The sequence below is a fragment of the Pollicipes pollicipes genome, unplaced genomic scaffold, assembly GCF_011947565.3.
Source record: "Pollicipes pollicipes isolate AB1234 unplaced genomic scaffold, Ppol_2.1 Scaffold_7261;HRSCAF=8764_pilon_pilon_pilon, whole genome shotgun sequence".
NCBI lineage: Eukaryota > Metazoa > Arthropoda > Thecostraca > Pollicipedomorpha > Pollicipedidae > Pollicipes > Pollicipes pollicipes.
The window spans coordinates 46,468,600-46,743,902 of NW_023597054.1; the positions used below are offsets into that span (position 1 = coordinate 46,468,600).

Consider the following 275,303-nt stretch of genomic DNA (forward strand, 5'->3'; position numbering starts at 1 on the left):
AGAGAGAGAGATTTGTGTGTGTGTGGTGTGTGGTTGTGTGGTGTGTGGTGTGTGTGTGATGTGTGTGTGTGTGAGTGTGTGTGTGAGTGTGTGTTAGTGTGTGGGTGTGTGTGTGTGTGTGTGTGTGTGTGAGTGAAAAATAGGGGAACACGGAGATAGCGCACGATTAAATATAATTTTGAGATGCACATTTGTTAAGTGTCCCAATGGCTGTCTCGTCTAGAGTGACAGGCTGGAGAGATCTGAATGTGTTCCTGTGAGGTATTGCCGCAGTTGGCTCGTAAGCCGGGTGTGGTTTTGAACTTCGGGAGCTGCACGTCTACCGTGCCACAACATGCGCGTGTATCCCTCATTATTAAAAAAGCCGCATCCGACTTACACGCTACTATTTTTGCTATCTGACTTACGCGTTCTTAGACTGTATTACGTCAGGCGTATTTAGACAACTGTGTTGGATCAAAATGCCTCTAGAAAGTATGGTTTTACACCCCCCCCCCCCCTCAACCCCGTTTTCCCATATTTTTAAAGGTTTCTTCATCATGCATGAAGTTTCCATCGAGAGAAATCGCACGACGTTAAGTTTTTCACAATCGGCCGTTTCGCTCCATAGATGTTACGGTGGGGCGAAAATTCGCGAATCTCCGCTCAGGAATACAGTTAGCCGACAACAAAGCAGTCGGGAAAATCGTCAACCACCTATTAAAAATTGGAAACAGCCAGAGCCAGCGCCGAGACAAAGCATCCCTCCGGCGCAAGCGTCAAGTTCGTCGACGGGCTCATGACCAAAGTTTTCCCCGACTCGACTGAGCGGCGCCAAGACCGAACCTGGCCCAGCGAGCAGCCGATTCTGCAGCCAAAGACATTGTCATTGATGGTACCAAGCCCAAACTTCTGCAGAAGAGTGTGGGGAGGCAATGAATTGCAAGTCGATAGAAACTATTTATCCCTTCTCCATCTACGCATCACCCTTCTGTATCACACTTGAGATGCCCGTTATTATGCCGGAGTTTTGTACTTTCGCAAGCAGTTGTCAAAAGGTTCACCGAGAACAGCATCTGGGAATCGGACCCCGACCCGCAAGGTCCGGAAAGTGGCGGCCAAGAACCGCGAGAGCTTTGTATTCCGTGTTCATCGCCGCGAAGCAGAGGAGCCGGCCCGCTGCTAGGAATTTTATGACGACACAGCGCCTCGGGCGCGTTTCGACCTCGTCATGAATTCCGTTGCAGATGCCTCCCGAACCAGACGTCGCACAGATATTCTGATAACAAATTTATGACCTATGCCATCAGGTCAATGAAATCAAGGAATACGGACAAAAAGTCAGTTGCCCTTCTTTTCCCGCATAAGGAAGAAAACGGGGGCCGTTTGTCGATAAAGAGTGTCATACTGGACGCGGCAGTTAATAAAAGACCGAATAGGAATTTCAATTGCTCACTCCATTAGCCCGACATCGACGGGGGGTTCAAATCCCCCTTGTTCAATGTTCGTGATAATTCAAAAACGCTTCAAGATATCGCTGCGAAATTTTCGGTACCTGTTAATTAATGCAATCTACGCCCTGCGCCGAAATCAAAACTATGAGACCATGATAGATCAAGCAGGAGTGACGTCAGAGTGGTGTCATGCTTGCCGATTTTTTTTACATTTTTACACATTTTTTGTACAGAAGTGCATAGCCGTAGACAAATTGACATAGAAGCCGAAAGAAAGAACATATTTTACACTTGTTAATGATAAATTTGGGTCAGTTAGTCCCATATAGTATGATATGCTCTTATTCTGCTGCAATGTTGCACCTTGCAACATCGGCATGTCAAGCAAAATAGATATTTATAAAAAGTACACTGAACATTGTATGGTCTCAGGCTCAAAATTACGAGTACATGAAACAAAGTATTCTAGATACGACTATGGAAGATACTTGTTCCAGCTTTCAAGCAGTTATATGCAACAATGACTGATCTACGGCTTGAAATGCATCATAGCGCGTATGGTTCGCGCCCAGGCGGGCCCGGGCCAGGAGCGGCAGCGGCGGGGCTCAGGTCCGCCGCAGCAGCGTGGTGACGGCGCGGCGGACGCTGTTTATCAGTTTTACACGCAAACCGACCGCCACGTGGCTGGCGGCGGGGTTGAAGGGTATCAGGCTGCACTGTCGGCATGATTGAACTGTCGAAAACGACGCAAAAATCGATCGAACCGCTTATGCCTATACGGCCTTGACCTTAGGCGGTTTATGAACGGGTAACAGCTCTTGCTCACATGGCTGAAAGCGATAGTTGCGGCTAATCTCTTCCACTTTGCGTTCATATAGTTTAAATTTGACAAAACTAAACAGACCAAAATAGACACAGACGAAGATTTCAGCCGTCTTGGCACGGCATGTAACCCTCGCTTTAGGCCGAGTCCGACGCGTTTAGCTTTGGGTGCCTTTCTTTATAGCATGTTTTATCAAGGTGCAGTGATTCCACACCTTGAGATATGCTTCTAAATGAAATGCTTAATAGGAGCGGTCAGATATTCCGAAGCGACATTTGTTACAAGTTGATCCTGACTTTTGACCTCAGCGCGTACTTAAGGTTGAGTATTTTCCAAAACCGCGCGTCTCGGCACCATCGATTGCAGTTTGAATTTTTGAATTCACCCCGGCTGTTTTTGAGATAGGTAGGGGGGCTTAAATCTGCCCCCACCGGCCAATGGTGTGCCGCTAAGGAGCCACGTCATTGCTGGGTTAGCAAGCTTTTGCACAGTCCATTGTTTATATCTGTATATCTTCACTCGTGATAATGTTGAGGTAACACTTAAGCTGAGGATTTCTGGAAACCTTGAATGTCAAGCAGCCGCATTCGCATGTTCAGGATCTGGTGGTACTGGGATGCTCCGAATGTTAAAAGTGAGGATTTCTGGAAGTCTTGAATGTTAAGCCGTCACATATGCCCGCTATGTTGCATTCTGCACAGCATGGGAATACCGTATCAAATGCTGACGTCAGCGGTCCTCTGGATGCCACTGGAAGTCGTACCTGGGTGAACCGCTATGAGGGTTCAATAGTAAACAACTTAAATGCTCAATGGATCTTTACGGCTGTAGAGCCGCGCAGGGGATGAGCAATGATCGCACGGCCAGGGCTCTCCCTCCATCACTCTAGCTCATCCCCATCACTCAAAGGATCTGTCGGCATTATCGCTGCTGAAAGATACCACCCGAAAACATAACTACATTAAAGAATCGATCTATACATTCCACGCGTTCGGATCACGTGGCGCGAACTTAATATACGCTTTCGTCGTTGTGACTACATTGGTGTTGGGGTGACTACGGTGTGATCACTGCTTTAGGGATCAGGGATCAAAGGGCAGCCTTTTACGGGGACTTTTTGGACCGAAATAGGTATGCTGTTCTAAAAAGGCAGGAGGCGTTTTATTGCACTTTTTCTGCGTAAGTCGCAAAAGCTGCAACATATTACTTTTAGTTGTGTTCAAAAAAGGCATGACTGATCTAAGTACTTATTGTGCAGTGTTCGGATACCAGCGATAATAAACAGATGCTCGTCTAATTATGCCTATTTTATTACACAAATTGTTCAGAAATCCGGAAATCTTCAGATCGAGTCTTGGTGGCCCTGAATGTTTCGTCTTTCTCCTTTCAGTATGAAGGTATTTTCTGCACAGGTGGGGTCGAAATTGAAGCAACTTGTATGCTTTCTGACATTCATGTTATTTTGTACTGTTAAAACTGTCGCCTTCGCTATTTGCAACAGTGGCATTTTGGTTGCAAGCCAATTGCTGGATAACGTTTGCCGTGCTTCCCACCAGTAACGTTGCCAGAGGGGGGGGGGGGGGGGAGGCTTTAGAGCTATGGACCCGCTCCCTCTGGTGCCGAAGGCTCATTACTGTTTGGCCGCTTAAAACACGCGTAGGATCTCCAAAAGCTTTTTCCAAGGCACAAAACGTAATACCGAGGCTACAATTTTCCCCGAATCTACGAACTGGACCCATCAACGACCAAAAGAGGCCCCTTGGCACAAAAGGCCCTCTTTTACCTAATATGCCCACTCCTTGGCAAATTCCTGGCTACGTCATTCCTTCTCATCAACCCCCTCAGTCGGGTACAACCCCTTCAGTCTTATATTCCGAGCTTTTCGAGCACTTCGCTTCGGTTAGGGGAGTGATCAGCTTTTCGCAGAACACCAACACGACTAAGACTTAACGCTTAAAACATATCCAACGTTTATCTGAAATCCAAGGTGGAACAAATATAACTTACATACGGCGCCCTGATAAGAAGAGATTATAGCAGACAGTAGCGGTTATAGATAACAGATAAAGCGGTGGTGGACAATGGATAACAGATGAACTTGAGGAGTCGGATCCATAAAAATGGATCGTGCGGCCCTGGACTGCATATAGAGCGGTGTACCGAATGGGAAATGACATCGCGCCATGTCAAACTGTCATCCATTTATCATTGTTGGGGGAGGGGGGGGGATCAGATATTCAGGGGAGATCTGAGAAAGCCAACAAATGTAGGGATTCCCTCGCCTTGGATTTGAACTGATATCTTCTGTGACGCTGTGAAGAGATAAATGTGCACCACCATACATGGTCGTTGTATTTGCGCTGGGGGCCTCTCGTGGTACGTGATCAGTAAGGCCAGTGGAGACATCGTGGGAATTGTGGGCGGACAGAAAGGCATGCTGATAGTTGGACTGAGGCCTATGGGTGCTCTTAGTGAAATTGTTCTTGCCTTGATCTTGGAATTCATCATGTGACCTGGTCAGTATTACTTCGCGACCGTCACAACCACATGCACCTGGGATGATAGCGTGTTTCACGAGAGTTTTGATCTTGTTCGTCACGGGAACGTGCCGAAGCGGACAGTGACTGATTCTATAAGCTGGCGTAAGCTCGAACGACGTTCCGCAGTATGATCAAAACAAAACATCAAGGTTGAACTGAAATATTTGTTGTTTTTTATTACTGCGATGCGATGTCATCGGGTGTTGGCCGATGATGGTACTTGGCTTTGTTTCTTGATACTGTATTTAGATACTGCATTCTTGTAGAAATTTTTTATTTGTTATTGGGCCATGTTGAGTAGTTCACTTTTCATGAATCTTATTGCGCATGCGTCGATTATCGACTGGATCGACTAGAACGTGTACAATTGCTAGTTGCTTACATCAGAAACCACGTATAAGCTCACAGAATGGAACCGGAGCCCGTAACTTGATGGCAGTGAAACCAGAACCGGGAGCTGGCTGTCGAAGCTAGTCGGTTGTGCCTGGAATAACTCCACTTTCGCTAAGAGACACTTGTGATTGAATGATTTATCTCATTTATCCGGTTCCATGCACTAATACCGGTTTCATTTGGTTTGCCCGGCATTTTTCGTTTTGTTTTGGAATCATTATGTTACCTGTCGTTGCCAGTGGTCTACCTATGGTGGAGGACCTTAACCGTCTGGGTTGTTGCCGGATTGTTTCATATGGATGCTTGGGTGTGACTTAGTGTTTAGGGGCATGAGACTCTCGTTTAGGTTCTTCGTCACTTTTTACAGGTTCACTGATTTTTTGTTGAGCATTGTTTCGTTTATGTGCTCAATTGAACGAAATTTTATTCTTCTACGGATTACATTTATACTACCATTACGTCTGCAAGGTTATGATCTCAGACTTCAGAGTCCTTATGCCGAGTCATGCTGGGCATGAGCCCAGCTTGTAACACTGGGCGCTGTTTTATAACTAATGTTTGCACTATAACGTCGTTTAGACAGCACCATCTGGTATATTGAAAGTCTAGAACTCAGCATAAGAAAGCTTAACTCATGACACGGAAAAATTAGGAGCCGAAAGCCTTTTTTCCTTATGTCAATGTCACTGATATTGACATGCGTCGACAGGTGGTACGATACAAAGCGTTGCGACCGTGTGTACTGCATGTGGGTCGGACCATTCAGCCCTTTGATCTACAAATCCATCTGTGTCAGCTTCTGAATTAGCACCAGAACTTTCGTAATCCTTTAATTTATTGACGAGACCGTTTCAGCTATCTGACCCCACGACCACTCAATATTTCGCAGCATAATGACTGCTAGTGCGAGAGCTCGAGTTCCGGACGAAAAAAAACTATTTATGGGACTGCATCAGCCTGTTGTCCCGTAGTCTAAGGCGTCTCACATTTTAACGCTGTTTACAGGACAATTTCTGGCGTCTGACCTGATGCTCAGCCTGCTGACCAAATTGTTTCGGCTGTTTTACCAGCTGACTGAATCATTTCGGCTGTTTGACTCGCTGACGGCCCTGTTTCAGCTGTTTGACCAGCCGAACGCGGCGATCCGGGCCGGTCTGACCTCATTCAGTGCCTGTCTGGTGGGTACGGTCACTGTGGAGCTGGCTCCACTGCTATACCAACAACCAGTCGGCATCGCCCTCTTCCTCTGGCTCGCCTTGATGTCTGCACTAAGGTCAATGAACATTGTGAACACATGACCCATCAGAAAACTGTCCAAACACAAGGAACAGGTGGTGCTCCAAATTATTTTAACGATGGCAAAACCCGCCCCATGATCCTACCTTTGGCTGATACGTCCCCGTCACAAAAATGCATGATGCGTGCTTCCAGGGGACAATCAAAATATAGGCTACCAAAAATATGTGAAGCTTTTGATCATGAATTATTACCGATATATGAGTTATGGAAGTTTGCGTATCTAAAGGACTTATTCAGAGGGAGCTGACCAAGGCGGCAACTAATGCGCCCGCGCCGTGCGGTTTCATCGCGTGTCAAGTAATCAGTCTTGACATCAACGATAGTGTCTCAAGTCGGATCGTGCGTCATTACTTTCCGAACGTTCTTCTAAATGGCACATATATTTACGTGCTGCAATAATGCGACAAGGGAAGCCTAACCAGCCAAATTATTGCGATAACGAACACTTTTAATGTGTTATAATATAACTGCTAGGCCCAGAGCCATCGCGAATCAGGTCAAGTAAAAATATATGGAGTCATTGCTTTCAAAACACCCTCGCATACGCCTGATCACGATGGCACCGCTGCATGACATTCCTGTTTGTAAATGTGCAAGCTTGTAAAATATTTATATAGTATTTTCTTTCGGGTGCGTCTTAGGTGTTCCGTGTTTACACTATTTCCGGGCGCATTTCACATCATTCATGGCATTTCGCGGCCGGTCCCACCTCTGGCTGCTCGGACGCCTGACGGAAACCGGGTGTGATGTGCTGGCTGCAAGGGACGTATGGGCCATCGGGGATTAAATTAATCCGTAAGCCAGTTTTACGCGCAAAAACGTGAGGTAAATCGCCTGCAACCTACACCGGTGTAGGTTGGTAACCACTCGCCGCCTGCCCCGCTATCTTCAAACGCTTGTACGCTCTGGGAGGTGGCTGTTGTAAATTATCAAATAACTTGTTTTTATCTGTTTCAAAAAGCAGCTGTTAACCTTTGGCGACATTGTTAAATCGAACCGGTGATAAAATTGTTATAGCGCTTACCGATTTCGCGCAGCATAGTCATGCGTTGGAGGTGATGGCGCACACCTCAGTGGTAAAGGAAGCTATTCGGAAACATAATTTGAGCAATTTTCATGCAGTTAACCTACGATTTGCTGGCTAAGATTCTGCATTGACTCCAAAACACACACCGCCAAAACATTGGGAGAGCTATATGCCGTAATAGCGGGCTTCGCTGAAAACTGGCTGCATTTCCTGCGCCGTCTTATCGCACCCATGTCAGATTAAACAAAATGATTGAGCAACGCAGTTGATCGTCACTGTCGCTCACCTGTTTTGCCGCAACGAATGAATGAACTAAAGCTGAATAACTGCATTCGGCACGTGCGCGTTTTTTTTTTACTTTAACGACTAGCCGTCGGCGACTGTATGATCAGCCGTTAGGATTTTGGTGACGCGAAACGTGATATTGCAATCTTTTACGAAAAGTTGGTCTTTGGACTGGATTGTGCACAAAGTGACAAATGGATGGGTGGTAATTACAAACGATGAATCCGCACAGGCAGTGGCGCAATTTTTGGTACGCCGCTGACTACAGCTTCGGCGACAGCGGGTTGTATTTGGCACCGTTTTTCGATGTGCCGCCAAACGTATCTAATACAAAGGCAGTGTAATAAGGTATGATCATCCAAGGATTATTACGGCAGTTTTCCTTCACTATTACAATGACGTCACAAACTCGCAGGATGTGACCGCCCGCATTACCTTCGCGTCTGCCACACTGAACACCCACGAACATGTGTATCTGGTGATTACCACAGGGCACTTTAACAAGTCCTCTAATGAGATGTGGAAGGGACATTTTTGCCACGCTGGATGCACAACAGCTAGCGTAGGAGTAGGAACTGGGAGCCCGTGTACCATGGCATCCCACTTTTTGGGAATGCCAAGCAGTGTGTCTAGGGCGATACATTGAAGCTGGCCGGCCCGCAGCTGCTAAAATCCAACCTGGCGAACCTGCCCAAGATCGAGCCGCTGCCTGAGAAGAAGCTGAGTGACACCAAGTTCATTATCTGGACGGTCGCGCTGAACCTCAGCTCCGTACATTGTGACGCGCCGAGTGGCACGTGCATGCGACTGAAATAGTTTGACACGACGGAGGTGGTGTGTTGTCGCATGCTTGGTAGGAAATAGGGCATCGTGGATATTGTGGTATTTCATATTGCGTCAACTATGCCACCAAGCCTCCGAAGGTCGTGGCATTTTGCGTTAATCAATCTTAAACCCGTCGCGCCATCCTGTCAATTCATTGAACGCAAGTATAACTCATAATTCACCGTACTTTACCAAACGATTCTTGCGCACAACATGCACTTTATTGTGCACACCCGGCAAGGACACAAAAGCAAGCAGGACGGACCAGGACGGGGAACACAACTATGGGGTTTTTAGCTTAAAGTTGAGTATTGCTACATGACAAGCCCGCCTAAAACAGCCCAAACGTTTCTCTGTGAAGGATCCATGTATGCCTCAAACAGACGTGTACGCATGCAGACCCAAACAAGAAAGGCACAACGATATTCACTTTGCGCTGTCCACGTCCCATCACACCTGTTAAGCTGCGCTCTTGGCAACAGCCCGCGCAGCCCTAGCCTGATTGAGCCATCTGAGGCGCAGCTGGATACGCGTCGTCACCAGCTTCCGCGCGGTGCGCTTGTGCAGCGCGGAGGATTTTCCCAGCGCCAGCGTAGTCGATCCGGCACCTGGTTACCGAGGTGTGGTTTCCAACTGCTGCTCGCTGGCTTTACCGTGGGCCAAATTTTCGGGTCACCGTACAAAACCAATGGGCCTAAAACGACCCTTCCGGTACGTGCCACGCCCGAACCTCGGACCGCAGTGCCTCGCGAGCTACCTGTGGAAAACCGCTTGTTGGGCCCGCGCGTCGTGTCCAAATTTCACCATTTAGCAACCCGTCGTTTGGCCCGGGCACGACCCAACGCAAAATGGTACAGACACGTAGACAAAAAGATGCACCCTTAGCAACTTATATTATATTTAAAAGGCCCGCCGGATTGCGGGCATCTTCTGTAATATATATATATATATATATATATATATATATATATATGATGTATATATAATGTATATATATATAATGTATATATAATGTATATATATATATAAATATATATATATATTCATATTTGTATATATCCATATAATTTTCGGCATTTATTGAAGTACTCTGAATAAAGGCTAACTGTGTGTCGAATGGTTTGTATTGCCTTTTCACGCCTGCTGTTCAATTGAATGATACTACTGTTTACTGAGCTTTTACGTCATGGACAGAACTAATGATGTTAACTTCTCAGGCGTCGGACATGTCGCAGCGACTTCTCAGTTGCCGCAAGCCTGATATTTGGTGGTCGATGATTGGGTTATATATTTTCCATATGGCTATATTTATTCCCTCTCCACACTTGTATGTGGTAGACACCTCGGGTTGGATTCCTGATATAGATGATTATTTGGCCTAGCAGATGCCAGCTGGCGGGAGGTGGAGGGATCCCCACCATGGCAAAATTTTCTGACCAAGTAGGTCGCGTGGTAGTATCAAACAGATGTCTCTTTAAGCTGTTCAGGATGAATTGTAGGATATAAGGCTAATGTATTTTTGGAAAACGCTCAGACATTTCTTCGCCTAACACAAGCAGCAACACTCGATATTAGAATTTCTTCAAAATTTTGCTCGTGAGACTGACGAACTTCGCCTAAAGTCACAGCTTACTTGATAACACAGGGCACGAAATCGTGACATCTAGACAAACGCAGTGCGCGCGCAATGTAGCACTTTAGGCGCATTATGCTGCACTGCTTTGCCCCTGCCCAACGAACGCACCTAGTCAACATCTGCCTCTGAACCAGACCCGTTCAGAAATTCTTCTGTCAAAATCATGGCTTTCTGACGTCATTGCTAGCCGCGGTGATTACTGGCACATGCTCCAACGAACCGGCTCCCGCTTGGCGACTTACTCTAAATAAAACATGCATTTGAGATGATTGAGTACCACGTAGCTTAAATAAAACATGTATTTTAAATGATGGGTAACCACGTGGGTAACGTATGAGGAGTCAGTAAAGTAAATCATAACCTGTAAGTCGAAAGCACAAAGAGCAATATTGACGAATCAGCCAAACAGTAAAGATGTAGCGGCTACGCAACAACATTTATGCTCTGTTTAGTCATGTCCTTCTTGGAACACCCAATGTTCTTCCACACGGTTTCATAAAATGCCTAGAATTTTCAAGTGATGCCTAAAACTTTTACCAGACTTCATAACAGCGGTAATTTTGCGCAGTTACGTGGAACCCCGGCATTGCATAAAAGGCTAGTTTTACCTGACGTGCTGGACTACGTCAAACACCTATGACAGATCTATTTTAAACTTCATGAACCTACGCTGGGGGGCTTAGCAGTCAAGCAGGAGAACAAAGGCTATATAAAAATACATAACGGAGCTTCTAGTACTAGACCAGCCCGGAGTTTGCACTTAAATGTCTCCTTCCGCTGTACAAGGATGGATAAGCTGCAGTCATTTACCACATAAAGCATTTTTGTCCAGTGCAGTTTGAGGAAGATGGCTGGTGAACCAGGTAAATTGGCATGCATGTTTAAGGCAGCACAAAGGTAAACTGAATGCAAATAAATTAGACATTGGGGGAGCAGTTAACGTTGCTGGTCCTCACCTTAAAAGTGAAAATCATGGCCCCCTGTCCCCCTGTTCCTCAATCCGTGCGCCCCCTGACAGTAAGCTTGCTTAGTTGGCGGGTGATGGGGATGGCAGCATGCGAGCAACAAGCATCATTCTGCCCACGAGACATTGTAGCATGTCAACCTGACATTATTTCCTAATGCTCCATTTTTTAGATGATGGTGCTAGTGCTCCGCCAGGGGTCGTTCGTGAAACTGGCTACCTTCACATATCGCTCTACGCTTTATTTGTAGCTTATTTAGAAAATCCCCCACTCTGTAGCTGGGAGCGCCGCAACCTTCAATGTTGTACATATTACTAATATTTGTATAAACGCAAGGTTCCGTGCCGCGGTGGACAGCGGTGGGCATTGGGCACTCCTGGTCACCGCTAATGGGCGATGGGCTGATAGAAAGAGTCCCTGAATTACTCCGCTGAGACACAATGGCTGAAATTTTTCAAAAAGTTCAAAAAAGCAAAAGTACGTTCGTGCTCGTATTCTGTCGCGGCATTTTCACCTGAGGTGATGGTGGGCTTAGGCACATGAGTAAGCAGTAGGTCATGACCTACAGTAGGTCAGTAGGTCATCTTCGCTTCCATTCTTTTGATCATCGTCTTGACGTTAATAGCCAGGATGGTAGTTATTGCAGCCACGTAGAGGCTTTGGCTCGAAACGAGATGTGTGATTGCTGCCAGCATGTTTCCCTGCGCACAACCAGCACCTTCGACATTTCACAAAGAAACTGGTTGTCGTAGTGTTCCAGTGGGTGGCGGTCTGGGGAACATCCTCGGCCAGTTCCAGCTGCCCGCCTTTACCCTGCCCTTCAACGTGGTGACGTCAGTGCTGTTCCTGTTCCTCCACGACACACCGCCCTCCCTGGAGGTGACGAAGACGGCCGCGAACGTCACCGCCAGCGCCGTACAGTGGGATCAGGTGACTGCTCGCGCTCGGTCAAATCCGAGCTGGCTTGTGACGCAGCTGAACATGTTGAAAGATGTCTCAAAGAATGTGGTGCGCTTAATATCAGGTGAAATGTTTTTATTACAGACATTTTGAGCAGGTCCGGCCTCATTCATCCCCTTAACAGATCGCTGTGGACAGCTAGACGAAACTGCTCGACAGACTTGGGTGGACCTCTAACAAACTCTTCAGACCGGGCTGGAAAACTGACTGTGACTACTCTTCAGGCCGGGTGGGAACATTGGGTAAGCGGGTAAAAGGTCTCACGACAAAGCATTGCAAACAAAAATTAGTATGTCAAAACATCGTCCGAGACAACTGAAACGTCAAAAGGTGCTATAGGAATACAAGATTGGGCTTTTGCACGTCATACGATCAGCGATCTTTTCTTGCCTCTTTTTCTGCCGACCTTTTTTCATCCGGCCATATGTCACACCATCGCTTACCTCGTAACCGGAACATGGCCGTGACCGCTCCACAGACCGGAGTGGGGCAATAACCGTGACTGCTCTACAGACCGGAGTGGGGCAATAACCGTGACTGCTCTACAGACTGGAGTGGGCTAATAACCGTGGCTGCTCTACAGACTGGGCGGGCTAATAACCGTGACTGCTCCACAGACCGGAGTGGGCTTATGATCGTGGCTGCTCTACAGACCGGAGTGGGCTTATAACCGTGACTACTCTACAGACCATGAAGGCCCATAATCGTGACTACTCCACAGACCGGAGTGACTTATGCAGACCACTGGACCACTACAGATCTGGTGGATCACTGGTCTTGACTTATTTTCTTACCAGCGTGATTGCTCTACAGACCAGAATGGGCCACTGACCGTAGCTGCTCTACCGACTGGGGTGGGTTACTGACTGATTGTTCTTCATACCAGAGTGGGCGACTGACTGCGACTGCGCTATGGAACAGGGGGAGCCTTCAAAGCTAAAACGATCTTTTTGAGTTACGCACTTGAACACTTATGTAAATATAGGTCTGAGCTATAAACGGCGATGTTCATACCCATGACTCGGTAAATTTGTTGTGGTGATGATGATTTGGGCTTTGGGGCGCGCCGACTAGCCGACTACAATGGTCATATGGCGCCCATAAAGTTTGGCGTGTTAAAGGTAAAATAGTAATGGAAATAGCTTCACCGAAAAAGGAATCTTGCGTGTTCAATTCACATCCTTTTCCGTGCCTGGATGCCATCGCACATTCTATGCTCCCGTCACCATGCCGGTTTGATGCCGTCTTAGGCAATTAATGGTGGATTGTACGCTTACCACGTTTACTTTGCATTTCACCCTACTTCTATGCTTCTCATGTGGTTGCAGGAAGATAATGAGCAACGTTTTTGTGGAAGAGTGCACACACGTTTTAGAGAAAAAGCTTGACCAATTCGTGTTGTGCCATTCGGTGTGGTTACAATAAACCCCGGTGGTGGCGCTGCAAACGCCTTACCCGCTGGCGTCCGGTGACGTGTGCCGCAGGTGTTACTGGGCTCGGTGTACAGCATGGGCCAGGTGTACGCCTCCTACTCGCTGCCGGGCAGCGTGCTGATGTACATGGCCTGTCTGCTCTGCTCGCCTATCTTGGCAGCGGCCTCGTACGTCGGAGCTCTCACCGGCACACTGCTCGGTACGAACGGCAGGCGCGCACGGAGCGAGCATGTCACCCCCGCCCGTATTTCCCCAGTCTAGCTTCGTTCCGTACGCTCGTGGCTCGCCGCTGGTCCGGGGTAAGCCACATGTGCCAGCCTTGAGTAGGCTGAAGCGTTTCCTGCCGGGGGGCCCGTCCGTGCACCGGGCACACATCCCATGTAGGGGGGGGGGAGGGGGGGGGGGGCTGCGCGGGATCAGTTTCGGCGCAGGATGCGCAGGTGCGTGTAGTTTTGCCAGCTGAAACGGTCGTCACTGGCCGAGGGGTTCCAGTCCAGACCAAACTAACCGAGCAAAGCTCGGCTCCTGACTGCCGTCCTTGCCGCGCGATTTACCATTCCGCGGTCTGTAAAGCCTGTAATCGGATCTGAGCAGCACGACTGCAAGATATTTTTACCCGCGTAAGCGTTTTCATCAGCTCGTCTCTTGAAAAATGGTGCTGGTGCGGGCGGCTGCGCAGGCGGATGCCGACGCCTTACCTATTTTGTAAGTGCCGGTGCATACTGATGATCATATTATCACGCAAGACAAGGCTGGAAGGATCCTGGCGGCCGTGTTGGCAATGTTCTGCAGTCACTGGGGATTCCGGGGGCAGTCTGATAGCCGAGACTAAGTGTCTTTATTTGCAGCGCGGTGTCTGACCGTGCGAAACATTTCTAAGCATCGTACCTCACCCCGAGTCCTGTGCTGCTGTGCATGCCAATCTAAAAAAAGAATATGTTACAACTTCTGGTTCACCAATTTCTCTTCCCTGTTTGAGTCCATTTTTGGCCACGTATGTGGCATTAACGCCAGTGTGGTGACGCATAATCCCTCTCAACGTGTACTGTCCCAGTCGAATGGTTGAGAGTATCTTCATACGCAGATGTCAGCAAATCGAGGTAGGACGTTGCACTTCCGCCGTTGCGCTTCACGCCGGTAGCTTTAGGAGTGGCCAATATTGGCAAGGTGAAGCAGCACAATGGTCCAGACAGTTCAATACGAACCTGTCGGCACTTACCAGTGTCATGCGCAGTATGACCCCTTGGCGGTCGTCGTACCACGCCGCCCCACGATCGGCTGTATGGCACGTGCGCGCGTTTGTTTTCAGGACTGGCGTTGGGCACTGCTCCATACGATAACGTATATAATGGAGTCTGGGGCTATAACGGCATCCTAGCGGCGGAGGGCATCATGTTCTTCTTTGTGCCGTCACTGCACTCTGCTTGCCTGGCTCTGATCAATGCTGTTTTCGCCACCATGCTGCAGGCAGCGCTAAGCATAAGTATGAAACAGGTGAGACACCGCCTGAGCCCATTGCCGCCATTCGCGTAAGCACTATCAACATCATCAGGTGAGACCCACTGGAATGAGATAAGATTCTGTTTAGTCAGGAATTCCAGGAATTTGGGAGCTTTACCCGTTTCAGTGGCGTTCAGTTAAATGCTATGCTTCATGGACCCCCAGGAATTTAAGGAAGAAAAGTGAAGAGTGAACCTTAGAATATCAAAGTTTTCATACACCTTCTTGCACATTATTTCCTCGGCCGGCGAGTTGTCATTAGAGTGATTATTCATCCACCCTGCAATGCGACAACAGGAAATTTCCGTTTGTGTCGTGCCAAATCTTACATAGCTCTGTATGAGAAGCAGGTGAATGAAACTGTATTTGCAAACTGCAGCTTATGCTAAGACCGGCTTGTTGAGTACCATTTCACGTGTCAAAAATCACGCGCTCATGCTAAATTGTAGGCTCTCGTTTTGTTGGCATCTATCTCATATAGGCCTGTCCGGGGTAATATCGAATGCGCTGGAACTTCTTCAGGTTTAGATCGGTTCAACGATATCGGTTTCGTAAAAATCGTTGTAGGGAACAGGACATTTTCAAGCCTGGTGAAAATGACCGCGTGCCTGGTTATGATGTTTACATGTGCACAGCACTGTCGTGTGCAAACCTTGAGTATTGCCGAGGCTGTGCTTCAGTGAGGTGATTTGGGACTTCAGTGAGACTTCAGTGAGAACTGTGATCAGCGCAGTTCTTCCGCGTGCTGTTTCAGACGAGTTTGCCGGTCTTTACATTTCCGTTCGTAATATCCACGCTGCTGCTGATGGCTGTCACCACCACGGGCTCAGGTGAGGCAGCGCTGTGAAGGCACGTGCGTCCTTACACTGAGAATGCTCAAAGGGATGGGCATGCCAAAATGTTTTCCCCGTCCTTCCGAACGACACAAAAATCGCAGTGCCACAAAGAAGGATGCACCCAACGATTGCATAAGCTGCACTCGTTAAGGAGCTTGTTATTTTTGTGACATCACGATTTTTGTTGGAACAATGAAGAATCGCTGCATTGTGCATTCTGTGGCAAGCTGATGAAACCACGACGCTGTGAACTTGAGCTCTGACGTAATCTTAGAACCACCGGCAGTGAGAATCTCGATACCATGATACACTGTGAACTCGCGACCGCTTGCCGTAGCCGAGGGCAAAACGCTGAAGCGGTGTCAACGATGCTTCATGAAGTGAATGCGACTTACCAACAGAATACTTGAATTATGCGCCAGCGAAGGGTGATGAATACCGTGAATCTCCGACACACGCGTAAATGTTACACATTTGCTGTGGAGTTGTCGACGAGTTCGCCAGGTCTGGCGTCAGGTTACGATCACCATGGTCTGGTGTCGGTATTATAGCCGTGATTGATGGGATACTCAGCAATCGCGACCAAAGCTTTTCCTTGTTGGCGATACAAAATCTTGATATGTCCCACACGGAAACATTCGCCAATTTCACTATTAGTGCTGAGCTGGCAACGAAAGGTTAGATGCAATGGTTGGGAATTCGTCGCGCTGGCTACCTCGTGGCTAATGGTTGCCCTCGTAATACAGAGGAGTTTCGTCATGCGTGCCAGCAGATCTGTTCTGAATAGGAGCACTCCGCGGCAAACAACAAAAAAGAAAAGAAAAACATGGAGACTGGCTTTCAGTGGGTTGAGGCGTGTATTTAGAGAATTTAAACAGCGCGGCAAAACGCTACCCATTCCACTGCGTAAAATGAATCAGAGGGCTAAATTTCTGTCACATCCTGTGAATTGGCTAATTTTACCCACCCGGCACTGGCTCTGAAACTTCTGAGAGACGCACAATTGCTTAAGCATAGCTATCTGGGGACCGACACTAACCCTGACCTGTCCTTTTACCAGGCCTGACACGCGTCAAGGCGCTGCGCTACCCGGAACTCCACCTGCGGGAACGAGTCCGCAGGCGGCAGCCGGGCGCGGATCCGGTCGGCCAGGGTCAGGAGCCACCCCAGGGCATCGGCAGCCCCCCGCCAGGTAAGCTGCCAATTGGTCGGACATGGCCGGTCCGATTAGCACGTTGTTCATTATCTAACAGGACAAGTCAGCTTAGATGGATAGAAAGGTTTACTCCCTGCGTGGGCGCACCGACCTGTGCGCATGACACCATTGGGCTTAGTGAGCCCGGAGCGCGTGAACGGTCTGATCTGTTTTGGATACAGTAGAGAAACTGGCTTTGCATTCTTAAGTGCGCACGTCTAATCGAGACCGTACATATGCAGCCAGCATTTCAACTTGAAATTGGTCGGTTTATCCTAAAATGTGTGTTTAATGGTAGCTCGTGTTGATCAACACATGAAACTCCACATGCACTATCACGAGTGCTGTGGGCCGGCTAAGTTGTTCACGACTAAAGTTTAGAAGATAAAGATAGGATGCGGACGGAGGGACCGGCTGCAACAGCCTGCAATAGATCTTATCCGCCAGTCTGGCTTCACTGAATCGGGTTTTCTTCGCATGCTAACCGAGCTGTGTTCACTTACAGATGCGTAGATCGTCGGGCCCGTTTAGCCGGGAGGAAGACGTTGACGTCCTGTCGTAGTCGTGGACTTGTTGTGCGAGACACATGTGAGATCGAGCGCTCGATTCACATTGGATCTGTGCCCAGCCTTTACGTGCGCTCTAGTTGTTGGACATACTGTGAAGGTGTGAGCGAGTAAACTACTTCGGTAGTTTTTACCTAATTCATGTGCTGCATTGCAAACTGGAATAACCATTGTGACACCCGATGGCCTTCCTTGCGCCTCGTGACTTCCATAACCCATCTTTCATTGCGACATATTCTTAATAACCATCATCATGTGTAGATGTGCCCTGGTTCAAATAAGTAAATAAATAACAAAGTACTCAGCCAATATAGTATTTCGAACACTAGCGTGTATCGGGAATGAAATTGCTATATCTCCAAGGAGATATGAAGCACTTGTTACAAGCGAGTAGTGCACACGTACGCACCTGTTAATTAAAAGAAGAAGACCAATACAGGTCTAAAACACGCGATGGCATGGCATTGTTTCTGTAGTCGGATCTCCCTGACCCATGCCCCAGATAGCAAAAGATGGGCGGACGTCCCAGAGCATGACTCAGACGAGGGCGGGCGGGTCACCGCACCACCGAACCAGCGTGGTGGCACGACCCGCGAACTGACAGGCACCCTCTCCGAGCTGAACGAACGTCCATCTCTCCCCGCCAAATACCTAGCGACAGCCTGGGCGACGCCACCGATGACACAACTGACGGCGAGTGACGGTCACCCCTCCACTCCCCCCACACCCGACGACAGTCCGATGGTCCACCCCCACCCACCCACTGTCCGACGGTCCACGGGGAGGCTGTCCGGCGCCCCAGCCCGGCCTGTCTGGTGCGGATCACGCTGTGCTGGCCGCGCCTTGCGGCGCTGACGTAGCCGCAAGTGGGGAGCGGGGCGTAAACAGAGAGCCTGTTCCGGTTCTGACGGGGGTGTGGCGCCGCCGCTCCTTGTCCGCTCGGGCCTCACACGAGACCGGGCGCGCGCGGCAATGCTCGTAGCCAGAGCCTTGCTCAGGACTCAGTCTTTATTACAATAATAATAATAGTAATAATCATAATTATTATTATTATTATTGCGAACCTTGTCGAAATCCAGCGAGTGGCTATTCTAACGCCGCGTCAGTACATAGTACATAAATCAACACAGAACACGCAACACATGCAAATGAGACGCAACGCCAACGATACACGTGCGATGTTGTAAAACATGAGCGACTTGTGATACAATCAGCACCTGCCTGTTATGGCCAGTTGGTCAAGCAAGGTAAGTTCTCTGATGAAAGACATTGCTTTGCCCTTGAACTCATTTAAGTTTATGCACTGGCGCATGACAGCAGGGAGGCGATTTCACGCCGCTACAGCTCGATAGGGAAATGCCCTTTTCACGCACTCTAAGCGATGGTGTTTTACAGCACTCGTCTGCAGTACAGTTTCGTCATCGATGGCTCTGATGTACCGCTGATATATTTCAGGTCGGCGCCTATCAGATTACTGGTAGCCCGTGGCCCATCAGGCACGTAAATGGCGCCATGCAAACATATGCAGTCGCGGTGCGTGACAGTCTCGTCGAAACTGGGCCAATTTGGCTGGTTTCAGGATTCCGTGACTTGATCTCATCTGCGTTTGCCAGCAACAATTCTGACCGCGAAATTAATAGCCCTATCTAGGCGCTGGCGCTGAACGGTTATTGTCGGAGCCCATGCAGGTAAGCAATTATCTGATGTAAGGGAAGACCAGTGACTCAACTAGATCCTTATTGTGGAGCTGGAAGGCACATGCCTAAGCTTGTTAATAGCTGTGAGGGAGCTATTATATATATATATATATATATATATATATATATATATATATATATATACATAAACAGCGCTGAGTAGTTTTGGCTGTTTGATGCTGCCAGTTGGGATTTGTATCGATGAGCACCCCTAGTATTTTGATGTGCTCTGAAGAAGACATCTGGGAGTTATCAAAATTCACACTCAGCCCGGCGGCTTTGCGGGTGTTGGTGGCTGTGCCAGCAACAATGAATTCAGCTTTTGATGGGTTGGTCAGCATGTCGTTGTGACGAAACCATACTGAGACTTCAATGAGATCGGACTCAGCACACGAGTGTTGAGTCCTACCAACATCGGACTCAACACTCGAGTACTGAGTCTTACAAGCATCGGACTCAACACACGAATGTTGAGTCCTACCAACATCGGATTCAACACACGAGTGTTGAGTCCGATCAATATCGGACTCAACACACAAGTGTTGAGTCCTACCAGCATCGGACTCAACACACGAGTACTGAGTCCTACCAACATTGGATTCAACACACGAGTGTTGAGTCCTACCAACATCGGACTCTAAGACAGTCTTGGAGTGTACACACGCCGCGCGTGTCATGGGCCGAATATAAGCACGATTTACCACGATGCTGTTGTCTTTCCTGGTGCTCTTCAGCCTCCCCCAGCTTTACCAACATCGGCGTGTTTCTTTAAATACCACAATATTACCTGATGCGAAATAATTCAATATAATATGGATCTTCTGTGACACCGTGTAAGGCTCCCAAACACAGAAAAGTTTGGCGCCATATTGCTCTTTACATCGGACTCAACACTTACGTGTTGAGTGCTACCAACATCGAACTCAACACACGAGTGTTGAGTCCTGCCAGCATCCTACCAACATCGGACTCAACACTCGGGTGTTGAGTCCTATCAATATCGTACTCAACACACGAGTGTTGAGTCCTACCAACATCGAACTCAACACAGTCTTAGGGTGTCCACACGCCGCGCGTGTCATCGGCCGAATGTGAGCACGATTTAGCACGATGCTGCTGTCTTTCCTGATGCCCTACAACCTTCCCCAGCCCTATCAACATCAGCATGTTTCTTTAAATGCCATAATATTACCTGATGCGAAATAATTTAACGTAATATTGATCTTTTGCGACACCATGCAAGGCTCCCAAACACAGAAAACTTTGGCACCATATTGCTCTTTATCATATCGTACAGTCTTTCTTATTTCATTGAAAATTGAGCTCGTGGTTGAGCCGTGAGGTATTCCAGGTGACCATAGCCGAATCCTCTTAAAATCGGACACTGAAGACGAATGTATCATGGTGTATATGTATATGTATAATGTATAGATATATAGATATATAGATATATAGATAGATAGATAGATAGATAGATAGATAGATATATATATTAGATATATATATATATATATATATATATATATATATATATATATATATATATATGTATAATGTGTATGATGCATATGTATATGTATTGTATATATGAGGATATTATAATGCCACCTGTGAGCATGAAGGTCGTGCTCACAGGTAGCGCGGTGAATCGTGGTGCGATCCGGTGTGTTGCCACTGGCCTTGGACGCAGCCTGTTTTTTGAGGGCTTAATTCAATTTTCTTTTTAGCTGATCATTTTTTGCTACTTATCATTATTTTGTTGATTATTCTCATCCTCATAATCTATAATTTCAAGGCATGATCTTGGTTTCACAATTCGTGCATAAATGCATAAATCACGCAATGCATACAATAAAATTAAAAGGTTGTGTGAGGCTGCAACGACATTACATATGCTGAGAATATCATGCTTCCTGCGTGCAGCCACTATATATGCTTCCCCCGCGCTGCTCAACGTTATTCTCACTATCGCGGTCCAGGCGACGCTGAGTGTCCGGGTGAGCTTGTTAGATGGCGCCACCGTACACCACTGCCGTCCTATTTGGAACCGATTCGTGTGATGTGTACATTGTTATAAGATCTCGGATGATGAATTTATCGTTCCAGGGCATACCCCGAGAAGTTATTAAGGCTGCTTGTTGCGATCAAAGAAAATCAGCTCCAGTTTCTCTTGTATGTGTTTGACATTAGGCAATGGCAATATGACACTTAGAAATCAACCCCCTCCGTTTGGGACACAATCGAATGCCCTTCCGCATGAAGTTGTTTGACATCCTGCGTGCTGCTGATCATGTTCTAGTGAATCCTAGCGGACTCTAGGCCAATTGTGCTCCTGTTAATTGTGTCACTGACAACTACTGGCTTATAGAAAATGAAGTAACCTTACTTGTTCCGCTCTGCACGAACAAAGCCAATGACAAATTTCGTAATAAAATCCTCATTTTGTGTCCCCTCGTATTTGTAACACACCTTAGGTGTGTTTGGTTATGCCATCAGATTTGATGCGTGTATCATATTTGATGTTTCATTGACTGCGGTGTGAACATATTTGATGTTTCACTGGTTGTGGTGTGAATACATTTGATGCTTAACTGTTGGCAGTATGAGCATATCTGATGCTTCATTGTTTGCGGTGTGAACATATTTGATGATTCACTGGTTGTGGTGTGACCTTATTTCATGTTTAACTGGTTGCGGTGCGAACATATTTGATGTTTTTTTCTGGTTGCGGTGTGAAAATATTTGATGTTTTTTCTGGTTGCGGTGTGAACATATTTGGTGTTCCACTGGTTGCGGTGTGGCCATATTTCATGCTTCACTGGTTGCGGTGTGAACATATTTGATGTTTTTCTGGTTGCGGTGTGAACATATTTGATGCTTTTTTCTGGTTGCGGTGTGAACATATTTGGTATTTCACTGGTTGTGGCGTAAACATATTTGATGTTTTACTAGCTGCGGTGTAAACATATTTGATGTTTTACTAGCTGCGGTGTAAACATATTTGATGCTTTACTGTTTGCGTCGTGACCATATCTGATGTTTCACTGGTTGCGGTGTTACCATATTTCATGTTTCACTGGTTGTGGTGTGAACAAATTTAGTGTTTCACTGGTTACGGTGTGACCAAATTTTATGTTTACTGGCTGCAGTGCAGATAAGGACGGCCCCCGTGCCGCTGTCGTTTGCTGTTTGTAAGCACTGTCAGACAAACGTTTGGCACCAGGTGTGGGTGGTAACGCAATGATCTTGTTCCGCATGGCCGCAATCGTGCTCGATGTTGCCTCATAGGTTTCCTCACATCAGCGGAAACAATTACGACTCCGACCTTGAAACTGATTCCATTTTTTTTCGAGTATGACAGTACAACTTGGGGTCTACTCCGATTCTAAATGGGTAAATATAGATCAACCGTGAAATCCATTTCGGTGAAGTCGATTCTATGGGCAACATTTTTGGAAATGGTCCGATCGAGTATCAGCTTCATGAAAGTCTGCACAGTGCATTGGTCTTGATAACAAGGTGGCTTCATATGCCAGCACTGACATGACACTCCCTCCACACTTTCCATTTGGTGCTCATGCAAAGCTATGAGACTTTTGACAATCCGTGTTCACATTTACATGTGAGTCGCCTGATCACGATTCTGGACTCTGACAGGTAGCAGAATTTCAAAGGGATAGACTTACACTGACTGAACAAGATCTCTGCTGATTCTAGAATCGGTTCCGACCTCGTGTGGAGTCAACCACAACTGCGGTGCCCGTAATGACTGGCGAGAGGTCATTCTAACTGCAACACCGTGCCCAGTCATCAGAAATCCGTCACCAGAAAAGGTCCCCAGCTCAACAGGTGGCGCTACTGTTGACCCAGTCGGCGCCTAGGTGGCACTGCTAGCTTGCGGGCCGTCTGAGACGCGCGCCTGATGGTTCGGAGAGAAACTGGGCTGGGAAGCGTGCCTGAAAGAGTCGGAAGTCCAAGAAGGGCGAATCAGATGATCTGAGTTCCGTGAAACCCTGCTATTACACATGCAGCCCGCGGACAGGTATGCGCACTCTAAGGCGCGGGGATGAGGCGATCTTGCCGGGGTCTCTGCTTCTGCGGAGCTAGAGCGGGACACTTCTGCGGGGCTAGAGCGGGACGCTTCTGCGGAGCTAGAGCGGGACACTCCTGCGGAGCTAGAGCGGGACGCTTCTGCGGAGCTAGAGCGGGACACTTCTGCGGGGCGAGAGCGGGACATTTCTGTGGGACTAGAGCTGGACGCTTCCGCAGGGCTAGAGCCCCGAGCGCAATATGCCATAATTGCCTTGGCAAGGGTTCTAGGGGCATGGTGTAAATAATATGACTTAGAATAGATCGGATCACCTGACGTTTATGTCACGACAAAATGCGGGATTTTGGGTGAAACCGAGCTCATGGGACAGAAGACAACCAAGTCTGCGCAGTGTCATAACCGAGCGGTTCCCAGGAGGAGAAAACGTGTTCGAATGTGAGGACCTGCGTTCCTTTATCAAACGTAACCTGTGCTGCCACCAAACTGGGCACGCGTCAAGGCGCTGCGAGCACTACGTTAACCGGCACTTGGCCTGCAGGGGGGGGGGGGGGGGCATGCAAGCGAAAACCAGGCTCAGATCCGATCCGCGGGATCTAAGACCCGTCTCAGGGCTTTGCTATGTCCCTGCCAAAGATCGGTTTTGAACGTTTACCTGCCATGAGCCTTTGGTGTAGCAAATCTCCATAATCTGCTGATGATGTCCCTGGACTATTATGCTGAAGCAAGGTACCAATAACATCTTATGCTGCTTTGGTGGGGAAATTTAAACACGTTATGGAATAGTTCACCAAGTTTGGCATTATGACATCGAGTTTTGACACCGCTCTCAGCAACCTGCCGGGTCATGCAAACTTAAGAGGTCTGCCCGATGTCACTCCAACTAATCAAAGCCATCAAACCAGTCCAAACGTACTGATTAGCTTAAAGTCACCAGTGTTTTGGAGTGATTTAAGCGTCATGTTCTGAGGCCGCCAGGCAAACATGGAAACGTTAGGGCCCTGTGCGCAACGAGAAGACGAAGTCTTCTTCCAGGTGGCAGCATCTGATACAGTTGCCGCTGATTCATATATTTAACGTGCAGACCAGACTTGTCTGTACCTGCCATGGAATGCAATGCAATACAAGGCGATGGAATCCCGGCCAAACCGATTCTGACTCAGACCTATAACGGCCGGGGTCGATTCCAGCTGGTACCCCGGGCAGTATAACCAACTTTGAAATTGTTTCGACCTCAATTCAGGGAAATCAGTATCAATTTCGGAATCGATTCTGATGGAATTTATTCCTGAACAACATTTTAGAACGAAACTTTTCTACTGGCTACGGCAAATCTGCATCAGGCAAACATTTTGATAAACTGACAACAAGCGTTCGGTAACTTATTCAGTGTAACTTAGCTGGCAGAAAAACAAGCATGCTAATCATCTATAAATATGTGGGTATAATGGTAAATATATGTTGTTTCATATGTTGATTTGATCGAATCATTGCTGATTAAAGCCAATGCAGCAAAAGCAGCAACCTTCAACATAACAAGAGTAATGGTTGAAGGAAGACATCGATTACTTGTATCTTCTCGTCTGCAGGCTGCAAAACTCTTATTCGTTGCATTCCGTTGTACTATGCTCCGCCAGAATCGCTGCACAGTCGTAAACTTCATTCGAGGCTAACCACACACACATCGTCTTCCCACGTGATCTGAGCAGCGCATTTAGGTGAGGCATGTTTCTACATGTTTAGCTGGTCATTGGTATGAACAGTAATTCCACACAAGCCTCTTCCTAAGCTTAGGTATAGTGCGGGTCATCAAACCTCGCAGTTAAGTGTCTTTTATTCGGACATCCTTCAGAAAAGAAACGTGCATGGAGGATTGAAGCGGCTTATAAGGGTCGCGGAGAAGATGTTCGCCATAGAGAAGATGCCCGCGGAGAAGGCCGAATGGGCACACCAAAAATTACTGGTGCGCACCAAAAAACATTGGAGAGAAAATGCGCCCAGAGCAAGAGCGCAGCAGAAATGTGTACCTACATTCAGTGAGATAATTCAAAGTCGTTGTTAGGTGCGCTTCGGACCATTAAATCACTCACGATGAGACCGACCATGTTAGGTTACTCCGTTGCATGTTCAGGTGTTGTGCAACATTTTGCCAACAACTAAGGCTTCAAACGTGTTTAGGAGTAATGAAACCAAGACGTGTAGATGATGTTCAATATGTGGAAGTAATTGAGCATCGCTTTTGGTTTTGCCCAAATGTGAGATTATTTTGGGCCAAAGTAAGCGTCATATGCCTGCTCAGGTTTAAGGCTAAAAAAACAAAGTTATAATTCTCGGAAGCAGTAATGCACCAAGATGGAGATGGGACGCCTATCAAGCTATTGGATGACACTATAGAATACTGGGTATGAACGTGTTTGGAGCCGAATTCAGAGTAAAATGAATCTCACGTGACGCAAGTCGATAAAGCTCGAGGTGTACAATCGCTAGAAGTTGCTAAACACGCAACAGTTGTCAAAATCAAAATAATTGTCATTGGCAATGAATGCAATCAGTGTTGTTTTGCCGTAGCTCTGTTATCGAATTATCAAAGAACAGGCGGGATCTGATTGACACTACACAGCACATTCTTAAGCGGTAACAGCCAACCAATCTAGCACTGAGCAAAAAATGACATAGTAGAGAAAGAACGAGCACACATTTGGGCGTGTTGTTGCCTTTGTGTAGGATGGGGAAAACTGACGCTTGATCGTGTGAACTGTGACAGTCAGGTCACTCGTCCACATCCAGGTCAGCTACCGCGCCGCCATGGATCTTGATTCTCAAGTGTTCACGTGAGAAGCTGCCGGGCGACTCGGCGAGCTGAAGACGCTGCACAGCGTACGGCACCGCGCTCATTCACTTGGTTACTCTGAGGCGGCCAACTTCCCCACAGTTGCACACCTAGGTGCCTGAAGACATCACTATGAGTTTGTTGCAACGTGCTCGATTGTCGCGAAGCGGGCTACGAGGTGTTGTTCACCGTGTGGTGTGTCCGCTCTCCAAGGTGTCCCTAAAACGGGCCTCCAACGATGCGTTTCTTTTTGCCCCCCCCCCCCCCCATACAACATACACGCGCAGAGGTTACAGGAGACATCATATGCTAGGTTCTTTCGTGTGCATCCTCCTTTTAGCCCATAGGACACATGTCTGGCAAACCCTACTCCAAGTTGAACGCGCTAGGCTTTCGGGGGCTGGTCAAACTGGCAGGGACTTCAGGCAGGCATCATCACTCCACGTTACCGTAAGTCTGCACGACCCACTTCGAGGCGCGATGGCGGTCACCTATTTGCACATCTTGTTATCTACGAATGGCAGTTTGACATGCAGACAGTTTGCTTGTTTCACCTCGCTCCGACTTTTTCGCGGCACTGATGCGCTGGTAAGCAGGAGCGTATGCAAGATTTTACAACCGGAGGGGGCGGGGGCAAACCTCAAAAATGAAAACCGGGTAAGTGCGTCGCAGACGCGCACAATTTTCTCCGTGTCATAAAACAGCATCGGTATTTGCGATATTCTTTTATCTAGGTGTCTAACTGAAAATTTTAAGTGACAACTTTAAGTACCGTGCACATAAAAACATGCCATAAATTTGAGGAGGTGAGGGGCGTGCCTCCGAGACCGTTATGTGCGGGTGTCCATGCTTTTTATTGAGAGCATGCTGCTCAAGTGGTGGGCCTCACCTGCTATTCCGGGCTTCCGTTCGGACTGCAAAATGAGGGATATTTTAGCACGAATACGTTCATACGACTGCGGATTAGCGGATGCCCGCGCCGCTCTCCGCAGTTGTGACGTACGGACGGCGTTCTCGGCAGTGATGGGGAAAGCGCACAATTGGGATGTGGCGTGATGAGACACCCGCGGGCTTGAAGTGCAAGTCCACGGTATATTTTTTGTTTTGTTTTTCCTGGTTGGATCACAAGAAGGATTCGAGGAATGAGGTTAACACATTTTGTGTGGAATGTTCCAAAGTGGAAGAAAAACTGCGATGCCAAAATGTGAAATCGCTATGTGAAAAAATATTATGCGACATAGAGGTTCGTGTTCATTTATTTTTGCAAAGAAATATGACCACAAACGCAGCACGGATTCGTCGAATTTTCGCAACGTAACCAATGCTGACTTCGTTGCGTTGTTTAACCGACACACCATCGCCAGCTGAAGGTAAAGTATTTTGAGCGAACTCCCAGGTCATAATACTGAAGAATCTCGAACGCGAGGCTGCTCTTGTCTATATCATTACGCTCATGGCAATGGGCTGGCCGTGCTTCTCATGAAGAGGGTCGTCTGGTGACCCACCCGACCAACAGCCTTTCCATACCTTGTCCTTGTCGTTATCGTCATGTCTCTTGAGGTCGTGCAAGCTTTATTTCACTTTTATGTGCAGATACTCCCAGCACTGCACGTGATTCATTTTCCGGAACCACTCCACGGAAAATGCATGATGTGCATCGTGCATCCTCTTCTCTAGTTCGCACGTGCCAGGCCACGTCATTCTGCATGCAACTGTACTTTTGCACCTTGGACCACCTTCCATGAAAGATAAGGGCAACCTGCTTCCTGTGTTCTCATTGGACCATCTCATTACCATATTTTTTTAAAAAAATCGTAACCAATTCTGAGCTTCTCACAATCTGCAGTTTCACATCAGCCTGAAATGGGAAATCAGTCTTCCGTAAAGCAGTATTTTATCAGTCGAACTGAAAAATATCCTTGACATCGGTAACCCAGATCTAAGTCATCATCATCATCGTCATAAGGCATGCACTGAAACGTGAACGTAACGCAGAAAGGTGCAAAAGCAAAAGCTTAAATCGAAATTACTTGTCTGCAAAAGACAGCTAGGAATTCCAGCGTGACTGCCACCACGGTACATCTCACTCAGCTATTCAAGTCGGCTAGATGGCCAGCCACCACACGCCTCACCGGAGATGCCACGGTACAGCTCATTCAGCTATCCAAGTCGGCTAGATGGCCAGCCACCACACGCCTCACCGGAGACGCCACGGTACAGCTCATTCAGCTATCCAAGTCGGCTAGATGGCCAGCCACCACACACCTCACCGGAGATGCCACGGTACAGCTCATTCAGCTATCGAAGTCGGCTAGATGATCAGCCACCACACGCCTCCTGGAGATGCCACGGTACAGCTCATTCAGCTATCCAAGTCGGCTGGATGGCCGGCCACCACACGCCTCACCGGAGATGCCACGTCCATAGGATTTTTTGGTGTCCACACTGACACACTGGCGAGGTTGTTCATGGTGTAAAAAATGAATGGGAACCCAAACAGGACGCATCCAATCTTAGCCTGGCATGCAAAATACGCCTTCTGATCGCGCGGTGTAGTAATGCGGCGGATCGAGCAGCCCCAACCGCCCACAAAGCTATTTTCGAAGGCGGGTTGGGTGAGGTGCCGTGTAGTGTCATGAAAGTCATTCCACTAATTACTCATTGCTGGGAACAAATATTTGTGGTACGATGGTGTGCGCTTGGCGGTTAGAGTGTGAAGTTTGCTTTCCCACGATCTCTATTAATGTCTTGAGCACGGGTATCTGGCATGATTGCTGTGTTGTAGATCGGTGTACGTTGGTATGGGTCGTTAAGTTCGTGATAGAACGTCAGTCGGCGTAAATGTCGCTTCGTTATCAGTCTATCCTCCCCATCCCTAGCTCGCAGCTCACCGCATGGCGTCCTGAATAGCCGCGGTCACAAGATTCGTGGCTCTGTTTTGTAGTGCCTCAAGTCTGATCGCGTGCTGTATTGTAATATGTCCGTCGTAGAGAGCGTCTTAGTAGTCAAAGAGAGGTATGATAAACACCTTGTGTATTTGGCTGAGAATGGGCCTTGGTACGTGCTGCGCTATCGGACACAGAGGGCTGAGCAGGGGTGTCACTGCCTAAAATGGGTTGTGGGGCTCAGCCGACGAGGTTTTCCAAAGCCACCGCAAGCGCCTGATTCCTCCCCGAACTTCGGCCACTTGAATTTACGCCCTTGGTGTTAATTTCTTATTTCGTAGAATCAAAATGGTTCACAGAAAATCATCTTAGAAAAAAAACTTAGTTACCAATCACGCATGACTACCGCTGTCACTGATCGTGTTGAAGAACCGCCACAACCACGATTATGCGACAGATATACTTGCCACTGTTGGGGAAAACATGCTGTAACTTTCAGCTATGCCACTCTGTAGTTTGAAAAGCCGCCGCATATTGTAGTCGATTGTTCTTTTCCCAATTCAAGCGTCATCATTTGAAAAAAAATGTATCAAACATTTCCAGACAAGCTCAATATATGAAGGTGGTATCATGACATAAGCATTAAGCACCTTACAGAATATCATGTGACACAAGATTAGCATGATTTTAATAGTGATGTTTTTAGGTACCTACTATCTAGCATACAAATAGTAAGAAAATTGCTCAATAAGAGAATTTTACCCAGTGTTCCATTTTTGCTCATGTATATTGAAGGGTTCGGGAGAGCACGAGGGGGGGGGGCTCAGTCCAATAATGTTGAGGGGTTCAACTTAGCACCGGGGGGGGGGGGGGGCTCAGCCACCCCTTCCCCGAAAGTATCTTGATTGACTCCCTGGCCAGCTAAGGTGCTTTGTTTATTTTGTGGCTTTTGTTGATGTGTTGGTGAACACCGAGATGTTCGGAAATGAGCGTGCCAGGGTGTGTTTGTGAGTATCATGGACTGGTATCGGGTCACCCCCGAGTGTAAGCGCTTGTGAGGATATTCGCGTTTGTGTGATAATTTTAGCTAGATTGTTTTTTTACTTGATAGCCCATTCTCTACCATATTTGCGTATTTCGTCAAGGTCGCGTTGGGGTGAATACTCGATCGCACGTAAGTTAGTTGTTGCATGCGAGTTGCATAGAAAGGTGTCCTAAGCGAAGAAAAGAATATCATTCTGTGTCCGATTTGAGAGTCTGTCGATAACGATGAGTGTTAAAGGTCCGAGTAACGGAGTCCTGCGGTCAGCCTGCATTTATCCTTAAGTCGTCGAAAAATGCCACGTATTCGTGCTGTCTGTCGTCTTCCTTGTAGGTATGACATAAATCAACCCAAAGTCGCCATGTGATTCCGAAAATATTCTTGCACTATTGCGACATTCCTTTCTGTCATTTCTTGTCAAGTATTTACGAAACGTCGATATAGATGGCAGCAAAGTCTTTAAGCTAAAAAGTAAATTGAGTTGAAGTAAGTCTTACGTAGTGAAATCAAGCCTTGTCTACCAATTACAATGTTTGCTAGGGTGGGTACCGGCAGTGCATTGTTGGTGCTAATTGGCTGTAGCAGGTGCGAGTCTTGAATGTTTAGCGTGGATTGCGCGGCGAAGGGGTCGTTGAGCAACGTTGCTTTTCCATATTCTTCGGTTGTGACGTCGTCATGGGCTAAATGTAGTGTTGAAACGGTGTCATTTCACGTACGTTCCGCTATGGTGCGCAGTGTTTGCTGATATTTGAGAGCTATGTTTTTTGTGTCAGTAATTTTTGTAGTTGCTTGTGTAATTTTTATCTTTTCTGACGGCTGTGTATGACTGTTACGATGCTGAGTGTACACCTTTACCTATCCCAGCTGAAGCCGTTTTTATTTGCAAGTTTGGACACTCCGTCGCGCTTTTTTCGTTTTGCATTAACTGCAATTGAAAGCGGTGGCGGCGTTCTGCATTGCTGTTTTTAATAAGCCAGCTGCTGTAGCTACATCTTTGTTTAAGATGCACGGAAGACCAGTAGCTGGAAAAGTATCTCATAAGTGGCCGATATGCTGAGAGAAATGAGGCTTTTGGGAAGGTTAGTTCAATCTATCGGCTATGCCCCCTCCCCCACCGATTTTAAAAAGTGACACCCTTGACTGCATTGTTTATTTGTGCAAAATGAGCAGGGAAGGGCAGACCAGCATGTCAACTGAGCTCCATGCAAAATCGCCGACATTTGTCCCAGCCTGGTGAGTCGGCCTCGATTCTCGTCGTAATCCTAACGCGTCGTCCTCGACATTCCCCGCATGCCTAACGCGTCGTCCTCGACACTCGCCGAAATCCTAACGCGTCGTCTTCGACACTCGCCGTAACCTTAACGCGTCGTCCTCGACACTCGTCGTAATGGTAACGCATCGTCCTCAACATTCCCCGCATGCCTAACGCGTCGTCCTCGACACTCGCCGAAATCCTAACGCGTCGTCCTCGACACTCGCCGTAACCTTAACGCGTCGTCCTCGACACTCGTCGTAATCCTAACGCGTCGTCCTCGACATTCCCCGCATGCCTAACGCGTCGTCCTCGACACTCGCCGTAATCCTAACGCGTCGTCCTCGACACTCGTCTCATGCCTAACGCGTCGGCCTCGACACTCGTCGTTGCCCTAACGCGTCGCCCTCGACTCTCACCGTGAATCTAACGCGTCGTCCTCAGCTCTCACTGTGAGTCTAGGGCGTCGTCCTCGACGCTCGCCGCTGACCTGATAAACCGTCATCCTGTATGATCCGCACCGTCCGTATGATACCGTCATCCTGTATGATCCGCACCGTCCGCATGATACCGCCATCCTGTATGATCCGTACCGTCCGCATGATACCGCCATCCTGCTGACCTGGTACACCGCGACCGCCATAAGGCCGATCCGCCGCTAGGGACGCCCGTCCACGGCCGGAGCGTCACTCTCGTCGCTCGTCCTCAGCGCGTCACGCACGCCACGCTCGCCACTCTCCCACAGTCCGGCACATCACCCTGGACGACCCTCCGCGGCCTGGCGCGCACAGCGTCCGTGGAGGTGCTGTTCGGAGGTGAGCCGGGCGCCGGATAGCCGCGTCTCAGTCTTCCGAGAGCTGGTTGGCCGTGGATGGCCTGCGGTCGAGGCTGGCGCGCGCGTACGCCCAGGTCCCGGGAGCGGCGCGGTCTTGATTGCCGCGCGGCGTGACCCGCCTGCCAAAGGTCGACTCGCCACGGGTCCCCGCGGACTGGCATGCGCTTGTGTGCGACGCGGCCCATGTGTGTGACATGTCAGTGACCCGCTGCGAGACGATGCTGAGCTGCAGAGGGGCTGACGTCGGGCCAGGCTCGGATTCGGGTCCGGACTCGTGACCTTTTGGAACTCGGGTGCAGGTGAATTGGTTTATTTCACGGATGAAGTAGGCTCGGGCCAACCAGTCAGAAAAGTCAGGGCATTGGCTCAGCTCCAGTCTCTGAGGACGCGCACTCAGTCTTAAATTGAAATATTAAAAAACTCAAGGATGCGGGCTGGTCATTAGCCTTTATTCGAGCAACGGCTATCATTGAAAGACACATTGAAAAGCAAATTAGGCGTTCTGAGAGAGACGGTGTGGGTATCGTATTAAGGATATGTGTGAGTATCACTGTACAAGTTGTGTCCGGTTAGTTTCGGCTGTTAGCTTGGGTTGTAATCGGTTTTGTTTGCTTAGGTTATATTAGTTTAGGGCTGATAGCGTTTGACTAACCATCGGCCACTGAAACTTCGTAAATGTAAGTAAACAGAATTTGATGGACATCCCAATGCAGAATCCTTCTCAGCAGCACGTCCGGCAATACCAAGTTAGATCAGGGCTATCTAAGTTCCAGACAGGTGCAAGTTTCCAACGTGTTTCCAACAAACTGAGCAGCACGCCAGGCAACGGCAGGTTAGATCAGGGCCATCTAAGTTCCAGACAGGTGAAAGTTTCCAACGTGTTTCCAACAAACTGAGCAGCACGCCAGGCAACGGCAGGTTAGATCAGGGCCATCTAAGTTCCAGACAGGTGAAAGTTTCCAACGTGTTTCCAACAAACTGAGCAGCACGCCAGGCAACGGCAAGTTAGATCAGGGCTATATAAGTTTCAGACAGGTGCAAGTTTCCAACGTGTTTCCAACAAACTGAGCAGCACGCCAGGCAACGGCAAGTTAGATCAGGGCTATATAAGTTCCAGACAGGTGAAAGTTTCCAACGTGTTTCCAACAAACTGAGCAGCACGCCAGGCAACGGCAGGTTAGATCAGGGCCATCTAAGTTCCAGACAGGTGCAAGTTTCCAACGTGTTTCCAACAAACTGAGCAGCACGCCAGGCAACGGCAGGTTAGATCAGGGCCATCTAAGTTCCAGACAGGTGAAAGTTTCCAACGTGTTTCCAACAAACTGAGCAGCACGCCAGGCAACGGCAAGTTAGATCAGGGCTTTATAAGTTTCAGACAGGTGCAAGTTTCCAACGTGTTTCCAACAAACTGAGCAGCACGCCGGGCAACGGCAGGTTTGATCAGGGCTATATAAGTTTCAGACAGGTGCAAGTTTCCAACATGTTTCCAACAAACTGAGCAGCACGCTGGGCAACGGCAGGTTAGATCAGGGCTATATAAGTTTCAGACAGGTGCAAGTTTCCAACGTGTTTCTAACAAACAGCAGCACGCCAGGCAACGGCAGGTTAGATCAGGGCTATACAAGCTTCAGACAGGTGCAAGTTTCTAACAAGCTTTTTCTTCTTGGCGATCTACGCCTCTGATAGATTAAGAATGATACTGTGGTTGCCCTGTACAATCTCCAACAAAAACGAATAAATTCGGACCTTAGAACCTGGCTTTATGATTCGAGGTCGTTTTACACAACAGAGCGTCCATAAACAGAATCGAACTCAGACACAGATTCATGAGTCTGAAACAAAAGTAATGAACTGCGATTCAGACAAAGCCATGTGACATAATGCATCTAGGGTGACTTAGGACTCTGAGTCAGACTCAGAACACTGGACCTGGACTCTGAGTCAGGTTTCTGGACCCAGGCCAGTGCTCGCCCGGTTCACATGTCTGGCGGTGTGCATCCCTGCCTTGATCTAGGACTTATTAGCTTGCATCCAGTGGAAACGTCTAACCCATTTGCGCAATGCGCACGCTTGAATGAGTACGAAACGTGTGGGGGACTGGTAGTTTGCTTGCCGAATGCGGCGCTACCCACGTTATTAAAACTTGACTAAATTATTTGTGCTTCGATGGTGATCGCGTCGTGCGCTGATTGAAGAACGGTCCTTAACTCTGTCAATAAAAAAAACATTCAACATCTGTGCGCCTGATGACTCACCTTGACTCCAAGAGAGACTACAGGGATGTCTCCTCATGAAACACTTTTTGATTGGTTTTACGTGACGTATTGCCAGACCGCATTGTAAGCGTGCTACATCAGCTATACCTACTGTATTATACTGACCACTACAAACAATTTGAGAAGAAGAAAAAACTCACCCGAATTTGGTTTGTTACTGCAAATTCAGCCAAGTCAAAATTTGGCAATGATGGCCTAATGATACTCCCCACCCAAGGCATAATGTAGCGCGTGAAGGACCACTCGGTGGACAGGCTAGTGAACAGATGCTGGAAGGCCACAGGACTCAAAGTTGACCTCTGTCCGTGAGTCGGTCGCGGCGGCGAATCGAATAAATGCTTGGCAGAGATCGACAAGTCCTATCCACTGCGCTACCATGTAGTGTTCCGTAGTGTTTCTGGAACTGATGACATTCCTCCTACAACGACGTATGAACACACCACTAGTCACGTGGAAATCAAGATGACATTTAGACGGATGTCCCAATGCACTAAACGAGCCCGGAATTTATTCCTACCCAATACAAGGAGCTTAACGCTACACCAATAGCGTTTTCGCTGTCCAGTAAATTGTCGCAGAGTAAACAGCATTGGCGGGATCAGTCGGGGTCCGAGGATCTCAGCCCCGTTTGCCATGTCAATTGGCCGACGACAAATGGACACCGCCCCGACTTAACACGGGGTTCAAACGGGTCGCCACCCCGCGTGACCCCATGCATCACACTCAACAAAACAGCGTTGCTTTTACTCTGACAGGAGTTAACTGAGTTGAAGTTAAATCAGATCTGATACCGACCGCTGGCGGGTCGTTCCAGTTTGCCCCGCCGCTTTCGCCGCCAGGCCGGCCCCGCCGCGGGCCCTGGGGGCCCTTTAGCACGGATGAAATCAGAGCACCATTAACGGAACGGCACGGTCGCGCAACAGGGCTGAGGTGCCCCCTATACTAACGCGAACCTCCCGTTTCGTTTGGGACTTCAGGCGTCCAAGCGGAAGTGCGGAGTTTCTTTACACAATTGAACGACGGATGCATGCAAATCGAGTGGACCCGCCACCCACCATTGACAATTTGAGTACTCCGTCCAGATGAGCAATTCTGCAATGCGCTCAGGAGCAGGCTCCCTGACACACCAGCAACGTTGAGCCTGGCTCTAAAGTAAGACTAAACGACACTGTACACTCGCTCATCAATAATCGAGTGTTGTTTGTGTTGCATGTAACACTCCCGACCAAGCTGTGTCTCTATCTGGGGACTTGGCCTCTCGACCCCCCCCCCCCCCCCATGCCTTTCAACGCTCGCCTTTCCCCAATGCCAGACCCAAACTGTCAAGAAATTGATTAACCCCCTCGCCATGAAAACTGCACAGAGTAATTGCTTCAAGAATTCGGTTTTCACCCTCTCCCCCCCCCCTTCCCCGACGATTTTTATAAAGCTAAACTCCGAACTCTTACGCCTCCGACATTTGAAGATTTGCCTTCATCTCAGCACGTTTTCGTGGAAATGATGTGTAGCTTACAGCTTTCACGTCTGCCGTTGGAGTTGAAATTTAAGAGATCTGATATAGGTCCCCCCAGTATAGATATAGGTCCCCCCATTCTGTACAGCGAACAGAACTGACTGCATGACATTATTTTAACAATTCGTCATTGCCTCGGTTTCCGATTATTCCGCTGTTCACCAGTTTCATCGTTAAGCTTGGCGACACGCGCACAGGACGTCGAAGGAACGCTGAATGCTTCCTTGGCCGTTTTTGTGACAGAAAGACCCACCGGAATGACTGGTTTGTATAAAACTGTGAATAAGGAGCGCTTGCCACATTTCCAATATTTGCCGGTCCAACTGGTAGGCAACATGCCTCTCACTCACGATAATATATAAGTGTTATACTAAATTCACATCACATGTTTTTACTATCTAGAACATGCATGCGTATGAGTGGGGGTGAAGGTGATATCTTAAAGCTGTGGCACTGCAGCAAGGCCGTGCACGCGGCAACTCATGTAAGTTAACACGCTCCCGGGTAGCCGGTTGAATACCGTTTGCGCGGAACTCACTTCAAAAAAGTCATGCTCCAGATTGGTATCTCAAGTGCCCTCAGACCTCCTCATGAAACCTTCGTGGAGCTAGACACCTGTTCTAAGTAAGACGTGAATGGGGTCAGTGACATTTTTGACCTTTGTAAGGTCAGTGTGACCAAATAGCTACGAGATTGTTTCTAATTTGTCATTCGGATGAACGTTAGGAATCGCACCAGACGATATGTTCCTAAAACAAAATGTTGGCCTGGGTCAGTCGAGATCAGTGACCTACTCTGACCTTTAAAAAAACGTGGAGCATGTCTGTCGCGGTCCCTGTAATCAGTAAATTTCAAATGAGCAGCAGAAACTACACCATTAAATTAGGCTCTCGGGTAAAGAAGCAGGTTAGTTTTGACTTCGTCCTAACCTTCATACCTGACCTTAGGTCAATGGAATTGGTTCGTATTCTTCATTCAATTTGTTTACCGCCTAAAGAACTTCATCAGATATTTATGGCTTCGCCTAATACCCCGTTGTTGTACCATGTTGAACGACTCTCTAGAATTGCCCTTCGCTGATAGCCATGGACTGATTTTGACCTGCCAAAGGTCAGCAATCTCCCAATGTACATAAACGTTTTGTGTCGAAAGATCCGCTATTTAATCCTCCACAGCTATGGAAAATTTGGTGCGGCACGCCCGCCATCCAGAAATCATTCTTGAAAATCTTCGGGGGGTAATTTGACCCCTCCCCACCCAGGGACGTGATAAGGTTTTCATCTTTTAAGTAAATAAAATAGTCTTAATCGGCCTAACGCCTCATTCGTCACGCACAATACCACTCGCCGACAAGAAGAGGCCTGGCCTCTGTCTCCGGAGGGGACACACAAATTTGCTCTGCTCGGCAGGGTGCATGCTTGAATTTGTTCAGCGTATTTTTGGCATTTGTTCCTTTGCATTTAACGTTATTTTGTTTGAAAGGTTGCACTGTAGCCACGGCGTGGAGCACACTTTAAAAAAAAAACAGATGCCTTTAATGTGGGTATCCTAGCCATTGCTGGAGGATATCTTGGACCAGTCCAGAGGTGGCTAAAGCGATGGGCTGTGCCCTAAACCTCGGGATGCTTTAGTTCTGTAACCCTGTCACCACGTCACCGAACGGCGCCCTGGCCTCGTCTCCCGAGCGTACATGATGAAGTCGCACGGCTTAATGCGTGGTACGGCCAGTGACCACGATCCATTTTATTTCATCGTGGCATCTTCCACCCGTTGTATCTTGCCTTTAAGCATGAACTCGTGAAACTAAAGCTCATTTACACAACTGACGATCCAAGGGTATACATTGTTGTTAAATGGCCACGTGAGCTGGGACATACCATTGAAACGTCGACTGCACATGGCCTTTGTCAAGGTGCCCATGCTATCCTCTATCTTCTCGTTGGTCACAGGCCCACTCGTGCCTGTTGGATGCTGGTGCAGCACAAACGATACATCCTATGCTATTCGCATGGATGCTGGCGATGTTGGTGTGTTATGCTGCGAAGTCTGGATGCTTCGTTCTTGGCCATCCTGTGCCGAGACGGAGCTGTGCAGGTCCATTCCGCATACCACACCGTGTCCCTGTACTGCCCCTGTGTCGCACAGACAGCAATCACAAGGGTCATCAGGGTGGGGGCGGCGCGGAAGATCCTAAGATCGGTGCCCTGCAGGGCCCTGATTTCCTCCGAGATTCTCTTGGCAGCCAGGGCGTGAATCAGACATCGCCCTCGGTTCTGACTGTCAGGATACGGGACATCGGGAGGAAAAAACGAAATGTTAGGGGCAAGTCACGCTCCTGTCTTGAATTAAGTTCAGTTAAAAAGGGAGCAACGTCCGTCATCTTCCAGCAGCTTGCTATGTATGTGTTCGTCTTGTGTGCGTAAGGAGAAGAAGAGGGGGGGGGGGGGGGGTATCTGCACAGAATATTTATCTCTGTACATGCATTATCACCTCTGTATTTTATTATGTTTTCTCTTCTCATTTCAGTTTCGTTGTAGCTACCCAAATCACTCTTACGTCAGCACACTGGCCGTCAAACACTAAGCCAGCCCTGCCGCTGTGTGGTGCAGGTCGCACACGACACGCTGAAGCAAGCCAACTTATTGCATTACGACCGTGGTACCAGACCGCGCAGATGCGGAGTCATATTCCTGCACACGCGGCAGTGAGAACCGAGGACTGAAACACTAAGGCCAAGCACAGCCGGTTACCGCGCCGGTGAAGGTGGCGGGCCAGTATCAGGGTTTGTGGAAGCGGTTGGAGGCTGCTGCCGAAACTGGGAAATCCAGTCCCACACTCTCTGAGGCAAAGATGTTGTCAGAGTGCATTCTGGAGCGTTGAAGCCCGCTGAGGTTGGTGCTCGTGAGAAAAAAGACGCAAGACGAGGACATTGCCACACTTAAGCACATGCAGGTCCTCCATCCTGGGCTCGCCGGCAGCAATGGCTGGGAGGGTACATCCCGCTGAACCGACTTCATCTGAGCAGATATAAAGTGACTGGCAATTGTTCAGAGGTTTACTCAGTTGGAATGCCAAGTCTTGCTTGACAACCCATTGAATCTTTTCCCAAACGTCTTTGCGTTGTCCCCTGGTTGCCTGGATTTTTGTGAGGAGGTGAGGAAAGGCCGCAACTTGCGTTTTGTCGTACCAAATGCATCTTCGAGAGTAGTTTTTACCGTGTCCTATTCCTAGCGGTCAGTGTTCGTGAGTCTGCAGCATATACCCAGAGTATCAGTGACCACACAAGCTTTCCTCAAATACGACAAACTTGAGCGTTTATCTGTGAGAAAATCTTCGCGCAGGCAGTCTCGGCATCTCAACCTTCCTCAGCATCTGCCACCCGAGGCGTCTCATAGAACGCCTGCGCTTCTGGTCTGGCTCAGCCATGGAGCTCAGCCCTGGCTGCCCCTGGCTGGCGCGCCTTGAGTGAGTGAGCCCTGCCCTGAGCATTGGCAGCCAACGTGGATGGAGGTGGAGTGTATGGTTGGAGGGTGTGAATAACGGAAAGAAAGGTTCCACTGCATGTTATGTGGGTGGACTGACGGCTTGTCAAACACAAGCTGTGTTGAGCTATGATGTTTGATATTTTGCTATTTTATGCTGAAAATATTTGACGCGCTTGGCGTGGCCTAATACATTAACTTTTGTTTCACTCCATTCTGCTTTTTCACTCGAGATAAGCATTTCAGTTATTAGTTTCTTACTTTATCTCATCTTGGTCTTCCGGCGGTTAATATGAATCAACAAAAATAAAGCAGCCAGTCTTAAATCATGTGCTTTTTCATTCTGCGCCTGACACAGTGTGCAGCTAAAACAGTACAGTACAGTGAGCATTTTGCGTTGCATTTAACGTTCATTGAATTATTTTGGATGTTTCAGCGATTACATTCATTGTGTTTTTGCAACTGAGGCATATTTTCCCAGGTTCCCTTCAGCGTTTGTACGTTTATTAACCTTTCTTCTAAGCATTGCTCCGTTTTGCGGATTTTATCAGCTGCCCATAGTTGTTGCTTGCGAATGGAAATGACACGGCATTGTTAAACCACGTAAATTACAAAGCAAGGGCTATTTGTTTAAAAAAAATCGTGTGTGCGCATACGCATGACGGATAAGCTAAGAGTGAAATGCCCAAATTTGTGCTTCTCCGTGTCATGCTCCGTAGACCGGTTTGTCAACTGCGTTTATAATATATCTGCTCACTTACCTGCAATGTTGTCGTTGCAGCTGCAAAACGTAACCTGTGACACCAGATTGGATCCTGCTCTGTGAACTACGGATTTGCTTTTCCCGTCAGGTGTTTAACGGTAAACTCATTTTGTTGTATGAACTTTTTCCATGAAAGGTCGCGGGGAAGTAAGTGCAATACGCATTTAAGGCCAATCCTTAGTTTGGTACCCATGTTAAGGGTCTACATTTGCTTCAATTTAGAAACTATCCCTGATAATATGGATACTGCTAATGATAAAGACAATGACCGCCTTGAAGCATTCCACGAATGGATGCATAACTGTACAGTCGCTTGAGCACTGTTCCATTGGTAACCATGGCTGCACCTTGTGCGATAAACTAACTTTTTCGGAAAACCTCAGTAGCCAATGAAAAAACGTTCTGTCACGCATTTCGTGACAGCACCAAACTTCATTCGGCCCCTCTTGAGCCGCTGTGCTTCCAGCGGCCCCTGCAGAGGACAACATCTTATTCACGAGCACGGCACTGTTGTTCATCTAGCAAATCCACTGAGCATATATTAAGGATTTGTGCTGAGCTTTTTCTGCACAAAGTACTACATACAAATGCCTCCAATGCCAAAACTGTAACCGATTAACATTCGCAGACAAGACGGTGAGGGGGGGGGGGACGGGATAAGACGAAAGGGGGAATACGCTCATCGTGCCTGCTGAGCATTTGCGGATGTCATAGATGAAGGGTCTACACATCAGGTAGAAAAATAACCAAACGTGTTTTCATCTGAACGAAAAAAAATTTCAACCGTAAACATTATTGTGTTCACTTGCTCCAAAGTGATCTCACGATCTGGGCTAGCTAGCCCTTCCGTGACAGCTTGATTCTGCCGTTGATCTGGAGCTTGTGTCCATACATTCTGTGGCTTCAGCACACCCACTCGTTTACGGAATTGCATCAAGATTTGCAACGGCAGATGACGATGTTTTTCTTGCAAGCCGTATACGATTTGATACCAAGCTGTACCAAACCCCTTCGAGCGGAGTTCTTCTCTAGATAATTGACGGGGATTTCACGCAAACTGCTGCTTGTTTCTTTGTGCTTCAGGTCAAGTGGCCTTACATGTCTTCAGTTTGGCACAGCGATTCGGCATGTGTGTAACGACTTAGCCAAGTTAACAACTCTTGTTGGTGATGATAGCAAATGGTTTCACCGCATTCGCCATGGTAGCCAGGCACGCCCTTTTTCTGTTCTGCAAAACTGCAGGCTTTTATTTTCCCGACTTCCGAGCGATACTGTTCTACAAATATACGCACACACACACACACACACACACACACACACACATATATATATATATATATATATATATATATACACACACACACACACACACACACACACACACACACACACACACACACACACACACACACACACACACACAGACCCCTCTTGGGCCCCGGCCTGGTTTCCGCGGAGCTTGAGTCGAATTTGATGCGTGCTGTGTCGCGCTCCACAAGCACGGCTCCAGCGCGCTTGCCCCACACATGAGACGATTTTGCTCTGGCTCAAAGCTAGATTGGACAAAGTAATGCAATTCCAGACCAGTTGTTTATTTATTCTCACGTTGATCTCCGGTTCAGCTCTGTGTAATGGCTATCGATGTGCTGCGCGGGCTCGAAGCACAAAATGTTTGCCTCTTAAGCGACTCGTGCGGAACGACAAGTACGCACAGTCAATTTACCCGTGCAGAACGACAGGAACGCACAGTCGATTTACCAGCCTTTGTCATTCAGACATTGTTGTGGAATCACAAAAGAACGTGGAAAGGAAGAAGGTTGGAAAAAGGAAACGTTGAAGATTTAAATGAATGGTTTCAAGGCCACGGTCAGAGTTCCCGACGGAGTGAACCAGTCGCGCTCAGTCAGCCGATGCCGGCCGCTCGGGTCATGGCCCGCAGCCGAGCGGGATCCGTCGACTGTCAAGTCCGATCTGCGATCGATCTAAAAGAGATTCCATCGGTTTCTGTCATCAGTCGTGGCGGCAATCAATTGGTTTCTAATTGGAAAGTGGTCTAAACAAAGTCAAAGGCGCCATGTGTTCGTTTTTAGGTAGAATATTTTTAGAAGATGGATTGAAAGGCAAAACTAGGTTAGTATATGTGTCAAACTGACCTTGAATATTACATTGGCCTTTTTTAAGAAAATATAGGTACTTAGCTTTCCGATGCTGTTTTCCCAAGCATAATACCCCGCAAACCGTTTTCATTAGAGCAAGTTGAATAAAAATGGGGTTCGTGAAGCCATCGCGTATTTTCATCTGTTCACAGCTCCTTATCAGTTACGTCGTACGGTTCTAAAACAGGCCGCATCGTGATTTGGCTTTCTAAGTACTCATAGACATGTTCTCGTCAGATTTGAAGGGTGTGTCGTGGTGGCATGCACCTATGTGGTCGTTTGTTGTGGAATGCCCGCTTAGCCAAGACTTTCGGCAAAAATATCCTTGGGTTGGGCTGGGTTAGGCATGCTTTAGTGCCATAGTGTTCGGCGCGTAGCCAGGCCATGTTTGTTAAGGAGAAAATCAGATTGAAATACTACTAAAATATTATTACTAGACAAACCTGTTGTCACGAAAACGTGTTGGGCAAATTTAGACGGTTGCAAAAATGATCGTGATCTAGATAAGTTGAGCCTATCTAGACGCATTGACATGTATCATGACAAGCAAAGTTTAATTACGTCTTAATTTTATAAAATGCTTTTGAGAAGAGGATAAAGTTGGTCTGACAATAATCGATCTTCAGTATACCAGGAAGCAGGCATGTGCCTGGAGCCAAAAAAGATCCCAGGATCCTAAAATCACAGAACTCTATGGGGTCCAGGATCCACCATCGGGAACCAGGAACATACCTGCATGGGGTACTGGTTAAAAGTCGTTACCAAAGACGCGTTGACTGCATTGGCAAAGCTCCGCGCTTTAGGCTGTTTGCAACGTTGAGTTTCAACATCACCAATGCTTCTTGAACTGTGTCGTCTAATCAGTACTTCTTGATACGTTGAAGGTCGATTATTACCCGAATAAGGCCTCCTATTCGCGAGGCAAAAATTTGCAGAATTTCTGTAGCGTCAAGAGTGACCCCTGGCGAATGAATTAGGGAATCGCTCAAACAAGCAAAGAGAAAGAAGAGAGATGTCACAGATTTTTACTCATTTTGTTCAGGAGCCATCTTTCTGTGCTGTCAATCGCTTTCAGTCAAGCATCATCAATGACACGATACATCATTAATAATTAAGAAAGCTTGCCGTTTCACCCAACCATTCTTCATCATACAAATCTTTTAAGATCCAACTGTGCCGTTCAACACGACGAATCCATTTCCAAGGCTTTTTGGCCTGTACTCAGCCGTGTCGATCGGGGCGTCCTCTGTGGAGAGGCAGGAGCGGTCGGCCTGAGGTGAAACTACTGCGGAGAACTGGAATATGAGCCGCGTACTACGGCGAGTCAAGAGCCGCTCCGACGTTAACGTCAGTGGTGCTGTCATCTGTTAAATGAATGGTTAAGTTTTTAGGCTTTCACTGCATTTACAACAAGGGTACAGATTTGGGAATTTCGGTAGCATGACGCTGAAACTGGGGACCTTGTACGCTGCTAGGGCGTTGGTCCAGGGGCTATGCCTGAAGGTGTCGAATACTACACGCATACCTATCCGGTGCCCATGCAGGTAAGCAGGCGCTTTGACAGCGTTAAATGCACAAGAGTTCGGTTTAGCACTTGAGACAAGCTCGGGTTAGGTGCTATTTGAGGAATGAGTACAAAATGTGAACAAACTAGGCGAGTACTCGCCGCGTGTGCACGTGAAGGTACGAGCTATATGCGATCATATAACAATCGGCGTGAGGGTGCAGGCAAGAGTGACTGTTGCACGGTCAGTTCAGGGTTGGGCCCGGCCAGCCCAGCTCGCTGGAGCGGCCGGTACGGACAGCATGAAGTGCACCATTGTGGAGCGTCGGGCGCGCATAAGCGCGCGGAAGTGAATATTGGTCTCAACCTCTTCCGTCATTGATCACACTTAGTAAGGCTGAAATTGGATTCCTACCGTCGACGTCTTCGACTAACACAACTTGTCTGTCTAGATTTCACCGTCTTCTGCTGAGTCTACGGGAGACGTATTTCTTCGGATGTCTACCGAATATCTCGTCTGAACTGAAACAAATGTTTTCCTGGAGCCCTTGTGCTGTTGTCTGCATTGAGGAAAGCACCGTTCTGATTGCAAATTGTTTCTCCTTCCGTAATGCAGGCTTTTTCCTTTCCGCACAGTTTGCTGTTTGAAACTTGTAATCAGAGCTCCGAAATGTTAGTCAGAGACTTGTGCAACTAATTTAGGTTACAAGAACATTGCAGATTGACACCTATGATAAGGCTAAGATGCTTGACAGGTTTGAGCCATTCGTTTTTAATCATCTGACTGCTGTTCGAAGAACAATGTTGATCATAAGCCCGGCAGAAGGCAGTGATGTTAGGAAGACAGGTTTTAGTGATTTGTTAGTGATTTTTTAGTGATCTGACGCGACAGGCCGTTAGAGGCAAATGCATCGGCGGCAGGGACCCAGCTTTATGGCAGGATTTCTGTGGGCAGACAAGTTAAAACTCAGCTGCATTCCTCACGATGGGGCTAATCTGCAGTAGAATAGCCAATATTGTTGCCCAGGAGTTCAGCTTTGAAAGTTCGCGGAGCATGACGACAAACGTAACAAGCCCTTGCACAAAGGACTAGTATCTAAAACACGTTGAAAGTCGACAAAAAACGTGATCGATGTGTTAACATCTGAAGACTTTTCAAGCGCACAGTACGTTTGAAATCTCCAGGAGTGTTTCTGTATGGTGCGTTGTTCATGTTCGATGTCCGGTTAAAAGGCTCCGAACAACCTGGGTCGGGCAGAACTGGCAATCCTAATGGTCGACTGCTGTGCCGCAAGCTTCATGAATCGCCAACGAAAAACCTTTGGCTGGACGGCCTCCATGCAGGCGCTGATCGAAATTGGCTGTTCGGTAAAACCATGATAACAATACATTACTACGCAATGCCAGCGCACTGTAAATGCATCACCACTGCCAATGCGCCGGTCCCAGCGAGCGGCTAATCCGGGCTTTGCTAATGGCTTCTTCCATTTTTCGCCATGACTGCGGGGCAAATGGCACTAGCAGCTGAAAACTTGTTGACCCGTCAACAACTATCCCCGACACATGCGCAAAAAAGGATACCGGGACGTTCCAGGCCGAGCCCATCTGATGCCCCAAAAATTGTCGTTAATACCTAGTTTTGTCGCTTTTTTAAACTTGTCAACTGTTGAAACGTACTCCCTAAAGGTTGTAGCTGGTTCTAAGTTATCGTATGCGTCATGGCGTGGTGGTGGGTTATCTAGAACGTGCAACTTTGTCAGGTTACACTAACAGTGACGTTGTGGTATTGCAGATCATAACAATAGTGAGCTCTTGGAACAATGCTGGTTTCCAAACTTATTTATTGCTAGCCCCGTGCCGGGTTGGCTCTCTGTTCACCCTTTTGCGGGCAGGGGCCGTACGTACACCACCTGCCCTCTGAGATCTCGGGCACATGGTGTTGCTGAGTTTGTAAACTTAGACTGTCCCTCCGTCCCAAATGTGGTCGAAATCTCCTATAATGGTAATGGTGTGGTGGGATAGGAATGGGACTCCAGAACAAGCATTTCACTGAGGGAGTTTTGGTCAGTTCATCACCGGACATAGAGCTATAGGAGATACATATGTGTTCATTTTTTACACATAAATATGTTGCATTACATATTGCATTATATATTGCATTACATACATACATATATATATATATATATATATATATATATATATATATATATATATATATATTGCATTATAAGATGAATGATATCGCTGTAGTATATCGCGAAAGGTCTCTTGCGCCTACTGGGGTAAAGAAAACCGAAGCGCAGTTCGCACTAAGTTCCGAACCCACAACGTCGTGGCGCAAAGAGCTGTCAATGGCTAAAACACTTCATGTGGCCTCAGCTGAATAAGCAAAGGGGAAACGCAGACGAACAGAGACAGGTCAGCTATCTAAGAGCCAAGCGACAATGGTCAAACCCCAAGGCTTGTAACGCTCTGTCAGATGGCCCGCTGTCCACACAGATCGCGCTGATGCTACAGTGAAACAGTCAGGTCATCCAGAGATCAACAGGAAAGCAATCAGGAAGTAAGGACTCGCTCAAGAAGTGCGCGCGCTAACCACCGTTGACGCCAATGCCCTTCACGATACACACATTGTGGACATGAAACCAGCACAGAGCTGGGTGAGTGTGAAAGGTGTCCAAGGTTGTTCAGACGTCCCGGGACCACATGATGATTAAGCTGCCTCAAAATGAGCACTCGATGATAGCCGGTCGAAATCGAGCAGAGCATACCTGACGCACTCTATGGGGATGCAAAGCATGGCATTAAAGCAAGGCGTTTCTTTTTCTGGCCGTGTGAGGTCGGCCATTGCTGCTGGCTTGGACCATGGGATCAATATTGGAACTGGAGTTTTCAGACTATCGTGTCACTGAGTTAGAAGGGATACCATTGTTGCATTTTAGCTTTGCACAGGCAAGCAATAGGACTGTGATGTATTAGGCTATGCAATAGTGCCAAGGGCAACCGACCTGTGAATAAAGGAACAAGATGTCAGCACCATGACGCGCCTTATGCACCGGTAGCTCGCGTTAGCGGCTATGGCTGTGGTTGCGCGGGTTCGTATCTAACTGCATCTTTTCACAAAAACAAGGCCTGTCCTCGTCTTTACACATTCACTCCCTCTCTGCCTTCACTTCCCCACAGGCAGCCACAACGTCACATTCACACCCTGGGTCAAGTTTTCAGGTGACGGCGCCACACCCTTCACACTGAAAGAGTTTCATTTTGCAAACCGTTGTTTAGCATTACTCCCTGAAGCATTAGCCAGTCGCAGTGCCTGTTCTGGGATTTAGTGCACCGCTCTGCTGCAAACCCACAAGGCCCATATCGCCTTGATTCATGCCATGGTCACAGAGCAGCACATGTCATGGCTCGGTCTGACTCACACACTGACCGCGTGCTCGGCGGGACCTGGGGCACACGTGCAGCTGTCAACCGTGACGTCAGACCTCCGCCGGCGGAGTTTTTAGCAGCTGCTGTCGCTGACGGAGAGGTCACCAGCCAAATATCCTCGGAATTTGTAGTAAGACTGCACCGGGCCCTCCTCCGTTTGCGGCTGAGCAGAGTTGACAGACTCGGGTGACAGACCGTACCGGTCTCGGTAGCGGGCAGGGTCAGATATTGTAGCCCCAGTCCAACCCAAGCGGTTGAGCAGAGCTGACAGACTCGGGTGACAGACCGTACCGGTCTCGGTAGCGGGCAGGGTCAGATATTGTAGCCCCAGTCCAACCCAGGCGGTTGAGCAGAGCTGACAGACTCGGGTGACAGACCGTACCGGTCTCGGTAGCGGGCAGAGTCAGATATTGTAGCCCCAGTCCAACCCAAGCGGTTGAGCAGAGCTGACAGACTTGGGTGACAGACCGTACCGGTCTCGGTAGCGGGAGTGTCAGATATTGTAGCCCCAGTCCAACCCAGGCGGTTGAGCAGAGCTGACAGACTCGGGTGACAGACCGTACCGGTCTCGGTAGCGGGCAGGGTCAGATATTGTAGCCCCAGTCCAACCCAGGCGGTTGAGCAGAGCTGACAGACTCGGGTGACAGACCGTACCGGTCTCGGTAGCGGGCAGGGTCAGATATTGTAGCCCCAGTCCAACCCAGGCGGTTGAGCAGAGCTGACAGACTCGGGTGACAGACCGTACCGGTCTCGGTAGCGGGCAGGGTCAGATATTGTAGCCCCAGTCCAACCCAGGCGGTTGAGCAGAGCTGACAGACTCGGGTGACAGACCGTACCGGTCTCGGTAGCGGGCAGGGTCAGATATTGTAGCCCCAGTCCAACCCAGGCGGTTGAGCAGAGCTGACAGACTTGGGTGACAGACCGTACCGGTGTCGGTAGTGGGCAGGGTCAGATATTGTACCCTAGTCCAACCCAAGTCTGCAGTGACCACTACCGAGCTCAAATCTTCATACCTACATTTAAAACCGTCGCAGTCTGTGGAGAAAATTATTGATAATACATTTTGACCGGAATTTTTACCGGAATTCATCCATGGCTTGTTTTGGTCAACCTCTGATATTCAGTATGTCCAAGACATATCCCTTGTTTAAATTCCAGAAGCGACTGAAAATTAGTCAACGCCGCCATTTGTGTCATGCATGACACCAGGCAATCACGTGTGACAAAGATTATTCCAAGAGGGGAACCAAGATTAGACTCAACATGAAAGGGACGGTGTCGCCTTTGGAGACTCCCATAAGCACAACCTATAATGCAAGCTTCTCGCAGTCGGAATGGGCATAATGTAACAATTTGCACCCAGATCCACTCATTGCATAAAGAAACCAACTTATTATTCACGTCCAAACGGGCTGACCAAGACCAGAAGCATTACGAGATGACAGGAGCACAGACAGAGGGCAGAGACAGGGGCAAGTGCTTCTCCTAGATGCTGAGGGACCCTTCTGGCCCCACAAGGTTCCCAGACATGAAACTGAGATACGACAATGTACGACACAAGAGTCTACAGTGAGACAGTGAAAGACACCTTCGTCAGCCAGGGTTCCCCACCTTGTTTTGGCCAGGGGCCCAATTGGTCGAACTGGAGTCTCTGTGCCAATTATTCAGGGGCGCAGGCAGCCGGGCACAGGGGTAGGTGCCCCCCCCCCCCCCCACCCCCACCCCCACCCCACCCCCTTAGATGTGGGCGCCTGGGGACCGACGATCAAGGACCCGAGGAGTCCAAAGGGCTGGCCGTGGGTCAGCATTAAGGCCCGTTTGACCGGGTCGTCAAATGTCAATCAGAGGACCTCTTGCACCAAATGGGGACCCCGTGCAGCAATGCGGGCCTCTACTTTGGCAAGAGACTACCAGCATTCAACAGTCGGCTCCGAGTCGATTTGATACCTGGGGCTTATTTCCCAAGCAGGAAAAAGGCCGGGGCCCCAGATTTGCATCGGTCGTGACCCCTGAAATCAGAGGTCCCTGTGCCGAGCAGGGGCCCACAGTACCTAACAGGGGTCTTGTGTCGGCAAGGGGCCCGAGTCGGCCAGGGAAACATTCGCTGAACAGGGACAGGGGCGGGAGCCCGAATGCAAGAGCCTTCTTGCGTTGGTCGGGCCCTCTGACAATGAAGGGAGATATGAAAAATCATGATCAGAGTTTACAATGGGACAATAGAAGGGCCCTGTGTCAATCAGAAACCATAGTACTTGCCCCAGTCAGAGGGCCTTCCACGTCAGGGAGGGAACCGGTGCATGAGGCACCCCTTTGAGGGCCTCCGCGTCAACCAGAAGACCTCTACACATTGTAGTCAGAATGGCAGCCAGTAGGCACTCCACGCTGGAAAGGAACGGCCCTCCAGCCCCCAGCCCCTGGCAAGGGTAGTGTGCACCTTGTGCTGTACCCAAGGAGTCCGTTGCCCACAAATCATGAGGGGTCGCCTCAGTGTTCGGTAGGGTGAATCGAAATGAGGTCAGAGATGAAAACAGGCTAACACAGTTTTGCGTGGAACGTTCACCCTTTTTAAAATTGACTTGCGAAACCAACTGTACCAAAACGTTTTGAACCTACGTGCTCGTAATCTTAGGAACAAAAACACCGATGGTCGGCACTACAGCTTCCATCAAAACGAGCTGTGTTCGCCGCTAACACAGAGCGGCGGCGTACCGGCCGCGCGAAAACGATCGTCGTGAAGTAATGCTTCCGAAAGTCTTTCAAAATCAATTATCTGTTCAGTGGATAGCCTCTAAAGGATACAGATGTAAAACCTGTTCAACCAGTTTAAAACCATTGTTCATTGTTTATTTAGGACATACGCATTCCACAGGCAAAGGCCCCATTACGGAAGCAGTCTAGTTTTAAAAGTAATAAATATACGATCACACACACACACACACACACACACACACACACACACACACACACACACACACACACACACACACACACACACACACACACACACACACACACACACACACACACACACACACGCACACACACACGCACACGCACACGACACACACACACACACGCACACACACACACACACACACACACACACACACACACACACACACACACACACACACACACACACACACACACACACACACACACACACACACACACACACACACACACACACGCACACGCACACGCACACGCACACGCACACGCACGCACACACACACACACACACACACACACACACACACACACACACACACACACACACACACAACCACGCACAGTCGCACATCAAGTCATCAAGAGAGCGTCCCACTTGTGGCGGCGAGCCTAACAAATCAGATTGAAATGATTTTGTTGGATGAAAATGTCAGCTTTTTTTAAAATTTGATCCGAACCCTTTGAATGGATGGATTTCTGGGATCAGCGCTCACGCTAAGCAGTGCTTGTTCTGTGAGCCCTGACCCCTACCATCCGATCGCGCAATTCCAGGCAACGGCAGAATTTAGTGGCGAAAGCTTAACGTGCCGCAATGCTCGGCACGGTCCGTCCTGCCCTCTGACGCCAACTGACCTTTAGCGCGACCGCTGCCACCGGCCGCAGGCCACACATGTCAAGGGCAAATAGCGAGCGCCTAAAGCGACTCGAACCCACCCCGCCACGTGTGGGTGAACCGGGAGGCAGGCGCTCTAACCAACTGAGCCACCGGGACGGACATTGAGGGAGGGAGGGAGGGAGGGAGGGACATCTCCCAGTTGAGGGAGAATGCTGCAAAAAGTGATTGCAGACAGCGGGTAGTCGTGCGGCCAATCCATTTTTAACAGTGCCCTAGAATTGCCGACTTTGGTTGTAAAGCAACACGCTATGAGGAGGAATTTTTCACTCCTTCCCCCCACATTTATGTGAATTTTTCACTCCCGCCTGACACTGTCTAATCGCACATGCCAAACCCATATTTTCCTTTCTGAGGCTTTCAGATGTCATCCAAAACCGAGCTCACTTGAAACCACCAAGCATAAACGAGGCTCCGCAGAACCTGGACACCTATGGCCATGTCCTGCCTCACGTACATCTGAATCATGTCTATATGTGCACAGAGCAAGGGCGCCAGGTACCTTCAAGCCCAAGAACCCCGCCGCCTCCAGCCGCTCACACGCATCAAGTTTGGTTTGTTTACAAAATGCATCACAATCTGCAGCTGTGTGCCAAATGCAAGGTTTTCACGCATCCCAATTTTTTTAGCCTCACCACCGCACCACGAAAGCAGAGCCTGGTGCAAACACCAGCAAGGCCTGGTAGAGAATTTTACTCCACGTTTTCCTTTACCCGAAGAAACTTGACCACCAAATTGCATCACTCCCGAAATTTAGCAGTGAAAAATTCAAGAAATGTCTTCTAGATGAAATTTACAAGATGAATATCACCATTTCAGCACTCGTGTTAGCAGATTTTAAGCCAAATCAGCTGATTGCAAAATTTTGCCAAAAAAGTATGTCTTTATGCTTATTGAACTACTTTTGCTTTTCTTGGTATCATACGAGCGTACCACTTTACCACTACCACTACCACTACCACTACCACTACCACTACCACTTTATTATTCCTTCCTTTCCGATTGCCTTTAGAGGTACTATCTGTTGCTTGAAATGTTGACCAATTTCTCCGCAAGATGCTGTAGCTACAAGCTTGCACGTATTTTATACGAAAATTGGATCAATTCGCCAGCCGTCCAAACATGTTTGATATGCACCCAAGAGTGAACAATTCGCAGGGAATGAAGGAGACAATTTGAAGCACAAAACTTATTTTTATCGCCATTTTTCCTGTTAAACCCCCGGTTAGCCGTTTTTTTTTTGTTTTGTTCATGGCAGTGCTCGATAATGATAAATCTAAGCCTTTCGAATACCTAACTCACCAGGCTGCCTGACAAGGCTATCCTTATGCTGTCGTACAGAGCTTTGGGACAGTCCTGACGCAGCTAATACAGAAGTGTTTAATGGCGAAATGCTGCCCTCTGGAAATGTTTGTTATGCACGCCTCTTACCTGTTCCGCACTTTAATCTGGTAGGTTGGTGGGCGTGATTGATATTTATCTTTGGGGGACAGGATGAGATGAAGTAAGGCCTCTTTACGTGAGGCATAATTAGGCTACTTTCATGGAAATAAGCATTGATATTTTGTAAGGAAGAGTGACAAAATGTTTGTTTTCCGTGACCCCATCTTAATAAAAGCCAGAGGTATGTCTATTGTGTTTGACTTGGCGATGGGCTGATGTGTAGGAGTCCAAGGTTTGTTGTTTGAGTGCTTAATGCTTGTTAAATTTTCTGTTGTTATTTTGTTGCTGAATTCCTTTGCTTTGTTTTGTGTTAAAAATGCTGTGGAAGGGAAGTGCAAAGTGCAGCACCAAATTATTGGTGTTGCATAATTTGTTGTGCTCATTACACTGTCATGAAATTACTGTGCTTTAATGTATTCGGTTTTACTTTAATGGCCTAAGATGTTAAAAAACAAAGCAGTTTTGTCAGGTTGATGATATTGCGTCCATGTCAACTTGAAATAGGTGTCTGCTTGCAGAAGCATCAGGCACCAGCTCATAAGTTCCATCTTTTGTTAATTGAATTTCTTCTCCTGCACGGTCTTTTTACAATTAAATTTTTCATTCCCACCCTAGACGAAAAGCGATTCTAGCTCACTGATTTTTAACAGTGTTGACCATTGAAAATGGCTCATGGAAAAGGCCGATATGCCGAGAACGCCGGACGGGTGTAGCCAGACAACAGTAATGTCAGGTGAGCGCAGCTAAGCCCGTAAGACGTGGTATAGAAATGAGATGTCAGACTGAGCAAATCGTGCCTTGGTAGATGGTGTCTTGAAAAAAGCGAGAAGATGCTCGTAATCCAGTGGAGGACACCGAGGCTGGCTACTCGAACCCAACCGCATGAGAAACCGGTGTTGTGGTCTTTCGAACCGGGCGAGATGGGAAACGACGGCACCGCTCCAAATAACGCTACCGTACACTTATCAACGATCTCACATGAGCGTTGAAGGCACACAGCAAAGCCTTGTGATTGAACCGCGCTTGACGAGGGCACGACGGCATTTGCACGCTTCGCATGATAAGGCCCAGCCAGCATCCTGTTTGCTTTTGAGACAGTTAAAGCTATGTGATTGGCAGAGGTGAGTTTGGTGTCCAGGAAGACGCCAAGATCGCGAATCTGCTGGCAGCTATCCAAGCGGTGACCGTCTAGTGCATATGAACAGTGAACGGGTGACGTGCGGAGGGTGAATGGGATGGTATTGCACCTAGCTGGGTTCAATTTCAGTCCCCAGTTTTGGACCATCCACGGAGGCGATCCAAATCCGCCTGAAGTGTAAGACAGTCTGCTACGTTGTCGCTTTCGTGATACATTTTCACATCATCAACGTACATAGGGCACTCACTCTCAACTTGGTCAGGAACATCAGCCAGAAAACAGCCGAACAGCTCAGACTGCTTGCCGTTCAGCACTACGCGTCGTGAACGATTGCTGAAGTACGACACCAGCCAGCTGCACGCGCGGCCAGTGATGCAAAAAGAATAGCGAAGCTTCTGTAGCAGAAGGAGGTGATTCATGCTTGTGAATGCTGAGGAATAATCGGTGTAAATTGCATCTGTTTGTGTACCTTTTGAGATAGATGTCCAGTTTGTGATGCAAGAGCACTTCGGAAGAAATCTGTGCTGGAATGAGGGAAGGGCGGGCAGACAAACCTGTGATAGGCTTTCGCTCACAATTTTCTCCAATACCTTTTTTAAATCAATAGCATCAGCGGTTTATTGATGCATTTAGTTGACGCCTGGCTCCCTCGGTATTGTAAACTAGAAAATGCAAACATGATTGTATCTTCCGGTGGCTTCTCACTTCTGTTTCAGTTTGAGAAGGATAAAAATAAAAAAACATATAATGTAGAAAGCTGTGCCTTCTCCTAATCCAGTGGATCATGTATGTCGATTTCGGTGGGAGAGGCGTTTACCAATAGGGGGCGCTTGTCAGCCCTGCGCAACCCTTACAAATACTCTGGCTTGCTAGACTTCAAATTACGGAATTGCACGCCATGGATTCCTTCTATATATCAGGTTTTATAATCATTCGCCATTCGCAATTTAGTTGAAGATTCACTGTCAATTCGCAGAAAAATGCGCGTGGATCCTTGGTAGTTTTCTTATAGGATGTTTGTGACGCCTCGCGACGGCCCGGTCGGCGGCTCGCGCGTACCTGAGAGCTAATCAGGTGTCATGAAGGGCTCGTGAAGACTGCCTGTTGATGAACGATAGATCCGTCGCAGCTACATTATGGGGCGACTGACGGATATATTGAATCAAGGCCAACCAATGCATGCGCATGAATACACATGACCAATGCAATGGCAGGCTTTTGATGATGTCATTATGGCGCCATGGATGCCTGGGTGAGTTTCAAAAAGTCAGCACATCTTCGTGGGCTTGTGCTCAGACACAAGAGGGGTATAGGCCTTTGGAAAGAGAGGGCTGTGAAGTGCACCGATTGATCTTCGAGATAGCTATTTCAACTCAAAACCCCATGCAAATGTGAAACACTCCCCTTAACTGTAGATGGTCCTCAGGCATCAAATTCGCAGATGTGCATAGGTAGGTATCAAAACTAACCCGACTGAAATGTTTGGTAAAAAGTGGCAAGATCTCTTTATCGTTAAGATTTACCTTCGCTATGTACTCGCGGTGGACTATACTTCTTGCTAGATAAGGCGCCTCATGGGCTAGATTGCTGTGCTAATGCAGCTTTTCTCAATAACACCTATTCCGATGAAATATGAATGCAATAAAATCCGACAAAGTAGTTAATGTTGTAGGACCCAGACAAATGTTTGCCATTCATATACAGGCATCAACAAAAGCACCTCTTCCATGGAGGGCGCGCTAAGAACATTCACCACGCTAACAAGCGACCTGTGGAAGAGCTCAGATGAGCGGGCGCTGAACGACGCCACATTCACGGTTCAGTCCCAGCTGTTCGCCGCCCGATTCACGGGCTACCGGCAGCGAGACGCACGGGAGCTTCTGAGATACCTGCCGGAGGGTATCCACGAGACATAAACTGCCTCGCCAGCCGATCCAAACCCAGAGTCACCGATGTCAACGACAGTCTCAAGACCAGCCAGAAGCCGATGGAGGTCAGGAAGCGTCCCTCCTTCCCTGCAGAACTTCGAGTTCGCTGACCTATTCGTCGGACAGCTCAAGTCAACGCTGCGGTACACGGTGGGTAGCCACCGGCCCGTGACTTTCGGCACGTCTGGCGCCTGAGCCTGTCGTTCCGTCCAAGATGGACTAGGTGAGATTGCGGGCCTGTTCCAACATTTTCCACCGAACTCCACCCCTTTCAAATTTGACGAAAATGTTAATTAGCTAATTACACGACCAAAACACGATTGTGTAAGTTAAACAGGCGTGCGGCGTGCTGATAAGGAACTAGGAGTAAATGAAAAAAACGCGATGACTTTACGAGACCTATTTTTCATGTAGCTCTAGCGGAAAACAGCTTTTGTGGTATGTAATTAAGAAATGTGCATCGAAAAGCCAAATAGCTGTAACCTTCTAAAACATGGGTCAATATAACATTCAAGGCAAGCTAGGTATAAACACTGACATAGTTTCACATTCAGTCTCACTCCAAAAAACACGGTGCCTTCAATTTTCTTCCCATATACAATTAAACACCAATTAATGCCATTCGGACTAAAAATGAAATTGATTAGATCTTCTAGATCGGTTGGAAATAAGACTTGAGCATTGGCGGACCGAGCACAGCGGCACGCCGTGCACCGATCGGTCGGCATCGGGTGACCGGGGCGCGACCGGCTCACTGCGTCGGCAACTGTGACCGTGGCCTGGGAGCCACGCATTTCAATCGCAAAACCAGGCACTTTGGCATCTCTCCGGAACTCTAGAACAGTATCTGAATGATGAGTGCACGTTAGTCGACCTCATGTACCTATCGTTAATGACGAGTCTCGTAGATGGCAAACGAGCTCCGGCAGCAGATCGATGACCATTATATAAAGTTCAGTTGGATCTCAGCACGAGAACAACAGACAACTGGTCTGAAGTTGCATTACTTTTTCATAATTTGTCTTGGAGCCGAAGCAAACACGCCTTGTTTGCTGTTCCGGTATGCCTGGAAGTCACACATGGAATTCGACACAGCAAGCGTCTAATTTGACCCCGGCTTCAAGTAAGCCAAGTCGGGACACCAGAGAGGCTCGGCGAGTTTGGGGCCTCATCGCCGGAAAGTCGGGGAAATGAAGAACTGCACTTTTGCTGCTTTCAGAAAGTGCGTGCAGGAATGTTCAGTGCATATTATAGTTGAAATTAGTTGAAGAAGGGCAGATGACGTTGCTGCGTGGCGTAACGATACCAGGGTGAATGAAGCGCAAATCAAGTTGCCATCATCACGAACAAGATCTGCTTAATTGTTGTCACGAAAATGCAAAATTGCCGTGCCAAACTGAAAACATTTGAAGAGCTGTTTGACCTGAATCACGAAGCAAAAAGCGTAAGCTTACGCAAAATCACTGACAGTGTTCAAGGGAAGACCTGTTCTCTACAGCGTATGGAAGACGTTGAAGATACATCGCATACGGCTGGCTGGAACAAGCGTCATCCGCTGTCTCAAATAATGATGCAGTCCCGTCAACAAGTGTGTGTAGGAACCACATAACCTATGGACACAAGCTCCGGATCGGCGGCAGGATCGAGCTCAGCCACTGAAAGGTGTGTGTCGGAACCACAGAATCTATGGTTACCTTTGGTTATTAGCCACAGAATCTATGGTTGCAGGCTCCGGATCAACGGCAGGATCGAGCTCAACCACTGAAGTACAAGCCTGGATCGCGAGATCATGATCTCGCGATTCCTGGTCAAGTCAGGATTCACGAATTTTGTGGTTATGATTCGATGGCGTAGCTCGGAACCCTCACGCATAATGACTGTCTGGAAAAATATGTTCACGTATGAGTTAACAGGAGTTTTTCTTTGACGATGCAAATACTCATCAGGAAGGATGAGTTTTGTACACCCCCGCCACATTGTTCGTGGGTTAGTCCGGTACAATAAATATAATGGTGGGATTTGTCTGTAGTGCTTTGTGCAGAATAATTCAGCGCAATTCCTTAATGCGTGTTCAATTTATTTGCCAGGGTGAGAACGGCAGCGCCCTCGATAAATTGTTCGTCGTTGCAGAGGGATGTTGAGAACGCACTGGCTCAAGAAAGTTCGAAGGAAGCTGGGCCCCGCCACGCAAGGCGTGACGAAGCTTTAGTCATCGGTCATTAACTTTGTTCGAAAAAAATATTTTATCGCAAAAGATATAGCCCAAGTACATTATTGGGAAGCCTTCTTCAGCAAGTCGCGGCTTAGCAATATGCATTCATTTATGGCATGCTTCAAAACGGGTAATGACCTCACCAGAAATATATCTGTATCATCAGTATAAATATAAAATAAATATAAAAATAAACCCATTCAACATCCACAGCATGTACCTGCCAGGAAACGGCGCTGCCCATGCTGAAAAGCTTCCATGAAGTACAAAAAACCTCATTGCTTTACCTATTGCTACCTGGCCCAGTATGAAACAAATATAATCTTTCAACATGTGTCAATATCTGAAGATTTAGGACTTAAATGTGCATTTCACTTTCTCACCGCCTTAGGAGCATCGTTAAACGCCTGACAGGATACGAAAATTTGTAACGCCCAGAACAGGACCAAATCCTGGCGTCACATGACATTTTTGGGGCTGCACTTCGAAAAAACTTGAATCTGAGTATCGCTGGTCGGTTCAATTTTTTATGCTCTGTAATGTATTGCACGAAAGCCTTTGTGGATTACAGTTCGGACTTAAAACAGTTTTGCAACAGATCACAAACTTAAACAGTTGTTTCGCCGTCAAAGACATTTTATCATTTGATGCTCTGCAACTGATGTGTAGTCCTTGGTTCAATTTGCCTCTACGATGGACCAAAATTTTTCTAAAACGTCAGCTCGCAGCTGGCAGGAATACAGCACCAGGAATCAGCAATGTTGAATTTATATAGTACCAAGTTACATCTCAAGCACCGTGGTGTGAGTTTCCTTCTACAAAGGGGAAGGAATACGATGGAATCGAAGTCGGACTGCCTACCAGAATGTTTTTAAAAAATTACACCTGCACCTCAGCCCAGTAAACTTTATGCCTAGTCTTCTAAAATCGGATGCATCAACTGATGACTGCATTGACAGAACAAACCAATGCTGAACATGCCACATCGTGCGAAGTCAGCTGATTACAGTGTTCAGCTCATTTCACTGCACACAATCACAAGCCACAACTAAAATACAGCCTTAGGAAGGTGGAAGAATTTTCTAGATGACACCCGTCGTGAAATCGAACGTTTTCAGTCTGTCTTTCTCACGAATGATGAATGCATCACTATGGCCACGAAGTCATCGTCCGGATTCAAGCAAGAAATTCAGACTCTAGTGTGCGATTGCTGCACTGAAGTGGATACATCATGTGACAGCACATCAGAAACACCCCACAGTAGGTTTGGAAAAGCTCACGATCCCTTCTTACCACTGTATATGTCTCCATCCACAAAGATCTTCACAGCGCCTGTCGTGTGATACTGCGTACAAGGATAACAAAACATTTTGAATACAAAAATACACAACAACATTTTTTATCCAAGATTGCCATCAGTGCCACTCAAGTGTCGTCAGCCACTTTAAGTAAGGCCTCAAAAACCGTAGAACATTGTGTTGAAACAATATTTTGACGGGAAGAAATATTGTGCAGACGGTGTCTAAGTCCGCGTAGGCAGCTGAATCCAATTTTCGAGCCTATATCGAATAATTGATTGACGTCATTTGGTGAGCCGAAATTATTGACACACACGTGCGTATCACCTGGAGGAAATTGGCCGAATCAAGCAGAACAAAAATGTCATGAAGCATTTTGTTGCAATTTTTGGCGATCACAGCAGTGGTAGATGTATCGCACGGAAGACGCCCTGTTGTCACGGTCATAAGTCGCTGCGCCTGTGTTTATGACAGAACCTAAGCGGAGAAAGAAAACTCTGCATTCAACTATTATCATTTCAAAAATTGCTGCACTCGTGACACATCAATAACTGCGGCATGCATCTGTCAGCGAGTAAGGCAAGCGTGAAAAAGTTGCAATATCTTCTGGCCATTTCATTAGTTGCTTATGTTGATTCTGAGATTTGGCTAGCGTATAACACAGCAAAATTTAAGCGCACCTCAACCTAAAAATAACAGCAAGTGTGGTGTGTTACTGTGTTTATACATAGGACTCACGTGATTACTGCTCAACGGGATCAGGCCAAACTTGAACAATTTGGGCAGTTATTTTTGACTTTTTGGAGACCTGTTTGGCTACTTTTGTTCATTTTGTGCAGCGTGGTTTACTCGACTACCATGCTTGTGAGAGATTTTCTGTCACTAAAATTCTTGCTAAGAGAGATAAAACTATGATCGTGTTATAATCGTATTCTGTGTGGTGGCACATGCTGATTTTTAAAGGTTTTCAATTTCGATTCTAGCAAAAAAGGTATTTGTTTGCTTCGTAAAATTTGTCACCTCAAAACCTCACCGCGAAGTTTAGGTCACAGCACAACTAAAAGCCGCGGTCTCATGCCGGGTCAGATGTGGTAGTTTGCCGGGTAGAAGGGCTGCTTCTCTAGTGCCTAGCCCCATACAGGACCAGCCCAGCGCCTCGTCATGCCGGATTTGCTCTTGCCAGTAAGGCCCGAGTATGCCACTCGTAGAACATCAATCGCCAGTGTACGCTGTTGGCCATATGCCATAGAGAAATAGTCATAATTCGTTCTGCAGATCAGGGGTGGTGATTGAACACAGCAACCACTGCCGTGAAGTCACAGCATGACTGGTCAGAAAAGGCGAGTGGTTCGGACTGCAGCGTGCTGCGAACGCACGCGCAGGACGTCACGGGCCGTGCGAGAGGTTACTACGTCAGAAGTCACGGGCACGTCTTTATACGTCGAGTTTCTTTCACCCACATTATCCAAAAACTCGGTTGGTTATTTTTGGCATGCTCATTGTTCGCACATGCCGCGGCGCATTGCTGATCCCCACCATTCGCGGAGAATAAGTGCCTCGCCCACACCTGCATACACTGCATGAGTGCACGCAGGTACTCTAGTGTTCCAAGCTGAAGCTTAAATAGGGATGGAGCGTAGGCCTGGACGTCCACTACAGCCCACGCTTCCCAGCTGGCTCCGACTCGCAAATCCTCGCCGCCCGTGTCAAGAGCGTCACCTGTCGCGCCCAGGTGCTGCAGGGCGGTCGCGTACCAGCGGTCCGGTGTGGCGCGCCCCCGGCCTCCGTCCACCTCGCGGCCCGGCCGGCCAGTTGATTGGCCGTGTGCCGTGCGGGTCAGACCGGCGCCAGCACGGCTCACGGGGGCGGAGTTAACCTGCTAGGTGCTGGCCGGCCGGCCAATCAGCTGACGCCGCCCGACCAATGGCAAACACTCAGTTGTCTCTGCGGGCCCAAGGTAAAAGGTGTGCGTGCCCGGGCAGAGCGCCGCCGTGCACGGCACGTACGACAGCAGGTCGGCTCGCTGGGTGTGGACAAGGCGTCGTGGGCAGCATGCCAGCCGGCGTTTGAGACGCAGACACGGCGAGCGCGGCGCGCGGCCCGGTCCAGCCAGCCCCAGTCACCGGTCGGTTACGGTGCGATCAATAGGCCAGCTCGGCACGCCATGAACGTGGGGGCCGCCGGCAAAACGGGAGGTGCCAGCGGCCGTCGCAAACAGGCCAAGCCGCAGCGGAAGAACGGTGAGTACTTGGGGCCGGTGCCGCGGCCTGTGCATGCACCGGCACTGGCTGACGGCGGTCCGGGCGCGCCGGCCGGCTGCGCGCGCCGCGCGGCCGCTGGCCAGCCGCGTGCCGCCACCGCCGCCGGCCTCGCACGCTTTGGGCAGCCCTTCCCCGCGGTCCGCGCTGTCTGGCCTGCCGATGACCCCTGGCCGCCGATGGCTCAGCGGACAGCCGAGATGAGCGGTGCTGATTGGTGGGGCGATCGGCAGCGCCTCCAGGGTCACCATATGGGCGGCCAAATTCGCAAAACAAAAACAAATTTCAAATTGTGCGCATTTCGGTGATCAGTTGCCGCTATGATCACGCGATGTCACCTGGTTGTGTTGACTCGGTTGGAAAATTGGCATTTTGACGCCCCATTTGTGTGTAGATGTGATGAGTGTGTTGGTTGTTTCAGTAGCTGTATTGGCGAATGTTGTTCTATTTGTTAAGGTTATTACTTGTGTTTTGATGTCATGGCTTATGTTTTGCTGTGCTCCGCTGGCAAGGTATTTTGCAGCTAACACCAGTGGTCTGGTCTTGAAATTGCGTTTGGGCCGGGGCTCACTGAAAACAAGGGCAGATGATAACCATCCTCAGGTAGCTTATGGCAAACGATTTATCAACAGGAGTGCAGATTTTCAGACCATGTTCGGGGGTCTTCCCTGGATTTAGAAGTTTAGGGCAAATTCAAATGCCATGTTTTCACTGGATTTACGCCAATGTTTTGTTTTTTTGAAGAAATTGGAAACTATGTCGTATACTATTGATCTTTTTGCCATTCTGCGTGGATGTCCATGCGCACTGTTTGCAATGGGAATAGCTCTCTGGCGGGTGGGGATCTAAGCCACTTCCTGTTCGTCCCTTCCCCTTAAAGTTGAAGCAAGGGAGGCTAAATGTCCTTATAAAAGTAATTGTCAATGCTGAACCAATGTAAATTACTATTCAAAGAATTTGTGGGACGCTTTCTGTGTGGTTACAATTGATGTATGATTGCAAAAAGGTTTCTTGCATGTCGAAAAACGTTCCAATATACTCACCGTTAAACAATCAGCATGTTGTCTTGAGGCAGATTATTAAAGCGTTCGGACTTCCTGTGGAAGCTTCGGAACACTAGTGTTTACATGATGTTGACCGTAATGTTGGCTCCATGTACCTCACCTTAGTCATAGTTTTAGCAAATGGTAGTATTCTTAGTGTTTTTCCAAAATAGGCAGCCTCTGCAACAACTGACGCTCCATAAAAAAATGCGCGGTGATATGCGCTGGTTCCCTAAACCCACAACGCAGAACATGGCGAATGTCAGTCAGAGCATGGTGTCTTATTGATCCGAAATGAAATTGATTGGTTTTGTACAACATGTAAATATACTTTTCGCAACGAGACGACAATTCTTGAGGAACATATGTCCTGTATCACCTATCAAAAATCATATGCAACATGTTAGTTCGTACCTCGTGTAAGCTGCTAGCACTGACCTTTTTTTAATGAGTGGTGTTTTGTATTCCTATTTTTGTATGCTGCAATGGACAACAAATCACTGAATGTCTACTTCATGTGAGGGATACGTCAAGGCGGCCAATACAGCTTCAGTTGGACGTCTGTTGTCCCAAAGGAAGGTAATTAATGTGTCAAGATCATTAACATAATAACCGTACGGTGCGCCATTCTCTTGTACGTGCTCCACAGGGGCGTGGTTTCCCAAAATAAGTTTTGATGAAGGACCGAGCAGGGAAAAAGACACTGCTGTTTGAAAACAAAAAAAAAGTTTCAACCCGAATTCGACCCAGTTTTCTCTTAAAGTTGAGGGCTGGCGCATGGGCAAGTGAAGTTTCTCCGAGCTTGAGGTCGACAGCGATCCTAAATTATTTTTGTTGGACTTCTTTTCAGTCCACGCCGATACGACTTACGAAAAAAGAAATGGGTGGGGTTCAGCCCCTCCCCTTGCCTTGCGCCTCTGGGATTGACGCCCCCCCCCCCCCCTCCGTATAATAGGAGACTACATCCCTGGTGCCGCGTGGTGCCAACGCGCCGCAGTCCGTTTTCGTGAACTGTCCCCAAAGGATAGCATGGGATAAGTGTTAAAGATGTCGTGCACGTGGTTGCCTTCCCCATTTAGAAAACTGGGTTTGCTGCTGGGTCATTTGGCGGATTCCCCGGCGTGTCCTATACGGTGGATTTATGGAATTATTTCAAAACCTCGTGGCGCCCATGATTTGTGCTCGGTATAGGTGCACCAACTGAGATCAGTCCAGCCATCAAGGTCTGCATTCTTGTTGACCGTTAAACCTGCGTCAGCTGGCGAGGGATGACTGTGTGCAAGGACCGCACCGAGCAGTCTAAGGCCAACTGGCCTGGCAGACTGGGAACGGGAACTGGCGCCTCGCCAGCGGTTCTGTGCAGTGTTCAGCTCTCCGCGGTGCCCTGTCCACTGACAGCGCAGGTCTCAGGGGGACGCTGCCTCTCGGGCTCTTCACCCCACCCGACAGCGGCGGGCTAGGGCCGTGTCCACCTCTAGCGCCGGTCGTGTCCACCTCTATGCAGGCGCGTCCCGCGCGGCGGCCGTGACGCGGCCTGGCGGCGCCCCTCCCCCTCCCCTCTGGGCAGGTGACGTCACCGGTCGGCGGTGCCCCTCCTGGGCGGGCATCGATCGGACCGGGCCTCCGGGCCAGGCCCGGTTGGGGTGGGTCCGACCAACTGGCACCGGACCTCCGGGCCGAGCCGCCCGCGCCGCCCGCCCTCTCCCCGCCAGCTGCCGCCGCCAGCCCTCACAGAGCCGCGCCGAAGCGGTGTGCCGTGGTGATGAAGATTGGTTTTGTGAATCGTGCTTTAGTCATTAGATTTTTGATGCGCTCCGGGATTACGCTGGGTGCCGTGTCAGGGGCATATGTGGACGGAGAAGTTCAGTTTAATGTATTAAGCACGATGCACAAATGTCTGATGTAAAGCGTGGACAAATCGAGGTGTGTTACTTATGTAAGTTGTTCAATACAGCTGCGAGGAACGTATAGGATGCGAGAGAGGTAGACGAGAGTATGCATGAGAGCAGTACTAATGATATTATTCTCCTTTGAATAACCAGGTGAAAAAGAGAAATTATTGATGCGCTCATACCTTATTGTGTCAACAATGTCTTGCAGCCGAAATATTATTGGATCTCTCTTTTTTCTCCCAGCTTTTCAACAATGAGTAAGACCATTGGTACTGCTTCTAAATCAACGAATAGTCATAGGAAGAGGGGATAGGGGAAAAACAGAAATCATGGCCTCTACTTTTCGTGAATGTTCGACGCTAACCCCATCAAGGGCGTAGCCAAAAGGGGCACCACTACCCCCTCCCACTCCCCCTGAGTAGATAGTTTTTCTAGATCCTCGATGTTTTCGCTGGAATTATGTCAAGTTCGCAAGATTTCGGAGCAATATTGGCGTTTGCTCCCCCCCCCCTCCACAAAGAAAATTCTGACTACGTGCCTATGCTCCAGGGGGGGGGGGTGGAGGGAAATAATTTCCCGAAAAGGTGTATCTCCGTACGGTGTTGCTACATTCTTGAATACAGAAAAGGAATACAGAAAAGGCATCGATAGACGGCCAAAGCACAGGGGGAGTGAAGGGAAAACTTCCGCTTCGGATGAGCTTGAGCCAGTCCAAGCTGCTCGCTGTGTTTGGGACAGGCTGCCCTGCGCCCTGTCTGGCCCGCCTCTGAGAGGAGTCGTGTCTCGTGCGTTGCGCCGGCTGTCCTCTGTCCTGTGTCGCTTGGAGAAACACCGGCTCACGTACTTCACTTTTTCCGTCGTATGTTTACATAGCTCGTCCGTTCTAGCAGATTTCTAGTGCGGGTCCATCCGCCCGGACTGAATGGGGCCCACTTGTCCTGTTTCACAAACGTGAAGGTGCAGCGGCCTGTCCTCTTTCGTTCGTCCGCTGGCGGCGAGGAATGTTATTGCGCATAAACACTCGTTTTTGTGACCAGGGACCGTCTCAACACGAGGGCCACCATCTTTCCTCGACGGGTTCTCAGACATCCAGCCCAGTGCGTTATGCGGTGCCAGGGAGAAAATCCTACCTCCTTTCATTTACATCCGCGAAAATCATGCAACATTTTCTCCCAGAGACGTTGAGAATATTGCTGATATGAGTGGTATGAATGCATAATCCCCATATGTGATACATATTTTAGATGTATCGAGATGTGCACTTGAAAATGGTGAGAAGCATCTCAAGAGCGTCTGGTATAACAACGTCCGCAGTTGAACAAAGCTGTAATACCATAAAACTGGTGTTACTTGATGTATTGCAAGCCATCCACCAGTAAAGACTGAGACACAACCCGTGGCTTGTAAGATTCTGTTTTTACCTACCTCACTTTGATACGTACTGCGTCAGAAGCAGGACATTCTCAAAATCATTGGAGGGTACATTGGTGTTTCAGGCAAATCTCGCATGGGCCTATTCTTAAACTTCAGAAGTATTTGATGAGGTGGGGACAGTGCTGTCATATTGTATTGTTTCCGGGGGGCGTGGCCTGGGCTCCCATGCTGGCTTGAGCCCCTCAATGCCCTTCTGAGTCCCCTCCCTCAATGCATATGAGAAAAGACAATACTGGTCCAATGCAAGCAGAAAGTGTCTGAACTAGAGACGCAACTTCCTCCAAAATATCGGCCCGCAGCCCAGCCCGCCCCCGCCTGGCGATTGATCCAGCCCGCAAAAGCCCGCCATGCCACTGATCCGCCATTAACCCGCAAGTAGTAATTACTGTAAGATGCATGTTACGATTCCACCTGAATTTTAGACTTGTTTACGCACGGAACTAGAATTTAAGCACTGTGATAGCAGTTTTCTGTTACTAATGAGAAAGAAGTGGGTTGAAATGAAACTTGTCTTTCACCAAAACGCTCCAAAGCCTTTACCCCTCTACCTCATCTCAATAGACCAGGCCATTTCTTCTAAAATTACATACATTAACTGATTGCTTTGCACAGGAGTAGCAAAAATGTTGGATGCTTCAAGTCATGGGAAGCGTCAGTTGATCACAATATACCTAAGTTTAATCATCATTTGACTGTGACGCAATTGCCACAATGTGAAATTTATTATTGAAGAAGCAAAGCCAGCCTGTTTTATGGTGTTTGCCGTCGGTGATTGCATACATTATGAAACCACACATTAACACCATATGATGCCTTTGAAAAGATCCGCATTTTCCTCTCGCCACTATCAACGTTCCAGCCCACAGCCGTCGCCTCGCGGGTGGTGTAATGCTGCATGAAGCCACCTGAAAGCAACAGTGGTATTAATATTTTATCCAGGAATATTACCCCTCCAGTGACATCATTGCCGGCTAGCAATGCTATTCAAAAACCTTGGCATTTTGATGCATGCTGCTGAAAAATTTGTGTGAAAGCAAGCAAAAATTGTCAAAATGACTTCCAGGAACAGGAAGCAACGGTTTTTGTATAAACCAAGAAAGGATGAGTGTACCTCACCCATACAATAACAGCCAAGTATGTGGTGTAGCCGTGTTTATGTTGAGGGCCCACCCAACTGCTGCTTAATGAAACCAGGCTATAATTTTGAAAATTTGGGTTATTATTCTTGATTTGTTGTCAGTGGGATGTTTGCTGAAAGCTGTTCCATGCGTACAACCTGTTTAATACTGTCTTATGTCTGCAATGAGTTTTCTGACACCGGTGCCCTTGCTGTAAAAATGAAAATATTTCCATGTCATGATTGTTTTGGGTTTGGCAGCATACTCTGGTTTTGGGATGAGTTAAAAACGTAAAGAAATTGCAAAAACACGATATTTTCCCGCTAAAATTTTTGACCCACAAAGCCCGGCCAAGTCTGGCTTATTACCCAGCTAAAAGCAGGCGGGTTCTTGCGTGTCAGAAATTGTTGCGTTGCGGGCTGAAAGGTTGCACCTCTATCCTGAAGTGCTCGTTCGCTAGGTTTTTAAACGCATCATTATCAGCATCATTGTCATAAACCATCATTATCGCGCTGACATCGGCTTCAAATGGGAGTCATTCCTCAGCAGCAATGCAGTGCTGGAACCGACCAAATATTTTTTACAATTTTTATTTTGACAAGGACGTAACGGGCTTGAAGAAGCCGAAATTCGAGGAGAAATCAGCATTTGTGGTAAGCCATGTCAAATATTGGCTCAGCCCCAATCGATTTGAGAAAGTAGCACCCCTAGGTGGAGAAATCAGACTCCGCCAAATACCGGAAAAGTCTCATTCATGCGACATCCAGATAATTATACAAATTTCTCAGCATTGGTATAATTGTGCAAATGTATGTATGATTGCGTCATATTGGAGGGACACGTGATGGCCAGATGGGCAGGACTCTATTCTTCAACTTCAACTTGACATGGACATCAAAGCGTGGGCGGTGCCAGACTCGAGGATTGATATCACTTCCTCTATTCCGAATCATGAAGTTCAGGAATGGGAGGTGGACCTGGTCCTCGAAGTTCATCGCGTATTCGATTGCTTGCCGCATTCTGACGACTTCTGGCCCACGTTTTTGCAATGCTGTGGAATTGCTATGAAGTGAAACTTACTCGGGATGATGGACGATATATTTAATGCCTTCGTTGTGCCGGGCACCGTCGGGCCCAGCCGTGTCACACCGGGCACCGTCGGGCCCAGCGTTGTGTCACCGTCAGGCACCGTCGGGCCCAGCGCTGCACCACACCGGGCACCGTCGGGCCCAGCGCTGGGTCACGCCGGACACCGTCGGGCCCAGCGTTGTGTCACCGTCGGGCACCGTCGGGCCCAGCGTTGTGTCACCGTCAGGCACCGTCGGGCCCAGCGCCGTGTCACACCGGGCACCGTCGGGCCCAGCCCTGGGTCACACTGGGCACCATCGGGCCCAGCACCACGCTGCCGTCACCTGTTTGCGGTGTTGGGGCTGTTCCGTGTCCTGAGGCGGTGACGGCTGGCCGAGCAAGCGGCGCCAAGCCCCGGCCGGCGCAGCCCCCCCCCCCCCCCCTCTCCCGAGGCGAGCGCCGGCCTGACGCGTGTAGCCCCGGCCGGCGCAGCCCCCCCCCCCCCTCTCCCGAGGCCGGCCCGCTCCACCTGTCGTAACACACGTCGCGAAATTGCCGAGTCCCGGCTGATTGCGTTACTTCGCCATGACAAATGACGAGCCGTTTGATCCATCATAGGAGTATTATTGGACAGGCTTATTGGAAAATGAAAATATTTTCATTTTTCACGGAAATTCTTCGCAGCCTTGCCATTTAGAAACTGATTATCCGCGATGCCTTAAATGGCAGCCTTTTAGCTGACCTGCAGCTCTGACGTATTAACATCATTTGGAAAGGTGAAGACAAGCAAGCCATCGCACGAAATGGCGGAGCTGAAGAACGCAGTGCTTGGGCCTGCCTGCCGATGACGTGTGTAGCTCGTTATCCACAGCCAGTGGCACTTACCGAGAGCATCGAATGACCACGTGGTCCCACGTTCCCAATAGCGACGCATTCCCAGCATGCCTCGCCATCTTCCCACGCGTCTCAGCGGACAACATGGGCCTCAGAAAGCTTCACCCGTGGTGTGACGGCTCGCTCGTGTGATGAGGACCCCGTAGTGTGACGGCCCGTCCGTGTGATGAGGACCCGGTGGTGTGACGGCTCGTCCTTGTGATGTGAACCCGTAGTATGGCCTGCCCGTATGCTAGGTCCATCCTGTGCGCCGGGAGCCGGGCCGGTGAGGCGGCGCCCCAGAGCCAGGCTGGATGTCCCGAACCCAGGTTCCGACTCGATGTCCCGGGCCCAGAGCGGGGCTGGATGTCCCAGCCCCAGAGCGGGGCTCGATGTACTAGCCCCAGAGCGGGGCTCGATATCCCGGCCCGAGAGAGGGGCTCGATGTCTCGGCCCTAGAGCCAGGCTGGACGTCGTAACCCCAGGTCCTGACTCGATGTACTGGCCCCAGAGCGGGGCTCGATGTCTCGGCCCGAGAGCGGGGCTCGTTGTCCCTGGCCCCAGAGCGGGGTTCGATGTCCCGGCCCCAGGTCCTGGCTGGTCTGGCGCTGACTCAGCCAGCACTCGTGCAGATAGTGGGCGGCATTAGCGACCGGGGCCGGCGGCTGTGGGCGGCCGGACCGTGGCTCGGCCGACCCCCGCTGACACCGGCGACGACACAATGGGCCGCCGCCGGCCCACGGTGACACCGTGGATCACTGCTGTCAATACTGGCCACCGTGCAAGCTGACACAAAGTTCCTCCGGTGCAACCAGTTTGTGTGTATATGTGTGTGTGTGTGTGTGTGTGTGTGTGTGTGTGTGTGTGTGTGTGTGTGTGTGTGTGTGTGTGTGTGTGTGTGTGTGTGTGTGTGTGTGTGTGTGTGTGTGTGTGTGTGTGTGTGTGTGTGTGTGCGTGTGTGTGTGTGTGTGTGTGTGTGTGTGTGTGTGTGTGGGTGGGTGCGTGGGTGCGTGCGTGCTTGCGTGCGTGCGTGCGTGCGTGCGTGCGTGCGTGCGTGCGTGCGTGCGCGCGCGCTCGCATCGGTCGGGAGCCCTTTAGGGGCCCCCATTCCTCCACACACCGTGTGCTGTGTCGGCGAGCCTCTCAGGGGCCCGCTCCCTCTCTGTGGGCCGTGCGAGCCTCCATGCGCCGTGTGTGGGTCGGGAACCTGCCATGGGCCCTTTTTTCCGCTATGTCGATGTGCCGCATACGCTGGGAGTCTCTCAGGGGCCCGCTGTCCTCACCGCCCTCGCATGCCGTCCGGCCTGACGCGGGCCTCACCTCTCTGTGCTGTGTGCTGTATGCTGTGTGCCCTGTAGCCTGGAACTTCCCAGAAGCGCACCTTGGTCCGTGTGGGAGCCGCATGGGCCGGCCCCACTGGTCACATGCACAGCCAGCCAGGTCCGCCGGGGCCGGCCCTCACCGGCGCTGCTTCGTAATAAAGCCAACCTTTGTTTATAATTACCTTGGTCGGAGGGGCACAGACGCCGGCCTGGTTCGTCTCCGCCTGTCACTCGGCCAGCGTCACCAGAACGCCGTTTTTCCTGGGCCGCTGCGGGCGGCAGGTCGCCACGGTCGGCATGCTGGGCGCACGTACGCCGGCCCGGTGGCCGCCGCCTGTCCGGAGTTCGGCACATTGTGATGTTCACGGAGAACTGTCCGCGTGTGGGTTTTTTAACTGCGTGCCCCCGCCGAACAGACTGCAAGGTCCAATGGGGCAGTTATTTCATTGAGCCGTCTCGTTCGAGGCTGGTGAAACGCGTCGAGACTACACTATGTTAGTCAGTTTGGCAAGGCCTGGCGCCTGTTGCTTGCGTCAGGACCCAAAGGCCACGACTGTGCTGGCTCTCGTGGCCTACGCCGATTACAAAGCAAATTCCACTGGTCTCTATAAGTGATCATGCATCGATAGAACCGCCTCTAAGGCGAGGCGGCCACATAACTGCACGCAGTTGGTCTGAGACTCGTGAGCGAGGAGCGGTGATTTATACGCTGCACTTAAAAGCGCAGCATCATCAGGCGAATTTACTCCTTTCCCGAATTACCGGATCACCGGATCTACCCGGATCACATCGGCGACCAGCAAACTTTGTTGGCGATGGTTAGCCACGCACAGCAACAGCGATGAGAATCGACCCCAGATCTGTTCGGACCAGCGCAGAGGGAGCCGCCATCGGACCAGGACAGCGAGAGCCGGTATCGGACCAGGACAGCGAGAGCCACCATCGGACTAGGGCAACGAAAGCCGCCATCGGACCGGGGCACCGAGAGCCGCCATGGGACCAGGGCAGCGAGAGCCACCATCGGACCAGGACAGCGAGAGCCACCATCGGACCAGGGCAACGAGAGCCGCCATCGGACCAGGACAGCGAGAGCCACCATCGGACCAGGGCAACGAGAGCCGCCATCGGACCAGGACAGCGAGAGCCACCATCGGACCAGGGCAGCGGGAGCCGCCATCGGACCAGGGCAGCGGGAGCCGCCATCGGACCAGGGCAGCGAGAGCCACTGTCAGCACGGATGGGGCTCGGGTCGCTTTCTGGAGTCGGCTATGCTTCGCCCCGCCTCTCCGGCAGCACGGAAGCGGTGCTGGGACGACAAAGACACGGTTAAGTGTCCCTACCGCCTGCTTGTCGAGTTATTTATGTTTCCAGCTCTCTGCATCTGCTTGTAAGCATATCAGAGAGCGATTGCGTCGAATCTAAGCAGATGTGTGATATTCTGGCCCTGTCAGAGCTTGCGTAGCAGCAGCTGTTCTGCGATATACATGTTTCGGACATTATTAATCGGTTGTGTTTAGTTCGCCTCAGTCAGTCGAATATCTTCTTTGGTTACATTAGGCTCTTTGTTTCTGTTTGGTCTGCTCACTGACCACCTCCAACTGTTGGGCTCCCTGGCCAGTCTGGCGACCTGCCTGGCCCGGGGCTGACTGTCACTGCACTGTCCTTTCGGTGACGGACATTGTCAGACTGGACTGGCCTCCTCTCAGTTCTGTCTGGTTACCGGCCAAGCTTCACTGGCCTGTCTCACTCTTGTCCTGTCTGGGCAACTGGCCGAGCCTGATCGAACGTCTCAGCCGTTGTTCCTCTCTCGTCACCGACCGAGCCAGACTGGACTGCACGGTTCAGACTGGTCTGCGCGCCTGATAGCGTCAGTCTGTCAGCGGCGGGGGTGCGGGTCACTGTACGAGCTTGCACGCTGAAACCCCACCCCACCCCCACCTCCCCCACCCACTCGCCACCCCCGTCTGTGCAAGGTGAGCATCTGACGGGGACCGGGAAGGCGCTGACGGCTGCTGGACCGCACGGGCTGGCTTTGTGCGCAATGTGGGTGGCGGCAGATCCGGCTTTGTGGCCGCTGTGGGGGTGTGGGCGGGGCTTCTACCCAGCACGGGTCGCGCGAGCCGGGCTGGTGTCCATCGCTAAGGTGACCGAGTTTCGAGACCAGCGTGAGGGGCCGCGCCTCTCACGTCACATGCGATGGTGCGCTCTGGGCAGCATCACCGGACACGCGCACAGCTCGGCGGCGGGGGTGTGCGGCGAGCGGCCCGGCGGCCGGGCCGGCGGCGCCTGCCTGCCGCGGGCGTCCGTCGGGGGCGGCCGGGCTCGTCGCACTGCACGGCGGTGCACGGCGACCGATTGCGGTCAGGCTTCCTGTTTCGCTCCTGGCTGCCCCGCGCTATCTGCCGGAGGACGTCCTGTCAGCAGACGAGGATATTGGCCCAGCTTATGTTCCGGTCCCAGCTTCAGTTTCGACTAAGGCTACGGTTCTGACTCCGGCTCCGGTTCCCGCTCTGGCTCCAGCTCCGCCGCTGGCTTCTGCTCAGCTCCGGCTCTGGCTCTGGCTCTGGCTCTGATTCTGGTTCCGGTTCTGGTTCTGGTTCCGGCTCCGGCTCCGGCTCCGGCTCCGGCTCTGCCCCTTACCACGACCCCAGCTTCGCTCCGGCCTCTGGTTGTTTCTTTTTTACTCCAGCTTACGTGTTGACCTATAGTATATCCACCACTATCTAAGCCATGTCTCTGCAAACCAAGGTTGTATTAGGAGCGCACCAAGAATGTTCTTTTCTTCGTGACATTAAGTAGTGTTTGTCGCGCGTTTTCGCAGTTCGGTTATGCTCGCTCTTACTCGCTCTTTGGTTATATCTTTACAACTGTCGTGACAATAACTACACATGCAAAGAAGCAAGGTTTTCGCTCGCAGGCACTATGAGTGCCCCTTAGAATGGAAGCTGCAAATTATGCTGATTGCAACGCATAAAGCCCCTTTTCTTCGCTCGTGGTCGGTCTTGGGAACGCAAATTTACCTTTATAATTCAGTCTGTTGCTCCATTTCTGTTTGACCCCGACTGGGTCGCGGAAAAATGTCATGCGCATCCGGAAAAGGTTCTTTATGACGACACGCAGAATATTTGTTGTCCGGCTCACTGTGAGCACCAAACAGCGCAGGATCTTTTGGGTATGACATCATGAATGACGTCAACGACACAGATTCTTCGTCATCCAGGCTGCCGTCAATACATCCAAGACGCAAGCTTCGATCGGTGCGTAATGTAACAACGCACTGTCATTAGTTCCGGGCCAAACGTTCGAGGAAACCGTAGAAAGAGACAGTGATCGGTCTCGAACACACGACCTCGGGGCTAAAAGTAAACCAACGGTAAGATGCGCAGTTCTGAGCATGGCTCGGGCTAAGGTATTGGCTACCGCCAGTGGAGCCTATAAGATATGTAGTGTGGTCTTAAGTATCCGATAATGAGTATATAAAACGTATTTGATGTGAGATGAATGGACATAATATGATATCGGTAATTGCCTTCACTGTCAGCGGGGCTTGCTTTTATTTGTTGTCATTCCGAGAGGAATCGGAAGTTACCACTCTCTTGGTTATATCGTACCTCCAACACATTGTAGACTATGGCTGATGGTCGCATGCCTAGGTTTTGCTGCCCTGATATATTTCATTTGTGTGGACTCTTGGCATCAAGCTGCATTAAGCCATGCCCAATTTCCTTGCCGGCATTCTGCACCAAATACCATGCGAAGTGATTTCAAATCATTATTATTTTCTAGCACAATGCAAACAATCGTCTGAATAGACGACATTTGCTTCGTTCACAGGAGCATCAAAGGCAGTAGATATTGTATTTCAGCAGGTGCAGCGTCCGTCCAGATCGGTGCGCTCTCTCCCGGCGGTGTCCCGCTCCGTCTCGCTCCCCTGCCCCGGGCCCCCCGTGGCGCGCTGCCCTGGCGTCGCCTTTGTCCGCGACAGGGGCGTACCTGGCGCGCGGCGAGCCGGCCCGATCAGACCGCGGTCGTCCAGCCTCTTTGTCGCCGCGCCATGGCTGTAGGGTTGAAGCGGGTTCATTATTTTTCGAACCGGCTTCTCTCCCCGGGGAGACCCAGGTGGAATAGGGGCCAGCCTCACTAAAAATAGCCCAGGGGAAATATAAATCAAAGACCCCAAATTGAGTCGGTCCTGATTTCACCTTTCACAGTCAGAAAAGATGGCTGAAACGTGATGGTAGAAGGTAAATTTGGCGGAAATAAATGCACCCCTGCGGCGGCTCGTACGCCCCTTCTGCGGTAGTCACGGGTAGGAAAATCGCCCCAGGGGAGCCGGCGTCCCGCCGTTTACACCGCCACGCATTGTTCCCCGCTCAATGAGCCCCCATGTGTGTGCCAGTTGCCGACTCTTGGGTCCGCTAACAGCGCGTGATACACTGGCAACATAGGGGCCCGCGCGCCCGCCCCGCCGGCCGCGCCGCGTGAGAAGACAGCGGCGACGACGACGACGACGGCGGCGGCGGCGGCGGCGGCGGCCTCGGCCTCACTTCGGCCGGCGTCCTGCCGGCGGGCCGCAGGTATGCGGGCGGCGCTATCTCCAAACAAACACTGACCAGAGCCGGCTCCGGCCGCGGCCGACGCCAGGCCGCCGCCGTGTCACCGGCACGGTTTACACAACCCGGCCCGGCCCTGGTCGGCTTCCTGTTGAGATTAAAAGGTCAGGTTTCCCCGTCGGCGCGGCCGTGCCGGACAGCCGTTTGGGGCGCACGAGCCGCATACCGAGGAATCTGGATCGCTTCGAGCATGCTCTGCTGTGGCAGCGCCGCCGCCACGGTGATTTCGCTAGCCACGCGGTCCAGTGCCCGACGAGCGCGGTGAGTGGAGCACGCTGTGCAGCTGGACGGTCGGGCTCGCCGCGGGTTTTATTGGCCGCACACCGCGACCGGCCGGATCAAAACAAAAGCCGGCCGCCAGTCCCGCGCGGCTTATTTTCCTCGGGCGCCGACGCCGATGATAAAGATGCCGTTCACGACTGGCGGAGGTAATTTTATTGCTCGCCAGAAGCAGGTGCGGCTGTTTCCATCGTGTTTTCCATCGACGGCGCTGATTCGCTGTCGGGGCCGACTTGAGCGCTCGGCAGCGGCGGCTGGTCTCCGTCTGAGACAACAGCAACGGAGCGTGGGCTCCGCAGGGAATCAGAGGGCGACGCATACCGGCCGTGGGCCACGTAACCGCCGTACGGGTGACCAATGCAGCGCGCCTTACAATCCCCTGGGGCTTATGATAATGGTTACACTTCATCCCGCATGTCGAGGTCAATTTTATCGAACCCTGTTCGTATTCCGTGCTACCGCAAAAGCAGTGATAAAACGTCGCCGAGTACGAAATAACGAGGCGCATAAGCTTGGAGATCCAGAAAACTGATCGCCTGCATCTGGACAAGGCTCTTTGCTCCTCCTCCTCCTCCTCCTCCTCCTCCTCCTCCTCCTCCTCCTCCTCCTCCTCCTCCTCCTTTCCGGAGCGTCGATCTCGTGTCGCCGTTATCTCGCCGTGGCCGCCCGTCCTGCTCTATATCCGTCCTTCTCCCGCCACACGGCGACCTAGGTGGACAGAAATCCGATCGCATCGCCGATATTCGCCGACAGAATGCACCGATTCCGGCCGCTCATCAGAGAATGGCGGCCATCTTGATGACTCGCAGGTATACCGAGGACCAACCTAATAAAGGCAGCCGCCCGCCGGCCCGGTATTTCCATATGAGAATGTGCGCCGAATGATATGGAAAATGGGGGATTACAGGTGGCGGGCGCGGCGGATGGTGACTAGGAATGGCGCCATTTGCCCTGAGGTATGCCGCATCGGAGCCAGTTGTCCCTTGCAAACTTGCCGAAATTCTCCGAGCGGGCGAAAGTTGTTGGCGCGCTTCTGTTCGCCCGGATATCCAGGTTTATGTGACTGGCGGGCAGATAAATTTGAACGAACAACTTTTTGCAGGGCAACTTGGCGCGGCGGCGCGCTGCGGCCGGCGTCGATTTGGGCGCAGCGTTGGCCGCTCGGACGCCGCCGGGTTTTTGGTCGGACCTGCTCTAGCGCGGCTCGTGGGCGGTCTGCCCGACCAGCTCCGGCCAGTCCGCTCACCGAGCCGCACGCGGCTGTTTTCGTTGGCACCTCTGCTGCGTTGCAGACGTGCCGAGCGCCAGGTAGAGCGCTACCTGGCGAGCCCGCAGATGTTGGTCAACACTCCGGCCTGTCGCACCACTCAACCGCAGTCGCGCGGTTAGAGAAGGGGCTTCCGACTCACCATTGTGCCCTCAGATCGTGGTCTTGGGCGCATCATCCAGATCGGAGAGGCCAGTGACGACACTGTCGTAGGGACATGTTCCATTAATTAGAGCCTTGCGCGCATAAAGCGTGGATGAACGACCTGGAGCAGCAGCGCGGAAATTCGTTCAAGATAGGAAGGGCGCAAAGGCATTTCGATTTGTTTCCAATCATGCACCGCTTGAGGCGAGGTGAGGAGGTGGGGGCTCCAAAGCTCTCCTTATAACGCAAACTCCCGAGCCCGTGGAGTGAGGCACCTTGGCCCCCTCTGACTCAAGCCCCACGGGGGTTGCGTTTGGGAGTGCAAGACCGGTACGCTCGTATCAGTCTTTCGTACGCTGCTGCATGTCGGCGCGGGATGGAGTCGGAATATGATCCGGACAGGTGCACACATTATGTATGTCGAAGTGGGCGACGGACTGCGTGTCAGTACGGGGCAGGTCAGCCCAGCGTGATTTAATGCTCCTTGCCTCACTTTAGCTACTTGTTTTGTCTCGTGTGGGCTTCGATGTGAGCTGTATACCCCCTCTTTACGATCTCATCGTTTTTCGCTGATGGGTTTCTCCCATCCTCGTCTTCCTCCTCTCTTTTTCTCTCGCTTTTCAATTTTAAACAAAGTCCTACGCTACTTAATTTATATTCCCTTCTCTCCTATGCTCCTTTCTCTTTGTATCATCCTCCTCCTCCCCTCTCCAGCACCGGTATTTTCTCTCGCTCCTGCTTCTCGACATACCTCATCTCCCTTCCTGTGTTCCTCTCTCCCTTCCTCCGGCCAGCACGCCAGGTCCGCACCGGACCACTATTGATATGGGCACGCTGCCAACCTCCAAGGTGTATCTACCGTAATGGCTTGCCGGGCCTCAGATCGGCACCATTTATTTTATGATTAATTCACCTTGATATGCAGATTGGGTGCGTTGAATCGAACATAACAAATAGTTGACTGTCGGACGAAGGCGCCTATGGTCGGAAGAGCGGACTTTTTGCCGCGGCGCCAATCGGAGCGGAAGGAAGCGCGCGCGGCCGCCGCCGGCAGTGGCGAGCAGACGCGACGGTCGCCAGCCGGAGGCGACGAGCCCCAATCTGGAGCGCAGCCGGCGGGCTGCCGCACAGGCGCCGTGTGCGTGCCTACCGCCGACCGCGGGGAGGGGAGGTCACGAGGCGACTCAGCGGTGCTTGGGGCGCCCCGGCGCTGACGCTCCAGCGATGCGGCCCGACGCCGGGTGGGCGGCAGGGCGCCCGAGGCGACATCTCGCGGTCGGCCGGCGGAGTACTCGCAGCACGTCCAGGCCGACGAGCTGGGGAGGTCTGCGTGCGGCCGCTGGCGAGAGACGCTCTGTGAAATGAGCTCAATGAGTCTCTTCCTGCCCGATGTTGTCTGTCGGCCCGCTCGCTCCGCTGGGGGAGGGGGAGGGGCCCCACTCTGCACCGAGCTCCGCCGGCAGACAGGAATGTCCCGTCACGTGACGTCCCAGGCTGGCGGGCAGCGGGGAGCGGTGTTCCCCTCCGCACCTTGCATCGCCCCGGCGCCCCGCCACGACCATAAGCCGGTACGCGTGATCGCTCGCAGAAGGCCCCTCCACAGCCTCTCTCTACGGTGACGAATCAGCACTTGGTCGCTGCCGCGTCCCGGGGCCGCTCGCCCTCCCTCCCCGCGCGCGCCGTCGCACCGGTGCCGTGCCCCTCCCCCGCGGAGACGCGCCGTCCCCTCCCCGCGGTGACACACCGGCTCATTACCCCGCCGCCCTCGGCGGGAGGGAGGGACGCCGGCGGCCGATCTGCGCACCTCGGGCGCGCGGCGACCTGCGCTCACCGGCGCCACTGACGTCACAACGAGCCAGCGTCAGCGGCCGCCGGCGCATGTATAAAACATGAGTCAGCTGGCGCTGGTGGCCGTGGGGCGGTGCGGACATTTTGCGGCGCGCGCCGCCGCCACCTCCCGCTGTCCGCCTGGCCTTGACTGGGCTGGCCGCTGTCCGCTCCCCTCCCCTCCCTCCCTTCCCCCAGGCCGGCCGGGCGAAGATGGCGCCGCTCACCTTGACGGCAGGCGCCCCTCCCCCCGCTGTCGGTGATGAGGCGTCGTCCGACCGTCCCGTGGCCACCTCGCCTGGGCTCGGCGGCGCGCTGCCGGCACGTAACAGGCCGGACGGACACCTGACGGCGGAGCATGGCCGACGAACGGACACCCGACGGCGGAGCGTGACTGACGGATGGACACCTGACGGTGTACCATGGCCGACGGACGGACACCTGACGGCGGAGCATGGCTGGCTGACGGACAACTGACGGCGGAACGTGGCTGACGGACGGACACCTGACGGCGGAACATGGCTGACGGACAAACACCTGACGGTGGAGCATGGCCGACGGACGGAGACCTGACGGTGGAGCATGGCCGACGAACGGACACCTGACGGCGGAGCGTGACTGACGGATGGACACCTGACGGTGTACCATGGCCGACGGACGGAGACCTGACCGTGGAGCATGGCTGGCTGACGGCCAGCTGACGGCGGAGCATGGCTGGCTGACGGACAACTAACGGCGGAGCATGGCTGGCTGACGGACACCTGACGACGGGGCATAGCCGACGGACAGACACCTGACGGCGGAACATGGCCGACGGGCGGACGATGTCACAAAATGCTGTTTCATGTCTCTGGTTTCCGACTCACTGAAATGGTGATTCAGTTAGTCGGTGGGAAGAAAGTTTTTTCAAACACGTGTCGTCCAACGAATGAGGTGAAGTGTTTTTGAAGCCTCTCTTGTGGACGTGAGTTGGTGTGTGGGCGATGTCTCATCCGCTCCAATTTTGATTTTAAAAATATGTTTCCATTCTCGTCTTCAATTTCAGAGCAAAGCCATCAAATTTTGAAGTGACGTGCATATCTATGAATGTTATCTGCATATGATTTGGAATTAAACTTTATTAGCAATGTTTGCAATAAGCCACTTAAATCGTAGGTATCTCCATGCTCTTCCACACATTAACATTTTTTAGTACTGCTTAGAAATGCTGACCAAGGAAACGAAGGCAATTTAAGATGTTTGGTGTTAATAACCATATAGTTTCCTCCTCCATGTATTAAGGCAAAGCATCATCTGTTATGTATTCCTAACAGCTGTAGACTTTTTCCAGAGCCTACATCGACTTAATGCATATTGAGTTAATTGCTTTTATAGTTGGTGCTCAGGTATACGTCAGTTTTTAGTTGTAGAATATATACAAACATATATATTGTGTCAATTTTGGTAAACATGCGTTCAACGTTCTTGTGTTGAGTTAATGGCCTTCAATATACTAGGAGATGCTGGTTACACGACGTTATAATGTTTAGCGACAAATACATTGGCTCACCGTAATAACTTTGATCTTATGGCACCAAAAAAAACAGGAGTTAAAGGTATTTCTTTCCGACATAAATTTAAGTAAATGTAGCTTCAATGCATGCTACATACTTAAATTCTTAATCAACCGCATTGGTCACAATGGGGATAGATTGATATTTTTGAATATTTGTGCTATCAAGTTTTATGTCTGTGATGAAATTGTTGAAACACACGTTAGTTGTATGCCGATTAAAAATCCCAAATTTGGTGATGAACTCATTTTTGCGGACAAGTGCGGATGTTGCGCAAGGAAAAACCCGGCAGCTTGCCAAAGCCATCACAAGCAGAAAAATGACTTTGATAAGATTTGGTCTTCGTTATCCAACGATTGTTTAGGTTTCGCTTATGCAAGCAGTATATATATATATATATATATATATATATATATATATATATATGATAAAAGGAATGAGAATGGGTCGGCCAGGATCAGGATAAAAGAATGCACTCACACACAAGCGCAAATCGACTGATCAGCAACTGTTTTTCGCCGCAACCTTAGGAGGTCACTATGACCGGGGAACATGACCAGATGCTTGCAATGTATGAGCGTAAGTAGCTTTCCTACGATCTATGCGATCGGCACGCCATATTTGCTGGCACGGATGTAGTGTTCGAACAATGGCTGGGTGACTAAATGCACACAAAGTTTTAGCTACTCACGTTTGCTTCTCGGTCCAGTGGCGCGGCAGTTTATGTGGCCGATCCAATTATTTCATTCGCGTTTAGTTTGGTAGACTATCTGGCCGCGAAAGTCCCTGGCCTGTGCATCAGTTTTATGTAGGAAAGTGACGAGCGGAGCAGGTCAGCGTGGTGCGCACATTTGGTCGTAGATGTTTTGTTATATTTGCCCTCCTGCCCCCCCCCCCCCAACCCTTAGCAATGCATTGGATGAGTCTCTGCCGAATACAGCTTCCAGTTTTGCTATCACACTGCATGCTGCGATTGTGTGAAGCACGCCGTGGGTGCCCATCCCAGCCTTCTGTGTCAGAGCACACGGACCCTCGAACATGTGGCTGACTTTCAGCGATCGTGGTGGATGGGGCACGCCACGTTCACCGCACACGAGCTCGATGCTAACGAATGACAATTATTTTTGACGGACATTGTGATATCATGTTTTACGTCACGTAATTATCACCTGCCGGTAGTCAGCATCTGATCTAGTGAGTCAGTGAATGGCCAATTCTGTCCGCCCCTAAATGAAAGTTTGTCAGCATACCTGCAGGTTTCCAACCATTACATGTATCCGTCAAGGGTCGTCCATCAACATTGAAGTGATCAGCTCCGATGCCGTAGAGCAGTTTGGCAAGATGCCGACAGGTGAAACCCTCATTACAGGTCTGACGCGAAACTAGAAACCACGCCACACTGCTCAGAGGAATTCGAATCACGAGAAGCGACGCGGCGCTACTCACGTGCTTTGTTGCATCACCAGCCTTCCAGCTAGATAACCAATTCTCTCACGAGGCAGAAAGGATGGGCCTGGGCTCAATGGTGTCACCGGCGAGTGGCAACATGTGCACGGGATGCTTCGAAGAATGTCAATCACATGTGACAACGGTCTGCCACATACCCGAGAATATTCGGAGAATCTGTGAACACCACATCACAAATGCCTTCAGAAGCCGCGCCATGATACGACGAAGTCTCACGAAAGTCAGACCGGCGATGCTTCTGGGTAGCACAAAGAGGTGCGCGTGCGACGGTCCCTGTGGTCGTTTAGATCATACAACGGAGAGACGGGCCAGTCACTGCCGGTCAGATTACACGAACGAAGAAGTGAAGAAGTCTAGCATGCCAGAAAATGTGTGTTGAGAAGAAAGCACCGCCTGCATGGAACGAAACAACCACCATCGACAGAGAGCCGCACCGAAAACCGAAAGGTCAGGATAGCACCACACGGAGCCTGTCATAAAATCAGCAAGTTTGGCTCAGTAACCCCGATGAGGCAATCCGGCATGCTCCTTGCGCTAACAAAATCCCACAAAATTTCAAGAGATGAAGAAGAGAAGCTTCTTTTGAATTCAAATGAACTGCTTACGATAATTATGTACGTTTTAAGTCGTCATGGAAACGAGAAGAAGCGGAGTTCCTACCTACAAATGTTGTGGGTCATTTTGACTCAACGGGATACGTAGCGTGCCTTACATAGCACAAGCACTAACGCATCTTAGTGTGCCTTTGTCGGTCTAGCGGTTAAAACGTGAGTTTTCTGGTCACAGGGTTGTGGGATCGAAGCTCGAGACTCACAGAAACTATTGAGACTGAGATGCATGGTTATAGGCGAGGTGATCCCAGTTGCGTGTTCCCAGGACTTGCTAACACCAAACGACGAGAGGCTGAAGCTTATGTAACAATAACACAAATGACGAGAACGATAGTCAGAATCATCATTCCAGCTATATTTGACATGCTTTGCTCTCGCATCTGCTTTCGAAGCGGCTTATGGAAACGAAGGAGGCTCAGCTGACGACCAAACACAATCAGCTGACGACGTTTTTCACCGGGGCTTCCCGTCGCTGACGTCCCCGCGTGACAGGGAACGCAGGGCAGCGAGCGCGAACTGGGCCTTGTCCCCGCTGGCGCGCCGACTAATTCCTCGGTAATTATAACTTCCAAACACCAGCTGAGGGTGCCACTCATCCGAGCCTCACCCCAGGTACCGCACGTCATCTAGCCCCGTCACTCTAGGCCGTCCCTTGTGAGAAAATATGCGACCTTCCTACACTTTTCCGTCATAATTTCCAGAACATATTTATTTACAGGATGTGGTAGGTGAGACCTGCGATGATGGGCTTCACTGGCGAGAGGGAGAAAGTAAAGTCGCAGTCCCGTAAAAAGTGGAAACATCTCACAATGCTCAAAAAAGTTGGTGTGGCAAAGTGGTAAAAGGAGAATCTTTAATCGAATCATGCAAAAATGATTATTTTTTATCAAAAGTGGTGTGGCCAACACCATACGTGACGCACTGCATTCTCCGCCCATATGCGCAGTCACACGCTGGAGGGATGGGGTCTATAAAAAGGCTGTTTTCAGCCGGCATCCTTTCCTAATTGTGTGGATCCATTAAGACTTAAGCACGAACATCTCAAACCTCATAGGTGAAAAAGTCATTGACAGGCGTATGCCAAACACGTATTGAACAGATGTGAGGCTAGGGAGGTTTTTATCCTGGATTTCACCCATCTTTACACTTTCGGCATTGCGATGTAACACACAGTCAATGTGATATACTGTGTTTATACAAATTGTATTTGAAAATGCAAACTAGACAACTGGATTTGCAGTGGTTCGAAGTTAAAGACGTAGTTAGCTTGGAGGAACTCATGGTGCTAGGCCACTGCCACCATTTGCTGTGTTATCGAAATAAGAGGGGATTGTGACATGATAAATAATGTTGAAAGCCTTATGGCGACTCGCTCCGCAATGAAGCTCTCAGAGGCTGTTTTCAAGTTTCGAGGCATATTGTCTCCGCCGAAAACGTTGGTATATGCTCCACTGGAAGGTAAGAAGGCATTCTGCGCCCAACGTTTGCGATGAGGGACACCGAGTCATGCAGTGGTCATGGTAAGCAATGTCTAACTACAACAGCGCACTTTTCACAGTGCGTCTCACTGCCCTGCAACAAAAAACCTTAGCAAAACTAGAATACGCAGCGCACGAGGTTGAATCATGTTTTTGCGGGAGCGGGTAACTTTGTTGAGAGACCTCGTTAAATTCATATCCATTTCTTCAGGTGGCGGGCCCCGCGCTTAGTTGTGAGTTGGAGTGTAGGGAAGTTTCAAAAAGCACGCAAATCAACCAAAACCAGGTCTGAAGTCAAACTTATGATTTTTGCATTTGCAGTGATGCATCACCGGATTCAGCAGCACCTGTTTCATTATCTGGGATAGAAGCCTCAGTTATCTTTGTGTTCTTATATCCCTGAAGCCTCTTTTCACCCTCCCCAACATACGCCCACACCATATGTTCAGCTCATTTACCCCAACCCATGGCACCAGGCTTCTCCATGCAACCTTGCATGTAGATACCAGAAGCTCACTACTTCTTGCGCTACATGGTTCAATTTAGTGATGAACGGTCGTCACTCATAGCGATGAGCAAGCTCAGGCTCTGAAATTAGAGGAGGCTGACTAGTAAAATAATATTAATAACGCTTGTCGGATAATGTCATGACATACTTGGACCCAAATAGTGTACATTTACGCTGATTATGCCACCATTAGGAGGCAAACGTAGCACTTATGGTGCCACCAGCTGTTAATAAATGTTTAGATGGTTAGATTTCGTTTGCGGCTGGTGGTTAGATCATATGGAATGTTTAGTGTGTGTTCTGTTATTTGCCTTTGCCAATGAGTTTATTTATCTTCTATGCGCGCTATGTTCTCTTTGGGCCACACGTGGTTAGCCCTTTCACCAATACTATTGCCTGTGACGTGGAAGGATTATTGAAAGGTTATTGAACTTGTGAAAGGGTTCCCATGTTCTAAGCGTCCATTTATTTGACTGCCATTTAATGATCCCGTAAAAGGTAATTATAGTCTTGGTGTTGGCTTTGAATCACGCGGTGACTGATGCTGGAAAAGTTGGATTATGGGACTCGGAATTCTCCGCGTAATAGTGAGGGAATGGCAGCCTGCTCGCACATGCAAGACACTGAATAATGGGCATAGTGCGGTTGATATTGGTACCAAATGGCGTGAAATGATCATCGCGATACTTAAAATTGAGGCACATATTTTAATATAATTATTTACATAATAATTTAATTAAATATAATAATTTAATTAAATAATTAGCACATAGTTTAATTAAAATACGTAACATATCGTCTTTGCTCAGTTGTCTGTGCGTTTTGGTTACCCCCGTGTTTGTCCTCAACTTCGAGTGCGAGCAGGCAGAAACAGCCGCAAGCGCTTCTTGCGCAAGCGGAAAGCAAGCAAAGCAAATTGACGGAAGTTACAAACAAGTGCATCTATGTTTACCTATACCTGTGATGCATATCCCTAACACAAATATTTAACTACATGTTTTCGAGTGATCACTTCCACCGGTGATCGTTTTCAAGCTCTACAACGTGTTCATGGTATTGGCCGGATGTTCAGTGCGAGGCTCGCCAGTCACAGCAGACCGGTTGATGGCCCCCTACAGCACTAGAATACATTTCATTGTATCGTAACCAGTATTGTATTTAGAATGTTATCTGCATTTTCTTAGGCACTGTGAGACACGTTGTCTGGCATGGTACGTGCGGCTTGAAGCAACTCTGTGTCCCGGCCTGTGTTTTTCGGTGTGTATGAAGTCGGCCTCATCATTCTTAGTCACTTTCACATTTCAGGCCTTCGTCCTTGTATGGGAGAAACAGCAGGTTCCTTTTCCACCCCTCCCTGTTCTGCTCCTGATCTGGTTACCAGCTGGATTCAGTTTTCGACACTATTCTCACTGAGCGCAAGACGTTGAGACTGGCAAGTGACCTTCGTCCAACCTGCGCAAGGAAATCCACTTGATAGGTATCGACTATATTCACAACTTCGTAATCGCTCAAAGCAGCTTTGACGAACTTTTCGCTCAGCAATGCCACTGCGTCGGGAACTGAAAGGCAACTGGAGACGAGCAACCAACCCCGTCGTTTGCCTAGCTACCTACTTGTGGATCGGAATTAGTGGGGCGAGCGTCGTCATTGCCGTCACTCGGCGCCCGCATGGCGGCAGGGTTCCAGAGGTTCCGGTTGTGTGCCGCGCGCTACCGCCGGCCATGCGTCGTTGATGCTCCTTTGGCCGGTGGTATTGCTTCTGTGATAAATGGACAACGTGCTCTCAGCGATATGTCCTACCTGGGCCCTATCTTGAACACCTTCTGACCATAAATCATTTCCGCGGCACCATTTGTAGAGGTGGCGCGGAGTTCTCAGGCTATTTTAAAGGCTGGCGCAAGGCGCAAACTATCTTAAGGCTGTGCTGATCGGTGAGCTGCATGCCTTTACCCGTGAAATGGCATGTGGACGGTGAGGTCAGAAATGTATAATATGGCACTTAAGCCTCTCTAGCGTCAAGACTAGCTTGCTCTGTCCAAGACCGGTGGAAAAGAACGTGATGAACGTCGTCGCGCACCCGTTATGGGCGGGCCTGTGACTAAGATAGCCATCTTAGCGCCGAGTGGCCTCAGGTGTAACCGGGGGTCGAAGTCGGGCCTCCCACATGACAACCGATTTGGATGGCAATGACTGTGATAAATGATGGCCATTGGATGACAATGACTTTGGTAAAATTTGACCATATTGGTATTTGTTAAGGCGCCTTCTTGTAAGGAGATCGTGCCGTCCGATATATACAAATTTTATTATTTTATCGACGCGTAGCGCGAGCAGAATATGCTGATTCCGAGGCCTTTGTGTGTGCCTTTTAAGCACATCAGACCGAACACCTAAATATTTCTCACCTTTTCGATGTCTGACCGTCACGTCGTGGCCTAAAGCCATGTCATAAGAGAAGTAGTCAGGTGGACCACGTGGTATTCGCTTCCCGTGTTAAGGCCAAAGGTCCGTATAATGATTCCAGTGAAACTCAGAGAAAACCCTCGGCAAAACAAGAATATCCAATAAGCCAAGTGGCATGCCACAACTTTTGATAACTTAACTAAAAACGTCTTTTTGGGGCCTAGCCCAAGTATTGTAGCCCAGTTTGGTGCAATGAACCTCTGGGTTCTGGGCTTTATTCAGCATGTGGCGGGGGCGTCTCCGTCCGCAAAACCGTGGCAGAGGCGGCCGCCACAGGCCTCATTTCTTCGATAGCGTCCCGGCGCGTTTTCTTCCGGCCTGGTTTTTAAATCCCATTCTTTCCATCAGGAAGCTTCCACCTGTCACGGGAGGGGTTTCCATTCCTTCCGAAGAACCACTCTGTTTTAAATGGAGTCGGATAGGTAAATTCTTCCCTTATTGAAAGATTTTATCGGCGCCCGAGTAAATTGAATCTTAAACACGCTGTCAGGGAAATAAACAAAGCCGAGCCTGGCGGAACAGCGGCGTGCTGCCCCGAGGCGACGCGCCGGGGGCGTCCCCAGCGTCGCCAACGGTCACATGTTCGCAAGCCAAGACACGGCGACCGAATGGCCAAGTCGGATGGATGCCAAGCCGCTTTTAAGCTCGCGAGTGAGTGGGTCGCATTTTTATGGACATTGTTTTTGGGTAGGTGGGTTATTGCTGTTGCACGAAAGCGAATGTCGCTAGCAAGCATAAACTTGTGCTTACCGCCCTCACCTTAACACCATTTGTGTTTGTAGATTATTTAAGGACCGGTATGCGGTAATATGTTGCACCTTGATAACTGACGATCGCTTACAATTCACGACCGTGTTAACTGTGTCTTACAATGTCATGATACAAAAATTTCAGGGTGACAAAGAAAACGCTTGGTCCAGTCAAACGCACACCGGATGTAATTATGTTGGACTGATAGTTTTTGTGCAATGTCAAAGTCCCGTTGTCGTAGCTATGTCAAGTTTCATTTATTTGCAACAGTAGGCCTTTCGCACCAGACCGCTATCAAATGGAGGACCCGACATTCAACTGTGTATGACGCCACTGAAAAGCAAGTTCGCATTAGCTGTCACGGCACTTCGGTATCTTTAACGTAAAGTCACAAAATGAAGCATTCCTTTTCAGTTCTAGCTCGAAACATTTTCGATCCGTTCTCCGTGCATTTCTTGCGATGATGGGCAGATCATTTACGTGCCCTTTGTTCCTCCACATCACTCGCATTCACCTGTATTAAGATAGAGGAACGCAATATTTCAAAAAAACCTTCTCATTTTCGTTAACCGCCTGATATAGAGGGCGCTACAAAAAACAGCCAGACCCCAGTCACTCGGCGGAATGAAAGCCTGCCGAAGTCGTCGGTTTGCGAACCTCGTAGTTCCATGACTGCCGGATCGATTGTGACTAGGGAAGGAGGTGGCAGCCCGGCAAGCTGTGTGACATCGCTTGCCTCCGACTGTGGGTCACTTGTTGGATTGCTTGTTGGTACATAAGCGAGTGAAACTCACACAGCTAGCTACATCGAGTTCCCCGATAAAAGTGTCACATGAACATCTTCGAGGGGCAAATCATGGACTGTGCAACAAGTTCACAATCATGATGGTCAGGGTCCGGCTTAAGCCATGTCCATTGCGATGGATAACCATGAGCATTTAAGTCTCGCAGTGGTCTATGTCTGGAAAGTTTCACTTTGCATAGGTACATTCGCCACTTCATGCTATTTGTACGTATACAACACGACACGAAAACACATGACTCATTGGCCAGCATTCCAAAATAGCGAAGTGGGCGACATGTTCAGCGTAAACACCATCGGCACATGCCGAGTCGCGTATATTAGAACCAAAGGGAACAACGTAACACGTCCACATGTATCACTTCACATAAGATATTGACTTGCACATAGCTATGGTTGCATACAACGAGTTTGAAGTTTGCAGGGCCTGTGTGCCGTGAAGACATATGTAGGCCACCGAGATAGCGGTTGGGCTAAATGCATTTGAAGTTCAATGCTTTCGGTGCATCACCATTGGATTAATGCTAAGGCAACTTAATCTACCGAAGCATTTTCTAGTCGTACTTTTCCTGGAACTAGCAAAAACAAGTTCTAACTTAACGAAACGTTAGCATCCCTACACATATCGGAGAAAATAGGTACTGTCACTTCTTCGTCTTGTTTTTTAGTCATAATGCTGTGGGCTCCAACACAGGTGTGAGAGAAGCGACACGTGATTCTCGCCTCCCTAAAGGCTCATGCTGAGACCGGAATGCTGCAGCCCCAAGCTATCTCCTTACGCCATGATTGTGGCGTAAGGAGATAGCTTGGGCCAAAAGGAGACCAAATGAATCAGAAGCGTGTGCCACAGGCTGCTAGTTGCCTCTCAAAAACGATTGTTCCGGCAGACCTAACCCTTCCAAAGTTCCGCAAAAAGACGGTGAGCCACGGTCCACCGGGCCCTGTCTGTGCTCCCAGGCTCCTGCGGAAAATGGGTGGTAATGAATCTAGAAACGCTTTGCTTCTTTGCAGTATACTGTCGTACCTCAAATGGTAGCGTCAGGCCAGCTAGGAACCGACAAGGAAAGCATTATGAGTGCCTGTACCTGCGTGTTTTTTGTTCTGCTTTTTTGAATTTAGGACCCGGGTGCAGTACCTGCAGTGGCTTATGCGAGGCTGGGCTACTCCTCGGAAAAAAAACACGTGCGCTTGTGTTTGCGACCCTCCTGTCGTGAATTAACTTCTAATGACTTCTGCTGTATCTTTGCAACCGAACGCCATTGTCCGTCTGTGCCTGGCAAACGGAAATGAGTCCGTACCTCTGTAGGGTAATGAGGTGCTGACTTTCCGGCGTGACGTCACTGAGCTACCTGCGGGCTCTGCGTGGGCGGTGGAGAGCTGTCAGCATAGATGACTAGTTACGTCCAGAATGGCCTTGTATTGGAGGCCCGCAGAGCTGCGTAAGCTTATGGGTGAACACAATTAGCCGAACCAGTGTGCGTAATGCAAAATGCCGCATTTCCAAGTACTTGTCAAGTTGCTCTCTGTCTGAACGGCGGCTGCTCGCTGCCGCCTGGATCCGTCGGATTATTAGCCCGCGGCCATTTGGCCTGGTGCCGTCACGTGGTGCCCCCCGCGTCGGCGTCCAACGGACCGCGAGCCGCCAGGTCACTCGTTATCTGGCGACGGCCAGGTCGACTAATGACGTCACGCTGCCGCCTGATCACGGCAATTTGCCCTGTAACGAGTCGGTGTTTACCTGGAGTATGCACGCGCGCCAGCCAATCACAGCTCGCTGATTGGCCGCGCCCCGCACTCGCCAGTCGTCATGGCAACCGTGATTACTGCTATTCGACGGTAACGTGATTTGCCCGCCTTCATACCATGCTCAATGCAATAATATTGTCATTTGTCTGATGGCGAGTGACGAGCATGCGTGATGGTGTTGAGTGCGGTGGCCGTGGCTCTGGCAGGTATTTAGTTCGGCCGCGCCGCGCCCGCCGCGTATTGAGTTTCACCATGTCATTCGCAGCTGCGAGCGTCGGGGACGATCGGAGTCCGGGCGGCGGGGAGACGACGGGCCGGCCCAGGGCGCCGGCGGCACTGACCTCGCGTACCCCGTCACGTGTCAGGCGGCCGGCGGTCGCCCTGTTTATCTGCAGGCGCTAATCACCACCGGGCGTCGGTGCTAATGAGTAAATGGACGCGCGCACCGGTAATGTCACTTTCCGCCACATGTCCGGCGCGCCCATTACGGCCCCGGTGATCAGCAGCTGGCGGCGGCCGCGGTGGGTCAGGGCGGCGGTGGGTCAGCGTCCTGCGCTCCGCGGCCCCGCACCTGCGACCGGCGGCCGCGGGATCGTCCGCGCAAACAGCGCGTCGATTGGGGGCGGCCGCGTTTATGGCGGCGTATTGGCGATGTCCGGCCGCCGTCCGTGTACCTTGGCGACCGCCCGAGAGACCGAGTGGCGCGCGCCGGCCGCGCCGGCCGCGCGTTCCCAGGCCCACCACCGCCCGAGAAAGGTGGTTTTATGGATGTGTTTATCAGTCCATTTGCGGCGGAAACTCGAGACTGTCCATTTAATCGCGGTTCCCACGTGTCCGGCGTCGGCATTGTACCTGCGCGGCGCGATTGTGCGGCGCCGCGGCGTCCAATTCTCCGCCCGCCTTTCACGCCGGAAACACTTGAAAGCAGCGGCCGTGGCTCGTCGCCAGGTATTCACGACCGGCCCGCGTACGGTTACAGGGTTGGAACGCGTCTGCGCGGCGGACCGGCGGCGGCGCGGCGGCTCCGATAGTGGTCAGGTGGCGTAGCCCTCGCCTATCGCACCCTCGCTCCCTGGGGACCCGTCCCCACCAGCCGACCGGGTGCTCAGGTGCGTTTTGACAGGTTCTCGCCGGCGAAGGAGAGGATGAAAGGAAAATAGAGCTCGATTGATGGAGAGGCTTTGCGCCGGCGAGCAGAAGGAGGAAAAAGGATCTCCGGGGAGCCGAGTCCATTTCCGATTGTCTGCTATTTGCGATGAAAAGCTCATTCGCCGCTGTATCAGCGTTGGAATTAGTCTGACGCGTCCGCGCGGCGGGCGGAGGAGGCGCGCAGAGCGGTGGAACAGCAGCCGCGCGGCAGACAGAGGCCGCTGAGCCGCGGCGAGAGGCCGTCGCGAGGAAGGTGAGAGTCGCCGGAGCTGGCTGCCTGTGACCTGGCGCGGCAACTCTGGCGCATTGGGATCACCTGAGTCGTAGGTCAGTGCGTCGACCACAGACGGGACCGGTTACTATTTCCGCCCACTCGGTGGTCGTATTTTGGGCAGCCTTTGAGCCGCGGAGAAGTTCAGTGCTGGGGTGCTGGGATAGAAATTGAGACATTAGTGTTTTCGGTGTTCTGCAGGCAGGAACCAGAATATTTCCGTGCAAAGTTGGGAGTAGTCATTGAAGCATTGAGCCTGTTTGAAGTCTCGTTTAACGCCACGAGAATAGAACGGCCTTTCGCAGCGGCGTCCATCAGCATCTCGGCATTTTGCGTTCACGGTGACAGGTACGTAGCTGCACCTTCACTACCAGCATCCCCTCGACATCTCCAGCCTGCGGCGCTCCAGCGGCTCCGCTTGGCTCGCCGCTCACAGGAGCAGCGAGCCAAGCTGCCGCTGCTGCCGCTGCCGCCCCCCGGCTGCCGGCCGCGTCGGCTCGCCGCGGCGGCTCTGTCCGGCGGCGGCGGACGGCGACCGCTCGTCGCTGGCGGCGCATCGATTGGTGTCGCGGGCGGCCCAGGTGCGCCCCAATCCGTGCCGCTGGCATCTCGTTACCGTCGGCTCCGGATAAATGAAGTCCGGCGATTGTGGCGCCTCGGAGGGCCCCGGCACCGGCGCCGCGGGCTGAGCCGGGCTGAGCGGGGCTGAGCGCCGCGCGGCGTTAGCGGTGGCGGCGGGCGGCGGCAGCAGCGGCAGCGGCCTCCCGGTGTGGATCGGCGCCGGCCGCCTGCCTCCCCGTCGACGCGCGCCACCTCCGAGCCAGGTACGGCACACTTCGGGCGCCAGGCGAGTCCTGCGGTGCCGCCAGGCGATCAATGTCTGAAGTTATGTGGTGTAACTTGAGTGTATTCGTGCTGGCGAGCGGGCCTCGTCTTTTTCCACGTTCCCGACTGAGCTCACCGCCGGGCTGTTCGGAGCTTTCTCGGCGACGCGCGGCCACTCCGGCCGACAGAGAGGCGCGCCGCACACGCCTAACTAGATGTCGGCGCCGATATTTGATCAGGCAGGTGTCCAAGAAAGTTTGCGAGTTGCCGGTAGTTGGGCGCCGATGTCGCCTCCGGATCGAACTCACCGCCGCGTACGCAGCTGTGCCGAACGGCGGCGGCGCTGGCGGACCGCTGACGTAGCCGGTTCGTGGCCGGAGCGCCGCTCGCCGCATGAGTGCCGCTCAATCGCGCTGGCCGGCCGCGGCCGGCTGACGTGCGGCCACGGCCGCCGGCGCCCCGCCGCGCCCCAGCCGCCCGATCGTTCGGCCTGATGAGCTGAATGCATTGTGCCCCGGGCACGCGCCACGAGCGCATCTGTCGCCGTGGGACTCCCATTCAAACTACCTGCTCGTGCCGTAATCCGGCCGGCAAGCCTTGCCAGAAGATGGGCTGATTGAGTTGAGCTGATTACCTCGCCATGTGTCGACTGGGGAGTGCCGGCTGCCGGCCCGGGGCGGGCCAGGGGAGGGCGGGTCACGTGACTGGGCCAGGGGTCGGCCGGCCGGCGTCGGTACGCCCGGCCGCCTCCGCCGAATGTTTGATTGTCAGTTAATAGGCAAACACAGGTAGACGGAGCGCGTGTTGACACGGCACACAGATTACTCGGCTCCGGTGTCTTTGTTAAGTTTTGCCGATCTCCGGTAGGCAAATAGGGCGGGGGCGGCGCCGCGCGCGCCGTCGCCGCGTCGGGCGCCGCGCCCTCGGGGGCGCCTCCCCTCGGCCGTCGGGGGAAGGGTGCGCGGCGTCGCGCGGTTTATGACTACCTGCAGCCAGCCGGCGGCTGTTTTTCCTCGACCATGGTTTATCTGCGCGTCTCGTGTTTCGCCGCGTTCTCCAGCGTCGACAGGGCGCGGCAAGTGGGAGACCTGTTCCACAGTTTCTTTTTATGTCGGGACACTGGCACCTTGCTCGGCAAGACGGGGAGGCCGGCCGGCGAGGCCGTCGCCCTCGCCGGCGCCGAATCACAGCACGCACGCCACCGCAGCACCGGGCCCGGCGCCCCCCGCCGCCGCCCCAATCGGGCCCGACGCGCACTGAATGCACGTCCTCTTCCCGAGCACCTGGACGGAATAATTACAGGGCAAACGTTTGTGTACGAGTCACTGAACTGGAAGCCGTGTTTTCATCCCGGACGCTCATCTGCCGCTGGCGGCGGTGGCGTCACCTGCCCGGCTCCGCCGCTGGCGCCCCCCGGCGGCAGCCCCGCACCCGGCGTCGTTACGTCATTATCCACGGCGCGTGTCAACCTGGGCAATATCGCCGCGCCGATTATCCAGGTATAATGGCCCTTTACACAGCGAGGCCGGCGGCCGGCCGGCAGATGGACGCGCATTGTTGGTGCGCACGTGCCGGCCGCCGCCCCGCCTAGTCTGAATGTGCAATCAGCTGCCGCCGAGCGCGGCCACAATGGCGCCTAAACCTGGATTTGTGTTATGATAAATCACGATCGGAGGGGGATGCAATCATAACTGGTAAATGGATTCAGTGTCGCCGGCCGCCGGCCGCGACGACACACCGTCGTCGATATCGATCGCGCCGCCGCCGACGACCGTTGCCCGGTTCGAATCCGGGCACAATGCGACGCGTGCGGACGCTGCCGCGGCGCCTCGCGGGCGGACGCTGGCCGCTTTGTCCCATGGGGCGGCACGTGCGGGTCCGTGACGGCGTGCAGGCTAGATAGCGCCGCTGCGGATGTGGGCGGCAGCGTTCAGAAGCGTCGCGTGCGACGGGCTGACCTACCGTAAGCGGACGGCTGGAGGTGCCGGCGCCAGTGAATTATGAACGCACCAGCATGAGATCTGTGGGGTGCTGGTGGGGAGCCACGGAGAGCTCGGTCCGTTCCGAGGGCGGGTCTGACGTCGTGTCGCGGGATTGGAGGGCAGCATCAGATGTCCCGCAAATTTGCCGACAACCAAGCTAAAAAGTTGAAAAATTATTAAATTTTCATTGTCGAAGGGTCATGACCCATTGCCTTCTGGCCTCGACCTTGGGTTCATCACTACAAAGTTTTCCATGGCACCTTTCAGCGAACCGCACATTCAAGTGTGCCTCTGGAAGGAGCCCCAATAAACGAATAAGTTACGCTTAATAATTGTAGCTTGCATAAGAAACGAACAATTGCATTATGTCTCCACCATTAGTTAAATTTCCGGCAGTGAGTACACTTTAAGCACGGCTTTATGACTGGCTATGCTGCAAGTTCTTGACAGTACGTTGTTTTCAGCGTGTAAACGCGTTGTTCTGCATTATTTGAGTCGGCTGAATGACGAGACAGAGCCTCATTCTATGATTCGAATTTTGGGACACCGTGTCAGACACACGCCATGCGCACCTGTGTGATCGAAACAGGCATTATCAGCTGTGTGTTGATTTTCTGTCACTTTTGACGTAAGGGGTATCTACACTACTGTCAGTGATCACAGGTTCGTAATGCGTCATAGAATAAGCCGAGCAACTGCATGGTGAATACGTTTCTCTTCTCAACGATAATGATCGCTCACGCAGTTGGTGGGACCTCCCCCACCACGGGACGATCTGCCGCAAACCCACCGTGACCGTCACCGCTGCTGAGAGTGCGGCAGTGCTCCACGACCGCTGGCGGCTGCACCTGTACGACCGTTCAGGGGGGGGGGGGGGGCAGTGGCGTCTCCCATCGGCCTCAGCTTCCCTGGCGCCTGTCCTTGTCAGCATGGCAGCATCGCAGATGTGCTTGCTGCCGGCCGGGCCACGCCATCTACAGACTCGCGCACGGATTGGCTGGATTCTCTCGCGTGGAGCCCGGGGCGCGCCCCCGGGCTGAAGCGTGGGGATGTGTTCGTCTGTGAGGCATGCAGGAGGTGTCTATGCCGGGCAGAGTCGAAGGTGACTGGTACAGCGCCAGCCAGGCTTCACAAACGATGGGCGGCGGAAGCGCAGGTCTGCCTCTCCGTCGGTGGGTACACCGTCTTTCAGCAGGGTCAGCAGCGTCGTCTCTCGCGGGGCTGGGTGTGACCCGACCGCCGAGAGACGGCTCCGCGGCCGCTGACGTGTCGTGTACTGGCTCAGAGACATTGCCCCTGTTGGGTCGGTGTTCCTCATCCAAGCAGCTGACGGACTCGCGTGATCGACCCCACAGGGCGGGGCGGTCGTGACGGGCGGCATTTATCAGCGGCTGGTCCGGTTTCCTTGCTCTCCTGCAGAGCGGGGGTCTCCGGGGATGTCCACGTGACGCTTTAGCAAGATGTTCCCTGTACCGGCAGATTACGTTGGTTTCTGCGGGCTGCTGTGCATCCGAAACCTCTGAGCCACAGATATGTTGCCACGCCCAGAGCAGTGCTGCAGAGAATGTCCTGCTAGCCGGCAGACATGAACATGCATCACTTTTAGCAGGGGTATTAAGTCCACGGATGAGGAATTTGAATAACAGCATGCTGGTTAAAGCCGTCGGGAGGACATTTTTTATGAAAAAGCTTTTAACATGCGCGTTCAAGACATGCTCTAGTATTAGTTTCATCATGTTCGGTGCTTGTTCCTCATACATGATGAAACTACATCGATTTCGCTTTGCTCTGCCACAGAGCATTCTGCAAATCGAGATCCAGGATTTTACGGCTTCACACCACCTGCAACTTGCACAAACGACCTGTCTTACAGAATCGTGTTTGGTCGTGTTAGTAGAGCACAGAGGTGTAAATTTGTATCAGTTATTGGAGGGGCCGAACCGAAGGCCCGACAACCTACCCCCTGATTTTTTATCACCGGATTTAACCCACTTTATTTGGATTAAACGCAATACATGCTTGAAATCTTCATATAATTTATAAAATCTTTATTAAAGCAGTATAGAAGTCATGCAGGGCTGGATCCAAGGAGTAGGCACTGGACGCACGCGTCTCTCCTGATCGGCACATGAGGGTGGGGCGTCTTATGTGCCGCGTGTCCTTAAATGCCACCTTGGAGCGCCGACGGCTCTTTCTATGGCGGTCATGGGAGATGGCACGCATTTCGGTTGTGCGGAACGGGGACGGGGATAGCCGTGAAGGACTCGGTCATCCCCATATTCCAAAGCTTTTCACTTAAACCTCACAAACCAATTGCGTGTCTCATGGCGCTAGGTCTGTGAAGTTTATTGCATCCATCATTCTCTCAGCTGTTACGATTTGTACCTTGTGGTGAGAGCGACCATGACTTTTTATTATGAGAGTGGCATGAGACGCCACTATGCACAAAGATCAAAGAAGGTAATCTTCGTGTTATGATCACCTTTTGCCACGTTTTTTTGTAGCATTCCAGCAAAAAAACATTGAAGGGTCAAGCCAACATTGAGGAGGGGGGTAGCTCAACATTGGAGGAGCGGGGGGAGGGGGCAGGGCCCTCACAAAAGTGTGCAAATCGGCGTAATATCTGTGATTTTATTATAATATCTGTGAAACGATTTTCCATTTTTGGGGGGAGCAATGCAGAAGGTATCAATGCGACCGTGCAATGCTGGAACGCAGAGGTGAAACCCCAACACGAACCTGCGCTGCACGCCGTCAACACTCGCTGGACGACAGATGGTGCCCCTGAACGGATCACCGCACAGCACTCGCACAGCGCGGGGTGTCAGCCTTACTGTGCTGACGCCGAAGCTGTGGCGGTCACGGAGACGCTTCCTGAAGGCCAGGGAGTTGGCTGACACTGGGATTGGACTAACTCGACCGACGGTGCTGGCGGCACGTGCAGTTGGCGTGGAGGTCACACACAGGTCTTGCAGCACGTTGATGGGATTCAAAAGAGGACATCCGCACAGTCGTCAAACGGGACGGCGCCGTGAACGGCGGCCGTTTGGGTTTGGTGTGTCAATGAGTGTCATCTGACGGCGCAACGGTTGTGGTTAGGCCGCCAGCACGGGTAGGCTGCTGCTTTTGGAGATTAGAATGCTATGCATCGTTCTAGGAGAAACAGCAGAACAGGACTTTATTAGAGGTCATCTTGGGTCCACTGAATTGGCGTCCACCTTTGTCTTTTGGGCGTTTCTTCGTCAGCGATAGCTATTTTACGTCTGTTAGACATGAAACAAGCAATTCTTAGTGTGAGGTTATCGCAGTGACAACGCTGAATTCGCTATATGCTGTGGGTATGACTTCCCGTCCCGTGCATTTTCCCGCGCATCGTCACTGAATTGCCCTCGGGAGATGCCCACGCCCCACCGCCCAGGCGAGTGATGTCACCGCACCGCCAGCTGGGACCGGCGGCTGCTGACGCGTCACTCCAAACCGTGCGAACCTGGCGCCGCCTGCCGTGAACCTACCGCCTCCCTCCGCCCTCCCCGTCGCATCAGCCCCCTCCCTCGGGCGGCTGTCGATGTTTTGCCGGCCGACGCCGGCCCGCCAGACCACCGGGGCACACGCGGCGCGTCCTCCCGCGGGCTACCTGACTGCCGTCCCCTCTGGGCCGTCCCCCCGGCGCGCCACATCTGGTGACATTCGATCAAGGTGCGGCCGTCATTACCGACGACCCGCGCCGCCGCAGCTGCGCCCCTGGCGGCGGCACCGCGAAACAGAGGCGCGAGCGCGGCCGGCGCACGACGCCCGTCTACCTGCCGCCGGCTATGACCGATCACCTTGGGCCGCCGAACGCTGGTGCTGAAACAACAGCCTGCAGACGCCGCTGATCGATTCCGGCGCTCGCTGCTCGCGCCGGCCGCGTGGTTCTTTTGTTTTGGCGTGTGCTAAGGTGCGCCGCCGAAGGGCGTTCCGCGGGACGACGCCCGCCGGGCAAGGATAAACAGGCGGCCGCCTGTCGAGCTGGGAGGGACCGCGGGTCCGCGGGCGCCATGGGACGACGCGGCGGCCATGTCTAAGGGTGTGCCAGGCATTCATGTCTGGCAGCACGGTAGTGTGTGACTTGGAGGTCACCGCCGGACATGTGACGGCGCGACAGACATGTCTGGCGATGTGACGACTTAGCAGACATGTCTAGCATGTGGCAATTTGGCATACATGTCTGGGGATGTGAAGATATGGCAGGCATGTCTGGCGATGTGACCAATCGGAGGTCACGTCTGACCATGTGACATCCGGGCAATTATGTCCGGTGATGCGACGGCATGTCTGGAGATGTGGCGGCATGGCAGTTCCGACCGGCGATGAGACGGCTCGGAAAATCATGCCTGGTGCTATGACAACTTGGCATCCATGTCTGGCGACAAGACGGCACAGCACGCGTGTCTGGGAACGCGACGGCGTTGGCGCTGTTTCGCGACATCCGCCACGTTGCCTGGCGGTCAGGTTCAAATTGCCCAGATGCCGTTATCAGCTGAGATAACAGAGGTGTCGCCCGCGCCGCGTACGAGGCGGGGGTACACCGGGAAGGGGTGGGGGGGGTCAGACCGTTACCGGCGCCGTGGGACTCGGTCTGGGGGCGCCGTAACCGGAGCAGGTACAGCCGGAAGTCGCCGGGTCGGAGAGGGGCGATTGATGGGCGCACAGATGGACGCGGCCCGGCCGGCGGGCGGTCACCCCTCCGGTCACAGCGGTACTTCCGGGGCAGCCGAGTCGGAGTGGGGAAGGGAAGGGGAGGAGTGCGAGGTGGCAGACACTCAGCAAGTTTGCGCCTTTGTGCCATGTGACTGCAGGTGGGGTGAGGGCGGTTATATGCACCTGAGAACAAAAGTGGAAGGCGCGTGTGGTCGTGGCTCATCGTGAAACATTTCCAGTTTCGATAATTTTTTATCCGATAACTTTCGCTGACGATTGCTTCCGCTGGCGACAACTTTCACGGTGCATTAAGACACGCTCGCTAGGTCTTTGTTTTTCTCGGTTCGTTCTGCAAGAATTTAAAGTTATCTGCCCATGGATGTAAACTGAGCCTGAGTTATGTGGGTCTGGGATGTCACGAGGCCTGGCCAAAGCCCATGGATGTAACCCGGGCCTGGGTTATGTGGGTCTGGGATGCCATGGGACCTGACTGTCGGACCTTGCCTCTAAAATTAACGAATCATGTTTCTAATCACCGATTATGTTCTTCGACGACTTAAGGCACTCCGAATCATCTTCCAGCATTCCAGGTAACCGTCCTAGATTATCGCCGGGCCGGCGCGACCAAACAAGGGGTACAAGGAAGGCTGCCAAAAAGATGCAACACTCCTCTCATGCTTGTGCTTGTGAAACGGTGGAAAATGGCCCTGAAGAGTTGCCGTATTGAGGGCAATATCAACAAAGTTTAACGGACGGTTCTACATGTAAGCAAGAGCCACATCTGTATATTTTCGCAAGGCCATTAACCGTGCATGCAAATTCATCGTTCCCATGGTTGGTGCACCCGAACGGTGTCCATTACACCGTACAAACGGTGTAGTACCTGAGGCGTACTTTTGCTAATGGCTTACTACCGGTGGACTGAGCGTTTTCAACCCACACCCCGTAGTGTAAGCTGATAGCTAAACGCTTCTGTCATGAAGTTTGTTCCCTTTTATGAGTGTCATGGGGCCTGGCCAGTTTTGACGCGAACTGGAACCCTTCACCAGGTTAAGTTATGCAGTGCCTGATAAGCAATCATTCGCTGCTGGGAATCTCATTTGCTCAGTGATCCTAAATCGGTTAAAATCCGCGCCCGATCTCGATGGCTGAGGCCCGCAGCCGCGTTTAGCACTGCTGCTCAGAACCAGACCGGCCGGCAGGCCCCAGGGCGACCGGCACGTGCCATTTTACGGCAGGTACAGCCGAAATCCATTACCGTGCACAGAACTGCGCGCTGCAGACCGGTGATGGCAATTTAAGGCTGGTACTCCTTCGGGCGGCGTGTGATCCCGCACTGGCGAGTCCGGCACGAGCCCGGGCGCGATGCAGCACCGGTGGTGGCAGCGGCCAGGCTGTTTGACACCTGCGTCCAACTGGTATGGCGTCGCGCGGTCGGACGTCAAGCAGCTGTCGAGTGACAGACATCCGTTCGGACGCTGTTCCTCTTTAATGTGTGCTGCTTGCCACATGGAAGTCGTTTTATCTGCACCATGCGGCAAGCGAGGGAAGATATCAGCCCAGTGCAAACGCGGCCAGACGGGCGGCCGGCCGGACGCGAGGCGAGAGGAGACTTGAAGGGCGCGGAGGGCTGGCTGCGACGCAGGGCAGCTGTGATCCCGGGCCGGTACAGAGCGGGCAGAAGCGCTCTGTAACGAAACGTGCAAAGGTCGCGCGGAGATTCCGTGCCCGGGCAGTGGGTACGGCCCCGCAGTTAAAAAACACGCAGTACGACGACCCTGGCTTTACCGAGTGCCCTGCGCCCGGGCTTAGGTAAACAAACCATTCAATATGAATCGATCGCCGCCCGCGCAGGTTCGCCGCGGTGGCTGTCACAAAGCCGCGCACACGCGTTTCTCGTACTCTGTATGCTTCTCCCCTCGCCTCCCCTCCAATCTGGTCGTGTTCGCTCCCCACTCTCTCCGTGGTCTCGTCCATCCCGTCCGTAGCGGCTCCTCTCTGTTGTTGGCGGATGATTCTCACTCTGTCCACGTTCGCTCCCTCACTCTTTCCACGGCCGCTCCCACGAGCTCTCCGTTGTCCCCTCGCTTCGCTCTCTCGCTCGCTGTCACTGGCCGGCCCCTCACGCTCTCCGTTATCTCCCCTCGCCTCTGTCCGTAGTGGCTCCGTACTCTCTCCGCCGTCTCCCCTCACCTCTACCCGGCCGCTCCCCCACGCCGCCCATGGCCGCTCCTGCCCGCCGGTGGCCGCGCGTCAACCCTGCGCGGCGCTCGCGATGGCGGGCAGAAGGGCAGCCCCGCTGCCCGCTACCCCGTAATGAAGGTGGGGACCACCAGCCGTCCCCGTGGGCCGCGGGCCGCCCGGCCGCCCGACAAAGTGCGCTGTTATCGTCCGCGTCGTAATCGACTCATTGACGGACGACATTCCCCCGGCTCCTGCAGCGATGCTGGCGCGCTCATCCATCTGGCGGGCGGGTAAACAGCGCCGGCCGCCGGCCAGTCGGCAACACCACCTTGGCACTCAATTACTGCGCGTGATAAGCACGCTCGTGCATGGCGATCGGTCAGCGGCACGCCGGCCGGGGAGCGTCGCCAGCGAATCGCGTTAATCGTCGCCGGCGTCCCCGGGGCCGGTTTGTTGACGCGGTGGCGGCGGCTGGGGCGCGCGATTGCCACCGGCCCTGGGGCGGCCAGGTCCTGATAGCCTGTTTGTCGCCGGCGGGGACCGCGCCAATCAATGCAGCGTCTCTGCTCTCTGTGTTTTCTAGGTAAGTGGGCGTCGCCAGGGCAGCCGGTCGAAGCGCCGGCGTCGCCGTGTCCTGCGGAGCGCGTGTCTCCAGCCTGTGAGTACGCCGGCGTCCGTCGCCAGCGCGTCTTCCGCGCCGTCGCGCCCGACCAAGCTGCAACGGTCGTGTCAAGCGTCTGCTTCCGACGCTGGCGTGGCGGCGCCTCCTCACCTGCCGCCGACGCAGAGGGTGGGGTTGGGGATGGGGGTCCCTGCATCGGCGCCGCCTGCGCGGCCAGACGAGGTAATGGAGTGCGGCTTTACCGTCGCCGCTCGAGCGGTGTCGTGCCGGGCTTTGGCAGCCCCAGAAGTCGTCAGGTGCCGCTTTCCCGGCCCGAGGATGAAAGCCACGTGGGGAAGCACGACAAAGTGCTCGCTGACGGACATCTAAAAGCTTCCGGCGGTTGGTAGTCAGGATTGGGGCGAGGCAAACATTTTTTATTGCTGTCTCTTAACACCGGGAACTGGTTGGAGCTCGTAGTGTAACAGTTCAGATCCAATTTCTTTATTCAGTCTTTGGGATAACAGTATATACATACATGCATGCATTCATGAACACACACAAACACGCACACACCCACACCCACTCACACATACACACACACACAAACACACACACACACACACACACACACACACACATATATATATATATATATATATATATATATATCATATAATATAAACATGTTTCAACGATATGTTACAAAGTTTCGAAGACGTGGCGTAACAGTCTGCGAAATTAATATGGTCGAAGGCATTCTCGCCAGGCCAAAAGGTTTGAAATCTGCCTCACGGACGGCTCAGGATTTCAGCGTGATTATTGGCCAGGTGCTTTCGAAACCGTTCAAGGATTAGGAGGCCCTAAACCGTCCAAAGAAGAACGAAAGGTGCCGGGAAGGCCAACCTGCGGAAAGTCAGCCGTCTCTTTTGGAACATTCCACGATGAGGTGAAAGATCTTAGTAAGTCCCGAAGGGGTCAAATGGCTCGGGTTGTCAGTCAGCCAGTCAGTCAGTCAGTCAGTCGGTTGCGACATGGCTGATCAAAAAGCCTTTAAAAGAAATGTTCTTCGAAAAACATTGTTTAGGGTGCCAGAGGAGGTTCCTTATCACTCTTCGAGCAGGGTGAGGGGATCAGGGTTGTGGCTGCCCGATGAAGAAGGTTCAGAGCTGCGGGGTTAACCACGGTCGCGGCACCAGATGCCGAAAAAACGAATCTTTAGTACCTCAGTTGTTGAGGCCAGTGCATGTGGACCATGGTCAATGTCACGCTCAATGTATGTAGCTACATTGCGGTTTAAGCCTCATAAGTGATTCAGCCGTGTGGCATGCTCTAAATTGCGTGCGTGTCCTATACCCAACACGGTCGCATTGATCCCGCGACTTTCGAGCCTTGATTGAGCGTATGCTTCGCGCTATTAACACAGCATTCTGCCCCCACTGATATCACGAGTACCTTTCTGCCCGGGGCCGTTTGGATGCTGAACTGCCACTCACATGCTTTTTCAGTGACCGAAAGGTTAAAGGCCGTCACAGACCCGGTGTGCCATTTATTATTTCTATTCTTTAAACATACTGGTTTAGTAAAATGGCAGAACATTTAACGCAAACGTGTTTTTACAATCGACGTTTTAAGTCAGTTGCTGACATCCTTCGTTTCCACTGTCCATGCTTAACACCCTTCTTTTCATGAACCCCTCTGACGCCATTTGTTGTTCCGCCGCCGTCACGAAGGCTTTTGGGTTTCCTGGGTATATATCTAAAATTCCCTGATTATAGATCTGCTTGGTCCACGCCTTGATCAATATTACAAATCCACCGAATCGCCGCAACTTCTGGACAATTATCAATGCCAGCCCCACTCCGAATAAGCCGCGAACTATGAGACAAACAAACCGTACATAATGCCAGCCACGAGTCACACCCGCTTACGCTGTGTTCTCATCGGACAGCAGCCCGGCGGTCGGGGCCACCTGGTCCATATCCCTTGAGCTTTGGACGTCTGTTGGACCTGCCCTCATGTTTATTCATACATGCACATTTTCTAACACAATCCATGCACCTTTTAAACTGATTAGGCGGCGTCGTCTGCCGCGCCGGATCGTTAGCGCCGGAGGGCTGCTTATGCTCGCCCTGTCCGATGCGACCGATGGCTGCACGCGCCGCTCTAATCACACCATTCGTCTGCAGGGGCGTTGCATTGCGTTCGAGGCGTGGGCTGGCGTCGCCGTTTTATTGTCCGTGTCCCGCTGTGCGCCCGGCCGACTGGCCGAATCTATCACGCACCAGCCGGCCGCCAGAGTCGGGCGGCCGGCGCGGCGCCGCCGCCCGACGCCTGCGGCGCCTGGTTCGGCTCAGCTGGCAGGCCGGAGAGGCGCCCCGGTCGACGGAAGCGAAGGTGGTCGTGGTAGCGGCGTCGGGATGGCTTTCGCGGCGCGGGCAGAGCTGCACCCAGCCGGTGCAGACCAGGATTCCGGGAGGAGTTTTCGATCAGGCCCAGCGAGAACGCGCGGACGACGTCGCGTATCGAGCAGGTCCTCGCCAGACTCAGTAGCAGCTGGTGGTCGACAAACGCACGCCGCAACACTCAGATGTACTCCACAGCGCTTTGCGGTGCGCCAGGCGCTGTAGCAGCGGCCGAACAAACGCAGGACCGTGCCCTCCCACACCAAGACTGCATGCGGCTGTGCAGCGGCCCGCGACGCGGCGCGCTCTGCCGCAACACGAGTCCCGCGGGAGCGCGGCGTAAGCGGCCGGCGCCGCGCGCGCTCTCCGAGCCCCCTGGCAATATCACCTGAGCGGAGGTGAGCCAGTCCGTGACGGCGGCGCCGGTGCGCTCAGGTGCGGCGCCTCCCGGCGGACCGGCCGCTGCCCGGCCGTCTGATCCAATCAGAGCCGACCGGACCGTGCCCCCCCCCCCCCCTCCTCCGTCGGTACCTGACGCGCAGGTTACGCCGGCGGCGTCCGGCGGCGTGTCGTCGCCGCAGCGGCCGGCCGACAGCCGGGTTCAGTTGTGGCGGAAACCAGTCCGAAGCGGAGGCGTCGCTGGCCGCGGTGGCGCCTGATCTGGTGGCCTCGACACGGCCGCGGCGCTGCGGCCTCGTGTCCGCCGCGGCCGCGGTGGTGGGTTTGCACGTGAGGCCAGGAACCGGAAGCCACGCTGTGATAGCGAGGGTCCTGGTGTCGGAGGTGGGCGCGCGGGACCGCGCTGAACTGCCATACAAGCGTTCCCCAGCACTCACCGTGGAAGCAGCGACCGCCGCTCAGTCCTGCAATGCGGCTGTCGGGCCGCAAATTGCTCTCCATCGGGCCGGCGGTGATGGGGAGATGTCAGTAGACAATTACGGCGGACAACTCGCCGACGGTGCTGATTACCGAAACAAAAATCGGCCCGCCCGTTAATGGAGGCTGATTTAATTCCTAACTGCCGGATAATCGGATAAGATACCGTGCGCGCGGAAACCTGATTAAATAGCCGGGCGGGCGCACAGCGGAGCTTGTCGTAGGTTAGCTGGTTAGCATACCAAGCGGGGGCTGTTCGCCCAGTGCTGCCGCTCGCTGTTTACCGGCGGGCGGCCCGCCCCGGCCGGTCATTTCTGATGTGGAAATGTAATTACCATGCTGAATTTGATTGCAGAACCGCTGCAGTCGGCGCGCGCGCGCCGGCCGCGGCCGGGGATAATCAGCCACGGGCCGGCGCGTTTCCGCCTGTGGCGCTGGCGGCCGTGACATGCGCGGCCCCGTGCGCGCCAGCTGTGTGAAAGACATCGGAAGAGCTCGGCAACCTTACTGCCTGCTTGTATTTACCTGGGGAGGGTGTTGTCTTTAACGTTTCTTCACCCGGGCTTGAAGAAAATGGCGCCTTCTGCCCAGCATGGCAGCTAAACGGAAAGGGAAACCATATGGTGTGAGGGAGAGGGCTCACCAACCACCCGGTATTTCCGAGGCTCACACGTATCGATGTTGTGACTTGCAGCATGTGGCCCTCCAGTGGGCTCAAACGAAGCATCATCTGTCACCCATTTAATTACGAACCATGAGAAAACGAAGGCCAGCGTGTGGCAAAATACCCGGTAATTAAGAATCTAGCTGCATCCTCTCCTGCTGACTCAACCACTGCTGTATGGTTCTGCGCTCATCACTAGGAAACCCAGGGGCTGGGGTCCTACAGAGTCATGACCTCCATGGCAGCAAAAAATGCATCATTGGTCTAGTCTAGCCTTAGGCTGGCACAGAAACTTTGGAGGTGTCCCTCCAAAGGCCAGACGTTGGATCCGTCCTTGGTGATAATAATTGTCAACGTTTGACGAGCCGAAATCATGTAAAATCGTCATATCAAATCATCATGCGCCGCCACTAACAGAAAGAATTGATATTGAAATGATTGTCTGGTAATGGACACCGTGATTTTCTGTGCGCACGATTATTTGTCACCCAGATTAGTCATACCCCAAATAAGTTTTCCAGCGTTTGCTAGGTCAAGTAAAGCAATGCGATTCTAAATATTACATCGGTGTGTATAGTCAGCGATGACAATTATCAATATTATTTCAGCAATCATAAATAGCAGCGTCAACTAATGCAGAGCGGTGGGATATTGATGCGTGTTCTGTTTTGTACAGCTGACGTCTCCGTAACGCAATGCACGGAAATTCTGTCACCGCGTGACGCCTACACGGCAAACTCGCACCCGCTGACAAAGACAAAATACGCTATGAATCGGAAGGCCGTGCCTATTCTTCTGTATGTGTTATCAGCAAGCATGTTCTCAGTGGCATACTTGCACTTTGCTCCGGCTTTTGATCGATCCTGTTTCTGAATCACGATAGAGGGGAAGTGTTTAGCACTCGCTTAAGAATGAATTCCGACTCTGACTTCGGTCGTCTCAGCTCAATTTTGAGTCTGCTCCGGTTTCGACTCAATAAGATTCACGCAATTTCGGAATCGATTCCGATAGATTCATTCTGGTGACGACAATTTGGAAGATGCCTGTTTTATGGACCTCATAAAGGCATGATAACTTCTTTTCTGATAGCAGGCAGTTAGGTATGATTATGTTCCATTTCGTGCGCTATCATATACGCGGTTATGCTATGAATAAATCATTTGCCTACATTATTTCCTTATGTGAGTTACATTTCAAATGACCCCCGGAAGGCTCGGTTTCTGAAATTCTGACTCTGGCTCACAAGAGAATTTCAGGGGAATCGATTCTATCCTGACCTAAGGGGAATTCGGTTCAGCCAGGTGTTAATTTCGATTGCACTCCGAGTCGACCACAAACCTGCTAGTTGAGTTCGGTCCCTCTAATATCCCATGTTTTCAAACGTCGCATATTTTGACGCATTGTCAGAATTCAAACGATCCTTCCCAGCACACCAAGCAACACTACTCTATGGTCATATTGCTAGCTCACCGTAATGTAGTGAGCCACGCGATAGTACTTTTTAGTACTTTTAGTACTTTTTAGCACTAGTACTTTCCTTATCCCAGCGGCCGGCGGACAGACCACTGTACCACTGCTGTTCTAGTAAAGGTCATGTCGCGGTCCGTAACAACAAGTCGCTGAGTACTGCACAAAGCGTTTGTTAATGCCTATCAGCTTGGTTTGATGTTATCGGGCGTGTCGATAGGCGGCCGTCGCCCGCTCTCCGTGACATCCGAGTGCTCCAGGCACTGTCTGGGCTTCCGCGCTGACAGTGGCGCCCCAGACTCTCTGGGGTTGGCCGTTGACAAGGGCGCCCCTGACACTCTCGGGGGCTCCGCTCTGACAAGCGGGGTGCGCGTGCCACCCCTCCGCCACTTACTCAGGTTATCAAAATAAATTAGATGATTGCGCCCGCATCTGTAGCGTTCCCCGACCTTAAATTACGCCGAATTAAGGTCCATTGTTCTTTAATTAAACGAGGCGTGCGGCTGATCGGGGGATCACCGACCGTCGGCGCGCGGCCCTCCTCTAATTTGGGACGCTCAGGTACAGCGGCGTCCGGTGGCGGCCCCCGCAGCCCGGCGGCACCGCCGCCACGCGCCCGCAGCATTATCGCAAATGAAATCTGTGCTTAATTTGGCGACGCGTCGGCGGCGGCGGCGGGCCGCGCTGTGGGCTTTGTGCTCAGCCGCGAGGGGCGCCGGGGGCAGGTGTGCGAGCGCGCGCGCGCCTGGGAGCCGCGATTTGTATGACAATGCGGCCGGCCAGGTGGGGCCGGGCCACCTGAGCGCTCGCTCCGGCCGCCAGTGGGACTCCAGGTGGGCCGACGGCCGGGCGGTGCCCGTTTTTGCGGTCGCGGCCGACGTGACCTGCACACAGGCGGGGCGGGGGCGCCCCGAGGCGCCGGCCGGCGGGCCGCTCCAGTCAGCGAGCCTGGTCAGCGCCGGCGGCGGCCGATGTCACCGGCCGGCCGCCGTTCAGCCGTCATCGGCCGCCAGCGGCGGGCCAATAGGTGGAGGTAGGTCGCGGCGTCGGCCGCCGGCTGCAGGTGTCGGTGGTGGTGCCGCCTGCCGCCGCCGCCGCCGTCGGCTGGCGTTATTGGCAGTCGACGCGCCGCGCCTCGGAGCCGTGCGTTAATTAAAACGAATTGATCAGGACTGGTGTGTTGGTGTCGGTCCGCCGGGAGATGAACTCGCTGCTCCAGCCAGTAATTGACACGTTCTGGCCGGCTACTGGCTCAATTATGTGGTATTATGACACTAAATCCACCATTTATTTCCTAGATCTCGACTATCTGACAGGCCATTTTTGTTCTAAGTGTGCAATTCGTTTTCGAATCGTTCAGTCGATGGTTGCCCATCGCGCCTCGAGATCTGGAATGGGCTTCTTTGTCACCTTGTTCATTCCATTGAGCGCCGCCCGCAGCTGCCCTCGCTGTCTCCATGTTATCTGTTCCGTCCTCGGAAAATCTCTCCGCCTCGCTCCCGTCCGCCGCACCTCTCCCCGGCTTTATTCGGCCGTTCTCTGGTACCGCTCTCCATCTCTATCCATCGGGCAGGGGCGCGTTACCTGTCTTCGCCGAAGAGACGGCCCATTCAGCGGCTAGGGCACGCATCCGCCCCGACCGCGGCGCTCACATTTCTTGGCCTGGGGGCGGCCGTAATATCGCGCCTGTCGCCACGCCGTCGTAGATATCCGCTATCATAATCTCAGGTGCGCGCTGGTGGCGGCCGCCGCTGCTGTAATGTAGTGCGGCCCAAGTTGAACACTCCCCAGGGCCTCGTCGCCGGCGGGCCGCCGTCGGCGTCAATTCGATGTTCACCTGGATTGCTGGGGTGCGCCGCCGCCGCCGCCGCGCGGGAAATGGCGAGCTGGCGCGGCGCCCGGGGCGTCCGCGGTGCTTCAGGCCTGCGCTGGGCCCGACCTGGCCGGAGCACGCTCCGAAAACCGGCCCGAAAACGCGCGTCAAATTAGCATGTTTGTAATTGCTTTCGTGGCGACGAGCTGCGAGGATGGAGGCGGGCGGCGTTCGGATTGGACGCGCGGGACGGCGGCCGCACAGGGCGGCCGCCTTGCGCTGGCGGCGCCGGCGCCGCTGACACCGCGCCGGTCACGTGCTGCCGACGGCTACCTTGCCCAGCGATCCGCGCCGGCACTGAGTGGATGTGGGGCGCAGGCTGTTTTTGCGAGCGGCGTCAATGGCGCGCACAAAGCGTTTATACGAGCGTGTTGTTACAGCCAGCGAACGAGCTTATTTGTTATTTCTGCCCCGGGCCCCGTGCAATAATTAAAAGTAAATGACCCGAATTATTCGCCACACGGCACGACTTGGTCAACAGCAAACTCACGCGGACAGGACAGGCGTTATTGCCGGCTCTAACACAATGACCTCGTCTCTCTCTCTCTCTCTCTCTCTCTCTCTCTCTCTCTCTCTCTCTCTCTCTCTCTCTCTCTCTCTCTCTCTCTCTCTCTCTCTCTCTCTCTCTCTCTCTCTCTCTCTCTCTCTCTCTCTCTCTCTCTCTCTCTCTCTCTCTCTCGTTCTCTCTCGTTCTCTTTCTCTCTTTCTCTCTCCACTCTTTCTCTCTCCCCACTCTCTCTTTTCTCCCCCTCCCTCTCTCTCCCCCTCTCCCTCTCTCCCCACTCTTTCTCTTTTTTCTCTCCCTCTCTTTCTCTCTCTCTCTCCCCACCCTCTATTTCTCTCTCTCCCTCTCTCTCCCCTTCTCTCCACGTATTCCTTATCCTTTTTGTTCTGACTCACGCATTTACCGTCTGCCTTTGTCCGGCTTGCAACTCTCCATGCAGCTAATGGCACTTGCAGCAAAATGTTCTTTGACAAACGTGACACCAATCAGAGAGTCGCTATGGAGAAGTGGACGAAAATGACCAGTTGTATCGTGCTCCTCGCGCTCCGCCGCCTGTGGCTGGTCGAAAGGTCGGCGCTTACGTACGCTCGACGACAGCGATTAGCATGTCCCTGCCTGTTTCAGCGACGTAGAGCCACCCACATCCTGCGAGCGTAATTGGCGGGAGAGACAGCGGGTTGCGCAAGGCGTGATTGGGCTTCACCGCCTCCGTCCATAGGCATGTAGCAGCTACCCCTTCTCCCCCCCCCCCCCCCCCCGCCCTCCCCCGTCCGCTCCTCTCCGACTGACCCGTGTGGTGTACGCTAATATCACTCGCACACTCCGCCACATCGAGCACGCGTGTGCCAGTGCACACACCGCTCGTTGTGCAGCGCACTCTGGCCCACCTGGTCACCTGACGCCGGGGGGGGGGGGGGGGGCGCCACCGGAGCGGCCGGCTCCGGTTCGCCGGCACCTGGGCGTACCGGGCGGCGGTGGCGGCGCTGTCTCAGCGCGCCACACCTGGGCTGGCGCGGCGCCAGCCGCCGGCCGCGGCGGCGCGCGGCGCCAGTGTTGGCGCGTGGCGGGCTGCGCACGGCTCGACGCTGATCGTACGCTCCAGGTGAGGCGCACTCGAGCCCGGCTCACGGGCGCCGGCAGCGGCCGCAGCCGCGCGCCGCGGCCAAGCACCTGAGCCGGAGAGTCGAGACGGCCGGTGCGGCGGTGTCGCGCCCTCCTGCCTCCCCCCCCCCCTTTCCGGCTGACCCGCGGTCCGGGGAGCGCCTGACGACCGACTGGTGAGGTGCGTGGTGGGCCTGCCCGACAGGCGCTCGCCGTGCTCATGCCGTCATGTCGGTGTTAGAGCTGCAGCTGAAGCGACTTGCGTCCGTGTCTGGGGGCGTACGGGGGTGATGTCGTCGGGCTCGTCAGTGCCCGGATGTGGTGCGTGGTGCGGGTGTGTGGGGGCGTGGTGGTGTGCACTTGTGTTCGTATCTGGGCATGTGGTGTGTGGGTGGCGTGGGTACGTAGCTGGGATTGTCGCAGGTGCGTTGTTGGCATGTGCGCAGTGAAAGCGTGCGTGCGTTTGTGAGCTTGTGGACATGGGCGGGCATTTTCCGTATTTTCGTGAGCTAGCGTGTGCTCGTGCATTCGTCCGTGTGTGAGAGCGCGGGTGTGCGCGTGCGTGTGTGCACGCGTGTTTGGGCATGCGCTGTTGTGAGCCCGTGTACCATGCATTGCATAATGCGTGCAATCTTCCTATCACTCTGCATTAATGGCTGACTGAGATGAGCCGTTCACCACCAGAAGGGCGCGGGTCCCGGACCTCTAAAATTCATTAGAACAGCATGGTTGCCGTTCTCCGCGCAGGGAACTATTTTGTGCGTTGCACGCGTAAAAGCCATGAACTTTCCTTTCTTCCCGAAGAGCAGGAGCGGTGCGTGACCTGGCTGGCGCGACGCTCGCGGCGCGCCGCCTGTCGCGGCGCGGCGAGCCTGGCGCACCGGCGCCGCCCCGGGGTGACGTCACGGACCGGCACCACCCGGAAAGTGACGTCACGGACCGGCGCTTATGAAAAGTCGCCGTCGTTTGGCCGTCCGACAGCGTCGTTGGCGCGCATATACTCGGTGTAAATGAAACGCTCGTATGTCAGAAATGGACTGGGGCAAATGCCACTTTGTCGCTGGCTATTCAGCTCCCTCATTCTTATGGCATATATAACTCTTAAAATGCTTAATAACACCACCGGTCTCCCGCCTAATATCCACTGTACCAGCTCCGTAAGCCGGAATTAATTTTGACAAATGTCGGTCGAAGGTCGTGTCGGCCAAACAGGCGGCCTCTCCGCCGCCTCGGCCCGGAGCACCCGAGCGAATATCTGGCGGCGTCCGGCCGCGGCCGTCGTACTTTAGCCGCCATGGCGGGCATCATGGTGCTGTTGGCGACACGTGGTGGGCTGGCGGACGGCGCCGGCCCGACGCCACCATGGCAGCTGTCGTCCGGCGGCCGAGCGGCCCCGCTCCGGCGCCGACAGCCGCAGAGGTCGGGCGGCCCGGCCCTAACACGGAGCTCGCCCAGGCTGGCTGGTCGGCCGGCGCGCCGTCTTAGCCGGCAGTTTGTCGTTGACTTTTTGTTCCTTTGCCGTGGTCAATTCTACTGCACCGTTTTGGCCGGTTTATTTCCTCGTTTTTTCCAACGTCATAGTTTATGCTGTGGGGACTGGTTGGCTGATGCAGAAATTTTGAGCCCATTTGCCATTCACGGTTTTTAGCCATTCTCCAAAATTGTGGCCTAGACAAGCACAATCAGTGTTTTTTCGTACAATTCACACCAGGTAACTGCTTGGCAGACAGCACATCCCTCGACTGAGACGCGGGTGCCCAGGTGTGCGAATTTCCTGGCGACCCCGGCTGGGGGCTCCAGCATCTCGGCCTCGACCACCCTGAGCTGCTACAAAGCGTGCTCCACTTTAACATTCAAGGCAGGAAGTTTTCGGTCGTGGTCACCGATCATATCAGGCCTGTGCTTGATTCCTCTTCGGTGGAATCTACTTTGGATCCGAGCGAGGTGACTGGAACCAAATACGGATGTTATTTAAGCGTCTGTTGAAAATGGGGGTTGAATCCGAATCTGACTACATTATAGCTAGAATTGTCAGTATGACTCTGAATCCGAGTTCAATGACTCTGAACTAAGTTCCGTTTTTGAAAACAGCGGAAAATACACACATGCATAAGGATATGCACATTATTTAGATGTGGATACGCATAGATAATAAGTCTGCGCACATGCATAAGCATATGTCAACGATAAAGCCAGGCAGCCAGTGATTCAGAATCCGAATACGATTCAGGTCAGGACGGTTTCAATTGTGCCTGAGTCGAGCGCAAGTCCGCGTTGTAGCAGTCTAAGCTTTGCATAACCATCTGTTCTTACTCAGTGATACACTTGGAGTTATCACATGCGCAGTGCAGTGCAGTGCTGCGCACTGTGCTTCAAATCACACGGGTTTGGGCTGGCCAACGGCGTTTGTTATCCGTGACTGGAAGCTCAACTAATGGGCCTGTATGTCCGCCGCGGGGATCGACTGCACGTGGGACCACAGCGTTCGCCTGTGCTCTTTGTCTGGTCTGTTCTGCCCATCCAGCGTGTCCGGCCTATCGTGTCCGGTCCCCGTCTGGTCCGGCCCGCCCAGCCAGCGAGTCCGGTCCCTGTCTGGTCCGGTGTTGTCGCGTCCGGTCCCTGTCCGGTCCGTTCCGCCCATCCAGTGGGTCCGGTCATGTCGTATCCGGTCCCTGTCTGGTCCATTGTGCCAGCCAGCGGGTCCGGTCCCTGTCTGGTCCGGTCCTGTTGTGTCCGCTCCCTGTATGGACCGTGGTGCCCAGCCAGCGGTCTCTGACACGCGTCCCGCCTGTGCAGCCCGCCTGCCCGCCGCCGGTCGGAGGCGGCCGGCGTCCGCAGCACCCGCTGCCGCTGTGGCTCGGGTCCGCGTCGCGGCGTTAGTCACGGCCGCGCCGCCTCGGCGTCGCTCGCCGTCCCGTGACGGGCGCCGGTGCCGTCACCGGGCGCGCCCGTGAGTCAGCGGGCGCGGTCCGGTCCGGTCTGGTCCGGTCCGGTCTGCGGTCCCCCTTCGCGATGCGGGGTCGGAGAGCAGGGAGCGGGGAGGGCTGCACGACGCTCCAGCGCCACGCGTCCTTCAGCCATCACTCATACCGTGCACAAGTTCGTGACTGACAAAACTCATCAGCAACTCATCGCGTGGCGCGACCGCGCGACCGCCGGCCGCCGCGGCGTGTAAACTTTTATCGGCGCGGGCCGCGTGTCGGACGGACGAAATTAGCGGTCGACGGCGACAGCTTTCAGGCCGCGTCAGTGTCATGTGTTGACGGGGACGCCGGCGAGCCGCGGCGCCCCGCCAGTCAAGGCGGACCGCTCGCCGATGGGACTGCACCGGGCTCAGACAGGCGGACAGCGGCGCCGCGATAGGTCGGGGGCCGGCGACTTTTGCGAGGCGTCCGAATTGAATTTGCTGGGGTGCGGCGCGGCGGGGCCGCCCCGCCCGCCATTGTGATTACCGCCGCCGCGCGGGCGCCGCGGGCCGCCGCGGGGGGCAGGCATCATAACCAGATCTTCCACCTCTCATACGCACACGTGGACGCGGCGCGGCATTAGTTCCACGTCATCAGGCGGGCAGAGGGGCGCGTCCGAGCCCGGCCGCCCCCCAGACACAGCGCCGCCATGATGCCCTCGCGTCGGTCACGTGGCGCCCGCGGGCGCCGCGTCCGCAGTAAAACCGAAATTCTCTCCGGCCGGCCCTGTCAAACAGCTCAAGTTGTGCAGTGAGCGCGCGGCGGCCGACGCTAGGTGGCGGGTCGGGCGGCGGCCGCTTCGCCGAAGGCCGTCCCGCCGTTTGATGGCCGTCTCGCTCCTGCCTTCCGGAGTTGGGGGATGTTGGACGCCGCCTTCCGGAGCGCGTCAGTCGGAGCGCCAAACTTGGTCTCCTGGCCCCGGGCACGGCTGATGGATGCATTAGGCGCCTTCCGCTCGGCCATTACCTTCGTTTCAGCGGCTGATCCGGTTGAAAAAGACGGCCGGCCTGTGGGCGGAAGCCGGACCGGGACGGTCCGGCCGGCCGGCGCCGGCACTGACTCACCAGGCGGCGTCATCAGATGACGTGACGTCAGCGCTGACGGGTTAATCCCGGGGTAAACATCTCTTACCGGGAGATCCCCATGGTCACTGGGGTTACATTTGGCTGCACTTGGTGCCCACTGTTGACCTGGTGTTAATCCCCGCGCCATCCGTCATAGGGCCGTCGCGAGGTCAGCTGGAGCCTCAGGAGCGTGCATTTAGATTGGTCTGCTGGCTTTAAATCAGTCTGCTTGTGGTGTCGTCTACCAAGCCCTGAAATCACCGACCATCGGCACCATTGGTGTGAATGCGCCTTGCTCTATTATGCCTCCCCGGCCCTCAGCCATACGGAATTCGGCTGTATTCTCATCATGGAGAAGTGTATCTGTGATCATCGTCTAACATTAGGTATCATCTAAGGTTGCCTCAAGCTAGGAAGCTGGGTAGATAGTGAAGCGAAGTCAGTTGCATACGAGTTGACCACATCCCTGCCTCTGGAACCTGCCTGTCTCCCCCTCTCTCTCTCCCTCTTTCTCTCTCCCTTTTTCTCTCTTTCTCTATTTCGCTTTGCCTTCCTCTCCCTCTCTCTCTCTCTCTCTCTCTCTCTCTCTCTCTCTCTCTCTCTCTCTCTCTCTCTCTCTCTCTCTCTCTCTCTCCTCTCTCTCTCTCTCTCTCTCTCTCTCTCTCTCTCTCTCTCTCTCTCTCTCTCTCTCTCTCTCTCTCTCTCTCTCTCTCTCTCTCTCTCTCTCTCTCTCTCTCTCTCTCTCTCTCTCTCTCCTCTCTCTCTCTCTCTCTCTCTCTCTCTCTCTCTCTCTCTCTCTCTCTCTCTCTCTCTCTCTCTCTCTCTCTCTCTCTCTCTCTCTCTCTCTCTCTCTCTCTCTCTCTCTCTCTCTCTCTCTCTCTCTCTCTCTCTCTCTCTCTCCTCTCCTCTCTCTCTCTCTCTCTCTTCTCTCTCTCTCTCTTCCCACCCCTTTTTATCTTTTCTTTCCCCTATCTCTGCTACGCTCGGGACTGAACAGTGTATGACCGTCGAGCCGAATCACACAACATGCCGAGAGCAAAATGCCGAATCCAGACTTTCGACATGCAGGCTAATTTACTGGCATCCACGCCAGGCTGGGTGTTGCCTGTACTGATCACTAATATTAAGGTTTACTTGAAGGTTTTTTGCTGCCAGTAGACAATAGGGTGAAACCAGAACTAAATCGTCACCAACATGCTTAGGTGTCAGAGTGAAGCCTATTTTTTCGTGTCGTGCCGAGCTCTGGCTGCCGGACTCAGCGCCAGCAAGACAAAGAAGAAATCACGTCGCTTCTGATCCCCCCCCCACACACACCCACACCCACACATACACACATACACACACCTCTTGTCACATAATAATAGCGAGCTGTGCTGTAGCTTGTGTGGAACGGCAGCACTGTGAAGCGGCAGACTGCCGCCTCCTGCAGACGTGCGTTGCGCGCACCAGCACCGCGTTTACAGACCTAGGGGCTCATTTCCGCCGGTTTTCCACGTAACGGATGTTCACGGACGAAGTCCACCGATCTGTGACCAGGAAACGATGTTTATTCACAGGTCACCAGAACTCGTTATCGTGTCACGTGTCGTCACTCCTGCCACCGGTCTCGAAGCTCAGTCTACCGCGAACACCGACCCTCTGCTTCTTAATACCCGCTCTAATCGCTTCGTCTTACGCTGCAACGTCCAGTCTCCACCATGCCCCGTGAGAGTCGGCGACACGGGCGCATTCCCCTCTGCGGACACGCTTCTCTGCGGGATTGTTGAGTCACGTCCAATAAACATCGTCAGATGCTCTGGCGGTGGTCACATAGAGCGGCAGCGGCGGCGGCGGTATCGGCGGTGTCTGACTGCTCCTCCCAGACGCCTGCGGTGCACGAGTGTGACTGCTGAGCTCTGCACTGGGCCGGCCGCGACCGGCGGTCACCCACGTGCCGCGAGCGGCCGGGAACCGCACCGGTTCAGACCAGTCAGCAGTCCTCCCGAGCCTCACGGCCGACCGTGGGCGGACGCACGCTGGGTAGGCTGTGCCGCGGTGCGCCCCCGCGCTGCGGTGCAGTATGTGCTGCGGTGGCGGCGCCGAGCGGTTTCGTCGTTTATTCCTACCAAATGTGAACCGCTCGCTCCTAGTTTCGTTTGTCGGTCGGGTCGTATAATTCAGTGAGCCCGTAATTTTTTATAAAATATCTGAACCTGTTTTGCCTCTATCGAAAAATGCGCCGAAGAGCTTTGTTTCACCAAATGTAGAACAACAGAGGCGACACCAACTTTCCAACGGCAAGCCTCTGCCTCGTACTAACTCAGACTCACATGTGGTGGAGCTTTCACGCCCGAAGTAGAGGCTCTTGGTGTTTGCCATCGCAAATTGCATGATGCATTTACTGAGTTCGGAGAGCTATCGTAAAGCCATCAGCATCTGGCACGATGGGTACATCCCGCGGCGGTGTACCAGTGGACGCCAGAGGTGCGGGGTCTAATTTACTTACGCGCCGCCGAAATGGAGGGTTGCCTTTCCCTTTTAATGAAAAACCCTGTCACCCGGCCTGCCTAATCTTTACGAATGGTGCCAAATTAGATTAGGACCAAGAGCGCACGAAACGTTATTTAATTAAGACCTATTCTCGTGATGACTACGTGTCTAACGGTGCAAAAATGGATGCCCCCGGCACGTGTCCGATCGGCGGACTGACAGGCGGCACGTATCCACCTTTTCCGCCGACCCCGGTCAGTCCGGCCTGGCACCAGCGGCAGCGCACCACTTGGGTTACGACCCATTACGACGGCCGCGTCCGAGCGTTTTTGCGCCGCGCGTGACGTGCTGTCCCGATTCGAATCGGGCGGAGAGGCGGCCGGCGGCCGTCGCGCGCTCCACGCCATTTCGCGATGCTTCGTATCGAGATGGCCGATCGGCGGCAAAACCTCGCCGCCCGTACCTTTGCCATCCATTCCCATCATCCGGCCATTGGAGTCGTGCGGCGCTCATCCATTCCTCGTTACGGCCAGGCCAAACTGGGCGTGCGGCTGGCTGTGCGGCGATGGCGGCGTGGCAGTCGATAGCGCTACAAAAACGGCGCGTTGGCCGCGCCGAGCGCGCGTCACCTGGGGGCAGCCGGCGACACAGATGGTCAGCCAACTCGCTCACAAGTTTACTGGCTCTCTTGATTAACACACCCGGTGCCGGGGGCAAACTTGGCGCGTCCGCGCGTCGCTGACTGCGTTAGTGGCGCGCGCCGCGCGTCCCCGACCCCCCCCCCCCCCCCTCTCTTGCCCAGTCACCTCTCGACAGGGGGCGCCGCCTGCCGCACCGCCGCCGCTGAAAATGTCGAAACGCGATCAGGCTCATTTTCCGGCTAGCTTTCAACGACCTCGTATTTCGCCTAAATATCTCTGAAGCATGTTGCGTGCTATTTATGCGCGGCGGAGGTTCGTAGATCGACAAATTATTTCTGAGCCATGTGGTCCAAAGTGACCTTAGTCGCCGCGAGGGCGCTCGTTGGCCGAGTCGCGCGCCGGCCCTCCAACGCACCCAAGCGCACCGAAAGTGGCCGGCTACACATTGCCGCGCGGGCAGAACGGCCCACAATGGCCTCTCCCGGCCGGGGCGTCTGGCCTTGGTATCCATTACAATTTGGCTGCATTTATTTGCGCGTGTAATCTTTATTATTGGCCTGATCCTGGTTTTATTATGACAGCCCCACCTTATCTTGTTTTATTCGCCAAGTTTGTCGGCCGCGGGACGATTTAACTTGGCCGGCGCCGGCGCCGGCGGGGCGGCGCGCCGACGGCTCCCGCGAAAAACTTCCATCAATGGATACAATGGCCATGTTTGAGAGGAGCCAGAGGATAGCTCGGGATTAGGGCGCGCTGGTGGCGCGGCCGGCCGGCCGAGCCGCTTGTTAGCCACGACATTGCCGCGCTTGTTTGGGCCATCAGTCAGCGGCGGCGGCGGCGTCACCTTTGTCTGCGCCGGCCGCTGAGCCGCCGCCAGCACCCATACATCTGGCTATGGGGCTCATCGATTGGTGGCGGCGCCCTGTAAAGGAGCGACGCTGGCTGCGGAGGGCCGCCTGCCTATCGCTTCTGCACTTTACAGCCGGCCGACGCCGGCGATAATTGCGCCCCCGCCGAGGTCCTCGTCACGGCAGGGACGCGTACGCCGCGCACCGGGCGGGAGGGCCGCCGTCGGCCGAGCGCCCCGGCGCTGCGGCCGGGTGCCGCGGTCACCTGAGCGACGATGTGTCGCGGCCGAAGCCCAAAATGATTGCCTTTCAATTACAACCTGAGTAGAAAATTGAATGGCTATTTCGGACTTTTATAATCGTCTTACGTCAAAATCAGTAATTTATTGGTGATGCAATGGCTTTTGAATAACCAAATTAAATCCGCCGTGTGCAATAAATCTGAAAGGGGCTGTGCCGCGTGCGCTGGGCACAGGATAGCGGGTCCTGGGCGCCAGTTATCACCTCGCCGGCATTGTCACAAAGACATTATTCACTACCATGCTTGTCAGCAGCGTTATTTATTGCCACGGCAGGAAGTTCTCCTGCAACAATTGCATTACGCCAAGTGGGCGCCGCCGAGATGGCCGGTCTCGGCCGGGTGGCGCCGCTCTGACCGGCGGGAGCGGTGCCGCCGGCCGTGAGGCGCCATTCCGGCGCGCCGGGCGCACCTGAGCCACCTGGGCGGCGAGTTCTGATTGGCCCTCGCCCCGGTGCGGCGGCGGCCGGTCGCCGGGCACAACTTTGCGGACCAATGGCGGCACGACCGGTAATTACGTGTCCACGGGGAGGCAGCCACCTGCGGGCCCGATGTCCGATGGCGGGACGGGCGGGGCGGGGCTGGCAGGAGCCCGGCAGGGGCCCGGCGGCGGCACCTGGTCGGAGGCTCCAGCGGGCGCCGACCGGCCGCCCGGGCCGCGCCCTCCCCAGGCCGTGGTCCGGGCCACACTGCCGGCGGCTCCAGCTCGTGACTGGAGATGCTGCCGAACGGCAGCAGCGGGCGCCGCGGCTGCCGCCGACCTCGGCTCTTCACCGATGGGTCGGGGGAGCGGGTCTGGCCAGGTCAGAAGGGCTGACCGGGCCCGCCGCCCGGCAGCCGTCGCCGCCGCCCGCCCCATTACCCCGGCCACTGGCTTTCATCCACACTAAATGTGCACCAAATGATGTGAGACCTGGTCCCATTTTTCAATCTGCGGCGTCCCGCTATCATTATCAAGCACGCGTTTTGCATATAACGTATGGAAATCAATCATGGTCGGACAAAAAGGCCTTTCGGGCGGACGATAGCGCCGCCGTTAATGATGCCACCCGGGCTACTAGCTGAGAAAGGAGCCCAAGCTGGGGCCGATGTCATAACTGCAACTAGGCCTATGGCTGCGACTGGGGCTGGGGACTGGCCTGACGTCGGGACTACGCTAGCAGAGAGGGGCAGGTATTGTCCCGGCACTGTCATTGGGACTGGACTGCGAGTCCCAGTGACAATACTGTGTGACAATGCGGAGACAAGGCTGGGGTTGAAGCTGAGAACGACCTTTTTAGTGGGGCTTTGTCTGATACTGAGATTGAAGGGAAGGTAAGGTTGAATCAGGCATTAATACTTAAGATGCGACAGGAGCCAGGGATTCCGACGACCGACTTGCGAGGCCGCTCCCGAGGTTCCACCACGACCGGTAATGAAACCGAATGGAAATCAAATCGCAAGGAGACAGGACTCGGAATTGGTGCGGGATGGGGACCGATTTCGATGCTAAAACTGCCGATAGTGTTATGGATGCTGAGGCGAGGGCCGGGCTGAAGAGTGAGATAAAGGTTAGCCAGCGAGCTGACAACTGCGGCCCTGCTCTGCCAGGCAGGCCAGTCAGCGACCATGACAAATGATGTCTTCTGCCGCTGCAGTGGCAGCCGTACCGAGCAGCCGACAGGCCACGCGTAATTTATGGCAGGTATTGTGCCGCGGGTTATTCACGGGGCATTCAGTGGTTCGTGTCCGGGCATAGCCCCCTTTGTCGGCCCGGATGCAAAGTGGGTGTCGTTCGTCACTGTCTGTGTGCGAGTCGGGCCATTTTTCGTGGGGTCTCGTCGGCCGCGGGCCGGCCGGAGGTACGGACAGCGCTGGCCCGGCCCAGCAGCGGGCTGTGACGAGCCGAGCCCGCTCCGTCGACCGTCCCAGAGCCAGCTCGCTGTGGGATGGTCAGATGCTGTGTCTTCGGCAGAGCGCCGCCCTGAGACGGGAAAAAGTACCTGCCTCTGCTAGTTGTGCCAGGCGCGACGTCCGCCCTTTCGTTCGCGCAAGACATGTAACGGATCTCTCGAAACACTGCTTTTGACATGTCACAGCTTTTATTCACACTGTTTGTGTGCTCTTCATTGCATTTTGTATCCGACCCGCTCGTCGATTATTTCGCCGAAACATACGCTGATCGCCGGAAGTGATGTACAAAAAAAACGCGCTTCCCCGCTGGTTCCTCGTTCTAGCTCACTGATGGCGGTGTGACAGATCAGCTTCAGTCCCGCGAGACAACGCGACAGGTTAGCTTTAACCTCGCGGGGCGATGTGACGGGTCACCTTCAGCCCCGCAAGATGATGTGACGGGTCAGCTTCAGTCCCGCGAGACGACGTGACGGGTCAGCTTCAGCCCCGCGGGGCAATGTGACGGGTCAGCCTCAGTCCCGCGAGATGACGTGACGGGTCAGCTTCAGCCCCGCGGGGCGATGTGACGGGTCAGCTTCAGCCCCGCAAGACGATGTGACGGGTCAGCTTCAGTCCCGCGAGACGATGTGACGGGTCAGCTTCAGCCCCGCAAGATGATGTGACGGGTCAGCTTCAGCCCCGCGGGGCGATGTGACGGGTCAGCTTCAGCCCCGCGGGGCGATGTGACGGGTCAGCTTCAGTCCCGCGAGACGACGTGACGGGTTAGCTTTAGTCCCACGGGGCGATGCGACAACTCAGTCTCAGGCCTACCGGACGACGCGGCGGGCGCGCTCTGCCGCCGCCGTCCGCGAGCGTCCCGTGTTGACGTCCGGTGCGGCGGCGGCCGGGCGGCCGTGTCGCCACGCTATTCATTAGACACCTCCATTGTATCGTGGGAGCGCAGCGGTCGCCTGTTATCACAGTAAACACGGCGGCCGCGCACCCATGGCGCCGGGCGGACGCCGCGGCGCCGTCGGCTCCGCAGGCCGCCTTGGTCGGCCAGGCCCACCAGCGCCGCCGTGTCCCAGCCGCGCGCCGGCTAACGCTCGGCGACGATTTGTTTCGACCGGAATGTCCGCTCTCACGGCCGCAGCACCGGCGACGCTTAGCTAAACGGCCCTCGGGCCATTTGCCGGCTGCGCTCTACGACGATGCCATTTTGCCGACGGCGCGCAGTCCAGGTAGGTGGATCTCCCTCCCCACCCATCTGCGCTGAAAGGATTCTAAATTAACGCCGGCCACCAGAGACGCACTACCCCCTTTATCTGCTTTATTACTCCCGCTTTGTCTGCATGCAATTTGGCAGCGATAGTTGGTTCGTATGAATAAATTCTCGTCAGCGAAATCTCACCATTGACAGGCGCGGCACGTTGACGCGGCTGGAGATCAGATTATCCGGCCCCCGGGGCGGTAATTCGGCTCCTGCTGGTGTCTCCGCCCTCGGAGGTGTGCCGCGAGTGGGCGCCGGCTTCAGTCCGGCTCCAGCCGCGACGGCTGCACGGCTCCCGCCCGCGCGCTCACGCCGGCCGGCTCGATCACTGCTGCTGACGGGAGGGCCCGGGGGCCCGGGGCCCGGGGGCTGGGGGCCGGGGCCCGGGGCCTGCCGCTCGGGGTCCGTGCAGCACGTGGCGGACGCTCCGGGAATCGACGCCGCAATCTGTCCAGCTCAGGTTTTGGCGGAGGCCGATCCGCTCAGCCTGCACGGTCTCCGAGCTCGACAAGGCGGTTCCACCCCGTCCTACAAACATCGTACTCTCTGCCCACGCGGCGCTGTCGCCGCTGACAGATCAACATCGTCGGTACTGACGTGTCGTCAACGCGGAGACGGACGGAACAATATTGTTGAGCCGGCACAAAATCTCGACGCAAAGTGGCTTTGTCGGACCGCGGGACGACAAAGCCAGGACGCGCTGTCAGCGCTGCCGATGTGGTGTCGCTCCCCGCCGTCCAGGTGGGCGGCGGCGTCCCACAAAGGCCTCGGTGGCACGGGGCGAAACTCCACCTCAGATTGAACCTATCGATCAGTGACAATCATTTGCGCCATTCCATCTGGCAAAAACATGGCGATTGGGCCGTCGGCGGCGCTCGCCGAGCCGTTCGAGACTGAGAGGAAAGGAGAGATGGGGCTGCGGTAAGAGGTTTGGAGGAGTGAGAGGTATGGAGGAGTGAGCATGGGATGAGAGGCATGCAGGAGTGAGCGTAGAGTGAGATGCACGGAGGAGTGAGTAAGGAGTGAGGGACATGGAGAGGTGAGCATGGTTTGTGAGGCATGACAAGTGAATTAAAAAGGGATATATGGAGGAGTGAACATGTAGCGTGTGATAGGTATAAATGAGTGAGAATTGAGTGAGAAGTGTGGAGGAGTGAGCATGGAGTGAGAGGCGTGGGGAAGTGGGCATGGATCTGGGGATGTGAGATGTGGGGTGCGAGTGATATTAATATAGGAATGAGCACTGGGGTGAAAGGAGTTGCTTGCAAGGAGAGCTAGTTAGCCCTCTCCTGGACGGGGGGGGGGAGGGGGGGGGGGTTAAGGGTGTGGAGGAGTGCACATGGGTTGAGAGGCACGCCATCAGAGCGCATAGTTACAGACATGAGCTTGACTTGTGGTGTTAAGTATAAAGCAATGTGTCTGAGGTGAGAGTCATGGTTGTATCGGACTGCGTCGTGAGGTAAGAGAAGTGCGGAGGGGTGTTTGGTGCGAGAGGGTGGAACGTAGGTTCACGGTTGATAGGGGGAGGTCGAACTGCTGAATGAGGACGGTCGACAAATGCTCAGATAACGGTGGTAGACTGACCGGATTAGAAGGCAGGGGCGCCTGTACCCGCGTTTCAATACCTTTGGTTAGAAAGGGCGCTAACTCTGGGGGTGACTGTCCACCTCTCGATGTTGCGGTTTATTGGAGACGCCGAAACGCAGGGATGTTGTGGCCTTTCTCCATCCTCCATTTCTCCGTCGAGTATAAGCAGATGTGAGTCTGCTTGGAGGAGTCTGCTCGGAGTGGGGAGAGGGGGGAGAATGACATGAGAGCTACATGCGATGGGGATGGATAAATTTAACGCATTGTCATTGCTCCAAAGACAAAATAGAAGACATTGAGATGAAGTTTTGACGGCTACGTGTCAGGAGATGACGTGATATAAGTAAGATTATGACGAGATGGCTACATATAATGTAAAGGAACAACGATACCAATGGCTCAGAAAAACAAAAACAGTCAGAATATCAGCCGAAGCTCAACGCTCTATCAAAGGCTTATATAGGATGGTAATACCGAAACTGGACTTTGTTCCCCTTTCGGGGCAACAAATTAGATGTGCCGACGCGTTTAAGGCCCCCCCCCCCCACCCAGGTGGATCATCAAGGCTATGCAAGACCAGATCAAGTGATACAAAAAGCCAAACAAACAGTCTTGCGGTATGCATCGCTGCCAGTAGATGCGTGTGGCTCGCCAGCACGCGTCTTCCTAGCGGCTGCTCAAAGGGTGATTAATATCCACACATACACAGCGGGCTGAGTCGAAAAACTGGGTCAAAGCCACTCCATATTATCAACAGTTGTTTTATGACGACGGGACCGAGCTGTGCCAACAACGGCGTCCGTACCACGCTGGGCTCACGCGGACGCGGGCGTGCGGACGGCCTGAAGCCTGGCGCTCCCCGCAGAACAACGGCGGTCGGAGTAAGAATTCGGAGCTTCGCGGAGCTGGCAAACGATATCGTTATTGAAACTAAATAAGTTGTGAGATCATGGAAAGGAAGTCGGCCTGCAGCCGGCGAAATTCGCGGACGCGGCTTCCTCTGAAGCGCTCTGCCGCTTCCGACAGCGCGACAGAGCCGTGGCGCCGACAGGAAGCGCCGATTCCCTCAGCGAGAATCCTTCTGGGCCGTGACGTCACGCTCGGGCCGGCCGCCGGCGGGTGCTCTCAGCTATCCATTGGTCGGCAGTCAGCGCACCATGGTGCGCGCTGCGCCGCGCGCCGCCGACCATATGTAAAAACAACACCAAAAATGATTACGGATGAGAATATAATACAATAAAGATGATTGGAAATTACTCTGGGGAGAAGGTAGCGAAGATGGTGGCGCATTGTGCGGCCGCCCGCGGCGCGATTGCCGCGCGCCGCGGGCCGCGTTGTGATTGGCGTCGGGGCTGGGGCGCCCGGGCCGGGCCGGGCCGCCGCCGCCCACGCGCTCTGCTTGTGTAAGCATGCGGCCGGCCACGGCGTCAAGGCACCGGGTGGACGGGTTCGCTGCAGGCGAGCGGACGCCGCCACACGGCCAGGTTGCCGCCGTCGAGCCGTGGCTAATCGCTCTGGGAACGGGGTCGCCGCGGACCGCGCGCGACGAGCCGGCCGCCGCTGCTGGTGCCGGTGCGTCGGCTCCGTCGCGGCGCGCGATGAGCCGGCCGCCGATGCTGGTGCGCGCGACGAGCCGGCCGAAGCTGCTGGTGCCAGTGCGTCGGCTCCGCCGCGGCGCGCGGCCGGGCCGGCCGCCGGCGCCGTAACCGAGCCGTAAGGCAGGTGACGACCGAGACGATGGCGGCGCCGCCAACCGCGCCGCCCGTAGCGATGAGTTACGACCGCATGCAGATTTTACGAGACCACATCAAGGTGCGATTGTTGTGCAACGGTGGACGACGGCGGCGGGCCTCGCTTGACGCGGGCGGGTGCGATTAGCGAGCCCGGGACACAGTCGGCCGGCGGGACCGGCGACTCCATCTCTGGTCGCGGGTCCTTTCCTTGCCCTTCACGTGCTGCCATTCAGGGGCACCGGTGCCTGTGAGCTCCGCTTGGAAACTGATGTGTTGCTTCAACAGTCGGGTGGCTATGTGTATGTATAGTGCTTAGCAGATAATTTTAGTAGTGTGGAATCCTCTGGCATTGTATCGGGTAGCTGATACACGCCCTGCGCGCTGACAGAACACTGAACGCCTCTGTAAATTGCCTTGTTTTTCCCGCTGATACCCACTATTTATGCTCTGTTTGCTTCTCTACATTCAAGATATGTGGAGATGTGAAGATGTGAGATGCGTGGCGGCCCGTCCTGGCTCCGTCTCGGTGCAGTCTCACATCTTGCAGACACAGTCCAGTCAGGACTGGACGCCTGGGACAGGGCATCTTCCTTTCCCACGCACGCTCTGGCTCGTTCCGCTCACATACACTACCTGCTGCTGTCCGGATGTACAGACACGATCCGCCGCTGTACAGACACGATTTTCCCTGGTGCCTGCCCAAAGGCGCGTGCTGCCTCCATTATGCGCTGGCCCGCGGTTGACAGTTTTTCATGAAACTTGTCGGTCTACAGAATTGGAAATCGTGATTCGGACTGCGAAAACTTGGCTCATTTGAATAACGCTCTTGTCAAAAACTCCTGATATCAGAGGGATTCATCTGGTGCTGCTTCAGCAATGATGTAAAAAGCCGTGTCGGTGATGGCTGCCAACGCGGCGGCCCGCTCTCCACGCCAGCGCTGCCAACCTTGCAGCAATTACCCATTGACTAATCGTATAGGGCCCGCATGGCGACGAACGCGGCGGATTAGGGAGGGTGGGTTTTCCCACGTCACCCTCGGCGGCCCCTCCACGGCCCCCTGCCGTCGACCCTTTGTTGTGTCGCTGACTGCGAGCAAGTGATCTGGAAGAAATGAGTTATAATGCGGTTTGTTGCCCGCCTTTGTCGCCACTGTCAGGCCGGTATTGTTCCCCCCGACGAAGAATAACGGCTGTTTGCGGCGCAGGATGTCGGCTCGAGCGGCTCGCGCCGCGACCGTCGACGTGCGACGAGGCCGACGCGGTCTGGCGCGCGCCACACTCGCCGCCGGCGCGCGCCGCCGGTGGCCCGGCCGTCAGCCGCCGTTCGCCGCCGGTGGTGATTTAGAGCCGCTCCTTTGTTGTCGGGTCGGACAGACGCCGTGGTCGGAGCGGTGCCGCCGCAGGCTGTCCGGCGACGCCTGCAGTGACCCTCCCCAGTCGGCCCGGGGTGTGGCGCACCCCGCCCGGGACCCGCTCCGCAGCGACCGCGACTCACCCGTCACACTCCCGGCCGGGCAGCGCCGCTGTCCCGCCTGGGGATGACCAGTTCGCCGTCCACCCGCGGCCGCTCCCAACATGCTGTCATGATGGCGGGCCGCCGGTCGGCAAATGGCCGCCGCCAGCGCCCCCTCTCGGCCAGCCGTCACCTGGAGGGCATCATTCATCAGCGCACATCCGGTGCTCGCCGCCGCCGCGGCCCCCGCCATCCCAGTCACGCTCCGTTTGGCACGCGCACCGCGCGTGATCGCGCCGTCTGCTCCGCTCTCACGCGGCGTGAGGCAGCCGCGGCGTACCTGGCGCGGCGCAGCCGACGCGGGGCGTACCTGGCGCGCTGGCGGCCATCTGTTACCCGGCAGCACGTGCAGAAGGCAATATGGCTAATGGAGAACACCTGTCGGCCGGCGGCGGGGCGGCAGCAGCACCTGAGCACCGCTCTGGCACCATGATAATGCGCAGGTTCGGCCGATCGCGTCGGGAAGGAGCGCTGCGGGGTCACCGGGACCAGCTCTGTTAGCGTCTGGATGCATCTGCGCCGCTTCTCTTCGGTAACTGCCTAATGCAAATTAGCATTGATTTTCGCGTAAAAGCGCTGTAAAATGCGACAACGATGCGGTTGATTTGAATAGCGGTCGTAACTCAGCGAAGATGGCAACAAGTTAGCGGTCGGGGTTCAGACGGTCTCTACCCCTTCCCCTCCCCACCCAGCTCCGACTTCCCGGCCAGTGTCGGCGCTGTCTTGGTCGCTTGACCAGCGTCGCTGAAACCCGTAATGAGGCCGAGTACCACCGTGACTTCTGCTTCTTTGTGCAGTTATTAGATTTGGAGTTAATTCTTCGGACGTTATTTGAGTTTTATGTAAAGGAGTGGAGGAATAATGCAAATAGGGTCGCTCCTGATGTAATTAAATTATCGTTAAGGCGCACCAGTTGTGGAAAATGAGATTGTAGCTTGCAATTGCCTCCACTAAATTCGTCAAAATGAAGACTCGTAAGGAACATGCAGTGTAAAACAATTTATCGAGCAGACTAAATTGAAATAATCACACGCCCCTGATATTCCACCGTACAATATGGAGTCCGTTACCGACGGTATTACGAAGCGAATGTCTACGTAAACGATCCGCACTGCCCTTTCAGAGCTGCTGAGATTTAACAATGGAAAGCGAAACATGACATTATTTGGAGCGACGCTGGAATTGTGAACAAATGTGCACAGATAAGTTATTCCACGGCCAGTTTTAGATACACGAGGGTACCCTTTGTTTGAGTGCGCCAGATTCCTTAGCCGTCCTGGCATTGCTGAAAATATTTCACCCGCCGGGGTTTATCTTTTGATTTGGAGCGTAGACATTGCTGTCTTGTACGTGTTTAGGGCATGGGACCCGTGGGATTTGTTGAAAATTATCGATCTCTGCGTATGGAACCATACAACAATCCGTTTTTGAGTGATGGCCACGTGTCCACCTTGGGTGCGTCAAACGACATGTGATTGCCTGAGGATATGTGGCGGTGATGGCACCGCTCAACTTATGTGCAGCTGATGTAGTCTGATTAGGAATTCACTGCTAACGGCTTTGCTCCCAGGATTTGCCTCACTCAAACTCAGCGCGGGGTCTAAGAGCTTGAACAGTGTTCAAATGTTCACTTGTCGTACTGCAGCGGCCAGTACAACAATCTGAACCATTGCGAAGGGCTGTCCTTGTTTGCTTTGCTGACGAGCACCTTCTACGATATTGGCATGTGTTTTTCCTGCACGTGGTGGTGACGTAAGATCCGCCGACAACGCGACCTCGTTCCAGAATAGCTCCGTCCAGTGCCGCCCACGGGCTGCAGATCCTCTTCCGCCCCACCCCTGAGCCGCCTAGGACGGTATCTAACAATAAAAACACAACTCACGGCGTCCGAACAGATCGCGCCGTATGGCTGACACCGGCGGACTCGAGCGCAGCTGTTCGCAGCGACGACGGCAGGGCCCGGCTCGGGCCGTTCGGGTGGCCCCGATGGACGCCGGCCGCCGCGCAGCGTCGTCCCCGTGATGACGGCGGCGTGGACCCGCGCACTGGCGGCCCCTGGCGGCCGCCGAACGCCCGCCCGCCAGCAGAACTATTCATAATTGGTCGGGATGATTCATCAGCGGAGCGCGGCGCCGCGGCTGGAAATGGGATGGGGAGGCTCACCTGAGTCAGTCTCCCCTCCTCGGCAGATGACAATTCGGCGACAGCCAGGCGGGGAGGGGATGGCGACAGCTGAGACGAATGGAGGAGCGCCGAGCCGCCTGATTTGCAGGATGTGGAGGGGGGGGGGACATTCTGTGCTGCTTGTTGTGCAGAATCTGCTGGCCCACTGGATGCGTTCCGAGCAATCCGGTGGGCACCGCGTGACCCCTCTGTCGCTAACCCGGCGCCGTCTCTCGCCAGTTGACCTGGACGTGTCAGCCATGGTGGAGATGTCGACCGACGAGGAGCCGTCACGTCCGCTGGCGGCCGGCCGCGGCGGCAGCGACGGCGAGACGGATACCAACGACGAAGCCGAGAGCGAGCTGACCATTGACATGGAGGCCGGCCGGCCGAGCCCGACCGACGCCGACGCCGACGCCGACGCCGATGCCGATGCCGACGCCGACGCCTGCCACAACAACAACGTCAGCGAGCAGCGCAAGATCCAGGAGTACATGACGCGCAAGGACACGGCCGTCATCTTCGCCGAGCCGGTGGACGCGACCCACGAGTCGGCTCCAGGTGAGGCGAACAGGCGCCGGGCGCGCCCCGAGCCGACGGCGGCGGCGTGCGGCGCTCGCGCTCCCTCCTCGACGCCGTCGCCGACGCCGGCACAGCCCCCTCCCCCCCTCCCGTTCCCCCATCCCCCCTCTCCCGCCGCGAGCCGGCCGGCAATCACCTTTCAGCGCTGTCTTATCCAGATGTTCTAATCAAGCCATTATTTCTCCTTCTCGAAAACAATAAAGGTGGTGATCCGGGGGTGCCGCGCGCCGTGCCGCGCTTGAGGCCCACTTCCCTTTCGGAATGCGTCCGCCGTGCGCTGGCTGGGATCGTTGTGATTTAATTTCGGCTCCTTGTCCTACACTTGCCGGGCATTTCGACGCCGGGCACGTAAAAAGTCACAAAACAATAGCCGAAATTTCATTACCTCGGTTGGCGCACGAGGCAACCGCCGTTCAATCCCGAGCCGCGATGATATGCCCGCCGCAAACGCCGACAAAAATCAAACTTGATTTACAATTCAGCCCACGTCGTTTTGGCTGTCGGAAATGGAACCGTAATTAATGTTACTTTGAGACGATTTTAATCCGCGCGCTCTTGCTATTGGCGCGGGACGAGAGCTCAGATCGAGCTCCGATATGGCGCGTAAGCCCACTGTTCGTGACCTAAGCCGGCTCGTTCATCACGGCTCCTCTACCTGCACATCACGTGACTAATGACGTCATAAATCATGATTAGCCGGCGGCGGTGGGTCGCGCTGCTGGCGGTCCCGCGGCGTGGGGCGCCGCCGCGCCGCTGAAGTATCGCTTGTCCGCCGGTGCACAGAGCGGGCCCGGCGCGGCCGGCGGCGGCGGTCTGTCGGCGGCGACGGGCTCGGGCTCGGACTGCGCCCGTTGGACGGGTCACGTCACGTCGCCGGCTGACAACGCACCGCCGCCGCCGCATTTCATTTGCCAAATCGTCATACATTAGCCGGATTAGATTTATGCATTCATATATGCCGTGTCCGTTTTGTGTTTGGCGGGCGGCTGGCGGGCGGCGGGGCCGCCGTGGCGTCCCTTCGCGCCCGGGACCTCGCCGCGCTCCTAAAATGTTTTTGCCATTGACACGGCATGCATGCATCACGATTACCGTCCGGAATCGGCCGTTATGAGAAGCTGGAAACAATCTTTATCGACTGCCGACGTCGTGAAGCGCCATGCGATGGCGGATCCGTTATGTGAGATGGCACGGGCGGCCGGCCGGTTGGGCGGCAGCCGGCCGGCGGCGAGTGTGCCGTACGTCATCGGCGGCCCGGCGCGCCGCCGACATGCGTCATTGCGTCAGCGGTGCGCTCGGGCACCGCCCAGTCGGCCCGTTATTTCTTCGTTAGACCGTCTCCTGTCGAACGGCTCTGCCGGGTCGCCGGCGAGACGGCAGGGGCCCGGCGTGCCGGCCAGCCGGCTTCTGCGGAATGTTTCGCTGGCCGCTGGGGACGTCACGTCACTTCACGCAGCATGACGTGCGCCTGGTGCGCATTTGGCGTGCGTCTAACGTGCGTTCGGTGCGTGTTTGACGTCGTTTGGTGTGTGTTTGACGTGCATTTGGTGTGCGTTTGACGTGCGTTTGGTGTGCGTTTGACCTGCGTTTGGTGTGCGTTTGTCGTGCGTTTGACGTGCGTTCGATGTGCGTTCGGCGTGCGTTTGGTGTGCGTTAGACGTGCGTTGGGCGTGCGTTTAACGCGCGTTTGGTGCGCGCTCCGTTGGACGGCGTCGCTGATTGGTGTGCATGGCTCGGCTGAGCTCGAAGCCCGGCAATGCCTGCGGAGCGTCCCGGAGCCGGCTGCCGCCGCTGAGCCTGCTCGTCCGGGCCAATCCGGACGGCAATCCGACAGATGCTCTGACGGGCCGACCGAATATGTCGGCGCCTGCGCCGCGTTTGACGACTGCCGTAAGCGAGCCGTGGCCGGACCTCTTTGACCTACGAGCGGCGCTGGCCGGACGCTCGCCAGCCGAGATTTATTCGCGCCCGAGGAAATGAGCAGATCTGTATGGAGACGCATCTTTCCGTTTGGAGTAAGACAAAAGAGTGATGCGTCTTTTCGCGGCCATAAAGCATTTTGATCTCATCTGTTCACGACACATTTGAGGCAGCCGGACGGCGGCGGGCGGCCGGCGCCTGTCGGCTGGTGGCTGACCGCTAACCGCTGACCGCGACAGCGTCACAGGCCGCCCGTCGCCGCCCCCGTGTCGGCGGTCCGAGTGACGCGGCGCCGCGCGCTCCCACGGCTGGCTGACTTCTGGCGGCGGCAGGCCGGCGCTGCGCTCCCGCTGGCCGGCCGCCGGTCGCACTCCGCATGCATGAGGTCGGCGGAAGCGGGGCTATTGTGAGATTCGGCCGAGCCGCGAGCCGGGGCGGCGCCGACTGCAGCCACCGGGCAAGCTGGCACGGCTGGTCTGTCAGCGGCAGCGGCGGAGGCCCGTGAGCACGGCCGGCGTGTGTGGACCGTGGCGGCTCTGGTCAAGGCCAGCTGCAGCTCTGCCCTGCCGCGGGCGGCCGATGGAGTCGGCCGCCGCCGCCGCCGCCGCCGCCGCCGCCGCCGCCGCCACCCTGCCGTATCTGCCGCCGTTTACTGCCCGATCTTGCCGAGTGACCGCTCGTGACGGTGGAGAAGCTCCCCTGCCGCAGATGCGGCTGACACGGGCAGCTTTATCGCTTCCGCCGCCCCCGAGCCGCTACCAATAACAGCCAGATTCCTGGGGTTTAGGCAGCCATTCTCGATTGACAGTCGTTTGTTTTTTATTGCCGCCCGAATTGAAGATAAAACTGAAAATACAAAAGGAGACGGCAGCCATCGTGGTGAAGAGTTTTGTGCTCGGAACGCCGCGACACGCGAATAAGTTCGTCGCCCCAGGCGTCTTTGTCGTCGACGATCCCCGACCCTGCATGTATCGCGGGGTGTAACATGGCGCTACAGTCGTCATCGCCGCGCCAATTGTTGCATGTTGCAGTAAAATCGCGACGTTGCACTCGGGAGCAGCGGCTAAAATTGAAAGAGAACGGCTGTAAAGAACTGGTCAAATGGAAAAGTAATCGAATTCAGCCGGGCAGAGTCGTAAGTTACCGAGTGAAAGCAAAGAGCACAGGAGGAGACTTTTATCGCCTCGGCGGCCGGGTAATAAACGACAGGCCAGTCGGCCAGTCCGCACTGATGACGCGACACTCACCGCACTCAAAAGCCCGCTCTGTCGTCCAGCCACAGCATGGCCGCCAGCCGTTTTGTTTCGACCGCGTGGACAAAGGACGCCTCGGTGGCGGCCGGCGCGGCGCGCCAGGTTGGCCGCCGGGCGTCGCCGCGCCGGCCGGGCTACTCATCTCCCCCGCCGGCCCCGCGCCGTCGCACGTCGCTCTCGCTCCGTAATGGCCGCCGCACGTGTCACGCGCACGGCGCCACAATTGTCTCCTGGACGCCATGCCGCTCGGATGGCGGCTGTAATCGCCAGGCGCGTGCCGATTGCCATCATTCATACCGGGCATTGTGCGGCTGTCGGGCGGGCGCGGCGCCGGCCGACCTGGCGCCGCCGCCTGATGACGCCCGTGCCGATGATGGGGCGCACCCCTACCGGCTTCCGGCCGAGGTACTCGGCAGTTCCGATGGTGTAATGAGGCCGGCGGCGGCGCGCGATCTGACGCCATGTGACGCCCGCCGGCCCGAGCCGCCGCCGAGGCGGCCGCCGCGGGTCGGCTGCGGGGCGGGGCTAATAAGCTCCGCTAGCCGCCGGCTTCTGCGAGGCAGGCACAGGCTCACGAACGAGGCGCGTTTTTGTGTCAGTTTCGTCTCCATCAATTCTGCCATGACTGATAGTGCTACAGCGTGTTTTTATCGGCGTCTGTGTCCGTTGTTCGCACATGACAAATAGCGGGCTGGCCTGTGAGTGGGAGTGCCCCGGTGGCGCTGCCCCGCCCCCCTGCCGCCGTTTACCTGTGTAAACCACTGAGCCGGGGGATAGCCAGGTGTTGTCGGCCGGCAGCCAATCAGCGGGCTTCGTGTGGTTGATTTCTGTGTACGGCCCGGGCCCACCTGTACAGCCGACAGCCAATCAGAGAGCAGATTACCTGGGGCCGGGCAGGGAGGGACGGCACCCAGGGCGTCGCAGGACAAGGTGGAGGACAGTCCAGCAAGACGATGTACATCAGTTGGAGGTTGCGACTCGGCGGGCGTCAGGCCTGATACAACATGTGAAGAACGGTGAAGATTGTTAAGCTATGAAAGACACGGATCAGCGCATAATAACAAGCTGAAATATGACATTTGGTGTCATTCACGAGTCTGACAGACAAGGGCACCCTACAATAATGTATACTTTAGGCGTATGAAAGTTTTCCGACGCTTTCAAGCGCCTTCTGGTCTACTGCTTACATCCAAACGTGTGAAAAGTTGGCAGCACATCTTCGCCACAATTGTGGCGCACCATCCCTTTCTCGCGGCGTCACCTATGCAGGCGCCGCGGGGTGTGATTACGTATTCTATGAAACCTGGCATGCAATCTTCTCTGCACTGTCAATCGAACATTATGTACACAGTGTTGGCGAGCGATGCGTGGTCGTCCATTTCCTTGCTCCTTCTCGGGCGCGGTTAAACCCAAATAACCTGGTGAGGTGGAAGATTAGTACGCTCTGCCGTGATGGGATGCAGCGCCCAAGTATTTATACCTAGCCGGCAGCCAATTTTGACTGATTTACGGCCATATTTTGTCCCTTATCGCTTTGGCCCGGCTTTCCCCAACGCCACGCCTAATAAACGGAATGACTGCTGTATCGATTCGTCGCCGGTATCTGGCCGGACCTGCGCCCGATTATTATGCACCCTTCTCTACCTGTCGCGTGCGAGCAGCAGCCCCAGCCGGCCATATTCACAGTCGGCCGCGCGCGTCCCGGAAAATTAGAAGCGCTGGGAGGGCGGACGGGCCGTTGACGCCGCCGCCGCCGCCGCCGCCGTCGGCCCCACGACGCGGCAATTCGTGCACGAGGCGCGGCACACGCGAACCGTCGCACCATACGTATCGGAGTCATTTTCCTGTGAATGACTGCTGAAATCACATTGCGGTGATGAATTCCATTTTTATTCATGTGCGGCCGTGTATGGGGCGGCGGCGGCGGCGGCGGCGGCCGGTGGGCGTTGGTTGAGGCCGAGCCCGCCGGCGGCAGCACAGGCCGCCACCGCCGGCGGCCCGGCTGGCCCGGGCCGCTCCTCTGGCCAGTTTCGGTGGTGCCGAGACAGCCGAATCTCCTCTCCTGGCCCGGGCCCGATCAATACCAGCCGCCCCTCCCACCTTTTCTGCAGTCAACTCGGCCCGGCTACACCTTTCGCCGGCCGGCGACGGCGACGGCCCGCCGCGCCGCCGCCGCCGACAACGCGCCCACCGCCAAAAGGTGTATCCACATTATTGGGCAGGCCCTTTTACAAGCCAAGGTATATCTGCCGGTCATATGTATTGTGCACGTATAATGGAGGCCTTATATCAAAGTCCGTATAACAAAGCCGGCGGCGGCGGCCATTGAAAGGTGTCGGCGTTAATGGCATGTATTGTCGATAGCCGGTAATGCATTGTCACGGCTCCACGGGTGGTGGCGCGCAGACGATGGCTGCCGCGCGCCTGTCGCCGCCCGCGCCGGTCGCTAAGTGTGCCGCTGGCGCGCCGGGCCGGCCGCAGCACCCCGCTCTCGCCGCTGGCGCGAGGGCGGCGCCCTGGGGCGGTCGGCGCACGGCCGGCCAGGTCCGAGGTGCGCCAGGCGCCGCTACCGTGCATACTCGTGCCATCGGAAAGTTCGGGCGGGGAATTTTCAATATATCGGCGGGGCGGCGGGCGCGCCGGGCGGGGCGTGGCCGAGAGCGCCCCGTCCGGAGTCAGCACGAGCGCCACCGGACGGTGGGCCGCGGCGCTGTGTGCACAACGCGTCAACACGCCCACCATTTTTCTCGCCAGGCCCTGTCTGATTACTTACGACTATTGACAAGGCGCTGGCAAGTTCCGCGCGGCCGGTTACGGCGGCGACGAACGGGCCGCCCGCGGCAAACAGGGCGTCACCATGTCGGCGCCGCGGCGAACGGAGGCGGCCGACGCGATCTGCGAGCGAAATAAAACCATTCAGACGGAGCTAACACGGGCCCGCGTCTGCGCCTGTTTACACTTGAGCTAATCCCCGGTCTTGCCACTCCACTATGATGTCTAAAGTTGGGCAATATCGCCTGTGCAACGACCGGGCCGGGCGGTAAATCTGGCTTGTTTTGATTTGGTCGCCGTCGCGAGGCCGGTTGAGGTCGCCCGCCTCTGCTAACAGGTCCCCCGGCGGTGCTTAGCGGGCCGCCGGCACACAGGTCGGCACGAGCGGCGCGCCCGCCGTGCGCCGTGGGCAGCGATGACTGCTGCCCACTCCGCCATCGGCGACATGAGCTGCTGCTGGTCCGGGCGCTGGACTCGAGTGCAGTGAGCGATGCACTCGTGGGAACGGCACGTTGAGGTTCACGCACGTGTGTGTGTGTGTGTGTGTGTGTGTGTGTGTGTGTGTGTGTGTGTGTGTGTGTGTGTGTGTGTGTGTGTGTGTGTGTGTGTGTGTGTGTGTGTGTGTGTGTGTGTGTGTGTGTGTGTGTGTGTGTGTGTGTGTGTGTGTGTGTGTGTGTGTGTGTGTGTGTGTGTGTGTGTGTGTGTGTGTGTGTGTGTGTGTGTGTGTGTGTGTGTGTGTGTGTGTGTGTGTGTGTGTGTGTGTGTGTGTGTGTGTGTGTGTGTGTCCGATAGCGCGTGCCCTCGTCATTCACGCCGCTCGGCTCCTCATCGCGCCGAGCGTTGCCAGTGGTCCTGCTCCTCACTGCCAGTGGTCCTGGGCCGTTTGGCTCTCCCACCGCGCGAGGGCAGAGGGGCCGAGGAGGCGCCGTAGCCGCCCGGCAGGAGGGACCAGCGGCATCATCTGCCCCTCGTCGGCCGGCTCCGGCCCCTCTGACTCACCGGCCGTCGAAGCGGACGCCGGCGGCCGGCCGGCGCGCCGCGGCGTCGTTTCCTGCGTCGCTTCCGACGGCGGCCATCGCCGGCGCGGGTCCCCCACAGCACCTTTGTGCGCCGGCCGACCTGCGCTTGATTTATCCCTCTCGTTATTGCTCACCGTTGCATTATCTCCGCGCGACGAACCGGGCGAGGGGAGCGGCGTCGCGCCGGCCGGCCGCCGCGCGGCGCTGCCGGCGCCCGAAAAAAGCCAACTTCCAGCCGGCCGGGCGTTTATCATGGCGCGCCGGCGTCCGGGTTGATCTCGGGACGGCCGGGCAGATTTATTGTGTTGTTACTGCGCCGGGCTGGGAGATTAGTGGGCCGCGACGAGCCGGCCAGGTCCGGCGGCCGGCCGGCCGGTGCGTGCGGAAGCTCGGCGGCTGGCCCGGCCGCCGCCCGGCTTCACCGCCGATTTATCGGGCAGCGCGCGGCCGCCGCCGTCGCCGCCGCCGCCGCCGGCGCCGCCTGTTTACCGTCCAGACGTAGGCTGGCCAATCGCCGATATGGCGCCGACCAGGTAGAAATTCCGGCCGGCCGGCCGGACTGATCGGATTAGCGCGCGCGGCCGGCGGCGGCGGCGGCTGGCGCCATGCGCCCGCCGCGCCGCGCCGCTCGGCCCGCTGCCAAAGGTAAACCGTATTGATCAGAGGTGTCATCAGGTGGGAGCAGTATGCGGCCCCGCCGCCATTGATTGCTGGGCGGCGGCGTCTGGCTGGGCCGGCCGATCGCTGGTCAGCCGTGTAGTGGGGACGACGAGCGCCAGCAGGCGTCAGCAGATCATCAGCAGACGTCAGCAAGCGGTCATCAGCTGTCAGCGGACCGTGATCCGAAGTCAGCAGACCCTCACAAGGCATCAGCAGGATGTCACCAGGTGTCAGTAGGCGGACCGTCGGCAGGTTCAGCAGGGTCAGCAGCGGATCAGCATGCACCAGGCGACCACCAGCCAGCGTCAGCAGGCGTTGGTAGTGCGCGAGCATGCGCCAACAGCGTCAGCAGCCCCGCTCACGACCAGGTTCCAGCGCTGTCTGCAGCGGCGGCGTCCGCTCAAAGCAGTTCGGCACTGTTTACGTATCATTAAAGGCGGGATGGATGATTTTTGAAGTTTGCTCCATGCTGGTGAACCTTTGATTAGGCGCGGGTACGCCGCGGTGTAATTTGCGAAGGTTGATGCCTGCTTTACGCCCTTGGGAGGGTGATGCACCAGGATAAAACGGCGGACATCTGTTTGCTCCTCTGCGGTAAATGAAATCAGAAGCAACGAGCAGTTGCGTCTAAATGACCTCCTGCGAAGCGAAAATAAGTCAATATAACGTGAGTGAACAGGTAGAGCGTATATCCCACATAACGCCCTGGGCAAAGGACCACGTTTGAATATTCAAAAGACGCTCACGAGCCCAAGAATACTCAAGTTATGCTTTCGGTGCTCGCCCCAACAGACGAAAAACGAAAATGTCATCGCTAATTCAGCTGGGCACTACGACTAAAACAAGTCTTCTTTCTGCAAACACTTGGCACAGGCACAGGCACTTCCAAAGGAAGCTATCAGGCACGATCTGATTCCAGTGAGTGGAATCTGCCGGATACCAGTCGGGAAAGGAGCGCCAATTCTGGATTTCCTTTATTATATGCTTTATTATATATATATATATATATATATATATATATATATATATATATATATATTGATTTTCTGAGTCCTGTTGATGCAATTGATCCGGAGGGGCCGTTACATAAAAAAGGTTTCAACGCGACACCTGCTGCTACGTCCTACAACCGCATGTGGAAAAACTATGCCGTATGGGAGAAGAGAAGAAAGCAGCTTGCTTTCTCACAGCGCACGCAAGGTTGCACAATAAGCGCGCTGTGGACCTGCTGATGTATACAGCACACGATGCTTTAAGTCATTTGACTTTTCCTTGCATTGGCTAAGGAAGCATGCATCGGACTCGTGTTCTGTTCGAAATGTTCAGTGGGCCTTTGTCCTTTCATAGCAAGATACGTAGTTCATCAGACAGCGGTGGCATCGAACCGAGCAATTAATTGGACTGCACTGAACAACTAAGCGACAAAGGATGGGATGAGACAGATAGGCAAAACCTGACAGCTGTTTTCTTGTCAGCAATATAGCACGAAGCTATTTCATGCATTGACGTAGTCAAATGACCGCAAGGGTGGCATTTGTGTTCTGTAAAACCGTTAGAAGGGCAACGAACACAATTTCTCTCGGTTCTCGTGAGGAACACTCTGAAACCGTCCATCTGTTGGGGCTCCCGTTACGCAGGATCGTCCGCTGTGATAAGTATTCCGCCGACTTCCAAAATCGCTTACCACCTGACTGGGCAACAGCTGGGTCACGGCACACCCGGTGTGAGCGGTGAGTTTGTGTTTCCTTCTCGTGTGATCAGCTGATCTGACGTGAAGCTCGCTATATCCGTCGCCGAATGCCCAGAACTGCCAGAGGGACACTGAAGACAGGACTTGCGAAGACGAACGCAGGTGCCGCATGGTGCAGCACACGGAGTGTGGGAGTTTGGGTACCACGAAAGGTGCCGTAACGAACGTGGAGGAAGATGTGCAAGTAAACTGTTGTTATTGGACACGCTATGTGCGAAGCAATTTTGTCAACTGCTGGAAACACGCATTGGTCAAGTTATTGAGTGGAACTTGAGAGCTCATGCCATCATCAGTGGCGGCTATCGAGTGAGCGGGTAATGTAAACGGATGCCAGAAGATGCCAGATATGACGTACGTGGACTGCAGTCTCAGCACATACCTGCTAAATGCGGTTATCAATCACTCAAGTATTGGAAAGATGAAATGTTTACTTTGCTTGATGTGGAATTTGTAACTTTAACCCGGCGGTCAAAGTTTGGCTGCTGGACTGTTCCCATGGATGTTTTTCCTTTCTGATACGAGACTAAACCTTTTAAAGCACAATTCATACACATGGCACAACGCATGTCTTGATTTTCCTACTTTATTAGAGCATTTCATATGCATCCTCTCTGCGCTAGCACGATGTTGCATGGGAAGGTTCTAACGGCAACACTCCATCAGATGAGTCCCCCGGGTATGTGTCGCGCTGCAGGAGATCGTTTGTATCTGGCGACATTTTACAGGCCAGCAACTTTAATTTACATCGTCACCGCTTTTACACCGGCTGTTGTGATCAATGGCCCCCGGGGGACGCCGGCTGATATTACCGCGGACAATTTGTCGAGTTATCATCAGCAGTGATAGAGAAATCATAAATTCTCCGCGATGTTTTAAGTGCACCGCCACACAATCTCGGCCCGCTCCGAAATCCGCCCGCGCGGCGGCTAGTTGGCGGCCGGCCCGCCAGGTGTCTCTGCCGGCGCCGCGCCGATTTGCGCAGCCATGCGTTGCCGCCGGTTTCATTAGGAGAGTACGGAATTGGGTACCTGTCAGCGGGCCGGCACCTGGCCGGTCGGCTGTGACCGGCCGCTGTTACTCAGGCCGCCGAGATCGACCGGCGAGGGCCCTCGGCGCCCTCACCTGTCCGACGGCTGATGGCCGCCAGACTTTTTGCCCCGGCGCTCGCGGGCCGTGCGCCTTTCGTTCGGGCGCGCCGTCATGGAAGCGCCGTGGCTTGGTTGTTTGATGGACGTGTCTAGGCGACGCAGAATACCGGCTAATTGTTTTCCAGCTCGGGCGGAAGTGCACACCGAAGTGAGTCGCGTGCAAATTCCATTGCACATCTGCTGACGTGCACGAGCGTACATAGCTGTGCCCGCTGTAGTTGACGCGTCCCTAAATCACAAACGATAATAAAAATCATTCTGACCTTAATTAGATTTCTCCTATTCGTTCAGTCTTGACCATGCGCGACTTCTATGAAGTGTCCGCTAGAGCACTAGCCCTAATGGAGGCCAGAGCACCATAATGGTAAGAGAGTTACGGCGGTGGTTTGGGCGACAGCGTTTTGATGCTGTAAGCCACAGAAAAGATGAAAGCGTTGCAGCATTTAAGCTGCATTGCGCGTTTTGGGGTGAAAAACACACCTTTATCACACTCAAGTGTCGTTTGAGAAAACTCCGTCAAAAACTACTTTGGCAGATTCATTACGCTGCATAAAGGGTTTGAACCTTGAGTACAGAGTGCCTTCCGCGTCGGCAGGCATGACACACGGTGTCGGGCTTTCGGCAATGAAGCAGACAGAGAGGGTAGCGAGTAGATGCCACGTGTACTAAGAATGCAATCCTCGCTGGCACTGTCCAGCATAGAGAGGGTAGCGAGTAGATGCCACGTGTACTAAGAATACAATCCTCGCTGGCACTGTCCAGCAGAAATTGACATTGGATTCCAGGCTCATTTTAAGGTCACTGCGGAGACGATGGCGGAAACAGCGGAAGGCATCCACACACGACTGTTGATTGCTAAACCGGTGTGGGAAATGCATATGATTGTGTTGTCAGCGTGCTGGCCGAGACGTTTCTATTTAATGGAAAGATCCGTGTGACCAATCGGAATTATGATCCACCCTCACGCTCAGCCCATAGTCGGCTTCCCCTGTCGCCACTGCATATTCCACGCCGTTTTTGTCGGCGCCGGATCGACGTAAGCCGAGCAGGAGTCAGCCAAGCGGCTTGGCGGCCAATAAACGTTATTGGTGTGCTGGCGGTAATGCGTCAGCTGGACGAGGCCAACTTGGAGCATGTGTGCGTGCGCGAATGCATTACCGAATGGGACCGGCGAGCGAGACCGGCAGTCCGTGCGCGGCCGCTGCAAATCGCTGTGCCAATAATGCAGCACACAACTCTGGCCATCCATAAGCCTGGCTGCCATCGGTGTCGGCTGTTTATTTGAATAAGTTCCGTGTGCAGGCCGCTCCCCTGCGATTGGGAGCCGCTGGGGCGGCAGGAGAGTCGACGGCGGCGGGGCGCACCTCTCGCCGCCCGCGGGCCCGGCGGCGGCACCGGCCGGCCGCCAGCGGGAGAGCCACGGTCAGGCCGGCGGCGGCCCCGCCGAACCGGCCGCGAACCCGGCGACGGATGGGGACAGATCGCGCCGTCCCTGACCGCCGTCAATTCAGATTTTCAAATGTGCATTAGGAAATTAAATGCAGAGTTAGCGGCGATATTGCGGCGTGGCGGAAATGAAACCACTAGCGCACGTTGGAGAACGTCTTTGTTTTATTGGACATATTTTAATGCGGGCGGGCGCGCCAATCGGTTCGCAGAAGCTGCCCGATTGTGCCGAGATTAAAAGTCGGCCCCGGCGTGGAGCCGGGGGTCTCACGATCCGAGTTTGTCCCGTGTAGACGTGTTCGGCGGAAATTTGAACCCGCGCCAGTTGTAAAAGGACGACAAACCCACTCAAATTTCCACGAATTTATACGTCGGTATGTAAAACTTGGTGCAATGCTGGAAATTGTTATGGCAACGTGGTCCAACGCCTGTCAGCTGTGTGCGGCGTGGTGACACGTTTCTCCGAACCCCTCTGTTGGAAATCGAGCTTCGCTTTCCAAACTTGCTGAGGAGAAATCGTATATGATCACCTGTGGCCTTTGATCTGGCGGCGTCGTGCTGTGTCAGCATCGAAATCTCTCTATTCAGCCATTCTGTTCCTTCTGCGATCAATCACCTGACTCCAGTCACCGACCAAAGCAGATTCCGTGGAAGAACAATGCTTCGATAAGCCACTTATCCATCCCGCAACGTTTTTAAGTCTATTGAGTGGGAGCGGCTAATGGCATTTTGAGCAGGCTCGTAAATGGCAACCGCTCAGTGATTCAGTGTGTGTTTAAATGCTCAGAAAGGCGGGCGGGACCTCAATAAGCGGCTCTTCCGATCGGGGCCTATTTGGTGCGACTGCGACGGCGGGTCTGCCGGGGCGTCCCGTCCTCTCGCCGCCCGGCCGCCGCTCTCCCGGCACCTGGCAATAGGGCGGCCGATTGGACAGGTCGAGACGGACGAGGGCCGCCGGCGCGGTCACCGGCCGGCGGCGGCGGCGGCGGCGCGGCCGAGCCCGCCGGGCCGTTGGGGACACCCCGCGCCCTCCACGCCGCCGCCCGTCAGCCGCAGGTTCGTCGCTCCGTCAGTGCGGCGGTCCGTTCGGATGACAATCGATGCCGATGGCGGCGTCCGGCCGGCGGCCAGGTGGGCGGCGCGTGGCTGTCGGCGACGACGAGCACCCGGGGAGCGACGCGACGGCCGAGACGATCTACGGCCGCCGCGAGGATTTGGACCGGCGAGCTGACGGCGGCTGGCTCCGGCCGGCCGCTCGCCCGCGCTCCTCGGCGGCCTTCCGTCAGCACCACGGCCGCGGCGGCCGGACTCATTGCCTGTAGATGTGGAGCCTGCGCCGCAGGGCGCGCCCGGTGACGCCGGGTAGCGTGATAGCCTGTTTCGTTTCATTAGATATTTAGTGGGTCACGGAGCGGTGATTACGGCTGACCCAGTCTACTGGAGGTGATATTTCTGTAGAAAAGGTGAAAGTGGGCAGCACGCTATTCCTGCATATGTAACTTGCAACCGTGCTGACCCGTCCTGAGACTTTGCTTCCATAACTGATTGGTTCGGGAATGGTTGACTACAAAATGTGGCCAACGCGGAAGCAGCCTCGCACCAAGCCCGAGCTCAGCTTGTGACTGCACGCAGTGCGGTGACGTGCAGTGCACGGGAGATCTGTTTTTGCACGCTAGAGGCCAACTGGTTATCTGGAGCGGATTGGCCCTGTCAGTGTGTGTTGAACATGCCGCTTCTTTACGGGGCTCATCCACCTTTGTTTTGGAATTACGCTGCTGGTGGGGGCCAGAAGTTAATGCCTGCACAGCCATGCGGCTAACACTGCATTGTTTCCCGCTCAAACTAATGTGACTTGTGTAATACGCCGTGACAAACGTGGACCAAATGAAATGGGAACATAAACAGGGAAATAAAACTCCCTGCGCGGGGATCAACTCGGCGAAAATAACAGCGACGCTGGCAGACGCATGCCGGAAACGCGAATCGGTGTGCTGCAGCGGAGCGACACCGGTCACTGAACGGCTGGAGCCTCCCGATCAGCACCGGAGCGAAATGTCGCGATGCCGCCGACGTCACCGGTGAGTCTGCGCCCACGCTGCAGCTGGCTGCGGTCGTCAGCTGCGGCAGGGCGCCCCCGCAGCGGGGCTGTACCCATGCACGGCTCGTCTGACATAATCCAGCGTTCTGGCGGAATGCGTCATTCGTTTCCTGAATCGCCGTTGAGAAATTGCCGTGTGTCACGTCTAGGTGCCTGTTTAGTTTGCGCACACGCTCGCGGTCCGGAGGGAAGCCAGACACGCTGCCGCGGTTAGCTGATTAAAGACTGGCCACTCGCAATAACAGATGACGACCACCAGTGTCAAATGTGGCTGAAAAAGCGGTATGACAAACACAGGTCATAACTCCCGCTTTATGAAAATCTGCCGAGCCACGTGCGACAAACAGTGTGTCAAGGGGCGGCCCCAAGTGCGTTACACGTCCTATAAACTTTGAGATAACAGCGCTCTGTTTTTCGGATGGAACGCCGACCATCCACAGACCGTGTCTGTTTCGCAGCGCGGAAAAAGAAACTTCAATATGCTGGGCCCTGGCTTTCAGACGTGCATCCCGGGCCAGAGAGTACGATGACGACACACGCTAGATGAGGGCATGCGAGTGAGGTCCGGTCCTTGAGTCCACCTGGGCGGCGCGTTCGGCCGTGATGGGGGGCCGGTGTCGTAGACAGACTGCGCCCACTTGCGGGCGTGACACACGGCGGCAAAAACCGGCGCAGTGCGGCGCGTCTGTTTGTTGTGGCGCTCGTCTAGACGGAGGGAGCGGCGCCGGCGCTGGCGGCAGGTGGGCGTCCGATTACACTGATGCCGGTCCGGGCGTCCCCCCCCCCCATCCCCACTCCCGTCAGCGGGCCATCCTCGGCCCAGGGTCAGGCAAGCCGCCCGACGCGGCAGTTCGCCCGAAGTACTCGAGCCGGTAAAGGACCCGGCCGCCAGCTGCAGTCAGCCACGACCCCGGCCAGGGTTCGTTCGAACCGGGCTGAACCCAGGAGACCCGATCAGCGCCATCCGAACCCCGCTGGTCCGTGCGGTGGCCCGACTACCGCCAGCGGCCTTATCAGGCGTCCGACTCTCGGTAATGTTTTGGGGTAAACACTCAGCAATGTCTGGCGCTCGGTCGGTCCTTACCCTCCCCCAGCACGCCCCCCCCCCCCCTACCCAACCGGCCCCGCTCAGACGCCTCTGTTTATTTGTCCTCGTCGGAATAGCTCGGGCTTTTGATGCGGCACGGCTGCAACACGGCTTCGGCGACACTTTGTTGTCACCTTCGGCGGCTGGGCTCGCCCGGCTCCAAACCTAAGTACAAATGTAGCTTTCACTGAAAGCAAAGCCATCATCAGTACGTCCCAAATCCGTATCCGCCCCGCTGGGGCATTCCGTTGCGCTGCCGCTGAGCAGAGGATGAGTTCCCTCCCGCGAATGCTAACATTCATTTGGTCGGCATGTCGACGCGGTGATCCTGTCCGCATTTGCGATTGCTCAGTGTCGGGGGATTATAAGACTGAGTCACATTTTCCTGGTTGACGAGTGACCGGAAGATCACGTTTCTGTGTTGTTTATTCGTGGGCTCAACATCGCCGTTTACGGTGTTCTTCTCTCACGAGGGCGCCGATGCTGGAAGGGCAAGGTTTATTTCCGCACCGGTGTCTCTTCCCGTCGATGACACCCGCTGGAATTGCCCCGGACTGAATCGGCTTGTAAATGTCAGGATTGCTCACTCTTCAAACGGGACCATCCTGCAGAGGGAGCTGCGTGAAGTGCAAGACATACGCGCTGTTGACGGCGAGGCGGGTGAGCGGAATTTTTTGCGTGTTTCAAATACTCTGGAACTGACAAAGCAAGATTAGCTAGTTAACTTGCTCAGCCGAACGCGAAAACGAAGCACGCAAACATCCCAGAAAGGCCGTCCAAAAAGTGCATCTGCCCGGTCGTGGCAGCCGTGGGTGCTTGTTTGCTGGCCGCCCAAACAACTGCCGCGGTGACACCTCTGCGAGCCGAAGGGCCGTCACTCGCAGGACCAGAGCCTCGCCCTGCACCGCCCGCGCGCCAGCTGGGGTCGGCTGCCGAGGTGTGTGCCCGACACGGCCGCCATCACCTCTGATGCCGCTCCCCTCCCACCTGTCGGTGTCAGCGGCCGCAGCCGCCGCCGCCGCCACCGCCCTCGCCCTCGGCCGCATTCGATTATTCGGGGTGGGGCGGGACGTGTGGCATGCACTCTCTCTCTCTCTTCTCTCTCTCTCCTCTCTCTACTCTCCTTCTCTCTCTTCTCTTCCTCTCTCTCTCCTCTCTCTTCTCTCTCTCTATCTCTCTCTCTCTCTCTCTTCTCTCTCCCTCTCTCTCTCTCTCTCTCTCTCTCTCTCTCTCTCTCTTCTCTCTTCTCTCTCTCTCTCTCTCTCTCTCTCTCTCTCTCTCTCTCTCTCTCTCTCCTCTCTCTCTCTCTCTCCTCTCTCTCTCTCTCTCTCTCTCTCTCTCTCTCTCTCTCTCTCTCTCTCTCTCTCTCTCCTCTCTCTCTCTCTCTCTCTCTCCTCTCTCTCTCTCTCTCTCTCTCTCATCCTCCCTCTCTCTCTCCCTCCCCTCCCTCTCTCCTCCCTCTCTCTCCCTCCCTCCCTCTCTCCTTGACCCGGCACCATTTGTCCGTCAGTTAAGGAAAATTATACCCCAATATATCTCGAATTGGAAACGGGGAAGGCAATTAGATGCACGCGGTCGGACTGAATTAAACGATGAGTTGTAAATGGGGTGTAATTTTTAAAAGGTGCACGTTTGCCTTTTATTACTGGCGGTGTAATTTTTCTTCGGCCGACGACGTGCCCCGGCCAGTTATATGCAAACTGCGGCGCACCGCCGAGGCTCATGCAGCTCAGTGACGACGTCGACGACCCGTGCGCCTGTCGCCACCAGACCCTGTCCGTCAGGGCGCCCCGCGCTTTTGACGCCGAAAAACGGCTGATGGCTTATTCAGCCGAGGTGAGCTAGGTAACACCTTTTCCATGTCGGCCGACCTAGTCTATCTTTTACGGGGGAATTAATTGCAGCTGGGGACAGTGCCGGCATACGGGATGGCGGCATTAGAGGATTTTCGGCGGCGAATGGTCGGGGGTCTGGCGGGCGAGTGTTTTTTATTGGCCGGGTGTCTGCGGCGTCCGCCCGGCTCGCCTGAGACCGCGGCTCCGTAAGGTCGGCAGGGCTGCGTCGCCTGGTGCATCAGTAGGCGGGGCGGTAGCACAACGCGCCCAAGTCTAGGTGCGTTTGTAGAGGATCAGTGTGCGCGATTCAGTGCCGATTCACCCATAAGTGCGTCCATGGATATATCGCTCAACTGGCTAAAAATGTGATAAGTGCACATAGCATGCAAGGTCGTGCGATTGCCATAGAAGTTGTGCGTGCGTTATCTTGAGCATAGATTTTTATATATTTGGTATCTTGAGCATAGATTTTTATATTTTTATATTTATATACGATTTATATATAATTTTACTTAAGTGAACAGTTATGTAGTTTGGTGCAAGTATGCAAAATTGTCTCATGGTATGAAAGGTACAAAAAATGTGAATTTACGGCCGCTACTGGATGAAAGACTCATTTTGGCAAAATATTAATACATTTACGTTCTGAATTTCTCAGCCAAGTTACACACATGGGCTGTTTGTGTAGCAAGGAATGTAAATTTAAGATAGTTTTGCTGTATTCATGACATGTTTTACAATCTTCAACCAACCGTTGGTATGTTCGTAAATTTTCTGGTGATCAAGAATATTGTAAATGATGATTTAGCTTTGCTGGCATGCTATCTAACTTCGCTAGATCTGGGAGCACAAATACGGCAACAGGCGGACTAAGGTCGGTTGAAGCATCTATTCAAGCCCAGTGTTCGGGAAAACCGAGCGATATACGTGCCAGTTTAGAAGACTTGGGGGTAAGTTAAGGCGCCTTTTCTACTAGCTCATGCCTTTTGACGTGATTGCGTGTTTCGTGTGTTGCATGCCTCTGGTGGGAAACATCCTGAGACCTTGCCGCCAGCGACAGACGTTCAAAACGCACGTATGATCCGGCAGGTCACCGACTCTTATCTGGGCTATGACATTTTAGGACTCAGACCTGGCTTTATCGGCACATTTCAGAAATGACTTTGGCTAAACCCACCGCTTTGATAAACATTTGACAAACATTGAACTGGAACTCCGGCACGAACCGGTTTCGTCAGATCGGGGACCAGTAACTAGCCCAAAATCAAGTGAAAAATTATTGAAAATTAGACTCGGACTCACGTTCATATTAACGCTGAGATCAACGACGAAAGATGACCCACTCAAATCAGTTTAAACTATTCAGGTAAAACAACTAAAAAGAGCTCAGCTTCTTATTTTATGCATTATGAAGGCACCAACTGAATTTTATTCACTACCCATACATGGCGAATCAGACTGAAAATGAATTTGTTTCTCAACTGACATAAGCCATTGTGGTACTCGGTACATTTTTTAACAAAGCAGATGGTCTGGAGGAAACAACTTTTGACGTCGACAAGGGCCCATCCACTGATGACTATGTTATTGTTATTATTATTGCGAACCTTGGCGAAATCCAGCGAGTGGCTATTCTAACGCTGCGTCAGTACATACTACATAGATCAACACAGAACACGCAATCCATGCAAATGAGACGCAACGCCAGCGATACACATACGATGTTATAAAACATGAGCAACCTGTGATACAATCAGCACCTGCACGTCATGGCCAGTCGGTCAATTTAGATAAGTTCTCTGATGAAAGACATGTATTATGATGTATTTTTATGATGCCAGCGCGACTAGGAGAGGAGAGGTTTGGATAAAAGGGATTAGACTAGGCCATGTTACAATGGGTTAGGGTGGCGAGTTATACGTTGCAACGGTTTGTTCCTAGCAACCTCTTTGTCTGAAAACGTAATGGGTACCACCAACGTCTTGTACGATTCGACAAGTGGCGAACTCAGTACGAATGCTTTAGGACTCACTCGGACCATGATGGGAGTCATAGACTTAGTAGCGTCACGAAGGGAGGATGTTTGGGGGCATGCCCCCCCCCCCTCCCCCCCCCCCCCCCCCCCCACCCATGGAGGAAGCAAGGACCCGTTCCCTTTAGGCGTAAAGCCCCAACACTTTTGGGGTTGAAGATGCCCGCAGCGATTCTAAAAAGAAAAATGAGAAAAAGGGTCAGCTGAATAGGAAAAGGGTCCCTATGGCCAGACGTGACCTCCAACTCGGTGAAATCCTGACTACGCCACCGGTTAGTAATTGTAGTCGGCTTCGGACTTATGTACCGTGGTAAAGAACTGGCTCCGCCCCGACCTCAAGCCCTTGGCCCTAGGACTCATAATCGGAATCGGAGTCGTGTTGAGTGCAAATAATGGACATGAAACTCAGTACAACTCATGACAACGGGTTCGAACTGGGGTTCGGGCTCGAACCCCGGTCTTTGGACTCAGTCACGTCCATGTTCAGTGCGTAGCCAAGAAGGAGACTCGCGGGTACATGGTCTCAACGTGTAGATGGCGGGGCCCCTAGGGCCAAGGACCCAGCCCTTTTTTGTTGGTTTAGGACGTTCGTAGGGCTGCTTAGACGCTCACAAACCGCCCTAGGACATCAAAATAAAGTCTCGAGCTTAAAGAGTCCTCTGAATCTCCCATAGGGCCTTTCCATACAGCGACGAAGAGGAGCCCTTGACCAGAACAGCCCCGGATGATCCGATTTTTCTCCTTCCTGGGCAGAATTCGATTACGTCACCGTTTATGTTCAAAGTATGCGGCTTTTTGGAGTGCCGTGCATGTGAGGCAAGTTGAAGGTATAGCATACCTGCCCCGATATACTGTGCCGCACAACCCACCTACTCGGCGGAACAGCCTATGCCCCGATAATCACTCGGCAGCGTTTCCATCGTTTTCATGGATAACGAAATGGGGGGGATTTGTTCGAACGGCCGATTCCCATGGATATTGCTGGTATCTGAAAGCCATTACAGGCTAAAGGGATTAACACCTTGGACGTAATGGCTCCCGCTTATGGCATGGAAGGACAGAAAACGACCCCACCTCTCCGACATGTTTTCGTCGTGCGGTTCCTATCCGGCCAAGAAATTACGAAAATTTCTCCTTTCACTGGCTCCTTTTGAATTAATCAAGAGTTTGACTTCGCCGGGAACTGTGAATAGACGCCGCGGGGACTGCGGGTGGAGATTTCTGGCGCCCACCTTTTATTACGGGCTCGGCGGGCGTTGGCCGGAGTGCCAGCGGCAGCCTCTCTCTAAAGGTTGGGAGAATGAGATGTCACCCCCACGTTGGTCTCTCGTGATGATATATCCCACCTTTTCTGCGGGCCGCCATAACTCAGTGGGAGCGGCTGCCGGCCGCCAGGTTGCCGGGCCTGACGACGACCGGTCGACCCTCTCAATTTGCCCAAGAATCCTGCGTATTTTGGGCGCGTGGGGGCCGGTTGCCTGGAAGGATGCCCTCGTTTATTTCTGCAGTCTATGATTAATTTGATTGTTATCCTGGCGATAAGGCATGCTATTTGTTCGATTATCCCCGGCATTCCAGGGGCTAATGCTCGGTTCGTCCCCTGTTTGCGCGGGAAGTACTTTCACCGTTATCATTACAAGAGTAGTTGCCATTTTTCATAGGCGGGAAAATGGCGGCCACCAGTCAGCCACAGTGCGGGGGTGCGCTGGCGCCGGAAAGGGTGCTGGCGAGCAGTGGAACGGCCCGCTTAGATAGCGAGATAGATGGCCGGCGTGCGGCGGGCACCGGGGACGCCGCCCGAGCGGCGCCGCGCCCTTGCCGCAGGCCGCACCGGCGCCTCCTGCCGGCTGACGTTGCGGCCGCGTTGATTACGCAGCCGTGTCTTTTTCGGCAGCGTTAATTTCCCCATCGTGGCTGAAGTGCAGTGCGACCGTTCTGCTTCTTTGGAGGCGGGTGCAGTCGGTGGGGTGCGCTGCTGCCGCGGCCTGCGGCGGCCGTCGCGTCTTTTTCAACCGTAGCCGCGGCCGGCAACAAATCCGTCGACGCAGCCGAGTGATGGACGCCGATAAGGGCCAAATTGCAGCGGCGCTTATCGCTAATCAAACCCTAGTTAACCGACGAACAATAACAAATGTGCCGTCCGGTGGACCTGACTTCATTGGGACTTGAGCCCGAGGTACTGATAACGGCAAATTGGACGCGATCGTATCGGCGGCTGTGACACGACCCAACTAGGGGCGGCCTGCCGGGGGCACGCCACGCCAGCCGGGCGCCGCCGCCGCCGCCGCCGGCCCGACGCTGCGCGCCGAGCCAGTGCCATCGCCGTGGTAAGTAATCGCAGTTCAGGTTCAGGGATAGCGCGTGAGCAGCAGCGACGCGACGGGAGGCTTTCTTGGTTCTGGTTGGTTTCTGCCCGCACAAACTTCGTGCCGTTTTCGTCTGCATACAGGCCTCCGCCCCCCCCCCCCTGCCAGTGCCGTTTTACACGTTTGGTTCACTGCTTCCCATCTGACTTCGTATTACTGCCTTGGTTTGTTCGACCCACCATGGGCAGCATGGCAGTCAAGGGCTTCATCTGAGCCGCTATGGTTGATACCTCGGTCTCCCTCAGTTTAGCCGAGCCTGTGCTCTGCAGCCTCTTCAGTTGAAGTTCTCCTCCCCATCCAACCCTGACGGGACCTGCGTCCGGCTGTGATCCCGCCACTGGCGCCCGTGTCCAATCACTGCTCACGGGTGTTGACCTTTTGGCAAATGTTGGCCCATTACGCCTCTCGACGACCACTAGAAATCACGGCGGCGGGCCGGCTTGACACAAGTGTCACGTACTTCATAGAGAATCGCCGCGGAAGATATTGGACCGGACCTGAATGAAACACCGCCGAAATTGAACCTGGCTGGAATTTATTCAAACCGAGAACCAAGCTGATGTTCCGGCTTAGAACAATATGTCGGGGGGGTGACGGCGCATGCGGTGCGCGCCGGTTAACGCCGCGTCGTCGCCGCGAGTTGGCGCGCGAGCCCAGCGCTGTCGCGGCGGTGGGGCCCCGGCCCAACTGCCTACCTTGTGGCCTGAGCGGCGCGAGCGCGCGCCACCAGCCGTCGCCGCCACCGCCCGAATGGCCGCTAATTGGGCGGGAATTTATTTGTCCTTGAGCGCTGGCCGCGCCGGCAGGGGAGTGCGCCAATTGAATTCAAGTGAAAAATGGTTACGTGGCAGGTAGTGCTGTACGTGCCGGCTGCGGGATTAATTGGATAATGCGCCGGTTCAGTGGCGCGATGGCCGGACGCGGCGGGAGCACATCTGTCGGCGGTGCGCACCCCTCCCCTCCGACAGGCGCCGGCCGGCCGGGATGGCGCCACTCTGGGACGCGGGCACCGGTCCCGTGCCCGAGCCGGGACCTGAGCGGTGCCCTTCAGCGGAGGAGCTCGACTTGAACGGGACCTCAGCGTCGCCGCGGGTGGGCCCCGCGCGGCCGGCGGGCGCGGCGGGGTTTCTCGGGGGCGTCGCTGCCGGCGGTCAGGCGCCCGTCCGATTGGCTGGCCCCGACGCCGAGCGGTGTATCGGCGCGGTCCGACGTCGGCGACAGGTGGGGACAGCCGTTGCCAAGCGACGCACGCCGCGCCGCGTCGCCGGCGGCGCGGCAGGCTTTGCTTCCTGAGGCGGCCCGCGTCCGGGTCCTGCGGCCGTTTTGATCTCGCCTGGTGACGTAAACGGACCGGTCAGCGGCGCTGGGCCCGGCGGCCTTTGAAATGAGCCGCTGGTACCACTTCGGCGCGCATGCGGCGATGATGGACGCCGAGTGGTGGGAGCGTGACGTGGCCCTCGAAAACAGGCAGCCGCCCGCCAGCAGACCAGTAGCCGGCATGAGGAATGTACACAACCAACGCCTTACTTCACCGCCTCGGAAGCTACTGCTGTCGAGCAGGGTGCCTCTGTTGACACGACGATATATGCCCCGGCACTGAGTGCAGTGTGCTGTCACCCAGACTAGACGCGACGCCCCAGGAAGCAGTAGGTTCCTCGCTGCAGGACCAACAGGTCCCGCAGTAGGACGGGACAGCGGGGTTGGTCATGGCTGGGCGCTGACTGAGGGCCGGCCGCTGGTCACGTGGACCCACTGCCACTTCAGTGACCCAGCATGTAAGCGGCCGTTCGTCGGGCGACGCCGTCGCCGAAAGGCCTTCCCTCGCTCTCCGTCGAGCGTCACGGAGACCGCTGCAGAGGAGAGCGGCCCATGCGGAGACCGCTGCAGAGGAGAGCGGCCCATGCGGAGACCGCTGCAGAGGAGAGCGGCCCATACGGAGACCGCTGCAGAGGAGAACGGCCCATACGGAGACCGCTGCAGAGGAGAGCGGCCCCTGCGGAGACCGGTGCAGAGGAGAGCGGCTCCTGCGGAGACCGCTGCAGAGGAGAGCGGCCGCTGCGGAGACCGCTGCAGAGGAGAGCGGCCCATACGGAGACCGCTGCAGAGGAGAGCGGCCCATGCGGAGACCGCTGCAGAGGAGAGCGGCCCACGCGGAGACCGCTGCAGAGGAGAGCGGCCCTGCCAGCGTCCAGATGACTCAGGAGCGGCCTCTCCGAACAGCGGGGCGCCCCGCGAGCCGTGTGTCCGCAGGCGGCCGGTGGTGCCCCGCGCGGACGGCTGCAGGCCGGGGAACGACGGGGTCGGCAGCCGGGCCGCCGGAAGGGCGGCGAGGAGGAAGGGGCCGCCAGCGCCGCTCGGATGCTGCGCCGATAGGTGACGACGCGGCACCACGTGCGCCGCCGCGCTCAAAGTCGCCGCGGCAGGAAGCGCCGGCCGGCGGCGGCGGCGGGCGCCTCTGCGCCTTATCTCCTGGGAGGCGGAGAGTGCCGCCTGCGGCCGACTGAACGCCGCTTTGCCTGAAGCCGGATTGTGCAACTTCGCGCGGCTTCTCGCGTTCGCGGAGTGCCGCCCTGCGACCCGTGACTGACCCGCAATGAGCTATTGCTGGCATTGCGGAGAACTGCTGAGGTCAGGTTCTGCTTTCAGGTCGGTTACAGCAGTGTGACGTGTTACGCAGGGCCGATGCCGCTGGATCAAGGGATTGTTCAGGAGAACTACGCACGATAGCTAGTTTGTGGCAGACATGAATGCCATTCTTGAGTGGCTTTCTACTTGTTGCGCGTGGTAGAGGCAGCGAGGCAGGCACGGAACACTCAGGATCTTTTTTAAGAGTGCCGGGCCAGGTCCTAACCAAGTGAGTTGAGTGCCAATGTTGAGCTCTCATATATATATATATATATATATATATATATATATATATATATATATATGTATATATATATATATATATATATATATATATATATATATATATATATATATATATGTATATAGCCCATCGCCAGGTAGCTCGAGCTCTCAAAATAGGGGGCAAGGTTACCACCTGGTTAAGCTACTGACCCGTGCTTCTCTGTTCAGACCTTCCTGTTTCACTCCCTTTGTCTTTCTTTCACTCTTCCTTCATCCTCTACCTTTTTCTTTGCAGCTAGTCCTAACTGTTTTGATAATGAAGAAGGTCGAGCTCGTATGGTTTTCCATAGGCTTTTGTGCGGTCTATTTAGCACATTATGCACGTGCCTGAAAAGTGGGTAGAACGTGTGATGGTGCACTGATGGAATGCGAGTCAGCAACACCTGGCTGGGCACAGGCTGGCTCGTTTTGATAATACCGTGGGTCGGTGTGGTTGTACCCTGTACCGCGGGTCGGTGTGGCTGTACCCTGCACCGCGGGTCGGTGTGGCTGTACCTTTTACCGCGGGTCGGTGTGGCTGTACCAGCATGGTTGCATCGCATGGTGCCGTGGCTAGCCAGCACGTCTGGACTGCGGGTCGGTGAGGCTGTACTGGAACGGCTGTTCCGCGGGCGGCTGTAGCCGGCCGGTGCGCCTGTACCGTGAGTGGGCGCCTCTGACCCGCGCACCAGCGGCACGTTATCGGCGTGCCTTAACCGCGTGACGGCGCGGCGGTGGCCGCGCTGCGGTGGGGTGGCCAGCTGGTGGGTGACGACATCCTCCACCGTGTCACGTGTGGTGCCGTCCTCCGCCGCCCTCCCCCCGAGCGAGGTCCGCCTTGTGCAAACGTGCCCGGTGCCCGCAGCCGGCCGCAATCTCGGAAACCCGATATGACCGTGCCGATTGGGATGGCTATTCGGGGAAGCCAGGAGGGCTTGTTTTGCGCTGCCTTCCCACGCTGGAAACAGCCTCTCACCTTGCGGAACACGCTGGGGCCAGGCCATTTTCCTCTAATCTTATCGCCTTCAAGGGGTGGCGTGGCACTTCAGTCGGACGCTCGGCGTGGATTCTTATCTGGGCATGGCTGTTGTTGGCGACCGGAGGTGAATGTCAGATTTTGTTTGGCTGGAATCTGCAAGGTTGCTGGCCGTTATCTCAGAACCGGCGTGTTGTTTATGCGTTTCTCTTGAATCACTCGGGCCGGCTCCACGGAAAATCGACGCGTAGATTTTTCGAATGGAAGCTGTTCCGGTGTTTCGTAGTTTTGACGCTTTGTTGGCCCATTAAAACGTGACGTGCCAAGCATTGACTCCTGTGAAGATTTTTCGTAGAACACGCGTGCGAAATAGAACTGTGAGAATGGGACAAACACTTCACTCCAGCGATGTGCCGCTTTGGTGCTCTGTTTGACAGATTTGTAGTACAAAGATTCGTACAGCAATGTTTGTGTCGGTTTTGTTTGATGGGTGCCAAGAAGCTTAGCACGAGCTGGTTATATGTTACCCACAGATTTGTCACACAGGCATCTTTGGTTTAAAGCAGGAAACACTTTTTCTCATCGCACTGCGTCACATGCATGCGACGCGGCCCCTCCGTGTGCGACCCAGCGCCTCCCATTCTGGTGCCACTGCGTCACATGCATGCGACGCGGCCCCTCCGTGTGCGACCCGACGCGGCCCCTCCGTGTGCGACCCAGCGCCTCCCATTTTGGTGCCACTGCGTCACATGCATGCGACGCGGCCCCTCCGTGTGCGACCCAGCGCCTCCCATTTTGGTGCCACTGCGTCACATGCATGCGACGCGGCCCCTCCGTGTGCGACCCAGCGCCTCCCATTTTGGTGCCACTGCGTCACATGCATACGACGCGGCCCCTCCGTGTGCGACCCAGCGCCTCCCAGTTTGGTGCCACTGCGTCGCATGCATGCGACGCGGCCCCTCCGTGTGCGACCCAGCGCCTCCCATTTTGGTGCCACTGCGTCGCAACTCGTTGCTGGCGCCAGCGATACGAAATCGCGCCGCTGCCGTCGGGTAGCCCGTCATACTGCGACCGCTCAGTTCACGTACATGGTCGTACCTCATGGTACGTACATGGTCGTACCTCTGTAACAAGCACCAGCGAAGGCCCGAGCGCCGATGATGGCGGTGCTCTAGTGGGATGTAGCGGTCATATGTGATTTTTCAGTAACCGTCATTATCTTTTCGATGTGATGTCCCTGTAACTTTTCATTAGTTATGTGTCCTTTCGTTCCTCCATAAAGTGGCCTTTTTTGGCAGGAAATGCTCCTTTAGTTCACAGAAAGCGGCCTTGAAATGATATGTGGGCCTGTGAAAAATTGCAAAAATGCGCTGGCTGGAGGCAATATGTTTCCAGATGTACTTATGGCGATCGTGCACTCTTGCGTTGCACTCTATCCTTCTCGTTATGATGCAGGATGGTTTGGTACACATATGGTGCGTACCGAACCATCACGCCACATTAATTGCGCACCGAACCTAAACGCCACACTTCCCACGTTCAACATCAAACAACAATTGATTGAGTCACCATTTTTAGATAAAGAACGCGTTCTCTGCGGCCTTACGCCAAAATCGTTGCCCGTAGTTTTTGGCATCTGAGGGTATGTTCTGAGGATGATGCTTCCATGCCACTGCTTATTTGTTCGCTCAGCTTTGACACCAGTTCGATAAGCGCTTCGATTCGGTTTGGTTTCTAGCACCCTTACCTCAGGAGGTTTCGTCGTCTTTTTGATTAACCACTCCATAAATCCTTGAGCACCAGATACAGCGGTTATCATGAGGCTGACCTCTCATTTGCAGTGAAGTTTTGGATGAAGAATAATGAGCGACCAAAACTATCTGGCTTCGGCGGGAGAGTGATGGCAGCGGCGATTCTGAACTTGTAGCTCACCAGTGGTACTACGTCAAACAGTTTGGACCGACAGTTCATTCACCATGATGTACAGACGTATGCTTGACTTCATTCCAATAGGACTGTCTTTATTATTACTACAGCATGAGTAGTTGCTTCGGGAAGTGAATTGATGGTTTTGGTCACAGTTTGGAATCGGCTTCATTTGATTTCACCTGGGATTTGTGCTTTTGTTCCACCGCTAATAATTAAGTGTGACAAAAACGTGGCCCTCAATTAGTCAGCCTTGAAATCCTTGGAGGTCATCTAGCATCTGATCCTGTAGATCGATGCCGATGGAGTCTGATACAAAACTGAATAGATGTGCTTCCTCCAGTGCAAATAACCGCCATGTCTGGCTGCACAACAGAATATGCGTCATATCTTCGGAACCCGTATTCGTGCGCACATTTCGCTTTCAGTCAGCCTTGCCTGGAAACTTGCAATGCAAGTCCATATGTTTCGCACGCGGAAGAGCACGCCGTGTGTGGAATGCCCGGGGTCTCTGCCACCGCGTCATTTGTTCCAGCGCGAGAGCGCTGTGTTTGTGCGGTGCTTCTGCCGGGGATCAAGTTAGCCTTGCTGATTTGCTAGCATACTGCCCAAGGCACAGGTCAGATGTAGGTCGTGTCGGCCGTCTGCAGTGTCAACCACGATTCACGCGGACGTAAAGCACGCGCCGACTTTGTCACCTGACGGCATTGGCGGTCTCAGCACGCTTGCCACGCCGGCTCGGCCACCGCCCGCACGTCTTCTGTCTCGCAATTCTCTCGCCCCGGATGACACTGAAAATAGTAGGTCTTTTCTCATTTGGCCAAGAAGAATAACACTCATTTGGCGACAATTACTGTCCTCCCCTGAGCCGGCGCTGGCACCTACGTATTTAATTTGGGCCAATAGCGCCCCTCTTGAGAGCCGCTTGCGGGAACCTTTATTGAGAGCGCGCTAATAATGAAATGTCACCGCGGCCGGGGAGCCGCGGCCGCTGGCGGAATAGCCGTAATTCGCTCCCCAGGGCGCCGCGTTCACAGGTGGAATGTATGATACGTGACGGCTGATTATAGCTTTACGGGACCTCCGGCGGGCACGGGCCCCGCGGGGCTCCAATTACGAGCGGGCGCGAGCTGCCGGAGGCGCCAGCGGCCCGCTGGCGCCGAGCGCGCGCGCTGCGAGCGCACCGCGGCCGCGCCAGGTCACCGTCGCCCCGCCCCGGCCCGGCCGGCGGCCCCTCCCCGCGCGCGCGGGCCGTCACCTCCCGGCCGGGCGGCGGGCGGGCCCGTGTCGTGGCCTTTGTGTTACAAGTGGCCGCTGCGCCGGCGGTCGGCGGCGGCCCAGTCCTGTCGTCTTGGCTTGTTGCGTCCAGAGCGCGCTCCTCCTCGGCGGGGGACGCACGGCGCGCGCGGCCGGCTGCTTGGCGCCGCGGCCGACAGAGGGCAGCAGTGCGTGAGCGGTCCGTCCGGGCCTGGCGGCCGCAGGTGTCCGCCGTGCCATGTTCTACTCGGCCTATGACAGTCTGCTGGCGGCCGGCGGCCGGTATAGCGCGATGAGCGCCTGTCCAATGCCGCTGCCACCGCTGCCGTTCGCCAAGCTGTGGAGCCCGTGGCTGCCCGATCCACGTAAGCGAACCTCGCCGGTGGCCGGCGAGGTAGAGGCGCCCCGGCCTCTCTGTCTGTGCTTGTGTGTGCGTGCGTGTCAGTGCGTGTATCGTATCGCCTTCTAGAGCTGCATGCGTTCGTACTTGATCCACGCTTGGGAGGAGGGCTGCGTGTTTCGACACGTCGCAGCATCTCGGCTGTCTGAAACCTCGGTGACCTTATCGCCCTCCGTTCTCTGATTCACGCTGGTGTCAGTTGGTGTCGGGTGATTCACGTCGGTGTCAGCCGGCGTGTTCATCCCGTGTAATAGCAGCCAGTGGCTCGTCGGGTGCCCGGTCCCCACGGCCTGTGCTGCCAGCTATCTGATTTTAATTAGGCGCCGGCCGAGTGGCCTCCGTGCATGCGATCTGGCCGGGCTGGACGGGCCGGAGCGGCCGCGGTGTCCGGCCGTCGCCGCTGACGGCTCAATATCGCCGGACAATGGTGACCTGGACTCGATTCGGTCGCCGATGATCGCTGTACAGGTCGATCGGCCGAGCGGATGGCGCGCCATTTGGATCTTTGTACCGCCGGTCTGCGAGCCAGTGATTCGACGGCGGCCGTCGGGCCGGCCGGCCGGCGCGAGGGAGCGGGACCGGCCGGCTCAGGTGGACCGGGGACGGGCCACAGGCGAGGGCGACGGTGACCTGTCGGCGGCGGGCATGAGTCACGCTGGGTGGGGTCGGTGGAGGTGGTCGGGACGCGGCAGACAGCTGACGGCCGGCGCTGATCCCAATCCATTGACCTGTCCGACGGGCCGCGGACGAACTGGCCGGTTGACCTGACTCATCGGTTAATTGACTTTGCCATCAATCGTCCGGTTGACCTGACGACCGATCGGTCTGCGGACCGGACGCCAATCGGTCGGGCAAGCTGGCGACCAATCGCATGGATAATCTGGTGACGTATCGGTCTGATGACCTGGAGGAAAATTATTTGACAGCTTCGTATCAGACCCATCAGCGAAGTCGTGACAAATTGTCGGTGTCCTATGCTGACGAAAAGTTTGACACCCGTCCACGAGAAGAAGCGTCACAGGAGGGAATGCTCACAGGAGGTGCTCCCTCGTATGAGATAGCATGTTGTATACGTTGCGTGCGTGATCTCCTTCAAAGCTGGTGGCTGTGGTCGCGTCCACAGTCTGGCACGCGGTTCTGTCGTCAAATTGGCATTCGCTGGCTCCGCAATTATTCAGCATGCATCGCGCTGACGGCGCTGGAGTTGATAGCGCATCATATGAGGCATCGCACTAAGAAGATTGAGACCGGAGACCTATGGAGTGAAGACCTGAGGACTATGGGCACCCGCTTTTCGCGGGGAAACTCCGCTCACCGGCGAGCAATGTCAAAGACTTCCGGCGATCATGGCCGTAATCCACGCCAGGTTCCGCGGCCCTTCCGTTTGGAGTCGGGGTGTCGCACCCGCGATAATCGCGGCCCTCACCTCTGGCCATTAGCGCCGCGCGTGTGCCATCCCTCGGCCGCCAGGGGTGCGACAGCCCGGGGTCGGTCGGGGCTGGCCCTGGCCACCTGGCCGGGTCGCCGGCGGCGGCGCCTCTCCTCCGGCCTGCACCGGATGCGCCCGACAGCGGCCCGGCTTATCGCCGCTTCACATTTCAGCGTGCCACTAAATCCGCCTCTGGTAGATTTCACTCGTCGGCCCGGGCGGATCGGCCAAATTATGGACCCTCCTTAAGATGGCTGACTGATATACAGTACATGAAACAAGCTGAGCGGCGAGGCTCGAGCACGCCAGTACCAAATCATTTCTGCTTCAGAGCGGCTGCGCGCCATCGCTGATTGCCGGCGGCGGCGGCCGCGCGGCGCCGCCGCCGATTCCGATGGCGCCCCGCCGGGCCGAGCAGCGCGCCGGCGGCCCGACCTCGCCCCGACTCGTCCCGTCACGCCGCCGGCCGCTCCCTTTATGGCCCTGTTGTCTCTGCCGTTACAGCCGCGCTGCCGGCCATTATGGACTTGCATGCCGTTAGGCGGCGCTCGACGAGCTGCCGGCCTCATGCGGGGGAGGTGGCCGCCGGGGCGCCGGGCCGGCCGGCGGCGGCCGCCGCCGCCGCCGCCGACGGAGCCGCTCATCCCGCTCCTGCCGGCTTTGTAGCCCATAAAGTACTCATTTTGATTTATACACCTTATCTGGGCGCGGCGACAATTCAGAGCGCACAGTCAGCGCGCGGTCGCTCGTGATTCGCTTCACGTGGCCTGTTCATTCGTGGCTGGACAGCGGCCAGCGGCCTCATATCCCGGCAGCCTCATCCGTCGGACGACCGTGCAATTTGCAGCCGAGATGACCGCTGATACCGTCGCCAATGCAAGCATTTGATTATGATATATAGTGTTAATAATATAAGAGCGATCTGTCGAATCGGGTGGCCGGATGGAGCCGGCATTAGCTTGGCCGGGTTTTCGTGCGGCCGGCCGGCCTGGCGCGATTGGCCGCACTCGAGCGGTGCGACGAGGCGGCCGGCGCGACAGCGGCGGGCCGACACTGTCAGCAGAAGGATGGCCCCTCGTTCCACGTCCGGACGCCGCAAATCTGCATTCGGAATGACCTTTCGGACCCGGCACCGGCGGCCGGTCAGCGCGTCTTCATTTGTCGGCCGGCGGGGCCACGGCGGCCCGGGTGGCCCGACCCGTTCGACAAACTTGTCGGTCCCTAATCTGTTCTTATCTGTGCCTGTGTCGAAGGGGAGAGAGGAATTTAAAAACGGAGTTAGGGGATTTGAGGGGTTGAATGGCTGATCATGTTTTTTTTCTTTTCATGAGTCATCTAAGAGTTGCTATTCATTTCCACGACAGACGGCAGCCGTGGTCCACTCTCCCTGTTCATTCGCGACCAAAGCATGCATGGGTTCGCGGTTTAATGGAGGTTCGTTCAGAACCGTGTCTGCATTACGATGGAAAATCACGTCCGTCTACATTATGACAGAACTAAATGTGTGTGTTTGTCAAAACAGAAGTGCTTTGTAGCATTTAAACCGGTAGGCAGTGTCTTTTGCACAGCAGAAGCTCCTTTAGGTTTGTATCATCACAACAGCGATTGCTTTGCACTAGTGATGTTAGCGTTTCCTCTGTACGGTGGAAGGGCCCGCGTATATGTTCCTTCCGTCCTGCAGGTGGCTGGTTATGTCCATACGTGTGCAACGGCAGATCTGTCTCTTACGTACCGTGATATCTCTGTTTGTGAGCGAGACCGCGGGCCGACGTGTCATCTTGTAGCTCACGGCAAGTGACGTTTTTCACAGAATTATATCTGTACAACCGCTGGTCGTATCGTCGTAAAATATTCAGCCGGACGTAGCAAAGTTTGTAAGATGTTGGGCTGCCGTATTGTGGAGGCACTTAAATGCAAGGTTTTTAATTGAACGTTGTGTATTTGCAACGTAGCAATACCACTGGTCTCTCATCTGCATATTTGATGCATGCAACATGTGGAACACAAATGTTGCAAATTGCGAAAATGCTAAGTTTTACGGGTCGAAAATGGTCCAAAAGAGGAAACAAACAATAGTGCTGGCTAAACTTTGTGCCACTGTTGCATTGCAACATGCATTAACTCAAATTATTTGTGTATTCTACAATACTTACATGGTAATGCATCTCAAAACATCATTGTAAATTGGTAATGTGTATCCGCAACATAGCAATATCACGTAAACGTTGTGTATTTGCAACGTAACAATATCACTGATCTGTCATCCACACATTTGATACATACAACATGAGGAACGTAAATTTTGCAAATCGCGAAAAAGTTAAGTAACACGGATCGAAAGCGGTCCAAGTATCGGTGAGGAGGTGCCCCCGGTGAGAGGAGGCTCATATTGATAGAAGAGGAAAGGAACGATAGTGCGGGCTATACTATGTGTCACCGTTGTATTGCAGCATGCATTTTCTCAAACTATGTGTGTATCCTACAATGCTATCATGGTCATGGATCCCAAAATATCTCTTCATATTTATCGCTTTCGTCACTTGAAATTATCAGGCCAGACCAGACTCCAGCCAGTCATTTTTAAGCGATGTCGTTGGTAAATTTTGGCTCGGACGTCAACGATCAGCGCACCTTTGCCTGTTAAACTCGTGAAAGGGGGATATTGAGATGCTGCTGTAAGCCCCATTCGCGTAAGCGCTCGCAGTCGACGAGTTTCCTGTACTGTCATCTAAAGATCATCCAACTGGTGAGACGAGACGAGTCAGCGAGAGACGAGACGAGACGAGACGAGACGAGACGAGTCAGCGCTCGTCTCGCCGGTCCCGCGCCGCAAAAAGCGTCTTACTGTTACAGTATGGCAATATCGCTTTGCTCTGAGTCGGCGGTATAATCGTCACAACTTCCTGTTTTGAGCGATGCCGTTTGTGAATTGGGGCACGCTACACAGTGTTATTGAAATGTTACCCGGTACCGGCACTTGATGTCCCAAACCCCGATTTCAGCAGTCCTCGTCCCCAACGCCATCGCTGTGTCTGTCGTTTGTAGCGTTCATCATCACCGCTAGTTATGTGCGCCGAATAACCAAGCAGTTGTGGGGCCCTAGGCCCACATCAGCAAACACCGTTCGGACGCCGCCATCGACGTGCGCCTGCCTGCCCGCCGCAGCTGTCATCCTCTGACGGGGTGTGCGTCTGTCCGTTGCAGTGGCGGCGCTGACGCTGAAGGGCGGCCTGGCCGGCTCCACCGGGCTGGGGGCGCCGGCGCTGGCCTCGCCCATCGGCCACATGTGCCAGACGTGCGGCATGACCTTCCCCTCCAAGGAGAAGCTGGAGGTGCACGAGGTGGGCCACGGTCCCCCCACGCAGGTGGTAAGTCCCCCCGCCTCCCACCCGCTGGTCCGTGTGTTCCCGGGACGGGCGTGAGTCGCGGCGGCGTCCCGCCGGCGCCGCGCGGTCGCCGGCCGGAGCCTGGCCAGATGTGGGAGCGCGGCGAGGAGCCACCTGCGGCGCCGGCCCACGGCTCGTATTGCCGTGAGAGTCGACCCGAATCATCTGAGATCGGCGCCGCAGACAGCACCTTGTGTCATCTGGCAGCAGGGGGGGGGGGGGGGCTGCGGCGGCGGGCCGGCGCGGCCCGGGGCGTCTGGCGGCCGGGGAGGGGCGCGCGGGGACGGCTGTAATTGGGGGCGGGCGCGGCCGGATCCGCCGGCACCAGGCGAATTAATGACCTGGTGGCCGGCGAGGTGTCGATTCCGCCGCCACGAGAGCGCGCGCCGGACAGCGACACGGCCCATGACGGATGTCAGATTCACAATTACATGGGTCCTTCACACCGTTATGCCAGAGCGAAGGGAAATTGGCAGCCGGAGTTAGTGGGCAGTGCTTAGTGGTGACCTGGTCCCGCTCGTAGCATTGAACACGCCCGCCGGCGCTTTTATGGGGCTTCCCCGCCACTGAGCGTGGAGAGCATCTCATCAGGGCTGCTTCATAATAGTCAAGCACACTATCAGCAATGGAGTTCTGGTGGCACTGGGAAAAGACCGAATAAGTTCTGGCTTAGTCCGGTTTGTGGGTACTGGAGAAATGAGAGCGCAAAACGGCCCAGGCAGCCGAAGCGCACTCTAATGTCAATCGTCATCATCGGACAGCGGGCAAACGGATAGACAGTGTGAGGACCCTGATGGATGTGTTAGCACACATTTGAATAGGCTTTGCTGCTGTTAACGTTTGGGAGGACACAACTTTTGTTTTGGTACAATAGGTGCAGCAACAGCACATATTTCTCTTTTCATCGCTTATCGTCGATCACCTCGCGTAAATTCGTAGCGGCTTTTGCGAAGGATGATGACCGCTGCTGTGTCTCAGTTAAAGTGGTGAACGCAGACAGATAAAGTCTGAAGTCACCAGACGTCCGAGAGTTTATTTTCCCTCATAGTTTTTTTTTTTCTTATACATGCACGATGTTCATGTATGTTTTTGAAATTCGCGGACAATGCAGTTCGCGCCTAGGAAGTAAAGCTCCTATCTACTTGCGCAACAGCGATTCAAAATATGTTGTGTCTTCATGATTGCAGGTCATGTCCTTATTTCCTGTCAACAAAATTGTAAAGGTGTATGCCAATATCTGACGTTCATTGACCACCTCATTCCCTACATGATACTTTTTATTATCTTGGCCGACAAGCATTATCAAAGAGTCGTTGATCGATGCCCAGTCGGAACGAAAGCGACCCCCAGGCTGCGATTTTCCACCGCAGCCGTCATTCCGGCCCTGCTACGTCTATGACTTCTCCGACCCATCCGGGCCACCTTTGTCAGCCGGGCTGCCGGCCGATTTTCCGCTGGCGTCGGCCTCAGGTCGGTCGTGCCCCCGGGAGCGTTTTTCGATGACACCGTGCTCGTTTCGAGGCGCCTTGCTTCTTTTTACGGGCCACATTTAGACGCTGTCCTGCCAGGAAGACGTTTTTGTGGCGAATAAAAAGCGTTTTGAGCTGGCTAGCTGTGTTCAGGTGAGACGGACGGTGTCGACGGCGCGCCGTTCATCCCCCCCCCCCCCCTCCCCCATGGGCGATGAAAAAAACTGCTCCTGACCAGCTGATGGGCAGAGTCGACTGCCTGCTGCCAGCTCGCCAAAGAACCGGAACAATGTTGCCACAAAAACGGTGACTGATTTTCAATCTATTTCTCAGCCACCGGCGTGCCAGTGGTCCTTTGTCTGAGGGGGTCATTGTCAGTTTGTTTTGGCGCTTGCCAGAACCGGCTACCTCTCGACCTGTTCACAAGACAGATGGTGCTGTTGTACTCGGCAACTCTGCGCAGCGGGTCTCGCCTGGACCGGTAGCTTTCGATGCCTCGCGCCCTGTGCGGACTGAACTCAAGCGGCTTCTTTGGCTTTGCGTGCATCAACTCTGAATGCAGTACTTTGACCGGCGAGCAAGGCAATGCAACTTATATTTGCAACGTCCTTCAAGTATGAACAATGTTAGCTGCTGGCTTTCGTGGTGACGGGGCTTGTGCCTGATTTTACTTCACCTAACCATTGTGCTAGATTCGTCTATCAGTCCGTTTTGGACTAGACGCGGAAGCGGCACACCTGGCATGCCCCACCCCTGTGCGTGGCAGCGAGCGAGTGGACTGGTATTTGAGTCGGCTGCGGAGCGGCGCGACACCGGCAGCTGCGTGGCGTCTCTGCACCCCGCCCTCGTTTTATCGCCAAGGTGCGCTCCTGCCGGCGATGCACCGCCGTATATTTATCTAGCATGGGCGGGAGCACTGAAAGATGAAACCCAACCTCAATGAGAAACCGCGCTGTGAAAATAAACGGGCGAGTCGGCGGCTGGCGCGGCCTGTGACTAATTGCCCTCAGACCGCGGCGCCGCCGGTGTCGACGCGTTCCGAAGGTAAGATACGTGGGAACGGCGCTTCGCCGCGGTCGGCGCGCCTCCCCGGCAGCTTCCAAACTGCGGCAGCGGCGGCCGCCGTCGCCGCCGCCGCCGCCGCGGTGTCGGCGTTTTCGGGAAGTCCCGCTGCCAGCTCGGCACGTCGCGTCTTGTATGCGTTATCAGCGCCGCGGCCGCCGCCTTTGTGCCGATACTAGACGGAGGCGGCGTGCAAACAGAAGCGGTACGGCTCGCTCACCGGTGAAGCCAGACCGACGCGGCCAAACTGCTGCGCTGGCGATTCTCCGCCCGGGGCGCGGCTCAAAGCCATTGACGTCGACCGCTTTGGGCTCTGGAGTGCCAGAGAGACCGTGAAGTGCCATATCTGCTCGGATTTATGGGGTGTTTTAATGTTTCTTCGGCATGACTGAACTGCTCTTTGGTCCTATCGCTTATAATGCGTGGCCAATGAACGCAGGTCGATGATGAACACAGAGTTTTATGGCTCTGGCGACGCAGAGCGTTGAAAGTCGGTTCGCGAAGTGACGATACGCGCGTCGGGCGCGTCTGAATTTCACTTGCGTCCTGTTTAGCGACGTTTCTCTGCGGAAATTTGGTAGGCGGCATGTTGGGATGGCTTTGGCATCAAACTCCATCCGAATGACCTGTTTCATGACATGGAACCAGGAGGCTACGTCCTGCGTGCCACCCTGACCCTCTCAAGCCAAATGACAGCTGGCCACCTTTGACAAGCCAAAAATTCAGCGTTATTCTGGGGCGTGAGTTCGCGCAATCCGCCATCACAGTGGTCGGGTGTCAACGCTCGGTCGCCCGAGTCACGGGGACGGCCATTAGCGCGTCCATTGCGTGGAGCGTCTTGCGTCAGGAGATTCGTGTTGAAGAACACCGCTTGTTGACGAACACTGCTTGTTGCGTCTGCAACGGGGATCAAAAGTTATAACATCTGTCGTCGGAGGGCGGATCACCAGCTACACCGTCGTGTACGGCAGGTATTCGACGCATTTAACTGGGGCCGGACTTGTGGTATGGGATGCCACCTCCCAGTCGCTATTTACCCTTGGATGATGTTTTACCGTTGAGTTCATCATTGCATGAGCTCTTCGATTGAGTGGGGAAGAGGCTGACGTTCCGGCGACATGATTTTTGGTACATATTTGACATACAAAGAACACATCTTTTGGAACTGGTCGAAGGATAAGCGTATATTTTGCTATTGGTCGCTTTTATGAGGCTTTATGCCGTTTCCAGATGAACACGTTCATTGCGTATGTCACGGCAATGCCTTTGAGCAACTTGCTGAGAGCTAAACACTCAGTGGTTCCTTGTTATTATTTGGCTTGCGATGCAAGCCCGAGAGTTGCCTCAATTGCTTGATTTCGGACCCTAATTCGCGGCTCCCAATGCATCGCGTATTGCAGTAATAACCCACTGAAGCCCCTCGTAAAGCTGGCGCGGACACGGCGTGATATATGTAACCAGTCACTGACTTAAGCCTTACCATGAAAGCAAGAGTCGCTTATAAAGCCGTGAATTTCTAGAGGTCAAGGGCTGCAGTGCCGCGGAGAGCCATTTTCACTACCATGCCCCTCTGTCCCGTCGCGCATGCACTCCCACATGCTGACGCTCTCAACGCTTCATTCGGAAAGACGGGAGAAGCAGATCCAATCATCCTGTGTTTGAAGGGAGCTACGGGCAACATCCCCAGACTCCGCTCGTGGGCTGCGGCCAAACCGAACACGCGATGGATGCCAGGGCGGTCGTGTTCCGGCCCAGTATTGCGCTAAACCGTTACATGGAACTGTCTTCTTCCAATCCGCCCGCGGAACTAGGTCCCACACTAACCTTCGAGCGTCGCTGGCCAGCTGTCTGACGTCCTTCGCTTTCCGTTGACAGTCCTGTCACGTGTGCAACAAGACGTTCGCCCACATCTACGGCCTGCAGCGACACATGATCAGTCACGAGGAGTCGGCAAACGTGCGCAAGTTCAAATGCGACATTTGCAGCAAGGCTTTCAAGTTTAAACACCACCTGAAGGTGAGCCTAGGTGCCGGGCTGGCGCGCCGCCGCCGCATACCAACCAGCCGAGCCCAGTGTCCGGGCCCTGCAGGTCGGCCTCTGTGCCCGCCGTCGTCTGGGTTGTGCGCTGTCGCCCGTCTGCCTGTCTGTCTCCCGCGGGCGAGGCTGGCCAGCCGGGCTGCGGCGCCCGTGGGAGCTGTGTTTGGCGATGTGTCTTTTGTCTTGTCCTTTTAAGACAAAAGACATGGCCGTGCGCGTTCTTCAACTATTTGCCGTTTGGCGTGGGGCTGGGCGCCTGTGATCATGCCATGGTTATGAATATTGCGACTGACGTAAATGAGCGCCACCTTGGGGACAAGTGCTGACGTCCGGACGCTGACCTCGTATGGTTGAGGCTTTGCACATATTCACCGCGCACTCCTCTTCTGCCTCTGTTTTGCGGCGCTCATTTTTATTTCTGATCGAAGTAGCTGGGTTGTTGTCTTCCGTTCCCTTTCCTTTCAGGTCAAGAGCGCCCATCCACATGCCCATGTTTTTCGAGGGAAAGCTGGATACGTACTAGCCCACTCCAGAAAACACACATATGGCTATGATACGCTAGAAGTATTGGAAGGCAATCTATCTTCGTTGAGCCTTTTTATGCGCCTGGTAGGCTTTTGTTCTTTTGTGCACCTGATAAAGTTTTGGCATTCGCATAAATTTATGTGCGTTGTTTGTGGATATGCATGTGGTGAGTAAAATGACTGATTATGCCAAAAATAAGTCGTCATGTTCGACTAGCGCACGCGACTGCTGCCTCTGACGCATCCGTCTGCTCCCGATCCAGGAGCACACCCGGATACACAGCGGCGAGAAGCCGTACGTCTGCACCGACTGCGGCAACCGGTTCTCTCACTCGGGCTCGTACTCGTCCCACCGCTCGTCCAAGAAGTGTCGCGGCCGCACCCTGCAGCAGAGCCAGGCCAAGGGCTCGCCGGCGCTGCGGTTCGAGCTACCGTTCCCGCTGTACACTGGCGGCCAGCCGGGCCAGGTGGCGGTGAGCGCCGCCGGCCTGCCGCCGCCGCCGGCGCCGCCGGCCGCCGGCCCGCCGCCCGAGCCGGTCGCCGCGCAGAAGCTCAGCGACGACGAGCTGCAGCGCAGCGTGCAGCAGATGGTCGACTCGGTGAAGAGCCGGATGGCTGGCGAGGCGCTCCGCGAGCGGCCGGCGCCGACCAGCCGGCCCGGCTCAGCGGCGCCGACCCCGCCGCCGGCGCTGCCCGCCGCCGCGCCGCCGCCGGCCGCCGCTCCGACCGCGGCGCCGACCACGCAGCCGGCCGCGCCGCCGGACAGCCGCGCCGATGACTGGCTGCAGTGCGGCTGCTGCTCGCGCAGCTTCGCCGAGCGGCGCGAGCTGGCGCGGCACGAGCAGCTGTGCCGCGCGGCCGTGCCCGAGGGCGAGCGGCTCAGCGAGGGGCTGGCCGCGCGACTCAGCGAACTCATGGCCAAACAGCAGAAGACCACCGGCCCCGGCCCGGAGGAGACCAGCGACAACGAGTCGTCGCAGCACAGCGACGATGGCCAGAAGCAGCGCGTGCGCTACAAGTTCTCGGACGAGCAGCTGCTCGTGCTGCGGACAAGCTACATCATGAACTCGAAGCCGCGCCGCGAGGACGTCAACCGCATCTCGGAGCGACTGGGCATCTCGCCGGAGGTGGTGCGCGTCTGGTTCCAGAACACGCGCGCCCGCGACAAGCGTGAGGGTAAGCCGTTCGCGCTGCCGTGCTTCCCGGCGGGCCTGGTGCGGCCGACGGCCGAGCGGGCCGCCGCTGCCGCCCGTCTACTCGGCCGTGCCTATGTTCTACTCGCCGCTACCTCACCTGCCGTCCCTGCTGGCGCCGCCCACGCCGCCCGAGCAGTACGACCAGCCGCTGGACCTGTCCACCAAGCGGTCGCCGGCCGGCAGTGCGTCGCCGCCGCCCGTCAGCGACGCCTCGTCGCGGGCCTCGACGCCGGTGGCGCCGCCTGACGAGCGGCCACCGCACCACGAGCCGCCAGGCGGCGCGCCGCTCTACCTGCGTGACGAACGTTCCTGCTCGCCGCGCTCGCCGGCGCCGCGTCCGCTCGGCGCCGCCGACACGCCGCCGCCGCCGCCCGGCGCTGTGACGTCCGAGGGCGGCCCGATGACGTCAGCGGTACAGCAGCTGCTGCGCGCCGCCGAGCAGGAGATATACGCGGAGACGAGGAAGCGCCAGGTGAGTGCTGTGGTGGTTTGCGGGATTGCGCGGTCTGTTCTGGTGCCGACCTGCCCGCTGCGAGTACCAGTAAGGTGTGAATATCTCTATAAGCAGCCGTTTTGCAGGAATCGGTCGAGTCTGCTCCGTAAGCAACCTATTTTGACGTTCACGTAAATCGCAAGGGTCGCTCGCCTCCCACCGCCAGTCCGCGCACGAGTGGCACTACCTGCGAGCAGCCACACGCGCTTTTAACGACTGCCGCGTGTCGTGCCGCTCGGCGCGTAGCAGCCCGCGCGGCGTGTCAGTGTCGACCCGCCGGTGACGGTTCGCTGCGTCTGTGCGTCCGCAGCAGGCCGAGCTGAGCGGATCGGGAGACGACTCGTCCAGCGAGACGGGCAAGAAGCGGCGGCTGGCGCGGCCCGGCGAGGACCTCTTCCAGTGCGACCAGTGCGACAAAGCCTTCAACAAGCAGAGCTCGCTCGCCAGGCACAAATACGAACATTCCGGTGAGTCAGCGACCTCTGCCGCCGCTCCGCAGAGGCCAGCTGATCCGCGCAGCAGCCCGGACTGGGCAGGCTCAACTGTTGGTCGCCAGAGGTCTTGATTGGCTGACTGCCGCCAGAGTTGTTCCGCATACGCGCAGTGGTGTGAGCTTATTCACCGAAGGCTGCTGGGAAACCGGAAGATGGGCAGGCCGTTGGAGTGATGGTGGTGGTAGCGGAACCGCAGGCCCCGTAACGGTCGCTTGCCGCCACCTTACTGCAACTAGAGCGCAGTTTTTCGGACGTCACGTCCAGAGTCGCACGCTATGCGACTTTTTAGGGGATTCTTCGAACATCGTCGGGTTTGGTAAAGTGATCCAGTTCCTTCGCGCTATAGATTTTCCTGTAATCTTCTCATCATGATGCTAGGGCCGATCATCATGGCTCTATAGGGTGACCTGATTGATGCACTTCTCTGATTGACGGCTCTGCATGAATCGATAGTTATGGGCGCTGCATGACCTCTAGCAGTCGATGCGCCCTAAAACTCCAAATCATCATCATCAACGTGGACATACGTACGCCCGCAGAATGCTCACCTCTCGCCCTGTCTGTGGTCCGCAGGCATGAGGCCGTACAAATGCGAGGACTGTCCGAAAGCCTTCAAGCACAAGCACCACCTGTCGGAGCACAAACGTCTCCACAGCGGCGAGAAACCATACCAGTGCAAGAAATGCCTCAAGCGCTTCTCCCACTCGGGCTCCTACAGTCAGCACATTAATCACCGGTACGCCTACTGTAAACCGTACCGGGAGTAGACCAAATCAGCTGAGCCCGGCGCGTGCGGAAGCCATCAGCTGGTGGCGGACCGGCGCGCCGGCTCTCTATGTATTCCATAATGATAGCGCCAACTCGTCGACATGCGATGGTTTTATCGAAATTACAACGACATAATAATTGTTACGATGCAATAAGGTTTCACCGTGCGTCTCCGATTACTGTCTTACACAGATGTGGACTGTGATGGATGAGGAGAAAGATATTACCCCCTCATCCGTGCCAAAACTCCATAGCGTATTATTTTTGACGGTCGGTTCTATTATGTCTTAGGCAGTATGTCGTTAGAAATGTGTAAATTTTATGTAGAATAGACATATAGTCTGTGAGCTCTTCAGCTGTGCCAAATGACATAGAACATAGCTTTAGTCTAGTAGCGATGTCGCAAGAACAGTGTACTACTGTTTCAGACAATCTGTTTCCAGTGTCGGTCGTGTCTTACGCGAGTGCATTTGTCCGTGTGCATGAGCGGTCACGAACGAGAGGTGGAGCAGGTCACGTGGGCGAGTACCTGGTAAAATACTCATGTGCGGGCGTGTTCGGGGTCTGCCCCGTCGGAGCCTGTCCAGTTTGTTCTTCATTTACCGCTAGTCATTGTGGTGCCAGGCTTCGTTCGTGCTCTCCAGCGCACACTTGTGCGCGTGCCGCGTGTAGAAATTTATCGTGACTCAGGTGGCCATAGCCACGTCCTTGGTTCGGCTTCCGTTGCGGTTATCCGTTTGCCGTGGCCTGACCGTGCCTTGCCTCGGGCGACGGCCGCGGCGCAGTCGCCTGTACATACTCCGCGGCCATGCAGCACACAACGCGTACCGTAGTGCGGGGGGCGGCCGCTAGGGGCGCCGGCGTCGCGCCCGGCGCCCGCCAGCGCGCCGACTGTGAATAGCGCGTGGGTGAACGATAGTGCTTCCATACGGTGTCGAGCAGGGACAGGACGCCATGTGCCAACGATAGCCGTGCCAGTAGATGTCTCAGTCGGTCGGTCGGTGTGACTAGCAGACCTCAGCGTAGGGTGCAGCAATGTCTCGTCGTCAGTGGCGGCCGGGCGGCGCCGGCCTGCCATCGTACAACTGCAACACATGCATTCCATTTACGGTGGCGCGCCACTCAATAAGTTTATTTTCGTACTGGCCAAATTTACTGGAAGGCGTTGCCTAGTTTGTCTTTCAGTCGCCGCCATTCCTCCAACAGCCGTGCAAGCTTCCGAAATCGCTGCCGTGTGTGCCAAAATCCTCGGTAAATTCGCGCCGACTCGCCGCATCGGATAATCTCGAGCTTCCAGACGTTTCGTCTTCGGTGTCGTAGCTCTAGCCACGGCCGGCGAGGCCACCGCCGCCGCAAGGTTCTCACAACGAACTTGTACATTTGATAATTGAACGGTGCCATTAAATGAGTTGTGTCGGTAGCGTGCGAGCGGGTAAGTGCGAAGCTAAGTGTCGTGTGCATAATGAGTCTTCTGTGTGTAGCAATACGCGCTCGGTGCGGGCGCCCCGCCACTGGGCGACTCCATCCGGCCCCACTTCCCCTCTGTACAGTCGATGTCCTCCCACCTCTCACTAGATCCTCTAGCTCTTCGTCGCCGTTGTGCAATAATCCCGTGTCCTCTCTCTGACTCCCTCTCTCTCCTCTGTCTCTCTGTCTCCGTCTGCGCCGCTCCGCCCGCGCCGCCCGGCTGCTCTCGGCGCTCACCTGCTGTAGTCGTCTCGGTACTCAATAAAACGGCATGACACACGGAGCCTCTCCGCTGCCGCCGCACACTCGGCCGCTAAGACACTTCACATGTATTGATTCCGGTCACGCTGCGGGCCGCCGCGGTCGGCACCCGTACAAAACGCGAGCGGCGCTAGAGGGGCGGCGAGCAGCGGCGGCGGCGCGGCCCGCCCCCGCCTGGAAAGACTGTCTGGCCGTGGCGGCGTGGTCCCGGCCGTCGGCCGTCCGCCGCCGCCGACCGGCGGCGCTACGTCATCATGGCCGAGTCGCCGAAGCCGGGGCCGGCCGGGCCGCCCTGGCCCGTCGGGCTCCTCGACGGGTCGTTCACGTCCCGCCGGAAGGTGGTCAGGTTCTGCGTGAACCTGCAGGCGACCGGCGGGCGCGGTGTCACAGGCCGGCGCAAAGCATGGCGATATGCGGCCAGCCAGCCGGCCTGCATCCATGCATGCATAATACGCAGTTCCAAGCCAGGCTCATGATTGGCAACAAGTGGTTCGCGCTAAAAACTGGACATTGCACTTCAGCTCTGACGCTCATGACATCCAGCTGCAACCCACGATACGCGCAGCTACAAAAGAAGAAGTCCACCAAGCATCATCAGGACCACCGCTAGAGCAGGCGTTAGTGACCTAGGCCCCAGCGCACCGCCCGCCAGCTGGGAGCCGGCCTCCTCACCTGTCCCGGTTTTTGGTGAGCAGGTTGCGCTCGATGCCGTCCATCAGCGAATCGAAGGCGGCCCGGATCGCCGTCTGGCGGTCCGGAGGGTAGCTCGCGATCATCTGCTCCCGTAAGCTGGCGAAGTACTGCGGCCCACGGCACCAGACGCCACCGGTCACGCGTCGGCGACCACCCGGCGCCACAGTCACACGCTCAGCCGCCTGCCCGACTGCTGTCACGCGGTCCGGGGCACAGCGGCACGACACGCGCTCAGGACGACAGCAGGCTCTGCGGCGCCGGCACCGGCCCGGCCTCGGCGGTGCCGTTTCGGCCCTTCAGTTTGCCTCCACAGCACGGCCACCGGCCGACAAGCAGCAGCACAAGCGGCTGGCACTGCGCCCGAGCCCTGCCTAAACGTCCCCTGACGCGGCGGTGGTTCAGACCTAGCCAGACCGGGCTAGCCCCTGCCGCACCCACCTCCTCGTTCAGCAGGATGAGGCCCAGCAGCGGTCGCGACATGGACCACTGGTTGCGGCAGTCCTCGTACATGATTATGTTGAGCACGGTGGCCAGCAGCCGCTGCAAGATCTCCGGGTGCAACTCCAGAATCTGCAGGATGGCCTGGCCGCTGGCGTTGTGCGCCGACTTCTTCTTGCCTGCACGGCCGGCCGGCCGGCCGAGCCACGTTAGCCACAATACCCCATCACGCGGGACCGGCCCGCACACATAGCTTCTGGCAAGGCTCATGATACGCAACCACCTACGATTGCCGTTTTTGAATACACTGCTGCAATCAAGTTCCTTGTGCTGTTTGGGTTTGACCTGGCCACTGCCGCCATCACCTACTGGCATCACGTGCGTGAACAACACAAACATAACCGATATTATCAATAGGTCTTAGAGAAGCTCCAAACCGGCACTTGCTCGGAATGTGTGACGCCAAAGTTGTTCCACATGCTTAACTTAACCTTCAATCACAACAGTGAAAATGATTTGACGTTTGTGACCCACCGCCGACCACAAACGCCAGCCCAACAGCCGGGCGGGGCCGGGCCGGGTCATCTCCCTCAGCCGTCGTCGCAGCGCCGGAAATGATCAGGCGCAGAAGCCGCTCCAGTTGATGGCCATATTGATGGAATGTGCCAATTTCCCAAGGACAGCCGTCATTTCCGACCGGGGTCGACGCCAGTCATGACGGCACGGGAATCACACCGCAGCGACGCCGGGCGGCTCTCAATCCGCCGCCGGCCGCTGACCTGGCTGCGCACTCTCCGACTGTCGGGTGTGAGCCCGGCCGCCCGAGCCTCGACCGCCAGCTCAGCGACCTCGGCCGCGGAGGGGACCACGCGACCCGACTGGCCCGGCAGCAGCCACTGGCACAACCCACCTTTGAGAGCCAGCTGTTTGAACGTGAAGGTGACTATATGGTCGAGCGTGGCGCAGCAGCCGGTGCACACCATCGTGTCTGAGGACGCGGCAGCGGACGGGGTGGTCAGTCGGCGGAGGCGCCGTCAGTGCCGGATGGACCGGCCGCGCCGGCACCACAAACACCCGTACACACTGCACTACCCTGCACTACAACGGCACGGCGCGCGACACCGGTTAGCACATCAAGGCTGGTGAAAAACGACAGCAATGTCTCGTTTTGCACACCCAAATGGCCAAGCCATACAGAACAGGCACGGAATGTTTGGCATCTGCCTTCAAATACCACCAAATACAGAGGCCGTTCCATGAATACGTTGCAGTGCACGTTCTATTGTTCTGTGCATTTCATTTTCATCTTAAACTGGCAACCATGGGTCAAATTACCCCCCTTCTCGCATGCTTCTGATGGGAGATAAACTCGACTGTTTCATGTTACCCTGCTGTCTTGTGACCAATACACTACTGACCTGTAAACGAGGCCTTGGCAAGTCGGGAGAGGGCAAAGAGGCGGGAGGGGCTAGTGCTTCACAAAGTCCGGTGTTATGCCTTCCCTCCCCCTCCCGGCACCAGCAACAATCTCGTGGACAGCTTGGCACCTCACATAACCAGCGTCATCCTCTCATGGGTACCGGTTGACCGTGACCAGTGGGCTGTCTGGCGTCGGGTTGTGTTTGACGTTGTCCCCAGCCAGGTGCCCGCATGTCACCTCATAACTCGGTCGTCACCGTCGCCACACGCTGGTGGATTCAGCGCCAGCGGCTTCTCCGTCAGGAATCAGGCCCCGATGAATCTGAATCACCGCAACCTTCATCTCCAACCATAGTCAGACGATTTTGTCACGTCTTATTTCTATTATCGATATAGCGATATATATATATATATATATATATATATATATATATATATATATATATATATATAAATCAATTTGGCGATTTTGTGGTTCAAGAACAGAGCAACTTCTCGTTGGGACATACCGACATTGGAACATAGAATAAATTAAATATTTCTATAAGAATGCCTTCGCGGATTATCCGTAGAAGCAAGAGTTTGGCCAGACTTCAATTTCACCATCTGCCGTCGAGGTAATCAACCGGTTTCCGAGGTCGACGCCGTCATACTGTCAACACACGATTAAATTCCTGCACCTAAGAGTCAAGGAGCAGTAAGATGCAGCGACAATAAGGACGCTCGTAATAAGGTTTTAACAATACACGTTACCACAACGCTACGAGTTAAAACAATCATTACAAAACTATGTCGGCCAAAAGGCGAATGCTTCGCATCTACCAACAAGCCATGCACTTTCCTCCCAGCATCCGAACTCACGTCATGAAGGCGCGCCGCAACACCACCTGGCGCCCAGAAGGTCGTCCGAATCTCAGCCATATTGCCCGCCTCTGACACGGAGCCTGAGCTCCTCCACGTCGGCCGTGGCCACGCCAACACCGACCCCAGCTGGGAGGGTGCCGGCACAGCTGGGGCTGCCGGGGTCCCGAGTCCGAGCCGTTCGCCGCCGGAGTCAGGCGCCACGGTCCACCTGAGCAGGACAGCACCAGCGCAGCCGCACAACCGTCGGCCGGGAATGCGTCCCGGCCGGTCCGGTGGCACGGACACCGGACCGGCAGGGGCTGCCCCGGCTCCGGCTGGGGCAGCAGGGCTGGCGCGCACAGGGCCGCCGGCGGTGGCCAGCCGAGGGAGCTCACACGACCGGTACGTGGCCGGGCTTCATGAGCCGCTGCCAGAAACCAACTGGCAGGGCCGGACATGCAGGGTGGCCAAGCCATTGGCTGGAGCAGGGCAGGGGGTAGGTCGGGGCTGATGCCGCACGTGAGCCACACCGATGAGAGCATCGTTGCGCTTCTTAACGGGACAATGTCGCGCGAGTCCCACACGATGCTATTGTCGAGAAATACGATTTTGTCATGAGCGACGCCGCGAATAGAGGGACTCGAGACCGGCGCACCTGAGGCTGGGACGGATCAGACGGGCTCGCTGGCCTCGGCACCCTGCCAGAGCCGGCGCTGGGTAGCAGCGGGGCAGAGACGAGCGGGCGGTCTGCGCCGCGGCCGCCGCAGTAGACGCCACCCACTGCGGCGGGAGCCCCGCCACAGACGGCGCCCACAGACAGCTCAGCACCCGGGCCAGCAGACGCCGGGCCGCTGGCAGCTGACCACCGCAGCCCACTCGCTGGAGCACTACCGCCTAGTGCCGACACTAGACTGCACGGCCTCGGCAAGCAAACACTCCACAGAGGGTGGCATGCAGCTGACGGCACGGCGCCTCTAGTTCGGGGCGAGAGCCGAGCGGCACCACGTCAGACTCCGCTCCCACCGGGCCCCAGTCGACACCGCTTACCGAGCACCGGTCCCACCTTGCCGAACTTGGTGAGCGGGCCCGGCCGCTGGCTCGTATCTGCAACACGGCGGAGCGGCCAGCCAGTCGACTCGGGGACGGGCACCGGCGGTGGGCGCCGGCCGCTCCGGCGTCTACACCGGCGCGGTGCGGCCGAGAGGGGGGGGGGGGGCAGGGGCAGCAGCCGACCTGGGCCCAGCTGCGGGAGGACACCGGTGGACCCAGCCGGGACGCCGGCTCACGACGACGGGAGCCGGGACCGGCGGCCTCCGAGAAGGCAGATCAGTGAGGCGACGGCAGCTCTTCACGCAGGCATGGCTTACGTGGCGACCAGGGGAGGTGGCCTCCAATATTTCCCACTCGGCCCGTTCTCTTCCATATCTTTGGCGACTATCTATCCCTCCAGGTTCCAACAGCGTACGTCGTACCGTGCGCAGACGATTCACAAATTAGAGCACCCGATAGAAAGACTACCTTCTTCAGTTAAACGCCGCTAGGGAGCCAGCTGCTATTTCTGTGTATGCCTGGTTTCACTCACAAGGTCTGAAACCAGCACTAGCAAAACTGAAATATTCATTTCTGACTAAATTGTCGGAGCATGGTTTCTACCCGCGTTCAATTTCGCAAGGATGTAGCGAGGCAGCCGCAAAGTGAACAAAAAGGTTGCCTCCCTTTTTTTCTTTTTTTCCTTCTTCGTGTTTCGTGATTACTCGTGCTTCCCGGTCACAATGTCACGTGGAACACGCCTGTCTGTGCCCAGGCCAAAAAGGTGCAAATGAATCGTCATCGGCCTGATTCACGCGCGACATCAGCTCCCATTCGGCGGCCCACCAGCCACCAACTGCAGGAACTGCACTACTTCTTTAGTCAAAAAATTTGCAGAGGCGGATCACCGCAGCCGGCCACCTAACGCCAGCCCAGTTTCGAGCTGCGACTTCGCTTCCCTCGCCAAGCCACTGATCCAGCCTCCAGCGTTGTAGAACCGAGACTGGTCGGCAGCGGCAGCTTGCTATGTATACCCTCGCCTGCGTGTTTCAACACATTGCCTCCGAGCTATGAATATTGCGTGACCTTTGTCGCTTTTAAACGCGGAGAGGGTGCCACAGTACGCTCGCCACGCGATGGGAGTATGTGTGCCTGTCTGCATGGCGCATGGCGCCTGCCATGTGCGCCGTTTTTAACCTGTCTTACCGTGCCTTATAACCTTGACAGCCGACACGACACAAGAGCAGTCTTTTCGCCGTTGGAGAGGTTTAAATGAACAACATATAAGCATACATGCACACCAACAGCAGACGGCACACGCGAGCCGGCCTTTCGGCCACGCGGTACACGGCGACCACTAGAGATGCAGCGCACGAAATGCGGAGTGGGGCCATGCAGGAGGCGGACAGAGCAGACACCGGTGACGCGGAAGCCCAGGAGTCAGTTGAGCCGCACACAAAGAGGGGGTGGGCGGGGAAGCTCGCGCGCCTGTTCAATTGGTGAGGCAACGGTGGGTAATGTCCGACGGGCAGAAGCCGCCCTCCCGATAAACGTCCGCGCGGCCGTAATCGAGGGCGCCGCCGCCGACGAACGTTGACACAGACTTTCCATTACGATCATCATCAGGCTTGGCCTGTTTATGATCCCACCTGAATAACGAGCGCAGCCATCAGCGTCGCAGGATCTCGCACGGAAAAGGTAGCTGGTAAGGACACAACGGCGATGACGAAGGCAATAGTAACTCATGCGGCAAATAACCCAGTCATAACCGAATCGCGCGATACAGCAGATTTGTTTTATCACAGGACATATAACCAAATTCGCTTCATCCATTTAGGTCTGAGAGTGCGTTAGCACATGCAGGCCATAAACTAGCGCATTTGTGTGGCCACTCGTACATCAACAGAAAACACCTGCGACGCCCAAGGATCTTGCCAACTACGCAGGCATGGACCAACGTGGCATTTAGGACGCTGCTGAACTGCTGAGCTGTCACTTGAGAACTGGTCTTGTCTACGACGCCAGTGGTATACAGTCACACTATGGCCGGTCTCGGTGGTTCTTTCGTCAGTCAGTCGTGGACCTGAGCGCCTGTCGGCTCGGCGAAGGACTAATAAGGAGCGACTAGCACTCTGTCGCCAGGTTAGGGGGCTGCTCAGCGCTACCACGAATACCCTGCTATACTAGTAGAGCAAAATTCTGCTCTATCCACGCAACACACGCCGCGTTCCGCGCGGTGGCCATGCTCATCAGTGCCATTCCAGTCTCCACACACGACCGGCACACGAAAACGCAGGCGGCCCGCTGCTCGCAAACGATGGAGCCAGCCGGCGTTGGCCACCAGTTTCGGCGGTCAAGGCGGAGCCGCCCTCCTCAAGACAGGACGCCGGGCCGGCGGGCGGGTGGGCAGGCCAGGACGGCGCAGGCCAGGTGGTGCAGTGACCAAACGGACTGGACGGCCCGGCCGACCGGCGGACGGGGGGAGCAGCCGCACCGAGCAGGTCCACAGACGGCGGTCGGCGCCGCCCGCTGACGCCCCAGAGAGCCACACACAGACAGGCAGGCAAGCAGGCGGGCCAGGCGGGCGGTCGGGCTCCACTGGCGGCTCCACGCACGGGACCCGGTCCAAGCCGGGCATGCCCCACCACCACCCAGCGGCTCGCGGACGACCGCGCCACCCTTCGGTTCGCTGCCCCAGCGCCGCCCCGCTCAGCTGAGCCGGCGGGACGGCTGTTACCACGGGCAGGCCCACAGCAGCCGTATCGCAAACCCCGGCCAATCGGACCCCGGGTAAACATTCAGCAACTCTAGAGATATTTGACAAATTAACATGTTCTTTGCATGCACAATTCGGCGCAACAGCCGATGATTGAAGCTTAATCACTTGCAACAATCAATGTCAAAGACAGGGCAAACGCTGATGTTGAAGAAGACCGCCCGCTGTTGCCGATCATTTTAGTACACAATGCTAACCGCACCCCGTGTTAGCCAAGCCGCGTACCACCATGTGAGTGAGCATTGACCACAGGGCAGTCTTCAGCCCAGCGCAACAGGCGCGGTAAACCTCAGCCACCAAGGCGGGGGAGTGGACGGTGAAAGAGAGACAGAGCGCAGCGAGAGAGAGAAAGAGCGGTCGGACCGCGGCCAGCGGGCCAGACAGCCAGAGCGAGACGGAGGGAGAGGGCGCCGGAGCCAGAGCAAGAACGGTCCCACGCGCCCGTGTGAGCCCCGAGCGCCGCCGCCAGTGTGAGCCCAGCCGCCGCGCCCGCCTCGGACGCGTCTGTACCTGTGAAATAGTTGAGATTCCCACCTAGCGCCTGCAGGCCCTCCGAGATGGACGCGAAGATGTAGAGGAACACCGGCGGCTCGAGCGACGAGAGGAACGCCATGTGGTCCTGGCACAGACACTCCAGCAGCACGTAGTAGGACTGCGACAGCTTCGGGTAGTCCTGCAACGGCCGGCACACCGCGTTGACACTACGGAATAAGCCCTACAGCACGCCCCCGAATCATCGCAGTTGTAGCAGTGGTGTTAATGAGACCTTTCGGACGCTTCAACTGCGCGATCATACAGCGTCCATGGCGTACTATCCGAGTCATCCGATGACAGTCGATGTCTTTTGGAGGGGAAAGAGGTGATATGCGATATCTGCTCCCAGCGTCACCCTCGACCCGGATCCGACGAGCCGAGCCACTCGGTCGATGGCCATCGAAAAGTTTTTGGTTTGACGTTTGGAATACTGGACTGGGGTCAACATTTTGCAGCCTGAGCTTAGACAGTGGAGCAGCCAAATTTTGCAAATTTGCAGAGCCACCAAATTTCCGTTCATGCTTTTCAACTTCTGAACACGGGCCACAGGCTATGACATGAAATCACATGGGCCTCACTTCGATCATACAACAGGTCAAAGCAGGCGCGTCACTTCTCGAATGCTGCCGTCGACCCCCAAAGACCTTGAGTGGGGTGGACGAGTGAATCTTACTCAATCCTGTGAGGCTGTATATCAACGCCAACCAAACCATCACCCGGCAGAGATAAACAAACAGCATGTCGAACCAACGCCCTGCAATGAACAATCAGCGCCTCGTAAATCGTCACCAGCAGATGCAAAGACACCGCAGAAGTCCAACAGGACGGACACCTCGGGCGAACACGTAAGGACGTGCGCGTCAGCAGTGCCGCCGCCGCGTGACAGCGTCTCGCCGCCGCGCGGCGAGGCCGCTCCCCACTCACCAGGAGATCGCTGTGCGGCACGGAGAGGAGGAGCTTGACAAACGTTCGCAACGCGTTGTCCAGCGCCTCGTCGCCGTACAGCCGGAAGCCGCCGAAGTTCACGTAGTTGCCGCACAACGCAGACTTCAGCATGGAGAAACAGATGCAGATGCCCTTCAGCCGGAGTGGATACACTTGGTCCTTGGACAGCTCCGGAATGGTCAGTATTCTCTCCCCTGTTGGCCAACCAGTCCAGTTAGCAATACCAGTCATTTCAGACAATGGTCTGCGCACGACGGCACGGCGCTGTCCCCGACGACCATCTGTATTTTGCATACGTTTCTGGACCTGCCAGGCAAAGCGACCATTCGTGGCATATCCGTGGATGTACGACAGCACGTGCAGATTATCTGTGAATGTAACAGGAGTCGCATGGTTCACACGGCCGGGCTGCCACCCCAGGAATGACGGTCCCACGTGTCCAGCAGTCTGCAGGCCGGCGGCCCGGCCGCCACCAACCGTATGTGCAGAGCAGCTTGGACATCTCGCGGAAGAGCAGGATGCCGTTCGGCGAGCTGACGTCGAACTGGAGCCGCTGAGAGCGGTTCTGTACCAGCTCGGCGAACAGCTTCAGCACGGGCGTAGTCAGCAGCGGCTCGGTGTACCACAGCTCGACGGCCCGGTGCAGGATTGGCGTGTACGCCGGGTAGATCCAGTCGAACAGCATCATGTACGACGCCTTGGTGTTGAAGGCGAACACCAGGCCGCGCAGGTCCCGCGCCAGCCCGATCAGCGCCTTCTTGGTCTCCTCGCCCTGGCGGCCCGCACGAGGAGAGGTTCAGCTGTGCCGTCCGCAGCGGACTCCAGGGGTCTCCGCGCCGGCCGAGCCCGCGGGGCCGACCCTGCACGGGGCCGAGCCTGCACGGGGCCGAGCCTGCACGGGGCCGAGCCTGCACGGGGCCGAGCCTGCGGGGCCGACCCTGCACGGAGCCGAGCCTGCACGGAGCCGAGCCTGCAGGGAGCCGCCCCAGCGCAGGCCGACCAACCACACGGGCTCACCTGGAACATGTTGGCCTCGCTGGACATGAGCGTGCCGATGGCGTCGCAGGCGGCCGTTAACGGCTGCATGAACGTCTGGAACTTGTCGTCGTCCTCGCCCAGATCCACCATTAGCAGCCGGCCCAGCGACGTGTAGAACATGGTGCGACATTTCATCTCCTTGACGGCCACGCCGCCGCCCAGAAACGGGAAGTGGTCACTCTGTGGAGACCAGACCAGACGCGATCAGACGCCACACAGGGGCGCGAACAAAGAGCACTAAATCGCATTGCTGCAACAGGGAATCAAGGCACTGGAATGCCCCACACCCACTACCAGCGTCATGCCCCAACAAGAACAGTACAATGCAAGCACACTTACTTTGGGCTTCCCCGCAGCTGATCACAGATCGAGCTAGCGCAGGCGCGACGGAGTCCTGTCAGAATGCCACATGGCCATTACACGAAGTGTCAGACCATTTCAAGAGACGTGCTCCCCACCGGTCGCCGGGGTGCACCGGGGCCCGCTCACCGTGTGGTTGTTGAGTAGGAACTGCACCTCCTCCAGCTTGACTAGCTTGCGCACGCTGCTGTAGCCGACCGACAGGTCGTTCAGCAGCATCAGCGTCCGTGACGTGATCTGCTCGCTGCCGCCCCAGTACTTCAGGTTCGTGATTCTGACGGCAGGTGGCAGCACATCCAGCCACAGCCCGTGACACAACTGGCTGGCGTGGTACCGACGGGGCCTAAGCAGACAACTGCGCCAACGAACGTACTTGACGCGGCCGGGCCACCAGCGAGGCGTCACGACCATCCAATCAGTCAGCACTGGGCTACGCTAAAGCACAAGGCAAACAGGCAATTGCTGAGCACCTGAGCCTGACGCGAGTAACTGGAGTTCTGCACCAGCGGTGTGCGACATGTGTGTGTGACGTGTGTGCTTCCAACACAAAGCGAGGCCCACGCGACTATCACGCCCACTCACATTTTGCGCATGAACACGCTGAGAACAGTGGCCTCGTCGCTGAGACCCAGCACCTCGGAGAGGCGGCTGTACACCTTGGCCGTCTTCTGCACCTGGGGTCAGCATCGGGTCAGGTCAGGCCAGCGACGGGCGAGTGAGGCCGCTCCGCTAGTCCGGCGGTCAGCTGTGAGGATGGGTACACGTCCGCGATCCCACGGTACCGCCACGGCCGATACCAGGCGCGATACGAACCGGGCCTTCACGTCTGCCCCCCCCCCCCCCCCCCCCCGTCGCTCGCAACACATCTACTTTCCACTCGCAGATCTGCCTAAAGCGATCCATCCGTACCACTCTGTGCGCTGCACTGCCTACCTGATCCCCCACGTATATCTTCCTGAACTGTTCGAAGAAGCTGATGGTGGCCAGCTCGAGCTTCTCGCAGCCGCCCTGGTTCAGCCGCGAGTCGGTCAGGTTCATCAGCTGAAGTACCCTGCCGCGGCCGGAGATGAGGCGTCAAGCCCGACAGGCTCGAGAGGCGTCGTCGACACGGTACGGACGGCCGACACAAGGGGGGCGCGCCCCGCCAGCCGCCACCAGTGCCGGCCGACGGCCATCGCGCGCTGTCCACAGGGAACCACCACTCATTTGCTTGTATCATACATAATGCGCGCCAAATGACCGGAGATGTGGGCGCAGCCCAAATTCCAATCATCCTTACATCATGCACAGATGGTTTCCAAAGGTTAATATCGTTTTGGAATGACGGCCGAAATGACATTAAGTCTGTCCGCCTCGCTCATGATGAGAGGAGCAGACGCAAGGAAACGATCTGGCACGCCTCAATGTCACAGACGCACGATATGCACGCACAATCGATCGGCAGAAAATGTGCAGCAATGGCTCATTGCTGGTTCTAACGAGCCGAGCGACAGCAGAGGTGGGTGCGCGGCCGGCGGCGCCTCCCACCTGCAGATGAGCTCGCCGTCCATGCTGTCGTGCTCGTCGTTGGTGTTGAAGCTGACCCTACCCCCCACCGCCGAGCCGATGATGTACACGAGCCGAGTCAGCTGACCTGCCCACACAAGGAGAGAGCGCGCCTCAGGCCGCGGCGTGCTGCCGACGCAAGCTCAACTATCTCAAAACAGAACAGCGAGACTTTGTCGTTTGGCCTCTAACTCGGGAGCTATCGGCGGCCTGTGAAACACCTTTTACTTAACTAGCGAAGAGACATCTTCTTCCTTAACTAGCAAAGCGTGAAAATAGCCTGCAAACCCATGTATTTGAGAAATAAAAAGAGCTGTTTGAGTTCAGCGCTCAGATCGACGATTGAGCAGAACCCTTCAGATCGTGCCACAGCGCGTATACAGCGTGCACAGCAGTGTATAGTATATAAACCGAGACGCACATCGTTGCCCACGACGTGCCTGGCGGCGTATGAATTTGGGCGTTAAGCTTGCCGCTAAATGACGGTCATTGCCAGACCGAGGCAGTCGGTTCCAGCCGGCTCCGTGTCATTTGAAACTGATCAGACCCGGGAACGGCGTTGACTGCCACGTGATAATCGGTTGCGAATGTGCCAGTTGTGAGAATACAGACACAGCGAAAATCACATTATGCAGTAACACATCTTTTGTCATGACAAAAGCCTTCAGCTCATAACTTTTTAACATTACCAGATCCCATGTCGCATATAACAATCGAGATTCAATATATCAGCCGCTGGTTGGGTGACGCTAGCAAGCAAGCAGTGCTATACATGATTGTCTTAAGCGAGCGTTGTCACTGGCGATCATGAGCGATGCCTCTAAACCTCCAGCGTTCTCATAACATATGCCAATGTGCACTTCATAACCTCATTTAATCAGGAAATCCTGGAAGGCCCATTTTTGTAAGATGTCAACTGATTATGTGTTAATATATATATATATATATATATATATATATATATATATATATATATATATGCATAGATACACATATATGTATGTATATATAAACACGGGAAACCGGAGTGTCGGCGGTGCCACTGGGACTTATTTTCGGGATCTAGCTCGCACTTGTCCATATCCAGATCGGGTCGCGTATGACCTGGTCACTCAGCGTACGACTGCTGCCGCCCGGAGTGCCCCTGCAGGGAAGCGGACCAGTGCTGCAGGTCGGGCACGGGACCCCACTGACTGGACACCTGATCAGGGAGCGATGCAGCGGGATGTGCAGACCTGTTTTGTGACGATGGCCATTAATGGGCAATTTGGACCCGATATGTGATTTCCACAGTCGATATCTCACTGCTTGCCCTTGGTTTCTTGAAGTCAAATAACCGGCGAAGCTTTTTTGGAAACTAAATGAACTGTGTTGCCCATGCAAATGGCTGGGGCTCCAATTGGCCGGACATTTCGTTGGATGTGGCCCAACAATTTAACACAAGCGCAAAGACAACTGCCCACAACATATGTCAGATCATTCGCGATTACGAAACCAAATCGAGCACTATCAAATCATTGCATATGCTAAAAATTCTTCTATAACTCGGGATTCGCCAGGTTGTGGAGGAACTAGCAAATATGAAATGGTGTTTCAAACGATGTCAGCATTGTGGCGCACAAAACCATGAGCACAGGTCAGGGGTGCATATGCATGGTATACGCAAACCAAGGATACCAAACAAATGTGAAATGTACACCAGACACCAAACAGCATGCATGGGAAGAAGCCCATGAGCTGCAGTGGTTGACCAGGGCCGGATGTGCCGCTGCTTACTGACCCGGGCCGGGTGTGCCGCTGCTTACTGACCCGGGCCGGGTGTGCCGCTGCTTACTGACCCGGGCCGGGTGTGCCGCTGCTTACTGACTGATCCGGGCCGGCTACGCCGCTGTGTACTGACCCGGGTCGGCTATTCCGCTGCTTACTGACTGATCCGGGCCGGCTATGCCGCTGCTTACTGACTGATCCGGGCCGGCTATGCCGCTGCTTACTGACTGATCCGGGCCGGCTATGCCGCTGCTTACTGACTGATACGGGCCGGGTAGGCCGCTGTGTACTGACCCGGGCCGGCTATGCCGCTGCTTGCTGATCCGGGCCGAGTGTGCCACTGCTTACTGACTGATCCGGGCCGGCTATGCCGCTGCTTACTGCCTGATCCGGGCCGGGTAGGCGGCTGTGTACTGACCCGGGCCAGGTGTACCGCTGCTTACTGACTGATCCGGGCCGGCTATGCTGCTGCTCACTGACTGACCCAGGACGGGTAGGCCGCTGTGTACTAACCCGGGCCGGCTACGCCGCTGCTTACTGACTGATCCGAGCCAGGTGTGCCGCTGTGTACTGACTGACCCGAGCCGGGCGTGCCGCTGCGTCCTGACCCGAGCCGGGTGTGCCGTTGTGTACTGACCCTCCTTGATGGCGATCTCCAGCCGGTTGGAAACGTTGAGGGCCTGCTGGTAGGCCTGCGCCGTCTCGTCGAACAGGCTGACCAGCAGGCGGCAGGTCTTCTTGTACTCGCAGCGGGCGATGGTGCTGATCTGGTCCAGCTGCTGCTGCACCATGCCCAGGTCGTCCAGCGGGTCCTCCAGGCCGTCCCTGCCAGCGGCCGGCGGCGCGGCGACGTCATATCTCACACGTGCTCCACCACGGCCACCGGCATCACGGCGCAGGACTGCGACACCGGCCTTCTGTAGACTTTGGGCGAGGCAGGCGCACAGACAAGAACACATACGAAACAGGGTGTCTGCGGGACGTCCAGGCGTCAAGAAATTTCGGTCCAACTATCTGATGCCATTAATCGACTTCATCGCGGAGCTCCCGGCGGCCGTGCTTACCGGCACCAAAACCCACGTCAACCGTACCGACAGACCATCCCAGCGGGAGGTGAACTGTGACAGCCACGCTGTCCAGCGCGCTCCTCGGACCTAGCGGCCGGCGGGCGCTGGGCGCCGCGGGCCGGTACACGGCCGCCTCACCTGACCACGACGGCGGCCGCCTCCAGCCGGGAGGTGATGTACGCCTTGGTCACCTCGGGCGTGTAGGTGTCCAGCAGGTGCGGCTCCGACGCCTTCACGTACGGCACCGACGCCACCATGCGCTGCCACAGGCTCAGCAGGTAGTGCACGCTGTTGGGCGCGAACTGCCACATCTGCGGGGCCCGTGCGCTGGGCGTCAGTCGTGCACGCGCGCAGGTCACGCAGTAGGACCACGGATAAGACGCCACACAGCGTCCAGACCCGCCAACGAGTGTCCATAGAGCATGGAGTGGGTCTATCCCTGAGAAGAGGGGGGGGGGGGGGAGGGGGGCACGCACTGCACCACGTGCTGCGTCGATATCACTGATCTCACCGCAGCACAGCCGCCGGCCGGCTGACATCAGGCTGCGGCACCACCACGGCCCCAGCGGCGTCTGCGCCGACACCGCGTCCACCCACCTGCAGACTCTCCACAGTGAACTTGGCCACCACGCGGATCACCTCCGGGTAGTTGTCCACCATGACCAGCTCGCCCAGCTGGTAGTTGGACTTAAGCCGCGCCAATAGCCGGCAGAACTCGTGGTAGTTGTTGGCGTCCGTCAGGCCCTGCAGCGGGAAGCGCATGTCACTACCCCAGCCGTCGCGTTCATACGAGATGTACGGCGCTGTGACCCGACGGTGCTGGCCTTCAGCGCACCGCACAGGCCACCGCCACGTGCTCCGGGGTCACCTCCACATTAGACAGTGTATCTGCACGAGACGGCTGGTGACACGCTCCACTGCAGAACAAAGCAAACAGCTGTTGACAGCGTAACAGGTATCGCCGACATCCAGGCGCAAAAGCCCTGGATAATATCGGATTTGGCAGCATCTTCATGATAGTGCTGGTGTTTTTATCCGCACAAAGCGAAGGTATTTTCGTTCGTTTTAGTTAAGTTTAAGCTTAAATTGTTCCCTGTGACAGCATGTGGCTCCCATACAATCGGGTGTAGTATTGTAACAAAGCAACCACGCATCACAGAGAATTAAAGCATGTTTTGCGTGCGCACGGTCGACTGCTGGCAGACATGGAACTTAACCTGGTATCCTACCTGCGGGTTAAGCAGGACGTTTTTGACGCCTTGTACTAGATGGTTGAGAAATTTTGCACGCTCTTGATTATTGAATAACGACCGTCGCACGGAAGCGATTTGCACTAAACACGACAACGCCTGAAACAAAGAAACAACACACGTCATTGCCGAAGCGCCATAGAACGGATGTTGGGACTAATATGCACAAAGCAACAATGGTGACACTACAGCTATCACCAAGCAGTACTTCCTCCGGAACAGCTACATTCCATGTCAATTTCGGGGGTGCAGCGACACGCTGCATATTGCAAGTCATTCAGTGCTACAGCTTAGGACGCGTCGGCCAGCTACCACAAAACTCAGGTCGGCAGCCGGTCTCGAACCCACAACTTTCCCTAAACAGCTGCAGGCGAACTGTCAACCCGCTGAGCTAGGCCGTCCGCTGCTTTGACCGTGTTCCCTTATCACGGCTTTGGGAACAGTTTATCACACTTTTACATTTTCAGCACTGATGCCAAATATCAGGCAAAGCTTAAGCTCATTGTTTTTAGGCTGGAATGTCATTTGTACCACCGAATGAAATAAATACCGCCGGACGGACGAGCAAAATGCACGTTACCAGAATGCCGAGACATTAACACGCCATATACAACATTATGACGCGCGCAGCTGGGCGAGATCAATCGGTAGATCGCTGGGTGTGAGGCCAAAAACTCAGCTGCTCTCCGCGACTTCCAATGATAGGGACGCCCCCACATCCCGCCCACGAACAATGCCAGGGAGGCCACCATACACCCTCATCCCCGCTAGCCACGGCTGGGGGTGGACGCCACTCACTAGCGAAGACAGGGAGAAGGGCAGCGCGGCGTAGAGATCGAAGAACAGCCTGAGTGTAGCGGCGTCGCGGAAGGCCGGCCGCCACGCAGTGGGGATCTGCACCGTGCACAAGTCGTCCGACGACTCGTCCGTGGACGTGCCGATGAAGTCGAACATGAGGCAGTTCTGCGACAGCCGCAGTAGCTGCGTCATCAGGCCGTGCTGAAACACGCAGACGAAGGCCGGCGTCACGCACGCTGCCAGACAGGCGCGCGCCTCCTCCGTCACGTCCGGCATGCGAGCGGCAGCCGGCGACCGGCCGATCACGTATAGCTCCGCCCTCCGCCCAACAGCCGGCACCCCTGGCCCCCTGTGGCCCGGCTCGAGCGCTGGCCGGCGGGGTCACGCTCACCTGCGCCGAGTCGCTGAAGTCGAGGTTCTTGCAGTTCTCGAGCGCGGTACGGAGCAGGGTGCAGCTGAGCTGGAACACCTCGTAGAGGCACGTGTCGCGGAACGAGGCGGCCGTCTTGCGGTGCCGGTTCAGGGAGCGGATGGCGTCCGGGTCGGTCAGCGTGTTCATCTCGACCGTCAGCTGGGAGAGCAGCTGGACGCCGATCATGCAGTGTTCCACCGATCCCTGCCGCGGGGGCCGTCGTCAGCTGACCATCGGTGACGCGCCGCCCCGCCGGGCGCCGACGCAGGGCACACGCAGCCCGACCACCCGGACACGGCACGCTGTCAGATGCACTCGTAAAAGCTGGCACGAGGACAACGTGAGTGGGAGGAGCTCCTGTGCAGGGAGAGCGTCCAGCGCTCTGGACAGCGCGCACCAGACCGCCTCGTCCCGGCAGTTCAGAACAAGGACCGCGAGCGCACCCACCCACCTGAAGAAACACGGAGACATCTTCGATGACGTTTCTGAACACGAAGTCGTCCTTGGCGGCATCGAACCAGCCGAGCTTGGTCAGACGCCCGAACAGTGTGACGAGAGCCTGCACCACGAAGTTCTCCATCTTGGGCCGGGTCGCCAGATAGTTTAAAATGTAGTTCCCTGTAATGGTAATGTGCATGAGAACATGCTGACTGTACCATCTGCAGTGCATGGGCAGATGCCTTGAGGATGGTATTGTGTCAAACCAGATATTGCTGTCATATCATGCGATCAAGTATTTTAAAGACTAACCACATAATGGACAGACAGCAGCACAATGTCAAGATTAAACATATTCAATGAACAGAACAATATCATACTACATAGGAATGGTAAGCACAGTTTTGAGTTTAGATGTTTTTTACATGCTTTACAACTTATATTTTGCAGCTGGTTGTGAACTCATGGAACTGTTTGAACAGCCTGAGCTACTCCTATGATTCTCCTCTAATTTGAGTGGAGCTTGGCATCATCAAGCACATTATGCTATGACTGCAGATGCTTTGGACATTCTTATCTAAAATATAAACAATACAATCTGCTCCAAAGCCATGATTGCAATCTGCCCCACAATGAGGAACCTAAGTTGTGTTCTACAAGCAGAAAACTATGATAATAAGGCTGTCTCACCTCATAAGATTGTCAACAACTTAAGTGCTGTCACCTCAGGGTTTTGTGTTCAGTTACAACACTGTAGACTAAAGCACTACCACAATCAGTGTAATCACCTCCTATGGGCCAGGTGTTCACAACAAAGCTTTCCAAAACTACAGCAGTGAAACAAGACAACTCCTGGAAACATGGGATGTAGCAAATACACCAGAAGCTTAGGGTGCAGTTTGTCATATTTTTAACCCAAGAATGCCTTGCAAACTTTCAACTCCTGCTGGCATCAATGATGAAGAATATCTCATTAGCACTAGCTGGCACTGGTGGCAGCACATGGCATGTCCTGGTAATGCTATTTCTTCACGACACATATTACTCAATAAATATGGTGACATCAGTCATAGCTGGCAGCAACTGGCTGATGGTATCTGTCAGATCACTTCAATGGACTAAAATGTCTTGGCCCCACCTACCATTGGCAATATTAGCAGAAACTTTGTATACACGCACGCACTCACGCACGCACGCACGCACGCACGCACGCACGCACGCACGCACGCACGCACGCACGCACGCACGCACGCACACACACACACACACACACACACACACACACACACACACACACACACACACACACACACACACACACACACACACACACACACACACACACACACACACACACACACACACACACACACACACACACACACACACACACACACACAATATATATATATATATATATATATATATATATATATATATATATATATATATTCCTGAAGTCAAAAGGCAGTGAAGCATCCTCATCAATGCAACACAAATGCACCTCTGGGAAAAGGCAGCTAAAGGTGAGTAGCAGAAATTGTGGCACAGGATCTTTTTGTAACAAAGCTGTTAAAACCAGTAAATACCATGGGTGGTATAGTTATGAGTATCAGACGATCTGAAAGCTGAACCCCAATGCAACATCACTGCCCTATATTAATCTATATTACATTGTGCACAAGACTGCAGCAACAACTAATAATAAATCAGGACTTCTAAGTTTCCACCAATGCATGCTGGTATCAATTTGCCAAAATTAGTAAAAACTCAATTGTGATAGAATCTGGTTTCAGCTTATTGAAAGACCATCTCCAGCCACATCTGAAGTAATTACTGCATCTCAATCAGACACATATGACCATTTAAGGATGTAAGATAACTGTGCACACCTCATTATCAACTATTAATTGGTTACTTCCATTACAAAACCAACACACATACTACACTTATAATAACATTCTTGCAGGGTCAGGTCCAAGCTGGACAAAGTGAATGATCACACTGCCACATTGAACTGTATAGCCCAAAAGGAAATGTATCACAGATGCAGGGAATAGTCACAAAGAATTGTGTGTAAGGGATATCCAAAGAACCCCAGGAAAGCTCTTCTGTAAATAATGCCACCATCCCAGCATTATAGGAGCATGGCAGATGGCCTTAAATTAACTGAGGTAGCTGAGGTAACTGAGCATCTTTGAAAAGTAGACTAATGGAAGAATGAGTCTTACAAAACAAATACTTGGAAATGTATTAATGTCCTAAACAAAAATGGAACAACCCAAAATATCTCAGCAAATTAAGCCAGTACATTAGATTCCTTTACATGGTTTTGACACAGTCCACACCCAGAATCAACATGCTAAATTGCATGTGTTGCAAGTTGAAAACAACTCCCACCAAGGTAGATATTAGCTCCCAGCATAATAAAACCCTATCTAGCTTAATTACTGAGCCATTTTTGGTGAAAAAACAAGACCTGAACAACAAAATGATGGTGAGGTAAGCATCAACACAAATTTTGTCCAGCTCTTTCAAAACTACATAGCAACATGTATCATTGCAGTCAGAAACAATAGTACAGCATACAAAACCATGGCAAGAATGGCAACAAGATACTTGGAACTGCCTAAATCTTGTTCCATATTGCCCCTCTTTTAATACTTGGCCCCAACCATGCCCAGACATGACCTTACCTAGGTCTACCACAATCTGTAGTCTAGAAAAATCATTCACAACTGCCACCACCATGCAACTTACTCATGTCAATCCTTTGCTGAAGAGAGATGGACTGCACATTTCTGGTCACCAGCTTTGTCAGGGTTGTGGCAGCAAGCAGCTGTGAGTATGGAGAGTCAGCTCTCTGAAGGAGTAGCTGACATTTGTTCAAAGTATCAGGAGCATTTTGAAACTGAACCAGTGTTTTTTCTGCTTCTGCCCTCTGCAGTGGATCTGTAGATTCGTACAGCCGTGTACATAGTATCTCTAGTTGCTGCACTTGCTGTAAAAAACAGAGACAGACATCAATCAATATGCATAATGTCATTTGTAGAGCGCAAATCGATGGCTAGATGCCGACATATTCAAATACGACGCAATAGAAAAATGCATTTTTGGCGGGATATACCAATAACTAGGTCACAATGAACGTCCCACGAAAAGGCAAATACTTGAATCAATAGCCGACGTTTATCTTGCCTACCATGTTTGAGTGAAAAACTAGTAAAAACACGTATCGTGTGGGAGATTAAACAGTACCTGTTCCTCGTCCGCCATTTTCGGCTGTTTATTTTTCGTCTAGTGACGAATACTATCAGAAGTCGGATCAAGGTAAATATCAAACAATATCAACCTTATTTCAACATGTTACACACCTGAAAAGGCACTCCATAAAATCGTACGGCATACTTTGTAAGTGATCAAATTACGTTTGTTGTTGAAATATGATATCCACACATCTTATTCCTTACAGTCGAGACCCAAAACGCACATCGACGCACTATGGCGATGTATTTATTTAAGTCGCGAATTGGTTTTGGCGGGTTTTGGCAGATCGAGCATTCATTTTCAAGCTCGCTTCATTACGGTCGAGGCCAGGAGTTAAGCCAGTCTTTCTTGAACAAGGAGAAGACTTGAGCCACCAAATCCGTAGGGGCAGAGGCAGTGGCGTATTTATAGGGTAAGGGGCGATCCCAGTCAGTATTTCCTCTTGGCTCAAGCCGGGCCCCAGACGGGGGACTGGGTCCAATGACGCAGGCATCACCCGTGCGGCCCGAAACGACTGTTGGCGCCGATGATTAAGGGCCCGAAGGGCTGACCAGAGCTCACATTTGAGGGGCTTGGCCCTGCGGGCCGGACCCTCGAATGCCAGTCAGAGGGCCCTTTGCGCCACTTGGGTCCCTGGTGCCACTTGGGACCCTTGTGCCACTTGGGCCCCTCGTGCCACTTGGGCCCCTCGTGCCACCTGGGCCCCTTGTGCCACTTGGGCCGCTAGTCGGCGAGAGCCTCTTTGTCGGTCAGGCACCACCAGTACCGAATTGTGGGCTCTGTATCGGCCTCAGCCGGGGGCCCCGTGTTGGCAAGTGGCCCCAAGTCGGGGGATTATCGCAGCACCTAATGTTCGTAACCACTAATGTATCATAATATCTATTGTTCGAAACACCTAATGTATCACAACTACTAATGTGTTATAACATCCAATATATCACAACCCCTAAAGGGCCCGAAGGGCTCGAGGGCTGGCTGCAGGTTACAGAAAGAACGGCCCCCAGCCATAGGACCGTGACCTGAAATGTCGGTCAGAGGGCCTCTTGCACCCTTTGGGCACCACTGGCGCAGCGCATTCCTTTCTTTCGGCTAGAGACCACCAATACTGAACAGCCGGCTCCGTTTCAGTCTCATTTCCCGAGCAGGAATAAGGCTGGGCCGGGATTTGCATTGGCCGGGGTCCCCGCAACAATGAGGGACTCCTGCGTCGGTCAGGGGTCCGCAGTGCCTTACTGGCCGACAAGCGGCAACGAGCCCAGGGAACGTTTGCCGAACAGGGACGGAGGCGGGACCCCGCATGTCAGGGGTACTCTTTTGTTGGTTACTGCGTTTCAGCATTTCAGTATTTTTGCGTTTCAGCCAGGGGCCTGTTAAGCCGAAGTGAAGTATCTTTGCCAATTATTGGGCTCCTACGGCGATGGGAATCTTGGTGCCGCAATGAGATCTCCTGTGTTCATCCGGGGCCAGCTGCGCGGTTCAGAAGCCCTCCCGCGTCAGGAAGGGGACCAATTTTCCGTATATCCCATTGAAATCCTCCGGATCGGCTAGGGGACCCGCCTCCGTGTCGCTAAAATGACAGCCGGTAGGTGTGGCGCGTTGATTTGGCGCGCGGCGTGTTTATCCGCCGCGGGCCACATGTTTTTTTTTTTTCAATGCGTGACCAAGGCTTTTGTTTGTGAGGTTTGGTCCGGGCGCTCGTTCCGAACATGCGCGACAGGATGATCAGTAAGGGACGGCCAGTTAAAAACACCGACCCCCTCGGAGTATGGACACGTTACACAGTACGTCTACACGTTCGACCAGTACATGGACACGCTCAGACAGAACATCGACACTGAGAGTCGGCGGTCGGGGGACATTGACACGGACGCGGTGATGAGAGACGATATCGGCCTGGCGTGCCGACGGCCGGACGCTCGGCGCCTTAACCTCAGCAAAATGTCAGCCCGGCGCGGAAATGGCTAACCCTTCGGTGATTCCAAGACCCCCGCCTTTTTATCATAGACGATTAAGAAGGCACGTTCTGTAGGAATGTTGAGTTTACGTACCTGTACATTATTTTTAATTTGTTGTATATTGTGGAGTTTTTTCGCGCTTGTTTTGCATCATAGTCACTAGTGTTTCTAATGCACAACTATGTAGCTAACGTATTGTTAAATGGTGTGCCGACTCCCGCGTGGTATTGCTTTTGCGTCTCAATGAACATTCTCTTGGAAAATAGCAGGCCAGTAAAAGATGCGCGGTCTGATTTTGTACCATGAGAGAGGACGTGGCATGGTCAGGTTCATGCTCTCGACGTTAGTATCTCTATCTTGCATAGCTCGTATACCGCGTGCAGCTTGGGACGACTGTGAGTTTTCCACGAGTGTAGTTAAAGGCTTTTGCCACCACGGGTTAAATGCGTCACAAAGGCCTTGCGTTATGACTCCTTGCGCAGAGCGATGGAGAAAGTCCTTGTCTTGTTGTTGTCTAGTTGTCTAGCCAGTGGGTCGGTGGGTTGAAAAGTCTCACTCCCTACAACAGTTGGGGAGTTGGCTGTTGGTCGATCTCTCTGCGACTCACAGATGAGGGCTAGCCGCTAGTCAGAGTAGTGGTGGCACGTGTAGGGTACCGTTGGCGGATTCGCGGCTCGCAGAACGTGGAACTTGCTTTTCAGCGGCCTTGTTACAACTCCCAGGAGATGGAAGTCGGGAAAAGGCGTTGGGCTGTCGGAAAAGTTGGTTGATTTTTTCCGTTGATGGATTGACATATGGCCACAGAAGGGGGTTTGCTAAGATGACCATGATTCACTGACCCTTAGCAGCGGCAGTGAATTCGGTCACTGGGGGTACTGTTGTCAGAATTATTACAGCGAATCCAGAAGGCGAGGTTCGCACATATGAGCCGATGAGAGATTCCGGCGTGCCAATGTGGGACTCTGGCGACAAAGTATTATGAGCCGAGTTGGGATTCCGGCGTGCCGGCGAGGGATTCTAGCATCATTCAGTAACGGTAGAGGGTGGGGCTACCTGTTGATGCCCCGGTGAGTCTTGCACCAGGCGGCTACGTATTACTGGGACTAAATTCCGAGGTATACGTGGCGTATGACTGTACGGTTCCGCTCATAGTTCAGGGGGTCTGATCGCTGCACATAACTTGCAGACTGTGTGTAGCGACCGCACTAAAGGCCTTCCTTTAATATGACCGGCACCATCTGCAGTCGCCAGTTTCAGTCGGCTTATGACACGGGATTGCCTCGATGGTAATTACCTACGGGTCAGTGCAGTATGCCAACTAGTCAACAGCCGCCAATAACAATCACATGTATATTCAATGTAAACAAATATGACTTTTGCTGGCAGACCTATTACTTCAACGAGCTTTTTTCGCGAGGTTGATTATAAGTGAGTACAGCCACCATCTTAAAACAGATATGCATAACATTATATATTATACAACGTCATGTTCGAGTACGTAACTTCAAAACCATACAGGAGCTTATCATATACACTTACCAAAAAACCATACACACAAAGCCTGCGGTCAGCCATGGCGCTTGTCGCATTTATTCAAACTGGGATTTGGGAATCTCGTGATTGCCGTTTGGTGTCGGTGAGAAATCCGTCGAGTGAGCGTGGCAATATTGCTGGAAAAAATGAGGAGCCAATGCTTCCAGTTACGCGGAGGGCAAAACAAAGTTGAAGGAAACGACGACGATATAACCGAAAAATCCCCCGTGTAACATAAGTACCTCGCACTGGAACGGAGTAGCCCTTCAAACCTTGACCAGGAACCAAAATGTGCCTCTAGTGTTCTACTCACGGGCCCTTGCCCGGAAAAAGTAAGGGGTCATATGAGTGTTAATAGAGTAGATCAAAATGAGGTAAAATGGGGCAAATATCTACCCTTGCTTGCCTGAGAACGGTCATGCTTATGCACAATCGGCTAGTGACAAAACTAAGTCCTGTCCTGTCCAAAATGTCCTGACCTCTCAAGGTCGCCCTTCAAGATCAAACGAAGGCCCGAATGTCGGGGAGCTCCTCGTCGCCGAAAAAAATACCGGCCAATGTAAACTTTTCAAACACAGAATACTCATCACCGCATAAACTTCCGTCCGTCAAAAAGTCAGGCTTGTTTTGTCTCTGAATGATATCATCGTCAATTTCGTCCCTAAGTTGTTACCATCGAGCCTTTGAACCACTGTGAAATAGATCCCTGGGGTCCGGTGCTGGTATTTTTTCCAGGCTTCAGGAGCCCAGCGGAGCCCTGCGGAGCTTTGATCCTTGCTTGGCTAAGGCACCAGCCTATTTGTTTCCGTTTTTGGGCGTGACCAGGTAGAATAGAAGAAAACAGCACGTTTCTTATCCTGCTCCAAAGTAATTAATGAGTAGTATTTTGAACGAGTTTGTGCTTCTGACGTGCTTGCCGTGTCGCTTCTATAGTGGTCAAAGAACCGGAAAAAGACGAATATAGGCTCGTCGCGCAGGTGCAAAAGCCGCAGCGTGCTTGAGGAAGTGGTGCAGAAAATTTCGCGTGCTTCGTTTCATTTAATTTCTACGGAGCACCAGCAAATCTTTTAAAGGCCATAAATGTCATCTATCAATCGGACACCGGTTTTTAAGTTACGCTACAACATGAAAGCATCAAACTTGTGCGATATGTGTGGACAGTGCGAGACGCATTTGGTTTTAAGACTACTAAGTTGCAGCATGTCCCTCATGTAACCTGAAGAGACCCCATTTGATCCATTTATTATCTCTTTTCGAGCTCGTTAGTTCTCATTCCTGGTCGCGTAGAAGCTGTGTAACCTTAACGCTCTGTACGGAGACGTCTGGGGTAGCGCCTCTAGAGGGGCAGGAAGTCAATTGCTCTCCTGTCATTTGTCAAGGGAGTAAATATAGCCCCTTCCCGTCCATTCTTCGCAGTGTGTGGCCTGACCCGCAAGAACCCATTCCTTATGTCGTCAAACTTGATCGCCTTCTCATGACCCTGCACGCCAGATCAGCCACAGCTGCATGCAATTTTAGCTCGCGGCATGGGCTCAAAACTTAATTCGTTTAATGGCGACGCAGAGGAGAACCAACGCAACAGTAATGTGTCGTGGACATCGCATTCGCCTGGATTGAATGGATCCAGCTCTTGCCACAGTGACTTTTGCGAATCAAAACGCACCACACCCGCGAACCTTTCGCCGCGCTTAGGGCCGTACTATAAACGGTGGTGGTGCAGACCTGGAAGGAGTATGTGAACCCTGTTATACTCAAGCAGTGTGTTGTTGGAATGTTTCTATCGGAACCGCAATTAATGGTGAGATTTATGCTATGCGATCATTTTTGTCAGCAAAAAGAAAAAATGAATCGGGCGTCCAAGCCGTGGCACAGCTGTGGAAAAAGTACACCACCTGCTATCAACCTGCCAAGCTTTTGTATCTAAACGTACACACTTATACATACTGGTAGATTTTCTAGTCACTTGTTTTAGAAAATAGTATGCACTTTGCTGACTACTAAGAAGAAGCTACGAAACTGTGATAAGCTTTTTCCGCCGGCATGTGAGAATGGATGTCCTTCCACACTGAGAGCGAGGGGGGGTGATGGTCATTTGGATGGTTTCGGACAACGCCCACAGGGCCGACGTTAGACGTCCTTGCCACCATGCCCGGTTCTCGCGTCCCCCATGCCTAACGGTGATGAAGCGCAAGGCGCATGAGGAATTCATATGGCACTGAACATTTGCAAAACTCCAATCATTAGACGCATGATTTCCCATCCTTTTTATTCAGTTGTTACAATGGTTTTCTCACCCCGTCCCCCCAATCAAAAATTGATGGCGCAGCCACCGCTACGTAGGCGTTTTCAAATACAATGTGATTACCCGCTAATTACTCATTTAGCATGATACGGCACGTTATATCAAAACGTTCAAATCAGCTCTATCTCGCATTTATGTGCCAGTGGCGCGTTTGTCCACCGTTAGGATGACCCTTGGCCGGTCCCTCTTGAGCGAAATCCTGGCTACGCCACTGCCTTTGACCTCTGGCTACAGGTCACCATGTCTGGGCAGAATATGCTGTTGACCACGCCATATCGGATGATAGTGGTAAAAGTGGTAAGCCACATAGTAGCAATGGGTTTGTGGCGATCGGCCCAATAGACTCGGATCATCAGGATATCTGCAATATGTGTTTGCTGCTTTTGGGGTGTTATTGTAAACCTTTGACTGAACCCGAGGTCACTTTGCGCTGGAAAGGAAAGCTTATCGTGGCAAATTCAACCTATATCGTAGTTTATAGTTTATAGCATCCTGCTGCATGGACTGGCGAATGCATCGTAGCGATCGATCCAGGAGGCTGGGTCATGGCGTTGGCTGCAGCCAGTTTCGGCAATTCCTTTTGTGTGGCCTTTGACCTGGCCAATGGTCACCATGGTCTGAAAAGATAGGTCATCTACCGTGCTGCATGGAGAATGGACAATTATTTTGAGGCGATAGGTCCCATCTGAAATTCCATAGACCTAGTGCAGAGAGCTGTCTTCAAGTATTTTATGAACTTGACATTTTTGGCAACCTTTTGCCCGCATCAAGGTCAACATATTCTGAACAGGGGTGATATTCACCATGTCGCTTTAAATGGCGCAGATTGCGTAGCGATCTGTCCCAAAGACTGGGAGCATGACGTTGTATGTATCCAATTCAGACGTGTTTAGGTGTTTTTTTGATGACCTTTCACCTGGCCCAAGGTCGCAATGTTCTGGCGAAGATAGGTATTTACCATGGTGCACCCGTTGTTCAATATTTTGTAGCAGGCAGCTCCGTAGGTTTGCACCAATTGGCTGTCGGCAACCTGATTTTTTCGGTTTCAGGTGTTTTTGATGACCCTTAGCCTAGCACACGGTGACCATGTTCTGGGGCCGGTAGATTGTCGACCATGCAGCACTGAATGAAGGCAATTTTATGGCGATCAGTCACTTAGGCGCATAGCATGGCTTTGTCTGCCAACAAATTACGGCAGCTTCGGGCGCTTTAATCACCTTCAGCCTGACCCAAGACCACATCTTTCCTCATCATGAGCTTCTCGACATTGCTGAGTCGATTGATTAAGGCCTGGTAGCGACCAAGCCAAAAGGCTGGGTCTTAACGGGTTTTGGCGTTTTGAGTAACTGTCGACCCGATCCAAGGCCACCATATTCTACAAATGCAGACCTGTTCTGCATATTTTTTTTCATGTCGTTTTCTCACGTCTGTTCTACAGATATTCCAGAGATATTCTGCCACATTTAACGGCCACGGCGCATCAACTGGGAACGAGCTTGTGGGCGGTGGTTTAGTGTGAGCTGTTGCGTAATTTTTTAGTTTTTGAAGCTTTTCTTGATTTTTAAGTCGGTTAAAGCCACCATGATCTGTCAACGGCTGGTTATCAATGATGCCGCAGTGAAAACGAAATATTTTGCAGCGATCAGTACCAGAAGATATTAGCGTTGAGCTGTTGGTAGGATTTATCCGTCGTTTAGTCCCTGCAGATTTATTTCACCTAGGCTTGCCGCGGTGCCAGCTGTCGCCGTCAGTGCGCTGCGGCGTTCGCCGGGGTTGGCGTGTTTTGGAGGGCCGGGGGAAGTGGGAAGGCGATACTGTTGCTTATCTATTTGATCCAATTGCCTTGATCTTGTTTTGTTCTTCGGATCGATATTTGTGCCTGGCATACAAACCAAGCAAGAAGCAGCCGCAATCATGTATGAAGAGGAAGGTAAGTTATTTCTGTTATAGCTACTTAGCATGCGGACTACAAAAAAAGAACATTACGCCGAAGATGTCCGGCGTAGCATCGACATCCCGGGAGTAATTGCAGTGCAGGCATGGCGTAGATACCAGAGACCCAGTTTGGTGCATTCCTGCCGCTGATTTCAGGTTGCATAAAGCCAATGTTTCCAAGAAATTATAATGTTGGTAAGACACTTCTGTGCCCCCACACAATTTTGTCATGTAAGAAGCAAAATTCAGTGCAATTTAGCTTTTTATGAGTATGGTGCATACACACTCCAGGAGCAGTGCATTGACATGCAAGCATCTTATACAGGATTAATTTTCTTGCAGATGTTAGTACTGAAGCAGTTCTTGAAGAAGGTTGTCAGGAGAGGCCTGTGCTTTAGACATTTTATAGTTGCAAGTGCATCCAGTTTCCAGTTGCAGACTTACCTTAATGCTGACAAGCAAGACATGATCAGTAGCATATGCTATTTATTTACATGGATTTCATTAAAAACCTACCTTTTGTCATGACCAACCATTTATATTTTGCATAATTTGTCAGCATTGATATTTTGCAAGGTGTTATGGATTGTTCCAACCATTTCCCCAAGATGGAATTAATGATGATGTAGCATTGTGCATAACCATGAAGCTGCAATGTCCTTAGACACAAGTTATTCATAAATTATGAGTATAGCACTAGGCAGGTATTGCAGTTTATGGGAAACAGCACAAGGTGCCCAGATTCTGCCATCTAAATTGCATCTTTCTGTGCAATCTTACAGCAGATATCTATCAGTTTAACACTGTTTGACATGGGGCTTAGAGGCCATAAGCATGTGATCAATTGCAAATTATAGCCAGCATGAACAAGATATTCCTTTTTCTTATATACTTTCTGAAGACATAGTGCACAGGGTTGGGCACACGTCTGTGTGCTTCTAGTCACAATCCATTGGGCATGTTTATTTGCTGTGCACACAAGTCTCCTTTTAGAGACAATGCTGTGCAAGTTGGTCTGTCATAAAAAACACAGGTCTTTTTATCAGAAAATCAAACCTTACTGCCTTCATTTATTTGCATGTTTTGTCAAATCATTTTTCTCTTGTGTGACTTTGATGGTTAAGGTGATGAAAAATGTGCAATGCAGCCCTTATTTTTTGCTCAGATTTCTTCCTTGCTTCCTATATGTTGCAGATTACCCCTATTTCATTTGTAGTGTAACACAGCATAGTTTTATGTTCTAGCATATGCAGCACCAGTTCCAGATTTTGGTTCATTTGAATCAGCTATGGTAGAAGCAGGAAGTCTGTTTATGTATAATGTAGGAAAAGTACATTTCCACTGTCAGAACATCTGCTAATTGCTTGTAATGGACACACAGACCCAAACTATGGCAGCATATGCTTCATATAAAATAAATTGGTGCAAGGCATCAAATGCTTAGCTGCTGCCCATGAATCTCGAGAGGCAGTCATGAGCTGCTTCTGGTCTGTTGTTGCCACAACAAAGTATTAAAACTTCCCACACTTTGCAGACTGACCTTTGATACTGTAGAGGGCATAGTAAATGTGGTAAACAGATAATGGCTGGCACTTTCATTCAAAAACTAAAAGCATAGTGTGTGGCACAAAACAAGAAAACATCCCATGCCTTCCCCATTCACACAATGTTGCTCTCACACCTTATGTAGTATCTAGGAACTGTCAGCACTGAAGTCACATGCATCAAGTCATGCCTTTGTTACTTGAGGGAACATTGATGCACACCTCTCAAGTCATGGACAATATATGCAGATTTTCAGAGCTTCAATATGTGTTGATGCATGCTATATTATTGAAAGACAACCTAAACTTGAACAAAAAAATATACCTCAGTTTAGTGATTGAGACAATAAAGGTTTAACTTGTCTGTGCTTTGGCATCTAAAAATCAGCATGAATATGCAACATGGACCTAGAGTCCTCCACTCAAGCAAAAACATTGTTAGCCCACTATACATATATCCTCTGGGTTGGCAATAAAGTGATGGCTATCATGTACAATGGTTGTGATTCAACATGGTAACTCTGTATGAAGTATGAGGCAACCTGATGGCTAGGTGCAGATAATGGCCACTGTATAGTAGTCATCAGGCTTGACTGGCATTCTGGAGCACAGATTCAGTCCTGCTTAGCCAGCTCTTCATATGTGCCTTACCAGGCACAGGAATTGTAACTGAGAATGAATTGCAGGTGTTATGGTGAAAGGTTGTTTTAAAGCAATCACAGCAACCTGTTATTTCTGCCCGCTTTCATGTATAGTGGTATTTGCAGTGTGCAGTAGCATTTTTAATTAATGACCTTTCAGATATGTATGAGGATGAAGAGCAGGAGGAGATCTCCTCGGAGCTCTGGCAGGAGGCCTGCTGGATCGTCATCAACTCCTACTTCGACGAGAAGGGCCTGGTCCGGCAGCAGCTGGACTCGTTCGACGAGTTCATCCAGATGTCGGTGCAGCGGATCGTGGAGGACTCGCCGGCCATCGACCTGCAGGCGGAGGCGCAGCACACCTCGGGCGAGATCGAGACGCCGGTCAGTGAGCACGCACGGCTAGCGGAGCCAGCTGCCGGTCGGCCGGCCAGTGTGAGACATTGCACTCCTGCTGCCTGGCGTTCAGCGCTGCGTCGCCCGTGAGGTTGCCGGGTTGTTCGTGAGACGGCGAGGTCGTGACTCCGTTTACGGCGACGATGAGCTCGTGACGGTACACGGTGGGGTCGTGGAGTCAGTCAGCGTGATGGTGCGCTCGTGATGTCAGTCAGCGAAGCGACGTTTTCGTGACTCCAGTTAGGGGACAGTGAGCTCGCGTCCCCGGCTGATGAGGAGTTGGTGGTGCCAGTTAGTGAGTAGGTGAGGTCAGGAGGCTGGTCAAGGAGGTGGTGAGTTAACGTCACTAGTCACTCTGTGAGTTCGAAACTTCAGTTGAGTCCGGTGTGACAATCTTTGAGGCGGTAGCTTTAGATTCTTGTCAGTGATGATACGTTTTAGAGCCCATGCAGTATGATGATGGGTCAATGTCAATGGGTCAAAGTCAATGCCCAGTCGGTGGGATAATGAGTTCGAGAGCTCAGTCAGTAGGACTGTGATTACGTATCAGGTGAATGCTATGGTACCCCTCAGATCAGTACCCCGCATTGCTTTTTCGGAGCCTTGAGGATTTTTACCTTGGGACAATGACGAGGCATTGCTGATATGTTGCAAACCATAGGATGTTCGAGCCCCCCAAAACCGGGAATGTACAGGGACCGCGAGGCTGGTGCGACGGTCTGGGCCGCGCGTGACCCACAGCGTGCTGTGCTCCCCAGCCGCGCTACCTGCTGAAGTTCGAGCAGATCTACCTCTCGAAGCCGACCCACTGGGAGACGGATGGCGCGCCGAGCGCCATGTTCCCGAACGAGGCGCGCCTGCGCAACCTGGTCTACTCGGCCCCGCTCTACGTGGACATCACGAAGACGGTCATCAAGGACGGCGAGCAGCCTGTTGTCACACAGGAGCAGAAGACCTTCATCGGTACGGCGCGGGCGGCAGGGCCGGGCGCGTCGCCGCGTGCTCAAAGGTCGTCGAGAGCGCGGGGGCGAACAGGTTGACGCTCAGAATGATCGCTGCCGTCCACGCGCCCCCAAGCCCAAATAAGAAACATATGGGCTGCGTGCGTGTGTGTGTGTGTGCGTGCGCGCGTGCGTGCGTGCGTACGAGCGTGTCTGTGTTATGTATGCGTCCGGGAGGTCGTGTGCCCCGTGCGTGCCGGCGCGCTCCGGCCGATGCGTAGCGATGGTTCGGTGGTAGGTCTGAGACGACCGTGCGGTGTTCGGCAGGCAAGATCCCCATCATGCTGCGCTCCACACACTGCCTGCTGTCGGGCCTGACGGACCGCGATTTGACGCAGCTCAACGAGTGCCCGCTCGACCCGGGCGGCTACTTCATCATCAACGGCTCGGAGAAGGTGAGGGAGCCGCGGGCTGGCCGGCGAACGACGATGTGGACTCTGGCCGCCAGAGGACAGAGGACCTGGCGGCGCGCGCGGCTGCCAGGTCCGGTGCGCCGCCAGGTCCGGGGCGGGGCTGGTAGGGGGTGTCGTGAAGTGGAGCGATGGAAAGTCGTGATCGCCAGGTATGCCCCTGTGCTCTTGACTTGACTTGACTACGATTCGTGGTTTACTGCCCTTGTTGATATGGCTCTGAAATGTGAGTAATCTCTGTGCTGCTGTGTGCTTCTTGAAACAAATGCCAGGTTCTGGGGGCTACACTTATGCACATTGGCATTACATTGGTAATGCGGTTCATATTTTGTTGTTGGAAAAACATTCCGAAAAACAGTGCCTTGAATTTGAGCGGCCCAGCATCCTTTGATACAAATATCGGTTGCGTGTTACTGTTTTGCCATGCGCTTGGAAGACACACGTACAAAGTTGTCTTGCTTCAGGTTCTCATCGCCCAAGAGAAAATGGCGACCAACACGGTGTACGTGTTCAGCATGAAGGATGGCAAGTACGCGTTCAAGGCGGAGATTCGCTCGGCGGTGGAGTACTCGTCTCGGCCCACCTCTACGCTGTGGGTCAACATGCTGGCCAGGAGCGGACAGGTGGGTGGGCCGCAGAGGCCAGCGGCAGTCTTACCGACGGCCGCTGCAGCACGTGTGCCGGTGTCCAGGTGGCCCATGTGATGCTCCGCAGAGGCGTGGCGCCAGGCCGTCTTACGGGCGGCCGCGGCAGCACGTGTGTTGGTGTCCAGGTGGCTCGTGTGATGCTCCGCAAAGGCCTGGCCCCCGGCCGTGCTACCGTCGGCCGTTGTAGCACGCGTGTCGGTGTCGAGGTGGCACCTGAGTTAAGATATCATACATGACGTCATCATCATCATCATCATCATCATCATCATCATCATCATCATCATCATCCTGACATCACACATATGAGTCCAGAAGTAATAGTCGTTTTCGATATATAATTGGAAGCAAATCAGTACAACTTAAAATGGGTCACGTGGTAGCACCATCTCAATCACAAAACACGTTGCTGTGCGCATCATTTAACTTGTTCGAAACTGGTTCAAAAGTTGAAATTGTGTCATTCGTTTTTTGGTGGCGCCATAATTTAATAAACGCTCATTTTGGAATTGATTCATCTTAGTTAGGTTAGGTTAGGTTAGGTTCTTAGCAATTTGCGCGTGTGCAGATGCCTGTATCTACGACGCGTCAAACTCGACGCCCACGTGCAATACCGTCGTCGTTTTGCTCTTGCTCGTGCTCGCGATGGCTGCCATTGCACGATTCGGCCTGTGTCTCCAAGACGACCACTGCCTGTTTTCCAGAACGTGAAGAAGTCTGCGATCGGTCAGCGGATCATCGCCATCTTGCCGTACATCAAGCAGGAGATCCCGATCATGATCGTTTTCCGAGCGCTGGGCTTCGTCGCCGACCGGGACATCCTCGAGCACATCATCTACGACTTCGACGACCCCGAGATGATGGAGATGGTGGGTGGAATGGGCGGTGATGGTGCGATAGGGCCCCCGCGGCCGGCCCGGTACCGACTGTGATGTTCGGCAGGGGCAGGGCAATCCCTGTGGCCGGGCGAGACGTTAGTCGCGTCCGTTCGGTGCTTCCAGGTGAAGCCCTCGCTGGACGAGGCGTTCGTCATCCAGGAGCAGAACGTGGCGCTCAATTTCATCGGCGCTCGCGGAGCCAAGCCGGGCGTGACGAAGGAGAAGCGCATCAAGTACGCGCGCGAGATCCTGCAGAAGGAGATGCTGCCCCACGTCGGCGTGTCCGACTTCTGCGAGACCAAGAAGGCTTACTTCCTCGGGTAGGCACGCTTTTTTCGACATTGCCCGATTTTTCGTCGGCATGCGTTAAGCGGGACAACCTTAAACCATACACAGAGTTAATGATCGTTTAGTGCCATAGTGTTGAGCAGTATTCGCGCCGGCTGCCCTGGGGCTGGGGTGTAGCTGTTGACCTCGTGCCGTCCGCGCCGTGCCGGCCGTGACCTGGGTACGGTCGGTGGCCTCAGGTACATGGTGCACCGTCTGCTGATGGCCTCGCTGAGCCGGCGCGAGCTGGACGACCGTGATCACTACGGCAACAAGCGGCTGGACCTGGCCGGACCGCTGCTGGCCTTCCTCTTCAGGGGGTACGCACGGCACGGCAGCCGCTCGGGCGCCGCGGCGTCCGCCAGGCCGGCCGGCCACGAAACTCGTCAAGCTGTCCTGCAGCAACGTTTCCTGCGTGGTTTGGACTATGACCTACAGTCTGCAGAGCTCGTTGGATGTCAAGTGCTGTGTTTGCGTAGGCCAAACATCCTTTTTCGGCACATTACCCATGGTTAAGCGATTTTTGACCAGTAATTTTGTATCATATATTAGTAAGACGATGTGTACTTATCTACTATGCGCGCTACAGATGATATTGTTTGATGGTGAATTCAGCAGCCCGGAGTCACATGCTACTATGTTTCGGAGCCCTCCAATGATGGCGCACCGCTTTCAGGCTGTTCAAGAACCTGCTGAAGGAGGTCCGCATGTACGCCCAGAAATTCATCGACAACGGCAAAGACTTTGGCCTGCACCTGGCCGTCAAGACCTCCACCATCACGGACGGCCTCAAGTACTCACTGGCCACCGGCAACTGGGGTGACCAGAAGAAGGCGCACCAGGCGCGCGCCGGCGTCTCCCAGGCGAGTGGCGGCGGCCGGGCCGCGGCGGCGCGCCGAACGGAGGACCACGCCGGCTGCCGACCGGAACGCCAATCCGGGCGGCGCGCTGCTCGCACGCCTGACCACGGGGGAGTAGGCGCTATATTGTTTCGGTTACTATCAGGAGTCATTGCGCCGTTGAGAGTGGTGTTGTGAGCGACGAACCGTGCAGGCGGGGCGGCCAGTTTTGTCGGTGGCAATCGAAGCGGAGTGCACGGCGTTATAACGCTCGCCGTGGCGATCAGGGATGGTATCCCCGTCCCTGGCGTACTGTCGCTCCTGGTATGGGGCCGCAGCGTTCGAAATAATAACGGAAGCCCGCTGTCGCGGATGCGCTTTTGCGGCCACCGAAAACAGTACAGTGGCGAGTGATGTTGCGAAGTCGGTGGCGAGCGTACCATGTCGCCGGGTGGTGACGTGCCGTGTCAACTCTTCCGCCGCCGCGCAGGTGCTGAACCGGCTGACGTTCGCCTCGACGCTGTCCCACCTGCGACGGGTGAACTCGCCGATCGGCCGCGACGGCAAGCTGGCTAAGCCGCGCCAGCTGCACAACACGCTCTGGGGCATGATCTGCCCGGCCGAGACGCCCGAGGGCGCCGCCGTCGGTCAGTTCCGCGTCCCGTCGGTCAGGGCAGCCGCTGATGCGCCTGCCGGTGTTCTGTTCAGCCGGTGCTCGCCGCTGTCGTCGCCGCTGTTGATCAGTTGGCGGCTCCCACCGCTCGCTCCCTATCGCGTGAAGCGCCGTGTCAGCACGAGTGTTGCCTGCAGTGGATCGGATGCTGCAGTTGTGGGGGCGGCGCCGGGCCGGCCGCCGCCGCCGCCGCCCGTCCGATGACGCTCAGGCCGCGCCCGCGGCGGACTGACGGACGCGTGTGTGGCGGCTCCCAGGTCTGGTGAAGAACCTGGCGCTGATGGCCTACATCTCGGTCGGCTCGCAGCCGTCTCCCATCCTCGAGTTCCTGGAGGAGTGGAGCATGGAGAACCTGGAGGAGATCGCGCCCAGCGCCATCATCGAGTCAGTGTCCAGACAGACGGGCGGCCGTCTACGGCACTGGTGTAGCCGCTCAGTGCTGCTGTCGCGTTTACTGTGGCGATACTGCCATCTCATTAGGGCCGGCAATAGGACGCTGATGCTGGATTTGTGCCAGTGCGTTGTCTTATGCGGAATTTGTTGCGTTCATGTGTTGTTTTTCCTCCATGCTCCGGCTGTGAAGGACCGCATTGTGTGGCCGTGTCGCAGGTGGATGTCATTGTTTATCTGAAAGTCACTGAAAATCAAAACATTCACTACATATTGCTGTGTTGTTTGATGAGGTTCCTAGCTAACTCACGGTATTGCTCCATTGTTGTTCGCTTACCAAACATTTATATGATCAGAAATGTGGAAGATGCGCTCCCATTTGCCTGACCGGTGGTTACAGAAATATCGCTCACAAAAGGGTCTCGGAAGGAGTGTCACACCGTCAGCATAGCTGAGGTGCTTAATCCGGCCTCTGCTCATCCGCAGCGCCACCAAGATCTTCGTGAACGGTTGCTGGGTGGGGATCCACCGGGACCCGGAACAGCTGATGACCACCCTGCGCAAGCTGCGCCGCCAGATGGACATCATCGTGTCAGAGGTGGGACTGGCGCGCCGTGTCAGAGCCCGTACCCGAGCCGCGATCCTTACGGGCTGGCGACGGGCACCAGCCGTGTGGACGGATCGTGGATGTGCTTCACCAGGCGACCCTCGGGGAGGATCGGAACTTTGGGGGGCATGGCTGATGGCCGGTGCCGGTGGTACTGGGATGCAGCTGATCAGCATGTTCCGCCGGCCGTGACCGCCCGCCGTCCCCAGGTGTGCATGGTGCGGGACATCCGGGACAGGGAGATCCGCATCTACACGGACGCCGGCCGCATCTGCCGGCCGTTGCTCATCGTGGAGAAGGGCCAGCTGCTGCTGAAGAAGCGGCACATCGACATGCTGAAGGAGCGGGAGTATAACAACTACAGGTACGCCGGGGTCTGGCGTCCAGCTCGGGCATGCTCTCCTCCCCCCCCCCCCCCCCCCCCCCCATTGCTTCTCACCTGGTCGCAGGGACGGCGGTGAGGGGTTATAGGCACTTTGCGAACAATCCGCCGAAAGGGTCAATTTTTACCGATGTAGACCGTTGAAGCGTGATTAAATGTTTGGGGAACTCTGGTTGCGTGTATTCGGTGTAGTGATTTGGGCCTCTCTCGCATGGGAAGCATTCACGTGGACGGGGAGTCACGCAGACAGCACAACCGCTGATTACCTCAGACCCTCGTGTGCCGCGTGCTAGTTTACGTCGCAGCGGACCAGCGGCGGCTGCTGCTGCTGCCCGTCCCCGCCTGCCGACGCCTCATTCCTGCCCGCTAGGCCCTCGTCCCCGTCCTTGGGATCCCGTCCCCGCCTGCTGGGGCCTTGTCCCCGCCTGCTGGGGCCTCTTCCCTGCCCGCTGAAGCCTCGTCCCTGTCCGCTGGGGCCTCATCTCTGCTGGGCCTCGTCCCTGCCCGCTGAGGCCTCGTCCCGCCCGCTGGGGCCTCGTCCCTACCGTGCGACAGGCCCGCTGAACGCTGCGACATCCTTCTCTTGAAATATGGTGTGCACCGGAAGCCTGCCGTCCGTTCTCGCGTGAGTCTGACGCGGCCGGCCGTCCGACCAGCTGGCACGACCTGGTGGCCTCCGGCGTGGTGGAGTACATCGACTGCCTGGAGGAGGAGACCACCATGATCGCCATGACGCCGGACGACCTGAGCGGCGAGAAGGACAACGTCTACTGCACCACCTACACCCACTGCGAGATCCACCCCGCCATGATCCTGGGCGTCTGCGCCTCCATCATCCCCTTCCCCGATCACAACCAGAGCCCGAGGAACACGTACCAGGTGGGTGCTTGGCCGGCCAGGCTGGCTCGCCCTGCGCTGCCAGGCGCGGAATGAACGACCGGCTCTGGCAGGTTGTGGTTATGGTGGTCATAGGCTGTGGTTATGGCGGCCCATGAGTGGTTTTGGCTCAGCTCAGGAACCGGTTGTCTTGGTAAACTTTTGGCCACCGGTTAGGAAGGCGACAGAAAGGAGATCGGGTGGCACTCACATTCACAAGATCATGTTCTTGATGCCTGGATCAATCCTCCGCATTAGCAGTTCATCCGCATTTGATGCTCTTATAGTTTGATAGCTTACTTACGCACTGACATGATGGCAGGCATTTTCATTTGTCATGAGAAACGACCGATTTGACGCGCGGTGCTTCGCCATTCAGCCTTTGTACGGGGCAACCTGTCGGCGGACGGGGGATGCCGGCCAAAAGCCGACGGGTCCAGCTGGTTGCTACCAAAACTATGGTACAAAACCGACAACTTCCCCCGTTGTTCCCAGCCGGTCGTTTATCCGTTTATCGTCCCAACCAGGCCCAGTGCTGTTTTAATTCAGCGATCGGACGGGAACGGCGTATTCAGCGTGGTATGGTCGTTGCCGGGTTGGTCTGTCGCCGATGGCCGAGCAAATGTTGCCGACGGCTGGGTCAGGCGTGCTATTGGCTTTGGTATTACTATTATTTTACTTTTTCTGTGAAGACGACCGGTGCTGAAGATGCTTGAAATTTAGCGGGATTATGGAGATGAACTGGACCCCTCGCGCAATAGTATCGGGCGCAGCTCCCTCGCCGCCTGCCACGAGCGCACGGCGTTGTCTGTTTTGGCGTTTTTGGGCCATTTGGGAGCATAGATGTTTTTGTTGGTCAAGTTGTTACGGCGGCTGAACTACAGCGCAATGCAGATATCGCATTCGCAAATAGGCATCCAGCTGTAGGAATTGTCCGTTCCTCTCGGTAACAAGACATCCGGCTGCACAGGGGACCGAGCGTGACTTGGTGAGGTTTGATATATTAGGGTTAGAGCTGGTCGTCCGGACCATAGGCGCGGCCTGGGGAGGGGCACATGGGGCTGTATCTCTCCCCCCCCCCCCCGCCGCCCCCGTAAGAAACAAGCGCTTTTTTCTTCACCACAACAGCACAAGTCCGCAATTAGGAAAGATATTTCGGCCTTGCACTTCAGTGACTTTCAGGGGCAGTGGCATGTTGCGTTCAATTGCCAGATGACATGGTCAGCGCATAGCCCAGAGGACAGGGACGTAGTTGCGCGGAATAAGTTAAGATAGCAGGTTGAGGGGAGAAAATGGGTACACCCACCCCAAACTGTATCCAAAAGTGTGTTTCTCCCTGAGTTTGACCCTTTTTCATGTTGGGGCGTGGGGAGGCGGGGGCCTTTCCAGCTGAATAGGAAGCCGTATTCCTGTTAGTGGCTATAATATTCATATTACCTTACACACATGTTCAGCACGCAGCTGAGATAATTTGGGCGCCAGGACGGACTAGCATCGGCTGCCCATCGATACGTCAGGCGCTGTACCTAGTAGCATTTCTAGTCCCTGCAGTTTGCGCGCAGTGCGTAAACTCTGCGAATGGGCTGGGACTTGATCCTGAAATGATTCACTTCCGTAACAAATCCTGGAAGCCTCCCCCTTCGCAAATCCTGGCTGCGCCCTGGTCCCGCATTGGTATTCCGCATAAGGAATAGCCAATTTCTCGGCAAGTCAGGCAATATGTTTTAGGGTGTATCGGATTTTTGCACTCAAGGATTCGTGTCGAAATTTGATGACATATGATTTTGATGACAAGTAAGAGGGTCTCGTGGATTCTCCCCATCGGGCTGAGATGTCTGCGTTATGGTTGGGTAATGTATTGTAGATGTTAGGCACGTCAAGTTATGCTTGGATGATGTTTGGTAGATATTAGGCTTGTCGATATTTAATCGTGTTTTAGGCCAGGGAGCGGATAACAAAATACTGCTTGCAATTTGGGTGCACAGTATATACAGTTGATTGTCCCGTATAATGCAACTTATGTACGCTTTTGCATTCAACCCGGTCGTCATAAGCACCCCGTTTTCCGCACTCTGGTGTGGCGCGGTTTGTTAACCTAGCCACTGTATTTATGTGGGGGACTGACGGTGCTCCGCCACGGAAGACGGGATAGGCGGGGGGGGGGGGGGGGGGGGGGACAAGGTTCCTTTTCCCGACGTGCCTCTTTTTAAGTGCCGGATTATTATCCTTGTCGGATAAAATTATTAAGGCCGTGTGTGTTTCGTAACGAAGGGCGTACTCAGCGTAGTGAGATCTCTGTGGGGGTCGCCACTTCCGAATATGCTGCTGACCGCCTTCGTGTGCAGAATGTCTGTCTCGTTTGCTGGTCGTGGGCGCCGAGGTCACCAGTACGTGATCCGTCTGCCCGGTCTTCGATCCCTGGCTGGCTCATCTGCAAGCCATCCTGCTCAGTTGGCGATGCGTCACGTGCACACATGTGCCGGGCTGCCAGCGGTAGTTCTTGGCCCCAAGGCCGGGTTCAGAATGCCGCCTTCGGGATAGGGGTGGGGGTGGGCTGACGATTTTCAAAAGCTGACTCGAATTCTAAATTGAGCAGATGTTTGCCCAGCTTGGGTCATCTTGCGGGGTCGTGACTTGTTTGTCCGCCCCCCTCCCCCCCCCCCCCATGAGTCTGTTCCGGCCTATTCTCAGTACCCCGTCATGAAGACGAGACTCCGGATCCCGGCTCCTGCTGGCTCCCTCATAAACCTCAGCCCGGGGTTACCGGATCCCACCGGTTTTGCAAACAGCGGGCTCAAGTCCCTGGCCATCATTGGTTCATTAAAAAAGACATGGGCAGGTGGTTCCTATTCGCTGCTTCACTGGCAATATACCATGATTCTTAGTTCCTGTCAGCTTTCTACACAAAACACACCCTGGTTCCCATTGGTCCTTTCACAGGCATCACTCACCGGTTCCAAGCCATCACTGGCTCATTCACAAAGGCCAGAGCCTGGTTGCGGTTTCCATTCGTAAGCTCACAAAACATTAGAACTCTTTGTTTGCTTCTGATTGGCTTGTTCCTTAGCACCAGCTCGGGATAGCAGCCCGAGATCATGGGATGCCACTGAAGATATGGCGTCTGAAATAAAAAAATATTCGGCTAATGTGCCGTCATATTTACTTGTTCTTGTTCGACCCGTCGGCATAATTCCAGGCTAAGTCTTGATATTTGCTAGATCCCTATGCATATTCTGAGCCAGATCTTGCAGACATGTGCCTAGGACCCCACAAAATATACCAGAGTGTCATAAGGATAGAAGACTGTGGCATCCTGTATCCACCTTTGAGACCCAGGCACATGTCATCCTCGTTCTTGCCATGTCTCGATGTAGTGTTACGCTGGATTCTGGTTCTTGCTGCCGCTCCGGCTGGATTTCCAATTGTTTTTTGCATGCTTCTTGGTTCTGGCGGTAGGAGACAGGAAGTGATCGTCAAGAAGAAATCTTAAAAACCATGCAGATGCCATGTTGCACGCTTATTACATCGGTGTTAGGCTGCTGTTGCTGTATCGTACGATTTGCCTCGATGTTGGAGCCCGGGCTGCCAACGGACGAGGTGGCCGAGTGGTTAAGGCGTTGGACTGCTAATCCAATGGGCTCTGCCCGCGTGGGTTCGAATCCCATCCTCGTCGGCTGTTTTCACTTGCCATTCTGTGATGTATCGTGCCTGATTGAAAGCAGTCAGTTTCCCACGCACTTTGAAGGTTTCGTGGCTTGCAATCGTTCTCAATATCTTTGCTTCAAACCCAAGGCCTCTTTTGGATGGGATTTTTGCCAGTTGCTCACCTTCACCGAATCGGGGCCACAGTAGCTTTTCCACGTGAAATGCGGCATCGTTAGTTGTACAGTCGTATTTCGTACATCGTTGTTAGGAACGTTTGGTAGAGCAAATCGAGCATGCTTTATCCTTGTGTCACAAATTATTACATCTTTGAGAGACCTACAATATATAGTTCATTGTTGTCACGAGATGTATGCAGTACGCGTGCCGTGATGGCGGGAAGACGGTATTGGAATAACTGGGGGCTTATTGCACGTGCTTCCTGCAGTTTCCCAGCGGTTGATGTGAGCTGTGGCATGACATTGCGTTTGAGGGTCATGCCCAGTAGGCATTAACTCCTCCCGCTGTATCTCCAGTATCCCCAGCGCCGCAGCAAAAAAAGTCGAAAAGGCACCTCCCAAAACTACGTTGCCGAGTTCCTGGTGTGTTATGTTACGTAATTTGGCGAAAATGTCGGTTGCTGCGGCTGATCTGACCGCAAAATTATTAACAACTTTGCACTAGGGACGGTGAAAATGTTTACATTCCATCATACCATTATACTATGTGTATGCCCAGCCCGGTCCGCGAATATTGTAATATCGTATGCTAAAAACTATGCTCAAATCGCTCCCATTGAATACGCCACCCGCAGATATTGCTTGGTGTCCTGGCAGGGAAGCAGGATTAAGTCTTAAGTCAAAGCTCATCATCAACTTACCACTGTCAGTTAATTTACTGCTCGAAAGCTGGAAAGCAATGCTCCACAAACACACGGCAAACTTAAATTCAGGGCCTGACTTATGTGTCCATTAGGCTGCAGTTGGATAAGTATTACCTTTTCCCTATTGGGTTTGGTCTAGTCGTCACTGGCATAATGCGATTTCACTGTTTTTGGGAAGACATACTCTCGTTTCGCAAGTTATATTTCATGACAAATGCTTACGGCGTGGTTTTCATTTTCGCACGTCCATAACTTAGCTAAAACTCTTATTGCGCAGGCAATATCTTACCCTGAGAACTGTGTACATCCTGTAAAACAGAACGCAAAAATGCATGCTCTGCCAGCAGCGAATGTAAGTTGGCACTGGTATGCAAAATGCAGTTGACGTTATCTCTGACAGGTGTGATCTCAATGGAAGATTATTCATCTTGAATGAAAAAGTATGGGGCTTCTTATAAGGTGGTGGAGATAGTAGTGTGCGGTACATTTTGTCACGCTTTTTGAGTGTTTACGATTATACGCCATGGGATTCGGGCCAGTCTGATAACTTTGGCGACGGGAAGACTCTATATCCTCCGTTGTATGACATGGTAGCATCGCATATCCGTATTTTTGGTAAATAGTCGAGTGTTATGTTGACCGACAAGCGACTGGGTCCCGAATTATTGGTAAACAGGCGAGAGTGCTGTTGACCGACAGACACTGGCAGGGATTATGGCGTTGAGGTCACGTGACCACTGCTTCCGTGCGTAGTGATTCCTGGAGGTCGCCCCGCAGTTTGTGATGCACAGTGTTTCTATGTTGTACGGCCGCTGCCGACGCTTCCGCATTGTTGGACCGCACTCCCGCCGTGCTTGGCCTCGCCCGGGCCGCCGCTCACGCGTGCTCGTCCCCCGTTCCAGAGCGCCATGGGTAAGCAGGCCATGGGCGTGTACATCACCAACTACCACGTGCGCATGGACACGCTGGCGCACGTGCTGTTCTACCCGCAAAAGCCGCTGGTGACCACGCGCAGCATGGAGTACCTGCGCTTCCGCGAGCTGCCAGCCGGCATCAACTCGATCGTGGCGATCGCCTGCTACACCGGCTACAACCAGGAGGACTCGGTGGTCATGAACGCCTCGGCCGTGGAGCGCGGCTTCTTCCGCTCCTGCTTCTACCGCAGCTACAAGGTGGGCCCGGCGCGGTGCGGACCGCCGCGCGGAACCGGAACCGGGGCCTCGACAGACGCGGTCAGGGAGGTGACCGGAGCTCAGTCGACCGGTGGTTTGCTGCCGGGTGATGAGCGCACGAGTAAACTAAACCACGGAGCGGTCTGTATTTGTCCAGGAGCAGCGTAGTTGATTCGGTGTGCATAGCTGGATTTCGCGGGTGGTGACTGTGCCCACCAGATACGCGCCTTTTCGCCATACTTCACCCGTCTTTTTGCCGCCTGCGTGTGAGCTCCTCGCATTGCTGAGTTTACCACCGGCCAACGCGACGAGCGTTAACTCCCAACGCATGATCACGACGGCCGCTGTGTCCCAGCTCCCTTGTGTGACGTCACCGTCCCGTCTTGTGACGTCACCACCGGTCGCGGACAGGACGCCGAGACGAAGAAGATCGGAGACCAGGAGGAGACGTTCGAGCGGCCGTCGCGCGACACGTGTCAGGGCATGCGCAACGCCATCTACGAGAAGCTAGACGATGACGGCATCGTGGCGCCGGGCGTGCGCGTCTCCGGCGATGACGTCATCATCGGCAAGACAATCGTGCTGCCCGAGAATGACGACGAGGTGGGTGCGCGGCGTCGGCTGGTGGCGCCGCTGCCGGCGGACGGGACGTCGTGTTCCGAGTCGGTGTGCTCTTTACACGCTGGCCCGTATGGTTTGGTGGGTTTGTGTTAGGTTTGTGTATCGTTGCCTCCATAGCCGAATTGAAGGCGTGGTCGTGGCTGAGGGGAGCGCCACTGCGAGCCGCGGGTGGCGGAGCCTCTATGTACGGCGTCCGTGTGCCCTCGTCGGCGCGAGCGCGTCTCACCTCCGCGGCGCCCGCCGGCAGCTGGAGGGATCGGCCAAGCGGTTCACCAAGCGAGACGCCTCCACCTTCCTCCGCAACTCGGAGACGGGCATCGTCGACCAGGTGATGCTGACGCTCAACAACGACGGCTACAAGTTCACCAAGATTCGCGTGCGCTCCATTCGGATCCCACAGATCGGCGACAAGTTCGCCTCCCGGCACGGGCAGAAGGGTGAGCGGCGTCAGGCCCGGCCGCCGCGCGGGCTTCAGCTGCCCGCACGGAGCCGGCGCTGGGTCACCGTCAGCGTTGTCCGCACGCTCGGTTTGTTTTGGCGCAAGGCCCACAAATCGTTATGGCCGTTAGAATCGCAGACGGCTCCTGTTTGTGGGAATCCTGTAAGAGATTTTGTGGTGCGATATTCGTGTGCGGATGGCGCCGGTTGATGGTCGGCTGTCCGCCGTAACGCTGCGTGTCGCCTGAGACACATAGCGTGGGCGGCGTGCGGCCAGCACAGCTGCCATGCCTCCTGCTGCGTATTGTGTCCTGCTGCGTATCGTCTCCTGTTGTGTATTGTCTCTCGCTGTGTATGGTCTCCCGCCGTTTAGTGCCTCCTGCTGTGTATTGTCTCCCATTGTCTAGTGTCTCCCGCTGTGTATTGTCTCCCCTTGTCTAGTGTCTGGTAGCACGTGGTGCCACAGTGAGCAGCCGTGTGACGGCCGCCGCCGCGCCGGCAGGTACGTGCGGTATCCAGTTCCGGCAGGAGGACATGCTGTTTACGTCTGAGGGCATCACGCCCGACATCATCATCAACCCGCACGCCATCCCCTCTCGGATGACCATCGGCCATCTGATCGAGTGCCTCCAGGGCAAGGTGAGGACGGGTCGCGGCGGACGCCGCGCTGGTGCACGTAGGGCGCGCTGTCGACGAGAGAAATCCTGCTGCAACGTTAACCCCCCGACCCGCTGTGATCGGAGCAGGCAAGTGCTGTTCTGCACAGCGCTACAGTGTTCCCACCCTCAGCGGCGTTATGTCGCCCGTCTTAGATGCTCCTCCAGGCCCTGTGGGACAGATCTGGTGAAGGCCATTTAAAACCGTCTTTTAATTCTCACACAGGTCTCGGCGAACAAGGGCGAAATCGGCGACGCCACGCCTTTTAACGACGCCGTCAACGTGCAGAAGGTGTCGGAGCTGCTCAAAGACTACGGATACCACCTGCGAGGCAACGAGGTACGGCCGGCGCCCGTCCGCCCTAGCCCGCCTGACCTCGCTAGTCGGGGCAGCCCGCACAGTCGGTCGGTCGGGCGGCGTCGGGCGGAGCGGGTCGCACCATCAGCTTTGCCTTCTACCGGGAACTGGCGGGCGTATGTCGATAGTGTCACCTCGCTGAGCTGGTGCGATGCTGTATGCTGGACAGGCCATTCAGATCAGACGTGAGTGATCTCGAAAGGCATGTAGCTACTATTTGCAATGGGGAAAATGAAGGTAGCAAGCGCAAAATAGCATGCTGTTTTCCAGGAGCGTTGCATTGCCTTTGATCGCGGTTCCCTGACTGTGTCCGTGGTCCGTCCTCACACGACGTGGTGAGATCGAGCTCATCGCGGCTGGGCGTCGTCACTTCCCGCTGTGGTGGAGCGTCCAGCGGGGTTTCGGCCGTCGCAGCCCCGACACTGCTCTGACTCAGTCTGCCCCCCCCCCCCCCCCCTCTGCCTTCATCCGCCCCCGCAGATCATGTACTGCGGCCACACGGGTCGCAAGATGCAGGCGCAGATCTTCCTCGGGCCCACCTACTACCAGCGTCTGAAGCATATGGTGGACGACAAGATCCACTCTCGGGCGCGCGGGCCCGTTCAGATCCTGGTGCGCCAGCCGATGGAGGGCCGCGCCAGGTGAGCGGCTCCTGTCGGCCCCGGAACGCTCGCCGCCGGCCGTGCCAGCCGTCCGTCCTCCTGGCTCGGAGCGGCGAGGACGGGCCGCCGGCGGACCGTCACCTGTGATCTGTGACTGGTTACCTAGTGATCTGTGATGGTGTCGCCTGGCCGGTGATGAGGTGCCGGTAAAGGAGGCTTGATGCCCCGTAAGCTATTGCCGCTACGGTCCATGAACTGGTCGGTTGGCAAGGCCTACGTGTTGCTCACGCACGCGTCGTGACGCGCACCGCGTGACCGGCGACCGGTGCCCAACAGGGACGGCGGGCTCCGGTTCGGTGAGATGGAGCGCGACTGTCAGATCGCGCACGGCGCCGCCCAGTTCCTGCGCGAGCGCCTGTTCGAGGTCAGCGACCCGTACCGCGTGCACGTCTGCAACTTCTGCGGCGTCATCTGCATTGCCAACCTTCGCAACAACACGTTCGAGTGCAAGGGCTGCAAGAACAAGACTCAGGTGCGTGCCGGCGGGAGGGCGCCACCACCGCCGCCGGAGCTGCCCGTCTCCTGCCGCCGGTGTCGCGTGGCTGTGTAATGGCCGGCCCGTGACGATCACGCCTTTCCGGTCCGCTGCCGGCCAAGAGCTGACACGTGTTACCCTCGCCGGGACGCCACATGTTCATCTGATCCCGAGCCTGGCGGAGGCTTGTCCGGAGGGAGGGGGCTCAGACGCCGTGCCTGGCTCGCCGCCGCCGCCGCCGCCGCCGGCTGCGTTGTCTCCGCGCGCGTGCGCGTGTGCGTGCGTGCGTGCGTGCGTGCGTGCGTGCGTGCGTGCGTGTCTGTCTGTCTGTCTGTCTGTCTGTCTGTCTGTCTGTCTGTTTGTTTGTTTGTCGGTGTCGGTGGTGTCTGTGTCTGTGTCTGTGCGTCTATGACACGGCGCCGCCCCTGCCCGCAGATCTCGCAGGTGCGCATCCCGTACGCGTGCAAGCTGCTGTTCCAGGAGCTCATGTCGATGAACATCGCGCCGCGCATGATGGTGCTCAACAGCTGAGTGGCCGGCCGTCGCTGGTGGTCCGTGCGGAGCGGCCGGCGCGGCGGGCGGCTGACCCCTGCCCCCCGGCCGGGCGGCTGCAGCGCCGGGGTCAGGGTCCGCCCGTCGGCTGATAGATCGCGGCGCAGGGTGGACGCCGGACGGCTGTCCCACGGCGGGTCAGGCCGCTGTCCCGCCCGGCCCGCGTGCTGGTCGGAGCGAGGCCGGCGGCGGGGAGGGTCGCTCGGCGGAGTGAAGACGTCGGGAGTGGCAGAGGGCCGGCTCCCCTGAGCTCTGTGATTGTGACGGGAGCAGAGAGTGCATGTTTTGCGCGCGCAATGGTGGAGTGCTGTTCGCTGGACATATCGGAACTATCCATTCTCCTTCCGGGATGGTCTTAACGCCACGTCATCGCTCTGTTCATCATTATCATCGCCAAATCGGTTCGCAATACACGGTTTGGCAAGCAGGCTGGCTGCGGCCTGTTTTCACTGGTGGCCGGTTCGGTGGGCGGCGAGCGGATGGAGGCTGGCTTGTTCGGTCAGAGTATAGCCAGTATGGCGTCTATTGTGGCGCTGTCACAAGCTGGCTGGGCGGCCGGTACAGCAGCCGCTGTGCGCCAGATACACACGCACGTGCGCACGCATATATATATATATATATATATATATATATATATATATATATATACATTGGAGTATTTATTGAACAGGTTGCTGCACGCATTGCACGCATTGCTGGTTGTACGCCGCGGCAAACCCAGAGTTTGCAACCTTGGTCAATTGTTTGAGGCTTTGCATCGTATTTGGTGGCATGGAGTATCACTGAAGCCACCAGATCACACTGGGCGAAATGACATTTTCGCAATCAGATCACGCTGGGTGGAGTGTCACTGGCGATCTGATCGTGCTGGGCGGATTGTCATTGAAGCCATCAGATCGCGCCTAGCGGAGTGTCACTGAAGCCATCAGAGCACACTGGGCGGAATGGCGTGGCGATCAGATCACGCCGGGCGGATTGTCACTGGCGATCAGGTCACGCTGGGCGGAACGTCACAAGCCATCGGATCACGCCGGGCTGAGTGTCACTGTGGCGGTCAGGTCACGCTGGGCGGAACGTCACGAGCCATCGGATCACGCCGGGCTGAGTGTCACTGTGGCGGTCAGGTCACGCTGGGCGGAACGTCACGAGCCATCGGATCACGCCGGGCTGAGTGTCACTGTGGCGGTCAGGTCACGCTGGGCGGAATGTCACGTGCCATCGGATCACGCCGGGCTGAGCGTCACTGTGACGATCAGAGTACACGTGACGGGACGTCACAGTGGTCACGTCAGTGTTACGGGAGCGTTGGCGTGATCGCTAGATCACACTCCACGGAGAATGAATGGTCTCCAGGCCATATGAATCACGCCGCACAGAGTCTCACCGTGTTCATCCAAGATTACTGTCGTTGCCAACTGACAATTGACAATTGCGGTCAGCTGCCGCGGGTGGCACGGGATGGAACGTTATTTTGGTCACCAGAAGTAAATGAAGTGTGTCGCTTCAGAAGAGCCAATGTCGTATCACACACGTGACATATATGCATCTCGATACTATACGACACGGAACCATGGAATGCCATAGTGACCAGATCGCAAGGAAGCATCCAAGATTGGCGCGTTAGTGTGGCCACATAGGCCTCACAGTCGTCACGGCCAGTCATCACTGTCGTCAGATGTGGCGGTCAGCGGCGCTGACTCAGAGTGCTCGTCGCTACCGGCTACATGACCGTGGGGTTAAGGGGTCGGCGGTCCACAGAGCGACCGGCGGGGAGATAGCGAGTTCATCCCGCTGGGACGCCTCACACGCAGTGAGTCAGGGTCCGGTGCAGACGCGGGCCGGATACAAAGCTGCGGCCTGTTCTCAATTCCCACTCATTGAATCACTCTGGCAACTTAAGGCCCTGTTCAGCGGTATTTGTCACTCTGATCTCGTTAGGTCACACAACAGCCCTGTAAATACAATGTCCGACGCAGCCCGCAGGCACGTGTCAGTGCAATCCTCCCGAGCCCGCAGCTCGCAGGCACGTGCCAGTACAATCCTCCCGAGCCCGCAGCCTGCAGGCACGTGCCAGTACAATCCTCCTGAGCGCGATGGCCGGACGCTAGTTCAGCTGCGCGCGCTTCGACCATTTATCTCGTTTGTTCAATAATATCGGTGAATGATCAACTGTGATAAAAGGTAACAGCTATCAAAAGATCGTCGCGAAGTTTCTCGACCCAGTGCGACTGGTAGGCTGGTTTACATGGCATGAGCCGCAACGAGCGACGTGAGCGTTATTCCCTAGCAGCACTATGCTCCTCTGGCGGCACTACCGCAGTGGCCTGCACTTCGGGGGCAGCGCGCGCTGCGGGCCCAGCTCAGCTTTCTGATCGCGTCGTGCCTCGAGAGCGCTCTCAGACTGGCCGGGAGCCAATAGCGTTGCGGGGAGCGCCCCGCTCCGGACTGTCGCGGCCGACGCCGCACGGGGAGGCGGGAGCTGGCCCGGCGGGTGACTGCAGTGGCGGCGAGAGCTGGACTCGACTGCTGCACCCGCACCGAAGTCAAGGCCGGCAAAGGGGGACAAGTGACACCGCCTGGGACGGCTGCAGAAAGCGGCATCAGAGTGTGCCGCGGCCGCTCCTGCAAATCACGACCGCCGGGGCCGAGCGGCCACTCGTACACAGCCGCCGGCGGAGAAAAGCCTGCGATGAACGCGCCCGATGGAGCTGAGGAGCTCCGACCCACTTCACCACTCAGGCGGCGGCGAGTTTACCGGATTTGAAACAGCGTTATAGTTACGACAAAAGTGGCGCGCATGTGTTGTCATCTTGTCGCTGGTTTTGAATGAGCAAATTTGATGGACGTTGGAATGAGAGACGCTGGTTTTGAATGAGCAAATTTGACGAACGCTGAAATGAGAGAGCCTCTTCTGCGGCGGGAAAATGATGGCATTTTAGCAGCGGTCAGGGTTCAGTGTCATTTCAGCTCAGGCTGAAGTCATTTCAAGACCAGGTCAGTGTGCATTCATTGAAATAAACTGTTACTGACTTAAACGTTTTCACGTGGTTTGTCATCATTCGCTTTTTATCGTTTCCAGCCCAACATATCAATACTATCATTTATAGCCTCGTGGTGTATTTCGTAGGGAGATTCGCCTCTCACAACGACCAGTGTTTCCGCCAGTTATGACATTCGTATTGCAATGGTGACCTCAGTAGGCGGTATGGGATTTGTCCAGTTTTCTGTTTCGCTTGGTCCGCTGTGATCTACCATGACGCACTCGGTAGTTTCTGATTTGCAATATGCGTTCGTTTGTTGACTAATTTGTCAAAGCAGACATCACGGGTTTGTCAATATTTAAGTTAGCCTGCCATGACTTGGTGACCCGATATGACCGCGTCGCATGATTGCCTCTAATCGACACAAAGTCAACCCGAAGTCAAAGTGAACTGCATCATAGCAATTCAGAACAAGATGTGCAACTTCGGACTGCTGCCTTCGAAAGCCCGACCGTCGCACAAGCCTTCACTGATGACCGCAGGTGCAGGATCACATTCAGCTGGAGAGGCTTGAGCCGCGCAGCTTCTATACTCAGTCCCTCAGTGTAACGTGTCACAGGGACCTGTCAACACTGACGCCTGCTCTAGAGCGATTCGAACAGTACAAACTAAAACAAGCGAGTTATGAGATGGCGCTCCGATTACCTTCAAGTGGTAAAATAAAACGGCCCAGCCAGAGAACTGAAACAGTAACTTCGGGCGCCCCCGGTCGATCGAACCCACTTAGAGCCCTCAGGCGGTTTGAGTGACTGCATCCCGCTGGTGGCCTCTGTGACCTGACCTAGCATCGATGATCCAGCTTGAATGCGCCAAAGCGACGCTGTACATGCGTCACATTTACTAGACGTGTGCTGGCAATTATTAGGGTGCGCCTCAAATGCTTCAGAGGTTATTTTGAAAAATCGGAACACTAGTCCTAACTTGCCAGATGGGTACGTGTCGTTCTAAGATTATAATTTTTCCTATTCAGGCAGCCAATGCCGCCCTCAGCTCCTTATGAAAATCATTTTCATGTGCTTTATACGTAATAGCGGGGTACTATGCAAACAGCAATTTGTCATGCTTTCATCGCGTGCACGTTTATTGCTCGACGATTACGTGAGATGTTGGAATGAAGATGGCCTTCGTCGCCCTTTCTACCGCTACCTCGATTCAACGGCAAATCCCGGTCTAGGTGGCTGACTGTCCGCTTCTTGATGATCTCTGGCGGTGCGGGCCGTCTCAGTAATGAGGAGGCGTCTCGAGGGATGCCTTGGCCGACAAGAAATTGGTCATAATTTGTAACTGCATTTGCTGGTGACTGCTAGTCGTCCTATTTGGATCAGCTTGAGCCCAACCACTTAAGAACCAAATAGTTCAGGAGAGATTCAATAAATAGGGTAGAGTCTTAGCCGGCTTACACTATCACCGTTACCGAGCCTTATCCCCTATCCCTCACAGGGACATGGCCTACGTCGGGGTGTGTGCAAATGCGCGGGAGCAGCTTCTAACAAGAGTAAACAGGCTCTGCTTGGCTCACTCGGGTGCTGATTTAGCGAGGCACCACACCAGTACCCTCACTCACAGCTGGTGCCCCGGTATGGAGGGCCTGGTTCGCTGGCCGACGAATTACGGACCTGGGCTGATGTCCCCCTGCGACTCACGAGACATTGCAATGGCTTCTCTGTACCCCGGCCCCGCGCTGAGAGGAAGAAACGTCGTTTTCCTCCTGCGCACCCAAGTTTTACTGCGCACGACCGCGTGACCTCAAGCATCTACCGGTTGTGACCTTTACTCGACAGCTGCTGCGTCGTGTTATCAGTGACACGACACAGTGACACAGTGACACGACCCGGTGACACGATAGCAACGCTCGCACGGGTACGATTGCATGCTTGTATGTATACACGTGTCTGACTTTCCTGACCGCCGCCACGTTGTTGAATCTCCGTGACAATTGGCAGCGATACCCTCAAGTTTATATTGAATAACCCGAGTACATGGACGTGGAATGGGCCGTGGGCCGACCCATGGCTGGCGATGGCGGCATGCTCTCGATAAAACCAGAGGTTCCGAGTATACAGGATGGACTGGAGACCGAGGACAAGGGATGGATGGCCGGGCATCTTGATATTTGATCTTACAATGGCGTCTCAATCTGCTCATGACAGGCATTATTCATCTTGGAGTCATTTTGTCCAGTGGCCCTAATTATTCCCGAAGCCTGAACCTGCTGCGGTTCCCCCAGACATCCTGACGGGGCTCAGGCACAGACAGCATCGAAGCCCACTGACGCGGACTGTGCGCCCCCCGATGTTTGGCGGGAGATCCATGGTCGTGCAAAGAAGCTCCTGATTTCATGAGGCTTAAGGCCCAAGCGCAGGGACGGGTGTTGGCTTTCCTGGGTAGCCTGGTTCTTTGCAGACCTTGAGGAACACTATTATCCCTGAACACACCTGAACTTTTACGGAAAAAACTGCGAATTTCTCTCACTTTGTGGTTTGATGTCAGAAATATTTGTCTACAAAATCCTGAACGTTTTGCAATCCCCAGCCCGCTCAAGTCTGCGATGATACCACTGCCGGCTTTCCTGTCGAGTGTAGCTCTTGCAGCAATGAAGTATAGCGCGGTTACGCTGGAAGTTTATCCACCAGATATTGTGACAATCTGAGGACATCGCAGTTGTGCCTGAGGCGTATTGCGCTGGCACGGTACAAAGAGGCACACATTCAACCAACCGGGTCATCCGCTGGTGTCACGGCCCACGCCCATTTGCTAGAGAGGGCAACCTCCTAAGAGCGATTCTCCTCTTCTCGCCGTGGTCTGCTGGCGAGGAGTATTATAGACGCAGGGTTCGGTGATGAGTCACTCTGCACTCAGTGAAGCAGTGCACGCGAATTGAAAATGATCGTGGGATAGCTCGTTTTCTGCCTTGGGTGATTTCAAAGACATCAATCAGCAACGCTTTCGTCAGATTTATTCTGTCTATATCTGACGAATCGTGTATGTTACACTCTAGTGGGGTCGGAAGTCCCCACACTGTTCAGAGAACTCGACGACGCTCCGCATAGCTCGTGAGCCAATGCAACGATAATTCATGGTGTAGCAAGTCCATACAATGATCACATGATTCACAGTGCCCGTGTACGCCTTGTACCGGATTCCTCTCAAAACAGTTAAACAACGGTGCTGTCTTACGACACAGACCAGTGTAAACAGCATGCCATGCAATGAATGCCTCACAATGATGTTCTGCTCCCAGGCTCCGCAAACAACCACGGCCTGTCCGACAAACATGATCCGCCGCACTCGCATGTACAGTCCCTGTAGTCGTCCAGAGTTCACAGCTCTCGCTCCATGCACGGTGTGGCGGCACGGCCGGCCCGGCCGGCAACGCTTCCGCCGTGCTGCCGGAGCCGCCAGCCCGCGTCGGCCCGCTCGCCTCTCGGGACCTGGCGGCGCCGCTCACAACGTCTCCGTGCCGATGGCGTTGCTCTCCTCGGCCGCCTGCTCGACACTCTGCTGAGGCACCTGCGCGGCCGGCGCGGTGGAGTCGGTCTCGGCGTCTGTGCCGAGGTCGCGAATGAAGCTGGCCACGGTCCGGTCCAGCTGCACCAGGTGCGTCTTCACCTCGCCGGCCAGCTGCTGCAGCGTCTTGTCCTTGACGCTGTCGCGCACCTGCTCGAACATCCTCACCACCGGGGAGATGGCGTCCTGCGGCACAAGCCGGACATGGCCGTCAGCCGTGGTGCAGTTCAAACATTTACAGTTCAGTCAGTTTGTGGCTTGTATCACCGTAGGCGATCCATCCACAATGTTGCGAGCGCGAAGTGTCGCTCCAAGTGGTGAGCCTTAAAGACAAAGCTGTAGAGCAAGAGTTCAGAGAGAGACGAAAGGCGCTTAGTGGCCCTTTTCTGGAGGATGTGTGTGCTCGAAGTCGTTTTGTGCCACAGTGAGCGATTTAAGGGGACTTTCTAGAGGACCCCTCCGTACCGGATGAAGAAAAGCGACCTGCCACGTACAATGGCTGTATAACTTATCGACGATAATCCTTTCCAGTTACGGCGTGCCCTCGAATATAACCAAGCAGATGGCCATTTCATGGTTGTCATGGTGAGTGTGATTGCATAGCACTTGAACAGAATTCGGTGCAATTAAAAACAATAACTGCACTTTAAACCCATCAACCAATACGCACTTTTATCAGACCCAATTTGATCCGGCTCAACCCATCATACCATTTTTTCCTTGGCGATATACATCAAACCACGTGTGCTGGTCTGTCTTTGAATGCACGCAAACCTTATTCTTGTCGCTCGGGGCTTTCGAGTCCGGCACAGTCAAATACAGGATGAGTCCTAAATGCATGGATTTGTTCAGACCGTGACGGGTTCCACCGATCGACCTGTGTCGTTCGTGATAGGCACGTAATGGAACAAGCGGACCCGAATGATAACTTGGAATTACGGTACTTTGAAATAAATTATCGTAGTTACAAGGCCTCTCTCGTCCAGAGATAATGGGCTGGCTGCCTCACAAAAAAACTCCTTTAATGTTAACGTAGACCGCCATCGTTAATTGAGAGGAAGTAAGCAGCCGACACCCACGCTGAGAAGGCAGCTTGTTGTGGTGGACATTTCTGGATTATTCTGGGCTTTATCGGAGTATTGCATCAGACGACCTTACCCAACCTTGAACATGTGATCTGAGCGCGGGCGTCGATCGCCGGCGTCAGCGTATCAACACTACCCATCGTGCCTGAATGACCTTCGGAGTGTGACCTCGCTGGGCGTGGGTGTGACGGACGTCACGGCACGGATCGACCGCTGTGGTGCGTGGCCGTTGGAGCGAGGACAAAGGCTGGGCCGTGGGCGGAAGCGAGACCGGTTTGGGAAATGGCTGCGAACGGTCCTCGGACGGCTGGGCGCGGGTCACGTCCGGTGCTGACTTGCCGTGACGTGGCGCGCGCCTCCGCCGGTCGGCACCGATCACGAGCAGGCGGGCTCGCGGGTCAGGTGACGGCCCAGTGTTCATGACGCTCGGCCGCCGGCCCCAATGCCCTGCAGTTCAGGCCGCGTGTCGTCTGCCAGGCTTGCTTGCCCCGGCCTCAAAGCACTACACCGCACGCAACGCATATATGACGCAACAGGAGCCGTTGTGGTCGCGGTCAGCCGCAATGTGCGGTGAGACGAACCACTGTATCCATCCACGCATGGCCACAGCTACCCTGCGTGTTCGCGGCGGGGGTCCGACCAGCCTGTGCGTAACGCGGTATTGCGGCTCATACCTTGGCGCTTTGGACGGCCTCCATGTCCTTGACGCGGACGGCGAAGTTGACGGTGGCATTACGGGCTTCGATGGCCACCTCCGATACCGTCTTGTTCTGCACCGTCTCCATGAACAGGTCACGGAGGGGCGCCGTCCAGTCGTGGATCCGCTCGGTCAGCGCATCCAGCGAGGCAAGGCCAAACAGACCGCCACTGCAGCAGGAGTCCGGCGGCTTATTATGCGTGCATTGAGGTCACAAACACAGGGGCGTCACGCGCGCTCTCGGAATACGTTTTGACATTTCTGTGGACAGCTCTGTGTAATCCTGATCGATAGGTTGTACAGCTGGCAATCACAATATTGACTCTTGAGTTCACACAGATGAAGCTGCTCCAGTACAATGATGAGTTCTTTTGCAAAATACCACAACAGCTTTCGTGGATTACAGACGAAAGAATGGCTGCATCGCCTGCCTGGTAAGTGCAACGAAAGCTGAACGTATTGAAGCAAATGTGCGATTTTATCCTGCGGACGAGGCCATGGCCGGCTGACATTCCCGACGCATGATTGGCTGTGACGTCAGGTCCAAATGTTATGACATCGAGGACCGGGGTCAGTGATTCACTCGCCAGCTGGTCAGTCTTCTCCGTAACAGATTTGACGGATAGCAGCTGGCGGTAAAACAACCACGGCCAGCACGTCACGTGACCAGCGTGCGCACACACTACCCGGACAGCCAACCGCACGCACAATATTTCGCGATACTAAGATTCCTCATTCGCAGAATCTCAGCACCACGGCGTGACCCTGCACTGAGCGTAGGGGCCGTGACCCCTGTGCGAGGGCTCTGCTGCAGTGATATAACGGCTCATTCAGCGAGCGAGGAGGGGTGGGGGCAGGCCAGCAGAGCCCCGGTAGAAGAGGCCTTCGGCTGACCTGGACGAGGGCTCCGACTCGGAGGGCAGCGGCTCGGCCGGCATGGGGTGGACGGAGACCACGCAGACAGCGGCCACCAGCACCAGCAGCAGGCTTCCCGCGTTCTTCATCTGTGGGAGCCACACGGTCACGGACGGCTCACGACAGTGCATGGGACGGAGTCACATTAAGGTCACGAGATCACGCGGGATGGAAGATCACTATGGCCACCGGACCACAAGAGGCGGCGCATCACGTTGCTTGCAAGAGCACGGGATACGCAGCGTCACTGTGGTCTCAATGCTACAAGGAAGGAGGGTCATTGTGGTCACCACGACATCCAGGTGATGGAGTTGGATGGCGTGGTGACCTTTGGAAGAGTGTTCCTTTGACTGACAGCCAATATCGTTAAGCGAACGATAATATAGCGTCGACGCAGTTGTGCAGCGATGCAGCGGTGCAGATGCGGATGCATCAGCGCAGAGCTATAACCTCGCAAGAGTGGGGTTGGACAGGTTAGCAAAACTCTGGCATTTATCTAAATTGCTTGCTAAGTTGCTAAGATTGCATATCGTTTACGTCAGTAATCCGACGTTGACATTGGCCTTCGAGACTGCACCTCATCACAGACAAGGTTATGGCGTCATTTGTCCTATGCAACAGCAATGCACTTGCGCCTTCCCTTTGAGAGCCACCGTGATTGAGTGACGTCATGAACATCTGCGTGATCCGGCCACCAACGCCTTTCAACGGACGGCCGAAACAATTTGACCGGTGGGTGGTAGGGTGCGTTGGGTTGGAAACTAGACATGTATCATTAAGAAGTGCCTACTTGGCCGGTGACAAGTGGCAACCGACAAGTGTCAAGCTATCCTACTTTACAGACTGGCCCCAAGTCTCAATGAACGGAGCAGGGGCGTAGAAACGACCAAAAAGGTGACGGACCGAGCTCATTCCTCAAATAGTCAATGTCAGTGTCACATCTTCACAAAAAGCGACTGGGTCGTGGCCCACATGAAGCCCCTGTTTCTACACCTTCGAGAGTTTGGTCACCAGATCACACGAGAGGAGCGTCACCGAGGTGCCAGACCACACGGGGAAGAACGTTACTGAGTTCACCCGAGCACAAGCTCGGAGCATCGCCGAAATGACCAGATCACACGAGAGGGAAGAACCACTGCGGCATCCCTAAGGACGGAGCTTCACTGGGGCCACTGAACAACTCGTTCTCACCATCGGCCGGCAGCCGAGTCACGCATCCCAGCTTCTCGCCGGCGTCGGTGAGCTGACAAGATCAACAGAAGTCCGACCCAGGCCGAGGCAGTGCCCGAGGGAGTCAGGTCCCGACCGGAGTCGCGGCAGCAGTGCCGGACCCCACTACGGCCCAGGGTGGATCATGCGGCGCGTTCAAGCCGCGTTTATTCGGCTTTTAGGAGGTAAGCCATGGCTTGGATCACACATTAAGCCCACCCCGGCTAATCAAAGCGCGGGCCCGGTACTCAGCAAATGCGTTCTTCAAGAGCATATAGAAACTGCCACCTGCCCCCAGTGATCAGACGTCAATTCGATTTCGGGAGGCAGCTGATCGCTCCGGTGAATAATCAGATATGGTACCGCCACACCGGCGTCCGAGGGGGCCTCCAATCCGCGCGACTGGTTAAGTGACTTGGTTAATCCATAAATAGCGACGCGCGAACTGCGGTTAAACGTATGCAGGAGCATGAGCGTTTGACGAAAATTTAATCGCGGGAAGAGGCTCAGAGGCATTTCGATCTGTGCCTCTCATGCACCGGCAGCTCAGGGCTGAACCCTGCAAAAGTTGGAATGAATCGGGCCCCCTAATCCCCACCAAAACACGGCAGCTCTGGCGCTTGCAAGCATAAACGTCCAAATTCGTTAGGACAGATGCAATCTATACATCTGCGGCCTTCAAATAATTGTCTCGACAGCCTGCTGAACAAGCCGCTCCCACTGCGCCGCTCACCTTGGTATTCGTCTCGGACTGGCGGAGCCTCAGACGTCACCGTTCGCGCGCTCCACTTGGGACTGACGCGGCCGGTTGCGGCGGCCGCATAAGTAGGAGCCGGCCGGCCGGCTGACTCAGCGGCGGCGAGAGCCGGCCGCCGCCGCTGCTGCCGGGAATCGCGGCCGGGGCGCGGAGCGGCCGCTGCGTGCGCCGTCCGCGGAGAAAGGCGAACTGTCTACCGGGAACGCGCCCAAGAGAGTTCGGGAGTTCCGGCAGATAGCCGGCGCTGCTCGGCGGCGCTTCGCCGAATATTATGCGCTGCCACAATGACTTATAGGAAGGATGTGACGTGTACGGTTGCCTGGAGTTCGTTTTCAGCTAGTAAGGCCGATTCCATTTAGGTCAAGCTTTAACAACCGGTCAAACCAATGTTAGCTGAACACGCGTAGCCCATCAGTCTTCTTTCGCAAATGAGCACGGCACCCATCACGAGGTTATTTAGCGTTGACGGCACCTAGTGTGTGCGCGCGTCTGTCGCACAAATTCAGGTGCTCTGACATTTTCTATCGGAAACAAAGCGATCATTCGACCCGATTTTCCCACCGAACTAATGCGTCGCAATAAATATAAATGAAATGACGTATGGGTGAGTTTGTTTTGTTTCGAGGCTGAAAAAGACTGTCTTTATGAGCAAGTTGTTGCCTTGTTGGTATGCGGTAGCCACAACTTTACAATGACTGTTATGACCGCATAGATTTACAAATGACCTTGTGGCGAGACAGGTTCAAGGCCTGAAGAAAAATCCAAACAACAAAAACACATTGAAGAAAGATTCGGTCCGTTCTGTACTAGAGCGACCCTCGCTATCCAGTCGGGAGTCAAGCATCCACCACCACCTGTAAAGCCGAGCTGAAAGATCGATGTGCCACCAAGAACGTCACTCTTCAGATCCCATGCAACCCCACCAACGCAACTTACATTGGCGAGGCAAAGCAAAGCTTGCACCTGCGTTTTAATGGACACCTGCGTAATGCCAAAAATCAGACCGCTGTCACACTGCTTGGTGACCATTCATGATCATCTATCAGTCACCCGAACGCAGCGCTCATCAACCATCTGCACACCGGCATTCTCCGCTCGCCTAGGTACTTTCCTGGCGACGACAACGTATACGCGTCCTGGTGGATGGAGTCAAATCTGTTCATGTCGCGGATCTTGCGGCTCATCTAGTCCCCATGGTCTATATCCCACCTCGAGGTAGCTCCTACATTAGCGCTGCGTTACTGACGTATGTTCTGAAGTGAAGCGATTTCGAAGGTTCCAGGGCAGAGCTTCAGATCCTATCTTTCGTAACGCATTTCTTCGTTCGCAAAAAATCGTACTTAAATCTTCATATCGCACACCGTATAACAATATTTCGTGCGCAAAGATTCGTAAGCGTATAGAAATTCGTAGATCTTAATATTTGTAACGCAACACTTCGTATTCGTCAACTTGGTGGACGTAGTTCTTCGCATCACATTTCGCCTCACTGCATTTTTTTTCGCATCCGCAACCCTTCTTGCACGCAATTCTTCGAACCGCACCCCTTCGTGCACTTTTCTCTTCTTCGTATAACAATTCTTTAAACACGAAGGACTCTGCACGGACACACGCAAATATTCGTATCGCATCTCTTAGCATACACAATTATGTGAGTCCCTTTTTTACGCGTTTCGTTCTTCCAATTGCAGCTATTACAATTTGCAAGTCTTGCTGGAGGGAAGAGGCGGGGAATGGGTTTAGATGGGCTTGGCCGGGTAGTGGGTTAGTGCATGAGTTTGACGGGAATGCAAATTCACAGATATGAAATTTGACAAAACAGCATTCCCACTTCACAGTTTCACGAAATCGGAAAATTGTGTCGAAATAATCATAAATGCAACAGCTCATCGTTTAAATCTTGCGGCCTTTGGGGGCGCGAACGGAAAAGCTTTTGTCAGAATAGGCCGATCGCCGTTTTGCCAACTGATCTGCAGGTACGGGGGACAGACAACAGAGAAATCAGTTCGTGTATCAGCTACGCAGGGTCATGTGTAGACTGTACATCATAACATATGTATTGGGGTCGCAGAGTGACTATTCCTGGCAAGGCTGAAGGATGATGCATAAGGATCAAGAGAAGAAAGGAATAACGAGAAAGAACATCAGAACAACGAGGAGAATAAGCAAGAAGCAGGTCCTCGCCTACTTCTTGAACAATGTTCAAACACCAGAAACTGCATAACAGTCAATGTCCCATTATTAAGTGCGGCACATTAGCGAAGAACACGGTTCACTTCATGCGCACTGTAACAAGCACGCGCTCTCCCACCCCATCCTGCTACGCGACACCTCCATGTCCATGTCAGCCAGTACCCGGCGAATGCGACGACTGGTTGCCGAGCACAGTCTCCCTATACACTTAACGTTTAACTGAGTCACGGAAGAACCGGATCGGCCCATCCAGGGTGTATTTGAGACGTTTTCTGTGCATCCCACGTGGGACTTACGATTCGTCCAGAAGCCTGAGGACCTCTGGCAAAATGTACGGCTGTGAGGTTCGGCCGGAGCATATACCTACCACTGGGATAAACGTACTTCTAACATGTAAGGCAGTTATTTCTTCTGTTTGTACCCCCGGCTGTACATGGCCTCGGGCGCATTTGCCGTGCTTGAACATATGACCGACAGGGAATATATCCGAGCTTATACACCGTTTTCGGGGAGATCGACGCTCAAACCAAAAGCTTCAGTGGAAGCTTCCCAGAAGGTTGAAATCTCGCCGTATCAGGGACGCTCCACCTAACCCAGGACACCAGTCTCGGTTGGCGGGCACGTAACCTTCGCTGTGGGTGACGTGACTTCGACGTTCTTACCTGTTCCTATTCTCAGTGCACGCATGACGTGACAAGGACTGCGTGCGCGAAACAATACGATTTGTAAAAAGCTATGTAAAAATGAAATGCAAAGAACTGCGATGTGAAGAGTTGAGTGCGTGAAGGAATACGGTGCAAACAAATGCGTGACCGTGCAAATGCGGTACAAAGAAGTGCATTTATGAGGAAATGTACAAATAAGTGCGATGCGAAGAAAAAAACCATATGGACATCTGATACAGAAAACTAAACATGCGAAGTTTTGCGGATGTGAAGATTTGTGTATTAAGACTAACGCGCAGGAATTTGCGATGCGAAAATCTGCGCACGAAGAAATGCAACGCGAAGACTTGTGTGCGGACCTTGCGTGCGAATACATGCGTTACGAAAAAATGCGATGTGAAGTTTGCCCAGCGCGGATTTCGAAAGACATCGAAGGGATAGGAATTTTCCAGGTCTTGGGTCCCGTGCTGGCTTCGAAGAGAAATAATGCGAGGACAAATTGTATCACTTAACTACTTAACCACCATCATACCACCTACACACCACCCAACAGGACGTCATACCTAAGCTGATCACCTAACTTCTTTCACTTGAAAACTTTGACACAGTTGGTGTGCCTATTGGCGGCTAGCATAAGTGTACCCTAGTTTCAACACAACGTCTCTTCGTATTTTTTTCCGACATCGTGTGTTAAAAGTGTAATTGACGAGTATCGATCTGGTGTCGATCCTATCCTGAATTCGCAACATCTGTTGTCTCTGGTGTTTTGGACCTGTAGCAATTTTACGGAAAACGAGGGGGCGATTTTTCACGTCATTGTGTCGCATGTTGAAGTTAATGGAAAACCATCAATTAGATGGAAAGCCGATTGGTTGAGAGGCAAATTGTCAATATCTTTCGATTTGTTTGTCCGACAACCATTTTTGCAACAATTTTGGAATTTGTATAACATTCCAGATCGAATGGCGTATGACATGCATCCCATCAGCGGCGAATCCAGGATTTTGTCAGTGTGTGCATGGGGCGGGGGGGGGGGGTAGCGGCGTAGCCAGAATTTTGCTCAAGAGGGGGGCAAATCATGACAAGGGACCTCTTCGACCAAGAGGTCTCATTTGGTCACCATAGAAAGTGTATTTTTGGCACCGGGGATCTTGTTAGGCTTGAGGTTCCATTTTGATACCACGAGGGTCCGTTTATGTTTTAGAAGTCCTATGGCTATCTTAAACAGCCAAGACATACTTGAGGCCTTGGATCTAGAGATTCCCCGTCTCCAGGGGCGAAGGGAGTCATGGGCCGCAAGTGTTTTTTTTTCTCCCCCTTAGCTACGCCGCTGGCCTGGTATGACACCAGCGAGAGCCGGTGTCGTATGATACGTGTGACATCACCCAGCTGGGAGCCGGGACCCGTAGGAGTAGCGCTGTGGACGGCCGCGGCCCGGCCCAGCCCGGAACGCGGGCATCAGATCAGCGGCAGAGGCGGAGGACAGCGCGGGGTGACCGCCCCTCAGCGAGGAGCCGGGGCCTCCTGCCGTGACGCCGCGGCACGGCCCCGCCCTGAGAGCGGGTGCCAGATCAGCGGCGGGAGCGGCCGGCTGATGGACTGAGCCACACAGCCTGCCAGCTGGCTGACGAGCGGCAGCGGCGGCGCGGGCACCAGCGGGGCTTCCTGGTCCGCGCACATGGAGCGACCTTGTCGCCGAATGCGAGGCCTCCGATAGGTATGGCGCCACAGGTGTACCCTCATGCGGAGGCTGGAGATGTCACGACGCCGGGCTGGGATCAGGCGTTATATGACCTAGTCGCGCTGGTGTATTGCCGAAATAGTCATTCCAAATAGGGATGCAGCTTATTTATACACCCAGATGGCTGATGTAGACAAAACATCACTTTAGTCAACACCGATGCGTGCGTAACACTTTCCAGTTGTTTGAAGGGATCCAGGCCTCCAATCCAGCGCTCTCAGGCTGCAATCTAATCAATCTAATCGCTGCAGATGTCGCGCGGAAGTAACTCTTCAAATCCGCACGCGTCCCCGGCAAAATCCAAATGACTGGTATGTACAAGCTCCGTCTCAGCACCTACCAATCACCATCGCCATATTCTCCATAACTCTCCTCAAACAAGTCAACAGAGCCAGCCCATTAACGTCCCTCAGAATGTTCTTGTATTTTCGGAACACCGTGATTCACCCCCTCCGATTTTAATTGCTGACCGAGCAGCGCTGCTTCCGGGGCATTTAGCGAATAGTAGAAGACAGTAACAAATTGGAGCTGACTCTTAGGCAGGTCATGAGCTAAAATGAGCGCTGGTCATTTGCAATTATTCTACAATTTTTTCCTCGGCGTTATGAGAGGTGTCCTGCTTTAAACTTGATAGTACTCTATATGCTTATTTCAGCACAACTCTAACTGGCAAAGCAAATTTTCTTTGAAGTTATTCGATTCACATTTTTTATTCGCTTTTCAAACGTCCCTTCTGCGTCGCTTGTGGTCTACTGGGCGAATACGGCCAACTGCGGCGAACACGTTGGGCACGTTTGGTACGGGTGGGCGGCAACGCGCGAGCGGTCTGAAAACTAGGAAGGTTTGTGTACAGTTATTTCAGTGTGTTTTGCTGTGGATTTTTGAAGTGTTAACAACATCACCATGCAAATTTAACGAAACGTTTCATGTTAGAGGCTCAAGTGCCACTTTGGGCAACATTGTAGCGACTTTTCCGTGTTTCGCTGTGAAGCAGGATTAGATTTGTCCAGGTTCACCGCTCTGTGTCCCGAAATATAGAGCTAGACGCAAAGCTGGTTGGGACATGGTGTTTTAATTTTTTGCGAAGCTTTAACAAACACATTGTCACTGCTGGAAACCTAGGGGTTGGCAGATATATTTGGCCCCTATCACATATACCCAAGGCTCCAGAAATATCCCTGGAGTGAGTCAAAAATGTATCATAGGAAATTTTTGAGCTATATGAATCATGTGAGTAGTGCTGCTGATGAGGCACATTAGAGTGTGACAGTTCCCACTTATTCATGGTCATTTTGGAATGGTAGTTTTCCTATTGGTGCCTAACTCATACTGCAGTAGAAGGTGTGTTAATTGTGAGTGGTTTAGTGTCTGTGAATTATTTGGCATGCTTGCTATTGATTTGCAATAAAGTAAGCTGGCAACTACTTTATACTTAAAAAATAATGAGCAGGATGAAATTTTAGTACATTTCAGTCATAGACTGCTCATAGTTTGAGTGAAAAGATGGCCAAATTTGTTATGAAATCTTTATGATATACACAATTTTTGTATAGCACTATTAGTCCATGGAAATAATGTCCTTGCAAAACATGACAGGAATTGTTATTGTACATCTTAAATGTGCAACCATTTTTTTATCTCTGATTGTGCATGCAAGTGATAACCTCAAGGTTCATAAAGTGTACCTTGATTTTTGTGAGTGGTTTGATAGGCTTATCATAAAATGCTTTGCATTTGATGTAAACATCATGTTGGTTCTGCTTGTTACACTAAATAGATGGAATGTGTCTCAAAATAATGGAATGATTTGAGTATAAAATTTGTTGAAAAGAATGATACCTTGAGGACAAGATGTCCTTAATGTGGTTTCACAGGGCTGAGTTCTGGGACACTTGAATATTGCAATTTTACATGGCATTGTTATAAGGCTAGATAGCATTGTTATAGCATTGTTACAAGGCAAGCTATTAAACTTGTCCAATGTGGAAGTGCTCTGGACTGTGAGACAACTCACTATGACCATCTGCAGGCTGGTTGAGGGAGGCGTGTTAGGTGGTCTGAAATAGAGTAAATAAAGTTTGACAGTGCAAGATGATGCATATTGGTAGAGAGCTTTCTGGAGATCTTTATGCTATTGGTGGCCAATAATTAGCTGTGATAAAAAGAAGTAGGCTGCTGTTATTGTAGATAGTCAGGTAGTTGTATCTGATCATGCTGCAGAGATGAGGAATGCAAGCACAAAAAGCAAAAATGGTGAATGTGCTGGAAATTCATCTGATCAGTAGAGATTAAAGAAGTCGAGTGTGCTGCTAAATTTTGGCACTTTGTTGAGACCCGAGTTAAGACCAAATATGAACTATGTTGCAATCTGTGCATTTGCCAATTGAGCAATGCCTTTGATGTGTGTGGAGAGGGACAAAACTGGGGCAGTTGGCTCATTGTGGCACTTATGCTTTAAATGTGTATGTTGTGATCAACTTGGTGTTGTATTGAATCATACAAAGGCTTGTGATGCATCAGCACAATCAGAATATTAATATGCTATGTGTCTAGTGTGATTCAATGGATCTATTGCATCATACTAAGGCATATGACACTGCTGTGCGGTATTATCCTATGTTCATCCTAGCACAGCAGTGTGCTAGCATAACATTGTCACAGCATGGGCTTGTGTAACATAATAGCATTATGTCACACCATTGCATGTTGATACATCATTATGTTGTCACACAGTGTATTTCTATATTCTACATTGTGATTTATCCATGAACTTCAGATGAGTGAAGTCCTTAGTTATAAAGAAAGGGTCTGGGTCATTGAGAGTAGAAACTCCTAGTCATTGAACTCCTCCCTATGCCATGTTTGATGCTTGTGTAAAGTTTGTTGTGTGATGCATGAGCACAATCTTGGACCTTTGTCCAAAATGACACAAGTACTTTGTTTATTAGTAACAACATCAAAGTGACACAGGTGATATAAATGAACGCAGTGTTGGAGACTAGCAGCATATTGTTCAGAAGCCTGGGGCCAAATTGCTTTCAGACCCCAGTGTTGTATTCCCCAATCATGACATGGGCATTGCTGTGTTCATGGGGATGTGAACTGTCTACAGCTACTGCAGGTTTTGTTCTAGTGCATGTTTGTACATAGGTGTGATCTGGGCTCTCCTGTCTCAGATTAGGCTGATAAGCCTATGTCACATATATCTGCTGATAACCATGACCAGATCCCTGTGTCAATCTTTTCCACAGCACCTGTTGTCAAACACAATGAGCACAGTGGAGTGCTACAACTGTCATGAGGTGGGCCATATGGCTCGTGCATGCCCCACAGCAGAGACTGAGACCAAGGCCAACTCGACAAAGCCATCCCAGGTATGATAGGAGTGTGGGTAGAGTCCATTCTTGATGTATGCCTTATGACAATCTGTATTTCACAGTGCAAGTTTGTGGGTGTTGTTTTATGCAGCCATGTTGTCATGTTTTGTCATGGATAGATTCACCACATGCCACATATCACATATCACCATGTATCAAAAAAATGGTAATCAGCGTGGCTGCACTAGTCAGTTGTCTACATGGTCTTATAGATGTGAAACCAGTTCTTGCAAAGTGTGTAGTGATCATGCTGGGCACTAAGGCCACTGCCAGGGTACGAGTTTTGACCAAAAATTATGTGATGATTCTCTAGGGTTCGTCGCCGAGCACGATCGAGTGCTACAACTGTCACGAGGTAGGCCATATGGCCCGCTCGTGCCCGACGGCCGAGCCGAAGACCAGCTCGACCGGCGCCAGCACCGCCACGACGAGAGGCCGTGGCCGCGGCAGAGGCGGACGCTCCGTCTTCAGAGGTGCGCTCACTCTCCGGTTGTGCTGTTGATGCTCCATTAATGCACATTTAATCAGTTCACATTACGGGAATATTTCACTTTAAACTGACAACAGATTGACTTATCTACATCCAGATACATATGTTTACGTAGTATGATATGATAACACAGTGTGCCATTCGCTCTTTTATGTTAACACAATGATATTGACTGACTCGGCTGCACAACGACGTCTTATTTTTGCGATGAGCTCTGTGGTGTCCGTGATGTGCCGTCCCATCTGAGCCGACTGAGCCCGTCCCGGTAGCTCGGCTGGTTGGGGCGCCTGCCCTCCCATCAACCACCCGCGGTGGGCTTGGTGCGACTTGCTTTAGGTGCCCGCCCGTGATAGATATGGCCTGCGTCGGTGGCAGCGGCCGCGCCAAAGGTCAGGTGACGTCAGAGGGCTGGGCGGACCGTGTCGAGCATTACAACTCGTTAAACTTTCGCCACCAAATTCTGCCGTTGACCTGGTATCACGGCCCACACAACAAACATTGCTTAGCTTGAGGTCTTATCCCAGAAATTCATGCATCCCAAAGGTGCGGACCTCAAGATGTGCAGCATCAGAATCCGATTCTCATTCCAGCGGACGTTAACGGACTACTTTGCTCCATTGCAGAGAAGTGCTACAAGTGCAATCGGATGGGCCACATGGCGCGCGACTGCACGGCCGGCGAGGACGTGTGCTACCGCTGCGACCAGCCGGGCCACATCGCGCGCGACTGCACCAACCCGCAGGTGGAGCGGCGCGGCCGCGAGGCCCTCTGCTACAACTGCAATGGCACCGGCCACCTGGCGCGCGACTGTCCCGACACCGACAAGACCTGCTACACCTGCGGCAAGAAGGGCCACATCAGCCGCGACTGCGAGGTCGACGACAGGATGGTACGGCGGCTGGCAGCGGGCGGTGACAGAGTACTGGTGGAAGGCGGAGGTCGACGACAGGATGGTGCGGCGGCTGGCAGCGGGCGGTGACAGGGTACTGGTGGAAGGCGGAGGTCGACGACGGGATGATGCGGCGGCTGGCAGCGGGCGGTGACAGGGTACTGGTGGAAGGCGGAGGTCGACGACGGGATGATGCGGCGGCTGGCAGCGGACGGTGACATGGTACTGGTGGGAGGCGGAGGTTGACGACAAGATGGTGTGGCAGTGGGCGGTGACAGGGCAATGGTGGGAGGCGGAGGTCGACGACAGGATGGTGCGGGGGCTGGCAGCGAGCGGTGACGGGGCAATGGTGGGAGGCGGAGGTCGACGACAGGATGGTATGGGGAGGGGGGGGGGGGGAGGGGGCTGGCAGCGGGCGGTGACAGGGTACTGGTGGGAGGCGGAGGTCGACGACAGAATAGTACGGGGCTCAAGGTGAGAGGGCAGTGGTGGGAGGCGGAGGTCGTCGTCGTGGGGTGACGCTGTGAATGTGTGAGCGGGCGGTATTGGGTAGTGTCATATTGGTTATGATTGTTGCTGGATGCATGTGACTGTGATTGGGAGTCATGTTCATTGAGGATGCAGTGAGCATAAAAATATGGCAGGTGTTAATGGGACTGGATTTTAAACTGAATGGTGTCATTCAACTTGATGTTTGGAGTTAACAGGTGTGACATTCTTGAAGATAATTATTGGGGTTTAAGGCAACGTTCAACAGATAAGGTAATGAGGTGTCAACATCTGTCACGCCGATTGCAGCGGGAATGACGTCATGACGCCAGAGACGATGACGTCACGAGGCGACCACTGTCCCACCTGGGCTACGCCATTCATAGCGTTCGGGATGATCGTGTGCTATCTTAGATCATAATGGCATGCAGCCTTTTGGTGTGAGGCGGTCTTTGGATACTGCTGTCCGCCCTGCCCATCCCTGACGTTAGCGCGACCCGTGCGTGTTCCGTGGTGAGCATCGTCGCCACCTGGCTTTCCAGTGCTACGTGTGCGGCAAGAGCGGCCACATTTCGTCGGACTGCACCGAGGCCAGCGGCGAGGAGAAGAAGCGCATGTGCTACACGTGCAAGTCGACTGAGCACATCAGCCGCGACTGCCCGGACAATCCGGCCGCCGGCGAGGACTCGTGCCACAGGTGGGTCCGGCCACGTGCTCACTTCGAGGACTCGTGCCACAGGTAGGTCCGGCCGCGTGCTCACTTCGAGGACTCGTACCACAGGTGGGTCCGGCCGCGTGCTCTTTTCGAGGACTCGTGCCACGGGGTAAGGTCCGGCCGCGTGCTCACTTCGAGGACTCGTGCCGCAGGTGGGTCCGGCCGCGTGCTCAATTCGAGGACTCGTGCCACAGGTGGGTCCGGCCGAGTGCTCAGTTCGAGGACTCGTGCCACAGGTGGGTCCGGCCGCGTTCTCGATTCGAGGACTCGTGCCACAGGTGGGTCCGGCCGCGTTCTCGATTCGAGGACTCGTGCCGCAGGTGGGTCCGGCCGCGTGCTCAATTCGAGGACTCGTGCCACAGGTGGGTCTGGCCGCGCCGGCCGCGGCCACCCGACGCCGCCGGGGCGCCGCATTCCCGGCCCGGGTGGGCTGGGGCTGTGGATGGCTTTAGTGTGCGTGTGTGCGTGCACGAACTTGGCTGCCGCCGTGCGAAGATGGAGCGTCCTTATATAACACAGGAACGGCGAACTAAGTGAGAGTTTTTGCTGAATGATGTGTTTCAGCTGTACTCTACAGTTTACGGGTCAGGTGGACTGTTATGCTATTCTGTCAATTTTAGAGGATTGTATTGGGCTCGAGGGTGTTAATGGAAAAAAGAAGATGAAGTAGTTGATAAGAAATCTGAGCATCAAAGGGAACTTGGATGTTGATATTTTCTATAAACTGGGGAGGCAAAACTCGCGAAAGTATTGCAACCTGTCTTTTTCTGGTAAGGTTTGTGCGTACAGCACATGATCAGATCGCTATCCCGTAAAAGCGTTTACGTAATGCCACTGCTATGTCTAGAACTAAAGTTGTATGTATCTGTACCTGTGAAGGGATGTGGATATGTTGTTTGCTGGTGTTATGTCTGATGTAGCAACGTCATCTGCACTCAGATGGGCAGCACACAGGGGGGTTCAAGAGATGATGGTAATGGGAGCGATGTGCTTATACCGTATGGTACGATATAGGCTCATCATTCTCATTGTGAACAGCTGTACTTCTTGCGCTGAAACTTAGCGCTTCATCATCATAACGCTTTCAGATCTCTCCAACCATTGAGACACGCATGGCAGAACGTGTGTATGGTAGGTCTTGTTTGCCATCGTGAAAACGGAAGGGAACAAGATCAGTCATGAACCATCCAGTTGCATGGGGTAGGGTATGCACCTGTAATGTCAGCATGTCCACGGTCACTTTTTGGAGGCCTGCTAGGAAGTGGGTTCGCTATGTATTGGGTATGTTTACTATTCACAATACTGCACTTACGAGCGAGTGTGACTTGGCCACAACTGGACGGAAGCTGCAAGAACAACAAGCTGAATTTAATCTGTGTCACGTTCTCGGAACTTATGAAAGCAATGTATTCATTGTGTAGTGTAACCATGCTTTTATTTTTGTGCGTGTTTTCGTCTAGTACTTGAATTTTTCCATCACGAAAGCCCCGATTGCAGCATTTAGGTGGGATACGAAAATGCGGTATGGTCGCTTAGCATATTCAATGCATTTTCGATCTTGTGATGCATGACATGAGTCTTTTGGCTGTCAGTGCTTGTCGGGGGGGGGGGGGGGGGGGAGGGGGTCTTTCTGGTCGATTTCTTCTCAAGTTGGTGAGCAACGGACGGCTGACAGCGAACTTTTACTCGATTTGTATTCAACAGGTTTTTAACATAAGCCTAATAGTGTCATTGTCATGCTTGATCCAGAGGTTTAGAATGACGGGGTGGCGACGGCTCGTTGTTTCAAATGACTGGACGCACGTGATGGCCGGGGTGCGCACTAATTCCTCGCTGGCGGCCGTGTTCCAGGTGCAAGAAGGCCGGCCACATCGCTCGCAACTGTCCCAAGTGTTACACGTGCGGCGACTTCGGCCACATGGCTCGGGACTGCTCCAGAGATGGGTAGAGGCGTGCGGACACCGGGCCAGCCACCCTGCCAGAGCCGAGCGCTTCAGCGGTCTGCCGTCGGCCGGCGGCGCCCAGCGCGCGGGCCAGCGCCGCCCGCCGGCGCCGCCCAGAAAATTCACCGACGAGAAATTGGGGAGAGAAAGACGAGGGAGACGACGACGCCACGCGTGCGCGCGCGCGCCTGCGAGAGGCGCACCCGTTCGGGAGATGTTTGGAGAGTACGGTGACGTCACCGGAGAGGACGTCACGGAGCGACCCCGGCCCGGTTGGAGTGGAGCGCTGGGGTCTGACGAGGGGGGAGGGGACGGCCGGCCACGCCAGCCGCGGCCGCCCTGGAGTTACTCGCACTTGGTTGGGAGCGCAGTTTGTTGAGTAACAGTGCCCCGCTGCGGGACTTACACTGGCCGTTGAGTTGGCAGCACACTGCTTACGCTATTGCGCGTCAGGTCTGCGCCGTCCGGCGGCTGCTGGGTGGCGCAGACTGCGCTGTTTGGTTTGTTCTTTACAATAACAACCCACTGCGGGCTTTCGATGGTCGACTTCTGAAAATTCCTGTGCCTTGGACTCGGATACGCGGTTTTGGAGCAATAAAATCTGTTGCAACTTCCGACAGCCTTTGTGTGTTGCTACCGGTGGACTGCGGGATGCCATTTCAGCTGGTGTAAACTGTCACAGCTGTCCGATCTGACAGCTGAGAATGCTTTTTGGTTTCGAAATGGTCTCCCGCCGCGTATTTCATAGCAAAACGGGTTCAGCAATCTAATTGCATTGTGCAACGACTTTTGCGTGATATGGAGTGCACATTCAGTGGTATGTTAGCTGGTAGGTGTGAAGTTCGGATCACCTCAGGGTCGTCAGCGCACTGGGCTTGTCCCAGTGTCATTCAGGTGTGGCGCCCCAGCCGGCGGCGTATTGCGTTTTTGTACAAAGGCCCAATGGGCTGCAGAAGGGTTAGTTCATGGGAGAGCGATGCTCCCACAGCTCCTCGAATGGTCAAAATTTTCTGACCCCAAACCCTTCTTCGAACGCATATTTTCATCATAAAATTCCGTGCTTCACCTGTCACATATTTCACATATGTCGCATCACATCGCAACACTCCATGGCGTGAACATTGGGCTAGTGCCAAGATAAAACCCTGCCATCCCCGTTGTCGATTCGGACGCATCGGTAATCGGCGAATATGGGTTGCTCGTCTGGTACCGTTTTAAAATGGATCATAGACTGCGTTTTGGTAAAGTTTGAGGCTGTAACTTCCAGCGAAAAAAAATTGAGGCGCACTATACCGTCCCGCACGTGACGCGCACCGGTCTGGGTGCTAGGCTTCAACACCAAACAACTTTCGGCGCTTTATGTTGTAGATGACCTAAGTAACCTTTTGGCAACAAATTACAGATGACTATCGCGTGTATATATATATATATATATATATATATATATATATATATATATATAGACATATGTATTTATATTACATATAGTGACATAACATTAAATAACATTATCTTTTTCGGGCATGATTTGCGGTTTACTAATGAGCCGATATCGAGAACAAACTTGCCGGACTGCACTCACAACATTCGCCTCTTGTTCTGCGCCACGTGTCCCGTTGGTGTATACTCCGGCGCTTCATTTGAAGTCGCTCATCTTCGCACATCTCCGATACTTATCCATGGATGGCACCTCGTTCCGTGCATGTGCGAGGCGGCTTGTTGCTCGTACATAGAGTTTACCGTCCTTGTCATCCCACGTTAGTCGAACGGACGGTGTTCCCGCCCAGCGTCTTCCCAGGCGGGATTGCGAAGTGATCTGCATTGGTCTGGCGCGGCGATGAGTCCCCCGTGCCACGTGCCAGAGCATACAGACCCGGACGTCCAATGCAGATGGACGGCCGCGCCAGACCATCTGCATTGGTCTGGCGCGGCGATGAGTCCCCCGTGCCACGTGCCAGAGCATACAGACCCGGACGTCCAATGCAGATGGACGGCCGCGCCAGACCATCTGCATTGGTCTGGCGCGGCGATGAGTCCCCCGTGCCACGTGCCAGAGCATACAGACCCGGACGTCCAATGCGGATGGACGGCCGCGCCAGACCATCTGCATTGGTCTGGCGCGGCGATGAGTCCCCCGTGCCACGTGCCAGAGCATAAAGACCCGGACGTCCAATGCAGATGGACGGCCGCGCCAGACCATCTGCATTGGTCTGGCGCGGCGATGAGTCCCCCGTGCCACATGCCAGAGCATACAGACCCGGACGTCCAATGCAGATGGACGCCCGCGCCAAACTATCTGCATTGATCTGGCGCGGCGATGAGTCACCCCCGTGCCATGTGCCAGAGCATGCAGACCCGGACGTCCAATGCACATGGACGGCCGCGCCAGACCATCTGCATTGGTCTGACGCGGCGATGAGTCCCCCGTGCCACATGCCAGAGCAGTGCAGCCCGTCGTCTGCAGGGCCGGACGGGAGCCCATGTTTCGGCCCGGCGCTGTCAGGTGGTCGTTGCCAGCGGCAGCAGACGATCGTGACTTGGAGCGTCGGTAAACCAACGGATGGAGTTTGGAGCTGGTAGAGTTCCGTTTCTTGGATCCTGCGGCACCTCATATTGGTCATGGTCCCTGTCTGATCGGACAGAAAGCAACAAAAGGCCGTTAAAGCCGCGTTTCCTATTAGTTTCGAGTTCAGCATGTCGCTGAACCACTTTAGTTGTCTAATTCAGAACAGTTGCCAGGCAGATGTCTTTGCGGGTACGGAAATTACGTCGCAGTTCCGACAAATTTCGTGGCAACCGTCCGCGAAGCTCGGTAATCCCTAACCCGTGATGTCGGCCCCCTGTGGCGAACCCAAGTAAATCAGAACGGTCTATTGCGCCGTTACCAAATAATATCGGACAATTTTTCAACCCCAAGCTGCCGCCTCGCATTCCTGGAACAATGTGGTAGAGCCTGTCCCGCCAGGCACATGTGTGCTGTTGTGTTTGCATGTCATTTCATTAACAATCACTTTTTTCACAAAGACCCATGTTTATTTTCAACAACACGTTATGCATTTCAAAATCAACAGGTTCAAGACATCGCGCGACAGTCGGGGAAAATACTTAACAACGTTGCCTTTCATGTTCAGGTCATCAGGCAGGCAAGCAGTTTTCGGTTCTTTTTATTTTAACGCCTTTCAATCCCACAATCAACTCGGAGGCTCGACTTGCCTGTACATCGGCTAGCGGGTAGGCGTTCTTTGAGTGCCACGAACACGACGGTGGCGGAACGCCCGCGTCGTCACGGCCCGCTGTGGCCCTCGAGCCACTGGGTTAACTCATCCGCGACCGCATTCACGCACGAACGCTGCTCGTCGCACGGCTGGTCAAGGCACGCGGCCGAGGCGGCGCCGCAGCGCACCAGGTGCCGCTCGTGCTGCCATCTCACGCCGGCGACGGGCACTCGTGACGCGTTGCCGCTCACCAGGCGGTAGGTCTCGGCCAGGCAGAAGACTGTGTCTGCGCCGGGCAGGTGGACGGCAGGACAGCGCACGGCCATCTGCAGCAGGCCGGAGTCGGAGGCGCCGCAGTGCAGCTCGAGCCGCACGGGGTGGGCGGCTGGCACCAGCAGACGGTCGGGCAGCTCTTCGGCCCGGTAGTCGGCGCTGACAGCGCGGTATGCGGCCGGCTCGACGGCAGTCACCGTCAGACTGTCGCCGCGGCAGCCGCCGATCGCCGCGTACAGCGCCTGCACGTCGGCGCGCCGCACCAGGTGCAGCCCGGAGCCGGCCGTGCTGAGCACAGTGCGGCCCAAGTACATGCCCTGGTCCGGGTCGGCCTCGATGCGCACCTGGCCCGTCACCACCCAGAGGGTGTCGGCGTCGGGGCCGCTGGGCGCCATCAGCCGCCGCCCGCCGACGGCGCGCGCCACCACGCGTGCCACGGCAAAGCGACCGCCGGCGCGGCGCGAGCCGTCGCTGACGGCGGCGGCACCGGTGACCCCCGGCCGAGCAGCAGCGCGCAGAGCCGCTAGCGCCGCCGTCGTGTCGCCACGGCCCAGCACTAGGTGGCCCAGCTCGGCCAGCATCATGGCACCGTCGTAGGCGCGCAGCACGTTGGGTGCCGGCTGTTCGGCGCTGGTGCGCAGCCGGCTCAGCACGGCCCAGCGCTGCTCCGCGTCGGTCGCGCCGATGGCTCCTTCGTAAATGAGCGCCGTCAGTCGGACGCGGACGAGGGCGGCGCGCGCCGCCGGCGTCGCCAGCAGGTCGCCGCGCAGCGCCAGCGAGTCGGCGCCAAACCACTGCGCCGCCCCAAGCCGCGTGTCCCAGGCGCCGTCCTCGAGGAATTGGCGCATCTCCGTCCCGGCGACGAACAGCAGGCCGGCGTCGGCCGGCCGCCCGCCGAGGCGCGCCAGCGCGTCTCGCGCGGCGCGCAGCACGGCGCGTCGCGCGTCACGCTCGGCCATCGCCTCGGGCCGGTACTGGACAGGCTCGAGCACGGCCGTCCAGGCGCCGTCGTAGAGGGCGGCGCGGCGCAGCTCCTCCAGCAGGCTGCGGCCGTACGTGGTGTCGGCCACCACCGGCACCAGGTGGCGCACGCCGCGGTCGCGCAGCAGGCACAGCAGCGCCACGGCCAGCGCCGAATCGCCCATGCTGAGCAGCAGCGGACTGCCGGCGCCGTGCTGCACGTCCGTGGCCGTGGCCGACGGCGAGACGAACACGGCGTCGGGCGCGTGTGTGCGCGCCCACCGCACCACCGAGAACAGGTCATCGCTGTTCGGGAAACCGATGAAGAGCCGCACGCCTGACTTGTAGAGCTCTTGTACGGCGGCCAGCGAGCCCTCCTGGTGAGCGGGGCCGCAGGTCAACGCATGGCCGCCGGCACGGAAGTGCGAACGTTCCTTTTTATGTGCACATGACGCTGAAGTCGCACAAGGCTTCCTTAGCAATTCAATAAGCATGGAGTGGCGGCCCTGCATAAACACGGAATAACGCAGCGTTCCAAATTTCATGCATTAGGGTGTGCAGGCTGTAAATATGAATTCATGCTACCAGAATCCCGCACGCTATCCTTTGGCGCTGATCGGTTGCTCTTTGACCCCGCACCCAGCCGTCCGGTCAACTCAGCCCATTTGTCAAGCCTGAGGGGCTCATATGCTGGGTTGACCGTCCTCCGACGCGATGCTGAGTGGCCGATTTTGGGCGAGGAGAGGGGTAGCAGGCAATGAATTCCCAGCCGGGGGTGTAATAGCATGACAAAAATATGAACATTTGCCACCCACGTGGCCTAATATTGAAACACATGATGAACATTTCGAAATCTATACTTCTCCACATGGCGGTGGATCATCTGTTGACCGGGAAAACTCAGACTTAAAAGCCTGCTCACTCACTGTAGGTCCACAAGACTGCATCCAGGCTTTCCCTGCCCCTCAACTCGCCATCTACTTCTTGTGGAGAAACACCTGTCACCGCAGCACTTGATCAGTGCCGCAGCGGGTCAGCGCCGGGGGACCGACCAGCCGTCACCGTCGGCGCTTACCGTTTTGGCGATGTCGCTGCTCATCAGCGTGATGTTGTTGAGCACCAGCGCTCCCTGCGTGTCGTTGGCCGCGCGTGGCGCCGTCTGCAGGAGCGGTCTGCCGAGGCCGGCGCGCGAGTTGGCGTCGGCCAGACCCTGCAGCGCCGCCTGGTGGTACGGCGAGTCCTCGTCGAACAGGCAGCCGACCCGGGAGGCAGTCCTCACCAGGCGCCGCTCTGTAGCCTCGCGGCCTGCCGGCACCCCATCGCACGTCTGAGGGACGCCGGGACTCCCATCACGCGTCTGAGCGGCGCCGGCACCCCACCGCACATCTGAGCGGCGCCGGCACCCCATCGCACGGCTGAGAGACGCCGGCACCCCATCGCGCGTCTGAGAGACGCCGGCACCCCACCGCACGTCTGAGCGGCGCCGGCACCCCATCGCACGTCTGAGAGGCGCCGGCACCCCACCGCACGTCTGAGCGGCGCCGGCATCCCATCGCGCGTCTGAGAGGCGCCGGCACCCCACCGCACGTCTGAGCGGCGCCGGCACCCCATCGCACGTCTGAGCGGCGCCGACGCGGCGCAGTGTGTCGGTGTCGAGCGGTGTGCCGCGCTCAAGGCAGGCGCTACGCTACTGTATTGATGACTGTCATGCCATGCTGGTGAGCTGAGACCGAACGCTGACGCCTATTGAAAGAGGCTGCAATACCGGACTGCAAAGCGTAATGATGTTATCGATGCGATTAAGCATGTTGACACATGCATACCGATTGTTGCTTGAAAACTGCGCGACAGCAGCGCGTTACCTTGTTCATCTTGCCCGAAAGCAGAGTAACAGAAGGACAAGAGTGGGTACACTAGCCTACCGAATAAGTCAGTGACAGGCCTCTCTGGCAGGAGCTGACAGTGCATTCGACAGCTGAGTTGCGTGAGGGCAGCGGCTGAGGCGCTAGCGCAGCTGGCCGGCCCGACGCTGGCTCGTCGTCAACTGACCGCGCCGGCACTGGTACAGCCGCGTCTGCCACAGCTGGTTGGTCTCGGCCAGCGCCGCCTGGTTGTCCGCCTCAGCCCGGTACCACGTGACCAGGCCGACCAGCAGGCCGACGAACAGCAGCAGGAAGAGGACGGTGAGCGTCAGGCAGAGCATGCGCTTCTCGCTCATCCTCGGGCGCGTGTCCGGGTCCTCGATCATCTGGAGGCCTGACCTGCGCCGGATCAGCGGGGTCGTGTCACGGAGAGACACAGAGGTCATGTGGCGGCCGCACCCGCGGACCACGGCCCTGGCTGAGCTGGCTCACGTCACAGGGTCGTGTTACTGTTCGACAGCACCATCTCGCTGGTGAAGCTGGCTCACGTCACAGGGTCGTGTTACTGTTCGACAGCACCATCTCGCTGGTGAAGCTGGCTCACGTCACAGAGTCGTGTTACTCTTCGACGGCACCATCTCGCTGGTGAAGCTGGCTCTCGTCACAGGGTCGTGTTACTCTTCGACGGCACCATCTCGCTGGTGAAGCTGGCTCTCGTCACAGGGTCGTGTTACTCTTCGACGGCACCATCTCGCTGGTGAAGCTGGCTCTCGTCACAGGGTCGTGTTACTGTTCGACAGCACCATCTCGCTGGTGAAGCTGGTTCGCGCCACAGGGTTACACCGTGTGATTCGACGGCTCTATGTGCCTTACGGCCGGTGGCATACAACTCTGAACGGCAAGCAGACGGGACACTCCTCTGAAGAATTTCGGCACCGGATGGATGTATATGAGCACCAGATGGATACTTATAAGCACCAGATGGATGAATATAATCACCAGATGTATACATATACGTACCAGACGGACACACACACACACACACACACACACACACACACACACACACACACACACACACACACACACACACACACACACACACACACACACACACACACACACACACACACACACACACACACACACACACACACACACACACACACACACACACACACACACACACACACACACACACACACACACACACATATATATTTGATTTCTGTCCGTACAAAGACGGGCTTTTGTTGGCAGGAACGAACTGTAGCCGATCCAGGCATGAATGGCCGCCGCAATATGTACACACACACACATATATATATATATATATATATATATATATATATATATATATATATATAACATAATATAAGTAACAGCTTGTGCGATGTGGACGCTCTGCCCTGCTATTAAATACCAAAAAGATATGGCTATCAACTAATTATCCCGGGCGTGAGCGGTGTCAGATGACACCTATTGGCATAAACTGCGCGACCCCAGCTTCGAAAGCAAGTGGACCTCAGCGAAGCAAACATGCCAACTCAACTGCTTCATAGCACGGCACATCAGCAGCTTTTGACCAAAAACTCACAAGTCCGATCAGAGCTGAAGTCAAAGTCCGTGGTTAAAGGAAGTGTTCCGCATTGAAGCGGGGTTTTGAACTGAATTAACCATCTCGAAGACTTTCACAGTTGTTCAAAACTCGGCCCTTCTCAACATCTGAGCCCCTCTAGTTTCTGAGCTTCACGCCCACACCAATGGGGAGAGCATTTCGGGGTGGGTATTCCAAAGTCACTTTGGCATTCATAACGTCATAATAACAACCTTCAAATCTTGTTCTTCCATAAGGCATGCGGCGATCAAGACCAATAAAAATGTATTGTCGAGGCGTTGATATCTTGCGTTCGTACGGACGATTTCCAGATCTAACGGCGATCAATTGGCTCTCAGTCAATGTTGTGTAAAGCACGATGACGTAATGAAACCATGACGCAGTGAGGAGCATATTCGCTTAACAGAATTGTGCTTCTTTGGGCAGTCTTTTCTAATTAAAAAGCGCACCAGTAGTTAAACATGAGCTTATTTCATCATATTCCATGTTTATTCCAGTACCTTCAAGTGTGAAACATTCCTTTTAAATCCTCAAGTCTTGAGAACAGGCCCAGTGAATTTTAACGGGAACCCACGAGACAAAGATTGTTTTGCATCACCTTGGCAGGTGTTGAAATTCCTAAGGATAATAACCATATCAGGGCAAACTTACATCTCAGCCAACTGGCCTAAACTTAACCGGCCGCTAATTGCAATACATTAGCGGTCTTCACAACCTGCTGTTTAAAATGATTTTTCGTATCTGGATGTCCGGTGTGTTCAGGGCCTCAATACTTCTTCTTCTAAAATACTCAGGGCAAGAAGTCTCGGTTGCAGAAGAATCCGATGCACGAACGTTTCCCTGAATCCATCCCACCTGCAGCCGACGCCGTCGGCCCATCCCTGGGTGGTCATCCATAAAACACCTCGGCTCTGCACACGCTGATGACGATGGAGCATACATTAACGGACGAGACATTAAAGTGGAAATACGAGAGGATCAGTGAAGCCGACAAAGTTAATTGGCCGTCGAGTGATTTCTGTCCGTACAAAGACGGGCTTTTGTTGGCAGGAACGAACTGTAGCCGATCCAGGCATGAAGGGTCGCCGCAATTTGCCCTTTGTTGTGAAATAAGCCGTGCCGATGCTTGCTCACTGCAGACCAATGCCCATTCCATATCGCGGGGACTGTTCAAAGATAAAGTTGTTCGGGCAGTTGGCCACATGTAGCCTGCACATTGCCAGTGGTATCTAAACACAGCCACTTGCGTAGATATGTTATGAATGAATCGACTTTTGTGCGACAGCAATGCAACTGCGGATTTTAACAGGCCTCCCGGGTCTCACGAAAGCCGCCGGCACTCATCTCAGACGCACGTGTAACACATAGCGTTATGTTCAACCCAGCGTCGGGCTGGCAACCACATGCCTACAGGTAAACGGTATGCTCGGGCAAGGGCCAACTAAGCTTATGAAACGGCCGCAAATGTCGCCATTCATGTCATCGAGTGGCATGCATCCAGTACCCTCTTTCAGTCACCCACCGTCGTTACGTAACCGCTACGCAGTTGGAAGCCAGTGGCTCCCGCCTGTTAGAGCCGCACACTTCGACCGCCTGCTAAACACACGAGCCTGGTCGCTGATGAGTTAATCAGAATCTGTCTCCGGGTCCCGACGGTCGGAATATTCATTTACGCGCGTCGACGGTTTTTAACGGCGCAGCTGCTCGGCCGCCAGCGGGGTGCGTGGGGGTAATGAACCGCCGTGGCGTCGCACTCACCGGGCCTGGTCTGCGGCCGTGCCCAGGGTGGCGTTCAGCGTCCGGGTCCCGCCGCGGACCGGGCTGCGGGCGAAACTCCCGTCCGCCGGCGACTGGGCGCCGGCCGGCCACCCGGCTGACCTCCCGCGCGCCCCGAGTCAGGGGCGGTCAAGGTCACCGCCCGGGGCACACGCACGGGCACGTGTAGAGGTGGGTCGGCCGCTCCGCTCCGCTGGGGCAGCGAACGGTGTGTGAGATATCGAGAGTGCTGTTTTGATGCGGCACACGGAGGCTTTTTGTGCGCCACTTTTGATAGCAGTTCTCATGCGTCAATTTCATCGACCGGGCGATCAGTCAAAGCAATGGTTTTGTCATGTTATGCTAGGACCGGTAGCGCTAAGAATTTGTAATCTGCGAAGCTAGTGCTGGTCATAATGTCCTTATGCAGTCCAGTGTTACTGGCCGGCATTTTGTTTAAACGTATGGTTCACAGCGACATGTGAGAAAAAATGCCGCACCAATGACACATGTGCAGCTACAGCAGCTCATTGTGAACAGCAACAGTTCATTCACTTCCTTCCACGTGAATCACAGCGCCCCCGTTGGCGCTGGACTAATGACTCCCGCTGGCGTCACGAGGAAATCCATCAGGTCGGCAGCACGCAGCCGACTTAACGGATACAATGCGGTTCAGGGTGACGGGGGTCCGGCGGGGACAGGTGGGTGTCGCGTGGACTCTGACCCCACTGCAGCTGCTCCGTTCGAGTCGGGTGAACGTGCGCGCGCTGCACTGTGCACGCGGACTCCGGCCCGGCCCGACTCCGGCCGCCGCAGCCCGAGGCCCTGGCGATGGGCTGGGAACAACGACGGCGGTCACAGGGCCGGCGCGGACGCCGTGGAGGTCGGCCGGCCGGCAGGCGCCGCGGGGCCCACCGCGACGGCTGCAAGGGTAGCGTGGGGACCGGGGCTAAATATGCCAGCGAAACGCAGCGAAACGTTCTGGTGTTCTTAGGATAGGTGCATTCGTACCCCGGATTCGAGATTTGGATGGGCGCGAGCATATCTGAATCTATACGTTGAAATATCGAACTCGACCATGGTTACAATGATGCAATCAATAGGAACAATATAATGAAGTGGAAAACGGGTGACTCAGTCCGATACCTAACTGACATATACATTTTTTTACTTCTTTGGTCTTAAGTAAATGCGATCCTGGATGATAGCTAATACACTGAATTGCATCTTTAAACGATGGCTTTCAGGGTTTGGTAACTTCATGTTAGGGCACGAATTCTCGTTTTTAGAATTGGATAATTCGCAGGATCCGATTTCCGTCGTCAATTCGAATCCCACAAATCACGATCCTCAGCTCTAACGCGCACTCACGTGTGGCAAACCGGTAATGAGTCGGTCAACCCATGTGTGATCCATCACCAGCGGGCCCGGAAGGTGAGGCAAAAGACGAGTGCATCGGACATGGTGTGACGGCGTAATGGAAACACGAAATGAAAAACAAGACACAAGGAAACCTAACCATTCTGGGCCATCGACAGGCACAAAAACCTGCGCTAATTCCGAGCACTGGTGCGCGCACCTCGTTTTGGAGAAACACGCTCTGAGCTATGGTGTTGAAGGCGACGCATCTTTGCCGGACCACTTGAGCGAGGGGTCGGGATGCTCTTCTCTGGAGCTCACTGTCCTGCAGTCTGGAGTCTCCTGAAATGCATTCCAGCAATTCAAGCAGTCAGCTCCCACTGTGACATGATCCCAGAGCTGCCCTGCTGTCATGTGCGTGTGGCATTCCGTGCACGTTACAGTGCACTTCTCGTTTTTGGAGGCTGTTAAGTACTCGAGTGCACACACAGCCGCAGCCCGATGCGTTTTTAGGCGCATGAAGAACAGCGTTGCTTTGAAATGAAAAGAAAAGATATGGGAAAGGAGCTGACAGCCCGCACACATTTTGGAACAGTTAGTGCATCGAACGAGGGGTATTCATATGCAAAGGGAGTCATGCTAACAAACGTGATGGAGGCTGGAGGTCCACGAGCGACGACCTAATTCTGAATTGTAACAGTGATATGCCTCTTATCGTGTTAAAGTGCTAACGATATTTGTGACCGTCCGAAACGAATACATAAAGCTCAGCTGAGGGTTCAAAACGTGAGGACTGACGAGAAAACGTTATGTATTCTTTTCATGCGTTATCACTAGTGCGAGTACTACCGCGCGTTCTTGCATCACCCTGCTTTTTTATCATTCACGGCTCCTGTCTTTGGCCAGGAAATATACATACAATGTCATGCAACTTGACATGAACGTGATAACACCTGTAGCCAGCGACAATGGATAAAACATTTCGACTCTCGACGCGCATTACTGAGCACGATCACAAACATGGTAAGCACATTCAAAAAGCATCGGCGTTTGTTCTGGCCCTCGATCGCAGCAAGGCAATCAAGCCACAGTGGTGAGAGCGAATGAAGTTCCAGTGGTAACGTTGGTTGGACCCGGCCGGACCTGAGCCAAGGGTCCGACCGGACCTGAGCCACAGGCCCGGCCGGACCTGAGCCACGGGCCCGGCCGGACCTGAGCCACGGGCTCTGGCGGACCTGAGCCACGGGCCCGGCCGGACCTGAACCACAGGCCCGGCCGGACCTGAGCCACGGGCCCGGCCGGACCTGGGCCATGGGCTCGGCCGGACCTGAGCCGGGCCGGCGGCGGCGGCGGGAGCGGCAGCGGCGGCGGCGGTGACGGCGGCGGCGGCGGCGGCGGCCGCTGCTGACCGCACGGTACCGTCCGTCACGGCGCCGGCCGTATTAATACGCCGGCGCCCAGAGTGGTGCGTCAGTAGTGGAGCGCGCCCTCCGGAAGTGGAGGAGTGCCGGGCCAGCTCCAGCAGACGGCAGCGCGCGGCGCCGGCATGGCACAGCACGCCTAGGCCAGAGTGACACCATGGCTCCCGTCTCCCGGAGGGGCCTGGCTCCGCTGGCCGCTGTCAGGTCAGTCTGCCGGCGCTGCAGGGGAGTCTCGACGCGATAGTCGCCCTGGGGTGACACGGGGGTCGGCGGAGGGCCCTGGCAATGTGTCCTCAGCTGGATGGGGGACCACCAGAAAGCTTCAGCTCAGTAGGAGTGGATTTAAAATTCAGTCGTTTGTATTGCTATCGAAATGAAAAAGGCGTTTCACATGTTGCATGTCGTGCTGTACCGACGCATGGGACAACTGGTACCTACAGATCTTTACGCATTTACCTTCTGCATCTGCAAATGAGCGCGGAAAAAAACATCGGTGCATCCCTTCTGAATGTCGCAATTCAGAAAGATTTATGGGGGACGGATGGAGCTGATCCAAGCAAGACCCGTTATCAGCGTATAGCACCCGATCTAATCAACTTCTCTGGGTATGTTACACGTCGGCGGCTGTTTGTTACCACTCCCGTTAACACGCGCCCGGGTAGCCGGTTGGATAACCTTCGCTGGGGTGCGGGTCAATTTGATCCCCCGCTGAGATCTCAGAAACCAAGAGGGCTGAAGATACCACATGCACAAGGCGTATTGCCCTGGACGTGAACTCATTTATGTAAAAGTTAGAGGCTTCTAGGTTATGACCTTCGGGCCAAATAAGGTCAAACAAGGTCACATTCCAGGCTGGTCTTCAAAGGGCTCTTAGAACCTAAATAACTGTTCTAAGCAAAAGTTCGCATGCTCATCTAAGGTCAGTGACCTTGTTTGACGTTTTGAAGGTCAAAGTGACCAAAATCATACAAGAACGCCTTAAGTTTTGCATTTGAATGAGTGACAAAGATTACGCTAGGCAGTATGTTCCTAAAAACAAAATGTTTAACTGGGTCCTTTCAGGTCAATGACCTGTTCTGGCCCGTAAGAAGTCTATGGAAGGTGTATAATGCGGTTGCTGTTGTCAACAAACTAGAAATGTGCACCAGGAACTACCCCATAGAGCAAGCTCTAGAGAAATAAAACAGGCTGGTTTTTACCTTGTTCTGATCTTCATACCCGACCTTAGGTCAATGTGATTTGGTCATTCAATTGCTGTTTTGCCTAAGAAAGTATCTCTAGAGATGAGATGCATGGCTTCCTCTAACATTCCGTTGTTTCATCAGATTAAACGATTCCCTTAAAATTGACTACGCTGAATCCCTGACCTGACTTTGACCCGCCGCAAGCCAGCGACCTTACAAGGTACATCCAATTTTTGATAACATACGATCCGCCATTCAATTGTCTACAGCTGTGAAAAATTTGGCGCGGCTGCGCCGCGCCGTTCGGAAACCATTCCGGAAAAAAACCTTTGGGTGGGGAATTTGACCCTTACCCGAGCGCGTATTAGCATATATCCGGTATTTGTAAAAGTCTCAAAACTTTATTCAAACAGCCAGCATCTGTTTGGCACTTAGAAAGCTTCGGTAGATATTAATAACAAATTTTTTGACTGAGTCACAGTCACACGAGCTGTTGTAGGTGAGATGATGTCGGAGGGAAGTCCTGAACGGTGTTCAGCAAGCAGGTCAGCTGGGCGCGGATGACGTGATCTCAAACGCCTCGACACCTCCAGACGTTGGGAAGACGGCGAATGCACTGTGTCCTTGACTTCAAGACTAGCATTTTGTGACATGTTTCTGATACACGCATTTTGTGGGTTGCCATAAGTGGCTTCCACCTACCGACACACGGATATGCGTATTTGGCAGTCAAAAGGCAACGCGTTAACAACATTTGAAATATGCACTCCGTTTTCTTGTCTTCCTCGTTCACGGAGGAAGGACGTTGTTACGCTGTTATATATTTCGTTATACAATGGCACACGAGGTAGGATAACCTCCAGTTTCCTCGGTTTTGCACTGCTTAATATCCATGGGTCGTTGCCCTCCTGGCATGCACATTACATGAAGATCTAGTAACACATTAGCATTCATTGCACACATTCACGTGGCGTTCCAACACGCTGGCGCCGCTCACAGAGCGGGTGAAGTGAAATATTTCTCCCACATGCAGTTAAACTGTTCAGTCGCCGTCACCCATGTCAGCGGATTTACCAAAACTATGCAACCGCTCAACCGTACTGTCGGCGAGTTTGCGCACTAACACCTATCGCAGCTGGTCAGTGCCTACATAAATTGTTTGATGATTGCCTGTGTTTCCCAATGAACATGACCACGTGTGTGGAACGTAGCTGCGTTAACATAATTCACGAACCATATGCGAGTACCGGGAGATGCATTGCCCTACAATATTGTGATCTCTTGAATGGGCGTTATTCGGTCCAGCTTTTTTGACCCGCTGCTCATCGTCAGCGATCTAAATGCGACTTCATGTAGTAACTGTCGATGGCGAGTTTCGCTTCATTTTCGCTGATGTTTGCAATAAGACTGAGATGGGCAGCGGTGTTTCTTGGAAGAAGCCCCAGGCTAGGCGTGCGGTAGTTCCGGATGATTGAATAAATTGGAAGGCTTTCATGTTACCAGTTCACCATAATTCAACTAAATGTTATCACCAAAATGATATCTCAGAAAAAATCAGCCGACACATGCCACCCGAGTGACGCAGTGAACCTGTTATCTTTTCCTCCACCCAGCTCCGCGCGGTCTACATTCCGCCAAAAGGCTTAAGCGTCCCAATTATACTTGAGTCGTTAAGTTGTGACCGACACTCGCAGAAATCGCCTCGAACAAACGTTGAGTACCACATCCACGGGGCCAGGGACACCGTTTGCAGCCAGCAGTCACGACTCCTTGCTAAAGGGTTCGTTGCCCATTGCGGCATCGCCGCCGCTCTGGTTACCGCAAACGTGGTGGCACTGGCCGCTCGCGCGAGTGCCCTGCTGGCTCAGGCGCCTCGCCTGCGGAGAGGGGGGGGGGAGGGGGAGTCTGGGTGGTGGCAAACCGACGCCAATTACCGCACCCAGCCGCTGAGACCTCTCGGATGTCTGCGGTGACTGACACGCTTCAGGAGCGGCGGCTGGGAAGCGAGCTTAGAGACAGGCATGAGCTACTCTACCGGCTCCGCATTCAGCCCGTGCTAATCACCAGGTGTGGAATCTTAAAATAGCCCTGGGAATACTCTGCCATTTGGCCTCTAAATTTGCATGAACCACTGGCGGAAGACCATCGGAACGTCATATGGCCTGATTCAGCGTGGCGAGAGGAAGGTTTACGTCACGCTTGGTCCAGGGCACGCCGCCGTGCACGGTGTCGCGCGAGGAAACCCGCCGCTACACCTGCCCCATAGAGTCATCTCTGACGGCAGTCGGCTCGGTGCAGTTTAAACCTATCAGAAACTTCTGTTTAAAACTTCAATTTCAAAGTTGCCAAGACAGCGAACAATGTTGTCATCCGCGTGCCGCTCGATTGCATATCCACCAGTTGCGGGGAGACAGAGTGTAGACCAGAGCAAAGCGACCAGCGGAACTCAAATACAAATGTAGTGGTGGTTCGAAAAAAGGACTCTTACGCGACAGTTTATCCGTGGCGTCGCATAAATCACAATGTGACGAATGGTGAGCGAGGGACAGAGCACCAAATAACATCTCACTACCAGCTCCGCACACCAAAACGGTGACAAATCAGTGGGGCAGTTGACTAACCAACTGCTATAAGGTCGCAATGGCCATCCCACGCTAACGCAGCCAAATCAAACGTACCTGCGGCGAAAAGGCAGAGTTTGTCTGCGGCTTCCGGGCCAAAGCTTTCCCGCCTTGGAAAAGCGATACCAAAGCGCAGTCTTGCTCAGCGAGTAGGTCACCCGGGCGCAGAAAAAAGCTTTGCTGATGACGATGTGAGCTCGAAGTTTCTGGAGAAGCAGCGTGGAGAGACAGTGACCTGCCAGTCTGTGGATATCAACCAAACTTCAGAAAGGGCTGCAAACTGCCCATTGGAGATCTCAGCAGCCTGGAACCATCAGGGTTGCCGTCACACAGCTTGGCGGTCAAGCGAGGCGTGCTCATCATGATGGGAGCGATGCCATGGTCTTCATCACAAGATTTCCGCTCGTCCCATCTGGTATGCCCTTCGAGTTCCTTGGAGGGTACGTGACTCCATGGACTGGTCACTGGTCAAACAACGATTCAGTTGAACGAGACGACCCGTCTCGTGTCGAGATCTTCAGGGGGTAATCTGAGACTGGTGTGTAACTGCAGAATGCGTGTTACCGTTTGCTCTTGGCTTCTCTGAACTTAAATCCCTGCGGATGCAATAGATTTGACATTGAATTAACTGTATTGCTGGAGCAAATGAGTTGAGCCCGGCAATTTCATTTGAACATGTCCCACTATTCAATACAAATACAACTACACATGATATCCACGACACAAGCCAGATCAATGTTCGATCGCAAACTGCGGCTATCTCAAATCAAATAGTTATTTTGCACGATACATTTCATGATAACTCCGGCACCGCCGGGCATCCCAGCTGGTGCGCATAAAATTGATTCGCATTATGGCTACACAGCAGCTGGTAAACCGATACATTGGCGGTACACTGAAGCACCCATCGAACAACAAACACCTTGGTCTGGCCAACACTAAGAATAAGCCACCACGCAGCCCATTCATTGTAGGGTCGGAGACTACTCTCCCGGGTGACCGGGCCGCGGTCACCCCCTCAGTGTACCGGGCCGCGGTCACCCCCCCCCCCCCCCCAGTGTACCGGGCCGGCCGAGCCGGACCAGCGAGCTGGCGCGACAGCCGGCAGCGGCTCGCCGATCGCTCAGGCCGCCGCCCGCCACCTCCGCAGGGGGGCAGCGACGCTACCCGGCACGGCAGTTCCAGCCCGTCACGGGAGGGCGGCGGGGGTGATCCGTCAACCAGCCATCCCAGAAAACAATGCGGCCGGCAGTCGGCGCTAAAAACTGCCGGCGCCGGAGTCGCGGGGGCAAAGACACCTGGATGACGGGGCGGCTCTTCACGGTCCGCTTCGGCCGCGGACGGAATGGGCTGCCGCATGCAACCTGCGCCGGGCGATCACCGCGTCCGTCCTCAGGCGGCCGGTGCCGGCGCACCCGTCCTCAGGCGCCGGGTGCCGGCGCGTCCGGTCCCACCGTGTCCGGTCCTATGGTGTCCGACACCGCGTACCCAGTACCACGGCGTCCGGTACCAATGTGTCCAGTACCATGGCGTCCGGTTCCAGTGTATCCAGGACCGTGGCGTCCGTCCCAGTGTGTCCAGTGTCATGGCGTCCGGTCCCAGCGTGTCCAGTGCCGTGGCATCCGGTCCCAGTGTGTCCAGTACTATGGCGTCCGGTCCCAGTGTGTGTCTAGTGCCATGGCGTGCGGTCCAAGCCTGACCGGCGCCGAGCCGGCCGTGCGGACCGCGACGCTGGCGGGCGTGTGCCACCGCCGGGCGCCTGCCGTCTGTCACGGCTCCGTCCACGCCGCTCCGGCGCCGCAACCGTGCCGGCAGCGGTCGACTGCGGTCGGACGGCGGCCGGCGGCGCCGCGGGGAGCCGCCGGTCACAATGGCCGGCGCCGAGTGGGCCGCGGCGTCGCCCTGGCAGCAGCGGCGACGCTGGCGGCGGCCGGCGGCGCCCGCGCGGCAGGTCGGTCACCGGCGGTCGCACCGGCGGAAACGATGCAGACGGAGACACGCGGACCGGCCGGCACGAGCCGCCCGGGGACCGCCCGGGGGACCGGAACTGCACGGCGCCGGGGCCGGTCTGGGCGCCGGTGAGAAGCAGATCCGCCGCGTGCCGCCGCTTCAGACGGCGCGGCTCGGCGTCGTCCGGTGCTGCGGGATCGGGTGTCACGAGCCCCCTCTCGGAGCCGGGCGGGGCACTGCCGGGATGATGTCACTTAGTGACTTCTCCACCGGACTGAGCGTCGCGACCGTGTCACGATACTCAGCCCGATGGAGACGTGGGCGGTGGATGCAAGCCTGCCTTGTTCCAGGACTGGCTCGATTATGACGTCAGTGTTTTATGCTAGTGCAACACTTTGGGTTCACAGTGGACTGTACACAATGCATCGTGCATTGCATGGTTAGGCACTCAACCGTTTCTTGGAGCTGAGAGCATCGTATCAGAAGGAGGATGCTTAGTGTGTGTGTGTGTGTGTGTGTGTGTGTGTGTGTTGGTGTGTGTATGTGTAGGAATTAACTGAAATATTTACAAGGAACTTCGTGTTCACACACGCGAGTGAAATGCCTTAAGGTTATTATCCTTCATCCTTCGCCAGGATGAAGATTGTGACGGAAACACTGGCATTATATTGGCGATGTGTCGTCTCAGCATGTTCGACGCCGGACACTACACATCTGCTGTCTATGTATTGGGGTTTCCATTACCTGTCTGTTGGGCAGCCCTTGCGCCTTTTCGGCTCTTCGGAAGCATCTCTCAAAAGTGTGCAGAGGTCATTATGCCACTTCAGCTAGTTGAGCTCCGAACTTTTTGAACTTTTTATCTTAAAGCTGGGATTTTTTACATGTCAAGTCACCTGGCTTCGGCCACGTTTTCGGTGGTTTTCATGACCAAACACGGCAAACCGTCGCCACATGGAATTCCCGTATTTTTCCTTAGCAGCTCTGTAGGTATGATATTCACTTAAAATTCATGTTATTTGTGCCTGTCGTCATTATGGACGGTACGAGACCACACCAGTGATATGAAGTATTGAAGTTAACGTGAAATTAGTCCACGGGATTATTATACGAGCCAAAACCGATACATCTTGATGGTGCCGTAAGGAGTACTAAATGCCAAGTATGGGCGAGTCAACTCTTGAAATTATTCAATGAAATGCGAGGAAACGTCTTCCAGTACTCCTTCGTGCATGTAGGCTCCGCGTATGAAGCATCTGGGTCGATTGTCATAAAAGGTCAAGGGCGACTTAAGATTACCTCACACTTTGTCTTGGAGACAAATTATGCGGATCTTTTAAACCAGCTTTATTCAGCGCAAAATGTTAGAGGCCAAAAAAATATTTGACTTTGTTTGACATTACCTATCATGTAACCTTCAATATTAAATATTTAAGGTATAGGTATCTGCTTATACGTTGCAGGCGACATACAAGGTTGTCACGGTGCATTCGCTATTTTAAATCAAGCAGATACATCGAATGAGAAATCAGCACCTGGACCGTCCTCTATATTTTTCCAATAGTATCAAAACCACTAAAATCTGGCAAATAATTGAAAAATGCCCGGAAAAACACGCTTCCAGAAACCACGCAGAAATCTTCGGATTTCCAATACGATAACAGTATGGTTATGTCATGATTAAACGTGTTCGCTGTTTGGTCGTGCTGCAAACGGCTTGTTCGATATAAAGAAGCGTCCACAATTTCAAACTTCTGTTTGAGGAGATGCTTAGAGATATAAACATGACTGCAGGCATTATCAAAACCTTTGTGGACTTTTTAGAACGTTCCGGATAACAAGCTTTCTTGAAAACGACAAAAGGTAAAACGTCCGATGAAAAAGACCCACTAGGCCCGACACATGCAATGGAATGCCCCTTTGCTAACACTTAGCTCAGAACACACACAATGCTGTCGATAGAGATGTTCTTCTCGCAGCCTGTTCAAGCGAGCTGTGTTCTCCTCGTAGCTTGTTCAGCCTAGCTATGCTCTCTTCGCAACTTGTTCAGCCGAGCGGTGTTCTCGCAGCTTCTTCAACCGGGCTGTGTTCTCCTCGCAGCTTGTTCAACCGGGCTGTGTTCTCCTCGCAACTTGTTCAACCGAGCTGTGTTCTCCTCGCAGCTTGGCCGTACTGATCTCCAGTGGACACTGCCTGTTCAACCTGCGGCCGCTGCTCGGCAAGGAGTACTCCCGGCCGATCCTGGACGACCTGGACAACTCCGTCGACCTGACGTTCCGGGACGACCTCCTCGGCGATGTGGTGCGCGTGGCTACGGAAGAGGTGGAGGACCTCCGCCGCAGCGACAGCCAAGGTGATCGCCACGTTTACCCCACCTGGCCCGCACAGTGCCGGCCAACTGGCTTCACTATGTGACGCAGAGTCCTGTGGGTCCGACGATCCTCGTGTCAGCCGCAGGACAACATCGAAGAATCTGCCGAAAGCGTCCGCTATTGTACAGTTACCGCACTTTGATTCTGGGGCGGGACAATAAGCCATCTACCAACAAGGCAGGCGAGTCCATTTGACGTCCCAATTACTTGACGACAGGGATTTACATACAGACATTGGCAATTACAGCGCCGCCAATAAGCCAGACGCGCTGGAGACGCCTCACATGGTGACGTTGTGCCGCCCCTCAGCGGGCGCGTTCTCATGCGGCTGCTGAACTTTAGCGGCGTCTCGCCCCACCACTGCCGCCGATATGGGAGCGCCTCGCTTTACGAGCATGTCGCCGCCGTTCCGCGGAGCCGGCCGGCCGGGCCGGCGTCCGACGGCCGGCCGCTGGTTCCCGTCGTAAAGTGTGAGCCCGCGGCAGGCCGGCGACGCCGCGGGGGCGTTGGCGGACGGCGTGCCACGGCTCGGGCGACACGTGGCGCACGTGCCACGTGCGTGAAGGGCGCCTTGCGCGGACCATCGGCGCACGACCGTGGCACGGCTTGGCTGATTGGCGGCGCTCGTGTCGGCAGCCGGGGCAGAGCAGGACATCCGGTACACGTCGCGCCTGCACTCCATGCACCGGCGTCCCCTGCCGGAGGTGAAGAATGACTCGTACTTCGCTCTGACAGCAGTGCGGGCCACCAAGCTACTTCAGGAAAGGTGGGAGTGGCGACGAACCGCGGGGATCAAAGTCTTGAAAGCGGAGGAGGCGTATAGACGGGGGTTGGGCGGCCAGAAGGAGCGCAACAGTGGGCTTACAGAAGCCAAACCATTTATGTTTCCGGCTAAGCCTGATCGACGACTCTCCGTTGTCTCCGTTCACGCGCCGACCAGCCTCAGTCCGAGGCCAAGGTTCTGCCATGTGGTCGCCGGACAATCAAGCTGGCGTGATCTGACAAGGGACCAGTGTGGGAGTTTGGTCGGGACGCTTTTGGACGAGGCTCGCGCCAATTTTCAGTAATTGCTGGGCACCGCAATAATGACCGGGAGGGATTCCCGGTCTGGGGTCGCGCGGTCATCCTATTTATATTTGTCTCGACAGGCTGGCATTGTCCGGGGAGGACGTCATGTTTCGTCTGCCGCTCTATGACCTGAGGCTGACCCGGCTCGGCAACCTCTGCCCTCCGCATCACGGCGTTGAGTACCCCAGCTGCGATCTCGACAGCAAGTACAGGAGTGTCGACGGCACCTGCAACAACGTCAAGTTCTCGTGGTGGGGCAGTGCCAAGTCGGCTTTTGTGCGGCTACTTCCACCGGACTACGGCGACAGTGAGTGTGCTGTCAATGACGCAAGGGAATCAACTTTCCAAATATTGATTGCAAAATGTAACGTGTTATGCGAGTTTGAGAAAAGCACTGGCGGCTTCATCGCCCCAACATTGAGTGATGCCTATCGACTTTGTCTCTCCCTTTCGAGGCTTGGTGCGAAAAATAAACTTTTGTAACCCCAGCGTGCAACCGAAGTCAACTGACCTGGTGGCGACGCCGTGAGCGACATCACAGCTCATGCGGGTGACGCATCATGGCAGAACCGATAGTGTCAACCTTTCCTAATACTCTGAGGACAAATCTAATATGAATTAGATGCAAGTCAAGCGTAAAAAAGTCACGCCTCTCAACGTTCTGCTACATCTCCGATTCTTCGAAGCTGAGATAATCTCCACTACTGCACACACCAACGTGCATCTCATCCATCACAGTGACACACCTAAAAGTGGCAATAAATAAAGCCGTCTGTTCTGGGGCTTCCCGGGTTCTCCGACCCTGCTCAGGATTCAGTCGGTACCGCTCACGACGACACAATCCAGCTTGTAGCACCGCACCTCCACACGGGCTGGATCGGTACCAGAGCGCGCGCGAGACGCAGTCCATGAGCCGCCGCCTTTTTGTGCTCAGCTGGTCCGCCAGACGCACGCCCCTGCACCGTTACTCCCCGCTTAATGAGCCAATTAGAAGCCGCGTGTTTACGCGCATAACTCGCTCGATGCGCCGCGCTTCCCATCCATTTTTCACGCGGTGGCCGGGCCGGGTGCGCCGCTGTCAGTGGGCCGGGTTTTATGGGGCCTAATTGTTGCGGCGTGGCGCTGGTCCGCTTTGCGTGGCCAGGGCGGTGGCGGCCGGCGGCGGGCGGGCCCGCTTCGGTGAGGGGGTGGTCCCGGCGCCGTCGCGCCTGTCGCCCGGCGCTGGCCCGCTCTCGGTGACCAGAGACGCGCCGTCGGCCGGCGCCCGGCGCCTGTCGCCCGGCGCTGGCCGCTCTCGGTGACCAGAGACGCGCCGTCGGCCGGGCCCGGCGCTACGGCCCGCCTCTCGGTGACCAGAGACGCGCCGTCGGCCGGCGCCCGGCGCCTGTCGCCCGGCGCTGGCCCTCTTGCGGTGACCAGAGACGCGCCGTCGGCCGGCGCCCGGCGCCTGTCGCCCGGCGCTGGCCCGCTCTCGGTGACCAGAGACGCGCCGTCGGCCGGCGCTGGCCCGCTCTCGGTGATCAGAGACGCGCCGTCGGCCCGGCGCCCGGCGCCAGGAAACACCCGGGCGTCAACACGCCACGGAACCACCACCGACGGGATCCTTCCGGAATTTGCCCAGTTGGAGTTCACGGAAGCAGACCCCCCCCCCCCTTCCCCAACGTATTGGGGAGTGGAACGCTTCGGGGGCCCGGGTAACGACGGCCGTTTCCTCTGCATGCTCCGCAGGTGGCACGTCGGAAATAGTCAGGCGCTGGGGTGGTGTGTATAGCCAGAGGGTCGCAGTGCGCTAGGTGACGGTCCATGGCGGACTGATTTGTACGGTTAAGCGATTTATTAAGTATGAATCCCAACGCCCTGGGGTTTGCTTACTTCGCTTGCTTATTTGCTCTACACGATCATGCAACAGACTACGCGTTCAACAACATGAAATGTCGCCGTTTCTTTCCACTTCCACTGAATGGCCTTCCTTTTCCTCATTTTTGCACAACGTACAGGAGCGACGATTGCTCATTGTGGATTTGGACGGTTGGTTCAATAAACACGTACTGTCTGTCAAAAAAAAAAAAAAAAAATCCGCAAACCACTTTGCTGCGGTCTGCATAAACGCTGCATAAAGAGGTGGACAGTCCACGGTCAGAGTGCGTGTGTGACTGACGCTGTCCTGCCGCAGAGGTGGACAGTCCACGGTCAGAGTGCGTGTGTGACTGACGCTGTCCTGCCGCAAAGGTGGACAGTCCACGGTCAGAGTGCGTGTGTGACTGACGCTGTCCTGCCGCAGAGGTGGACAGTCCACGGCCAGAGAGCGTGTGTGACTGACGCTGCCCTGCCGCAGAGGTGGACAGTCCACGTGTCTCGCGGGACGGCGCCGCGCTGCCCAGCTCGCGCCGCGCCAGCGCCGCCTGCCTGTCGCAGCGGTTGGTGCCGGCTGGCCGCTCCGAGCGCATCTCGCTGATGGTGATGCAGTGGGGCCAGTTCCTCGACCACGACCTCTCCCACACGCCGATGAACACAGGTACGCGTCGAGCCGAGCGGCGCCGGCGCCGGCTAGTGACGGCGCCGGCTGGTAGCGACGCCGGCTGGTGACGGCGCCGGCTGGTGACGACGCCGGCCGGTGGCGTCGCCGGCTGGTGACGTCGCCGGCTGGTGGCGGTGCCGGCTGGTGACGTCGCCGGCTGGTGACGACGCCGGCTGGTGACGGCGCCGGCTGGTGATGTCGCCGGCTGGTGACGGTGCCGGCTGGTGACGGCGCCGGCTGGTGATGTCGCCGGCTGGTGACGGCGCCGGCCGGTGACGTCGCCGGCTGGTGACGACGCCGGCCGGTGGCGGTGCCGGCTGGTGACGTCGCCGGCTGGTGACGACGCCGGCCGCTGGCGTCGCCGGCTGGTGACGGCGGACCGACACCGAACCGTACCGCCTGGCTCGCCGCGCGCGGCGTCTTGGCTGCACACGTGCGAGAGCTGCCGGCTCTTGGGATGTCACTCGGGCAGATGGGAGGAGGGGGAAGGGGGGGGGGGGGCGTCACGACGCAGACTGTCATGATGCCATGGCGATGGTGTCGTTGTGACAAGCCGCGTGACTTTCTACCAGTTGAGTTTCGGTATTCTCCGCTGCGATTGGCAAACAAATCTGACGTATTGAGTGCATTGTGAAGACCCAACTGCTGCTATTTTCCCTCAGTAAGCGGGCCGCTGGGTCGCATTCTGCCGTCACCGCACCCTTGATGACCGCAGCAACGTCGTCCTGCGCCGCGAGCGGCATCGCGCAGATCTCTGCTCGACTTGGCTGACGGCGGCGCCGGTTTCAGCGACGCTGTACGGGAGTCCGATCTCGTGCTGCTCGCTGCCGCCGCAGCTGCAGCACCCGGACTGTTTCCCGATCGCGATCCCGCGGACGGACAGCCTGTACCGGCAGTCTGGCCAGAGCTGCATGGAGTTCGCCCGCTCCGTAGCCGCCGTCCACAACGGCTGTGGTCTGGGTGAGTCGAACGCGGCGCCCGCGCCACCTGCCGATGGGCTTAGAGGGAAGGGGAGCACGGCATGGGAGGCCTGAGAAGCGAAGAAAGTGTCCCTTCAAATCAAGGGGACTTCGTAATGGAAAAACACGCCTCAAAAGTCATACTAGTGCACGGTGTCGATTTATTCCATGTTAATTAGTACACAGTACCACCCAAAATCTCTCGAAGTGAATGTCAGTGCTCCTATTCTGCTTGCACGCACACAAACGTCCCGGCCACCATAAAGAACCATGAAATCTGACACATCCTATCACATTACTGCATGTCGCCGCAGCGCTCCTGAGAGGTTCAGCACATTAAGGAAAGAACATCAATCGCGTGTTGATTTTAAGCGCGATAAGATCAGGCCGTGTGGTAAGAAACGCCTCCGACGTCGCACACGGGTACGTGGATGCACAAAATGAATGCGTAAAATGCATGGCTAAATCCGCTGAATAAGTATCATGTACAGTGATTCTCCAAATGACTGAATACATGAATGGGTACAGATAAAGCGTAAAATAATGCAAGTGTGGCCTTCGATTTGCAGCATATGCGAACACAAGTCTGGATAAGAGAAAGCTCCGAGTCAATTTCGCGCTCGACGCTTTTGAAGGGCGCGTCTAGCGTCTGCTACAATGACCAAACGTGAATGATGCTCTCGTTGTAATGAAGGGAGGACACATTTTCACGGCCGTGAGGACAAGAACCGTTGTTTGATACTACGTCGGCTGTGTGATGGCTAGAGGGTGGCGCCTAGTGCCTATCGCATGACATAACGAGCTCATAATTGGATTGGATGTCATAAAGGATCCGGTTACGGGCTCATTTTGTCATGGTTCTCACTCAAGCTCTTCTGTCCAGCGGTAAAGAACTTGGCAGGTCTAGTTAATGGATGGCAGAAGTGGTATAAAACACGCTACAAAGACAAGGCTCCATCACGACGTGCCACAGCGTATATGGTCTCATAGCGCCGATAGCGCCCGGACACCAGGCGACGTGGCTGACGGTGGCCGGTGGCTCCAGGGCTTCATAGAACGCCCGAACCCGAACTCTGCCATCTGCGTCTGCCGTCACGTTTGTTGACAAAATCACTTCGCTGATATGCTTGGCGTTTCAAGGAAAGCACGAATTTGTCGCAAGGTGTCACCTCGGTGTCATCATCTGCATTGGTATCCAATTGGAGCGATGAGTGTCGCGCCCTATATATGCATATATATATATATATATATATATATATATATATATATATATATATATATATATATGAATATGTGGATGCATATAAGGCGCCACATTCGTCGTTCATGCGTGGGAATCCTGCAGCTAGATGATTCAAGATGTCTCATTACTTCATTCCGACCAACAGGTCCCAGAGAGCAGGTCAACCAAGTTACGTCATTCGTTGACGGCTCTGGCGTCTACGGAAGTTCTGACGGTGAACTGCAGCAGCTGCGGCAGTACGAGGGGGGCAAGATGAAAATGACCGGTTCTCTGCTTCCCACTACTGATGGCGACGGTAGCTGCATCCGACAGAGGACCGATGTCAAGTGCTTCCAGGCCGGTGAGCTGCCTGGAACAAGTGATGCTGATAAGGCCCTTTGCACCACCAAAATTCCTTCCAGAACATAAACTTAATGTCAGTTTGCTGGATTGTCACGGCATATTGGGCAAGATACAAAGACTGTCCGAAATCCGTTCTGATTACCAGAAGTAGGCAGTGCTTTCCTTGTGCAGATTTTACTAATTCTCTCACCTTAAAATCGTTTCGTTTCAAACTGCGTCCATATTCAAAGTTATGCTGGCGAATATTAGCGTCAGTTACCCTGACTATGAGAGCAACTCCCGCTACAACAGATTGTAGGACAAACAGTCGGGAGGAAAAGGCACCACTTTCGAGGTGGCCCTCTGAGGTCCGTTCCCAGACACTAATTATTCGTGTGGGAATGAGTTAACGCCCAGCTTTTAACAGGCAATCACAGCGTATGAAAACACCTGTTTTCCTTCAGTAAGCTTCAGCGCAGGCTCAGTTTGTTTAGTTTTGATTCCATAGCTCACAAGAGAAAAGATGGCACGCAAGTTCGAAAGCTTGTCCTATCGGTTGCAAGGGAATATGGATTCTCGTGTACGTGACGGTATCAGGTCTACGCATTTCCGGCTCTAGTGATGAACAGAGTTACATAGCTATCTTATGCGCAACAGCCTCCACTTCCACCACCAACGTAATGCAGCGTTTTAGCGCGTTGGCCTTCCGCTGGGCCCTCCAGCGTTGCGAGGCAGTCTCCGCTGCTAGACCTCAGCTGGCCGTCACAGTCCTCAGTCTGCTCTCCAGCGTTGCGAGGCAGTCTCCGCTGCTAGACCTCAGCTGGCCGTCACAGTCCTCAGTCTGCTCTCCAGTGTTGCGAGGCAGTCTTCGCTGCTAGACCTCAGCTGGCCGTCACAGTCCTCGGTCTGCTCTCCAGTGTTGCGAGGCAGTCTCCGCTGCTAGACCTCAGCTGGCCGTCACAGTCCTTCGGTCTGCTCTCCTGGCGGGAAACGTAATGACGCGATTACGCGAGTCTCGTCCGGACTGCGGCGTCCGCGGCTCTGACTCTGACCTCTGCGTCAGGGTCAGGCTCTGACTCTGACTCTGCGTCGCTCAGGTGACATCCGGGTGAACGAGCAGCCCGACCTGACCACGCTTCACACGCTCTGGGTCAGAGAGCACAACCGAGTGGCCGGCAAGCTGGAACGATACTGCTCCGGATGGGACGACGAAAAATTATTCCAGGTGAAATATGGCGTTCGGAAGGGGGCAATTAAGGTGCGACGAGCCGGGCGACAGTCACGTCTCGAGCGCTCCGTGGCGTGATAGCCATCGGGTCATTAGCGTCAGCCGGCCGGCCGTTAATGCATGTGTGTGGAGGTCGGGGTCGGCGAGGCCGCGGGACGACCCGCGGTCTGCAGCCGCCCGAGCTCGGGTCGTTTGGAGAGTTCGCCGGGGTCCTGTGGCCGGGCGGCGCCGTCGCGGCTGACTCGCTCCTGTAGCCGGGCCGTGGTCCCCCAGGAGTCTCGCCGGCTGGTGGCAGCGATGATCCAGCACATCACCTACAGCGAGTGGCTGCCGGTCGTGTTAGGCGATGACCTCGTGACCCGACATGACCTGGCACCGGCCAAGAGTGGGTTCTACGGCGGCTACAGCCCCAACGTGGACCCGACCATTGCCAACGTGTTCGCTACAGGGGCTATGAGGTGAGGGAGGTGTTCGGAACTTAAGCCTTGCCGAGCTCAGGGATGATCCCACGCGTTCAGGGATTCTTTGCCGCAGCGATGCGGAGCAGGGACGGCGATGTTTATAATTGACAGTTTCAATCCAGCACTCAACAATCATGCACATAACTGTCCAGTTGGTTTCAGTACAACGTGGAAAGTTCTTGATATTATTATCCAGCGCCAACAGCCAAGCACCAAGCCAACCTGAATCCAAAGCCGTCCCAGCCTGTCGCAGCCTTTCGGATAATGCGCACGGTGTGGACGTAGCCTATTACCAGGCCGAGGGATCCGCCGGGCTGAGACAGGCCGTCCTCGCCGACAGGTTCGGCCACACGCTCGTGCCGGACCACCTGCTGCTGTTCACGCCCTGGCACACCAAGCTGGCCGGCGTCTCACTGCACAAGAGCTTCTTCCGGCCCCACTCACTCTACCATCCGGGCAGGATAGACGAGTACATGGCCGGTAGGTTGACGTGAGCCGCGCTGGATTTCCTGGATCCTGAATCCTGGATCCCATTACCGTGCCCGCCAGGCAGCTTTTCATTTAGACAGCCGTAACGTGCGGTTAGACCCAATTTCCGAAGGCATGGTCGGAAATGTCAGCGTAGATATATCGAGCTAAATTAGACGTCGTAAGACGTTACTGCGCTAGCTTGGAAGAACAACAGGTAGATATGTAAATATTTTGGACCGCCGGCAGCTAATGTGCCAACCATGCTCTTGTCAGGCTAAATACCACTTGGGCTTTCTCGTTAAATCTCCCGTCGAAGATTTAACGTAAGACTATTAAAATAATTAGAGGCCACGCAATTGTGCAGATCTAAGCAGAAAATACAGATGCCCATGAACATAGCTGTGATGACCGACCGGCGAAACGTCGTCTAGTCTTCCACAGTTTTCGTCGGAACTGAAGTTAGTTATTTACCATCGTTGCCATGGTGCTTCTCAGTTTCTCACCATCGCCACCCCGGCCGTTCACTGCCACTTGCAGCTGCATTCCTGCAGAAGCGAGGCATTGTTATTTGGGGATGCATGGACCAATTACCGCCCGACCACAAGCGACCATTACATGGGATGCATCATTTCCGGCGCCGTGCTGCGTGCTTGGCCCCCTGCCCCCGCGGAGGTCGGGTTCCCAGCTGGGCCCGCTCGTTACCGGGTGGAGTTTTCACGGCGTCTGTCGCGGACAGGCCTGGCCAACGCCAACAGCAGCGAAGCGGACAACTACCCTGGTGGACACCATCAGGAACCGGCTGTTCGCGCCGCCGGGGCAGGCGTTCGGGCTCGATCTCGGCGCTCTCAACATCCAGGTGGGATGTAGTGCGATCTACGCCCCGTTCTCAGCGCACGGGCACCACGGCTCGCCCTCGCCCCGTCGCTTGGTGTAGCTTTTGTTTAGCGCGATGGCGTTGAAGTTGGTTGGTTTAAGGGAGCTTCCCAGCGGCTTGTGAACAGCGCGGTGTAATTATGGTGTCGAGAACGGTTCCGCAGGCGCGGCCAGGCGGGGCGAATCGCGGAGGGGAAATTAAATGGAACAAAGCCTCTGTCGGCTTTACTGATCGGCTTACGGACGTGCTGTGGACAGTTATCCACGACGCTGGCCGGCGCATTGACAGCGTGGTGGGGCGGGTGGATACGCCAATTGGCGACCATCCGCGTACAATGACCCGGCATGCCACCGGCCCCAATATGCACGTCGGCCTCATCAAGCACGCCCAAACCACGCGTCACGCTCGTAAAAATCCGACTCGACCACCACGGAGCCATGTCATTAGCTCCGTGACCTTCCGAAGCGCCCTCGCACCACTAGCCATCAATGTCGGAGCGAAGCCGGAGCCGCGAGCGAAAGACCCGCCCCGCACCACCGGCCTGAGATTCTGTCGCGGGCCACCAGGACTGTCGCCGACCGGCCGACCGTGTGCGCCGCGAAGAGGATAGGGCGGTCAAGCCGAAGAACGTGACGGGGGAGGCCTTCAGGGTTTTGACGCCGCCACTCGGGCCAAGCCCGCTCTCCGTCTCTGTCTCTCGCTCGGTAACCGTCCGCGGCGTCGCTGACCTCGTCTGACGTCTGCCGTTGACGGGCGCACTCTCTGCCCTCCGGCAGCGCGGCCGGGACCACGGCCTGCCCTCCTACACGCTGTGGCGTCGGGCGTGGCGGCCCTCGCCCGAGGTGAAACGCCTTCGCTGACCTCAAGGCCATCATGAGTCCTCGCGCTGTCCGCCAGGCTCATCGCCACCTACACGTATGAACCCGCTTGGGGGGGGGAGGGGGGTGGGATTGTGCGCTTTGTGAGTGCAGCTCACGGGATCTGGTCCAGCTCAGTAAATTAATTTGATATTGGCTGCTTCAAACGCTATGAATGATCTACTTGCGAAATTTAACGGTTTAGGATTGATGACAATTTGTTCTAGCGCTTTATCATTTACCCTCTGACTACTCAACATTATTCTCAAATCCAACAATTTGCAAAATTCGTGATGACTAATAAAAATAAGGCGGAGATCCAAAATTTTAAAGAAAACAAAAAATTTAATGCCGCTGCTTTGCCTCAACCTCTGGGCCATTCAGCACACGATTCGTTCCCCGAATCAAGCATCAGCTCCTCGCATAATGTACGTCGTGTTCCGACTCCAAACGTGGAAACAGGCCTTTTTAGCAAATCCAGCAGTGGGATTCTTCTTTTGTCTCGGAACATTATATCATTATCTACGATGTTGCGTAGCCAAGACAGTAGGTATTACACCTAGATATTGCGAGACAGTGCATCTCTCTATAAATAACCAGTCTGCTGTTTGACGATGGGCTAGAATTCGAACCATTTGAGCCGATCAAGCCTGAAATTCAACATTTGTAATGCACATGACAGGACAGCGTTGACCCCGACGACGATCCGATGCACCGTGTCGACAGCAGCGCCACCTATTCCGGCAGGCGCGTAGACGACATCGACCTGTACGTGGGCGGCCTGCTGGAGACGCCACCAGACGGCGCCCTGGTCGGCCCCACGCTCGGCTGTCTGATGGCGCACCAGTTCCAGACGCTCAGACGCGGCGACCGCTTCTGGTACGAGAACGGCGAAGAGCCGCACTCGTTCAGCGCAGGTGAGTGCGGGAACAGCACTTGTTCGGTGCAGGTGTGTGGGACAGCAACTATCGATCAGTCCAGGTGAGGGTGGC

The 275,303-nt window shown here is 54.5% G+C and overlaps 9 protein-coding genes and 1 non-coding gene across 11 annotated transcripts in view; 7 read left to right on the top strand and 3 right to left on the bottom strand.

The window, feature by feature from the left end:
• LOC119112037 (urea transporter 1) overlaps positions 1-18,143 on the top strand; it is a 41,361-nt gene extending 23,218 nt beyond the window's left edge. Inside the window, exons 4-10 of the mRNA XM_037235997.1 lie at positions 6,308-6,462; positions 11,979-12,156; positions 13,671-13,818; positions 14,929-15,113; positions 15,874-15,949; positions 17,016-17,147; positions 17,656-18,143. Of these exons, the coding sequence (XP_037091892.1) occupies positions 6,308-6,462; positions 11,979-12,156; positions 13,671-13,818; positions 14,929-15,113; positions 15,874-15,949; positions 17,016-17,147; positions 17,656-17,663 (882 nt within the window). The 3' untranslated portion in view covers positions 17,664-18,143. The remainder of the gene's footprint in view (positions 1-6,307; positions 6,463-11,978; positions 12,157-13,670; positions 13,819-14,928; positions 15,114-15,873; positions 15,950-17,015; positions 17,148-17,655) is intronic.
• Positions 18,144-61,037: 42,894 nt separating this feature from the next.
• On the top strand, positions 61,038-171,094 carry LOC119111524 (zinc finger protein 1). Its single transcript, XM_037235339.1, has 9 exons — positions 61,038-61,318; positions 128,842-129,162; positions 162,648-162,811; positions 167,236-167,376; positions 168,185-168,520; positions 168,755-169,168; positions 169,473-169,589; positions 169,921-170,077; positions 170,678-171,094. Exons 1-9 carry the CDS (start codon positions 61,243-61,245, stop codon positions 170,869-170,871), a joined length of 1,920 nt encoding a protein of 639 aa, XP_037091234.1. The 5' UTR covers positions 61,038-61,242; the 3' UTR covers positions 170,872-171,094.
• Positions 171,095-172,830: 1,736 nt separating this feature from the next.
• On the bottom strand, positions 172,831-192,998 carry LOC119111525 (exportin-7). The gene is made up of 20 exons (XM_037235340.1): positions 192,713-192,998; positions 189,966-190,132; positions 189,494-189,718; positions 189,103-189,303; positions 188,284-188,403; positions 187,652-187,798; positions 187,193-187,365; positions 186,625-186,812; positions 184,203-184,308; positions 183,609-183,726; positions 183,258-183,349; positions 182,805-182,949; positions 182,295-182,495; positions 181,755-182,049; positions 181,257-181,471; positions 180,333-180,471; positions 174,642-174,719; positions 173,732-173,910; positions 173,273-173,400; positions 172,831-172,959 (listed from the first exon to the last, which is right to left on the bottom strand). Exons 1-20 carry the CDS (start codon positions 192,996-192,998, stop codon positions 172,845-172,847), a joined length of 3,318 nt encoding a protein of 1,105 aa, XP_037091235.1. The 3' UTR covers positions 172,831-172,844.
• Positions 192,999-200,774: 7,776 nt separating this feature from the next.
• Positions 200,775-220,439, top strand: LOC119111855 (DNA-directed RNA polymerase II subunit RPB2). The gene is made up of 22 exons (XM_037235692.1): positions 200,775-200,939; positions 203,290-203,513; positions 204,284-204,488; positions 204,794-204,921; positions 205,401-205,559; positions 206,285-206,449; positions 206,582-206,778; positions 206,986-207,105; positions 207,462-207,648; positions 208,115-208,271; positions 208,555-208,681; positions 209,174-209,285; positions 209,504-209,658; positions 210,333-210,555; positions 215,980-216,249; positions 216,661-216,852; positions 217,118-217,307; positions 217,811-217,947; positions 218,191-218,304; positions 218,803-218,963; positions 219,261-219,456; positions 219,895-220,439. Exons 1-22 carry the CDS (start codon positions 200,924-200,926, stop codon positions 219,988-219,990), a joined length of 3,531 nt encoding a protein of 1,176 aa, XP_037091587.1. The 5' UTR covers positions 200,775-200,923; the 3' UTR covers positions 219,991-220,439.
• On the top strand, positions 214,144-214,225 carry TRNAS-GCU (transfer RNA serine (anticodon GCU)). Its single transcript has one exon. It is a non-coding gene; the product is annotated as a tRNA-Ser (tRNA).
• Positions 220,440-225,991: 5,552 nt separating the features above from the next.
• LOC119112698 (uncharacterized) lies at positions 225,992-231,291 on the bottom strand. Its single transcript, XM_037236955.1, has 4 exons — positions 231,199-231,291; positions 229,236-229,345; positions 228,319-228,511; positions 225,992-226,745 (listed from the first exon to the last, which is right to left on the bottom strand). Exons 2-4 carry the CDS (start codon positions 229,343-229,345, stop codon positions 226,497-226,499), a joined length of 552 nt encoding a protein of 183 aa, XP_037092850.1. The 5' UTR covers positions 231,199-231,291; the 3' UTR covers positions 225,992-226,496.
• A 5,338-nt stretch (positions 231,292-236,629) lies between these two features.
• On the top strand, positions 236,630-244,343 carry LOC119112524 (cellular nucleic acid-binding protein). 2 transcript variants are annotated; one of them, XM_037236733.1, is made up of 7 exons: positions 236,630-236,662; positions 239,073-239,195; positions 239,512-239,671; positions 240,312-240,577; positions 241,609-241,749; positions 242,130-242,143; positions 243,633-244,343. In XM_037236733.1, exons 2-7 carry the CDS (start codon positions 239,091-239,093, stop codon positions 243,727-243,729), a joined length of 783 nt encoding a protein of 260 aa, XP_037092628.1. In that variant the 5' UTR covers positions 236,630-236,662; positions 239,073-239,090; the 3' UTR covers positions 243,730-244,343. The 2 variants fall into 2 exon arrangements, with proteins under 2 accessions (XP_037092628.1, XP_037092627.1); XM_037236732.1 differs by lacking the exon at positions 242,130-242,143 and having other exon boundaries at positions 241,609-241,763.
• A 12,001-nt stretch (positions 244,344-256,344) lies between these two features.
• LOC119111526 (uncharacterized) lies at positions 256,345-265,908 on the top strand. The gene is made up of 5 exons (XM_037235341.1): positions 256,345-256,391; positions 264,123-264,292; positions 264,948-265,077; positions 265,460-265,743; positions 265,835-265,908. Exons 1-5 carry the CDS (start codon positions 256,345-256,347, stop codon positions 265,906-265,908), a joined length of 705 nt encoding a protein of 234 aa, XP_037091236.1.
• A 1,313-nt stretch (positions 265,909-267,221) lies between these two features.
• Positions 267,222-272,603, top strand: LOC119111527 (peroxidasin homolog). Its single transcript, XM_037235342.1, has 7 exons — positions 267,222-267,241; positions 267,776-267,894; positions 268,687-268,857; positions 270,245-270,439; positions 271,518-271,570; positions 271,922-272,106; positions 272,450-272,603. The coding sequence occupies exons 1-7, from the start codon at positions 267,222-267,224 to the stop codon at positions 272,601-272,603; spliced, it is 897 nt and encodes a 298-aa protein (XP_037091237.1).
• Positions 272,604-275,046: 2,443 nt separating this feature from the next.
• Positions 275,047-275,303, bottom strand: part of LOC119111529 (DNA-directed RNA polymerase II subunit RPB2-like) — a 17,495-nt gene continuing 17,238 nt past the window's right edge. Inside the window, 1 exon segment of the mRNA XM_037235343.1 lies at positions 275,047-275,187. Coding sequence (XP_037091238.1) covers positions 275,047-275,187 — 141 coding nt within the window.

What these genes read in the sequence shown, in the direction of transcription:
- LOC119111524 (XM_037235339.1), top strand. Translation starts at nt 61,243, where the DNA reads ATGAACGTGGGGGCCGCCGGCAAAACGGGAGGTGCCAGCGGCCGTCGC. An exon ending in GACCCACGAGTCGGCTCCAG is followed by an intron (nt 129,163 to 162,647) that starts GTGAGGCGAACA and finishes TGTCCGTTGCAG; the next exon opens with TGGCGGCGCTGACGCTGAAG. An exon ending in CGGAGACGAGGAAGCGCCAG is followed by an intron (nt 169,590 to 169,920) that starts GTGAGTGCTGTG and finishes GTGCGTCCGCAG; the next exon opens with CAGGCCGAGCTGAGCGGATC.
- LOC119111525 (XM_037235340.1), bottom strand. Translation starts at nt 192,998, where the DNA reads ATGACATTATGCATATTGATTGATGTCTGTCTCTGTTTTTTACAGCAA. An exon ending in AGATATACGTGGGGGATCAG is followed by an intron (nt 183,350 to 183,608) that starts GTAGGCAGTGCA and finishes TGCTGACCCCAG; the next exon opens with GTGCAGAAGACGGCCAAGGT. An exon ending in TGCCGCACAGCGATCTCCTG is followed by an intron (nt 180,472 to 181,256) that starts GTGAGTGGGGAG and finishes CGGCCGTTGCAG; the next exon opens with GACTACCCGAAGCTGTCGCA.
- LOC119111855 (XM_037235692.1), top strand. An exon ending in ACCACCTGCGAGGCAACGAG is followed by an intron (nt 218,305 to 218,802) that starts GTACGGCCGGCG and finishes CCGCCCCCGCAG; the next exon opens with ATCATGTACTGCGGCCACAC. An exon ending in GCTGCAAGAACAAGACTCAG is followed by an intron (nt 219,457 to 219,894) that starts GTGCGTGCCGGC and finishes CCCTGCCCGCAG; the next exon opens with ATCTCGCAGGTGCGCATCCC.
- LOC119112698 (XM_037236955.1), bottom strand. Translation starts at nt 229,345, where the DNA reads ATGAAGAACGCGGGAAGCCTGCTGCTGGTGCTGGTGGCCGCTGTCTGC. An exon ending in GAGTCGGAGCCCTCGTCCAG is followed by an intron (nt 228,512 to 229,235) that starts GTCAGCCGAAGG and finishes CTCCTGCTGCAG; the next exon opens with TGGCGGTCTGTTTGGCCTTG. An exon ending in AGGCCGTCCAAAGCGCCAAG is followed by an intron (nt 226,746 to 228,318) that starts GTATGAGCCGCA and finishes CTTGTGCCGCAG; the next exon opens with GACGCCATCTCCCCGGTGGT.
- LOC119112524 (XM_037236732.1), top strand. Translation starts at nt 239,091, where the DNA reads ATGAGCACAGTGGAGTGCTACAACTGTCATGAGGTGGGCCATATGGCT. An exon ending in CGGACGCTCCGTCTTCAGAG is followed by an intron (nt 239,672 to 240,311) that starts GTGCGCTCACTC and finishes GCTCCATTGCAG; the next exon opens with AGAAGTGCTACAAGTGCAAT. An exon ending in GGCGAGGACTCGTGCCACAG is followed by an intron (nt 241,764 to 243,632) that starts GTGGGTCCGGCC and finishes GCCGTGTTCCAG; the next exon opens with GTGCAAGAAGGCCGGCCACA.
- LOC119111526 (XM_037235341.1), top strand. Translation starts at nt 256,345, where the DNA reads ATGGCTCCCGTCTCCCGGAGGGGCCTGGCTCCGCTGGCCGCTGTCAG. An exon ending in CCGCCGCAGCGACAGCCAAG is followed by an intron (nt 264,293 to 264,947) that starts GTGATCGCCACG and finishes TCGTGTCGGCAG; the next exon opens with CCGGGGCAGAGCAGGACATC. An exon ending in ACCAAGCTACTTCAGGAAAG is followed by an intron (nt 265,078 to 265,459) that starts GTGGGAGTGGCG and finishes TTGTCTCGACAG; the next exon opens with GCTGGCATTGTCCGGGGAGG.
- LOC119111527 (XM_037235342.1), top strand. Translation starts at nt 267,222, where the DNA reads ATGAATCCCAACGCCCTGGG. An exon ending in CCACACGCCGATGAACACAG is followed by an intron (nt 267,895 to 268,686) that starts GTACGCGTCGAG and finishes CGCCGGTTTCAG; the next exon opens with CGACGCTGTACGGGAGTCCG. An exon ending in CCACGCTTCACACGCTCTGG is followed by an intron (nt 271,571 to 271,921) that starts GTCAGAGAGCAC and finishes GTGGTCCCCCAG; the next exon opens with GAGTCTCGCCGGCTGGTGGC.